The following is a 234406-nucleotide window of genomic DNA, read 5'->3' on the forward strand; positions in this document are numbered from 1 at the left end:
TAAACTATGTTGTGATAGTTTCAGGTGGACAGCAAAGCGACTCAGCCATACATATACATGTATCCATTCTCCCCTAAACCACCCCCTTCTCCCATCCAGGCTGTTATAACATTGGCATAACTGGACATAACACTGAGCAGAGTTCCATGTGTTATACAACAGGTCCTTGTTGGTTATCCATTTTAAATATAGCAGTATGTACATGTCCATCCCAAACTCCCTAACTATCCCTTCCTCCCATCCTTCCCATCACACCCTGAAATGCCATGTGAACAGCATGTTCCAGACAGTTTGCTTGCTCTTCACCTTGAATCCTGAAATGAAGACACAGCAGACTTGAACCGCCCAGTCAAACCCAGTCAAGGTTAAGCAAAAGTCACATGACCTGTAACCAGAAAAACAAAAAGGTTGGGAATATTTGTTATGCAGCAAAAACTAACTGATGCAAAGCATGTTATTCCCTATTCCTGCCTCATGCTATTCATACTCTAAGCCCTCCCTACCTCCAGGCACATGGACTTCACATCATAGCCCAGATCTGTGTTTCAGACTAACCCTTGTGGGTGGAGGGTGGGCTGAAGAGGCCAGGCTATGGGCAGAAAAATGAGGAGGAAGCTGGGACAATGATCTAAGTAAATGTTCAGGAGGCACAAACTAGGGAGGGTCTGGTTAGTATGCAATTCATCTTTGACTTGTTTCAGGATGTCACAGACCCACAGAGCGGAGGCAGGGGCCCCTGACGACTACTCCCCTGCAACTCCACCCCTGTCCAAAGACCTCCTTCCCTGGGTGCATTAAATGTGTACTTTTGGAATAGAGATGGAGTGTCTTAGTTTAAGAGAGCTCATTTGAGTCAGTTCTAATGAGGTGGATTAAACTGGAGCCTATTATACAGAGTGAAGTAAGTCAAAAAGAGAAACATCAATACAGTATATTAATGCATATACATGGAATTTAGAAAGATAGTAACAATGACCCTATATGCAAGACAGCAAAAGAGACACAGATGTAAAGAGTAGACTTTTGCACTATGTGGGAGAAGGCAAGGGTGGGATGATTTGAGAGAACAGCATTGAAACATGTATATTACCATAAGTAAAAGAGATGACCCGTGCAAGTTCGATACATGAAGCAGGGCACTCAAAGCTGCTGCTCTGGGACAATCCAGAGGGATGGGGTGGGGAGGGAGGTGGAGGGCGGTTCAGGATGGGGAACACATGTGCACCTGTGACTGATTCATTTCAGTGTATGGCAAAACCACCACAATATTGTAAACTAATTAGCCTCCAATTAAAATAAATAAATAAAAAATTTTTTAAAAGAGAGAGTTCTTGATAACCCATCATGTCCCTGCCACATGTCTGGCTTCTTCTATCACAAGAGCACCAGCCAGATTGGTTGGCACATTTAAGATGGGGTACAGTGGGTGGAAGGACCAAGTGACCCTGGAACCCTGAGGTATGCAATGCTGTCTGTCACATCAGCCTGCCCTGCTGACGTGTGGTTCAAAGGACCAGAGCTGAGGTTTGAGCAAAGGAGTCCAACAAGCAGAAGGTGCCTGGGGTCAGTCACACACGTGATCTATTGAAGAGACAGAGCCAAGCGCATATGCCTCGGCACTGCTGCAGCTTGACTGCCCACCTCTGAACAGCCCTGGGTTTTAGCTGCGTTTCTTGGACAAACCATGTGTGGGGGCAGAATGAGATCAGGATTGGTAACACCAGTGGATGGCCAATTTAGCCATGACCCAGCTGTCAGACCAGAAGTGGCAGAATCATGACTGGATCTTTCTACCCATTTCTATTTATGGTACTCTAGTTTATATGACCACGTAAGTCATTTAATTCATGACTAACATGTTGCTAACATTCTTACTACCTGTATTTAATACATCTTATAAATTTTTTCTTAGTCTCACAAGCTCATTCATGGTATATACTCATATCCTCTAAGTTTTATCCCTATTGCATAAGCTTCTAGTTTATGTGCTATCTATGGCAAATAATTCTGAGGACATTCATCCTGTTTTTCTTTTTGTGGCCACACAGCACAGCATGCAGGATCTTAAATCCTCAAGCAAGCTTTCAAACCCACGCCCCCTGCAGTGGAAGCACAGAGTCCTAACCACTGAATTGCCAGGATATTCCTGAGGAAGTTCACCCATCTTTTTTGTTTTTCCTGCACGTTACAGAAGAATTACATACTCTCAAGTAACACAGTAAATACATATTATACTTTTCAAACCACTCACTTCCCTGTAACTCCACCACCTACACACTAGTCCAACCACCACCATCTTTCACCCAGTCAGCCTCTTAATTGCATCACCCTGCTGCCACACTGACCACCTACATGGAAACCAGAGGGAGGCTTTTCTGAAAGAGAAATATCTTCCCACTCACCCTGGGCTGTAAAAACGAAACTCCTAAGCAGTGTTGCTCTACTGTGATGCAGCCATATCTATCCCTTTGCTCACTTCGTGACCCACCATTAGTTCAATTCAGTTCAGTTGCTCAGTCATGTCTGACTCTTTGTGATCCCATGAATCACAGCATGCCAGGCTTCCCTGTCCATCACCAACTCCTGGAGTTTACTCAAACTCACGTCCATCGAGTCGGTGATGCCATCCAGCCATCTCATCCTCTGTTGTCCCCTTCTCCTCCTGCCCTCAATCCCTCCCAGCATCAGGGTCTTTTCCAATGAGTCAACTCTTCGCATGAGGTAGCCAAAGTATTGGAGTTTCAGCTTTAGCATCAGTCCTTCCAAAGAAATCCCAGGGCTGATCTCCTTTAGGATGGACTGGTTAGATCTCCTTGCAGTCCAAGGGACTCTCAAGAGCCTTCTCCAACACCACAGTTCAAAAGCATCAATTCTTCGGTGCTCAGCTTTCTTCACAGTCCAACTCTTACATCCATATATGACCACTGGGAAACCCATAGCCTTGACTAGATGGACCTTTGTTGGAAAAGTAATGTCTCTGCTTTTCAATATGCTATCTAGGTTGGTCATAACTTTTCTTCCAAGGAGTTCAGTTCAGTTCAGTCGCTCAGTCGTGTCCAACTCTTTGCGACCCCATGAATCTCAGCACGCCAGGTAAGCATCTTTAAACTTCATGGCTGCAATTACCATCTTCAGTGATTTTGGAGCCCCCCAAAATAAAGTCTGACACTGTTTCCCCATCTATTTCCCATGAAGTGATGGGACCAGATGCCATGATCTTCATTTTCTGAATGTTGAACTTTAAGCCAACTTTTTCACTCTCCTCTTTCACTTTCATCAAGAGGCTTTTTAGTTCCTCTTCACTTTCTGCCATAAGGGTGGTGTCATCTGCATATCTGAGGTTATTGATATTTCTCCCAGCAATCTTGATTCCAGCTTGTGCTTCCTCCAGCCCAGCATTTCTCATGATGTACTCTGCATAGAAGTTAAATAAGCAGGGTGACAATATACAGCCTTGATGTACTCCTTTTCCTATTTGGAACCAGTCTATTGTTCCATGTCCAGTTCTAACTGTTTCCTGACCTGCATATAGGTTTCTCAAGAGGCAGGTCAGGTGGTCTGGTATTCCCATCTCTTTCAGAATTTTCCACAGTTTCTTGTGATCCACACAGTCAAAGGCTTTGGCATAGTCAATAAAGCAGAAGTAGATGTTTTTCTGGAACTCTCTTGCTTTTCCCATGATCCAGCGGATGTTGGCAATTTGATCTCTGGTTCCTCTGCCTTTTCTAAAACCAGCTTGAACATCTGGAAGTTCACAGTCCACATATTGCTGAAGCCTGGCTTGGAGAATTTTGAGCATTACTTTACTAGCGTGTGAGATGAGTGCAATTGTGTAGTAGTTTGAGCATTCTTTGGCATTGCCTTTCTTTGGGATTGGAATGAAAACTGACCTTTTCCAGTCCTGTGGCCACTGCTGAGTTTTCCAAATTTGCTGACATATTGAGCGCAGCACTTTCACAGCATCATCTTTGAAGATTTGAAATAGCTAAACTGGGGTTCCATCACCTCCACTAGCTTTGTTCATAGTGATGCTTTCTAAGGCCCACTTGACTTCACATTCCAGGATGTCTGGCTCTAGGTGAGTGATCACACCATCGTGATTATCTGGGTCGTGAAGATCTTTTTGTATAGTTATTCTGTGTATTCTTGGCACCTCTTCTTAATATCTTCTGCTTCTGTCAGGTCCATACCATTTCTGTCCTTTATTGAGCCCATCTTTGCATGAAATGTTCTCTTGGTATCTCTAATTTTCTTGAAGAGATCTCTAGTCTTTCCCATTCTGTTGTTTTCCTCTATTTCTTTGCATTGATCGCTGAGGAAGGCTTTCTTATCTCTCCTTGCTATTCTTTGGAACTCTGCATTCAGATGCTTATATCTTTCCTTTTCTCCTTTGTTTTTTGCTTCTCTTCTTTTCACAGCTATTTGTAAGGCCTCCTCAGACGGCCATTTTGCTTTTTTGCATTTCTTTTTCTTGAGGATGGTCTTGATCCCTGTCTCCTGTACAATGTCACAAACCTCTGTCCATAGTTCATCAGGCATTCTATCTATCAGATCTAGGCCCTTAAATCTATTTCTCACTTCCACTGTATAATCATAAGGGATTTGATTTAGGTCATACATGAATGGTCTGTTGGTTTTCCCTACTTTCTTCAATTTAAGTCTGAATTTGGCAATAAGGAGTTCATGACCTGAGCCACAGTCAGCTCCTGGTCTTGTTTTTGCTGACTGTATACAGCTTCTCCATCTTTGGCTGCAAAGAATATAATCAATCTGATTTTGTTGTTGACCATCTGGTGATGTCCATGCGTAGAGTCTTCTCTTGTGTTGTTGGAAGAGAGTGTTTGCTATGACCAGTGCATTCTCTTGTCAAATTAGTCTTTGCCCTGCTTCATTCCACATTCCAAGGCCAAATTTACCTGTTATCCCAGGTGTTTCTTGACTTCCTACTTTTGCATTCCAGTCCCCTATAATGAAAAGGACATCTTTTTTGGGTGTTAGTTCTAAAAGGTCTTGTAGGTCTTCATAAAACCGTTCAACTTCAGCTTCTTTAGCATTACTGGTTGGGGCATAGGCTTGGATTACCGTGATATTGAATGGTTTGCCTTGAAAACAAACAGAGATCATTCTGTTGTTTTTGAGACTGCATCCAAGTACTGCATTTTGGACTCTTTTGTTGACCATGAGGGCTACTCCATTTCTCCTAAGGGATTCCTGCCCACAGTAGTAGATATAATGGGCATCTGAGTTAAATTCACCCATTCCAGTCCATTTTAGTTCGCTGATTCCTAGAATGTCAACATTCACTCTTTCCATCTCCTGTTTGACCACTTCCAATTTGCCTTGATTCATGGACCTAACATTCCAGGTTCCTATGCAATATTGTTCTTTACAGCATCGGATAGCTCCTCTAGGCCCTCCTGTGCCTGTGCAGTCACCACTGCTCGGGTTGCTCCTCCCAGCCGCCGGCCCTGGCCTCGGGCCTGGGTGGCTCCTCCCAGCTGCCCCCACTGGCCTCGGGCTTGGGGTGGCTCCTCAAGGTCACCACCCCTGGCCTCAGGCGCTAGGTGGCTTCTCCTGGCCGCCCCTGATCTCGGACGTGGGGTGTCTCCTCCCAGCCGCCACTGGCCTCGGACATGGGGTAGCTCCTCCCGGTCGCCTCCCTGGACACTAAGCGCAGGCGGCTGCGAGCCGGCTCACTAAGATGGGCTCGATAAAGGAAAAAAATGGTATGGACCTAACAGAAGCAGAAGATATTAAGAAGAGGTGGCAAGAATACATGGAAGAACTGTACAAAAAAGATCTTCACGACCCAGATAATCATGATGATGTGATCACTAATCTAGAGCCAGACATCTTGGAATGTGAAGTCAAGTGGGCCTTAGGAAGCATCACTACGAACAAAGCTAGTGGAGGTGATGGAATTCCAGTTGAGCTATTTCAAGTCCTGAAAGATGATGCTGTGAAAGTGCTGCACTCAATATGCCAGCAAGTTTGGAAAACTCAGCAGTGGCCACAGGACTGGAAAAGGTCAGTTTTCATTCCAATTCCAAAGAAAGGCAATGCCAAAGAATGCTCAAACTATGGAACAATTGCACTCATCTCACATGCTAGTAAAATAATGCTCAAAATTTTCCAAGCAGACTTCAGCAATATGTGAACTGTGAACTCCCTGATGTTCAAGCTGGTTTTAGAAAAGGCAGAGGAACCAGAGATCAAATTGCCAACATGCGCTGGATCATGGAAAAAGCAAGAGAGTTCCAGAAAAACATCTACTTCTGCTTTACTGATTATGCCAAAGCCTTTGACTGTGTGGATCACAAGAAACTGTGGAAAATTCTGAAAGAGATGGGAATACCAGACCACCTAACTTGCCTCTTGAGACATCTGTATGCAGGTCAGGAAGCAACAATTAGAACTGGACATGGAACAATAGACTGGTTCCAAATAGGAAAAGGAATACATCAAGGCTGTATATTGTCACCCTGCTTATTTAACTTATATGCAGAGTACATCATGAGAAACGCTGGACTGGAAGAAACACAAGCTGGAATCAAGATTGCCGGGAGAAATATCAACAACCTCAGATATGCAGATGACACCCTTATGGCAGAAAGTGAAGAGGAACTCAAAAGCCTCTTGATGAAAGTGAAAGAGGAGAGTGAGAAAGTTGGCTTAAAGCTCAACATTCAGAAAATGAAGATCATGGCATCTGGTCCCATCACTTCATGGGAAATAGATGGGGAAACAGTGGAAACAGTGTCAGACTTTATTTTGGGGGGCTCCAAAATCACTGCAGATGGTGACTGCAGCCATGAAATTAAAAGACGCTTACTCCTTGGAAAGAAAGTTATGACCAACCTAGATAGCACATTCAAAAGCAGAGACATTACTTTGCCGACTAAGGTCCCTCTAGTCAAGGCTATGGTTTCTCTTGTGGTCATGTATAGATGTGAGAGTTGGACTGTGAAGAAGGCTGAGCACTGAAGAACTGATGTGTTTGAACTGTGGTGTTGGAGAAGACTCTTGAGAGTCCCTTGGACTGCAAGGAGATCCAACCAGTCCATTCTGAAGGAGATCAACCCTAGGATTTCTTTGGAAGGAATGATGCTAAAGCTGAAACTCCAGTGCTTTGGACACCTCACGCGAAGAGTTGACTCATTGGAAAACACTGATGCTAGGAGGGATTGGGGGCAGGAGGAGAAAGGGACAACAGAGGATGAGATGGCTGGATGGCATCACAGACTCGATGGACGTGAGTCTGAGTGAACTCCAGGAGATGGTGATGGACAGGGAGTCCTGGTGTGCTGCGATTCATGGGGTCTCAAAGTGTCGGACATGACTAAGTGACTGAACTGACTGACAGCATCGGACCTTGCTTCTACCACTAGTCACATCCACAACTGGGTATTGTTTTTGTTTTGGCTCTAACCCTTCATTCTTTCTGGAGTTATTTCTCCACTGATCTCCAGTAGCATACTGGGCACCTACTGACCTGGGGAGTTCCCCTTTCAGTATCCTATCATTTTGCCTATTCACACTGTTCATGGGGTTCTCAAGGCAAGAATACTGAAGTGGTGTGCCATTCCCTTCTCCAGTGGACCACATTCTGTCAGACCTCTCCACCATGACCCACCCGTCTTGGGTGGCCCCATATGGCATGGCTTAGTTTCATTGAGTTAGACAAGGCTATGGTCCGTGTGATCAGATTGCCTAGTTTTCTGTGATTATGGTTTCAGTGTGTCTGCCCTCTGATGCCCTCTCGCAGCACCTACCATCTTACTTGGGTTTCTCTTACCTTGGATGTGGGGTATTTCTTCACAGCTGCTCCAGCAAAGTGCAGCCACTGCTCCTTACCTTGGACGAGGGGCATCTCACGGCCGCCCCTCCTGACCTTGAACGTGGATCAGCTCCTCTCGGCCCTCCTGTGCCCACGCAGCAGCCACTCAACACCAGTCCTGCCTAGAAGGAGCTCCTTTCCACATACCTGCTCAACTCCTACACTCCAATCCAGAACCAGCGCATGATTAGTCCTATGTGTCAACTTGACTGGGTTAAGGGATACAGACAACTGATAAAACATCACTTCTGGGTGTGCCTGGAAGGGTGTATCTGGGAAACATTAGCATTGAGTCAGTAGATTAAGTAAACAGATCCGCCCTCATCCACTTGGGCAGACCCCAGCTAAATCACTAGGGGACCTGAATTAAACAAAAAGTTTCATTCAGAAGAGTGAATTCTCTCTCTCTTTTGGAACTGGGATGTTCATCTTCTGGACATCTCCTGGAAACCAGAGCTTCTGGGTCTCAAGTGTTTGGACTCCAGGATTTACACCAGCAACCCTTCAGTTCAGGCCTTAGACCTCAATCTGATTTACACCACTGGTTTTCCTGATTCTCCAGTTTGCAAATAGCAGACTGTGGGATTTCTCAGCCTCCATAGCCACATGAGCCAACTCCTATGATAAATCTCCTGTTATATATACCTATATAAATATATCCTGTTGGTTCTGTTTCTCTGGAGAACCCTGATTAATATACACCCTCTGGGGATCTTTTTTTTTTTAATTCTCTCCCCACTAAATATTTGGGAAGGAAAGAAAGGAAGGAGAGAGTCAGAGGGAGGGAAGGGAAGTTGAAGGGAGAAAAGGAAGAAGGGATGGGAGCTATAGTTACAATACAAGGGGCTAACTCCAGATATAGTAATTATCTTGCCCCTCTAGGCACTTAAACAAAAGACTGAATGATGTCCAGGGGAAAACAACTGAAAAAATGATTCAAATACAAAATGTACAGTTGGATCATCTACAATCAATGATCCTTGATCTTCCATATTGACCTCTTGGTATTCCAATTATCTCTTGATGCAAAACTACCTCAAGAGTTAGTGCCCTAAAATGACAATCATTTTACTATGTCTCATGATTTTATGGCAAGGTTCATCTGGGCTATTTTTCTGCTCTTCGTGGCATTGGCCATAGACACTTGGTGGTATTCACTCAGCTGGGTTGATCTGGAGGGCCCAAAATGGCATCTCTCACATGTCTGGACCTTGGCAAGGATTAGAGGGCTGGGCTCTGCTGGGTGCCTCTCTTTCTTCAAGTAGACTCAGGGCCTGGTCATAAAGTATGCCCTGAGTGTAGTTAGATTTCTTAGAAGGCAGCTCAGGCTCCTGGAGACCAAGGTGGAAGCTGCCAGTCCTTGTAAAAACTAGACCCAGAACTGGCATAGCATCAATTTTTCCATACTCTTCTGTTGACCAAAATGATCACAAGCCAGCCTAGATTCAAGAGAAGAAATAGAGTCCATTTCTTGATGAGTGCCATGTCAAAAAAACTCACAAGTATCCTGAAATCCTGGTGTAGAACTGATCATCACACCTCCAGAAAGACCAAGACTGGGAATCGTCCAGAAAAAAAAAAAAACAGCTCTTGTATCCCTGATCCACAGTGAGAGATAATACATGTTTATTATTGTTTATAGTCACTTAGTTTGGGCGTAATTTGTTACATAGCAATAATTAAGAACATATATACCTTCTCTAAACTGTCCTGTCCAAGACTCGGTTCTGGTGGGCGCAAACCTAGGACTGAAACTGTGATGTATTTCAGACTAGGAACTTAAAGAATTCAGAAAGTTATCAGACCAGATCTTCAGAAGCTGCTATCACAGGGACAATTCTCATTCATATATTCATTTAACCAATATTTCTGAGTACCCACCAGGTGTCACAAAATGCTAGAGACAAAAGGATGAGTGAAAACAGACCTAATTTTCCAAACTACAGGCCTCTCTAAGACTATCCCATTCTGGTCCAGTCCTGCTCTGTAACCTGGAACGTTACAGAGCACCTCCAAGCTGAAAAGTCACCCCCAAAGTAGCTACAGTGAGATGAAAGTGGGCTCCATGCGGCTTTGATTCTCCACAGCCTCTATCTAAACCTGTCTTGCACTCTGTTCTTCATTCTGCTCCCTGGCTTCTGGCCCCTGGTACCATTTCTTGTCATCTGGCCCACTGCTTGGACTTCTAACTCTCTGACTTCTGGCTTCCCTCGTAAATTCAAGCCCCAAACCAGGTCCAGGTGTTACAGCCATGACCTCGGCATCAGTACCACAAGCCCACCCCCGGAAGTCCACACCAGCAGTCCGGAAGTAGTTCCAGCCTCGCTCTCCCCTGCGCTTCTGCAGACCAGTTCGTGCCTTAGATGAACACTGAAGAGTTATTTTGAGATGGGCTGACTCTTTGCTTCCCTTCGGGCCCATGAGCCATTGTCCCCAGCCAGCGAGGCGCATCTCGGAAGCACTATCTCCTCGGGCTCTTTTTCCTGCTCTGTCTGGATTGGGCTCATTTACTAAAAATTAGTTGGGAATGAAAAAAGCTCCTAGTTTATTAGCGTGCTATTATTCCCCTCCTGCCATCCCCCTGCAGCATGATGGATTGCCTGGTGAGGGGACGCAGCCCCAGCCTGGGAGTCAGCAAGCTCGGCGCGGTCCCCGGCGCAGACAGATGGGGAGGCCGAGTCCTGACCATGATTGATTAGCTCCGCAAAGCCTGTTGAGCGGAGTTCCATCAAGATTGATGCTTTCTCCTCATAACAGCATTTCCAAAAAGTTTCTATTACATTTTGATTATGTTTATAGCATCTCGCTGGTCCGGGGGAAGATGCAATCTTGTTCCCAGTGTGTGTCTACGTGGGCCGTTCACAGGGCCTCAACCGGCCCTGTCTGCCTGGTATCTGCCGAGGAGCCTCTCCTTTGCTGGGCAACAGAAAGGACCTCCGTGGCCTCCCAAGATCAAGTTGGAGGAAGCCAGTGGCCACTCACCTGGGGCCCAAAGTCCGCTGGCATGGCAGCTCTGCTTCCCAGGGCAAACCTCAAGGGTGTTCTGAGGCCACGGCCTGAAGGTAAAGAGGAAACCCGAGAGCAGAGTGTTTCCTGAGACAGGCAGGGTATTGAGGAAGGAAAGGGCAGGCTCCATTTGTCTCCCCGGTCCTGTGTACAGTACAAGGCCTGTGTACAAGTGTCCGGTAAACTCCATATTTAAATATTTAGGGTGTGTGTGTGTGTGTGTGTGTGTGTGTGTGTGTGTGTCTGTATCACAGCTTATCCCACAAGAAATTTGAGTGATGTACAGGACCTGGTGGAAAACGAATAAGAATTAGGACCAGGGAAATGCAAATCAGCCAAAAATGTTAAGACTAACAGGAAAAAAATATGTATGCAGCAATGTACATATATTTTTTACTTTGGTACCTATATGTGATGATAAATGTATGCTGAACTTATTGTGATCATCACTTTATGATGTATGTAAGTCAAATCACTATTCTGTATACCTTAAACTTATACCGTGCTGTTTGTTGACTGTATTTCAATAAAAGTGGAAGGAAAAAATAATAAATATATTTGATACATATCAAATATATATACATATTTTTGATACATATATCGCGCGTGTGTGTGTGTGTGTGTGTGTGTGTGTGTGTGTAGGTATGTGGGTGTGTATGGGCTTCCCAGGTAAAGAACCCGCCTGCCAATGCAGGTAGAAGTAAGAGATGTGGGTTTGATCTCTGGGTTGGGAGGATCCCCGGAAGGAGGGCCCAGCAACCCACTCCAGTGTTCTTGCCTGCATAATCCCATGGACAGAGGAGCCTAGCGGGCTACGGTCCATAAGGTTTGTCCATAAAGATGAATGAAGTAACTTACATATATCAAGTAAGAGCTCACAATCTTGGGACTTCCCAGGTGGTCCAGTGCCTAAGACTCCATGCTCCCAAGGCAGGGAGCCCAGGTTCAATCCCTGGTCAGGGAACTAGGTCTTCCATGCCACAACTAAGACCCAGGGCAACCAAATAAATAAATGATCCCAGTCTTTATGCTTGGACATTTAATTTGGCCTAAATTTCTGTATAGTCAAAGAGAAAAAAGGAAACAAAACCAGTTACTTAGGTCTTACTGTCATTAATGAAAAGATGAAAACAAGTCAGTTCCTCAAGGGACTCTTCGGGTTTCTTCAGCTGTGATTCAAAAGGAAATTTCATATTAGAGCGCTCTTAATTAGAGATTGTGAGAACAGTGTTAAGCCAGTTAAAATGTTCCTCAGCCTGACACTGTTAATGTTTTGGCATGGATCATTTTTGTTATTGTGGGGGGAGGCGGGGTGGGTGTCTGTCCTGTACATTATAGGGTGGTGGCCTCCAACAACTAGATGCCTGTAGCACCTCCTCCCAGTTGAGACCACTGAAATGTCTCCAGACATTGTCAAATGTCCCCAGGGGTAGAGTACCCAGATTTAGTAAAATAGAAATTCAGGATGCCTACTAAAATCTGGACTTCTGATAAACAACAAATAATATTTAAGTGCAAGTATGTCCCATACAATATATGGAACATACTTATACTAAAGAATTATTCATTTTTATCTGAAATTCAAATATAACTGAGAATCCTGTGTTTCATCAAGTAATCCCCTGATGAGCAACAACATTCAATGGGAAGAAGATCCTCAGGGAACTTCCTGACATGGTACACTGCAAGATGCCTGTTCCCTACACTAGATTTTTTTTTAGTGTTGTAGTAGTGAAAATAGATGCTTTTGAACTGTGGTGTTGGAGAAGACTCTTGAGAGTCCCTTGGACTGCAAAGAGATCCACCCAGTCCATCCTAAAGGAAATCAGTCCTGAATATTCATTGGAAGGACTGATGCTAAAGCTGAAACTCCAAAACTTTGGCCACCTGATGTGAAGAACTGACTCATTAGAAAAGACCCTGATGCTGGGAAAGATTGAAGGCAAGAGGAGAAGGGGACCACAGAGGATGAGAAGGTTGGATGGCATCACCAACTCAATGGACATGAGTCTGAGTAAGCTCTGGGAGTTGGTGATTAACAGGGAAGCCTGGCGTGCTGCAGTCCATGGGATTGCAAAGAATCAGACACTGACTGAGCAACTGAACCAACTGAGTAGTGAAAATGTGGGGATTTTTTCCACTGCTTCTATTTATTTACATGTAACCATCAGGGTTGTTTGTTAATATTTACTTATTTATTTTTGACTGCACTGCATCTTCGTTGCTGTGCACAGGCTTTCTCTAGTTGCTGTGAGCAAGTGCTAACTCTTTGTTCGAGTGCAAGGGCTGCTCATTGTGGTGGCTTCTCTTGTTACAGAGCGTGGGCGCTAGAGCCCATGCTCTCGTAGTTGTGGAGCATGGGCTTAGTTGCTCTGTGGCAAGTGGGATCTTCTAGGATCAGGGATCAAACCTGTGTCCTCTGCACTGGCTCCTGACAGGCCCCCACTGGACCATCAGGGAAGGTCCTGTAACTAGCAGTTTATCTTGTTTCATATCTTTTTTACCTGTGAAAATCCATTGTGAAATATCTTGCAAGTAAGTTACAGACATTTATTCACCCCCCAAAAAAAAATAAAATAAAATAAGCCTCTGATTGATAACCACTGTGTTATCAATAGCCACAAAATAGCCCTTCAGGTAATAGTGTCACAGGGTTCCAGAAGGCTGTTTCTTGTAGCATCCATGCAAGGATTCAAGAAGATAACTCTATAATACAATTTTCAAAAAGTAATTCTTCAGAGATTTAAATAATATCATCCTTCCTCGCCATTTTCTGCTTGATGTAAAGTTAAAACCTAGAGATACTTCACAACAACCTGCTCCTTGCCTATCTGCCAAGAATCCCTTTGCAAAAAGGCAGGCAGGTGAGTTTACCTGCTGACCCTAAAAGACCCCATGTTGACTTCCTGTGACCACTGGGATTATCAAATAGATTCAAGCCATCTTTAGCTGTCTGGGGAAGCCTTACAAATAGCTGTGAAAAGAAGAGAAGTGAAAAGCAAAGGAGAAAAGGAATGATATAAGCATCTGAATGCAGAGTTCCAAAGAATAGCAAGAAGAGATAAGAAATCCTTCTTCAGTGAGCAATGCAAAGAAATAGAGGAAAACAACAAAATGGAAAAGACTAGAGATCTCTTCAAGAAAATTAGAGATACCAAGGAAACATTTCATGCAAAGATGAGCTCAATAAAGGACAGAAATGGTAGCAAAAGACAGCAAAAGATATTAAGAAGAGGTATAAAGAATACACAGAAGAACTGTACAAAAAAGATCTTCACGACCCAGATAATCACGATGGTGTGATCACTCACCTAGAGCCAGACATCTTAGAATGTGAAGTCAAGTGGGCCTTAAAAAGCATCACTATGAACAAAGCTAGTGGAGGTGATGGAATTCCAGTTGAGCTATTTCAAATCCTGGAAGATGATTCTCTGAAAGTGCTGCACTCAATATGTCAGCAAATTTGGAAAACTCAGCAGTGGCCACTGGACTGGAAAAGGTCAGTTTTCATTCCAATTCCAAAGAAAGGCAATGCCAAAGAATGCTCAAACTACCACACAACTGCACTCATCTCACATGCTAGTAAAGTAATGCTCAAGATTCTGCAAGCCAGGCTTCAGCAATATGTGAACTGTAAACTTCCTGATGCTCAAGCTGGCTTTAGAAAAAGCAGAGGAACCAGAGATCAAATTGCCAACATCCACTGGATCATGGAAAAAGCAAGAGAGTTCCAGAAAAACATCTATTTCTGCTTTATTGACTATGCCAAAGCCTTTGATTGTGTGGATCCCAAGAAACCGTGGAAAATTCTGAAAGAGATGGGAATACCAGACCACCTGACCTGCCTCTTGAGAAACCTATATGCAGGTCAGGACGCAACAGTTAGAACTGGACGTGAAACAACAGACTGGTTCCAAACAGGAAAAGGAGTACATCAAGGCTGTATATTGTCATCCTGCTTATTTAACTTATATGCATCACGAGAAACACTGGGCTGGAGGAAGCACAAGCTGGAATCAAGATTGCCAGGAGAAATATCAAGAACCTCAGATATGCAGATGACACCACCCTTATGGCAGAAAGTGAAGAGGAACTAAAAAGCCTCCTGATGAAAGTGAAAGTGGAGAGCGAAAAAGTTGGCTTAAAGCTCAACATTCAGAAAACGAAGATCATAGCATCAGGTCCCATCACTTCATGGGAAATAGATGGGGAAACAGTGGAAACAGTGTCAGACTTTATTTTGGGGGGCTCCAAAATCACTGCAGATGGTGACTGCAGCCATGAAATTAAAAGATGCTTACTCCTTGGAAAGAAAGTTATGACCAACCTAGATAGCATATTGAAAAGCAGAGACATTACAAAGGTCCATCTAGTTAAGGCTATGGTTTTTCCGGTGGTCATGTATGGATGTGAGAGTTGGACTGTGAAAAAAACTGAGTGCCAAAGAATTGATGCTTTTGAACTGTGGTGTTGGAGAAGACTCTTGAGAGTCCCTTGGACTGCAAGGAGATCCAACCAGTCCATTCTAAAGATCAGTCCTGGGTGTTCTTTGGAAGGACTGATGCTAAAGCTGAAACTCCAGTACTTTGGCCACCTCATGCGAAGAGTTGACTCATTGGAAAAGATTCTGATGCTGGGAGGGATTGGGGGCAGGAGGAGAAGGGGACGACTGAGGATGAGATGGCTGGATGGCATCACGGACTCGATGGACGTGAGTTTGAGTGAACTCCGGGAGTTGGTGATGGACAGGGAGGCCTGGTGTGCTGCAACTCATGGGGTCGCAAAGAGTCGGACACAACTGAGCAACTGAACTGAACTGAACTGATCTTGAGAAATAATCCATTCTTGGATTACTCAGTTGTAAAAACTGATCAGGCATTTAGAAAAATAGCAAGTTGAATGTCTTCCTCTCTCTTCATTCCAAAATAAATTCCAGAAGTATCAAAAATCTTAAACATGGAAATGAAATCAGAATAGTACTAGGAAAAAGTGTGGGATAATATTTGGAATTTCAGAGCAAGAGAAATCCTTTGTGTTGCCTTTTGTACACAAGATCTGGGAGCCAATGAATAAAAAAGAAGATTGAGAAATTTAACTACATTAAACAAATTTTAACTCACTGTATGGTAAACTGAAAAAAAAAAAAAAGAAGTTACAAACTCAAGGGGAAAATATAAGCAACATAAAATAGAGAACTAATTTTTCCATTACATAAAGAAGCTTTCCAGAAAAGGAAGAAGCTTTCAGAAATCAATAGAGGGAAAATAGAAAACTAGGCTTGAAAAAAATGAGAGCTCCGAGAAAAAGAAATATAAATGGCTTTTAAACATATGAAGGAGTGGTCAACCTCTCTCAGATATACATTAAAAGCATAATTTTAAACCTCTTTTTATCTATCAAATGGGCAAAGATAAAATGTTTCATTACATGCTGTCAGTAAAAGTATGAGGAAACAGACAAAGACAGTGTTCTTGGGAATATATGTATTGGTGCTCACCCTTGGAAGGCATTTTGGTAGTATATATTCAATTTTAAATGTATAAGTCCACTTTCGGTATTTACTCCACAAATATTCTCATATGTGAGTGCAAAGATGTATGTACAAGATAATATATTAAAGCATTCTTTTATAACAAAGGTTTGTGAATAAACTAAATGCCTACTAACTACAAACTTCTTAAATGAATTATGATATATACATCTACAAAAAGAAACACAATTTTAAAATATGAGATGGCTATAGAAACATGTAGTGATAAGGAATGATCTCCAAGATATATTGTTAAGTGATAAAAACAAGGTGCCAAAGATGTTTAGCGGATGACAAGAAAAAGGAGATATATGTACAAATATACCTTTCATATCCATGTCTGTATTCTTCTGAAGGTATGCACAAGAAACTGGTTGTATTGAATTTTTCTGGGGAGTAAATATAGGGACCTGGTATGAAAGATGAAAACAAGACTTCCTTTTTAAATGAACACTCTTTTGAACTGTTTTGATATTTCTCATCATGTGTATGCATTAAATTTTCAAAATGAAACACTTTTAAAAATTGTTAATAAAAAATGCCCCGTTGCCCTTAAAGAAATTTATCTTTGAAAATTAACCAGAAACAGGTGCTAATATTTATGTTCCAAAATATTTATTATAATATAGTTTATAATAATGAAAAAATCAGAAACAACTTCAATGTCCAATAATGAAAGATTGGTTTAATGGGGTGAGAGGTAGGAGGAAGGTTCAGGAGGCAGGGGACATATGTATACCTTTGGCTGATTCATGCTGATATACAGCAGAAACCAATAAAATATGGTAAAGCAATTATCCTTCAATTAAAAATAAATAATTTTTTAAAAGATTAGTTTTTACTGTTTTTATTTAAATGAATTTCAGTATATCCACACACTAGACTGTTTTATAGCCATTAAAAATCACATTAATAAATTATGACTTAGGACATGAGAAAACGGTCACATGATAGTAAGTGAAAAAAGATACAAAATAATATGTACACTGTGATCCTGATTTTTCCAAACACATACACACACAGAGAGAAATGCTTATGAAAGAGAAAGAATATTTCCCAAAGGTTTTCTGGATTGTGGATTTTCAGTTAATTTCTATATATTCCACATTTCCTATTAAGATGTACTAATTTTATAATAAAAAGCATTAAATTTTGTATAAAGAAACAAAATTCCTATTGGCCAACTAATGCTAAATGACAAAGAAATAAACTCCCACTAAGATGGATACTAAGTTCCCTAGACCAGGTTATCCCAGCCTACGGGATCTAATGTCTGTTGATCTGAAGTGGAACTGATGTAGTAATAATAGAAATAAAGTATACAATAAATGTAATGCACTTGAATCATCCCAAAACCACAACCCCCTGCCCAGTCTGTGGAAAAATAGTCTTCCACGAAACTGGTCCCTGGTGCCAAAAAGGTTGGGGGCCACTGCCCTAGACTCTCTGTGGAGCTTGGGGTCTGGCTTTATTAAATGCGAAGTCTGGGCTCTACTGACGGACTGCTGTTTCCCAGTTATCAGGAATCAAATACCAGTTGGATCAGGTCTGCCAAAAAATGGTCCCCTGCCATTTTTGTCCTCGCATCATGCATCGGAGGCTCAGCGTCCTAGGATGGTTGACTTAGCTGGGGTCACATGATATCTTGAATGACAGCCTGAGGGATGCTGCCACACAGTGAGGGCTGAGTGTCAAGGCAATGCTGAATTGCTGTGGTCAGAAGTAAACACTTGGCAGGGACAGCCCAGTGGAAAAAGTCTCTCATTCTGAGAAACACACCACGAAAGAGTTCAGCATTTCATAATGGTGGAGATGATGGTCTTTGAAATCACTGAAGTTTAAGTCCTGATGCCAGTATTATAGTCTGTAAGGTTCTGAATGAGTAATCGGGTCTTTCTGTGCATCAGTTTGCTGAACCATGCAGTTTATAGAGGCTTCATCATTGGGAAATTAAACAGGAAAAAGAAATGAAAGGCAAACAAAAATAGAAGGAAGGTTTTCCAGGTTGGAAAACAAGAAGTAAAATTATCTGTATTCACAAATATTATCTTCTGTATAGACAATCCTAAGGTGTCTACTAACTTATTATGGAAAAATAGAGTTCAGCAATCTTGCAGGATACAAGATCAATACACAAAAATAAACTGTATTTCTATACACTTGCAATGAACAATCCAAAAATAAAATTAAGAAAACAATTCCATTTGCAGTAACACCAAAAACAGTAAAAATACTTGGGAATAAATTTAACAAAAGAGATACAAGACTCATATGCTGAAAACTACAAGATATCATTGAAAAGAGTTAAAGACCTAAACAAATGGAAAGATATCTGTTGTTCATATATTTTAAGACTTTTCAGTTCAGTTCAGTCGCTCAGTCATGTCCAACTCTTTGTGACCCCATGAATCGCAGCACACCAGGCCTCCCTGTCCATCACCAACTCCCGGAGTTCACTCAAACTCACATCCATCGAGTCTGTGATGCCATCCAGCCATCTCATCCTCTGTCATCCCCTTCTCCTCCTGCCCCCAATCCCTCTCAGCATCAGAGTCTTTTCCAATGAGTCAACTCTTCGCATGAGGTGGCCAAAGTACTGGAGCTTCAGCTTTAGCGTCATTCCTTCCAAAGAAATCCCAGGGTTGATCTCCTTCAGAATGGACTGGTTGGATCTCATTGCAGTCCAAGACTCTCAAGAGTCTTCTCCAACACCACAGTTCAAAAGCATCAGTTCTTCGGTGCTCAGCTTTCCTCACAGTCCAACTCTCACATCCATACATGACTACTGGAAAAACCATAGCCTTGACTAGACGGACCTTTGTTGGCAAAGTAATGTCTCTGCTTTTGAATATACTATCTAGGTTGGTCATAACTTTTCTTCCAAGGAGTAAGCGTCTTTTAATTTCATGGCTGCAGTCACCATCTGCAGTGATTTTGGAGCTCCCCCCCCCCCGCCTCCAAAATAAAGTCTGACACTGTTTCCACTGTTTCCCCATCTATTTCCCATGAAGTGATGGGACCAGATGCCATGATCTTCATTTTCTGAATGTTGAGCTTTAAGCCAACTTTTTCACTCTCCTCTTTCACTTTCATCAAGAGGCTTTTTAGTTCCTCTTCACTTTCTGCCATAAGGGTGGTATCATCTGCATATCTGAGGTTCTTGATATTTCTCCTGGCAATCTTGATTCCAGCTTGTGTTTCTTCCAGTCCAGCGTTTCTCATGATGTACTCTGCATAGAAGTTAAATAAGCAGGGTGACAATATACAGCCTTGACATACTCCTTTTCCTATTTGGAACCAGTCTGTTGTTCCATGTCCAGTTCTAACTGTTGCTTCCTGACCTGCATATAGGTTTCTCAAGAGGCAGGTCAGGTGGTCTGGTAGTCCCATCTCTTGAAGAATTTTCCACAGTTTCTTGGGATCCACACAATCAAAGGCTTTGGCATAGTCAATAAAGCAGAAATAGATGTTTTTCTGGAACTCTCTTGTTTTTTCCATGATCCAGCAGATGTTGGCAATTTGATCTCTGGTTCCTCTGCCTTTTCTAAAACCAGCTTGAACATCTGGAAGTTCATAGTTCACGTATTGCTGAAGTCTGGCTTGGAGAATTTTGATCATTACTTTACTAGCATGTGAAATGAGTGCAATTGTGCAGTAGTTTGAGCATTCTTTGGCATTGCTTTTCTTTGGGATTGGAATAAAAACTGACCTTTTTCAGTCCAGTGGCCACTGCTGAGTTTTCCAAATTTGTTGGCATATTGAGTGCAGCACTTTCACAGCATCATCTGACTTTAAGACTTTTACTATCATTAATATGGCAGTATTCCTCAAATTGATCTATAGTATTCCTACTTCTTCCCAGGTGGCACTAGTGGTAAAGAACCTGCCTGCCAATGTAGGAGACATAAGAGACGTGGGTTTGATCCCTAGGTTGGGAAAATCCCTTGGAGAAGGAAATGGCAACCCACTCCAGTATTCTTGCCTGGAGAATCCCATAGACAGAGGAGCTTGGCAGGCTATCATACAGAGTCAGACACAACTGAAGCGACTTAGCACAAACCTACCAAAAATCTCAGTTGCCTTTCTTGCAGAAATGGACAAAATTATTCTACATTATCAGATAATTATATATATATATGGAAATGCAAAAATAGACAAAAAAATAGACAGAATAGACTAAATTATCTTGGAAAAGAAGAACAAAACTGAAGAATATACACTTCCCAGTTTCAAAACGTATACAGCTATAGTAATCAAGGCATTGTGGTACTGGCATAAAAATAAAAATATAGATCAAGCAGAATTCAAAAATCTGAAAATAAACCTTTCCATTTACAGTCAATTTATTTTCAAGAAGAGTGCTGAGACAATTCAATAAAGAAAAGAAAGTTTTCAAAAAGTTACACTTGGACAGCTAGATAGCCACACGCAAAAGGAAGAAATTGGGCCCCTACCTCACACTATATGGAAAATAACTCAAAATTGGTTAAAGACCAAAAGTTAGGGCTAAATCCATAAAAGTTTTACAAGAAAACATAGGAGTAAATCTTCATGTCTTTGGGTTAGGCAATCATTTCTTAGATACAACGCCAAAAGCACAAACAAGAAAATAAAAAATAAACTGAACTTCATTAAAATTAAAACCTTTTGTGCAATCAAGGGCATTGTCAAGAAAGTAAAAAGACAACCCTTAGAATGGGAGAAAAATATTTTCAAACCATATATCTGATGAGGGGCTTATATCTAAGCTATATAAAGAACTCTTACAAGGCAATTACAACAAAACAGACAAACAACCCAATTTTTAAATGGGCAAAGATTTTGGACAGACATTTCTCTAGGTAATATATACAAATGACCAAGAAGCACATGAAAAAATGCTCAACATCATTAGTTATTAGGGAAACAGAGATCAAAATTACAAAGAGATACCACTTCACGCCCACTAGGATGGCTATGACCAAAAAAACGGGGTTACACATGTTAGTGAGGATGTGGAGAAACTGGAGATCTCATACTGTTAGTGAAAATAAAAAATGATGCAGACATTCTGGAAAGCAGTTTAGCATATCCTCAAACCAGAGTGACCATAAGATCCAGAAATTCCATCCCTACATAAATACACAAGAGAGGTAAAAACATATTCACAGAAACATGTAGGGTATTGTCACAATGGGATATCCCCTCCAAGAAGAACTAAAATAAAAAGTAGTAATAACACCATGTGCTGGCAAGCGTGCAGAGACACTGAAATCACACACACGTTGCCCGTGGGAATGTAAAACAGTACATTCAGCAGTTGCTGGAAAACAATTCAGCAACTGGTTACAGAAACTAAACATACAGTTACTAAGTGGTGGTGGTGATCAGTTGCTCAGTCGTGTCCAACTCTTTGTGACTCTATGAGCCTGCCCGGCTCCTTTGTCCATGAAATTTTTCAGGCAAGAATACTGGAGTGAGTTGCCATTTTCTCCTCCAGGGGATCTTCCCAACCCAGGAATTGAACCCATGGATCCTGCATTGTCCAGAGAAGGCAATGGCACCCCACTCCAGTACTCTCGCCTGGAAAATCCCATGGATGGAGGAGCCTGCTAGGCTGCAGTCCATAGGGTCGCTAAGAGTAGGACATGACTGAGCGACTTCACTTTCACCTTTCCTTTCATGCATTGGAGAAGGAAATGGCAACCCACTCCAGTGTTCTTGCCTGGAGAATCCTAGGGACAGGGGAGCCTGGTGGGCTGCCGTCTATGGGGTCACACAGAGTCGCACACGACTGAAGCGACTTAGCAGCAGCAGCAGCAGCAGCAGCATCCTGCATTGTCAGGCAGATTCTTTACCACTGAGCCACCTGCTGCTGCTGCTCCTGCTGCTAAGTCACTTCAGTCATATCCAGGCCCATAATTACTATATGACTAACAATTGTACTCTTGGCTATTTGTGCCAGAGAAATGAAAAAATTTTTGTTCAAATATAAGTGAAACTGTATGAAAACTTGTACATGAATGTTCACAGCAGTTTTTATTAGCAATAGCCAAAAACTAGGAACAACCCAGACATCCTTCAGTGGATGAATTGTTAAACTCTGATACATTCATACCATGGAATACTACTTAGCAATAAAAAGGAGTGAATTATACACACAGAAGCTCTGTGAATCTCCAAGGAATTATGCTGAGTATTAAAAAAAAAGAAAATTATATGCTATGTGTTTCTATTTATATAATACTTTTGAAAAGACAAAGCTTAGAAATAAACAGATTGTTGGTTGCCAGAAGCTGGAGACTGGGGCTGAAGGATGGAAAGAAGTGGGTGTGGTTATTCAAGGGCAACAGGAAGGGTCTTTATGGTAATAAAAGTATTGCCTATCTTGATGTCGTGATGAATTCACAAACCTATACTTGTGATGAGACTTCCCTGGTGGCTCAGATGGCAAAGCATCTGCCTACAATGCAGGAGACCGGGGTTCAATCCCTGGGTCAAGAAGATCTCCTGGAGAAGGAAATGGCAACCCACTCCAGTATTCTTGCCTGGAATATCCTATGGACGGAAGAGCCTGGTAGGCTACAGTCTGTGGGGTCGCAAAGAGTCGGACACGACTGAGTGACTTTCACTTTCACTTTCACACACATGTGATATATTGCACAGAACTAATTACACACACACAAGTACAAATGGAGAAATAGTAGTAAGATCTGTGATTTGTATCAGTGTCAATATCCTGGTTGTGACACTGTACTATTGTTTTATAAGATGTCATCACTGTAGGATTATGGGTGAAGGGTGTGCAGAATCTACTATTTCTTACAACTGCATATGAATCAACAATTATTCCAAAATTTAAAGTCTCATTTTAAAGTGAAAGTGAAGTCGCTCAGTCGTGTCCGATTCTTTGCGACCCCGTGGACTGTAGCCCACCAGGCTCCTCCGTCCGTGGGATTCTCCAGGCAAGAATACTGGAGTGGGTTGCCATTTCCTTCTCCAGGGCATCTTCCCCACCCAGGGATCAAACCCAGGTCTCCCGCACTGCAGACAGATGCTTTAACCTCTGAGCCACCAGGGAAGCCTTCATTTTAAAGCCCCCTACTTACTATGATGGAAGGAAGAGAGGAAGGGAGGGAATAAAATTAATACTAACTATGGATTTACCATAGGGTTGCACAAAGTCAGACAAAGCTGAAGCAACTTAGCATGCATGCATGCGTTGGAGAAGGAAATGGCAGCCCACTCCAGTGTTCTTGCCTGGAGAATCCCAGGGATGGGGGCTGCAGTCTATGGGGTTGCACAGAGTCAGGCATGACTGAAGCGACTTAGCAGCAGCAGCAGCAGCATGGATTTACCATGTTCTGAAATCCAGGCTCTTTAACACCTGATTGGAGATCACTATTAACATTATGATTGTCCCCATTTTATAGATGAGGAGACTGAGGCTTAGAGAATAACTGTCCCGCTCTCAAAGACACACTTTGAGGCATCAGGAGTCAAGCCCTGCTCCCTGACTCTCACTCTGCCTGTCTCCATCTTTTAGGCAAACACAGCCATCAATCACATGTCAGCAGTGACTGCATTACTCAAGAGGAAATTGAAGCCAGACTGTAAGATGCAGTCCACAAAATTCATGATTTCTTCCCCCACCCCTGCTCCTTCTATTTGGTCCCTTTTTCATATGGATCGGGTTTTTATTTCTGCGTTTATTGCACACGCAAATTACAGATGAGAGCATCGACTACACAAGTCATTACTCAGAGTAGCATCTCCCCAACTGCCACCGGACAAGGACCGAACAGCTTGTGGTTAATTTGCTATATAATCACTGCCTGTGACAGGGGGGCCGGGCTGTGCCTGTGCTAATATTAGGAAAGGGGAAGCTGAGCAAGGAGAACTCCTGGGGTGTGGGGGGGTGGGGGAAGCGCAGTGTTGAATCAGGGAGCAAGGAAGAGAGAACTGCAGAGGAGCAGACAGAGGGTCTCTGCCGCAGTCAGAGGCATCTGCTCCTCTGCTATAGAGGAGTAGAGGGCCTCCCTGGTGGCTCAGAGGTTAAAGCGTCTGCCTCCAATGCAGGAGTCCCGGGTTCGATCCCTGGGTTGGGAAGATCCCCTGGAAAAGGAAATGGTAACCCACACCAGTATTCTTGCCTGGAGAATCCCATGGACGGGGAAGCCTGGTAGACTACAGTCCACGGGGTCGCAAAGAGGCGGACACGACTGAGCGACTTCACCTTCATAGAGGAGTAGGACTGCTCCATTCCATCAGTCATGTCTTCACAAAAGAAGAATCTTCGTTGTCCAAACCTCCACCACCTCCACTCAGCCAAGGAGTACATCCGTATGTACACACTGCAACCATTGTGATGGGTCAGAGGGTGGAGGAAATTGACCAACAGGCAAGAGTTACACCATTATACGAATATCCTAACAATTTAGTAAGAAAGAACGCCAACAATCCAATAAAAAAATGGGCAAAGGATATGAACAAGCAGTTCTCCAATCAGGAAACTCGGCCTCAAAACATACAAAAAGAGGGACTTCTCTAGCGGTCCAGTGAATAAGAGCCCAAGCTTCCACTGTAGGGGGCATGAGTTCGATCCCCATGATGAGCATACAAAAAGATGTTCGACATTAGTCTTAACAAAAAGGGGATGCACCCTGCATATGTTCCAGTGTCTCCTGGTTTATAGTCTATGGGAACTTAAATAGAATTTGTATCCTGCTGTTGTGTGAAAATTGTATAAATCTTAATTATGTTGAACTGGTTCACAGTGCTTTTCAGGTTCTATTTTTCTGTCTATTCATTCAATTAATGTTTGAGAGTTTGATATTGAAACTCCAACTAAGAATCTTAATTTGTCCACTTAAAAACTAAGTGCAACCTACAGGGGAACTATATGTAACTTTATTCAGCATTTTCCAAGCCCTCTGTAAATGTGTTATCATACTTTCATGATTTAAAATTTTTTTTAAGGAAATTCAAATGAAAATCGCAAAGAGATACCATATTTTTACCTAGCAGATGGATAAAGATCAAAATGTTTGATCACACACTGAACTGGCCAGAGTGTGGAGAAGTCATCACTCTCAAAGGCTGGTGAGAGTATAAACTGGCACAGCCTCCGTGGGTGGCAATTCAACATTGTATCAAGCTGTTTGAGGCACGTACCCATTGACCCATAAATCCTACTGCTCTAGAATATATTTCACAGACATACTTGCATATATGTATGCAAAGTTGGATGTACAAGGCTATTCACTGCAGCACGGTTTATAATAACAGAAGATTGGAGACAGCCTGAATGTCCATCAACAAGGGACTGCTTAAACAAATTGCCGTACATCCATACAATAGAAATCTTTATGGCTGTTAAAAAAGAATGAGGCAGCTCTTTATGGATGGATATGAAACAATCTCCAAGATATATTGTTAAGTGAAAACAAAAAAAAACAAAACGCTGAACAGTGTGATTAGAATGCTGCTCTCCATGAGGGTTTTTTAAGGATATAGACACATACACATCCTCGCTGATATACACAGAGGATCCTTCCAAAAGGATGACAATTTTTGCAATATTTAGTTCCATAGAGAAAAAAGGGGGCTCTGGAGCTGGGAACACATTGGAAAGGAGGCTTGCTATTCTCTTTTACCTTGTTTACAGTTTGGTTTGTGAGGATTTCCCTGGTGGTCCAGTGGTTAAGACTCTGCCCTTCCACTGCAGAGGGCTCAGGTTCAATCCTTTGTGGGGAAACAGCCAAAAGGAAAAAAAGTTTGTAGCACCCCCCCACAATTTCACTTCAGTACATTATTATGCTAGGGACTTCGCTGGTGGTGCAGTGGCTAAGACTCTGCCCTCCCAGCACAGGGGGACTGGCTTCGATTCCTGGTAGAAGATTTGTTCCATTACAGGCCCTGAGCATGGGACACATTGCTGGTGAAGCATCTTCGAAAAACAGTTTGGGAGTTCCTCAAAAAGTTAAACATAGAATTAATATGTGACCCAGCAATAAGTTCTCATAACAACTTGTATGCAAATGTTTATACTGGTACCATCCTTAATGGCTAAACCTTGGAGGCAACACTAATGTCTACCAACTGGTAAGTGGATAAAAAAATATATTTACATTGACTATTATACATCATGTATACAATCCATTTCAATATATGCAATGGAATACAACTCAGCAATAAAAAAGAATGATGTATTGATATGTGCTACAACATGAATATCCTTGCAAACATTACACTAAGTGAAAGAAGCTAGTCATGTACAATTCCATTGCTATGAAATATCTGGAAGGGGCAAATCCATGGAGACAGAAAGGAGATGATAGTAATGGTTTCCAGGCTTAGGGGATGAGAGGAATAGGAAGTGACTTAATGTATGTGAGGTACCTTTGGGGGATGATGAGAACGTTCTGGAATTAGAGAGTGGTGGTGATGGTACGACTCTAAAAACTAAATACTAAAAACCACCAAATCATATACTTGAAATGGGTGAATTGTAGGGTGCATGAATTTTATTTCCATCATGCTGTTAACCAAAGAAAAGTTCAGAGAACTAAATATAAAACCTAAAACTATAAAACTTCAGAAAACCATAGCAAAAGGAAATCTGTGTAACTTCAAGTAAGTCAAAGATTCCTTATACACGCCACAAAAAGCATGAAAGATGTTCTTTGAAAAATAGTGTTAAGAGGAAGAAAAGACAAGCCACAGACTCAGGAAATTATTTGCAAATAACATTTCTGCTTAAAGGATTTGTATTTCCAGTATATAAAACTACCAAAATTCAATAGTAAGAAAATCAGTGACCTTTTTTTTTTTAAGTTCTTTGTATTTATTTAAAATTTTTGAGGGGGCTGTGTTGGGTCTTGGTTGCTGCCTTCAGGCTTTCTCTAATTGCAGAAAGTGGGGGCGACTCTCTAGTTGCAGTGAGCAGGCTTCTCACTGCAGTGGCTTCTCTTGGTGCAGAGCACAGGATCTAGGGTGCTTGGGCTTCAGTAGTTACATCTCACAGGCTCTAGAGAACAGGCTCGATAGCCATGGCTCACGGGCTTAGTTGCTCCAAGGCACGTAGAATCTTCCTGGACCAGGGATCCAACCCGTGTCTCCCGCATTGGCAGGCAGATTCTTAACCTCTGGACCACCAGGGAAGTCCAACCTAACTTTTCTAATTGGTGAACACTGTGATCAAACACTTGACCAAAGAAGATTTCTGGATGGCAAATAAACATATGAAAAAAAAAAAAGCCCCAAAATCATTATTCACGAGGGGAATGCAAATTAAAGCCGAGATAAGATTTCACTGTACTTCTGTCAGCATAGCTAAAATTTAAAAGACTGACCACATCTGTTAAGGGCGAGAATTTGGAGCAACTGGAACTCTCACACGATGCTGGTGTGAAATGGCACTGCTACGCTAGAAAAATTTTAGCAGTTTCTTAAAAAGTTAAACTACACCAACATGTGATCCAGATACTTCACTCCTAGGTGTTGACCCAAGAGAAACAAAAGCATATGCCCATGCAAACACATGCATGGGAATGTACATAACAGCATTAGCACTAATAGCCAAAAACTGGAAATCAACCAAGTGTCCATCAACAGGGAGAAACGTAAAATTCGTGGCACATTCATGGTATGCAGTGGAATACTCGTCCACTGATAAATGATAAAAAGAAATGAACTGTTAACACAAGCAACAACAGGGAGTGAATTTCAAAAAAGATGTGTGGAGTGAAAGAAGTCAGAAAAAAAATGCATACTGTATGATTTCATTTATATAAAATTCTAGAAAAGCAAAGGAATCTGCAGGGACAGAAAGCAGATCAGTGATTGCCTGAGGATGGGAGGGAGGAGAGATTTAGGAAGACAGGAACGTGGATTGCCAAGGGACATGAGGAAACTTTGGGGAGTCACAGATATGTTCATTATCTTGAGTGTAATGTTAGTTCTCCAGACGTACACGTATGTGAAATCTTTTCAAATTATATACTTTAAACAAGAGCAGTTAACTGCATATCAAGTAAACCTCAACAAAACTGTTAAAAAAAAACACATTAACAGGACTTGTGAATGGATTAGGGGTGGGGGGCGGGCAGGGAAGGGGGAAAGAAACATCAGGTGTGACAGCCGCCCCAAGTTCCCAGCTTGAGGCCCTGAGTGATGGAGGTGCCATATCCTGATGTGGGAATACTCCAGAGAGAGAGAGAGAGAGTGACAGGGGGCTGGAGAGAGAAACAGAAGGTTTCCCTGGGGATGTGTACCTTAGCCCAGAGGGAGAGAGAAGCAGAAAACCTGAGAGGCAGCCCCCAGGGTGAATGAGGATGGAGACAGGGTCGAAAGGGGGAGAGTGGGCTGAGCACCAGACCCACAAAGTCCCCAGAGACCTTACAGGAGCATCTTAAGCTTAGGATCCAGAGCAGAACTATGCCCAGGGCTGGCCCCCAGGCCTGAAAAGAGGGGTGTCGTTGGAAGGACTCAGGAAGGAAGAGGGCGTTCCACTCTCCCCTGGACCTGGCACATACATTTCCACGTTGAGATCAGTGTAATTATCCCCATTAGACAGACAAGAGAACTGAGGGCCACAGGAGAGAGGAGACCCGTCTCCCAAGGTCACCCAGCTTGTATCCAATCCATATCTGGGGGCTCAAGTGCTCCTTTCAGACACTGAGGTGCCCAGGAGAAAGCCCACAGGGGCCAGGTTTAAACCTAGCACCCATTAATGCCCCCCAGGGCACAAGCACACGTCTAAGGCAGTTAGCATGAAAGAGGGAGCACAGCTAATTGCCTGTACAAATTAACTCTAATGTGGTCGGTATCGATGTACTTATCTTTCTTTAATTACATTAATCAATTAATGAAGAAGATGGCTTCCTCTGATGATAATTTCCAAGGCCCATATGTTCTTGGGCATCTGGGTGGAGCACAGGAATTTCCTCTGGGGCTCTGGCTTCCATGGACTACAGGGCAGGCATCAGTAGGAGAATCTGCCCCTGAGACTTCTCCACCCTGAAGCTGAGCACTGTGAGAGGAGAGGCAGGAACCAAGTACTGATTCCAGGAGAGGTGATCAGCAGATGAAGTGCAGACTCCTCTCCCAGCATTCAAGGCCCCTCTCCAGCAGCACTGCGCCCTCGACCCATGTTTATAGCCTGAGCTGACTGATTTTCTACCAGCTAACCATGCGTGCTCCTCCACCAGAGAGGCCAGCTCGCATCAGTCAGGGTCGAAGGCAGGCCAGGCTGTTGTTCCTCCCCAGTGCCTCGGAGAAGGCTTGCCTACAACAGCCTCCTTCATTCATCCATTTCCGATTCAACAAATATTTACAGTCCCTGCTGTGGGGAAGCCTCCAGCCCTTTGGGACAGACAGACATTAAGCAGATCTATGACTACACAGGGCAGTGGTTCTCAGCCCATTAGAATCAGCAGGGGAGCTTTTAGGTACAATGCCCAGGCCCCACTCCAGACACATTAAAACAGAAAGAATCTCTATGGGCAGGGCCCAAACATCAGTAATTTTTTTTAATTCCTTCAGGTGATACGGCTGTGTAGGCAGCATTGAGACCTTATCTCAAATGCTGCTACCCAGGGTTTCTTGCCCCAGAGGTTTTTCAGAGTATGACCAGCCAACCGTGCTGATACAATTCTTTGTTTCAACGAGATAAATTTATATTAGCTACTGTGTTTTCCACGTGTAAATGTGGCACATCGTGGGGAACAGGATTCCTCAGGTTCCTGCTCACTCTGATTTGCCTTTTTTTCATTCCCTAAAAATAAAAATATTTAGCTTCTACTCATCAGACCTCACTATGTGCCAAGAACTACAGTTTACATTAATGATCTTGTTTAAACTTCAGGACGACCCTTGCGTGTGTCCTCAGTCACTTCCGTCGTGTCCGACTCTGCGACCCCATGGACTGCAGCCTGCCAGGCTCCTCTGTCCAGAGGATTCTCCAGGCAAGAATACTGGAGTGGGTTGCCGCGCCCTCCTCCAGGGGATCTTCCCAACCCAGAGATGGAACCTGTGGCTCCTGTGGCTCCTGCACTGTAGGCGGATTCTTTACCACTCCGGAGCCATCCAGGAAGCCTTGTGCGTGCGTGGATGCTCAGTCACTTCAGTTGCATCCAACTCTTTTGCGACCCCATGGACCGCAGCCCGCCAGGCTCCTCTGCCCATGGAATTTCCCAGGCAAGAATACTGAAATGGGTTGTCATGCCCTCCTCCAGAGGATCTTCCCTACCCAGGGGTCAAACCCACATCCCTTATGTCTCTTAAATTGGCAGACAGGTTTTTTACCACTGGCGCAACCTGGGAAGCCCTTCGAAGAATCGTTGTGTATGTGTGTGTGTTAGTCATTCAGTTGTGTCCAACTCTTTGTACCCCGTGGACTAGAGCCCACCAGGCTCCTCAGTCCATGGAATTCTCCAGGCAAGAATACTGGAGGAGGTAGCCATTCTCTCCTCAAAGATTCCAGGGGATCTTAGGGAGCAGTAAATGAAACAGCCCATAAAATGCTTTGGACATAGAAAGTTCTCAGTAAGTATTCATCACTGCCATCACTTTCATCCTCCAGGGTTCCGAGGTGGTGGGGGTGGGGAGTGCGGCGAGCTGAAGGAATTAGAGGAGGGGAAGGGTCCCATAGTCTTCCTCAACCACAGAGCAGGAGACCCAAGTTCCCCATTCTCTCTGCTCTCCCTCAAAACCAGTACTGACCTCGCCATCAGGCTCAGAAGCACGTGCCTGAGGCCAGTGGTATTTTACACCCAACAATATTTTAACCTCTTTTCATCTTCTCTTGCTGTAGTAAGAAGACCCCACACCATCAGTTGATTTACCCTCTGCACATTTTTGAGTGTACAATACACTACTGTCCACTATCAGTATAATGTCATACAACAGATCTCTAGACCTTATTCATCTTACTTAACGAAAACATTTTTTATTGAATTACATTGGATATACAACATTGTGTAAATTTACAGTGTACTCACCTGGAACTTTATGCCTGTTGATGAGTAACTCTCATTTCCCCCTTGCCCCCAGCCCCTGGCAACCACTGATTCCACGAATTTGATCATTTTAGTTACCTCCTATAAGAGGTATCATTAACTACTTGTCTTCCTATCACTGGTTTATTTCACTGGACAAAATGACCCCAAAGTTTTTCCACCTTGTTGCATATTGCAGAATTTCCTTCTCTCTAGTATCCATTGTTTGTATATACAATAGTTTACATTTCTTTTAAAATCAGAAAAGAAAATTAACTTTAAGAGGCCAGGGACTTCCCTGAAGGTCCAGTGGTTGAGACTCTGCACTTCCAGTGTAGAGGGCATGGGTTTGATCCCTAGTTAGGGAACTACGATCCTGCAGGCCACACAGCACAACCAAAAAAAGAGAGTAGATCAAAATTCAGCCTGAATGGGAGCAAGGTTTGGAGGAGAATGGATACATGTATATGCATGTATGACTAAGTCCCTTTGTTGTTCACATTGTTAATCAGCTATGCCCCAATACAAGATAAAAAGTTTAAAACAAAAAAAGAGTAGACCAAAATGTTTTACTTTTTAACTCATCAGAAACAAATGAAATTTTTAGGGAAGTGAAAAGTGAAATTGAAGTCCCTCAGTCACGTCCAGCTCTTTTGCGACCCCATGGTCTGTAGCCTATCAGGCTCCTCCATCCATGGGATTTTCCAGGCAAGAGTGCTGGAGTGGATTGCCATTTCCTTCTCCAGGGGATCTTCCCGACCCAGGAATCGAACCCAGGTCTCCCGCATTGCAGGCATACGCTTTACCGTCTGAGCCACCTTTTTCTCTCATCAGAAACAAATGAAATTTTTAAGAATCCACCCAAAAATCTATTCTCTTAGGAGGAGACCAAAAAGGCAGAAGTGTCCAGGGTCCATGGAAGTTACGAGGCAGCCTTGCTCAAAGCCCCACCTGTGCCTGCCTTTTTGACCGTCTGCCCCTGCCTTTATTCAGGCCGTGTTTGCCTCTCCTCTGGACGGTGGAGTGAGGCTCCCAGAAGGTTTCCCAGCTTATTGTCTCGAATCCTCCACAGAGCAGCCCACACAACCTGTCAAAAATCACAAATCTGACTAGGTCTCTCCTCTCTGCTAAAAGCCTTCCATGGCCCCCCACTGCCCTCCAGACGAAGTCCACATGCTCAGGCATGGAACACGCCTCCTGCCACTCCCTGCACTCCCCCTCGCCTTCCTGCTCTCGCCCCTCCATGCCAGTGCCCTCTACCCAGAATGCCTTTCCTCTGCAAACTCCTAGCCATCCTTCAAAGCCCAGCTCCTCTAAAAGAAATTCCACACATTCATCATGCTGTGATTCAGGCTGGGCTGGGTCTTTATTGCTGTGTGCAGGCTTTCCCTAGCTGCAGCGAGCAGGGGCTACTCTTCACTGCAGCGCACGGGGTTCTCATCACTGTGGCTTCTCTTATTGTAGAGCACAGGCTCTAGGGGGCACGAGCGTGGTTGCCCCAAGGCATGCGGAATCTCCCCAGACCAGGGATCCAACCTGTGGCCCCTGCCTCGGCAGGAGGATTCTTTACCACTGGACCACCGGGTAAATCCCATGATGTGATTTTGAGTAAATATTTCCAAGGAGTCAGGGCTATGTTTCCTTGGTCACATCCCTCCAACGCCTGGTTTAGAGCAGCTGGCCCAACAGGGTTTGCAGAGGCGGCAATGACACTCCTGAGGTCACTGCCCCTCTCCTGGAGCCCTGCGGTTTCCAATGCCGAGGAACGTCCCCAGGTCCTGCCCACCCCTTCCCCATCCGGTGCCCCTGGAATCTAGCATCTCTGGTGCACGGTGGCAAAGCAGCCCTTGTTGAGTAGAACTATGAACTTCACCTACAAAACCCCTCGAGGAGAAGCCGTCAGCCAGCCGTATTGGAGGGGTGGCTTTCCAAGCCAAGAAAATCCCAGCGGTTCCTGTTCAGAGACCTGGGCAAGCTCAGGTGATCAGGTTCAGCCTCTGTCTGTGGCTGGGCAGCCTTCTGTGCCTCAGTTTCCCCATCTGCTAAGAGTGGATGGGACTGAAGCCTCTAAAGAAAGGCTACTTCGGAGTCTGGCTGCGGAAGCTCTTCCGGGGCCTCCCTTTAGTCCAGGCAGAAATGACCAACACAGAGGCAAGAGCGCCACCTACTGACGCCCAGTTTACCGAACCACCAAAGAAATTGCCAAAATCGGCAACCTTCAACTTGAGTCAATTGCCTGCATTCTCCCTTTGCAAAGCCGCAGCCCCCCATCTCTTGCCCAGAGCTTAAGGGCCTACCCTCCAGCCTGGCCAAGGTGTTTGGCTGCACCATTCCCAGCCCCGAAGCCCAGGACAGCCAGGAGTCCCTGTGCCAGCCTGCCTCCTGTGTCAGGCCCAGCACCAGGGCAGCCCCCAGCTGCCAACCGCCCCCCACCCCGCCAAAGCCTGGGCCTGCGGCTGGAAGTGGAGAACAATGATCCCTATTGTGACTAAATTTCCCCCTGAAGATCTCATTCAAGATGTTAGAGGGAGCGATCATAAAAGGAATTAATAGTTGATTCGCTGTATAATTTCCTAGTTCAATATACTTTAGTGCAGCAGCTAAATGAGCCATCCCGACCGTTCGGTGGGGCCAGATAGCGACTTTATCACTGGGATCTCAGGCTGAGGAATAAAAGCAATTCTTCTGAAGTAATTGCGTCTAATTAAAAGAAACATTTAAAAAGTGTAACCAAAAGGAATTCATTTCAAATGGAAAATTAATGCTGAAAAATAGCCCTGAGCTCTCTTGTCGCAGCTAATAGCCAGGCAGACGCAGAATAATTAAACTGTTTTGAAATGTCGATACCATCCTCCTCAGGAGAAGATGGGCACGGCTGAGCACATCGAGGGCATCGGTCAAGGGGGCAGCCTCCAGAGAGGTGGCCAGCACAGGAACTCGGGGTCAGCCACAGGCTTCAGGCGGGGTGAGGACCCGGTCACTGTGGGCAAGGCTGGAAGAGGTTGGTGACATTGTTGCTCCTTCTTAAGCATCATGAGTGTCTGAGTGTCCCATTAAATCCTCAGAATGGGGACTTCTGCATCCAGTCCCATCCCTTCATGGCAAACAGAAAGCGGCGGAGGGGGTAAAAACAGTGAACAGTGGCAGACTTTATTCTCTTGGTCTCCAAAATCACTGAGGATGGTAACTGCAGCCATGAAATTAAAAGATGCTTGCTCCTTGGAAGAAAAGCTACAACAAACCTAGATAGAGACATTATAAAGCAGAGATATCCACTTTGCTAACAAAAGCCCATATAGTCAAAGCTTTGGTTTTCCAGTAGTCGTGTGCGGATGTGAGAGTTGGACCATAAAGAAGGCTGAGTGCCAAAGAGATGTGGTGCTGAAGAAGACTCCTGAGAGTCCCTTGGACAGCAAGGAGATCAAACCAGTCAATCCTAAAGGAAATCAGTCATGAATATTCATTGGAAGGACTGATGCTGAAGCTGAAGCTCCAATACTTTGGCCACCTGATGCCAAACAAGTGCCAGACATTGGAAAAGACCCTGGTGCTGGGAAAGATTGAGGCTAATAGGGGAAGGGGGTGACCTGGGATGAGATGGTTGGATGGCATCACTGACTCAATGGACATGAGTCTGAGCAAACTCTAGGAGACAGTGAAGAACAGAGAAGCCTGGCATGCTGCAGTTCATGGGTCAAAAAGAGTCGGACACCATGAGCGACAGGACAACAGCTGTTAGCCCAGTGGCTTAGACCCCACTCCCAATGCAGGGGGCCCAGCTGAATCCCCGGTTGGGGAACTACATCCCACATGGCCCAACGAAAGATCCTGCATGCCGCAACCAAGACCCAACACAATCAAATAAAGAAACATTTTTTAAATCCTCAGAATAACCCTACAAGTCTTTTAAATTATTATGATGAATATTATCATCATCAGTTCAAAACAGGGACTCCCAGTAATAAGATATCTCGTCCAAAATCACAGTTCATATGGAGCAGAGTCAAGCTTCGAACTGAGGACCACATGCTCTGGTGTTCATGTCACTCCCAGTACACAGGCCATCAGGACTCAGCTTTGGGAGAGTGGCCTTGTGCTTGCTCATGCTGTGGCTGTCAGCTGAGTCTCCACCTGGGGAGCTTTGGAAAACCAGGATCCACTCCCAGACACGCTGACTCCATCGGTGTGGGTGCAGCCTGGACAGCAGTATTTCTCAAAACCTGCCCAGGTGACTCAGTGTTGAGAATCGCTGGTCTAACTCCCCGTTACCAGGCACACTTCACCCAGTGGCCATTCCCTGAAATCTTTTTTTAACATAAATAATGTATTTTAATTTTTATTGGAGTATGGTTGATTTACAATGTTGCGTCAGTTTCCGATGTACAGCAAGATCAATCAGTTATACATATATATACATCCACATTTGTTTGGATTCTTTTCTCATAGAGGCCGTTACAAAGCACGGAGTTGATCTCCCGGTGCTACACAGTAGGCTCTTCCTTCCTTGTTAGTCACTTAGTTGTGTCCAACTCTCTGCGACCCCACGGACTGTAGCCTGCCAGGCTCCTCTGTCTATGCAATCTCCAGGCAAGAATACTGGAGTGGGTAGCCATTCCCTTCTCCAGAGGATCTACCCGACCCAGGGATCAAAACCAAGTCTCCCGCATTGCAGGCAGATTCTTCACCATCTGAGCCACCGGAGAAGCCCACAGTAGCTTCTTATTAGTTCTCTATTTTATATATAGTAGTGTGTATATGTTGGAGGAGGCAATGGCACCCCACTCCAGCACTCTTGCCTGGAAAATCCCATGGACAGAGGAGCCTGGTGGGCTGCAGTCCATGGGGTCGCTAAGAGTCAGACACGACTGAGCGACTTCACTTTCACTTTCCACTTTCATGCCTTGGAGAAGGAAATGGCAACCCACTCCAGTGTTCTTGCCTGGAGAATCCCAGGGATGGGGGAGCCTGGTGGGCTGCCGTCTATGGGGTCGCACAGAGTTGGACACGACTGAAGCGACTTAGCAGCAGCAGCAGCAGTGTGTGTATGTCCACCCCAATCTCCCAATTCATCCCTCCTCCACCTCTTGTCCCCTGCTAACCATAAATTTGTTTTCTATACATGTAACTCTGTTTCTGTTTTGTAGCTAAGTTCATCAATACCCTTTTTTTTAGATTCCACATATAAGCAATATCACATGATACTTGTCATTCTGTGTCTCACTTACTTGCCATCCATTTCCCCAGAAAGGAAAGGAGTTTGACCTCAAGGCAAAATGGCAGTGTGAATACTCCCTTGCAGGGTTGCAGCAAGGATGAAATGGGCTAATCCAGAGTCAAGCACTTAAGAGAGGCTAAATAAATGTTAACTTCCAAATAGAGAACAGCAAGAAGTAAGAAATGAAACGTCTAGTGAGCCTTCACTATAGCTTCTGACTCCATTATAACCTAAGAAGAAAACTAGGTATCAGTGATTTAACAGTGAAGATGATGTGGCCAAAAGAAGTTAAGTTCCAACTTGAATTCAGAACGAGGAGGTCATGCTGGCTTTAGAGTCAAACTATATTACTGAATATACACAAAACCCACACTTTTTCCAAGGGCTTATAGTTATTTAAACTAGGCCAAGGGTTGCCTGTGATCAGTGGTTAGGAGGCATGCTTTAATGAAACAGAAGGATAATTTGTAATCCATGAGTTGTTTGTATGCTGATAAGCATTTCTAAAGGGCTTTCTGGGTAGCTCAAATGGTAAAGAATCTGACTGCAGTGCAGGAGACCTGGGTTCGATCCCTGGGTTGGGAAGATGCCCTGGAGAAGAGCATGGCAACCCACTCCAGTACTCTTGCCTGGATAATTTCATGGACAGAGGAGCCTGGTGGGCTGCTGTCCATAGAGTTGAAAAGAGTTGGACAACTGAGGAACTAACAACATAAGCATTTCTAAAGACCTTGGGAAAGCTTGCAAAGTAGGTTTAAACATGCTCCTAAACCTTATTTACACCATTAGGGTTCTTAGAAAACACCTTCTTTATACATATGCAAAGATTCCCAGCTTTCCTTTCTGAACTGCAAAAAGATTCCAATTTTCAAAGATCATCAGCAAAGTACTCATCTGCTCTGTTAATGGTTAAACCCCTTAAGAGGCAACCTCAGGATCTCAAAGGGTGGCACAGAACCTTGGAACCAAGAGAAGAAAAGCTCAGCCTCTGTCTTCTGATGAAACAGGGCTTACGATGAACCCAGGATCTTTGCAAGGGTGGGCAACCTTCTGGCTTTGCTGCCAACTGCCGCTTCTTTGCCTGATGACCTTCTCTGGGCATAGAGTCTACTATTTCCACCATCATGGCAGGTCAGAAATGCCACCCACACCCCCACAGCTCTCAACCAAAGACGCATGAGAGTTGCTGGATAAATATCCCATCTCCCTCCCCTCTGGGTGGAATAATCCCGTGGTGTTCCATGCATGGTCTCACAGTCCCCCAGCAGAATTAAGCCTCAGTCATGCTGTGGGAATTCGTTATGATCAGTAGAATCATGTACCCTTTATTGGCTGCCTGTACTGTTTCCAAGTCCCAAATAAACAAGTTGGCATTTGAATCCATGTCTACTGAGACAGAGGGTAAGAAAAACACCTTTGGAGTCATCAGGGCATCAGTTGTCATGGAGATCCATGCTAAACTGGCCTCAGCACACTGCAGAAGAGAGTATGGATGTTTGGAGTAGAGATACCTGGGCTCCATATCTGGCCCAAATGCATACCAGCTGAGTGACTTAACAGTTGGTCAGCCTTGTTGAGTCTCTATTTCCTTCATGATAAAGGGGGACTGTTAATGTGATCCACTAGATAGCGCTGTCGAGAAGACTCCTTTATATCCTGCGGGTGAAGCACTTGGCACCAGCAGGTACCTAGTCAGCAAGTGTTGGCAGAGGACTTTTTGAGTGACAGCTGGGTAAGCAAAGGAGCTTCCTTGTGTTCCTTATGCTTCCTTGTCTTCGAGGGAAGCAAGATGTTAAGACGTCAGCTCAGTCGTGATGTTGCCCCTCACAGAGCTGGGGAAATGATGGGCTGGGGGCAGCCAGGGTCCCGTCTAGATCTCCTCGGGTCTGGAGCTGTGCTGTCCATTACGGAAGCCACTAATGGTATGTGGCTTTTTTAATTTTAAATTAAATTAGATACAGTTAAAGTTCAGTTCCTCAGGTGCACTAGCCAAACTTCAAAAGCTCAGTAGCCTACATGGCTACTGGTTACCTGCTCTAGATTGTGTTGGTGTCCCCCACAATCTCCAAATTCACATGTTGAATCTAATCCCTAATGCAATAGTGTTAGAAAAGAGATCTTTGGGAGGTTATTAAGTCATAATAGGATTACAGCCCTTATAAAAGAGACCTCAGGGAACTCCTTTGGCCCTTCTGGCCTCTGAGGACACAGCAAAAAATACATCCATCCAGGACCCAAGAAGCAGATTCTCAGCAGACACCAAATCTGACAGCACCTTGATCTTGGACTTCCAGCCCAAGGACTGTGAGAATTACATTCCTGTGTTTACAAACCACGCAGCCTGAACAGACTAAGACACGACTGTACTGGACATCACAGATACAGACCACTCCCATCATCACATAAGTTCGGCTCTGGCCCAGAGTCAGACCCACCTGGGTTCAGACCTGGCTTTGCCCCTGCTCGCCGAGATTTGGGCAGGGCACCTAAACTTCCCAAGCCTCAGTTTCTTCTCCTGTAAAACGGGCTGTACTAACCATCTCACCTCAGGCAGCCGCATCAGTCCAAGGGCCAATTTAGAAGTTCTACGTGAGGCTGAGTCCCTTCGCTGTTCACCTGAAACTATTCATCACTGTTAATCAGCTATACCCCCATACAAAATTAAAAGTTTGAAATAAAAAAAAGTTCTATGTGAAACCACCTAGACCAGCACCTTGTCTGGCAGACACTAAAAGCACAAATAATGTCGACCAAATCTACCTCGGCCACTATTTCTGCTTTTCTTCCTCTTAGACCTTTGGGCCCTCCTTAGGTCCTTAGTTCATCCTCCGTGGCCTCTGTCTCTCTCACGCCTTCCTCTCTGCCCCTTCAAGCAATCCCTGGAAAGTGCACACTCAGAACCAAAGGCTCAGACGTGTGGCAGGGTGAGTGGTATTAGGGAGAATGGCTTTCCTGGGCTGCGAGGGGTGATTCTGAAAAAAAAATGCCCTTAAAAGATGGCTTCAGGGTGAACATGTTGATGTATGGCAGAAACCTACACAATAGTATAATTGTCCTTCAATTAAACATAAATTTTAAAAAAAAAAAAGATGCCTTCAGGGACTTCCCTGGTGGTCCAGTGCTCCCGGTGCAGGGGCCTGGGTTTGATTCCTGGTCAGAGAACTAGATTCCACATGCTGCAACTAAAGATCTGGCAGGGCCAAATAAATAAATAAAAATAAATTTAACAAGGGTCCAGCCACGACACAAAGGGACTAGCACTTAGATCCACGGGCCCAGCCTGCCCTGGGCTCCTGTCCTTAGCCTTCACCAGCCCTGGTTCAGCAAAGTCAAACCTCTTAGGAGGGAATGTCCTTAATCCTCTAGCCCGCCTCGTCTCGTCCTGACACTTTCATTTCCCTTTCTTTGCTCTTTCTTTTCCCTCCACCACAATATGCTCGTCATCCAAAACTTTCCCTTTATCACCGAGCGTCCCTAATTAAGCTAACATTATTAGGAAAAAAAAAAAAAAAACTCTCCCAAATTCTCTCTGCGTTTCAGTAGCTCTTTAATATGCGAAGCAACAAGAGATGAGCTTCTCCTAATTGCCAGTCCCTGGAGTCGCCGGTCAGAAAATGAATTGATGCATTTTTTCCTTATGAACAATGCATGTAGCACAAATTGCAGTGGCCGTCACCAGAGATTTAATTACAAAATATCATTACTTTCACACATCATTTCAGATTTGGCCTGATCAAATCAAAGGAGGGTGAGAGGGAGAGAAAACTGCACTCCTAGCAGGGTCACTCACTCAGGGGTGGCTGGAACACGGGCAGGAATGGGCATCGTCAAAATGTCCTCAGGGCCCTGCCAAGGAAGCAGCTGCCAGAGACACAAACGGTAAAGGAGATTCCTAGGGCTCAGGGCTTCAGTGAAGTGAAGGCTGTGGGCTGTGGGAGGGTCGCCAGGGCATGGAAAGGTCCCCTCAAGGGAGGAATCAGGATGCAGAGAACATCACAATTCTGCAACTCAATGGTGCTACAGACTTTCCTATCATCCCTGGCTTTAAGCAACTCCCACCTGCCAATGCAGGAGACTCAAGATACACAGGTTCAATTTTTGGGCCAGGAAAATCTCCTGGAGGAGGGCATGGCAACCCACTCCAGTATTCTTGCCCGGAGAATCCCATGGACAGAGGAGCCTGGTGGGCTACAGGCCATGGGGTCACAACTAAAGTGATCAGCATGAATGCAAGTCTCCAGATCATTCATTCCACAAATGTGTCTTGAGCCCTGAGCCAGAGACAGTGCTAGACCCCAAGGCTGCAAGCCAGTGAGTGAATGAATGTGGTCCCTGCCTTCCCAGGGTTCACATGCTGATTGGAGGAGCAGACATGTTTTGGGGGGAGTTTTTTTATTTGGTTGGTTTTGGTTCAGGTTTTTTTTTTTTTTTTTTTTTTTGGCTGCACGGGGTCTGAATCGCAGCTTGTGGGAACTTCCATCTTCATTGTGCCATGTGGGATCCTTAGTTGCAGGATCTTTTCTTTAAAAAAGAGTCTTTTAAAAAAACAGAAAGAAAGAAAGATCCTTGCACCACCTGGGCGCAACTCACTCTGGGGACAGTGCTGGGTGGGGAGTCTGACTCAGACAGTACACCTGTCACAGTAACACAGGTATTCTAAGGCGAGCTCGGGGGAGACAGAAACCTCCCGTGGAGCAGAAGGGCAAGAGCTCACTTGATCTTGATTTTCAGTACGGATACAGACCTTGAAAGCAGACCCTTTTTTAAATAAATAAAAAGCTGGGTTAAACAACGATCAAACAACAACAAAGGGGCCCTAAGATGGAGAAGTCTGGCACCCACTGCTCTATGGGATGCGCGGAACAACTCTATCCTAACCACACTGACTGTAAGCAACGCTGTCCACCTCTAGGTAGGGCAAAGGACTCTGAGGCTTGGAGACAGGACAGGATGACAGCTCCCCAGTCTCACACAGCAGGCTGATGGCACAGTCAGGGTTCGAATCCGGGCTGTCTGGCACCACAGCTCACACACTGTACCCTCGGCCCCCGCGCCCAAGCAGCAAGACGCCAGGGGTGCAGTGGACGATGGACCAGCACCTGCTCTGCCACCTCCTCCAAGGAGGGAAAATGACAGGATTTGATTGATCTCAGTGATCAGCTACAAACGGTCCCTCCATGTGACCATGTTAATCAGCTTCTACCAGCCAGGATCTGACCAGTTTGAAAGGTTTATAGCAACAATGTGGTGCTGATTTATTTCACCTTAATAAAAAAGTGATCAAGTGAAACCTGCATCTATCATTCTATTTATCACTCGGAGTGATTTATGGACTAATTACAGTTGCAGCGGACGTGGGCTCTGAGGATGGATCATGGAGGCGAGGTGGGGTCTGTGTGGCCATCAGTACTGCCCAGGACACGCCCACCTGACCACCTTTCTCTTCCAGCCCCTCACACCCAAGCAAGAATGAATTCTCCAAGATGGGTATTGAGGCTCTGAGAAGATTGGGGAGAGGGGAGAAACAGAGGGGCTGTCCTGTCCCAGCTGTTCCTTCCTTCCATGCATCCTTGTCCCTGGAGCCAGCAACTTGGCTCCCCCAGCTTCCTCCCAGGTCCCTGGAGGGAAAGGGGGTCTTCAGACAAGATCTGGAGGGTATAGATAGTTGGGGAAAGAAAAAGATGAAAAGCCAACAGCCCCGAAAGGAAATTCCAGGCTACTAGAGACCTGCCAGGGGGCCCCTTTCCCGCTTCCTTGCTGCCCCAGGCAGAGCTGCAGGTGAAACACAAGAAACCCAGTTACGTCTGAATTACAGATAAACAACGAACCGCTTTTTAGGGCAAGAATGTCCCAAATATTGCATGGATGTCCTGTAAAATCTAGCAAGGTCGTGAGGGACCTGGGAGGGTGCTCAGCAGAACTGGATCTGTCAGAACTCCCAGGGTCCAAAACCACGGCCAGCCTCACTCTGCCCACCTGCTATCCACCTTCTGGTGCCCTCTGGCTCCAACAGGTGGGTGTGACTTGTAGGAGCTGGTGGGCAAAGACCCTCAAACTCCCTGAGCTTCATCTGTAAAATAAGGGTCCCCACCCTGTCCCTGTCCTTCCCACCCAGGGTCACATAGGGAGGTGGGAGTGGATAAGTCTGTTCTTCACCAGCTGCAGGGATGGGGGCAGAGGGCTGTCTTGGGGTCATCATGAGTGGGTTCCCACCCCTCTGTGAAGGTCAGGTTCCCTTTAGTTCTCTTAGAGAAATAACAGTTATCACTCCAAACTTTTTTTTAAAATCATCATTCCTGAAAGCTGGGATTTGTAGGAGGAAAAGTCAGAAGGTAAGCTGGCACAACCTTTATGGGAGAGCATGGCGCAGTATCCAAATTCGCCTGCAACACGGGAGCCGCAAGTTCCATTCCTGGGTGCTGAAGATCCCCTGGAGGAGGGCACGGCAACCCACTCCAGTATTCTTGCCTGGAGAATCCCATGGACAGAGGAGCCTGGCGGGCTACAGTCCACGGGGGTCACAAAGAGCTGGACACGACTGAAGCAACTTAGCCCGCACACACAGCAAGGCATCTATGGAAACAAAGTAAGTGGATGAGCCATCAAGCTCCCAGGTGTCCAAAGAAGGGAAACACTAGACTCTAGCACATGCTGTAGGAACAAGGGCTTCCACCAAAGAGCCATTTCCGTTAACCCCCAAAAAGATTAGAAGATGCCTGCAATCTATAAAAAGATAAGTGGAGGGCGAGGCAGGCAAATTAGGCTGAAGTAAAAGGAAGGAGGAAAAGATCTTCACTAACCCATCAAGGGGCTTCCCTGGTGGTTCAGTGGTACAGAATCCTCCTGCCAATGCAGGAGATGTGGGTTCAATCCCTGGTCCAAGAAGAGTCCCTGGAGAAGGGAAGGGCAACCCACTCCAGTACTCTTGCCTGGAGAATTCCACGGATAGAGGATCCTGGAGGGCTACAGTCCATGGGGTCACAAAGAGTTGGACACAACTGAGCAATTACACAACAACAACCTGTCAAGACTTCCAAGAAATGCTGCTTTTAGAAAAGAGCGAGTCAAAGAACATTCTAGACCAGGGTTTCTCGATTTCAGCACTACGGACATCCTGGGCCCAGTAATTCTTCATTATGGGGGCAGCCTTGTGCACTGAAGGGTGTTTAGCAGCTTCCTGACCTCTACCCACCGGATGCCAGCAGCATTGACCCCGTGATGATCAAATACGTCTCCAGAGATTTCCAAATGTCACCAGGAGGTAAAGCCACACATCCCCGGGAGAACCAGTGGTCTATGCATCATCAGGAATGTTTATGGGGGCAAAAGCAAGCACCAGAATCAACCTTTCCTCTGGGACTTGGGTAGGTTTGTGAGCACACAGAAAAAGTCCGGAAGGCAAGTTTCTGAATGAGAGCTGGGGTCACCTCTGGGATGGGGGTGGGGGTGTGAATGGGAGAAAAGAGGAGGGTCACGGGAGGCTGGCACCTCACTGTGTCATCCACACGTCTGTCAATGAGAATGTCCACGTTCGAGAAAGAGGCTCACAGTCCTAGAGAACAAACTTACGGCTTCCAGGTGTGGGATGGGGGGCGGCAGGATTGGATGGCAGGAAGGGGTAGTTAGGGAGTTTGGGGTGGACAGGTACACACTACTGTATTTAAAATGGATAACCAACAAGGACCTACTGGATAACACTTGGAACTCCCCTCAGTGCTATGGTGCAGCCTGGATGGGAGGGGAGTTTAGGGGAGAATGGATACATGTATATGTCTGACTGAGTGCCCTCGCTGTTTACCTGAAACTCTCACAACACTGTTAATCGGCTATTGTTGATCAGTCGCCGAGTTGCACCTGACTCCTCTCGACCCCACGGATTGCAGCACGCCAGGCTTCCCTGTCCCTCACCACCTCCCAGAGTCTGCCCAAGTTCATGCTCATTGCTTCCCTGGTGGCTCAGAGGATAAACCGTCAGCCTGCAGTCCGGGAGACCTGGGTTTGTTCCCTGGGTCGGGAAGATCCCCTGGAAAAGGAAATGGCAACCCACTCCAGTACTCTTGCCTGGAAAATCCCATGGATGGAGGAGCCTGGTGGGCTACAGTCCATGGCGTCACAAAGAGTCGGACACGACTGAGCGACTTCACTCGCTATGTTCATTGCACCGGCGGCATCCAACTATCTCATCCTCCAATGAGATGGGGCTATACCCCAATACAAAATAAAAAGCTTTAAAAAAAAAAAAAGCATGTGTACGTTTGTCTATTACTTGTATAATAGAGAGGGAAAAGAGGGGAGAGGAGGAAAAGGAAGGAGGGAAAGAAGGGAAGAAGGAAAAGGGGAGGGAAGGTGGAGGGGAGAGGAAGGGGGAGGGAACCCCGGAAGCCAGATCTGGGCAGAGGTGCTGTGGGACCTCCGTGCTGCCCTGACCTCAAAGCAAAATAAGAGGGCGGCACCCACAGGTCCCTCCAGCCCTGCGCTCAGCCCAGGCGAGCCCCAAGGTGACCCAGTCCTGCCTCCGGCCAGCCCCACCCCCTCAAGCAGCGCAGCTGTGCCACACAGAGAGAAGAGGGGCCTGGGACCGCGCTCTCCCCCTCCCAGCAGCGCAAACTGATTAGCCTCCTGGGGGAGAGGGGAGGACAGGGTCTGGTCAGCCGCCCAGCTCCACGCTGAGGACTTGGTGGAGGGAGGCTTGATTAAATAATTACACAGAACCCACTGAATAATCATGCCGGCTCCAGAAATAAGGAGTCCCTTCCGAGGAGGCCCCATTACCGATTTGGGGGCGTGTGAGGGTGTCTGTCTCCTGCCAGTGAGAAAATTACCCACATAAGGCCTCATTTGCAAAATGCATCCCAACTCACTCCATCCCCTCCCAGCCCCCGGCTACACAGTGTAAGCTCTGTTCCACGGCTGAGGACCCCGAGGCTCAGAGCCGCTGCTGGGGCTAGTTCAAGATCCTGGGATGAGGGGAGATTCCAGCTCTGACTACCCAGGGGGCCGATGCCAGGGTTCAGGACTGAAAGATCCTCAGAGAGGTCTTGGGTTTTGTTTGCTGTTTTTGCTTCCCCATGAGGATTATTTGTCATCTTTCCATTTTGGAAAACAAATCTAAAACCGGCCCCATGAGCCTTCCCAAGATTAGCTGCTGCCAAGAGAACAGGCCAGTGTGTGAGGTGAGAGGTGGGACCCTCACCCCACACACAGGGGACCCTCAAATCCCCTCACTGCAGCTCTCCTCGTCCCATCCACCCAGGCTGAGCCGTGGCTGGGGAGCCCAGCTGTTCCACGGGCTCAGGATAAGGGCCAGGGTGGGCTGGATGGACAGGAAGATTCCAGCAGCCCTTCCAGACAAGCATCTGGTTTAACGGGACTCTCCATGGCCCAAAGCAAGATGTGCAAAGCTGGCTGTCTGCTGGTCCAGCTTCCCACCGGCCAGCCCCGTTGGCTCATTTATGCCGGAGCAGCCCAAATTCATTAATAATGATTAGTCTCTTCCTCAAGAAGAGGCTCGCAATCAAAGGGCCATTAAAATTAAGTGCTGGATGAACATGGTGGGGGGGAGGGAGAGAGGAGGGTGGGAGATCGGCAGCAGAGCTGGGCATCAGTACCCCCCGGGACTCTGACACCCCCTCTGCCACAAGACCTTGGGTCAGTCACTCCTCGGCCTCAGTTTCAAGGACACGAGGCTCAGTTTCACCATGTCTGAAATGGAGGGGCCGCTGTGACTACCAGGTCAATGATAACATGAGTGGAACTCCCAGCTTGGGGGAATACATCTTGGGGGACCCTAGGATGAGCCCCCTGGCACCGGGACCCTGAGGAAGTTAATGGAAGGGGAGAGGGATGCTCCCTGCCAGGCCAGACCTCTGAGAGTGCCTCTCGCTGCCCAGCTGGGCTCACTCTGGTTCCTGGGTCACACACGACCCGACCCCCTGACCCCCGCCACTGCGAAGTCCCAGCACCCCGGGCAGAGCATCAAGAGCATTGTGGGAGGGGAGAGCGGGCAGCCACAGCCCCGAGACCTCGGAGGAGACGGGACCTCAGCACCCCCACCTGCTCACTGGTTTCTCGGAGTCTCAGGTACAGAGAGGAGGCCCAAGGCCGCCACGCTCAACACCCCACTGACCCTCCACTGCGCAGGTGACAAGAGTCCAAGACGCGGCCACCCTCTGCTGGGGACAACCTGGAGTCCCACACACACCCGGGCTGGGGGAGGAGCGGCAGGGGGCGGCTGCAAAGCACACCCAGCTGCCTCTCAAGGAACAGAATTCAAACAGGAACAAAGGAAAGAAGCAAAAGAAGGGACTTCCCTGGAGGTCCACCGGCTAGGACTCCACGCTCCCCATGCGGGGGGCATGGGTTCCATCCCTGGTCAGGGATCCCCGCCCCACAGAAGAAGAAAACAGAATCCTGCAGTCTATCACGTCTGGCCCTTCCTTGGGAGAAGGGGAGATGCCAAAACTCCAGAAGTGCTGAGCGCGGGGTTGAGGTGGCCTCCTGATGCCTCTTGAGGACAGGAAATGCAGTGTTTCAAAGGCCCCTGTTATGCCAAGTGCTCAACCTTGTGACTTCATCCGACGACCACAAGGACACCACAAGGTCAGAATTAGTCATTCCTGTTTTACAGAGGGAAAACTCAGCCTGTACAAGATGCCATGTCTGAGACAGTCACGGTGCCAAAGCCAAGATGCAAACCCAAAGGGACGGGGTGGGGCGGGAGGTGGGAGGGGGGCTCAGGATGGGGGGGACACTGTGGCCGATTCATGCGGCTGTATGGCAAAAGCCATCACAATATGTAATTATCCTCCAATTTAAATAAACTAATTTTTGAAGTGGGGGAGCCAGGAGCACTGGATTCTGACTCTCCCCTCCCCTTTTCCACTTGGCGGCCAGGAGGTGGGTGATGACTGGAGTGGTAATTACAGCTGACACTTCCCAAGCCCCATCGGGACGAGGCCACAGCTCTTGCAGCTCTGAGTCACTCCCTCCTCCCCACAACTCTCCTCCCATTTCAGAATGAAGACGCGGAGGCAGAGTGGCGTTCAATGACTCGTCCAGGGTCACGGGATAGGGACACGGCAGGGTCAGGACTTCGCTGGACGGGCAGGGTCCAGCCTCGCCTCCTACTGGGCCGCTGGCACAGTCCTTGGAACAGACCGGCTGGTCCGTAATAAACATTGGCCAGAAGGAGGGATTAGTCGCAAGAGGGAAGCACAACAGATTAGCACAGGGTGATGGTCAGGAGGGGCCGTCCTGAGCCAAAACAGCCTGGGTTCAGATCCCAGTTCTGCCACTTTATAACTGCAAGCTTCTTAAGTTGTCTCCGTGTCCATTTTCTTATCTGAAAGACGACTATAATAATAGCTCTTGGGGCTTCCCTGGTGGTCTAATGGTTAAGAATCTGCCTTGCGGTACAGGGGACGCCGGTTCTATCACTGGTCCCGGAAAATCCCACATGCCTCGGAGCAACTAAGTCCATGCACTGCAACTACTAAGCCTGAGCTCTGGAGTCCGGGAGCCGCGACTACAGAAGCCTGAGTGTCCTCAAGCCCGTGCTCTGCAACAGGAGAAGGCCCTGCAATGAGAAGGCCACTCACCACAACCAGAGAAATCCCCACTTGCAGCCACGGAGACCCAGCACAGCCATAAATAAATAAATGCATGTTTAAAATAATAATAGTTCTTACCAAAGAGTGTTCTTTAGAGCAACAAGGGGGTTCCTCCACAGCCTGGCACCTGCTGAGAGCTCTGTCCTGCTGCGGATGAGCGGACGGCAGGCAGCCCTGAAGCTTTGGACCAGCTCTCAGCCCAGCCCCAGGGTATTCTTACAAGACCACCAAGGGCAGTCAGATTCCACGCATGCGCAAGACCGAGAAAGCCCGCACCCTTCATTTCGGCGCCCTGGGCGCCTGACCGCCTCACCCTGGTCCCAACTCTCGTCTGTCCGGCCACTAGTTTCTGTCTGGTCTCCCCTGTTCTCCGGGGATCCTCTGTTTCCTCCACCCAGAGGACAGGGCTCTCAGACCAGTCCTGCAAGGGTCTCCAGCCTGGTGACAGTAACCTCCCAGTCACAGAGAGATTAGAGCAAAGGCCAAATGGCTACTTGAAGCCTACGGGACAGGATAACTACAAGGAAGCTGGAAGCGATTTCGAAGCTTGGAGCGAGCTGATGGGGTGAGCATCGCCGGTGTGATCACAGCGCCATCTGGTGGTAATGTGGGAGATGGTGCCCCCATCCTTCACAATGAGGGTATTTAGACGTTTCAGTTCAGCTCAGTTCAGTTCAGTAGCTCAGTCATGTCCGGCTCTTTGCGACCCCATGGACTGCAGCACGCCAGGCCTTCCCATCCATCACCAACTCCCGCAGTTTACTCAAACTCATGTCCATCGAGTCGATGATGCCATCCAACCATCTCATCCTCTGTCGTCCCCTTCTGATACCAAGCCCTGTTGATGAATTGTTTTCGTACAATACATCATTATGTTACCCTGTTTACAGGTGAGGACACTGAGGCTCAGACTCTCAAACTGAATTGCCCAAGAAAACACAGCCAGCAAGTGGCAGAGCCTGGACTGTAGCTCAGACTTTCTGACACCAAAACCTTCCCTAAGCCTCAGGGGAATCCATGAAAAAGAAAATAGATACTTCCCCTGGCCTCACAGAGCTTACAGCCTAGTTGGGGCACAGAAATAACAAATTCATTTATTAAGCATCCACTCTTCATTAGGTGGGACTTCCCTAGTGTCTCCGATGGTAAAGAATCTGCCTACAGGGCAGGAGAGCCAGGTTCGATCCCTGAGTCAGGAAGATCCGCTGGAGAAGGAAATAGCTACCCACTCCAGTATTCTTGCTTGCAAAATCCCATGGGCAGAGGAGCCTCATGGGCTACAGTCTATACAGGGCATTAGGTGCTGGGGATGAAGAACGTGGCCAGGGTCTCTGCCCAAATCAAGCTTGTAGAGAAGATGGACATTAATCAAACAATCACACAAATAAATATTATTGTCGTTCAGTTACTCAGTTATGTCTGTCTCTGCTGCTGAACTGCAGCAAGCCAGGCTTCCCTGTCCTTCACTATCTCCCAGAGTTTGCTCAAACTCATGTCCATTGAGTCGGGGATGCCATCCAACCATCTCATCCTCTGTCATCCCCTTCTCCTCCTGCCCTCAGTCTTTCCCAGCATCAGGGTCTTTTCTAATGAGTCAGCTCTTTGCATCAGGTGCCCAAAGTATTGGAGCTTCAACTTCAGCATCAGTCCTTCCAATGAATAGTCAGCGTTGATTTCCTTTAGGATTGACTGGTTTGATCTCCTTGCTGTCCAAGGGTCTTCTCCAGCACCACAGTTCGAAGGCATCAATTCTTCAGCACTCAGCCTTTTTTATTATCCAGCTCTCACATCCATAAATGACTACTGGAAAAACCATAGCTTTGACTATACGAACCTTTGTAGGCTAAGTAAGGTCTCTGTTTTTTAATACACTGTCTAGGTTTGTCATAGTTTTTCATCCAAGGAGCAAGCATCTTTTAATTTCATGGCTGCAGTCACCATCTGCAGTGATCTTGGAGCCCAGGAAAATAAAGTCTGTCACTGTTTCCATTGTTTCCCCATCTATTTGCCATGAAGTGATGAGACTGGATGCCGTGATCTTCATTTTTTGAATGTTGAGTTTTAAGCCAACTTTTTCACTCTTCTCTTTCACCTTCATCAAGAGGCTCTTTAATTCCTCTTTGCTTTCTGCCATAAATATACAACAGTGAAAAAAGACCTGAAGGAAAGATATAGGTCGCGAGACTGGATTTCAGAGTGCCTACTTGCCCTGGGGTGGTGGCAGACCGGGGCAGGGCGGGATGGGGAGATGGGGGGGCAGGAAGCAGGGAAATCTTCACTGAAAAAGTGACGCCTTGAGCTGAGATCTGGAAGATGAGTGGGACTTAACTAGGCAAAGAGGCATTCATTTATTCACTAGCACATGAAGGCAATGTGGCAGTCAGCCTTGTTTTCATTTTTTGTTGCACGTATAAAAATCCAGAAATAGAGGGATTTCCTGGTGGTCAGTGGTTAGGACTCAGTGCTCTCACTGCCATGGGCCCACGTTCGATCCCTGGTCAGGAAACAAAGGTCTCACAAGCTGCATGGTGTGAATGACGAAAAAAAAAAGTCCAGAAATAATACACAGGATATTTGCTTTTGCAACTTGCTTTTTTACTCCACATTGTTCTTCAGATCTTTGCATGTCAACACACAGAACCATTCGCTTCAACCAAGGAGGCCTTCATGCCATTGACGCCTGCCACGTGCACTGAGATTTGTCCATCCGTGACCCTGCTGATTTCATTTGGCTTGTTTCCACATTGTCTTGCCTACAGACAGTGCTACAGCCAATAGCCTCCAAATGGGTGAATCTCAAAATGAGGCTTTCCAGGTGGCTCAGTGGTAAAGAATCTGACTGCCAATGCAAAAGATGCAAGAGGCTCAGATTCAATCCCTAGGTTGGGAAGATCCCTTGGAGAAGGAAGCGGCACCCCGTCCAGGATTCTTGCCTGGAAAATTCCATAGGCAGAGGAGCCTGGTGGGCTACAGTCCATGGGGTGGCACAGAGTCAGACATGACTGAGAAACTGAGCAGAAAGTGCACATATGTTAGAGTTCCCCTGAGGTAGGGACCTGTATGCTTTTAAATACTTTTCAACACCATTTTGGTGGAAATGGGGAGAAAATACATTTCTGTTGTATTAATAAAGAATGTATCTTTCTGCCATCCTTCTGTGCTGCCACAATAGTACAAGTGAATGACCTGGCTGATGCTTTGAAGAACATCAACAACGCAGAAAAGAGAGGCAAAGGCCACGTTCTTATCAGGCCGTGCTTCAGAGTCAGCAGGCTTCTAACTGTGATGATGAAGCACAGTTACATTGGAGGGTTTGAAATCATCGCTGACCACAGGGCTGGGCAATTGTTGTGAACCTCACAGGCAAGCTAAATAAGCGTAGAGTGATCAGCCTCAGATTCAAGATCTAGGAAAATGGCAGAAAAACCTGCTCCCATCTCGTTAGTTCCGTTTCATGGTATTGCCAACCTCAGCAGGCATCATGAACCCTGAAGAAACAAGACGAAATCACACAGGAGGGAAAACCCTTGGATTCTTCTTCTAGGGATGTGTTTTTGTTCATCCGCTCAGTTGTGTCCGACTCTTTGTGACCCCGTGGACTGCAGCATTCCAGGCTTCCCTGTCCTTCACCATCTCCCAGAGTTTGTTAAAACTCACATCCATCGAGTCAGTGATGCCATCCAACCATCTCATCCTCTGTTGTCCCCTTCTCCTCCCGCCTTCAATCTTTCCCAGCATCAGGGTCTTTTCCAATGAGTCAGTTCTTCACATCAGGTGGCCAAAGTACTGGAGTTTCAGCTTCAACATCAGTCCTTCCAATAAATATACAGGATTGATTTCCTTTTGATGGACTGGTTGGATCTCCTTGCAGTCCAAGGGACTCTCAAGAGTCTTCTCCAACACCACAGTTCAAAAGCATCAACTCTTCAGCGCTCAGCCTGTCTTACTGTCCAGCTCTCACATCTGTACATGACTACTGGAAAAACCATAGCTTTGACATACGTGCAAATAAAATGCCTCGGAGCACTCTGAAGAAAATAAATACAAAAATCTAAAAATGTATACAAAAACAAATGCATTTACTAGTTCCTGTACCTTAGCTGAAGCCACCTTAAGGTCATATTTCTGCAGACTTTGTTCTTTCTCCCCTTCTTTTGTATAGTTTTTCCAAGTTGGAGAACTTTTAGAAAACATACTCAAAGGGCTTTAAATGATGTGGGGATTTTTTGGGCGGCGGCTTAAGATTTATTTTGTTTAAGTTTGCTGCACTTGGTCTTCACTGCTGCGCATGGGCTCTCTCTAGCTGCAGTGAGAGGGGGCTGCACTCTAGTCGAGGTGCACGGTCTTCCCTCTGCCGCGGCTTCCCTTGTTGCGGAGCACAGCCTCTAGGGTGCGTGCTCAGAGGCTGTGGCTCCCGGCTTCCAGCACAGGAGCTCCGTAGTTGTGGCGCACGGGCTTAATTGTTCCACGGCATGTGGGGTCTTCCCGGAGCAGGGATCGAACCCATGTCCCCTGCATTGGCAGGCAGACCCTTCCTCACTGGACCACCAGGGAAGCCCCTGATGTGTTTGTTTGTTTGTTTGTTTTAACTCACTCATTTCCTAAACGGGACTACCTTTTGCAAGCCTGATTTCAAGGTTTCAGCCGAGTATTCTGTCGCCTTCAGGCTGGCAGGTCTCAGGCAGGTGGCATCCCTATAGTTACAGCGGGTCACCTGAAGATGTATATTACCTAGAGGTAGGTGGTCCCTTGGAGGAGGGGCTCACGTTTCTCTTCAAACTTCTGCACATTGGACCAGGGTGTACCTTGCCCAGTCTGTGAGGAGCTTCTTGGGAAAACCTGAGTTAACCAGCACCCCGCTTCCCGCTGATCCCCTTCACCTGGTTCCAGGTGTACGTGTAAACTCCACGGGAGAGGTTTTAGAGCATCAGGTGTGACACAGACCTTGAGGCCCATGGTAGGGATGGGGCACCAGGGGTGCCTGCCTAGTTCTCATCAACCCCTTTTCTAGAATTGCCTCTGATTCTTAGAACTATGGCTAGTGAAGGGTAAAAGGGACTCTAAGGCCAAGACACACCACCTTCTCTACCGGATTCACTCACCAGGCACTCCCTTCCGTCCATTTTGTCAGGAGATAAACAGATAAATCGAGCTGAACAGAAAGTCGCATCCCTGGAAACGGACATCGGATCCAGTGGCAATTCCAAACTTCGCCACGAGGTGGCACCACAGCCCCGGCTCTGGCCCTGGTCTCTCAATAGTTTGGGGGGGGTCCACTGGGAACCTCAGATCTGTGTCCAGACCATGTCTTGCGGTTCCTCTGCCTGTCTCAGCTGTGTGACTCACTCTGAGTCCCCCGTACCCATTAGGAAACCCCCTCAGCTGACTAAGATACTGCAATTCACTGAGGCACAAGGAATCCTGTGCCCCTGAGAGTCTGCTCATCCCATCACACTGGAGACAGAGTGGGATTACCAGACAGCCCCGGAAAACCTAGAGGGGGCAGGAGGAGGCTAGGGCCAGCGTGCAGCAGAGACAGGGCTTCCAGAACCGAATAAAGTAGCCCGAGTCCCTGTCCTAAAGGAAATCAGTCCTGAATATTCATTGGATGGACTGATGCTGAAGCTGACGCTCCAATACTCTGGCCACCTGATGAGAACTGACTCATTGGAAAAGACCCTGATGCTGGGAAAGATTGAAGGTGTGAGAAGGGGACGACAGAGGATGAGATGGTTGGATGGCATCACCAACTCTATGGACATGAGTTTTAGTAAATTCCAGGAGTTGGTGATGGACAGGGAGGCCTGGCGTGCTGCAGTCCATGGGGTTGCAAAAAGTCGGACACAACTGAGTGACTAAACCGAGTCTTTGTCCCAGCTTCTGCCTCTTCCTTCACCCAGTGCCCATAAGATCCTGAACTAAAGATCAGTGGTCTGTGGCCACGTACCAAGCCCTGCCTTCTCTGCCCACCATTCTGGCAGCTCTGAGCTCATGGGCCTGAGCCACCTACACACTGCCTCAGCAAATACGGGCCGCCATGCAGGGCTCCAGATCTCTGGACCAGGATGGATCCATCTGACGGCACCCAAGACGCTGTCTCTGGTCTGGATACTGGCCCTTGGTACCCTAATCCCTGGTCAGGACAGACCAGCCTATATGGGAAGGTGAGCAAGGACAAGCCATGTCCTGGAGACCTGGCCCGAAGCCTGAGGTCTGAAACCTGGGGTCTGGCAAGTTTCTAGCTCCATGCTCACAGCTTCCCAGATAGTTTACTCATTGCCCCCATGGTGATTGCAATTCCATGGCATGTGGGACCTTTTACTATTCTGCTACCTTCTAACCTATAAGCCCCATAAAAGGGGCCAAGTTCACCCTGTAACCACTGTACTGGGCACAGCCCCTGGCACACAATAGGTGCTCAGCAAAGAACTGTAGAGGAAGCAAAAGAATAAATGGGTAACTCTCCAGAAGAGAACGCAAAGCACCTGTAAATGGGTTTACAACTGTCGAGGCATGCCTAACTGTGGCCTCATCTCATTCTCAGTGCTTCCCAGGTGGCATAGTGGTCAAGAATCTGCCTGCCAATTCATGAGATGCAAGAGAAGCGGGTTCGGTCCCTGGGTGGGGAAGATCCCTGGAGAAGGAAATGGCAACCCATTCCAGTATTCTTCCCTGGAAAATCCCATGGACAGAGGAGCCTGGTGGGCTACAGCCCATGGGGCCATAGAGAGTCAAACATGACTGAGCAACTGATCGCGTGCACATATTTCATTCTCCCCACCAGCCAGAGTAGGTACTATTATTACCCCACATTGCAGTGTATTTCTTTCCTAACACTCCAGTAACAAATTACTACGAACTTTGTGGCTGAAACAACACAGCTTTACGCTCCCACTGTTCTGCAGATCTGAAGTCATATGCAGGTCCCAGGCACTAGAGTCAAGGTGTCTGCTGGGCTGCATCCCTTCTGGAGGCTCCAAGGAGAATCCCATTTCCTTGCCTTTCCCAGAGTTTAGAAGCTCCCCGAATTCTTTGGTTCATGGTCCACTGCCTTCATCTTCAAAGTGGACAATGTCCCATTACTCTGACTGAAGTGAGAAAAGGTTCTCATCCTTTAAGGACTCCTGTGATTACATTGAGACCACCAGGATAATCCAGAATAATCTCCCCATCTCAAGGTCTGTAATCTTAATCACACCTGCAAAGTCCTTTTTCCAATGCAAGATAACATACTCACAGATTCCAAGGATTAGAACCTGAATATCTCGGGGGTGGAAGGGAGAGGTTTTATCCAGCCTAGCACACACAGATTCAAAATCAGAGGTGAATTAACCTACCTACCACTCCCAGCTTTTGACAAATGAAGTGGATTCAAAACCAAGTTTTTGGGGCTGCAGAATCTGAGCTGTCTCGCCCTTTGTTGCCAATGCAAATACCCAGGGTCTCCAGGTGACTTTTCAGGAGCCAGAAATGTTGGACACACCACCCCAGCCCCCTTTAAGAGTAAATAAAGAATCTGCCTGCAATGCAGGAGACCCAGCTTCAATTCCCTCGGTTGGGAAGATCCCCTGGAGAAGGGAATGGCTATCCACTCCAGTATTCTTGCCTGGGAAAACCGCATGGACAGAGGAACCTGGCAGGCTACAGTCCATGGAGCCGAAAAGAGTTGGACACGACTGAGCAGCTAACACTTTAACACACACTTTATTTTAAAAAAAAAAAAAAAAAATAGTGCTTGTCTAGACAGTGGGAGCACGTGGGAAAACTTATTTCCCTTTATTGTCATTGTTTTAATATAAATACAGTTGCTCCTTGAACAAAGTAGGTCCAGTAGAGATGAAAATCTTCACCTAACTTTCACCCTCCAGTCGCAGTTCCACATCCCGGGATTCAACCAATTAAGACACATGTGGTGTGTATTCAGTGAAAAAAATCCGCGTGTGAGTGGACTTGCGCAGTTCAAACCCGTGTTTTTCAAGGGTCAACCGGGCATCGTTTTCAACCAGAGGCAGACAGTATTAACCCATGTTACTGGCGGAACTAGGGAAGTGGGCCTGACGCTTCCATTTTTTAATGGAGTTTATCTCTGCAATTAAACAAATGGCCAGCAGATGGCGTGCGGGGCTCACAGCTGGCTTCTCACCCCCGGATCGTCCCTTTCCTGGGGTTGCAAGGGTGGGAGATGTGAAAGAGGTCCTCCCTTCTCTTCTCCAAAACTCATTCTAGGAGAAGATGCCCAGAGGGGTCCCAGCAGGGCAAGGCAAGAGCACAAAGCTCAGGGACTCACTCAGCTTCAAGGCAGCCAGCTTGCGGGCCTGTGCGCCCCATCCTCTGAGGCAGTTGCAGGCTCGGATCTCAAACCTGCATGCCTTGAATGAGAGGGTCAGTCCTGGCTGCAAGATAGCAGAAAGAAGGAGCAGCTGGTTTACCCTTAAGATGGTCCCTTACATACTTTTAAAGTGTTAAAAAGTAAAGCGGTTAAAGTGTCTGCCTGCAATGGGGAAGACCTGGGTTAGGTCGGGAAGATTCCCTGGAGAAGGAAATGGCAACCCACTGCAGTATTCTTGCCTGGGGAATCCCATGGACGCAGGAGCCTGGTGGGCTACAGCCCACAGGGTCGCAGAGTCGACACGACTGAGCGACTTCACTTTCGCTCACTTTCACTTTACATACTTTTACACACATGTGTTATTTTATCTCATCTTTCCTGAGGCCCTTTAGGGGGATAAGCATTAAAATTAGTGACTTGTTGGGAATTCCCTGAGGGTCCAGTGATTAGGACTGGGTGCTTTCACTTCCTGGGGCAGGTTCAATACCTGGTCCTGGAGGAACTAAGATCTTGCAAGCTGCACAGCAGGTGTGGCCAAAACCAACAGCAACATAGTAACTTGCTGGGGGATAGTAGCCATGCCTGCATCATTTTTGAATCTCTTCAAATTCCAACAAAAATAAGCAAGGCAAATTAGCAAAAACAAAACTCACCGATATCAGTCACTTCAGAATTAGGTGCCAAAGGTATCCCCCCCTAGAAAACACTGAAAGAATTTAACTAGGGGAGCACAGCCCCCAGTAGCTACCTGCGTGTTATCAGATGTCCTGAGGTTCCCCCCCGACACACACACCCCAGGCTTTTCTAGCTCAGCCTCTGGCCTTTGGCATCCCACCTGTTGCCAGCAGAGGGGAGCAACGGGGTGTCTGAGGGGCCTGACAAGAGGACCAGCCCCAAAGAGCCAGCATGTATTCAGTGGAGGGCGTGGAGGGACAATTCGAGTCTGGGAGGGGCCTGGCCCACCCCCTAGTGAGAGTGAGAGCCCTCAGGAAGGACTGTGAACTCTCGAAACTGCTTGGTTCCCTTCCCAGACAAGGTTCCTCACTGCAGAGAAAATGCCTTGGAGCGGGATCAAATCAGGCAGATTGACTAAGATAATCAAGAGAAAGGAAGGATATTCAGATCTAAGAGATGGAGCTAGGAGACCTCAGAAAGCAGGCCACCACGTCTGTACATTACATGCAGACAAGAGGAGGGGGTGACCTTGAAGTTAGAGATGCATCCTGAACATCAGCTCCAAGCTCAGGAAAACTTGCTATGTCATTGTCTAGTCCCTAAGTCATGTCCAACTCTGCAATCCCATGGAGTGCAGCCCGCCAGGCTCCTCTGTCCATGGGATTTCCCAGGCAAGAGTCCAGGGGATCGTCCCCGCTCAAGGAGCGAACCTGAGCCTCCTGCATTGGCACATGGATTGTTTATCACTGAACCACCCGAGAAGCCCTCAGGAAAACTTAATTTCACATAAAAATGAGCAATAGAGAATCTGGAGGTCAGATCTCATACAAAATTAACTTAGGCAAAAGAATAATCAGGAGCCAATAGCATTCCTAAAAATAGGATAAAGCCTACCAGTGACACATTTCTTCAGGACCGATCAAAACCATAACCTTCTAGTTCAAAATGACCCTAAAAACATCTTTAAATATCCAAGATGTGAAAGAACAAGATAAACTAGCATTAGAGAGTTTTCATTAGAAAACAGAACTCCGGAACAAATTAGACATACAAAGGAAAGAACTTATTTTAGAAATGAAAGCTAAAATAGAAGAAACACAAGAGCAAATTAACCCAACCTTGAGATAATGCCAGAATAGAAAAAGGTGAAAAGGAAAGAATATTTTAAATCAACCAGAAATGAAGACAGAGGTTTTTTAAATATTCTAGAGAAAATGGCAAATATTAAAATTAGGTCAAGAAGTTCCACCATACAAGTAATAAAAGTTCCTGAAGAAGAAACCAAAGCAAGGAACAAATATTAAAAACAATTAATCAAGAACACCTACTGAAAATTTTTTAATTGAAATTACATGTTGAAGGAGCGTACCGAATACCTGAAAATATCAACCCAGAATAATCAGACATATTCAAGACATTCTAATAAAATGACTGGACTTCAAGGAAAGAGAAAAAAGCCCTTCAGGCTTCTCAGTTCAGTTCAGTCGCTCACTTGAGTGCGACTCTTTGCGACCCCATGGACTGCAGCACGCCAGGCTTCCCTGTCCATCACCAGCTTCCAAAGTTTGCTAAAACTCATGTCCATCAAGTCAGTGATGCCATCCAACCATCTCATTCTCTGTCGTCCCCTTCTCCTCCCGCCTTCAATCTTTCCCAACATCAGGGTCTTTTCCAGTGAGTCAGTACTTCACATCAGGTGGCCAAAGTATTGGAGTTTCAGCTTCAGCATCAGTCCTTCCAATGAATATTCAGGACTGATTTTCTTTAGGATTGACTGGTTTGATCTCCTTACAGTCTAACGGACTCTCAAGAGTCTTCTCCAACACCACAGTTCAAAGGCATCAATTCTTCAGCGCTCAGCTTAGGTAATAATAGCAGTTGACTTATAAAGAAAAAATATTCAATTATTGTCAGGTTTTTCAAGAATAATGCTGGGGACTTCCTTAATTGGTCCAGTGGTTAAGAATCACTCCTTAACCTCAGAAGTGATAACTCCTTAAGGATCCTTCCAATGCAGAAGGTACAAGTTCCATCTCTGATTGGGGAGCTAAGATCCCATATGCCTCACGGCCAAAACAAAACATAAAGCAAAACAGTAACAAATTCAATGAAGACATTTTTTAGAATTTTTTTAAAAATACTTGTAAATGATTGTAACCCATCAGATATGTTAAAATCTTAGAGTTCACAATGACATTGAAAAGGAGTTCATTGGTCCTCTCCTCTGGAGAATAATAAAGAAACAATTCATTTCCTTGTAAACTGGTGAACAAAGGGAAAGAAGTAAACCTGTGCCCTGCCTCTCCTAGATGACCTGTATCCCTGAGCATCAAAGAGTAAATAAGGGGACGCAGCCCTTTCTAAAAGTCTCTTTCCCTGTAGCCTGGTGCTCTGATGACCTAGAGGGGTGGGATGGGGTGGGAGCGAGGTTCAAGAGGAAGGGGATATGTGTATACCTATGGCTGATTCATGTTGATGTATGGCAGAAAGCAACACAATATTGTAAAGCCATTATCCTCCAATTAAAAATAAATAAAAGTATCTTGCCAGTTGATAAATGTAAAGAAAGACTAGGACTGGGATGTTGGCACATTCAGCCCCAATGAATTCAGGGACTGTGATAAGACCATGTGTGCTACGTCAGTTCAGTCGTGTCCGACTCTGCGACCCCCATGGATTTTAGCCCAACAGGCAAGAACACTGGAGTGGGTTGCCATGCCCTCCTCCAGGGGATCTTCTGGACCCAGGGATCAAACCCGCCTCTTACATCTCCTGCATTGGCCGGGGCGGGGGCAGGGGGGTCCTCTACCACTCACGCCACCTGGCAAGACCATCCACTGCTACGAAAACAGAAAAAGCAGCCAACACTGTGTCACCAGAGGAAAGCACGCAGGCTCCCTGAGGAGCTGGCCCGAGGGATTGAACCCAGATCTGGTCAAGCCTCTGGATCCAGCTGCCGACTTCCAGGAAGCACAGAGGACAGAGGGCCACTCTGAATGGTGTTTTGCAGATGAAGTCAGCCAAGTCCATCCTGTGGGAAGCTCTATGAGGCAAATGGTGTTCCTTCCCAAATAGCTTGTAAGGAAAAGAAAGGGTCCAGGGACACCTCTAGATTAAAGGAAACTTTAAAGATGCATCTTTTGTTTTTTAACAGACAAGTCTAAACAATCATATCTACGGATACACACTCACGTGATAAAGTATTGCAAGAAGATGATTACTGGGGCCTCCCTGGTGGCTCAGTGGTAAAGCATTTGCCTGCCAGTGCAGAAAACAGGGGTTCAATCCCCGATCCGGGAGGATCTCACGTGGTGAAGAACAACGAAGTCCGTGTCTCACAACTACCGAGCTTGTGCTCTAGAGCCCATGGTCTGAACCAAGAGAGGCCACCAAATAAAGCCCACACACTGCAACTAGAGATAGGAGCCCCCACTCGATGCATCTAGAGACAAGCCCAAGCAGCGACAAAGACCCAGCACAGCCAGAAATAAATAAAATTACCCCCCCCCCAAAAAAAAAGTTGGAGGAGAGAAGATCTCCCTTTCTCTAAAATAAAAGCAGGGAGGGTATCAATCACATCAAGAAAGAGCTCTTGGGACTTCCTGTGAGCCAGTGGCTACTACTGAGCCTGCGCTCTAGAGCCTGGGGACCCCAGCGGCTGAAGCCCGTGTGCCCTAGAGCCTATGTTCCACTAGAGAAGGAACCACAATGGAAAGTGTGCACACCACAACTCGAGGGTAGCCCCCGCTCGCTGCGACTAGAGAAAAGTGTGAGCCGCAGTGAAGATCCAGCACGGTCAAAAATAAATAAACTTTTGAAAAAAGAAAGAAAATGATGACTATAATAGTCAGGCTATGTGTTCATTTCAGGGGAATGAGAGAGCTTAGATTTGAGAGGAAAACCTGGAGAGTGTTGAGGGGAGAGGAGTGCTTGCGCAGTTCTCTTTATTAACTTGGGATGTAGTTATAAAGATATTTGCCATAAGATGACTCATCAAGCCATACGTTTATTGTGTGTGGTTTTCTGTACCTGTGTTCATTTCATAATAAAGGTTTTTTTTTAAGATTGAAATAAATGATTGAATGAACCACCCTAGGAGGTCTCACGGTTCTCTTTTGACAGATGACAGAGGGACAACTCAAGAGAGGGACGAAGTTTGCCTAAAGCCATGCAGCTGCTAAGCCGTCCAGCTGGGCTAGAAACCCATGTGAGACTCATCTGTTCTTTCAACAAACAGTTGCTGACACCTGCTGAGCTGGTTGTTGGGCAAAGAGCTGAGTCAAAACAGTCTGGCTTCAGATCCACCTGTCCTGCACGGGAGGGACGCGGGAGGTAGGTGTAAGGGACACACGTCAATCTCAATACCCAGCTGGGTGTGGTCACAGCTCCCACCCAGGGCCCCTCCCCTCTGCAGGACCCACGTGGTGCCTCAGAAACTGTGCCCACACAGCTTTTCTCAGCACAGACTCTGGACGTGGAAATGACCTCACCTGACCACCTGATGAAGTTTCGCTTCTGTTTCTCATCACCTTCCCAGGGTGTTCTGTCCCCTGGAGAGGAGAGAGGATGTGGGAAAGGGTCCTGGCCTCAAACTAAAAGGTCAGCTCGCAACCCTCCCTTCTTATCCCTCCTGGGGGAGGGACCAAAGGTTTGGGGAGGCTGGGGTGATGATGAACCGGTGCCATCAGCTCTGCAGGCTAGAGCCCCTCGCTTATCTGCCTTGGGACCTATCACTCCAGCATTTGACACTCATTCTCATAGAGAGCAGGGCTTCCCTGGTGACTCAGGCAGCAAAGAATCTGCCAGCAATGCAGGAGACCCAGGTTCAATCTCTGCGTCAGGAAGAACCCCTGGAGAAGGGAATGGCTACCCACTCCAGTATTCTCATCTGGGGAACTCCATGGACAGAGGAGCCAGATGGTCTACAGTCCATGGGGTTTCAAAGAGTCGTACGGGACTGAGCGACTAACACACACACACACACTTAGGGAAAGCAGGAGCACATTATGTTTGTTGAATGACTACATGAATGGAATTGCTGTGTCATTGTTTATCTATTTCACACAGAGTCCAAGGCTCAATCAACACTTTTGAAATATACCATCCACTTTGAAGAAATAAAGTACACTTGAAACCTTAAATATATATATATATATATATACACCATCCGTAGGACTTCCCTGTAGCTCAAACGGTAAAGCATCTGCCTACAGTTCGGGAGACCTGGGTTCGATCCCTGGGTCAGGAAGATCCTCTGGAGAAGGAAATGGCAACCCACTCCAGTACTCTTGCCTGGAAAATCCCATGGATGGAGGAGCGCAGTAGGCTACAGTCCATGGGGTGGCAAAGAGTCTGACACAGCTGAGCGACTTCACTTCACTTCACTTCACTTCATAGCATCCATAGACCCGCAAACATAGAAGACAAACTCTATGGTTCCTGGAGAAAGAGGGAGGGATAGATCAGGCATTCGGGACTGACATATAAACACACTACTATGTATAAAATAGATAGCCAATAAGGACCTACTGTATAGCAGAGGGAACTATACTCAATGTTTTGAAATAGCCTGTAAGGGAAAAAACATCTGAGTGTGTGCACGTGCGTGTGTGTGTGTGTGTGTGTATCATGTACATATGACTGAATCATTTTTCTATACACCTGAAATTATCACAACATTTCAAGTCAACTATACTTCAATTAAATATATATATATATATATGTTTATATGCTCTTTCACTCTCAAATGGGGGTTATGATAATGCTTACCCCTAGAGTCACTGAGAGACTGAACCAGTTAATAAATGTTGGATTGGCTGGTATCTATTTTTGGCTGCGCAGGGTCTTGATCACTGCCCGTGGGGTTTCTGTAGTTGCGGAGCAGGATCTTCTCTCCCGTTTTGATGCTTGGGCTTCTCTTGTTGCACGGGTTCTAGATGCATGGGCTCAGCAGGTGCAGCTTTCAGGCTCCAGGTCACGTGGGTTTCAGTAGCTGTAGCACAGGAGCTTAGTTGCCCAGAAGTATGTGGGATCGTTAGTTCCTGGACTAAGAATCGAACCCACGTCTCCTGCATTCCCAGGCAGATTCTTAATCACTGGACCAGGAAAGTTCCACCTCTTTTCTCTATGTTGTTGAGTACATTTGGCCAGATGAGGAAAAGTCTACAGGGCATATTTCAAATGCTGCGCGTGTGTGTGCACGCCCGTGTATTTGGGGGCTGTATTAGTTTTCTGTTGCTACTACGATAACTTAACTACTGGGACAATAACGTCATAGTCCTTCAGATCAGAGCTGGACTGAAACCAAGGTGTTGGCAGACCTCTGTCCCTCCTGGAGGCTCTTGGGTAGAAACTCTTCCAGTCTTGCTTCTTCCAGCCTCTGGTAGCTGCCTGCATTCCAGACGGCCTTGTCTGTCTTTAAGCCAGCAATTATATCACAGGGTTTTGCTTCCTGTTCTCACATCTCTTTGACGCTGCCCTCCTCTTATCAGAACCTTGTGATTTCACTGAGCTCACCTGGATAATCCCGGATAATCTCCCAATCTCAAGATCCTTAATCACACCAGGGAAATCTCTTTTGCATGTGAGATAACAGATTCACAGGTTGCAGAGATTAGGACAGCACCATCTTGCTGGGGCTCAGAGGGCATTATTCTGCCTCGCCCAGGGACCTAGTGTTGTAAACCTAGGACGCTGACTCCCCTGCTTTCAGCTCTACCCACTGGGGTGGGGGGAATTTGGAACCTAGGAAACAGCCCTCTTCTCAATCCAAAGAAATCTTGGGAAAATGTCCCATCAGAAGACAAAGAAAAGTGGACTTTCCTGGTGGTCCAGTGGTTAAGAATCCTTCCAAAGCAGTGGGTTCGAGCCCTGGTCAGGGAACTAAGTTCCCACCTGCCACAGGGCAATGAAGTTGCGTGCAAGACACAACCAGAGAGAAGCCCACCACCACCACCACAATAAAGATACCGTGTGCCACAACTAAGACCCGACACAGCCAAATAGATAAATAAATATTTAAAAGAAGAAGACCAAAAAGCGAAGCATCCTTCGGGATCCCTCTAGAGTTTGTGAAGTTGCTCAGTCGTGTCCAACTCTTTGCGACCCCATGGACTAGCCTACAGGGCTCCTCCCTCCATGGACTTCTCCAGGCAAGAGTACTGGAGTGGGTTGCCATTTCCTTCTCCAGGGGATTTTCCCAACTCAGGAATCGAACCCAGGTCTCCTGCATTCCAGGCAGACGCTTTAACCTCTGAGCCACTGTCAAGAAATTATGTTCATCTCCCTGGGGTTCCAACATACCCCTGTGATACCAGCCAAGGGGACAGCCAAGGGTAAGGGACAGTGGCCAGCATTAAGCTTCTCCTGCTGGGGAAATCCAGGCCAGGAAAGACTTCCCTTCTGTGCTCACTTACGATTAAAACAATTATTTCTTTTCCAAATGAAATGGCCCAAAGAAGCAATGGCCCAGGGATCATTTTGAAAGCTGTCTTCCAGCTCTGCAGGAAGTATGAACCAGATCGAAACAAACAAACAATAAAAGCCCTGAATGTCCAGGGTCCCAGATTCACGTCTCCCCTGTCCCCCACCCCGCACTTTCTTGGACTTGCTGGCTCTGGGTCTAGATTCTGAGTCGCAGAGACGGTGCAGGAAGGAGGAGGCAGACCTTCTAGCCCCCAGTCTGCGCAAACCGCCACAGCTGGGACCCATCAAGCATGCCTCCTGTAAAAATGGTTCTTTTAGCTGGAAGTCATAAATCTCCTCTTGTTTCAGTGACAGCTTGATTGTTGCCTTTGCTTTTGGGAGACTCACACATAGGAAGTGGTCAACCTTCACAGTCACAAGGGGGAAGTCAGTCAAATGCCAAGATCAGAATCTGGTCTGTTAATCCCCCGGCAGGATTGTGGAGAGGAGGTCATGCTGGGGACTGGAGACTCCACCGAGATCTCACAAACCCAGAGCATCACCAAGCCTCGTGCCCAGGAGGGGTCCTGTCCCCACCCGTAGCTTTAGCATGTTTCTGCTCCAAACCGACTCGGCTGGTCCCAGCATTTAATTCTCAAAGGCAACCTGTTACTCTCATGTCCGTGTTCCTGAAATGGCCATCTCGCTGTATCCCTCAAGAAATGATAGACAATTCAGGAGTAAAAAATTTTAAAAATATATATATAAGAAGGTAAAGAAACAGAGTCAGAAGAGAAGTGAGAGAAGGGAAGATGAGAGCAACCAGGGGTGAGGTTAGCGCAGACAGCCCAGCTCAGAGTCCAGGGCACTGGAAATCGTGGCCCGCAGATATGATTCAGCTTCTTAGCAGCCATGGTAAAGAGGGAAACAAGATCCAGCATGTGACTCATAAGCCCTGTGTCGGCTAAAAAGCAAAACCATTCCCTTCCCCCTCCAAGGAAAAGGCTTATTTCTAGTACAATGATGTGGAAGAAATTTATTCTGGGAACCCATGGAGAGGCCGCTGTGGACAGAATGAATGAACACTGTCCCCAGGAAGATCCTAACAGTAAATCCAGCAACTGGTTTCCTGAGGCTGTTTCTTATAACTCTTCTTTTTTTTAATATAAACTTATTTATTTTAATTAGAGGTTAATTACTTTACAATAACTCTTCTTTAAAAAAAAATATTTATTAATTTATTTGGCTGTACCAGGTCTTAATTGCAGCACACGGAATCTTGGATCTTCACTGCAGTATGCAGGATTTTTAGTTGCAGCTTGTGAACTCTTAGTTGCATCTTGTGGGATCTAGTTCCCTGAGGAGGGATGGAACCGTAGGCTGCTGCATTGGGAGAGCAGACTCTTAGTCCCTGGACCACCATGGAAGTCTCCAAGTAAACCTTCTTGATGAAGGCCCAGAGTATAAGGCTCAACGCCAGTTTAGTAAAAACAGTGAATTCCTGGGGAATCCTCCAAGGTTAAGTGCTACAAAATACCTGTTCAGATAGAGATTACGAAGAATTCGCAGTTAAGTGGTGGAAGTGGTCCATAATGAGTGTGTGCAATTGGGAGATATGCACATTTTTACCTCTGTGCTTCCTGCAAGTTGACAGCTGGATCCAAAGGTTTGATCAGATTTGAATTCAATCCCTTTGCCTCGATTCTCGATGGGTTTGTGAAACACAAAACACTGACGAGTATGCGTGTGTGTGCTCAGTCGCGTCCAACCCTTTGTGACCCCATGGACGGTAGCCCACCAGGCTCCTCTGTCCATGGGATTTTCCCAGGCAAGAATATGGAGCAGGTTGCCATTTCATTCTCCATGCTGATGAGTTTGAACCATCAACAAATACACACAGAAATATGGATGATTTCATCAACGTGACATTGAGCAAAAGAAACCAGACACCAAAATATACGTACTGTATGATTTCAAACACAGGAGACCCTTGAATAATGCAAGGGTTCAGTTCAGTTCAGTTCAGTCACTCAGCCGTGTCCAACCCCTCTTTGCGACCCCATGAATCGCAGCACACCAGGCCTCCCTGTCCATCACCAACCCCCGGAGTTCACTCAGACTCACGCCCATCGAGTCAGTGATGCCATCCAGCCATCTCATCCTCGGTCGTCCCCTTCTCCTCCTGTCCCCAATCCCTCCCAGCATCAGAGTCTTTTCCAATGAGTCAACTCTTCGCATGAGGTGGCCAAAGTACTGGAGTTTCAGCTTTAGCATCATTCCTTAGTGGGTGTTAACTCCCAGACAGTCAAAATTCCCTGTACAGCTCTGTCTGCTCCAAAGGACAAGGAAAGACAAAGGAATTGATAAAGAACTCACCCAAGGGCAGGAAGTTGAAAGAGTTTGGATAGAATCAGAACTCAAGTCTTAGTTTTTTGTTTGGTTTGGGGGCTTTCTTTGCTTTTGTTTCTTTATTTATTTGACTGTACTGGGACTTAGTTGCAGCACTCAAGATTCTTTTTTTTTTTTTTTTAGTTGGACCATGCAGGATCTATGTTGCAGCATGCAACATCTTTAGTTGTAATTGTGATTGCTAATCGTGTACAAATTCTTCCCCACTCTTTGTTAATTTAAAGATTTAGAAATACATGTGCTATATTTATTGAAAAAAATCCACATATGTGGATCCAAGCAGTTCAGACCTGTGTTGTTCAAGGGTCAACTGTATATAGAAGTATAAATACAGATAAAACTGATATAAGCTGCCAGGAGTCAGGATGGTGGTAAACCTTGGGAGGCTGTGGCTGGTAGGGTGTGAGAGACACTGGCAGAGTGTTGATTACCTGGATGTGTTTCATCTGTGAAAATCCTTATGCTATGGGCACTTTTTTCAATGTATGTTACACTTCAATAAAAAGTTTTTTTAAGTGGTATCAAGTCATTATAGTACGAAATTTAAATTAGGGGTACTGTTTGGGAGTTGCTGACGGACAGGGAGGCCTGGCGTGCTGCAGTCCATGGGGTCGCAAAGAGTCAAACACGACTGAGCAACTGAACTGAACTGAACTGTTTGGGAGGGCAGGGCTTTAGGTTGTGACCAGGGTTAGAGCTCATTCCAAGACTAGAAAGCAGGATAAGCATCAGCCTGGGCATAAGCTCAAGACCCAAGTCTTCAGATTGATCAAGAATCCATCTTCAGCATGACCCCTGCCATTCCAGGGTCTGACCACTTGGTGTCTCCACTCGACAAATTGCTAAGTGAGTAGCAGACAGAACAGAGACATCTAGACCCATAACATCCCTGAGCTGGAATTAGGTTGGGAATGACTAACAGGGAACGTCAGAGGATGAATCTGAGTGGAACAGAGCTGGCCCACTTGGGGCTGGGGTCCAAGCCCTGCAGAACAGTGGGCAGCAGAGGGGACCACGGAAGCGACATCAGCTCAGAACCCCCAGCTTTGTCCCCAATCTCAAGTCAGAATTATTTCATTCATTCATTCCTACAGTGTTTAATGAACTCCTGAACCAGACACTGAGAATCCAAAGGGGGCAGATGGCCCACAGTCCCTGTCTTCACAGAACTCACATCAACCTCACACCTCCCCTCTCCCTGCCTAGCGTCCATGGCTCCTTCTAAGCCCAGAAGAACCACCCATATTAGAATCCAGAAGGCAATGGCACCCCACTCCAGTACTCTTGCCTGGAAAATCCCGTGGGTGGAGGAGCCTGGTAGGCTGCAGTCCGTGGGGTCGCTAAGAGTCGGACACGACTGAGCGACTTCACTTTCACTTTTCACTTTCATGTACTGGAGAAGAAAATGGCAACCCACTCCAGTGTTCTTGCCTGGAGAATCCCAGGGACGGGGGAGCCTGGTGGGCTGCCGTCTATGGGGTCACACAGAGTCGGACATGACTGAAGCGACTTAGCTATGAAACAGCAGGGAGATCAAACCAATCAATCCTAAAGGAAATCAACCCTGAATATTCAGCCTGATGCTGAAGCTGAAGCTCCAATACTTTGGCTACCTGATGGGAAGAGCCACTCGCTGGAAAAGACCCTCGTGCTGGAAAAGATTGAAGGCAGGAGGAGAAAGAGATGACAGAGGATGAGATGGTTGGATGGCATCACCGACTCAATGGACATGAATTTGAACAAATTCTAGGAGATAATAAAGGAGGGAAGGCTGGCATGCTGCAGTTCGTGGGAGCACAAAGAGTCGGACACGACTGAGCGACTGAACAGCAACAATCCAACCTGGTCCTCAGATAGGACCCCTCGCCCTTCTTGTTTGTTGTCTGTCTTCCCCACCAGATGGACAGTCAAAGGGCACGGGCCTCATTTGTCGTCTCGACCCTGGTGTTCTCCAGGCCTGGCCCAGAGTAGATGACCAATCGCTGTCGAATGGAAGTGGGATAGCAATGAGGTGGTCACATCATCCCTGCAGGAACAAGCAGAGCAGGGGGCTTCCTCTGAGTCTGGGGCTCCGGGCTCCTAGACCTTGCAATTTTGCAAGAAGCCTCTGATGAGGCTTTTTGTGGAGTGGGCATGATCACGTGAGTAGGACTGAGAGCTGGAGGTTTTAGGGCCGGGAGGGTTGCAGGGGAACAGAGAACCAGAGCCGTGCTGTCAGCCCAGTTCACAGCCCCTGGGGCAGTTCCACTTCCCCTTTTTTCAAAAGCAAACACGGTGGAGGAAGGAAGGGGCCAGCTTCCACAGCACCCTTTGATAGGCCCGGGACCTGGTGACAGGAACAGGAAATATGAGCCAGCAGAGATTAAGTAGGAACCAGCTGGGGGTTGCCCTGCCTGCCTCCACCTGCAGGCAATCCCCCAGCCACCTCCATCCAGCCTTGGCACAGGATGAAGGGCAAATACGTCAGCTGAGTCTGGGCCTACTAGGACCCTGAGAAAGAGACTTGGGGGATGAGACAGGGCATAGCTTTGGGGAGACAGGCTGGAAGGAAAGGGATGAAGAGCAGGAGCTGCAAGCAGGAGCTCCCTGGAGGAGGGAGGAGGGTGGGGAGCTTAAGACATGGATTTGGATGGCCAAGTGGTTCTGGGCGGCTAGCCTGGACCTTCAGAGAGCCAGTTTTGCCCCGTTTCAGGGGGCATCAGAAATGGGGGTACTATGATGAGACTTTCAGCACCAGGGTCTACTGCCCCAGGGCCATCCAAATTAAGTCTCCACATATGCTGTTCCACTGGAGTGTAGAGTAGATCAGTACTATTCAATAGAACTTTCTGCAATGAATTAGTTGTTTTATAGCTAGGTTGTTCAATACGGCGGCCACTAATCACATAGGCCAGTAGCTACCGTATTGGACAGCACAGCTCCAGGCTCCTGTGTAAGGTGAACAAAGCCACTTCCCACTATTTCTTTTTACCCCTCCCCATCGTTCCCATTCTCTTGAATCCTACTTTTCTTATGCCTCAAGTTACTCAGTCAAAATTATGTTGTCACGGGTACAAATTTCACAGGCCGTAAACTCATACAAAACAAATACGCAAAATAATTGATTTTTCCGTCGACGAGTGGAACATCTGTCTCAAGTACCCACCCTCTGGTAGAGGTTTACTGTCGACGCTGCTGCTGCTGAGTCGCTTCAGTCATGTCTGACTCTGCGACCCCACAGACGGCAGCCCACCAGGCTCCTCCGCCATCCCTGGGATTCTTCAGGCAAGAACGCTGGAGTGGGCTGCCGTTTCCTTCTCCAATGCATGAAAGTGAAAAGTGAAAGTGAAGTCGCTTGGTCATGCCCGACTCTCAGCAATCCCATGGACTGCAGCCTACCAGCTCCTCCGTCCATGGGATTTTCCAGGCAAGAGTACTGGAGTGGAGTGCCATTGCCTAAATTCAGGTTAAATGCAGTCAAGTGGGGACTTCCCTGGTGGTCCTGTGATTAAGAGTTCACTTGCCAATGGAGGAGACACGGCTTCAATCTCTGGTCAGGGAAGATCCCACATGCCTGAGAGCGACTAAGCCAGACTAGTGAAATCCGTGTGCCTAGAGGCAGCACTCCGCAAGATAAGTTACGGCAATGAAGGGTAGCCTCCGCTCGCTGCAACTAGAGAAAGCCCACGTGCAGCAACAAAGACCCAGAGCAGCCAAAAATAAATAAGTAAATGCAGTCAAGTGACGGTTTCCTTCTTCTTTTTCCTCGGAATACATGCAAATCCATATCCTTTATTGAATCTCTTCTTTGAGCTCCAAACTTCATCTCTGGATTCTACTATTCCTACATCTCCCGCAGGGGCAAGTGAAGCAGGCATAGAATCTCTTCTCAAAGACTCATTCCAGCATCTAGTGTTACATACCATCCTCCCTGCCCACATACTCCTGCACTTCCCACCCCTTATAACATTTACTGAACACCTCCTTTGGGCCAGGCATATTCTAAGCACTTTAAACCTTTAGCCTGTTTAGTCTTCCCAAAAACTCTCTGAGGGAAATGCTGTTAATATTCTCATTCTGCAGATGAGAAACTGGAGCACAGAGAGGTCCTCTGAAAAAGCTCACACAGAAGGTATTCTTCGGCTAGAACTTCAAAAGCCAGTACTACATAGGATTGCATCCCCCAGCAATCCTACTTCTAGGAATCCATCCCAAAAATATGCTGCCGAAAGCCTGACAGTAATTATGCACAAGACTTTTTGTTATTATACTCTTTGTAATAGCAGATGGCTGGAAACTCCCCAAACGTCCCTCAACAGGGGGTTAAGTGAAAATATCGTGGTACATTTACCTGATGCAGTACTATGCAGCTGTGAAAAGGGAATGAGTTGTCTCTACACATTATAATAGGGTGAATTTCAGAATATATCATTAAAGGCTTAGAGACATATTGTTAAAGACAGGCTGAGAACTTCAGAACATATTTACAGAAAGAAGTGAATGCAGTATGCTATCAGTTATGTAAGAAAGAGGGGATATAAATATATATACACATATATGCTTATATTTCTTAAAATCAAAGAAGAGAGAATCTCCTGGCAGTCGAGTCATACAGGCTCCATGCTTACACTGCTGTGGGTCCAGTTTTAGTCCTTGGCCAGGGAACTAAGATCCCACAAGGCTCGTGGTGCAATCAAAAAATTAATTAGTTAAAAATTAAAGAAGAAAACAAACAAACAAAAAACACTTTAACAAACAATTACCTCTCAAAAGAAATACATATGGCATGCTACCAGCTATGTAAGAAAGAGGATATAGGTACACATATACACTTACAGTCTTTAAAATTAAAGGAGGAAGTACAAAAATAAAAATTTTTAAAAATGAATACCTATGACAGAGGGAAAGACCAGAGTGGAGGGAATAGATATAGACTCTAAACTTACCTGAGTATACTTTATTTTGAAGATTTGGCTGTAGAACTATATCACTCTTCTACATAATTATTAAAGCAAAACTGAATTTCAAACAAAGTAATCCCTAAAACTTAAAATCAAAATGAAACAGATGTATCAAACTAGGAATTAAATTGATAGTGGAATCACTCACAGAAGAATCATTTCAAATAATTTTGATATGTTAATTTGACTATACATTCTTGGATTATGCATAAATTTAGTGTTATTGCCATTAGAAACCCAGACTCTCAGTATAAGGGAAAAGAAATATAAATATAAAACTGAGCAAGTTAAGCAAAGACTCTGTAATCTAAATTAAATTTGAATTTATCAGTGTGAACTCAAGACCTCTTAAATTTTTTTTATCTCTATCCACTGAAAAGACCTGGAAACAATTACCAATGGAGTAGCTATGAGCATGCCTAGAGGAAAGATTGTGAAAGATCTAAATATCATTTCCCAAGAATCAAGGCTCTTTGGAGAAATGGCCAATTCCAGATCTGGTGCAAAAAAAAAAAGTGTACAGGATGATCCCAGAACATCTTGCTATTCCAGAAAGCAAATAAGCTAGAAGGTCATGTCAAAAGGACTCAGAATCAATTTGAAGAGATTCTGTCTGGCTAAAGATGAGACAATTTGAGTATGAATAAGGTTTAAAATCAACACATTTAAAGTCCTTAAGTTCATAATGATACACACAAAAAAAGAAGAAAATCTCGTTGGATTCTCTTTGAGCATGTTAGGGAAGCAAGTCAACATTTTGAAAGTTGGTAAATAAAAAGAAAGAATCAGTATTTTTTTTTCTACTTTTCCTATATGAACTGAATCTCATTGTAATCAACTAGTTCGTTAGAGGAAGTTTCTATCGATAGATGTATTTCTGCTAATAGGTGAAAAAAAAATTAAGAATTAGAGTTTTAGACTTCCCTGGTGGTCCAGTGATTGACTCTGTGTTTCCACTTCAGGGTGCTTGGGTTCAATCCGTGGTTGGGGAACTAAGATCCCGCATGCCACATGGTATAAACAAAAAAAAATTGTTTTTTAATTAGAATTTTGCATTTGGGGTTTTGCAGCCTTCAACAACCAAAACAATAGGTTGAGGCCATGATCATCAATGGCTCGGAATGTCACTGAAAGAGAGATAAATACATATTCATGGTGTGCTTCCTGGTGGAGGTGTGCAGCATCACCTGTGAGGTATTCCTGCTAAAAAAACATCTAACCTGACTCTGTTAAGATACTAGTCACATCATATAAAGGGATACATTAAATGACACCACGGGGACGCGATCAGCAAAACCCACACTGTAGAAAACTCTACGAGACAAATACTTCATTTCTTCAATAAATAGATTGAAGAAAAAGGGGTTATCTCTCCAAGTCCTCTCTATTTTACTTCCCACTCTTACACAAAAATAGAGAGACATTGGAAGAGCCCGTACATTGAAAGAGTCTTAAGAGACATATCATTCAATGCAATCTACAGACCTTGTTTGGATCTTGATCAAACAAATACATCATATGTTTTCAAATAACACGGCAATTGGACATATTTGAACCCTGAAGGGATACTTGACAGTGTTAAGAATGTGTTGTTGATTTTGTAGGTGCAATAATGGTATTACAGTTACATGCTGAAAGTTCTTATCTTTAAAGAGACACAAGGAAATGTTTACAGATGAAATGATATATACAGTAGGTGATATTTGCATAAACTCATACAATGGAGGAGGGGGAGAGGTGGGCATATAGGAAGTTCACCCATGAGTTAGTAACTGTTGAAGCTGGGTGATGGGTATGCGGAGGTTCATTACTTTATTCTATTTTTGTATACACTTAAAATTTTCTATAATAGGCACTTCCCTGGTGGTCCAGTGGCTAAGACTCTACTCTTCCAATGCCGGGGGTGCCTGGGTTTGATCCCTGGTCGGGGAACTAGATCCCACAAGCCACAACTAAAGGGCTTGCATGCCACAACGAAGATCCTCCAAATAAGACCCGGCACAGCCAAATTAATAAATAAATATATATTTTTAAATTTCTATAATAAAAAATCTTAAGGAAAAAAAGCTAACACTAATTGTTTTGTAGTGTTTCTGCATTTCTGCTACAAAAACCACCTCTGAGGCCAAAGGTACTCGTCTGAACCTGAGAAACATAATGGGTTATAAGGCTGTGAAGAAGGAGGAGGAGGAGGAAGAGAAGGAGGGGGAGGGCAGAGGAGGAGAAGAAGGAAAGAAATACATTGATTAATGCTTCAGTCTATTTTTTTTTAATTGGGGAGAAGTTTACATGACATTACATGAGCTCCTTTAAAGTGTAAATTCACTCAGTACTTTCATCATGCTGAACACCCGTCATCTCCGTCAAGTTCCAAAACATTTCCACGCCCCCAAAATGATCCCCGCCCCCGACCCCGGCCCAGCCCTCTCCTGGACACCACCTGTCTGCTTTCAGTCTCTATGGATTCGCCTGTTCTGGATATTTCATATACATGGAATCAGAGAACAGTTTCATTTCAAACTGTGTTCAACCACATGTGTACTGACCTCTATTGTGTACCAGGCACCAGCTCAGCTCTAGAGATAAGATGATGAAGATGGATACACGACCCCAACCTTCATGGGGCATGAGACCATTGTGCAAACAAATACAATTAACTCTCTAATTACAAATGTGCAAATGCTGCAGAATTGAAAAACTGAATCTCCAGGGAAGGTAAAACAAAGGAGTGGGCCGTGAGGATCTGATCTGGTGAATGAGGGAGGGCTTCTCTGAAGAGGTGACATTTTAACTGAGCCCTGGGGAATTCCCTGGCTGTCCAGTGGTTAGGACTCTGCCCTTTCACTACTGAGGGCCTGGGTTCCGCTCCTGGTCAGGGAACTAAGATCCCACAAGCTGTGCGCCGTGGCCAAGAAAATATTTAAAATGTAAATAAAGTGAGCCCTACAGAATGACCAGGAATGGATGAACCAGCGGAGGACGGACAGATCTTCCTAGCCACGTCAGAGGGTAGACACTGGAAGCCTTAAACAGAGGGGTCATGAAACTTGACTTGTTTGATTTTGTGAGTTTTTTTTTTATTAACTGAAGTCCATAGTTTACACCAGGGTTCACTCTTTGTGTTGTATATTAATAGTTCTGAGTTTTGACAAATGTCTGAGGACAAGAGTTCACCATTACAGTATCATACAGAAAGTTTCACTGCTCTAAAAATATCCTGTGCTTGATCTTTCTTTTCTCTCCAGTCCCTCCCTGACCTCAATTGATCTTTTTACTGTCCCTATAGTTTTGCCTTTTCCAGAAGTTGGGCTCATATAATATGTAGCCTATTCAGATTGGCTTATTTCGGTTAGCAATATGCATTTACAGTTCTTCCATGTTTTTTCATGGCTTGATAGCTCATTCTTTTGTATGCGAGGGGGAGTAAATATACATAACATAAAATTTACCATTTTAAACATTTCTAAGTATGCAGTTCAGCAGAATTAAGTATTTTCACATTGTCGTGCAACCATTCCACCCAAAGCTTAGCTCATTCTTTATTACTCAATAATATTCCATTGTACAGATGAACCAGGGTTTGTTTTTAAATAAGACCACTGGCTTCCATGTAGAGGACTGATTGGAGAAGCATTAAGAATGCAGGCAGGGAAGCTGGGGAGGAGGCTAATGCTGTGGTCCAAGCAAGAGAGGATAGTGGCTTCTACTGGGGTGGTCTCAGAGGAGGTGGAAAGAAGTGGACAAATACTAATATGAGATCACGAGAGGGTGGAATTGTCAGGATTTGAAGATAGATTGAATGTGGGGTTTCCGGGAGAGGGAAGAGTTAAGGATGAAATCCAGCCTCGTAGCTTGGGGGACTGGGCAAGTAAGTAGGTGGTGGTGCCATTGACTGAGATGAGGAAATGAAAAAGGAAGGATGGATTTAGGAGAAGATCACAGATTCAGCTTTGGATTTGATATTCTGAAGTGTCTGAGAGATGTCCAAGTGGAGATGTGAAGTCACCCATTGAATACATGCGCCTCAGACCCCTTTCCCCTTTCTTATCAAACAATCCATCCCACTGACCTTAATTCTATTCCTAAACAGGCCACATTTCCTCCAGCCTCAGGACCATGGCTTTGCTGTTCCCTTTGCCCAGAACATCTTCCCTGAGATGGCCTTATAGCTAGGTCCTTCTGAACACTCAGATCTCAGGTCAAATAGCATCTAATCAAACAATCCTTCCTTGAACCCAAGTTAAGTCAGCCAGAAGGAGTGAGTTAGAGATCCACATGGACCAGATTTTGCTACAACGATGCTGCATTAAAAAAAAAAAAAAAACACTTCCTTGCCATGGGGATGATTTCGAAATGTATAGAAATATCCAATCAGTATGTTCTGTAACAGGACCTGACATAGTGTTCTAGGTCAATTATACTTCAGAAACAAACTCTTAGAAAAAGATATCAGATTTGTCGTTATGAGAGGAAAGGGGTGAATGAATTGGATAGAGGTGGTCAAAAGGTACAAACTTCCAGTTATAAGATAAATAAGTACTAGGGATGTGATGTACAACATGATAAATATAATTAACACAGCTAGATGTTATGTATGAACGTTGTTAAGTGCTCTCATCATAAAGAAAAATTTTTTTCTATTTCTTTAATTTTGCATCTGTATAAGATGATGGATATTCACTAAACTTGCAGTGGTCATCATTTCATGGAAGTATGTAGGTCAAATCATTATGCTGTTTACCTTAAACCTATCCAGTGCGTGTGTGCGTGCTAAGTCTCTTCAGTTGTGTCTGACTCTGTGCAACGCTATGGACTGTAGCCCACCAAGCTCCACTGTCCATGAAATTCTCCAGGCAAGAATACTGGAGTGGGTTGCCAGTATTGCTCCAGGAGCCCTTCCCAACCCACAGATGGAACCCATCTCTGCTTCTCCTGCACTGCAGGCGAGTTCTTCACCACCAGCGCCACCTTCATAGCCCAAATGTATACAGAGCTGTCTGTCAATTATATCTCAATAAAGCTGGAAGCAGAAGAAAAATAGCAGCTTCTACAAACTAAGTGCTTACAAAAGTAAGCATTCATTTCTCACCCAGGGGTCTGCAAGTCAGTTTGGGGTTCATCGCAGCTCTCCTAGGCTGGGCTCCAGGCCGTGGGGTGTGTGCCCCATGTATTTTCTCATTCTGAATCCAGGCTGAAGCAGCCCCCACTGTCTGAGACTCATGGTTCTCACGACGAGTGCCAGCTGCTCAAGAAGGGGAAATGGAGACAGCATCACTTCCACACACATTCTTTTGGCCAATGCAAGTCACATGGCTAATTCCAATGTCAACACAGTGAGGAAGTATATTCCTCCCATAGTGAAGAGGGCTGGGGAAAGTAAATATTTGCTGAACAATAATACAATCTACCACTGGACTCAACTTTTTTTTTTTCCAGATAGCTATGTTTATTGAGTAATCCTCCCACATGCTTATGAAATACCATCTTCTATGGATGGATGGATGGATGGATGAATGGATGGGTGGATGGATGGGGGAATGTGCCTTTCAAGGCAGGAAGATTCTCCTCCTTCTTCAGATGAGAAACCTGGGGAAAGAGAAGCAACTTGCCTGAGGTCACAGAAACCACCCGTGTCCAGCCCAGCCTGGCTGGCTCCTTCAGCTCAGTTCTCTACACACAGTAAGTGAGTGATAGGGGTTGAGGGGGTGGGGAGGGGTTGGGTGCTATTCTCTGGGCAGCGGGGCCACAGCTCCCATTCTGCCCCCTCATGAAGGCTTGGTTGACTTGCACATAATCGAGATCAAGCACACTGGAGGATCTCCTTGCTGAAATTTAATCTCAGGACTCACTCCGAAGCCAGGTGGGAACTTGATTCGTCATTTCCGGGTCTCAGAGTCCTGAAGGCTAATTGTATGCCTCGGGTGTGAGTCATCGGTGGCTTTAACTGCTGATTAAGTGTTCCATGAAATTCTGCATCCTAGCCCAACAATGCCCACCCTAAGGTACAGTCAGTCATCTAGATTGATACCAGAGTGGGACACACAGCAGAGCTCAAATACCAGGCACAGAAAATCTGGAAGGACATTCCTCAGATAAACGGTGCTTGTCTTAGATAAACAGTGAACACTTCTTTCAAAGCAGGATTACTCAGGACTTTAGCCTGATATCTGTGTGTAACGTTTGAACAGTTCACAGTGAACATACAAGTGGCTTCTGCCATCAGGGAGGCAAAAGACGTCTGGAAATATTTTCAAGTTCATACTAGCGTGCAAAAAGCAATCCCTCGCAGGATGGTTGGGAAACTCCCGAAAATCTTCCTTCAGGATCCTCCTCCCACACATTATCAGAAACTCGTTTTCAGAAACACTGAGTCAATCCCCAACCACTCCTGCAGTCAGCACACCAGTGGGTACCTACCACACGCCAAGGGCTGAGTGAGCCACCAGGGTGACGGGTGACAGGCTGGGGAGCAGGTGGGGCGGAAGTCCACGAGGTCTGAATCCATATGCAGCTGACACGAAAGGAATCGGCCCCTGGGCCAGACACTGTGCGAAGTGTTCCACATGGATTATCACATTTAATCCGCACGACAAGTCTATGTGGTCAGAGCTATTATTATCGTGTTTTACAGCTGTGGAAACTGCGGTACGGAGAGGCGAAGGAACTTGCCCAAGGTCACAGAATGAGCAGATGGCGGAACTGACTTTCAATTCCAGGGTCTGTGCTCTTAACCGGCTACACCCCACGCTGCCTCCCCGTAGGAACCTGCCTGAATTCCACAGGCAGGAAATTGTAGAGTCAGAATTGAAACCAAACAAGTTTCAGCAGCAGCCTCCAGAAAAACTTGCCTCTCATTGATAAGGTATCCCTCTCCCTTCCAGCCCTCCCTGTTTCTGGAGCCATCGCCAGCACGCTGGGTGACATGGGTGGCTTCCCTGAACCTCATTTCCCATGGCTGAAAATGACAGGATTACGGCAGCTGGAGAAGCTTGTGGGAGAGGACAAGTCCTCCTCTGAACTGTGGGAGGCTCTCAGTTTAGATATATCTGTGTACTTGCTGCTTTCCAGGAGCTCGGCGCAGTTAGCCAAGTGGGCACGGGAGCGAGTCTATTCCGTGAGCTCTGTGATGGAGAGGTGCGTTAGGTGCCCTGGGGCCAGAGGCCAGACACCAGCTGAAATGTCAAGCATTACGATGGATCCGGAAAACTCGGCTGAGGGAAAACTGGAATAAACAACCCCCAGGAGGAGAGGGGGAGGGGAGTCTGGTTCGTCATCTTTCCTGTTTTCCCAGCTGGCCCAGTCCCAAAACCTCTTCTTAATCTTGTCAAGATTTTGGCCTTCCGCCCCAGCAAGGAGACGCCAGGAGGCCCACAGCGAGCCAAGTCTTCAAGGAAGTGATGTCTTCTGTGGGTCAAGAAAAGGGAAGAGGCTTTCTGGGAGCCAGGAGAAGGCAGGGACTGAACCAGGGAAGCTTCCTCCTTTAGCCAGTGGAGTAATTGAGGCTTAGAACAGGGCAAGGTCTCTTGACTTGCTGATGGCAGGTTTGGGGCAGGTGGCCCCAGCTCCAGTTGCCCAGGACAGCATCTCCTCCACTGCAGAGCACTGACTGCCCTCTCCCTTCTCGCTCGAGGATAACCCAGGCAGGGGGAAGCTACCTACACTCCCTCTCCCCACAGCTTTTTCCAGTAACATCTCCCCATCAGTGCACTGGGGACTTTGAGAACAAAGATGTGGGTCCCGTGGGTACTGGAGGAGGAAGTGGTATCTGCAAAGCACTTGGTACATTTGACCATGTAGGAAATGGAACTGACAGACTCTCTGAAACAAAGAACCAAATCTCCCTAAGCACCTACTGCGAGCCTGTGCAAGGCCTGGCACATTCAACTCGATACATCATCTAATTATCACATTAACACTGGGAGGTAGATCACGGCCTCATTGTGCAGATGAGGCAGGAGATGTTTCCTGTGGACTCTACCTCCACCCCGTAGCTCTCTTCTGAGAACCACACCCAGCTGTCCACTTCATCTTGGGTATCCCCACTCTATGCACCACATTTCATTCCATCCTCCACTTGAACGACCCTAAATTCATCATCTTCCCCTCCCAAGGACTTCTGTTTTCCCATCACAGCCTCACCATTTAAAACCGGGGGACTTCCCCAGTGGTCCAGTGGTTAAGATTCTGTACTTCCACTGCAGGACACACAAGTTCCAACCCGGGTAGGGAAACTAACATCCCGAATGCCTTGAGGCACAGCCAAAGAAATAAACAAATAAATAAAATTAAAACCAACATGGGATATCAACCCTGGCTCCACCCTCTCTGGGCTTTCCTGGTGGCTCAGTGGTAAAGAAGCCACCTGCCAATGCAGGAAACCTGAGTTCGATTCCTGGGTCAGGAAGATTCCCTGGAGGAGGAAACGGCAACCCACTCCACTATTCTTGCCTGGAGAACCCCAGAGACAGAAGGTGCCTGGTGGGCTATAGTCCAGGGGGTTGCAAAAGAGTCAAACATGATTTAGCAACTAACCAGCAGCAATAACAACCACTCTCTCATCTGGTCCCACCTTCAAGTAGGAGTCCCAGCCAGTGGTCCCATCTCTGACTCTTTTGCCAGATGCTGGATTTCCTTAATTCTGGGGTTTGTAGAATAGTTTCCAGACTTCTCACTCCTCGATGACTCCAACAGTTTCCGAGTAGACATCCTGCCTGTATTTTATCTCTACACTCATATCTACGCCCCATCCAAATACCTATTCTTTCTAAAAATTCAGTTCTTCCTAATCTCACCTAGCTGAAAACCCTTCAGTGGTGTCTCACTGTCCTCAGGAGAAACTCCTTACCAGGGCTTACACGCATGCATGCTAAGTTGCTTCAGTTGTGTCCAACTCCTTGCGACTTCATGGACTGCAGTCCGCCAGGCTCCTCTGCTCATGGGATTCTCCAGGCAAGAATATTGGAGTAGATTGCCATGTCTTTCTCCTTCTCCAGGGAATCTTCCTGACCCAGGGCTTACCAGGCCTCCAAAAATCTTGACCCTGGCTGCCCTCTCTGGTCTCATGTTGGGTCACTACCTACCCTCTCTTCCCCACCTCCCACATCAGACATTCTGGAATACTCAGTTTGTCTTTCTCTTCCAGGGCTGAGCTCATGCTATTTTCTCTGCCTTCCCCTGTCTAACTCCTGTTCATCTTTCACGTCTCAGTTTAGTCACCATTTCCTGACCAGCCTGTCTTGAAGCTTTGTGAGCTGCCCCTTCAGTGAATTCCCAGGGTCACCCTGTACTTCCTCCACTGGGCTGCAAACCCTCTCCCTGTCCCATGCCCCTCTTTCAGCCCACAGAGCCTGCACAGCATGGCAGGATGTTGAAGTAGCACCCTCCAATGGAAACATAATGCATGCCACATGCATAACTCGGTATTTTCTAATAGTCACATTTTAAAAAGCGAAATAGAAAAAGATGAAATTAACTTTTTAAAGAGTTTTTTTCTTGATGAGGACCATTTTTTAAATCTTTCTTGAATTTGTTACCATACTATTTCTGTTTTATGTTTTGTTTCTCTGGCCACGAGGCACGTGGGAATCTTAGCTCCCTGACCGGGGATCAAACTGGCATTGCCTGAATTGGAAGGTGAAGCTTTTACCACTGGACCACCAGGGAAGTCCCTGATGAAGTTAATTTTAACAGTACGTTTTAACCCAATATTTCAAAAATTGTCTTATTTCAACATATAAGCCAGATATAAATTTTTAACCTTTGATTTTCTTCTAGGATTTTGAAATCTGGTGTGTGTTTTTCACTCACAGTGCAGCATCTCTGTGCTCAGTCGTGTCTGACTCTTTGCCACCCCGTGCACTGTAGTCCACCAGTCTCCTCTGATCACGGCCCATGGGATTTCTCAGGCAAGAATACTGGAATGCATTGTCATTTCCTTCACTAGGGGATCTTCCCAACTCAGGGTTTGAACCCACGTCTCTTGCATCTCCTGCTTTGGCAGGCAGGTTCTTTACCAACTGCGACACCTCGGAAATGCCTTTACACACAGTACATCTCAGTTTTGAGCGGCCACATTTCAAGGGCTCAGTATCACCATGGGCTAGTGCGGTTTGGGAGGATGCTTAAAGTTACTTGGTCTGTATCCTGCCCTGAGGACACTAATTCTGAGAAGTACTCACAGGCCTTCTATAGGAAAAGGAATTCTAAGTCACGTAAGTCTTCAAAACACTGGCAAAGTGAATCAGTTTTTATGCTTCCGGATCTCCCAGAGTCTTATCTGTGCTGGTATAAGACATGATATGAGAAAGAGACCAGAGAGCAGGGAGCATTTGCTCAACTCTTTTGAGCTCCAAGCTCTATTTTCACAAAGCATTTCTGGGGATTAGTGTTCAGTGGAATGTTCTGTAGTAAGTGTTGGTTTAGCCACATCCCTGAATCAGTCAATCCCAGGATCTCCATAAGTAGAATTCAGAGTTCAGAAAGCCCCACCTCATGTGCCTCTGAGCCTGGCACTCAGGCAAACACCCAAAACCTGAATATTGAATTGACAATTAATTCAGGGAGATTGCAGAGGGCTGGGCTAGAATCAGCAAGCAAAAGCTGCAGCATATCTGAGCACAAACAGGACAGCTTTGGGGGGTTTGAGTTGTGTGTTTAACAGTTTAAAGCTAACTTGCCACATCTTCTTGGAAAATGCAGAAGGTAGCCTTATGAGATGATTTCTCCATCTAGGAGTGATCAAAGCTAGAATTGTGGGGAGGTGGGGGAGGCGGAATTCCCCCAAGCATCTCTAATTGCCCTCCTTCAGAACTAAACGAATAAAATAAAATCAAGAGGAAAGAAAGCAAAAAAAATTTAAAAACCCAGTGAGATAAGCACTTGAACTTTAGAGGAAGTGATCAGATGGGCTTGCATGTTCTGGGCCCTTTATGAAGGATATACTTTGGGATTCTGCAGGCTCAGTGAAGGGTCAGTTTACAGCCAAAGACCCTTTGAGGCCACAGGTTCTTGGTTTTTGCTTTTTGGAGGTTTCGGCCATGCCCCACAGCATATGGGATCTTAGTTTCCTGACCAGGGATGGAACCTGCAACCTTTGCCTTGGAAGTGTGGAGTCTTAACCATTGGACCGCCAAGGAAGTCCCAGAATATTTTGTTTTAATTCAGATTTTTGATCCACTTTATACACAGTCAACATCTGGTCAATGATGAATTGAATCAATCAATCAATTAAAATATGTGTCTAGGGGTGTGGATAAGAGAATGGTCTACTTCTCTTAAAATTGTTTTTGTGGGACAAAACCAAGCAGGACCAATCTGCGCTGTTAAAGGTCATCAGGATAGTGGTTACGCTGAGGGCAAGGAGAGGAAGAAAGCACACAGGCCAGTGGTGTTGCAGGGTGCTGACCAATTCTGTTTCTTGACTGGGTGCAGGTTATACAGATGGGTTAAGGTTCATCAAGTTGCCAATTTTTGATATGCGTGCTTTTCTATGTCTATGTTACACTTTGGTAAGCAGTTTTATAAACTGCTTTTGTAATGACCGACTATTTTATCACACTAGGAGCAAAAGTGTGATTGTGATTAACCTGACTGAAATGATCAGGCCGGTCTGAGATTTGAGCTGAAGAGGAAGAGGTTAACCAACAGCCAGGTGTTTCTCATGGAGGCGCTGAGCAGTAGTTTTGCTGGCTCAGGGGGCAGTTAAAGTTTAGCCAAGCTGCAGAGGGGCCCTTAGCCATTGGCAGACAGGCAGCAGATGGATTCAGACCAATCATCTTAGAGCCTCCAGGTGCCCATCAGTAGAATGGAAGAATCTGGAAGTTGGAGGCTTTAAAGGTTGGAGTCTGGGCCCCCAGGTCATGCATGAAGCCTGACCCAAAGTGCCCATCAGTAGTGGAAGAATCTGGAAGTTGGAGGCTTTAAAGGTTGGAGTCTGGGCCCCCAGGCCATGCATGAAGCCTGACCCAAAGTAGGTCCTCAACAGTGTGTCCCTTTCCTTCCTCTTACCTGGATTTCTGGTATGGCAACCCTAGAAGTGCCAAAGCCTTCTGCCAGAAGGGGTTGGAGTGCCAGCAAGGATCCCAGAGGTGGGCACAGCTGGGCTGAGTGGAAGGGGAAATGAAACCAACCCTTGCATGGCTCACATGTGCTCAAGCAACTGCAAAGAAGCCACCTGTGGTCAGTTGAAGGCATGGATGGGGGAGAAGGAGGGAGCTTCAGAGAAGTGGGGGAGGTGATGTGCCTTTCAGGTGACAGGGAGAGAGGAGGTTAAAAAAAAGAAAAGCAGCAGTTGAGAATAACAGGCAACACACCATAGGGTGTGGGTAGGGGGCCGAGGTAGGTTTCACGCGGTGGAGATAAAAGGGTCAAAGGAAACAGCAGTTTATAATGGGCAACACGATGCGGTGCAGAGGAAAGACAGCCTGGACTTAGAGTGGTGTTGGCAAAACACATAACCATGGAGTCCGCTCAGCTGTGAAAATGGGACAATAATAGTTCCTTCCTCTTGGGGTCGTTAAGAGCACAAAATCAGTTGATGCGTGAAAAGGGGTTGTGCAAATCTTGTGGCTGCTGTTCACAACAATAAGGGTATTGGTGATAATATGGTAGGGAGACACTTCTGATTCTAAAGACACTTCTGATTGGCTGGAGAGCCAACAACAATGGAAACCTAGAGGGGAGGGGAGAAGCAGAGAGACCCTCTTGCATAGCGGCTCTTAACTGGGATGAATTTGAACTTCTATGCAAAATGCTGTATTCAAGAGCATCTGTGAATCCTTCATATGTTATTTGATGCTTATAAATGGAGCATAGCCTTTAAAAATTGTGAATCACTATACGGTAAACTTGTAACTTAATATTGTATAGCAATTATACATTTTGAAGAAATTTTAGATAAAAAATAAAACACTGGAAAAAAAAAAGAGAGCATATGTGAACTATTATATTTAGAATGGATAAACAACCAGGTCCTAAGGGATAGCATGGGGAATTATAGCCAATCTCCTGGGATAAACCATAATAGAAAAGAATATATAAAAAGAATGTATGCGTGTGTATAACTGAGTTATTCTCTATACAGCAGAAATTAGGACATTATAAATCAACTATACTTCCATTTAAAAAATATAAAAAGTTTCTTTTAAAAAGAGTATATGTGGGTCTTTTTGGAGGGAGAGGGCCCATAGACCACATTCTCAAAGGGGTGTAGGACCCCTCCCTGTAGTTTAAGGATTACTGATCTAGAGAACTGAAGGCTCAGGAGAGAGAAACACATGATAAGTGGGCCACCATTATCCATGGATGGAGTGAGCCATCTCCATGACCTAAGACAGGGATTTAGGGGAAACCATACTCACAGAAAACTAGCCAATCTAATCACAGTAGGACCACAGCCTTGTCTAACTCAAAGAAACCAAGCCATGCCTGCGGGGCAACCCAAGACGTGCGGGTCGTGGTGGAGAGGTCTGATAGAATGTGGTCCACCGGAGAAGGGAATGGCAAGCCACTTCAGTATTCTTTCCTTGAGAACCTCATGAACAATATGAAAAGGCAAAATGATAGGATACCAAAAGAGGAACTCCCCAGGTCATTAGGTGCCCAATATGCTACTGGAGATCAGCGGAGAAATAACTCCAGAAAGAATGAAGGGATGGAGCCAAAGCAAAAACAATACCCAGTTGTGGAGGTGACTGGTGATAGAAGCACAGACTCGATGGACGTGAGTCTGAGTGAACTCCGGGAGTTGGTGATGGACAGGGAGGCCTGGCGTGCTGCGATTCACGGGGTCGCAAAGAGTCGGACACGACTGAGCGACTGAACTGAACTGAACTGAACTGGACTGGAGATCTAAAAAGAGAGAATTTCCCCGGTGGTTCTTCGATGGTTAAGACTCAAGCTTCCACTGCTGGAGGGCATGGGTTTGATCCCTGGTTGGGGAAGTTCTGCATGCCAGAAGACACAGCTAAAAAGAAGTAATGATTATACAAGCCACCTTTCCTGATCATGGCACATTAAAATTAAAGACTAACAATGATTTTAAAATAAATTAATGAAATAAAAAGAAGAGGTAAAGGAGAGTGAGTTTGTTGGAATGAAGACTCAGGAAAAAGCCAACTCACAGTGGGGATGGAAAGGCGGGGAGGGGAAACTCAGTTTTCAGTGTGGCCCAGGGAAGGCAGCAGAGACTGCTGGCTGAAGGCTGAGTGAGTGGGTGATGGGCAAGCCGTCCAACCCAGCAGCTGAAGATTGGGAAAATTAGTGGGGCAGAATGCAGATGAGGGCAAGATCCTGCTCACAGATATGAACTTAGATCTTCTCAGTATGTAATTGGTGTTTAAAGCTGCAAGAGTAGATGAGACAGTGAGTCGGGAGAACACAGAGGAGAGGTCTGAAGATTAACCTTGACTGTGTGTCTGGGAACTGTGAAAGGACTGAGTGGAGAAATTCTTTCCGTTTGCCTGGTGTGTGATGGGAAAAAACTGCCAGCCAGTGGACACTGTTCTCCATCCGAAATACTTCTGGCTCTCAAGAAGAGTACTCTGCCAAGGGGAGGGACTCTTAACTATTGGCTCCATGGCTGTTTTAGGGACCCCCCCACCCCCATGGTGGGGTATTCTTCTATTTTTCTGAAAATAGCCTAAAGCTATGGCTGTAACAGAGAAGGCAATGGCAACCCACTCCAGTACTCTTGCCTGGAAAATCCCATGGGCGGAGGAGCCTGGTAGGCTGCAGTCCAAGGGGTCGCTAAGAGTTGGACACTGAGCGACTTCACTTTTACTTTTCACTTTCATGCATTGGAGAAGGCAATGGCAACCCACTCCAGCTCTCTTGCCTGGAGAATCCCAGGGACAGCAGAGCCTGGTGGGCTGCCATCTATGGGTTCGCACAGAGTCGGACACTACTGAAGCGACTTAGCAGCAGCTTACAGCCACCCCTGTAGAGTGGGGTGAGTTGTGACTTTGCTATCTGACAGCTGGGGGTTTATATCCTGATTTGGCCATTTCATTCATTCATTCACACAAAAAATATCTCTTAGCATTCTCTACATGCCCAAATTTCTACCAGGTACTTTTAAGCAACAAAGAGTAAGAGATGACCCTTGGGCTCAAAATTCTTACGTCTAGCTGGGGAAATGGACAATGACAGAAGCAAATGACAGGTGCTGGGGACACGTTGCTATGAGAACAGACAGGAAAGGTGCTCATACTTCTCCAAGCTTTAGTCTCCTTATCTGCAAAATGGGAATTGTGTTACTACTCTAGGGAGTTTTCTGGCACATCCCAGGCCCCAACTTGATACACATAGGAGCTCATTGCAGCCCATGACTAATTAATTTATTCAACAAATATTAATTGAGCATCCATAGGTGCCAGGCACTGCTGTAGATGCTAAAAATTTGGCATTAAACTAAACAGATAAATAGAGTAGTCAAGAAATCTCACTGAAAAGGAGATATTTTAGTAAGGATCTGAAAGAAGTGAGTAGGTAGGCCATGGAGATATTTGGGGGAAGGATGTCCCAGGCAGAAAGATCTACAAGTGTAAGAGTGCTGAGGCTGGAGGGTGAGTGATAGGGAGACCAGTGAGGCTGGGGTGGGGTGATGAAGGTGGGGAGCACCAGCAGATGAAGTCAAAGGACCCGGCAGGGGAAGACCTTGGGGGCCAGGGTTAAGGACTTTGACTCTTATCCTGAGTGCGATGGGAGCCACTGGAGGCATTTGAGCAAAGAAGTGACAGAATTTCACATTTTTCAAAGGATCACAATTTTAAAAGACTCCTTGTTCTGAGGATGTCCTACAGGAAGACAAACACAGAAGCAGGGAGATGATGGAGGCTAAGCCAGATGGAGACGATGGAGTCTTGGGCTAAAATGGGAGCCAAGGGAATGGGGAGAGAAGTTTAGCCTCTGGATATTTAACGTCGTGTCCATGGGATTTGCTGACAGGTTGGATATGGGTGGTGTGGGGGCGGTAGGTGAACAAGAGAAAGAGCCAAGGACATGGACTTCCCTAGTGGAACAGTGATTAAGAATTTGTCTTTCAATACAAGATACTTGGGTTTGATCCCTGATCAGGGAAATAACATACTGCATGCTGCAGGGCAGCTAAACCCAAGGGGCCACGGCTACAAAAACCAGCAGGCTTTTTGGACCCAGAGCAGCCAAAAGGAAAAAAAAAAAAAAGGTAGAAAGCCAAGAGCTAAGATTGACTCAGAAGTTTGACCTGAGCCATTGACTGTGATGAGGAAGACCAAGGGATTGGCAGGTTCAAGGTTGAGGGAGAAAGAAATTTGGTTACAGGTGTGTTTAAGAAGCCCATTGGAAGGAATTCCCTAGTAGTCCAGTGGTTAGGACTCTGCGCTCTCACTGACAAGGGTATGGATTCAATCTCTGATCAGGGATAGTGGATAGGCAGCTGGATATATAAATGTGAGGCCAGGGCAGTGGTGTGGGTTGGCCAAGGCCCTGACTACCGATATGAACTCGATATGAACAGGACTTGTCAGTTTGTAACTAGTATTTAGCCACAAGCTGGATGAGATAGGAAGAAAGGAGGTCTGAGGACAGAGTCCAGGAATTCTCTAACATCCAGCAATGACAGCTTCACCTGCTTTTCATTTGGGGTTTCCAAGGCTCAACTTGGATATTCTGTAAGGTTTTGTGCAAATATTTTCTGTCTCCCAGTTCTCAATACTCACACACAATAGGAGGGGAGACATTCCCCCAGAGGAACAAAAAGTCAGTTTGAAATAGGTTGTGGTGCCATTTCCCCCAAAATAACAGAAGAGCCAAGCTCTGGGTCTGATGGGAAATTTGGAGTCTTTGTTGTTGCTCATTGCTAAGTTATGTCTGGCTCTTTGCCACCCCATGGACATCAGCATGCCAAACTTTCCTGTCCTTCACCATCTCCCCAAGTTTGTGCTCAAACTCATGTCCATTGAGTCAGTGATGCTATCCCTCATCATTGGAGTCTTTAGCTTTCTGCCATCAAACCCTCTGGGCTTCCAAAGAAGAGCCTGCCTGGGTTCCTAGCCCTGTGGCCTCTCTCACGAGGTTCCTAGACCATTGTCTCGTAACTGATGGTTTACTTGTCTAGCTCCCCTTCTGGACTGTGGGGTCCTCCAGGTGAAGGCCCTGTCTCATTCATCCCAAGACTACTACCAGAACCTGGCACTAAGCATGCATCAGGAAATGTTAGCAGACCCTAACCATATTGCAGAAAGCAAGGAGGATAATCCAGCTCCCAGGCTCTGGGTGTCTTTCACCCCAGTCGGAGTCTGTTCTGTCAAACCCCTGCTCTGACACCTGCAGCTGAGTCCTGGAAAGGTAGCGATAGATCCTGCAGGGCTGGACTTGACCTTTTGGGAAGAGACTATTCCCTGGGGGCCTGGATAAGCCATCCTGAAAAACAAGTTCTCTGAGTCAATCCTTCTGCGAGTTGTGGTGGGAAAGTCCCCAGAGCCCTGGAGGGGAGGTTGAAGCAGCCCCTGTTATTTGAGAAGCAAAGAGGGGTCTCTGCTCCAAAGGGACCTGCTTCTTTACCTGATCCAGAATTCCTGGTGAAAGTGTTCAGCCACTCAGTCATGTCTGGCTCTTTGTCACTGCACGGACTGTAACCCGTCAGGCTCTTCTGTCCTTGGAATTCTCTAGGCAAGGATGCTGGAGTGAGTTGCCATTCCCTTCTCCACAGGATCTTCCCAACCCAGGGATCGAACCCAGATCTCCTGCATTACAGGCAGATTCCTTACCATTTGAGCCACAACTCCTGGTATATCAACTCAATTATGCCATCACTTTGTCCAAGGAATGGAATGATCCAAAGGCCCTCTTCTCGACTAGATATAAGTGTGTCTTCTCCATCATAAAACAGACAAACACACACACACAAACCCTCTTAACCCCAGGTTACTCTGGTTCCTGCACTGCATTCCTCCTCTTGTATATAACTAAACCTCTTCAACAACTTGCCTAAACTTGTTATCCTTTACTTCCTCTCTCAGGCCCATCCCTAAAATAAGACGTTTCTTCCAGACCCTCCCAAATGACCTCATCTAGTCTAGTCACTTCAGGTACCACTTCCAGTCCCTATTCTGAGCTCCAAACCCATGTACGACCAGGCTACCCCACAGGCACTTCAAATTTGAATGTACAGGACGGGAATTCATCTTTCCCTCAAACTAGGTTATTCCCCAGTGTTCCCCAGCCTTTGTGAATGGCACGCATTCCTCCCCTCTCCCTTTCTCTGACACCTGATATATCAACCCTCTGTCATGAATATCCTTCAAATGCATATTCACTCCTTTCCACCCTCATGGCTCTCCTGCTGATTAGGGCCAGCATCGCTGTCATTTTTTTCCCCAGATGATGGCATCAGCCTTCTTAATTGTGGCCTAACAAGCCTCTCCTCTTGACACTTTCAAATCCATTTTCTATATTGTAGGTAGCCTTTACTAAAATAGATATGACTAGACCCCTGGCGGTCCACTAGTTAAGATTCCGTGCGTCCACTGTAGGGGGCTCGGGTTGAGTCCCTGGTCAGGGAACTACAATCCAAGAGGCCACATGGCACGGGCTCAAAAAAATTAAAAAAAAATTTTTTTAATGTATATGATTATGTTCTCCCATTGCTTACAACTCATCAGTGGCTCCCCATTGCTCTCAGGATAAATTGTAAACTTCTTAACCAACAAAAAACATCCTGCATGAGTTGGGCCTTGCTTACCCCTTCAGCCTCACCTCTCGCTACCCTTTCTCTCAGTCTACCCCTCAGCCACACTAGTGTAATTCAGGGGTCTTACCAACCCCACTCTGGAATTCCCAAGTCTTTATTTCATCTGTTCTCTGGGCCTCTAGTGGTCATCTCCCTCACTTGCGTTCCCTGTTTTCCCTAACTTTCCCTGGCTAGCTTCTGCTCCCACTTGTAAGGCAGGCCTCAGGTTTGAATGTCATTTATTTACAGAAGCCTTTGTCTGACTCCTCAATTCCAGCATGCCAGCGTCCCTAAAGGGGTCCTGTAGCAAACATGCTGTGTATTATCCCCAGAGCACTGAACAGAGTAAGTGGCAACGACTTGTTCTCTTGTCTGTCCCACCTAACAGGCCTGAGCTCCTTGAGGGAAGGGACCTTGTCTGTCTAATTTGTGGCTGAATCCTTGGCACCAGGCACCTGGTTCATAGGTGCTGTGACATTTATGTGTATGTGTGTGTTATGCAGAAAAGCCAGGGAAGGGGCAGATGCCACACGTACCTGGGGGGAAGAAGGACAGATAATCACAGAAGCAGGTCTTGGCAGACTCCACAGAGATGGCCACTAATGGGATGGAGAGGAAGGGATCAATTCAAGAGGCTCCAAGGATTTGAGCTGCTTGACTAGGAAGCAGGCGGATAGACCTATTCACCAAGCAGAGACCACATAAGGGAAGGGTAGATCCAGGGGAAAAGTTGAACCCAGGAGCAGAGGACTGAGGGGACCATCAAGGGGACACAAGCAGTAGTTTGTGTGTGTTAGTCACTTGGTTGTGTCTAACTCTTTGCAACCCCCATGGATTGTCACCTGCCAGGCTCCTCCGTCCATGGGATTCTCCACGCAAGAATACTTAAGTGGGTTGCCATTCCCTTCACCAGGGGATCTTCCCAACCTGGGTCTCCTGCTTTGTGGGCAGATTCTTTACTCTCTGAGCCACCAGGGAAGGGCAGATGGGTAAATGTTTCTGTATCTCCAAAAAGAAATCAAGCCTCGAGATATCCATTTGAGAGGCTCTCTGTAAGAGTCAGCATAGAGTCCGTAAAGCTTCCAGGAGGAGGGTGGGCACAGAGAAAAGAAGATTGAAGACAGAAGTTTTGGGAATGCTGACATTGTGCTGGGAGAAGAGGAGCAGGCAGAAATAATGGCATTTGCAGAGCTAGGAGGAAAACCAAGAGAATTCATGGTCACTGGAGCCAAATGGGAAGGACCCAAAGAATATGCCCAGCATCACTAAGTATTGCGGGAAGGTGGAGGAGAATAAGGCTAATCTATTTGCAAACTAGGAAGTCTCTGATTAGAATGGAAGTCAGATCAACACCATTTAAGGGGTTGGATTATAAGGCAGAAAAGGCAGCAAGCAAGGACTATCCTTTCCAAATATTTCAAGCATGCCAAGAGAAACAGTGACCTAAGGACCTTCAGAGGCAGCACAGGAATTAAGAGACTGTGGGCTCTACAGTAACATCGCTTGGGTTCAAATCAATGCCCCATGACTTAATAACTGTGTGACTAAGTTAACTTAATCTTCCTAAGCCTCAGTTTCCTGGTTTGCAAAATGATGAAACTAGTAGTACCCACTTGATAAAGGTTATTGTGAGGATTAAGTAAGATAATGTATGGGAAGCAGTTAGTCCAGGCGAGAGCAAGTGGGAAGTAATTGATTAATGTGAGAGATTATTTTTAACAAGGTCAAGAGAGAAAGCTGAAAGGGGGGAATAAGTGGAGAAGTTCCCAGGCAGGAGGAAGAGAAGATGCTGGAGGTGGAAGAGATGGGATGTAGGAGTTAAAAAGTTTGTTGGGGGCACGGGCAGGTATATCTCTTTTGAACTTGATCTTGGCAAAGCTGTTCCCTGCTGGTTATTTTACTATTATTATTTTAAATATTTTGTCCACACCGTGTAGCCTGTGGGATCTTACTTCTCCCACCAGGGATCGAACCCAAGTCCCCTGCACTGGGAGCTCAGAGTCTTAACCACTGGACCACCAAGGAAGTCCCGTTTCTGTTTTTTTGTGTCAATAAACCCCTGCTGGTTATCGAGCGGGGCTGTCATCTCTGTTCCATTTTCTTGGGAGAGTCATGCTGAGTCAGCTTGGGGTTGTACTCACTCCCAGAATTATCCAGGATTTCCTGGAGCCCCAGTTCCTGCCTCTTTGCTGCCCCCAGCCTGCTGGTGCTCCATGTGGAGGTGACTGGACCCGAGGGGCAGCAGGATGTCCCAGCAGCATATCTGGTGAGAAGAAGATTCAGGGAGAGCTGCTGTCCTAAGTTCTCCTGGGGCAGTACCCTGGTCCCAGGTCAGTATCCTGATGTCCCCTTCAAGGGCTGCCTCTTCACAGTTATTCCAAACGACCTCCCAACCCTGCGCTTATTGATGCTTCTGAGACACTTGCAGTGGTCTCCATGGGCCTCCTGGATAATTTGCCCATCTCCAGCATCAGCTCTGCCAAATTCTCCCCTCTGCGCTGCCCATGGTTTGTCTCACACCTCCTCAAAACTCCATTACGGCTTGTCCTGTGGGAGCTCCACTATCACCAAGGGAGGCGTCCCCACCTGCCCAGCCTTCTTCTCCGGTTTATCTTCACAGGTATTCTCTGCTCCATCCTGACCAAAGCTGTCCCTGACCAGGATGCTCTGTCTTGGCCCAGGTGGCTCTTCTTCCTGCAATACCTTCCTTTTTCTTCCACAGGCCGCCTCCACATCTTTAGAGAACGGCATCCGACCAGAAGTCTCTCATATTGCCCCCTCTGCCACCACTGGTGAGTTGAACACCTCCTTCCCAGTGTTCCCATAGCAACTGGTAGCTGGCCACCTCTGCCATATTATTCTTCATACCTTATGGTAGCAGTTGGGGAATATGTTTATCTTGTTATCAGACTAGGAACTTCTCCAACAAAAGGATTTGGTCTTATTAATATCTGTGTCCCCAGGGCATAGCATAGTACCTATCTATCATATAGCCCGTGTGTGTGTGTCCTTAGTCAGTCAGCTGTGTCTGACTCTGTGCAACCCCATGGACTATATAGACTGTTAGGCTCCTCTATTCACGGGATTCTCCAGGCAAGAGTATTGGAGTGGGTTGCCATTTCCTCCTCCAGGGGATCTTCCCAACCTAGAGACTGAATCTGCGTCTCCTGCGTCTCCCGTATTGGCAGGCGGATTCTTTACCACTGAGCCACCTGGGAAGCCCCCACATATAACCAATATACTCCCTCATTTCTTGGGAAATAGTGGTGGAATCAATACATGTCCTCATCACAGAAAAGATTTCTTCTGGCAGGAAGACAAGGTAAGAATATGAAAATAGACTCCCCACGTGACCAGGCTCCTAAATCTTTATCATCTGTCCTCTCGTGGCTCATCTGGTAAAGAATCCGTCTGCAGTGTTGGAGACCTGGGTTTGATCCCTGGGTTGGGAAGATCCCCTGGAGAAGGGAAAGGCTGCCCACTCCAGTATTCTGGCCTGGAGAAGTCCATGGGGTCACAAACAGCTGGACACAACGAAGTGACTTTCACTTCTCATTCCATGACTCCAGGGCTGCCAGCTTTTCTGTTGTTCCGCTCCTTTTTTATTCCACAAAATTGAACCTTTGCTGGGCCATTACCAACAGGCAAAGGGTGTGTCTAGTTGTTACTTCGATGGCCAGTCTGGATCTCCTTTCTGAGGTATCAAGCAGGTTCTATTCTGAGCAGCATCTAAGTCTCGAAAGGGCAGCAGGTTCTTAGGCAAGGCACACATAGGAAAGGAGAACTAGAAGATGCTGCTGCCCAAGAATTGCCAGTCGAGGCTGTGCCAACATCCAAGATCAAAACTCTAGGGGGCATTCAGGTGCCATAACAAGAGGGGCCCAGGTCCAGGACCAAAAGAAAACAGAGGCCTTGAGAGTGCGTAGGAGTCGAGTGTAGATTAGGACTTGGTATAACGTAGAGTTCTTGGTCTTTAGTGACCCATCAGACCTCCATGAAGCAAAAGGGAGAATTTATTTAAAGGCACAGGATCCAGGGAAATAAAGCCTCAAGAGATACTAGGAACTGAGGACCCTGAACTCCATCAGGGCCTTCTCTTCTCTTCCTTCTTTCCTTCTTGCTCCCAGCTCTCTCGGGCCCTTTTGGCAGAAAATACCAGCAGGGCAGCTTCCTGATTTATATACTACAGATCCATCTGCAGGAAGAGAGACCAAACCACCTTCTTTTTCCTGGTTCCAAAGTCTCAAGGAAGTTGATCTGAGTGGCTCAGCTTGGGTCACACAACTGTAGCCAGAGGGACAACATCATATTTGTACATTTGTGTACACTGTGCAGAAGCACAGGTTCCCTGAAAAGCAAAAGTTGTTCAGACAACCCTAGACATGTTCACTTCTGGGAGCCAAGACTTGGGTTAAGGCAACAGGAACACTCTCATGCAAGTCAGAAGCAAATGACTATGGGCTGTATCTTGGGTGACCATCTAGAACAAGAAGCCTGAGGGCTGGTCATTCCAAAGAGCCCAGTCTTAAGAAGCACTCTGGGGATTAAAAAAAAAAGATTTCTGGGCTTACAAACATTTTGGAGATGCTTCCTGCCATGTGTGTCAGCATATGGACAACTCTAGGAAGTCTCGTTGGAAAGGACCTGTTTAATTTTAAATCATAACGATGTATGTATTTGTATATGGAGCCCTTCTTTTAGTGGAATATTGATAAATCATCCACCTTTCACATTGGAAACAAGCCTACAACATCAGCTGTCATCTGCTAGTTATTTTTACAGGGGCTGGGATGGCCCATGAGTGAGCAGTCTTGATTTAAAAAGTAATGTTTCCCAAGCCTCATTTATTTCCCTCTAACCTTTTTGGAGTTTGTCTTATATGTTCCCTCTGTGCCATTCCTTCACATTTTTATTTAAATCAATCAACTTTTTAAAAAGCCCCATTCCAAACAGCTGCTGCTGCTGCTAAGTCACTTCAGTCGTGTCCGACTCTGTGCGACCCCAGAGACGGCAGCCCACCAGGCTCCCCCGTCCCTGGGATTCTCCAGGCAAGAACACTGGAGTGAGCTGCCATTTCCTTCTCCAATGCATGAAAGTGAAAAGTGAAAGTGAAGTCGCTCAGTCGTGTCTGACTCCTACAACAGAGATATCCTTAAAACCAGGATTTGATGTGGTTAAAATTTTTTTCTCATACACATGGAAATATATACATAATCATTAAAATTAAGATGTCTATACAGGCATTATCTATAGTCTTCTCAAGTACTAGGGGTGGGTGGACCATATTGTCGGGACATCAGATTGAAGTATCAGGAATCAGAGAGGGGCCAGGTGGCCTTGAGTAAGACAGCCAGCCTCAAAGCACTGTCATCATGCATTCTGGCAGGGAAGTTCAGTCTATAACAAGGTGCCCAGATACCTGCATGTTTGTGCATGGGAACTGTGCTTTGTGTGCCCTTTTGGAATGAGTGTTGTGTTTTCATGGCTACTCCAATCTTCCTTGGAGGTACCTGGGAAATAAATGCAGATTCTCCCTGGCTTTGGAGAGTGGTGGTGGAGAAGTGTTAGGAGGCACTGTCTGCCTTAAAGCACGCCTCAAATTTACTTTGGCCTTACTGCAGCAAACAAGTAGGAGTCACATACCTCACCTGGTTGCCTGCGATTGATCCCAAGATGGAAAGACTACGATGAAAGAATCCAAAAGCAAGGTGAAACTGGTTCTGGCAACTTGCTTGAAAGAAAGAACATAGCTTTGGAGGTAAGAGGACCTGAGTGTCAACACAAAACTCACCACTTACTAGTTATGTTCTCCAAAAGCTTAAAAAAAAATTCTCTTAAAATTCTACACTTACGGTTCTTCCCTAGTGGTACAGTGGATAAGAATCCACCTGCCAATGCAGGGAACATGGGTTCCATCCTTGCTCCAGGAAGATTCCACATGCCATGAAGCAACTAAGCCATGTGATCTAGGGCCTGAAAACCACAACCACTGAGCCCACGCACCACAACCACTGAAGCTCGTGAGCCCTAGTGCTTCTACTCCTCAAAAAGAGAAGCCACCACAATGAGAAGCCCTTGCACCACAATGAAGAGTAGCCCCTGCTTGCCACAACTAGAGAAAGCCCACGCGCAGCAACGAAGACCCAGCACAACCAAAAGTAAATAATTTTAAAAATTCCATCCTTATTATCATTGTCCAGATGAGGAAACTGGGACTCAAAGGAGTTAAGCAACTTGCCTGATGTCAAAGAGCTAATAAACAGGGAGTATATATATATGACTATATGTGTGTGTGTGTGTGTATCTATAATGAGATCTCTGCTAATTTCTCTCAAGAGATTCCTCCTTCTGAAGCTATATATAAACATATAATAATATATAACTATATGTTTATAAACGTCAATATTATAGAGCAGAACTCAAAACTAGATTGGTTTGACTTTCGTGTGTGGTCTTAACCACTGTACTACCCTGCTTTCATTCCCTCATTGATCACATGCCTCTTCTGTAGGATCTCTGGCTGGGTGCTGGGGATCAAGTGCTAAGCAAGACAGACAAGGTCCCAGCCCTCACAGACCTGGCATTCTGTAGAGCAGCGAGACATAAAATCGCCAGTTACCACCATTACTAACTTAACAAAAGTTATAAGTGTCACAAAGGGAAAGGACACTCAGTGAGGGGGACACTTGATCTTGATCAGGAAGGAGGAGTCAGGGAGTGTGGAAGGAAGAAAATAATATTAAGATTGAGCTTTGAAGCATTCACAAGCATTAATTTTTTTCAATAAATTAGAATTAAAGTGTTTGCCACTAGATATGATTTCAATGGTCCACGAATGAACACTGTTTGTAGTTTATCTGTAAATGATTTCATAAACATTATCATTTCATAGACATTATTACTTAGGATGAAACTGAAGAAAGAAGAGGAATGAATTAAAACATTAAGTACAGTTATTCCCCTACATTCGCATGACTTCCGTTCTGAGAGCACATTCGTGAGTCCAACAAAGTTAGCCTAGGTATCCAACTAACATCATTGGCTATATAGCACTGTCCTATTACAGGTTTATAATACTTTTCACACAGTAATACATAACAAACCAACACAAAAAATAAAACATCAAAACAAATTATTTATTTTGTTATTTTTGATTGCACTGGGTCTCTGTTGCTGCCTGCAGGCTTTCTCTAGATGCAGAGAGTGGGGGCTACTCTCCAGAAGTGGTACTCTCATTGTGATGGCTTCTCTTATTGCACAGCACAGGCTCCAGGCATTCGGGCTTCAGTAGTTGTGGCACAAAGGCCCAGTGGCTCCACAGTATGTGGGAATGAACCTGTGTCCCCTGCACTGGCAGGTGGATTCCCATCCACTGCACCACCAGGGTACAGAAACATCCAAGAAAATGTTTCTTTTTTTAATCTTACAGTATAGCACCTTGAAAGGTACAGTAATACAGTACAACCACTGGCATACAGGGGCACCTTTGCGTCTTTGAAAGTTCACAACTTGAAGGTTCATATGTAGCAATAATAATAAAGGAAGCGGTAATAGATTTAGGAAAATTCACAAGGGTCACGCTTGAATTAAGCCAGTTATTCAGGATCTTGGCAGCTACTTTAAGAAGTTTGAACTTTGTCCTAAGATGAGAGAAGTTGTGGGAACGGATAGTGGTTAGACCTGGTGTTGAAAGAGCACTTTGTCTACTGCTGCAGAGTAGCTGTGAGAGGGCCAGAAGGGAGGAAGTAGGGATTCCTGTTAGAAACGTAAGAATTCAAGCAGGAGATAATGCACACTTCACAGGTGTGTGGGTGAGGGAGAGAGGCTTGAAGCAATGCAATCAGCTGGACTTCTGAGAAATGGAGAGGAAGGTGTGCAGGGTGGAGCTTTTCTAGCTGGGGGGCTTACCAGGTGGCTCAGGAGTAAAGAATCCACCTGCCCAAAGCAGGAGACACAGGTTAGCTCCCTGGGTGGGGAAGATCCCTTGGGGGAGGAAATGGCAATTCACTCGAATATTCTTGCTTGAACACCTGGCAGGCTACAGTCCATGGGGTCACACAGTGGGACAGGACTTAGCGATTCAGCTCGCAGGCATGGTGGAGGAAGAAGGCAAGATAAGCCTTGGAGAAACCTGTGAGGTATCCAAACGTAGATGTCAGGAAGGTTAGTAGGTTAACTTATCTCTGACACTTGGACTTCCCTGGTGGCTCCGATGGTAAAGAATCTGCCTGCAATACAGGAGACCCAAGCTAGATCTCTGGGTCAGGAAGATACCCTGGAGAAGAGAAAGGCTATCCACTCCAGTATTCTTGCCTGGAGAATTTCATGGAAAGAGGAACCTGGTGGGCTACAGTCCATGCGGTTGTAGAGAGTCTGACAGGACGGACCGACTAACACATACTCTCTGACACAGTTTAACTTTAGCAAAATAGACGACCTCACGGAGCTATTGTGAGAAATGAGAGCGGAGAGCCCAGTAGATACGCCATAAGCCGCGGTTCTTTCTCCAATTTCTCCCCGCTATGCTTCGCAGCGCTAAGGACACAGCGGGGTACACAGTCAGGTCGTGTTTACCCCGTGATTCGGTTCCATTCGGCTCCTACCCCACTTCTTTTCTTAGCACAATTCCTGGCTCAGGGATATTTGAAGTACGCACAAACGAAATCAGGCCTCTTGTTACTCGGGACTACACGTACGGGCAGAAAACTGGGGCTAAACCAGACCTTTGGCGGGTTGAACAATTTAAGTACATTTTAAGAAGTGGGCGTGCTATCATCCAGAAGTTGGAAGGCCTGGACAAAGGCTCCCTCCAAGCAGCCTCGGGTTCTGGTTAGCGAGCGAAGAATAGCTGGTGAGAACTTGGGGACCCGGCTGCCAAGGTATTTGCAGCTCCCGGAAGATGCAGAAGCGTCTGGGATACCAGCTCGGCTGGGATCTGACGCTGTCCCGCGGCGGCCTTTAAAGGCCCACCACGTGGCCGAGCTGCCGGCCCAGACCGGGAGGCGGTGTCCCGGCTGCGCCTGCGCACTGCCCAGGGGAGGGATCTGGGTTCCGAGAAAAGGCGCTGAGAGAGGAAGAGAAGGTTGCTCTGGGGGGGCGGCCGTGGGAGGAGTCAGTTCCTTATGCAAATCGCAGAGGCGCGCGAGGGCTAAAGGGGCGGGGCTTGCGTTGCAAAGCCGGGTCCCCCCTGAGGAAGCGCGAGGGGGCGGGCCCCGCCACCGTCGGCCTCCTTCCGCGAGCCTCTGACGTCAGCGACGTCGCTTTTAAAAGCGGCCGCGCAGGCGCCGTGAGCCGAAATGCGAACTTAGGCTGTTACACAACTGCTGGGGTCTGCTCTCGCCGCCCGCCCGGCAGTCAGTCAGCCTCGCCGCCGCTGTCGCCGCCTCAGCGGTTCCGGTAGTCTTAAGCCCGCCCCATCACCTTTTCCCCGCGCCTCCCGGAGCCTCCGGGTGTCTCCTGTCCGCCCGCACAGGCCGGCCGCGACCGTCTGCGTCTTCTCGGCGCCCCTCGCCTCTCCGGCCGACATGAGTGGGGACCATCTCCACAACGATTCCCAGGTACGGCCTTGCCAGGCCCGCCCGGGCCCCCGGCCGTGCCTCGGCCCTCCACGACCCCCGACTCAGAGGCCCCGGCCTCGGCCCGGCTGCTTTGACAGGCCAGAGCCCCTGGCCAGGGGCGGCCAGCCGGCGGACGTCGGCTCCCCAGGACCTGGGCGGAAGCCGCCAACTTACAGTTTGGGGGTGCTGGCTGGCCCTTCAGGCTGTTCCCGGGGGCCTCCCTCTTCCCGGGGGGCGCAGGGTGGGCCCGGCTCCCGGCCGCGCGCGCTTGCCCGCCGCCCGCGGGGTGAATGTGCCTGTTGTTTCATGGTCCCTCCTTTTCTCTCCCCAGATCGAGGCGGATTTCCGACTGAATGGTGAGTGCGCCCCCCTTTCCGACCCCCGACTCCGCGGCCGCCGGCCCCGCGCCCGGCCCGAGCCGGGTAGAGGACAGACATGGCGTCCCAGAGACTAAGTCCCGGCTCCTCGCTCACCGGCCCCATTGTTCCCCTCGGGCCGCCTCTGGACCCCTTTTCCGGGGACCCCAGACCCCCCAGATCGCGGCCATCCCAAGAGGGGGCTACGGAGACCCCGCGTCGCCCGCCGCCGGGCCTCGGGCAGCCTTTCCGGGCCCGGATTCCTCCCGGGAAAGTCGCCTTGTCGACAGTCGGGACTTAGTCTCTGCGCCATTTTCTTTTTCTCTCTCCTCTCCTTTCTGTGCCTGTGTGTCTTTCTCTCCCTCCCTCGGCTCCTTCCTTGAGCTGCCCAGAAAGAGCTTTCTGCGGAGCAAAGCCGTATAAATCACAGACTTCACCAGAGGGAAGGGTGCGAGCCTGAATTGTTACTATTTTTGCCCAAAGAGAACTTTATTTGGGGGGTTGTCCTGCTTACTGCTTCTCTTGTTTGTTTCCTTTTCTGCTTCCAGAATGAAAGCTGCCCTTCGGCAACTGTTGTTTTTTTTTTTTTTTCTTTCCCCCTTCCAGAGTAAGATGTTTATGGTAGGAAATAGGGCTCTAAAACTAAAGCCCTCCTTGTGGAGTGCTTCGTATTTTGAGGTTGCTTTCCCCAAGTTGTGTTCTTTGCAAAGGTAGTGGTACCTCCCTTCAGAAAGTTTGCAAGTCCTCTATGGGCCATCCATTGTCAATGTTGGGCTCAGGCATATTGATTTCCTTTTTTTTTTTTTAATTAAAGTATTACTGACCAGAACTTTTCAGTGGGGCTGAGGTTCCTAAGGCAGTGTTGTTTTAGAAATGTAATTTAGTGTAGTTGTCAAGAGGAGAGGTTGTTGAACATCTCATCTGGCCTGATGTGTTAGCCATCTCTTGTGGGCTGTGGGGCAGGAAAAAAAAAGATTTTATTTATTGAAACGAAGAGTGGCCAGTACCCACCCCTGCTTCCTGTTCATTCTTTTTCAGAAGTGGCTGTTTTTCAGGAATTGAGAGCTAACTGACTTTTGCCAGATCTTTATGTTTTTGAACCCTTTTCAGCCAAATCGAGGCATTTATTCTTTGAGTATTTCCACTTCAGTTACCCTGTGAAGATTCCCCCACTAAAAAGCTCACCCTGTGAGCTTTTCAGCAGTCCTGCTGAAGGAAAAGGTAACTTCTGTGCTGGGAATTCCCACTGATTCTGATGGTACATAATCCTGCTCAGTTGAATTTGGGTTCCGGGAACCTCTCCAATGGGAGAAGCTGACTAGCTTTTCTGATGTTGTAATCAGCAGTCCATGGTGTTAGCCTACTCTACAGAGAGCAACCTTATGTTCAGATTTCCAAGTGGGGCATCCAGCAAGAGATGTAATCTGCAAGGAGAGAATCTGGGTAAAGTGTAGCATTTCTTGAGCACCTAGTATGTGCTAAAGCACTATGTTTAGTGCTGGAGCTGAACCCCTCCGCTCCCACAGTGCTGCTCCTGCCTTCAGTCTGTTTGGGGAGACAGAATTAGTTAATTATAAGGTAGGTGCTGGGGCAAACCTGTACCCCAAATGCTTCGGGAGTGACTAGGGAATTTAACTTTGTCTGGGGGTGGGGAGATTTCTCAGAGGAGGGAGCTTCTGAGCTTGGTGTTGTGCAAGACTAGGTGCTGAGTGTCAGGGCTTGGGGTATTTCTTAACTGTGTTTAGCCAACCTTATTTGAGTTTTAAAATAGGGAGGTGAGGCTCCTGCAATTCAGAAAGCCACAGTGTGAGACAGGTTTCTTTGGGATGTAGGAGCAGAGAAAGGATGTGGCAGGTGAGGACAGAAGTCCTTTTGACCTCTCTTGGAGGAAAGTAGGATCTTATGAGAAGTGTTCTTTTTGACTCAGACTGGGCTGAGTAATCTATCCAGTAGTAAAACAAAATGTAGTGTATAACCTCACCGAGGTTATACCAGGGAACTATTGAATTTGTGAATGATTGTAGGCTGGGTAGATTTTTGCCGTTTTTGTAGAGACCAAACTTTTAGAATGTGTTTTTTCACTTGTAACAGCAATAATTGCTAAATATTTATTGAATGTTTACTGTCTGCCAGGCAGGCATGAGTCTCATCAGTTCTTCCCATTGGATCATCTAGTTTAATTTCTTCCTTGGAATAACCCTGACGAATTAGGTACTATTATCTCTATTTCCAGAGAAGAGGAAACTGAGACTTAGATCTATTTATTGACTTTCCCAAGGGAAGTGAGTTGGGCACTACAGAGCTCACAAGCTTAGCTGTCTGTATATGATTCTAGCATGAAAAAATTAAAAGCTGCACATCTCTACTTTCGTACAGAGCTGAAAAATGCGAGAGGGAAAGAGTTGATAGTTTGCTTACTTTTTATCTCAGCCTGCTCCTTCATGAGAAGAAGCACTGTAACTGCTTCCCCACCACACTGAGAGTCTGACAGTGTATTATCTTTGTAAATATTGTCTAGAAGATGTGGTATTAGTAGCTGTGTGCTTGTTAAGTAATACACTGGTAACTAGTGATTGATTTATGTAAATATGGAAGACAGTTTTTAAAAATCAATGTTTAATTATGCTCAGAGAAGTTGTTACTGATTTTTGTATTAAGAGTTTGCTTAAGCATGATTTTAAGTGAACCTAACCCATCTTAAAGATTGACTGTGCCAATTTCATACGTTGAAACAAAAATCCCTCATTTGCCTGCCCTCATCCTCTAAGATTTAAAGGATTTTTTGCCTTTGGAGTTCATTCTTTACAATAGTTGAAACTGTTGCTATTGTGTAGAATTTAGAACATTCTGGCCTATACTGCTGGGAATAAATCTCTTATTGAAACATACTTACATTTATGTTTAAAGTATTGCTGTGAGTTTGGGGAGCAGAAACCATGAAAGAAAAGACTACTTTTTGTCTAAGAGAAAAGACTTCCTTTCTAAGTGTTGGTAGCACTAGTTGAAGTGGGGCTGAGTCATTACTACAGTACTAAGCAGACTGCTAAACTGTCTTTAGAGTTGATAATGGTAACATCAGGTTGGGGGTCAGTGGTCCTTTTGCCATTTCAAGGGCTTGAAGTTTTTGCCCATGTACTCTGGAGTTGTAGGGTTCTTCCCTCTTTGGCATGAGTAGAGTATAATGCTTGGTTTCATCAGACATCAGTGATTATTCTCAGAAATGTCATATGGGATCATTGTTTGACATTATCTTGTGTTGATTCTAGTTAGTTTAGTGGATTCAAACTGGATGGTGGAATTAAATATAAATTGTTTTTGATGCTAATAGTTACACTTCTGTGCTGTTGGGCACTGGTTGGGGTGGCAGGTGGAAAGGCTAATGATGGGGCTATCTGAAAATTCCCATCACATTTTAAAAAAGCAAACTGGTGGCACCATCAACTGAAATCTGGCACATCTTCTTACTCTATCCGGAAACACTTAAGCAAAACGTTGTCTTTCCTGCCACTGCAGCCAGATTCCTTGGGGGCACCTTTTCAGAATTAGTGAGCTGCTGTAGAATCTTTATAGATGAAACAGAATTGCTTGTCAACACTGTGCTTTTTAGATTACCAACATGTCAGAACTCAGAAACATTTTAAATTCCAAAGTTACCGGTAAAATGATAATATCTAGGAGTTACTAAATCGGAAATAGCTCATGGTTTGAAAAGTAAAAACTAGATGATATTGCTTACTGTAATCAACCAATACTTGTTTTTGGTTAAGTGTGTGTGTGTTAGTTGCTCATTCGTGTCCGACTCTTTGCAACCCCTTGGGCTGTAGCCCACCAGACTCCTCTGTCCATCTAATTCTCCAGGCAAGAATGCTGGAGTGGGTTGCCATTCCCTTTCCAGGGGCTCTTCCAGACCCAGAGATCGAATCCGGTTCTCCTGCGTTGCAGGCAGATTCTTTACCAACTGAGCCACCACTGGATAAGTAAAATGGAAGATAGGAATTCAGGATCTGTTCCAGAATTTCATTTTAACCAATAGTAGCAAAACAAGAATCGAATCTGGGTCTTTTAACATCAGTGTAAAAATGGGAAATTGTGAGAATTTGAAGAGAAATCCATTAGTTTATTCTGGATCTCAGTGAGTTAGTAATCATTTATACAAATGCCAGAGATCCTTAACATGTCTTAAAGCTTATTTAAAATTAGGCCTTTGGGGTTTTTTGTTTGTTTTCCACGTGTGTGAAGGAGTGATGCAAAAAAGGTCTGACTTTTAAGTCTAAATATGTTTGTGTTGTATGTTAATGATAGTAGCAGTTATCTGTTGTTGCTAATCGTATGGGAAATGATTCTGTTGTGCTTTCTGGATGTATTTCTTTCAGGCATACTGTAGTTGTGCCTGTTAGTAGTTGGCTGTGAGTGCATATGTTCTGTTACGGATCTTTAGCAACTTCTGCCATCCTCATTGCCGAATACTGATTTTCTTCAAATCCTAAGTTATTTCTTTGGAGGTGTTTTGTGAGAGATTGCATCTTTTCCATATGAAACTATGTTGAACTCCAATAAAGTTTTTGGTTCACTTGGAGAAGTAGATTCGACTGTAATTATTTACTTTCGAATGAGGCAGTGGAAATGCTTGAAATGAGTATTTGATGTGGGATCCTGAAGTAAAAAACTGTCTTTGAAAGAAAGGTAGAATATGGTCCATTCATTGTGTTTGGATAGGGAAGAGAGTCAGTTCACTTAACATTTTTGTATCTCATAGTTAAGATGATCTGACTGCCCCTTAATTATTTCTGAAATCATTACCTTTGCAAAATGAGGGCATTTGGGCAAGAAGTGGAGAATTTGGCTTCTTAAGGTAAAAAGTTTGGGATGAGAGAACTTCCTAATCTCGTCCTTTAGAAGTGAATGAGATATTGTGTTTAAAAGAAGCTTTTAGATTGTGTTTAAGCTTTGAGTAGTAATAGTTGAAAGAAGTCTTTAATATTTCCATGCCTTGTAAATTGAAGTTTGTGTAGCAGCTTTCCATCCCCATGGCTTCAGGCCAGTAGCTAAAGTAGGAAATCTAAAATAGAGGCCATCGGTATGGAAGAATAACATTTTGCCAACCTTTGCCCTCCCTTACAACCTGCCTATCTAGGTGGGGGCAGTGTGCAGTGTGCTCTGTGTTGATAGCGTAGGGCCTGGGTACCATGCAGGGGGATAAAGATGAGGGAGTGGTATGGTGACAGTGGGTGTAGCCTTGGTTTTATTAGGTGGGAAGAAGCTTATAGTGGAGTATCTGTTAGATATTAATGGTATTTTGGTAGTGTTGTGGGAAATGACTAGTAGTTTGCTGTAATGATTTAGTAACATGTAGATATTATTTAAAATGATACTTATTTTGTATGTTCAAAAAAATTCTAAATATTTTTTACACTGGGAGAGAAGTGACTCAAGTGTATGTCTAGGGTACATAGATTGTAGTATCATCAAGCAAGACCACCTTTTATCAACTTTTGGATTGTGTCTTTATCTGTCATTTATGTTCTAAGTTTTAGTTAAAGATATTGGTAATGTAAGTTTTAAATTTCTTTTTGGTAGATACTCGTTTTGAATTTGTTATCATATTTTTAGATCCACTCAGTTATCTCCCTGCCACCTTTACCTTTCTGGATGTTCTTGAGAATTTTTCTGAAACGTATGGTAAATATTTTTATTTACAACTCCCTTTTGCCCTCCCCAATAGATTTGGGTAGAGGTGCATCTCTACCAGTCTGTTAAAATTCCTCTCTGATCCTTTGAAATTAACGTTTCTGTGGATTTAAGGAACCAAAGAACTCAGTTCATTAGCATTCCTGAGACACTAGATAAGCTTCAACGAAAGGTGTTTAAGCAATCAGCATAATTGAGGATTTGTCTTTGCTGTTGAGAACAAGTTTAATAGATCCCTGGGCATGATGACATTTTCTTGTATTTTTCTCAGCACAGCCTAGGAAAGATAGAGGCCAGGAACCTTCCTTGGAGGAGATATTCTTGGCTATTTGGAGTTTACCAAAACAAACAAAAAAACAGTTTTTAAGGTTATTCCTACATTAGAATACACTGAAATATATACCCTTTTGCCAGTTAGTAAAAGTCAGATTTTAAGCTTGCTACCAGATGTGACTGCTCAGATTTATAAAGCTTTGTAGTCGAAATGCTGGTCGGGCAGAAAACTGATCTAGCAGATTTCAAGATCAGTGGATTAGGGAATCTCATTGACCAGCTTTACCCAGCTCCTGTAAGGTAGCCCCGTTATTTCTTTGCAGTCAGCTGAGGGCAGCAGAAGGTAAGTGGTAGGAAGGGAACTAATTTTGAGAGTTTGGTAGACACTTTTTTGTATTCATTAAGTCTGAATTTAGTGAAAATAGTACTTGTTTGTGGGAGACCCAGAGACCAAAAAAGGAAATTTTCTTTTCTTTTTACACCTTCTTATCTCCCCTTTTTGTTAGCATACTGCGTTGGCCCAGATTCCAGAAATCTCAGTCAGGTGGTAGTTGGTAAGCTTCTAATGAGGTATCATAGCCTGACCTTAATTATATGCTGGTAGAGATAGCTTAGACCTCTTACATCTTCAAGAGATGCTATGGTATTAAGACTGGAATCAGATTGCTACTGAAGTAGGGGTGTAGGTGATGAAGAGGGAGCCTGTGGGGAAATACTATGCCCTTGAACAGCTGTGGTAAAATAGAAAGTTGGAATAGAAATCAGAAAAGTCTAGATAAGTCCCTGTTCTTACTATGAAACTTGCCCCACTGTCCCATGTTTTCTCATCTATAAACAAGGATGGTATTTCTATGCTTCACAGACTTCTGAGGTTTAGATGAGAATAGATGGTGTCTCTGTGCCCACATTTTAAAGTTTAAACTCTGATCAAACATCATCTGCTCTGAGATGGAGCTTTATTTTGCATGTTAGGTTTGAAGTAGTGAGTTGGTGGCTCTTTCCTTCCTTCACTGATATTCTCTGTTAACATTTTAAATCTTCTGACATTTGCACAGTGAACAGTAAGTAGCATATGACTAGAGTTGGTAGAGTCTTTACCTAACCAAACTGCGTGGTGTATGCGACTCTCTTCTGACTATTAACCAATCCCTGTAAAATAAAAGTTGGTGTATCCATATCTAGGTTTAGACTAAGAGATCTTATACCATGGATCAGAAAGATTGTCAGGGAACTGTCACAACAGGAGCAGACTTCAAAGTTAATGTTCAGTTAAAGATAGGCCAGAGAAAATAAATTTGTAGGATCAAAATTATAGCATAGTGTCTAATTTTAAAGAGTCTCAGAGGTAAAGTCTTGTAAAAGTAAACGTCTCAGGAATGTGTGGTTCTTAAAGTACATAGGAAAAAAGAAAAAAACCAGTGGGAAAGTGAATATAATACTGCATGGCTCTGTTGCCCTCAATATGTCAGCACGTCAAAGATAGGATTGGGTTTAAAAGTCTTCAGAGCTTTCACCTCTTTCTTTTGTATAATTTTTCTCTGATTCAGAATTTGAATAGTCTTGGGTCAGGAGGGTCCCCCCCAACCCCTGGCCAAATCAGGTAGCTGTTAATATAGTGGAAAGGACATTTCAGTTTGAGCTCTTCCACTTCTGCTCAATAGTGTGGTCTTTGAACAAGTTAATCTCTGAGTCTTAGTCCTTTTCCTGTAAACTGGGTCTATTAAATAGCATGTGAGGTTCACTTTGAGTTCCTTGACAGTCCTTAAAAACAAAAAACACCGAAGCACCTTTTCAAAGATTGCTTGAGTAGTCTTCCGAACAAAGGGAACGTCTTCACTTTCTTTAAATTTGGGTATTGTGAGGTTTTACCCAAGAGAAGAGTCTCTTGGGCACCTTGAATATGATCGTGTTGCTGTGAATCTGAGATGGGTAGGACTCAGGAGAGTACTGACTTGCCTTGGCCGTATGACTGTGCAGACCACTTTGTTTCTCATAAGATAAATTACAGTTTAAGAATCTTCACCAGTGAATAACTTTCACCTCTTTCCCCTTGGGATGGGGCAGTATTTAGAGATCTGAAACTAAAAGTTTTGTATTTAATTACAAATAGAAATTTTAATTTTCCATATTCATTTGTTCAAACATTTAGAAAGTAAATACCTGTAGTGACTAAATACAGATGAACTAGACAAACCCATAGAGTTCTCAGAAGAAATACTTTGAAGTTAGTAAATTGTACGCCTGTATACTTCCTCTGTTGGGATTCCATAGTTTTCATTGGGCCTCAGTACAAAGGCTCCTGTTGTACCAGGGTAAGTGGGCATGGAAGGTGCTTTCTGGCAACTAATGCTTCATTGTCAGTGAAAAAGAGTGATGTCTCCATTTATTTCCAATCCTAGGAGATTTTTTTTTCCCTCTCCCTAACAAAAAAAAAGGGAAATTAGGACCTTAGATTTCCAAACGTGTCCAAACTTGTAACTGTTCCAGAAAAAAAAATTTTAGGATACCTATAAACTCATTATACCTTTCTCACCTGGAATAGAAAAATAAACTAGTTTTAAGTTTTGTGACTTTTCCGTTATATTTTTTTATCAGACACCTGTTTTGCATAAATTTTAGAAGATTAGTTTTCGGATTTCCCTGAACAGGTAGATTTGCCACAGTGACTGGAAACAGTCACATTCCGTGCTGGAGATTCATATGACAATGGCTAATCATATATTTGCCTGAAATAGTTTAAATCCTTGAGCTGCATTGCCTGAAATAAAGGCTGTGAAATCACCATCTTCTTAAATTTGGAGAACTGAAATCTTAGAGGTCAGACTCGGTACTTAAAGTCCTGGGAAACTGGGATGAGTTGCCATTTCTTCTTCCAGGGGCTCTTCCTGACCCAAGGATCAAATCCACTTCCCTTGTGTCTACCTGCATTGGCAGGCGGATTCTTTACCTCTGCGACATTCTTATTGTTACTCCTTGTTAGTCCATGAAGTGTCATGGGCCACACACGAAAGCTATTAAACTCCTTAGAGAAAGGTTCAAAGTACGTAGTAGTGTTATGTATGGTGATTTGAACACTAGAAAAATGATTGAGACTAAACGTTAGATTTACTTTGCCTGATTCTTACAATCAGTGTGCTTTTGCAGGAATAGATGCAGCAACAGTAGTTCTTGCTATTTAACATCAAAATTTTCAGTTTTAGTTAACCAGGAAAGAAAACAAAAAAAAGGGAGGAGAAGCCCAAGTTGGCTAGTCTTTATCTGCCGGCTTGTTACACTTCACTTTGAAACTGAAAGCTCTCTAAGGCCACACACCCCAGCTCTGAAAGGAAAGGTCTCCCAGTTAACTACCTGAGCGTAGAGAAGTCCAGGACAGATAGGGTGGCCTCATCAGAGATTCAGCTGGTGATGGTTTCAGTTCAGTCGCTCAGTTATGTATGACTCTTTGTGACCCCATGGACCGAAGCATGCCAGGCTTCCCTGTCCATCATCAACTCCCAGAACTTGCTCAAACACATGTCCATCGAGTCGCTGATGCCATCCCATCTCATCCTCTGTTGTCCCCTTCTCCTCCTGCCTTCAATCTTTCCCAGCATCAGGGAGTCAGTTCTTTGCATCAGGTGGCCAAAGTATTGGAGCTTCAGCATCAGTCCTTCCAATGAATATTTAGGAGTGATTTCCTTTAGGATTGACTGGTTTGATCTCCTTGCAGGTGATGGTTTGACCATAATTAATTAACTCTTTCCACCTAAAAATCAAATCACCTTCTTCCCTTAAGTACAGTGTGATATAAAAATCAGCACTTCCACAGAACTTTATAATCTTTTACAGATGTTAGCATCCTCCTAATCTCAGAATGTCAGGGAAGTTGTCTATTAGCAGAAATGTGCTTGTTTTCTCTATGGGGAAAGAGATTTTGGTTGGTGAACAAGAGGCTAAAAATTTTCCTTGGATAGTCTGGAAAATGTTAAAGAGCTTATTTAGGACTGGAGCTAACTCCTGGAATTGAGATGTCAGGTAGTTTGTGTTGAGCTCAAGTTCTTAGGGGAATAGTTTAAAGTACAGTATGATGAAATATGTTTATAAGTGATTGAAAACAGTGAGTTTGCATAAAAAAGACTAGAGGACTATCAAACAGAATCCATACTGATTGCACATGTGTAACTGTGCACGCCTTTAGGTGGTGGTGTACAAAAACAAAGATAATTTTGCTCATGGACTTCCCTGATGGTCCAGTGGGTTAAGACTCTGAACTTCTAATGCAGGGGCCTCTGGTTCGATCCCTGGTTGGGAATGCAGGCTGCACACTGCCTGACCTAAGACACGAAATAAATAGTAAAGTTTAAAAAAATTTTTGTTCAGTGTATTTATTAAAAACTTTCTTTTCTTAAAGGCCTTCTGCAGCAACCTTATTTCCCAGAAAAAAGTTCAGTGTGTGTGTGTTCTTCTCCCACAAGTCTGTAATCATGTTTTGTTCTGTTAAAATGTTCCTTTTTACCCAGGAATACCTCTTTAGTCTTCAGAATTTGGTGTCTGTGCACGCTCAGTCACTACCCCATGGACTGTGGCCCACCAGGCTCCTCTGTTCATGGAATTTCCAGGCAGGAATATTGGAGTGGGTTGTCATTTCTTTCTCCAGGGCATCCATTTCCTGCATTGGCAGGTGGATTCTTTACTACTGTGCCACCTGGGAAAGCTAGAATTTGGTATTCCATCTCCATTTTCCTACCTGTTTTTAGGAAAGCATTAAGTATTGTAAACTCCTTGGGGGTTAGAAACATCTCAGAGCCTGTTTCAGTGTTGAAGACATAGCCTTAATACTGAGTTTCCTTTCCAGTGAAATCTGCCTGCAGTCAACACTTAAACCCAAGCCACAAGTAACCACTTTTCTCTGGCTTTCACTGAGCCCTTTATTGTTCTCTTCCAGTTTTTCATTCTGGAGGAATAGACATAGGCTGGAGAAATTTACATGGTTTGCCCATTACTTACTAGGAAGTGGGCAAGAGCACTGTCTCATTTTATATGGTCAATACAGATTTTATATGGTCTGACAGATGTTTGGTTGTGAAATGGGATCCTCCCTCTCACCTGGTTCACCAACTAGTTGATGATCACCTGAGGAACACTGAGAGCTTTACACTTTTTTCATTGTTCTCAAGCTGATTTGCATAAGAATCACCTGGAGTGCTTAGTGAAACTACAGAATCCTGGTCCTTTGCCTTGAAATTGATTCTGTTGTGGTGCTACTGAGAAACCTGCACTTTTAATATACCTTTTAACAGTTCGAAATGATTTTAATACAGGTAACCCATAAATCACCTTTGGAGAAACTGATCTGTTTTATTTAGCTAAGGTCTCCTTTGTTTCATTTGATTAAGGTCCTACTCCATTGGTCCAGCTGTTAAATTTATAGAATATTTAAAAAGGGACCAGAACAGTGTGTTCAAATCTGTTTATAAAAGCTTGTTACTTATCCCCACTCTAAATATCTTCTACCTTTCAACAAGCATTTAAATAAATAGCAGAGATAGTTAACTGATTTTGCAGCTGTTTAATTATGTGTCTCATCAAACTTCTGATCCTCCTGCTTCCATAGTTAACTAGCCGCTATTTGATCCTGATGTCATCTTTTAAGATTGGGTGACTAAGGGGGCGCTCAAAGAGGGAGGGGTGGTTTTCAGACTAACATTCCTAGGATGGTTAAGGCAGGCTTTAGAAGGTTAAGTGGAGAATAGTTCAGTGGAATGCTGGAGATCTAACCTGTGGAGTTCACCATCTTCGGATTGAACTAGGGGTCTTTAGTTACTGATGGCGCTGATTGAAGTAGCAGGATTTGAATAGAGCACTCGTTCTTAAAGTGCAGTTTCTTGATCAGCAGCAGCAGCATTGTCTGAGAATTTGCTGGAAATGTAAATTCTTGGGCCTTATCCAGACTTACTGTCTCAAACCCCGGGAGCCAGGGCTCAACCATCTAGGTTTTACAAGTTAGCCAGGTGATTGATACACACTGAGGTTTTAGAATTGATGGAATAGAGTAAGATTTGAAGTTCACCTTCTCCCATTGTGCCTCACATTTTAAGAAGGAATGAAAGACAGTTGACAAAGTCCACATCCTTACCAGTGAAATACAGACTTTGGAGTTAGATAAACTTGGTTTCAACTGTCAGTAGTTGGGTGACCTTGAGAGCAGATGACGACTGTGATTCATATGAAGCCTATAATTAGTTTTGTAGTAATTCAGCCTCTTAAACAGTGTTCATTGTTTTTTCACAACGCCCATAGCTGAACCTTAATACTTACTCAATTTTTGTACTTTCATATACATAGGAATTTGGAGTAATTCATAATGGGACCAAAAAAGGAGCCAATTAGCACCAGGAAGGCTTCTAAAGAGCATATACATATTCAGGCTTACACTTTGACAATGCATTTCAAGCACAGTCAGTAGTGATATTCTAGACAAAAAGGCCCTCGTTTGAATTAGTAATAGGATGTGTGACTACTGGATACCTTTGTGGTCAGGCAAGGTGTGGACTTGGGGCTATTAGAGGCCCACACCCTTTGGAAACAAGGCAGCTTAGGCTGAGCTGGTGGGCCAGTGTAGCATAGGAGGTTTAGAGACACTTTCACTACTTCCCAGGTGTTCAGGGCCTACTTACTAGAAGCAAAGGAGGACAAGCTGCAGGAATGGGCCTGTCCTAATTGAGCTGGCCCAAGAAGGTACATTTTCAGGTTAGACAAGTCCTTTTTTCTTTTTAAGCTCTGCCCCCTGGGAAAGAAGCATTTTCACTACAGAGATGCCCTTGTGAAAATGTTACTCACTACTGAAGAGTATGTGAAATGGGAATCACCATCCTGAGGATCTTGTACTGGTTAATTACCTTTAGCTGCTGCTGCTGCTAAGTCACTTCAGTCGTGTCCGACTCTGTGCGACCCCATCCCTGGGTTTCTCCAGGCAAGAACACTGGAGTGGGTTGCCATTTCCTTCTCCAATGCGTGAAAGTGAAGTCGCTCAGTCGTGTCCGACTCTTAGTGACCCCATGGACTGCAGCCTACCAGGCTCCTCTGTCCATGGGATTTTCCAGGCAAGAGTACTGGAGTGGGGTGCCATTGCCTTCTCCGAATTACCTTTAGAGGCAAAGGTAAAAATTACCACTTTGTCTTGTATTTAGAGAACAAAGACAAGTTAGTAAAATGGGACTTCCTTGCCATTCTCCTGAAACTTAAAATCACTGATTTGACTGATGCCTTAGTGGACAAATACCTCAATTGAAATGCCCTCTGGGTGACCCTCACTGAGATTCTGATTCTCCAGGAGCTCTACAGAAGTGCCCTGCTTTTGAGGTGGCAGTTTAGCCAGGTAAACTTCTGCTGACCTTAAGGAACTACATAGCATAGTGTCTTGCTATGTAGGGCCAAGGCCCCCCACAGGGCTCCAGCAGAGGAGTCTCTGGTGGAGAGGAGAGTGCTAGGTAAGGAGTCAGGACAAAGGAAGTCTCAGTCCTGGTTTTGTCAGCTGTGATGAGCAAATCACACAGCTTGGTACCTCATGTTCTTTACTAGTGAAAGGAAGGTGTTGACCTGGATTCAGGATTTTCAGTTAGCACTGTTTAGTAGAATTTTCTCTCATGATGGAAATTGTTCTCAATCTGTGCTGTTCCACTTGGTAGCTGCTGGCCATATGAAGCTGTTGAGCCTTTGAAATGTGGCTCATGTGGCCAAAGAACTTAATTTTCAAATTTTATTTAAATGTAGCTACGTGTGACTAGTGGCTTCATGCAGGACAGCACAACTCTAGGTAAAATTTAGGTAAGAGTAAAGAGATTTGAATTTAGATTTTGCTTGGAATATGGGAGGTTGGGGCTCTTGGAACTTTAAAATCCAAAACAGGTATGAATTTGTGTTATGAGTTTGAATAATGAACTTCCTTCTGTATGTCTGCATTGCCTTATCCTGGGTGACGTGCTAAGGGTATTTAATGACTGGTAAGTAGAGTTTACCAGAGCAGTTGTAAAGGTCAGACAGCTTTCCATTTTACTTGACCCTTTTAGTGCTACACAGAGATGAACATTTAAGGTGCTTTGGACTGAATAAATTTTCATTTTATCTCAGCAACCCTATGAGATAAGTCACAGGGTTCATTTGCATGTGTGCGCAGTCATGTTTGACTCTTTGCAGCCGCATGGACTGTGGCCCGCCAGGCTCTGCTGTCCGTGGGATTTTTCCAGGCAAGAATACTGGAGTGGATTGCCATTTCCTTCTCTAAGAGATCTTCTCAATCCAGTTATTGAATGCAAGTCTCCTGCATGTCCTGAATTTCAGATGGGTCTTTACCTGCTGAGCCATGAGGGAAGCCCAACTTCAGTTCAGTTGCTCAGTCGTGTCCAATTCTGCGACCCCATGGACTGCAGCACACCAGGCTTCCCCGTCCATCAACTCGCGGAGCTTGGTCAAACTCATGTCCATCGAGTCAGTGATGCCATCCAACCATCTCATCCTCTGTTGTGCCCTTCTCCTCCTGCCTTCAGTATTTCCCAGCATCAGGGTCTTTTCCAAATGAGTCAGTTCTTCACATCAGGTGGCCAAAGTGTTGCCCAAAGTATAAGCCCAACTTATGTTTACATATATCTTTATGGATCACTGTACTTTAAAATGGTTAGTTTCAGCCTACAACGTCATTTGAAATTGCAAGCTTTTAGTGTGTTGCAATACCAAGATGTTGAAGCTGAAACTCCAGTACTTTGGCCACCTGATGCGAAGAGCTGACTCATTGGAAAAGACCCTGATGCTGGGAAAGATTGAGGGCAGAAGGAGAAGGGGACGACAGAGGATGAGATGGTTGGATGGAATCATCGACTCGATGGACATGGGTTTGGGTGGACTCTGGGAGTTGATGATGGACAGGGAGGCCTCGCATGCTGTGGTTCATGGGGTCACAAAGAGTCGGAAACGACTGAGCAACTGAACTGAATTGAATACCAAGAAGTTAATTCATATTTGTTCAGTTGTAGTCAGTAATAAGTAAATATCTGACTGTAAGTGGTAGAGAATCTAAGATTGTCCAGGCAAGCAAATAGCACCCAAGATGTTAACTCACCCCACGTGTTACTTATAGTAAAAGCAGATCAGAACAACTTCTACACCCCACTTAGGGTCTTCCTGTTATTTGCATGCTCACAGTGAACACGGCGAGTGAGTGTTGACTTACTTATAAGTAGGCCCATCGTTAGCCAGACAGCCTTAGCCTGATGGAACAAAGTGGGATTTTGTAGGCTTGACCACTGCTATATAGTAAACATGTGAGGTCTTACAAAATAACTTGAGTAAACTGCTTAAAGACCAGGGACAGATCCAATTTCCTTCACCTTTAGCTTCAATATGATGTTATTTTTGGTGTAGGATGATGAAATGGAATTGGTATAAAATAAATAGTTGAGTTTTGAACACTTTACTTTTGAAGAAACTGAGGCTCAAGGCTGTATAGTTAGTAAGCGACACAACTGGGAGGCTCATCAAAACCTGTCTGATGCTACTGCTTGAGTTCTTAAATGTAACACAAAACAAGGTAAGGGGGGCCTGGGTGACTCAGTTGCCTCCTAGGAATTCTGGGTTGTAATGGTACATGTGGTACCAGGCCAAGGAAATGCATTTTTCAGAGCACTTACCTTCATTTACAGTGGAGCCTTACCAGGCTAGTTTCATTGACTAGAAGGCTCTGTTGCACTTTAATGTATAATCCTTTTCCTATTAAAGAAAGCTTGCCTACTTGTGCAGCAAAGACCCCTGGATAATTTATTTTTTAGCAGTTCAGCTTGTGCTTGGAACCAGTTACTCCCAGAAATCAGTAAAACCTCTGTTTATCCGAGTACTCAAGGAAAAGGATCTTTTTTGTTAACCAGGGATTTACCACCCCCTTATTTTAAGAAGGCTCTCTGAAGTCTGCCTATTTACTAAGGAATCTTACTGGAGGTGGTTAGGAGTGTGTAAACAAGTGTGATGTTGTTCTCACTTCAAGGGGAATAAATAACAAATATAACTAGCTTGCTGCTTAAGAAGCAGAATTAGCAGTGGGCTAAGTCTTGGCCTCCTCTTCAAGAGTTTTCCTTTTTGTGACTAACTTTGTCTAGGTTTGCAAGAGCAAGTCGATTTTAACCACTTTTAAATCAAGTTGAATAATAGCCATTCATGAGCTGTTTGAAAGGAGGAAAGAAGTGGGAGCCAGGTTGAGCATGGATATCATTTAGGAAAAAGCCTTAGGTAAAGCTTGGAGGATTCTGTTCACTTACACACAGAACTTCAGAACAACAGCACTGTCTCTACCTGGGCATTGGGGATAGTTACTAGTCCCTGTTAAGTAGCTGCAGAGTTCTGCAAACTGTGCCTTCTGTTGTATGACCCATGAACTATGAATGGCTTTTATATTTGTCTTAACTAGTTGGGGAAAATTTATTACATACACCTAAAGCTAATATAATATTACATCAGTTATACTTCAATTTAGAAAAAGAATATTATTTAGTATTTCATGACACAGAAAAATTATATGAAATGCAAATTCCAGTGTCCATAAATAACGTTTTATTGGAATGTAGTCATGCTCACTCATTTACATATAATCTGTGGCTGCTTTAAGTCATTTTTTTGTAGTCATTCATCTTCACAACTGAGTCCCAGTGGCAGGACTTGAGTTACCTATCTGTAAGCATGACTCTGCCCTGATGTCCAAACAACAAAATTTCTAAAGAGTCTTGCTACCCTACTCCTTGTCTAAGTTACAGTAGCTGTGTCATCCCTTATGTAGCTCTTCCGTCTTCCTCTCAGGGTAGGGGCTAGGAAAGTAGCAGGTGAAAATCTCTCTCTTTCTCAGTTGTAGAGACTCAATAGTCTTAGCTGTAAATTAAAAAAAAAAATCCCCAGCAACTGACTCAGCACCTTGTGCCTGCCCTTTAAAGGAACAGAGAGATCTAATTAAAATAGAAACTGAAAATCAGTAGCCTGTCCATTATTGTAGGTGGCTGGTATTTGGTATGAATCATTGTTCAAAGGACCAAGAAACAATAGCGCAGGGTTTTTCAAAATATGTTTCTAGATTATAGTTACCTAGAGACCTTATGTTAAAATAGACGTATCTGAGGATGATCTTATTCCCAGGTCTCATAAACAGGAAAGTTTGAGAACTACTGCTCTCAAGCATTTATATATATATATTTTAATATCCTAATCTCTTTAAACCAAAACAAATTTTAAGGGTCATAAAATTATTAGGACTGGAAGTGTAAGAGATCAGTAGAAGTTATTTTACAGATTAGAAACTTTGAGACCAGAGCAGAGAAATAAGTGTTACCTAGGACCCCGTCATGACATTGCATGTTTTTTTTTTTTTTATTGGAAGATAATTCCTTTACAGTAGTGTGTTGGTTTCTGCCATATATCAACATGAATCGGCCTCAGGTATACACGTGTCCCCTCCCTCCTGAACCCGCCTTCCAGCTCCCTCCCTACTCCCACCCTTCTAGGTTGTCATAGAGCACTGGGTTGAGCTCCCCGCATAACACAGCAAATTCCCACTTCCTGTCTCTCATATGGTAGTGTTATGTTTCCACGCTGTTCTCTCTGTTCGTCCCACCCGCTCCTTCCCCCGCCGTGTCCGCAAGTCTGTTCTCTGTCTGCATCTCTGTTGCTGCCCTGCCACTATGGAGAGCAGTGTGGAGATTGCTTAAAAAGCTAGAATGACTGTGTGACCCAACAGTCCCAGTGCTGGGCATACACCATGAGAAAACCATAATCGAGAGACACATGTACCCCAGTGTTCACCTTGCAGCACTTTTTCACGGTAGCTGGGACATGGAGGAACCATGTTCATCGATAGATGATCAGCTACAGAAATTGTGGTACGTATATACAGTGGAGTATTACTCAGCTATTAAAAAAAAACACATTTGAGTCAGTCTTAATGAGGTGGATGAACCTGGAGCCTGATATACAGAGTGAAGTAAGTCAGAAAGAAAAAGATAGGTACTGTATATTAATGTGTGCATATGGAATCTAGAAAGATGGTACTCATGTTTTAACGTAATTATTGGTCCCTGGGAGTGGGAGCCAGAGGAAGAAAGGAAGATGAACTTGAAGGAGCATAATAGGAGTAGGATGGGAGAGGAGGTTGTAAAACAAGTTAAAATAGGGTACAGAGACAGGAAGGGGCTGAAAAGACAGATTAAGGTAATTGTAGTGTTGTAAAAGCATAAAAGGAGTCCACTTTAAATGCGGAAGTAGACTGGAAGGAAAAACATCCTGTGACCTTAACCCTTTTTTTTGTATGAGATTGAAGCCTAAAGCAAACCTGTTGGCTGCTTCATGTTGTGTCTTCCGTGGCAAGGACATGAAACAACAGCTGAACACTAATCTTAAGGGTTGCTGATGTTCCAGAACCAAGATAGGTTCACTTAAGTGTTTTTAAGTTAGTTTCTGGCATTTCTTCTAGATTATGTAGACATTTGAGAAAATGCTCCATTTTTAAAATTTGAAATTATGTTGCAGAACTGATAAAAACAAACGGGAAATGCTATAATTAAAAGACTCAGTCTTTTAATGCAGTGGACTACCAAGTTTCTGGTGATGGACTTTTGTGAAGTATTGAATATTGAGGACAAGAACTTAAGCACTTTGCAAAATACTTGGCAACTTCATCTGATTGTCTGACCCTTTCTTTGACTTGGCATCCATAACTTTTTTGTTTTTTATAATTTGTTGGATGGGTGGCATCACCAACTCAATGGACATAAGTTTGAGCTAACTCCGGGAGATAAGTGAAGGACAGGGAAGCCTGGTGTGGTGCAGTCCGTGGGTTCGCAGAGTTGGATGACAACAGCAGTTTGCCTCAGGTCTTAGTTGTGGCATGCAGAACCTTTTTAGTTGCAGCATGTGACATCTAGTTCCTAACCAGGAATCAAACTTAGGCCCCCTGAATTGGGAGCCTGGACCACTGGGGCAGGTCCCTCCGTAACTTCTTATGAAGGTCTTTTCCAGTTGCAGAATTAAAGTCTGATGGTGGAACATCATGGGGGTGTATCCAAGGAAAACTTGGGCAACTGTGGAGACCTCCCCCCTCCAACTTCCCGTTTTCAGAGTTACTTAACAGCTACTGCTGCTGTTGGGAAGGGTTGGGGTGGTTATGATGCTTTTTAATGGAGCTTCAGGGGAGACCAGAGGCTTGGCACTGTTCCCTGCTGTACTGCCACACCTAAAACAACGCCTGACACAGAGTTGGTGCTCAGTAAATATTTGAATGGATGAATATTGTAAACTCCAGTTTCGTAAAGGAGAGAAGAAGAAAAACTTTTTCCATCTGCTTTCTTCTCAGCTGGTGTTTTTTTATTTGTGTTATTAGCTTAAGAGTACGAGGTCCCTAATGAAACCCCATTAGTTTCAATAATGAACAAGTCTGTTCATGACAGAAGGTCTTGTTATATACAGCATACATCTGGGGAGAACAACTGATAATTTAGAAACTTTAAAAGTTGAAAATGTTACTAGTCCCTTCTCTCATTCTTGAGTTTTGAAGGATTTTCTTTAGAGCTGAATCCTCCTGACATTTTTCTCTTAAATCTGGAGCTCTTTGAATGTTTAGCCAGATCAGCCTCCGTCCTACATACTTTGAAAGGCTATTAACTCTGCACTGGAGTTTTGGAAATGTTCTCAGTGAGAGTCAGTATAAAATATTGATAAGGTACATGTATTTGTATGGCTGAGTCCCTTTGCTGTCCACTTGAAATTATCACAACATCGTTAATCAGCTACATCCAATATAAAATTAAAAGTTTTCAAAAAACAGTAATAAAGACTCCTCCATGGACTACAAATTGAAATCAGCCACCCATTAAGGTGGATCACAGACTAGGTTTCCTGGACTGAAGCTGCATCAACATTGGTCAAGTCTGAATTTAGACAGCTGTGTTGGGGAGAGGGAAGGGTAGAATTCTTTTACCCCTCAACCCATCCCCTCTTCAGTGACAGACTTTCAGCCTTCCTGACTCCTTTTAGTTTTGCATTAAGTTGCTGAGGAGATTCTCACACACCCCTGATACTGACCACACTCCGGATGTCAGTCTTTATCATTGAAACCAGCTTGTTATCTGTCCTAAGCAAAAACAGTCTTAAAATGTTAGAATGTACTAGATGTAGAGTGTGTGTAGAATAGAGATTTTGTTTGAACTCCAGCTTCTGAGAATGTGGTATCCATGGATTTGAAGGTCAAGGAGGAAGAGGGTGCAAAGACTTATCCCAATAGAAGTGGCTTAATAAATGAGCATATGATAAATATCTCCTTTAGAAAATTAATTTTTTCACCAAGTATTTTCACCCAAATCGTTCCACTGTCTATTTTCTTAATGCATTGACTATATTTTTGTGTTAGAGTTGAGCAAAGGTTGACTGTTGTTTCAGGGCTTCTTTGGGGAAGACATCTTTTGGTTGAATAAGCATTCCCCCCTTCCGTCCTCTCCACACACACGACTATATTTGAAGGAAGAACCCATCATATTATACAGTTACTGCTTTCAGTCTCAAAGCCTTTGTCAAAAGTCCATGTAAAGAGGTCTGCCTCAAAACATGGCAGTGAATCCTTCTCTGTACCAGAGAAACCTCTGCTTTTGTTATAAGGAAGCAAAGGAGTCTCTCTCCTGCCCTGATCTGATTACCCTAATCATTTAGAAGAATGGTGGAGAAGTGAAATCCTTAAAATCACTGTGTTAGTTAGTCTGACTCTTTGCAACCCCATGGACTGTAGCCCGCCAGGCTCCTCTGTCCGTGGAATTCCCCAGACAAGAATACTGGAGTGAGTAGCTATTCCCTTCTCCAAGGAATCTTCCCAGCCCAGGGATTGAACCCTGGTGTCCTGTATTGCAGGCAGATTGTTTACCATCTAAGCCACCAGGGAAGCCCATGATCATGGAATAGTTGCTAAAAGGGTCAGAAATGTTGCCAATTTCTTAGCATTTTTTCTCTCTTAACAAAGTGTAAATGTTAGTGCTTGGGTTGGATTGTAGTTGCATTAGAGAACCTGGGTGGAAAAACTTGGCAACACTGTTAGCTGCCTGCTGATTGCTGCTAAACTCATGCAGATATTTCTACCTGGGGGTGTTAACTGGTGTTTCTTAAGTCCTTCTCTTTCCTGGATGCAGATAGCCTTTTAGTCATCATTGGCTGGTCAGACAAAGTGAATGGGCCTGGATTGCTGCCTTAAATGCATGTATAAAACCTGAACCTTAAGTTGTTTGGACTGATTGGGTAGGCTTTTTTCAGTTTCATATAAATTAATCATGCAGAAGATTCAGTAATAATTGTACCTTGTTGACAGTTGTCAGTGTGCTTGGAATTTTGTAGAGATTAGCCAAGAATTCTGTTACAACCACACACAAAGAATTTTTTAAATTAATTAATTAATTTATATGCAGCATGTGAAATCTTAGTTCCCTGACCAGGGATTGAACCTGCACCCCTGCAGTGAAAGCACAGGTTCTTAACCATTGGACATCCAGGGAAGTCACAACCATATATAAAGAATTTGATTTAATTTGAAATAAAATTATTTAAGGTCACTTAAATTTTCTACATCTCAGTTTCTTCATCTATAAAAGAGGTAAATTTACCAAGATCACAGGTCTCAAGTCAATGAACATATTTGAAGCTCTTACTCATTGACTTATGCTGTATTCTTACAGACCCCGTAGTTAAGTGACTTTCCCCCAAGGTTATACAGTCACCAGTAGAACAAGGATTTGAATCAGATCTTCTCCACTCTGCTGAAACAGTCTGCTTCCTTCAGGGATTGCTTCCAACATGCTGTGCTTGTCTGTGATGTCTCTGATTGTCATTAGGGTTTAACCGTGAGCTTTTGTTTTAACAGCATCGTTCTTGAACTTTTTCTTTTGGCCGTGCTGAGTGACTTGTGAGGTCTTAGTTTCCTGACCAGGGATCAAACTCAGGTCCTTGGCAGGGGAAGTGTGAAGTCCTAACCACTGGACTGCTGGGGAATTCCCATTCTTGAACATATTTAACAAGGTGTTTTATTGGCTTGGCTTCCTTTTTCATGTAATTTGTATATGTGTCTGGTTTCCTTGTGAGGCGTGAACTCTTCATCTTACACCTCATTGGATGCTGTTCTAGCTACTTGGGGCTGGTTCTGTACCTGGTTTCCAAACCTGCAGTTTCACTGTTACCCTAGGATTAGGCCACCTTTCAGGTACTTTAAAACAGTTGTATCAAATTTTGCTGGATTTGTTTGATACTGAAGTTTCTTATTCTTAGGTATTTTGTAAGCAGAGGATTAGGACTGTAAAGCTACAAGCAGTAGGAGTGTTTCTGTATCTTTTTTAAGAAACTGCTTTTGGGACACATGGCTTTAGACAAATTAAATATACCTCTGGGATTTTAATTCTTATATATACGGATAAGAATCAACTCTAGCGTTTCCTAGCTGGCAGGAAGTATATCTCACTTAGTTTTGCTCAAACATGAGATCAGTTTTTCAACAACAACAATAATGACAATAATAGGTTGTCTGCTTTCATGGCTCATCTGCCAAGAATGCCCTTTGTCTGTCCTCAACCATGCTAACTCCCTCTTAGCCTTTAGTAAGACTTAGCTCAAACACTGCCTCCTCTGTGTGTGCTTAGTTGCTTAGTTGTGTTCAACTCATTGCCACCCCATGGACTGTACCCACCAGGCTCCTTTGTCTGTGGAATTTTCTAGGCAAGAATGCTAGAGTGGGTTGCCATTTCCTTCCCCAGGGGATCTTCCTGACCCAGGGGTTGAACCCGCACCTCCTGCTTCAGCAGGCAGGTCTTTAACACTGAGCAACCTGGGAAGTCCTTCCTCCTCCAGAAAGTCTATGTTAAATACTTCTCTGCCCTCTTGGATCCTAAGCTTTTTATTTCTGTTCTTTAGTGGAATTGTTTCTCCTCAGTATATAACTTTTCACTTGGAAACAAAGGAGGCAGGTAACCCAGATTCATTATTTTTACTCTTAATACTATTTTTCAAAATACCCATAATCGTACTGCCACTACTCTTTCTGAGAAATAACAGCAGGGCAGAAAACTTGAAAATTCTGCCATCGTGTAAGAGCCAGAGGTAATGGCACATGTCTCATGTACAGACATTTAGGAAAATGTCTATTACCTTTTTAAATGTAGGAACATCATGATGCAGTATAAACACTGTTGCTTCAAGGTCGTTTGACATTTGAGATTTGGGGAGGAAGGAAAGGAATTTTAATCCATTCCAGCAAGTCTAAAATTAAAAATTTCTTCTCTACTGACCTAATTTGCTCTGCCTTCATGTATACATAGACCAGCATAAATTTTCTACCTTCAAATTGTATCTTCAGGCTACATTCCTAGATATGGTTTGCTGGGTCAAAAGATGTATGTGTGCATGCTAAGTCACTTCAGGCATGTCTGACTCTTTGTGATCCTATACAGGACTGTAGCCCTCCAGGCTCCTCTGTCCATGGCATTCTCCAGGCAAGAATACTGGATGGAGTGGGTTGCCATCCTCCTCCAGAGGATCTTTCTCACCCAGGGATTGAACCCACATCTTTTATGTCTCCTGCACTGGGAGGCAGGTTCTTTACCACTTTACCACCTGGGAAGCCCAGGGTCAAAAGTTAGTATGTATTAATAATTTAGTTCTGCTGAATATTACCAGATTCCCCCTCTGGGGGGGTTATATGAACTATATGCACTTTTTCAGAGATGTTAAGCAAAAATGTGTATTAGATTTGGTAAAATCAGTACTGCTCAGAGTTGTGAAAACTGGAGATAATACATAAACATACTACCTTGTGCAGAATGTACCCTTAGAAAGAGATACTATTGGTCTTGTGTGAAATGGGAATATTTTCTTATTATAAGAGTAGTAAGAAAATCGAATGAGACAGTTTGAGTACTCTAGCAGGTAGTAGTGCCCCTTTTCTCTTGTTTACTGTTGGCTGTGTTGGGTTCCTATCTGGATTATCTTCTTGGATTGTAAACCCCTTGAGGGCAGAGTGTCTTGATGAGTCTAGAGGAGGATGCTTTGGATTTAAGAACACATTTAAAATGGTTGTAAACTGAATTAATGCTGAGTCTAATTCTAAATCTAGTAGTACAAGGTTGTTGGTTTTTTGCTGTTTGATTTTGCACATTATCCATCAAGTCATTTTGTAGTGATCAGTTCAGTTCAATTCAGTCACTCAGTCGTGTCTGACTCTTTGCAACCCCATGGACTGCAGCACGCCAGGCTTCCCTGTCCATCACCAACTCCTGGAGACTACTAAAACTCATGTCCATTGAGTTGGTGATGCCATCCAACCGTCTCATCCTCTGTCATCCCCTTCTCCTGCCTTCAGTCTTTCCCAACATCAGGGTCTTTTCCAGTGAGTCAGTTCTTCACATCAGGTAGCCAAAGTATTGGAGTTTCAGCTTCAGCATAAGTCCTTCCAGTGAATATTCAGGGCTGATTTCCTTTAGGATGAATTGGTTGGCTCTCCTTGATGTCCAGGGGACTCTCAACAGTCTCCTCCAACACCATAGTTCAAAAGCATCAATTCTTTGGTGCTCAGCTTTCTTTATAGTCCAACTCTCACATCATACATGACTACTGGGAGAACCATAGCTTTGACTAGACGGACCTTTGTTGGCAAACTCTGCTTTCTAATATGCTCTCTAGGTTGGTCATGACTTTTCTTCCAAGGAATAAGTGTCTTTTAATTTCACGGCTGCAGTCACCATCTGCAAGTGATTTTGGAGCCCCCCCAAAAAACAGTCTATCACTGTTTCCATTGTTTCCCCATCTATTTCCCATGAAGTGATGGGACCAGATGCCATGATCTTAGTTTTCTGAATATTGAGTTTTAAACCAACTGTTTCACTCTCCTCTTTCACTTTCATCAAGAGGCTCTTTAGTTCTTCTTCACTGTCTGCCATAAGGGTGGTGTCATCTGCATATCTGAGGTTATTGATATTTCTCCCAGCAATCTTGATTCCATTTGTGCTTCATCCAGCCCAGTATTTTGCATGATGTACTCTGCATGTAAGTTAAATAAGCAGGGTGACAATATACTGCCTTGACATACTCCTTTCCTGATTTGGAAGCAGTCTGTTGTTCCATGTCCAGTTCTATCTGTTGCTTCCTGACCTGCATACAGATTTCTCAGGAGGCAGGTCAGGGGGTCTGGTATTCCCATCTCTTTAAGAATTTTCCACAGTTCATTGTGATCCACACAGTCAGAGGCTTTGGCATAGTCAATAAAGCGGAAGTAGATGTTTTTCTGGAACATTCTTGCTTTTTCAATGATCCAGCGGATGTTGGGAATTTGATCTCTGGTTCCTCTGCCTTTTCTGAATCCATCTTACACATCTGGAAGTTTGTAGTGATATCTAACAACTATTCTTGCAACTGGGGAAGACACAGATACTTAACCTCTTTTGTCATTTGGAAGTCTCTTTAGATCCCCTGGAGAAGGAAATGGCAACCCACTCCAGTCCTCTTCCTGGAGAATCCCATGGAGGGAGGAGCCTGGTAGGCTACCGTCCATGGGGTCGCAAAGAGTCGGACACAACTGAGCCACTTCACTTCACTTACCACAGAACATTGTTGACCTTAGGAACACCTTAGATAACTGTAACAAAAGATGTTAATTCCTGTTCTCTAGCTTTATTCATTTACATATCTATCCTTAAGTTAGAGTGAAAGGAATTAGTTGTTAATGTCTTCTGTCTTTTCAAGGATTTCAGTGGTCTTCCTCCTGTGTCTTCATCTTATTTATATATTTGAATTCTAGGATTTGAAACATTTGTTATCAGGAAGGTGAATGAGGTTTTCTAATGGTTTAATATGCAATGATGAGATGGCTGGATGGCATCACGGACTCGATGGACGTGAGCCTGAGTGAACTCCGGGAGATGGTGATGAACAGGGATGCCTGGCATGCTGCGATTCATGGGGTTGCAAAGAGTCAGACACGACTGAGTGACTGAACTGAACTGAACTGAATATGCAATGGCTTGTGCCTTTCATTTCTAATCTGTTAGTCAAAATCAACACAATTCTTGTTGCATTTAACAGGTGCATTAAGTGGCAAGATCCTTTCTACAAAACATTTTTAATAATATCTATTCTTAGATGAACTCCAGTTAAGGGAAAGAGTATGTACTAAAAGTAATCTTCAAATCCATTAGTATGCTGTCTGCAAACATTTTCGCCATGGGGCACATACATCATTGTGCTCTTATTGGCTTCAGTTTCTACTTACTGACTTCTCTTCTGTCCACCATTTTTAAATGTCCCACTGTTACCTTAAATACAACAGGACTTGAGTTAGTTTCATCATTTCTTCAGTCTTTTTGTTTTCCTCATTTTTGTCCTGCACAGATTTCCTGTGTCTTCTTCTAAGGCACCTTGTTCTAGCCGCCTTGACCTAGAGTCTTTGAATCTTCTTTGACTCTTCTGCATTTATTGATCACACATCCCATGAGTTCCTAGAACTGGATTCTACTTCCATTTTTTTCAACATGTTTTTACGTTTTTTTCTTAGTCTCTTTGCTATCACTTTTTTCTAGATTGCTTCAAAAACACTAGCTAGTTATTTTGCTCTTACTTTTACCTTCTACCCACACTGCCCTTCAATTAATCTTCCTTAAGTATGGCTTTCATTTTGTTCCTTTTCTGCTTGAAGTGGCTCCTTGTCATCCTGAGAATAGGACACCCTGACTCTTAGGTTAATTTTATCAAGCTTTATCTCTTACTGCTCCTTAACACAAATCCTCTGTTGGACTAGGCTAGTCTTCTCCTTGCTGTACCCTTATATAATAAGAAAAAAATAGGGGATTGGAAGGGACAAAGCTTAAAAATAGGTGTTTAACTTTTTATTCTGAAGTTTCAAGCCTATGTAAATAGAGTAATAACAGCGAACTCCCATGTGTCTTATCTGCCTCTTCAATAACTATTAATATCAACCTCATGCCAGTCTTGTTTTATCTATCCCCATATCCCCCCATTTTGCGGGGAGGGGGTGCTGACAATATTTTAAAGCTAATTGCAGACATCATTCACCTGGAAGTATGTCCGTATGCATCTATAAAAGCTATCCATCTGTTTACCTAGTGCAGATCTACTCCGATGGTTTCCCTTTCTGTTGGTTATTTTGCTTGTTTACACATTTTTGTTGTTCAGGAGATCAACTAATTCCATTCTGCCCCCCTGTCATTTCTCCTCAGAAGGTCCAGCCTTCCCTGTAGAACTATACTACAGCTATTAGGATATTTAAAGTCATTGACATATGTTGGTTTTGTACCCGTCTCAGCACACATAGCACAATTTGAACATGTAGTAGACATGTGATAACTTTTAATAGGGACACTTGGGGTTCAGATCTTTGACCTAGGTCTTATTTGCACTGGTGGAATTTTCAGCTACAGCTTTTAAGTTCCTTACCAGACATTTTGGTTTTATGTTTTTAGATTAGCAATAGCTTTGAAAGAATTGGGGATTTGGCTTTAAAAATCAACTTTGAAGTTTTGCACACTTAAAACAATAATGTTTTTGGCAGACTGGTTATCTAAAACCTACCTGGAATTATTTTCAATATATCTTTTACTTAGTTTTCTTTTTCTTTAAAGCTTTTTAGTGAGTTAATAATACTACTTTTTCCTAGTGTATACCAGTATTTGTCAACATAAAGTTTTATAGCCTGGTAATTTTTTTAACTTCTATTTTTTATTATGAAAGTGACTCATCTTGGGGAAAAAATTGGGGGAAAAAAAGGCAAAGTATACACGCAACAACTCAAGTTACTCATAAATTTACCACCCAGACTACTTTTAACATTTGGTGTCTGTCTTCTAGTCTTTTTCAGACATGTTTATGTGTTTGTATACACAGAATATTTTTTTTAATTACGTTACTGCCGTAGCCTTGGGCCATAATAGCAGATGCTCCTGCTCTGTTGTTTGTTTGTTAAATCTGGCCTGTAAACAAAGTCAAACAACACAGGCTTCATTCTGGTTGTAGTGCTAGTGGCATGGTTTGCCAGTTATTATGATTTTAACTGTAAGTACTTGTTGGGGGCAGAAGAAATCAGGGTATTAATTATTATCAGGTAAACAGGGGCTAACAGCTTTGTATTAGATTGACAGCATTTTAAAATTTTGGACTTGAGATTTTCAGAAGTTGATGGGTTCTCTATGCTATGTGAAAGATTGGGTTCTGATACCACATGCTTTTATTTTCCCATCTCGGTGAGATGAGAGTTTCTTATAGCTAGGGGAATGGTCATGCAAATTCTGTTTCTCTAGGGCTTGGCACAGAATAGATACTTAATGGATTATGCCAAATGTGATTTATTTTTGCAGTGAGCAAGAAGTAGTGTGGAACACACACGTTGTCTGTATATTATTGTTAGTTGTCTGGTGTTATTAAACATGTTATCTCAAAATTTGGCACCGTAAATAACAAACATTTGTTTTCTCATACAGTTCATGTGAACCAGGAATCCAGGAAGAGCTTAGCTGGGTGGTTGTGGCTCAGAGTCTGAGTTGGCAGTCATCTGAAGGCTTAACTAAGACTAGAGGATCCACTTCCAAGGTGGTTCATTCACACACATAACTATTAGCAGGAAGTTTCACTTCCTCACCAGATAGGCCTCTCCATGGGGCTGCTTGAGTGTCCTAACAGTGTGGCAACTGTCTTTGCCCAGGGCAAGGAGAAAGATCTAATGCCTTTGATGGCCTGCCCACTGACATTTCCACTTTGTCCTGTTTTTAGGGGTGAGTCACTACGTCTAGCCCATACTTAAGGAGAAGGAAATTAGGCCATAACTTGAAAGGAAGAGTATCAAAGAATCTGTTGGACATATTTTAAAACCACCACATGCATTGAATACATAAACTTCCAGTTGATTCACAGTCAACGTTAAGGTGGCCTGACTCCAGTGAGCTGCATTTTTAATATGCCTTTGGGTTAATTCTGATACACTAAAATTTGAGAGTAACCTAAAAAAGTAGAAAGAGATACCATGTTCATGGATCAAAGGACACAATATTTTGATGACACATCTCTGCAAATTGTCCTGTGAACACAAACTCCTAGCTGGCTTTTTTTTTTTCTTTAGGAAATCAACCAACTAAATCTAAAATTTGTATGGAAATACAGAAGATAGAATGGCCAAAACAATTTTGTAAAGGTACAAAGTTAAAGTACTTATATTACCTGATCTCAAAATTACTATTGAAAAAAAGCTCTCCTCTGAAGCTTTAGGAGTTAATACGCTCTGTGTTGGGGTCTAGTAACAGATCTACAATTTTGTGGTCACTTCATTTCCAGTTAAGAGGCCCAAGGCAGTTCAATGGGGAAAAGGCAGTCTTTTAAAACAACAACAACAAAAAATGGTGCTGTACATCATTATAGATTTTAAAAATGTTCCCTGCCTCTTACCTCTGTATAAAACTCCTAGAAGAAAGAATATTCACAATACTCATGTCTAACCAAAAAATTGCAATGCATGATTTATAAAGAACTTGTGGTGATGGTGTAGTTGATAAGTTGTGTCCAACTCTTTCGCAACCCCACGGACTGTAGCCCACCAGGCTCTTCTGTCCATGGTACTTCCCAGGCAAGAATATTGGAGTGGATTGCCATTTGCTTCTCCAGGGGATTTTCCTGACCCAGGGATTGAACCCTCATCTCCTGCATTGCAGGGGGATTCTTTACCGCTAAGCCACCAGAGATTCAAATAAAGAATGCAGTAATAAGGTAAACAAGTTTTTTTAAGTGGAGGAAAGACTTAAAGAGATACTTTACCACAGAAGATATGAGTGGCCAATCTGCATATGAGAAGATGCCCATCATTTTAATCAGTAAACTGGATTAAAACCAGTGAGATACCACTACATACCTGCTAGAATAGCTAAAATTAGACTGATTTTATTAGATATTGGTGAGAATTTGTAGCAGTTGGAACTCTAATCTATTGTTGATGGGACTGTATAATGGTATAATCACTTTGCAGTACAGTTTGGCAGTTTCCTGTAAAGTAAAACATACATTTACAGGTGACCCTGTAACTTCATCATTAAGTATATACCCAAGAGAAATTAAAACATGTCTACACAAAGACTTGTATATGAAAGCTCATAGCAGATTTATTCATAAAAAAGCCAGTGCCTGAAAATAGCTCAAATGTCCATCAGCAGATGAATGGATAAATAAATTGCAGTGTATCCCAACAATGGATTACCGTTCCAGTAAAATCTAATCAACTACTGATATATCCAACAACATGGTTGAATGACAAAAATATGTGGAGTGAAAGAAATCAGACTCAAAAGAGAATATCCTGTAGTTCCATTTATGTGAAACTAGAAATTTAGACAAGTCTAATCCATTGCGCTAGCGGATCAGTGGTTGCTTCAGGCTGGAGGTAAAAATGGGGATTGACTAGGAAATAGGCACAAGGGAGACTTCCAGGGATGATGGAAAAATTCTAAATTTTGATTGTGGTAGGGGTTATGTCTGTGCATATGTCTGCTGGACTTACTACTCTGTATCTTTGAAATGTATCTTACTGTGTAGAAATTATACTTCATTAAAGTTGATTTAAAAACTCGTGTCTCTTAAGGTTTGGATTTCCACAAGTTACATAGATAACCATCTGATCTTGAGATGTGGTGTTCAAGATTTATCCTTTGAATCGTTTATGGCCTAGTCTTCCTGGTACCAGGTCTAGGGAGAAGAACGCCAAACTGTTACCTTCTTTTACAGTAGAATTGGCTTCCCCTTCGCTTCTTGCTTATTTGTAACATACCTTGGTTTTAGACGTAGGGTGATGGGATACCTTGTCTGGGCTGGTTTGTGAAGTCTTTTTCTCCAGTGGAATAAGCTATTATAGATAGCTACCATGCCGTTTAAGTCCTGTCATTGTGCTTCTTGACCAGCTCATCAAGGTAGATGGGCTGGAGATAGCTCACGACTCCTCTTAACTGACCCGTCTCTTATGGTTGCAGATTCTCATAAACACAAAGATAAGCATAAAGATCGAGAACACCGGCACAGAGAGCACAAGAAGGACAAGGAGAAGGACCGAGAGAAGTCCAAGCACAGCAACAGGTAAGGGCTGGACCATCAGGCCCCTCCTTGTTCGGGTCCCTCATCATGCAAGTGGGCTTGGCTTACTTGGAGTGGGCCTTAATTTGATTGATATTTTTCTTCTTTCTGTACTTTAAAGGGTTTAAGTTTAAAAATTATTAGCCTACCATGGTCTATTAGTCCCTGAAATCATATACAAAAGGTTGGGTATGTGAGATATTCCTGAAGTGAGCATTCCTAGCTTTCATCAGTTTACCAGAGGGGTTCAGTTCTCACAAAAGCCAGTGACCACCAGTGTAAATGAAACTCAGAGATGTTGCCCTCAGGGATCCAAGAGGGATCAGAAAGATGTTTTCTTGTTCATTTTGCCTCCTTTTTTTGGTGTAGGTGGCAGGTGGTTAAGCCCAAAGACATGGTATCTTTGGGTATAGGACTACTTATTGAAAATGACGACTTAAACTTCCATTTTGAGTTAAAAGCAGTTGTTGGGGGAAAGCCGTATGATATTCCCATAATGACCTAAATTTTGTGGGAGGGAACTTAAAGCGCAAGTGCCTTCAACCTAGAGTCTCTTAGAACTACTTCATTAGGGTGGCTTATTGTCTATAGACAAGATATTTTTAACATAAATATATGGTCAAAAGTTTTTATCCAGTGTATACAAAAATCTACAAGTAAATAAAAATGAGACAGATAATCCAGCAGAAAAATTCATGAGAGGATGGAGCAAGCTCTTCACAAAAGAAGATATCCAAATGACCAGTGAAAACACTAGGTGCTCAACAGTGTTCATCAGGGAGTGCTCGCTTTGGCAGCACATACACTAAAACTGGAACGATGCAGAGGAAATTAGCATGGCCCCTGTACAAGGGTGACACACACATTTGTGAAGCATTCCATATTTTTATGCTGTATCAACCCAAATATTAACTGATAGCATTTCTAGTAAAATTTCAAAATATAAATAGGTTCACAAGAGTATGTGCTGTTGTACAAACACAAGACCAGTTTAAGAATTTAAGATAGAATAAAATATACCGACATATCAAAATTTAAAAAAAATTAGGAAAATGCAATTTAATATTCTACACATTGTAATAATAACTAATTATTAAAATAATGCTAAAACCAAGACCTTCAAATGATGTGGAGTAATCCTGTTTCTAGTGGGACTATAAATGGTTGAATCATTTCGGGGAAACTACTTAGCTGTGTCTTCTAAAATTACCATATGTATACCCTGTAACCTAAGAATTCCATTCCCGAGTATATTTGCAACAGAAATGTGTGTATATGGGTACCAAAGGGCAGATAAAAAGTTATTTAGAGCTGCATTATTTTTAATAACCCCAAAGTGAAAATCTCCCAAATGCCTGTTAGTAGTGAAATGGATAAAGTGTGGTATATTAGGATACTATATATAAATAAATATGAAAGTAATAAACATAGGTGACTTCCACAAACCTGTGTTGATTGAAGGAAACTAGTCAAAAAAATACATAATATATGCTTCAATTTGTTTGAAATTCAGAAACAAAAATTAACCAAGACCTTTAGAATCCAGGGTCATGGTCATCTTTGGTGAGGAAGGAAAGGCAGCAGTTGTAGAATGGTGTGAGGGAACTTCTGGTGTGGCGTCAGTGGTATTTTTCTTGACTTTCATAGTAATCACATTGTAGCTTTATTTTGTGATAACTCTTTGAACTCTGCATTTTGTATATATGCTACTTTTATTTTTAAAAATTATTAAAAATGAGGCTTATGGAAAAGGCACAATAAAGTGAATTCTTTGTCTTTATAATCATTAAAATTTTTTAAATGAAAATTTTAAGGGAAGAAGTCTTTATGAATCATTAAAATAACCAGATTCATTTTCTGCAGTGAGGCTGTTTCTTCAGGAATCATCTACCACTCCTGTGGTCTTTCCCCACAATTTGCTCATTCCTTGTCACTTGATCATCTAGTTTCCGTTAGCCAGTAAATTGAGTCTTAGGTACTAATAGTTGAATCCAGTTCACATGCATCTTTTCTCCAGTTTGTAGTCATCTTCCTGATATTAATATCTATGTCGATTTGACAGCAGCAATTATTGCCGAGAATAAAGAAGTTCATTTCATAATGATAAAAAAGGGGACTAATTAATCAAGAGGACATACCAGTTATAAAGCTTCCCTGGTGGCTCAGTGGTAAAGAATCAGCCTGCCAATGCAAGAGAGGCAGGTTCAATCCTTCAGTCAGGAAGATCTTTTGGAGTAGGAAATGGCAATCCACTCCAGTATTATTGTCTGGAAAATTCCATTAACAGAGGAGCCTGGCGGACTAAAGTCCATGGGTTAGCAAAGAGTATGAACAGTTTTAAATGTTAATATAATCAGTTATAACAGAGTCTCAAAATAGATGAAGTGAAAACTGTTAGAATTGCAAAGAGAAATAATATTTATAGTTAGATTTTACTACCTCTTTCTCAATTGATGGGAAAATCATTATGGATATGGAAGACTTTAAATATTATCAACGAACCTGATCTAGTTGATATTTATAGAATATTACACTCAGCAGTAAAATACACGTGGAACATTCACCAAGATACACCATATTCTGGGCTGAGGCCTTCTTGAAACCAGCTTCCCCTGGCTTCCCACTTGCTGGCTACCTTTTTCATCTTCTCATTCCAGTTCGCAGAATGATTCTCTAAGTCTGGTTGCCTTTCTCTGCTGCATCTCTTGTGATTCACCCTTCTCTCACCTTCCATTTCCAGTCTCCCTTAACTGCTTTTCTGGTCCTCAAACAGTGTCTTCTGAGTATGTCTAGGTTTTCAAATATGCTGTTACTGGTTCTGAAAGACTGTTGCTCTCCTAATAACATTCTTTTAGTTGCAGCTTAGAGTTCTTCTTTCAGGTATCTTTTTCTGCCTGTCCCCCCGCCTCCAACCCCCATATTAAAGTACCATTTTTATGTCTTATCTGGCACCTTAAGTATATCCCTCTCACAGCCATTACCAAGTTGTGGTGGTAGTGTAATTGTTTCTCTACTTTTCTGTGTGACCTATTTATTGGACTCTTGATGGTCCCTGGGAAGAACATTGGCTTCTGTTGCATTCATGTATGTCCTCAGGCTTAGTATAGTACCTGACAGACAGGTGATTCTTAGTAATACATATGTATTGAATCAGTGAGTGGTTGACCTATGGTTACACCAGTTACCATCGTCTCTCTCCTTTTCATATTCTCATTATTCTGTAGCAGAGTTCCCTTTGGCCATCCCACATTTCAAACACCGTTTTTTGTGTGTTTCTGTCTGAAATATGTATAACATAAAGTTTGTCATTTGGGGGAAGTGACATTCACTATATTGTGCAACCATCCCTAGTATCCATCTTTAGAACTTCATCATTCCAGATAATCTCTGACTTCTTAAATAATTGCTCCTTATTGCCCCTTCCTCCTACCCTTTAGCAGCATCTATTTTCGGTCTCTGAATTTTCCCATTCTAGTTACCTCAGGTAAGTGGAGTCATAAAGTACTTGTCCTTTTTATGTCTGGCTTATTTTTCTTGGCATAATGTTTTCAAGGTTCATCCATTTTATTGAATATCAGAATTCCATTCTTATTTATAGTTGAATAATATTTCATTGCATGCCTACCACATTTAAAAAAATTCTTTGATCTGTTGATGGATACTTGGATTGTTTCCACCTTTTGGCTATTGTGTATAATGCTACTATGCACCTGGGTGTACAAGTGTCTGCTTGAGTCCGTGCTTTCAATTCTTTTGGGTATATACTTAGGAGTAGAATTGCTGATCACGTCAAACAAGAATTTTTATCTTTCTTCCCATATTTTTGATGTGCTAGTTAATGTGAGGGGCCAAAAATATATGAGATAGTCTTGACTATGAAGAACTTCATCATCTGAGGAAAATGCTTACACATGGATCAGATGAAGAAAAATTAATTTTCATGTTACCTGAAATCTGTCCAAAAAAAGACTTTAAAAAGATAGAAGTTAATATTTAAACCATAAGCTTTTAAAAATGGAAGTCTTGTTCTCTGACACATCTTACTTCACCAACCATAATTTGCCATTTGTGATGGAAGAAAATAATTAGGTAGAAGTGGCCCTGTTTTACCAAAATCTTTTTTAAAATTTTAGGATGTAATTTTTTTTTAAAGCTTTATTCATCTTATTTTTAAAAGTTTTTAATTATGGTGGTGCTGGGACTTGCGTGGGCTTTTCTCTGTTTGTGGTACGCAGGCTCCTCATTGCAGTGGCTTCTCTTGTTGTTGAGCGCAGGCTTTAGGGTGAGCGGGCTTCTGTAGTTGAGGGACGCACAGGCTTAGTTGCTCTGTGGCATGTGGGATCTTCCCGGATCAGGGATTGAACCCATGTCTCCTGCTTTGGCAGGCAGATTCTGTACCACTGAGACACCAGGGAAACCCAAGGATGTAATTCTGACATCATTTTTTCTTGAAGTCCACAGTGGCTTTCTTATGTCTATCTAGAAGAAAGTCTCCTGGTTCTGGTCTCTCCACCTAAGTGCCTCGTGATGTTGACTAGTTTACTTAACCTTCCTCAGCTGACTTTCTTTTCTTCCTTAAAAGCATACTTTTCCAAGATTATAGGATAGGCAAATTCACGAGTTTATTCTGTGCAGTTTTGTGCTTTTTAATATTTTCTTTATTTTCTAGTCAGAATACTTGAAAAATAATAGCTTGTTTGCCAAAGGGCATTGAAAGGACCTGCCCCTAGGTTTTGTTTACACATGACTAAATCTAGCCCTGGATCTCTAATTCACATGTGAGTAAATTTAAGACAGTTTAACCAGATGATGTGTTGTAAGCAGACTTTTAAGTACTTCCTGTTTTGACCTCTGTTGACACACTGCCACTTTGCAACAAAGCAAGTGTATTGGTTATGGTCCAGTAAAATCCTGTACACCGTGTTCCTTTTTAAATGATTTCTGATCTTTCTGGTAGTTTTGGGTTTCTTTTTCTTCTTCAGCACATTAAGGGATCCTTGAGGATTGTTTAATCACCTCTGAAGCCCAGAATAATTAAGATTTAGCATGTTCTGTTGCAAAATGCTCTATTTTAAAACTTTGCTCATCAACCCTGCCTACTTTTGTGGCCATCTATTATGAAGAAACAAGTTCTACAGTAACGTGTTTCTGTATTCCTTCCTTCTCTGCTAGATCCTAGCATCAGTGATTTTTCATTAGGTTACACTTAGGACCCAAGTCCAGGAGGCCTCTTTCTCCTGCATAGTAATATTGTACTGCATTCTTGGAGTGTCAGAGAATTGGAAACAAGCCTTTCTGAGACAGATGGGATTTAGACCTATCTCTCAGGAGATCCCATCTTATTCATGTACTTTCTTCTTTTATTATTCTCATCCAAGGTGCTCCATAGGGGAAGTGGGGTGTTAAAGGTCATTCTGTCTCATGTCTTCTGTGTGTGGATATGAGTGTGAGGTGATGGACCTCAGGTCACACAGCAGTGTGGTCACAGTGAGGCTGAGAGACCAGGGCTTCTGAGTCGTAGTGTGACTTTAAAGGACCTGATGTAAGTAAAGCAAATCTCTCTCCTTAAGGAACATTAGTTGTGTAGCTAAACTGTCTGTGTTTAAATACCAGCACCTCTTTCTCATGCATATGGTAGGCAACTTAGGTTTTACAACGCCAGATCATTTCAGATGCTGCTTTTTTCTTTTTGGTCCCAGATCCCTAAACGTTTTGGCACTAGAAGTATTAACATTATTAAATTCTGATCCTGTGAAAACCCCATCTCTGACTATCTGGCCTATAGGAAATTTATACCAACATCAAATAAAAATAATTTCTCCTATTATTTGTCTCTGATACTGCTTTTTTCTGTTAGCATTGATATTTAGCACTTCCAGTCCTTTAAAGTGAAGTGAAGTCGCTCAGTCGTGTCCAACTCTTCACGACCCCATGGACTGCAGCCTACCAGGCTCCTCTGTCCATGGGATTTTCCAGGCAAAAGTACTGAAGAGGAGTGCCATTGCCTTAAAGCAATATATAAATCCTCTCTAAAGAAACAAAAGGAATGCTCTGACTAGATCCTAAAGAATCACTGAGCTTGTAGGATTTCACCCAGATACTTCTCTTGAAAGGTTGCATTCTTAGCATAAATTATCTTTAATACTAGACCTGTCATATATACAACATCATTAAAAGCAGTTGTGGGGGGGCTTATTTTAGAAAATAAAGGACTATCACATGTGAAACATAAAATTTCTCCTGCCAACTTTTGACTGTATGCATCTCTTGTCATTTTTAAACCTGACCCTCAGAGTGGAGTGAAAAATTTGTGGAAATCCAGGGAAGATAGAAAAGCAATGCTGTGAAATATAGTAAGGGAAGTGCTTTTTCAGCCCTGTTGGTAGTACTAATGTATACAGTCAGTGTGAGAATAAGGATGCTTTTGGTTTCTGCCTTCCCTTCAGTTCCAAATCCTACCTGAATTAAAGTTGAAAGAACATAGATTTTTAGGAAAATGCACTGGAATTAAGCAGCTGGTTCTCAGATTAGGGAAATTTTTCTGAAAGTAATCGCATTTAAAAAGATGTGTTTACTGCTTTTCTTGGTGGGGGTTGCGGGGAGCTATTGCTGAAGCCCTCTGTTTATCTACATGTTCTCATAGCAGCCTGTCTCGGGGAAATGGACAAGTTAACATAGGGAAGTGGAAGAGGTTGGATAGTTAAGAAATGAGACTTGAGTATCACCGCCATTCACATGGGAGTCCATGTGATGTAGTGAAAAGCACACTGAAGTAGAAGTGCAGGGGCCCGGTCCTATCGCTTACTAGCTGTGTGTCCTTATCCAAGGCGCTTAACTTCTGAGTCTTTTTCCACTTTAGTTGAATGTTAATAGCAACACTAGCCTGGTCAAGCTTTCAAGTGTGTAGGGGAGAATTCAATGTAAGTATACATATAAAAGCTGTTTGGAAACTAACATACTCAGTAATTGAGATTATGATGAGTACCACAAAGCCTGATAGAATTGCCATTCTAATAAATTGAAGCTGTTGATTCTGGTAGTTGAATCTAATTTAATAGTTACTTATTGATAATAGCAAATTCAGTGCCCTAGTTTTCAATGATGCCTAGCCCTATTATAATGACCTGTAGTCTTTTTTTTTTTTTTTTTTTTTTTAGCCATTTCATGGTGGAAAGGGTATTTGAACTAGTCATGGAAAGATGGTTAAGATCTTGACAAGGGAAGGTGATGGCTAGAAAGAGTGACTTTCCAGTCAGTGAGAAAAGATAAACAAAATATGGAAGGGCTATCATGTACTTTGCTCTGGGGAAAATCCAGTTAGGTGGTTGCCTGGGTTAATAGAATGGATTTGAAAATGGGGCCTCCAAAAAGTTGCTTGATGCAGAACTATTAGATACTATTTCAAGAAGCTGAGATTTGATTCTGAAGGGAGCAATAAAAAAGCCACTGAAAATAGTTGAGAATGAGAAATAGGACTTAGCCACAAGAGACATGAGGGAGGGTGTCTAAGAAAAAAGGATTCCTAGCTTGAGTAACTGGGTGACTATTTACCTTGTTAATAGAGAGAAAAAACTGAGAGGAGAAATGGGAGTTCTGTAAGATTCCACTCAACTCCCAAGTTTTAATAATTATTGGGATTTTGTTTAGTAACCTATAATGGTGGATGAGCATTAAGAAATCTGAGAATTTCCTTGGTGGTCCAGTGATTACAAGTCTGTGCTTCCAATGCAGGGGACCTGGGTTTGATCCCTGGTAGGGTACTAAGATCCCATATGCCCCCAAAAAAGTAAATAAAGAAATCTTCACTTCTTAAAGCCTTTCAGAAACTAGTTTCTGTGTTTTTTTTTCAGAGGCAACTTTAGAATTCACCTAAAGTAAAATTTTTGATTTAACAAATATTACTTAAGCTTTAATTACCTGCTTTCCTTTGAAGGGCCATGGATCTCTTCCTTTCACAGCTTAGAATCTTTCTAGGCTCTCCCAGAGGAATCCCCTATGACCCTATTGACTGCAGCTTGTGGGGGGCTGTTGCCTTGAGGAAGTGGGCAGGTTGCTGGAATGAGTTTGTTCTCTTAGCCTTTAGTGGCTAGGTCCTATTCTTAGAAGATAAAGAGGCTCCCCCTACTCTTCCCAGCAGTGTTTCCTTTTTGCCTTATTTGGGGAGTAAGGCACCAGAGTGGTCAAAAACATAACTTCCTGAGTTTAAATCCTAGTTACTGCTCATTAGATGTATTTTCTTGGGTGAGTTACTTAACCTTCCCATGTCTGAGTTTCCATATGTGTAAGATGAAGATACTTATCTCAGAGTTTTGTTATGGGGATTAAATTGCTTAGAAGAGTGCCTGGGACTTTGTACTGTTTTAAGTGTCTGCTAAATATTTTTATTAGTGATCGAGGACAGATCACTGTTTTAGTTTTCTTTCGCAGATTTAAATGGTTTCCCATAGCCAACATCCTAGCTTCCCAGAGGATCAGACCAGGGTTTTTTCCTAAAGAGGCAGCAAATGCCTTCTCGAGGCAGAAGAAGAATATTTTTCTGTCTTGGGCTTCCTGCTGCCACCCCTCTGCTTCTACCGTCTCTCTCATCCTTCTTCGTAAATGCCTAGGGAAGCCTGGGTCAACTCTGTTTTGTCTGCACAGGTCCACCAAGAGTCACACAAGAGGTGTGATGGATACAGTGAAATACAGCTGAATCTCTTTTGGAAGCAGCCAGAAGGGCAGTATAGTGGAGTGGTTAGATTCATGGGCTTCAGATGGCCTGGGTTCAAACTCTGGCCCCACTAGTTGCCAGTTGGACAAATAATTTAACTTCTGTCTCTCTTCCTGAATTTTTTGCTTTTGCTGTGCTGAATCTTCCCATTTATTCTCTTTGGCATTAACTTTTGCTTGTCCAGACTCTGATGTTTGGTAGATTTTATCTCCAAAAAGATATGAGCCCTGAGCCAAGGAGTCAGCTTCAGTGTATACCCAATAATTGGATGAGTTCCTGATGATGAAATTTATATTTTATCTGAAAGTGACCATTTCAGATATTCTAGGAATGGCAGCTACTGTCTTTATTTTAGTGTTCACCGTACCCCAGACCAAACTCATTCTTAAAGTGTATTTGTTCTTCACATCTCTGGGTTTCCTTATTATGATCATTATTAAGCTTTTCTAGTTTATTTTTCTTATTTAGCCACACTGAAATTTCTTCAGTATTGGAGTCACCTGTACTGCTGCCCCAAACTGGCCAGTATTCTAGTCCTCAGTTATATCTACAACCCATTTTGTGACTTTTACATACTGTGTGTATTGTGTATGGAAAAGTAGCGGGATCAGTACATAGACATGGGTAATATCTCTTAAAACAGATAGTCAATGTATGAACTTCTCTTCTGCAGTGGTCAGAATTTCCATCATCTCACTATCATCAGTGGAAAGGTAATGCCCTTTAAGCTGCTGTGAAAGTCAAGCCAGTTTTAAGTCTTTTGGAAAAAGAGGTACATGTTAGGAAATCCTGAATGATGATGAGTCAGCCTTACTGATCCCAGATTGGCTGCATTTCTACCACTGGCCAAATCCTGCTTCTGACTTGCATGGCATGGCCTTCAACATGCTTCTGTGTCACAAGACTTTGATCTCCAAAAGCATCTGCTACTCACTTCCGGTAGATGCCTAGGAAAGACTGACACTGGGGTTTGGTCTTTGGCAGCCCTCTGGTCTGTGTCAGGTTATGGACGAGAGGGTAGGACTCCCAGTACTCTGTTCTGTTTCTGGAGGCAGGGACAGGAACAGCACATGACAAGTAGACAAGATGTTAGCATTGTGTTCAGAGACTTAATACAGCTTCATAAACCACATTTCTAACAGTCCCCAATGGAATGCCTTGTTACCACAAGATGTTCCTTAACTCTGAATCTTCTGAACTCAGTATAAAAATACAAACTTTTCTTCTATCTAAACAATTGGGAATAGAGGAGAGTGAGATGCCTTTGAAAAGTCAAGTTGGTAGTTTCATCTCTTTGGGGCTTTGTGATTAATTGTACCTACAAAGGGATTACTACACTAGCAGAAACTTTGAATTTCCTGGATAGATTTCCCTCTGGTTACCAGGCAGAGGAAGTACTGACTTCTTTCACTTTCCTGGGGTTGGCCTGAGTGTCCGTGCCACTGCCATGTCATCTTTCGGCTTCTTTTCCCTGATCTCTGTGTGGCGTGATAATGAATAGCAAAGCTGAAAACTGGAGGCCTGTGCGTATACTCATGGTGCCCATGCTGTGATTGCCAGGAGACCAGAAAGCCAGTTTTCTAGTATAATAGAATCATGTTCTAAGAATTGCTTTCATTGAGAAAGAGAGCAAAGCAAGTAGGGGCAGTGGAGGCAAGGAGGTGGAACATAAAGGAATAAGGACTATAGAGCATTTCTAAACTCAGATTCCTGAATCAGCCCTTTAGTTTCATGGGAAGACAATCAGAGGTAGCTATCCCAGAGTTTTATCATTTCCGGTGTCCTAGGTCTTATCTAGAAAGTTTTCACTTGATAGTAGAGAAAAATCTTTTAACTTTATACATTGTCTTAGAATGCCCATGCCTTTGTCTCTTAACACTAGGCTTCCCTTAAGTGGTGGCTGTCAGCTTCATGGAAATGTAATGATACTGATCTAGTGGAAAGTGCTCTGAACTTAGAGATGGAAATGCTGAGTTTAAATCCCAGCTGCCCTTCTTTCTAACACTGTAACTTGGAATAAGACTTTGAACCACTGGCTCCTCTGTTTCTGAATCAGTAAGGGAATAATAAAGACTCCTTCACAGGGGTGTTGTGAGAACTGAGTGAAATAATGTACGTGAAAGCACTGAACATATTGCTTGCTTAAATTTGTCCTTTTTTCTTATTCTGGGGGGAAAGTATATCTAACCATTAATACTATGGATGTCATTGTTTCAGATTTTTTACTTTTAGGCAGGAACTTCTTTAGATGACCATTAATTCCTCTTAATGTTCAAAACAAACAAAAGCTGAAACTTCAGTACTTATATGTAAAATAGTAAGCTCATATATTTTGCTGGTAGTATCAAAACCATGGGCCTGTGATTTCAGATATGTAAACTCCTGAAGAATCAGTTGCAATCTTGACAGCTACTTTTTCACCATTCTAAAGCTGAAAGAATTCAGGAGAACTAAAAGTAAGAGCATTATTGTACTTGGGAGCATTTTGTACAAAATAAAGAATAAGTTATTTCTAAAACACTGTGCTGTGGTGAAAACAGATTATGAGAGTACATTGAGTAGAGAGTGACTTCGTAATAATGCTAAGAATAACAAGCATGGTGGGAAAAATTGATCATCATGTGCTAGCACACTAGGATTTTTTTTTTTTTAACTGTACTTACATAGAAATCTGTTATTTTCCAGTGTGTGGCACATCTAAATAACAACCTAATGAGAACAACACAGAGGGAGGAATATATAAACCAAGGAAAGTGGACATTGCTGTATTTTTCCTCTATTGATAGTTCTGGGTCTTCCCTAAACCTGTAGTCCTGTTTATACTCATCCCCCTGCCCTTCTGGCTGGATTTTATAGTTTTTGCTGATTAATTATCCAAACCCCCATCATTAGTTGGGGCTCCTTTTGTCTCCAGATATGTGGTTGATACCACTTGCTGTCCTGCTCCAGGTTCTAGGGCTCTCACCTGACTGGTACCGTCATCTGTTTCTCCCTTTCTGGCCTTGGCTGTAGCTGAAAATGCTAGCCAGATCTCTTTAGGACAAACTTCATGGAAAGGTTGTAACCTAATGACCTCATTGCTGGTAAAATCTGTTTGTTTGTTTTTTACCTGGGCTGAATGTGGTAAATGTGACAGATGGGAAATACAGTCTATGGTAGGAAAGGCAAGAGCCTATGCTGCCTGTGGGATTGGCTGTCTGTCAGCTGGGGTGGTTGTCAGCTGTCCTGTTTCTAGGGATGACCCCCGATTCATAGCCCTTGGATTCACATTCTCTTTTGGTATCTTGTGGAATATGTTGGCTGCTGCAGTGAGCAGGGACCTACGCTGCCTGCCCAGTGCACGGAAGAAAATAGTCATCACTGTCCTGCCACTTTAAAATACAGCTCCTGAATTTTGCTCTTTAGTTATTGTTCACTTGCATGTTTCTATGTAACTGCAGTTATTTTATATATTTCTTTTTTTTTTTTTGCTTGTCTTAAATTTATCATGTATATTTATAGGACTCACAAATTATAGCACAACGGCTAAATAATGATAACTGTGATGTATAGCTTTGGTATATCACAGTTTCCCCCTCTGATTATTTACCAAGGCTCTATCTGGTTTCTTGGTGGTTTTTTATTTGTTTGTTTTTTCATTGTGGGAAGCATCAAAGTGAACATCTTTCTGTAATGCTTTTCCCAGAGAGACACCTCCAGGAGCTAGACCCCAGGGTGTGAATATATTAATGGTTCTTGTTTTATAATGTCATATTCTGTTTTCCTGAGGAGTGGCACTTTTTAAATTTTTTTAAATAGTATTACCAGTGTGATAAACGCCTTTAAAAGCAAGGCTTTGAAAAACAGGCCCTCAAAGCACCCCCTTGCTTTGAGATAGGGCTTTTCTCATTGTGAGGAAAGGACCAAGCAGGATTTGTAAGCCCCTTGTAGAAGTGACTAGCTTTTCCTCGGCTGGCAGGAAGTGTTGACTGTGTTGGGCTGCTCACTGCACGAAGCCCAGGCATGGCTACATCTGTGGTATGTCTCCAGTCTGGCACTGAGCCACTGAATGATTTTTGGCGAGTTGCTCTTAACCTCCTCATATCAGATGTGAGTGCTCAAGTTGGAGCTGTCATTATAGTTTTTTGCTGGTAGAATATTGTAGAAATACTATGGATTTGCTGTATCATAGACACTTAAAAAAAAATGTTCTGGTATGTTTAGAATAACTGTGTTTCTCCCTTTTGATTCCTTTGCTCTTTGAAAAACTTAAGACATTAGGCAAGATAAAGTCTGATGTAGTGAAGAGCTTCTACTTGAACTTTTCTGTCGGGACTGGTTATTTGAAGCATTGTAAGTTTCCATGGTTTATGTTATCTCAGGGTATCTTGTGAGTTAATCTTGTGAAATGAATCCTGTGGTCCCTACTCTGGGCTTACTGTTTGTGTCTTATTTTCACAGTGAACATAAAGATTCTGAAAAGAAACACAAAGAGAAGGAGAAAACCAAACACAAAGATGGAAGTTCAGAGAAGCATAAAGACAAGCACAAAGACAGAGACAAGGAAAAACGAAAGGAAGAAAAGGTACGGAACATCCTAGTGGAGAAGGAAGAGGCGTGGGGTGTATTTTTCATTTTGTTTACCTTTGAAAGCAAGTGATGAAAGTACCTTCATTGAGTAGTAAGATCCTCTGGCCTTTTTTTATTTTTTTATTGAAGGATAATTGCTTTACAGAATGTTGTCATCCCCTGACCTTTGAGTGAAAAAGTCTGTGTCAAGAGATCTCAGAACCTACCAGAGTCTTAAATGATGAAAACCAAACTTTACCACTGTTTTCATGTACCAGATCTACCCATGTCATTACCTTACTTTGTATGGTAAATTAAGGGATATAGGATTTCTGGAAAAGTCAGTTTTCTTTCATGGGGAAAATTAGTTTTGTTTTTGAGAGAAGGGCTAATACCACACTGGTCCTCTGTTGAATGAAACTCCTTCCTGAGTGAAAATTTAGTGACACTGGTGCTCTTTGTGGCTTTTGGTTCCAGTATAACCAGCACAAGCCTTCTCAAAATAGGCTCATCTGGCTGTGAATGAGTAGTACTGTGCCTAGGCTTTTAAAAAAAGTTTTTTCATTTCTCAGAAAGTAATGCTGGATGGACTTGGTAAATTCAGACAATATAGAATAGGGGACAGTAGTGAAAAATAATCTCCCTTTAACCCTCAACTCACTGTCCTCCATCTTTCCCTTTGTGGAGGCAGCCATTGTACTTTTTTTTTTTTTGGTATTCTTCCGTTGGTACCCTGTGCGTGTGTCTTCGGTGTATATTTTTGTCTGAAAAATTGAAAGAGGGCAAACATTCGCCTAAGTCAGTGAAGATGGGAAATAAAGTATTCCTTTTCATTTGGGTTTGTTTTTTTATTTCCTGTCTGCACTGCCACGGGCAAATCTTTGAGAAGTGGAGTGTATTTATTGAGGGAGGGGACCTACCCTCATTTAAAGGTAAAAAGCCACCATTTTGAAGGGAAACACTTCCCAGTAAAGAACTGTAAAAAAGGAGTCTTAGAAAAGTGTCAAGACCTTTGGTTCACCTGTTCGGTTTTGCTAATAAGAGTCAGTCTGGGATCAAGATTTCCCAGGAGTAGAGGCCCGATCACCTCAAGTACGGTAGAGACTTCTTCAGCTTTAGTCCTTTTAAGGCACTGATCAGTTACTGCTGTTTTACCTTTCAGATTAAAGCTTCTGGGGATGCAAAAATAAAAAAAGAGAAGGAAAATGGCTTTTCGAGGTAAGGCTGTGCTGCCTTGGCTTCTCTTTCTCTCTGTGTGTCCAGCAGGCCAGCTGCCCATGTTGCAGTGTTGTTGGAGCTCACCTAAAATGCACTGACCTGGCCATCTCCAGGTTTTCAAGGAAGTTGGCAGTGAAAGGACTTGGTCTTAGCCAGTGAGAGCATTTGTAGAGTGCCATTTAGCAAGACCGACCAGCACATTTTATAGAAGGCTATTTTGAGTGGAGAAGGTTGGCAGGAAGAAGTTTTTTTTTTTTTTAATTGAGATATAATTTACACTTCCATAAAATACACCCCTTTAAAGTGTGCAGATTATTGGTTTTTAGTTTTTCACAAGGTTATATAATCTCCCCCACTACCCTCTACCTAATTTCAAAATATGTTCATCACCCCTAAAAGAAAGTCTGTTCTTAGTCAATAGTAATTTTGGAGTTTCCTAAAAAAACCCTACTCTGAATTCCTTGGTAATATTCCTTGGTAGCTCATATATAGAAACTGATTTGACCTGCATTTTAGGAACAGATGTAGATTTTACAGGGGCAGAAGTATTTCATCTCTTTTCCAGAGGAAAGGTCACTTTTCCTTTCCTTTGTGGGGCTGTTTAGATTCTGTTTTCCTCATCAACTGCAGCGCCCTAAAATAAATCCAAATGTTTCAAAAAATAAATAAATAACATATTCTAATCTCCACTGAATGGCAGAATGGATTTACCAGGAGTTGTTGGGAGTGTTTGCCTTTTATTCAGGGGAAAATGTTTTGAGAGTTTTGCTTTCTTGAAATTTTGAACTTTCAGTTTCATTTGACAACAGTTTTGAAATTTGTGCCATGTACTCTGGGTTTCTTACCCCAGGAGAAGCAAGTGCCCTCTTCAGGCATGTTCTGTAACCGTTCCAGGAATGCAGAATAATAAAATTCAAGAAGCGTTGGAACTGTAAGCTAGGCATTCTGATTCCTTCGATAACAGTGACTGAACACAGGGCAACTATTTTCTGCCAGGAGATGGCCTTGGACTTTTATTAAACTAAGATATGATTATAGACTCCCTGGACTTGGTGTGGAGTCCTGGATTTGATTTCAGACTTTCTGGGTTAGATGATCAGAAGCACACCCTTTGAGGCCATGGTTGCTGTGTTTGCTTTGCTAGTCTGCTTGCCACCTTGCATCTTTGTCTTGGTAGAAAATCCACATGCCTCACTGAATTGGAACAGTTTTCTAGGGTTTTAAAATTTTTTTCTTCAGGCCTAGTAAGCCTTCCCATGTGCCTTTAAAACCTCACTTATGATAGTACTAGGATCTAGCATTTACTTAACTAGTTGGGTAAATGACAGCGTTGCTTTCTTTCTGGTGCAAAGCTTTTGGAGATTTTGAACCCTTGGGTCAGTATCAGTGGTTTCTGTGGAGGGGAGAAGCAGCTACAGAGGTTGGCCTTTGGGGAGTGTGCATAAATAAGGAGAGAAAGTTAATCTCTTTAAATGCTCAAGTTCATTTGCAAGCAAGGGCATCCAGTATGCTTGTGGGGAAGGGAGGGGCAGGGGCAGCATTGAAACCCTGTGAATATGCTGACTTTATTTGACAACTAAATCTGGATGCTTATCCTTTGGCCCCCTTAGAGATGAGGTGACTTTCTTTGTGTCTGGAGGCCATTTCCTGTGCTGAGTGAGTTAGCCTTGTGGATGCTTCTGGCTGTGAGCAGTGAGGTTCTGACAATATGTGCCAGGCCTGGAAACACCTCAGGCTGTGGTGGTGGCTGGCCCCTTTGGTGTTTTAACTTGTTCTCTCCTCTTTTTTAGTTCAACATAGTCATCTAACAGAATCATCTTTTTATATTGAGAAGGCAAAATGCTAGCAAAAATAGGACAAGGTACTCTTCTGTGTATAAAGTAAACCGAAGGAGGAAGTTGAACAGTGAATAGATTTGGCTTAGAATAACTTCAGTTTTTTTGTTCTGAGCCTCAAGTTTGGGGAATATATTTTTATTCCTTTTTTGGTGAAAGCTATATTTTAGCTTTGGAGCACTAGAATAATCCACTCAGATCACTTGTAGGGTCAGATACACAGTAGATCCCTCAGATAAGGGGAAGAAACAGCTTAGGTTTGTTCCTACTGTGATGTGGATTGTGTTGGCAAAGACAACCAAGAGGCCATGGATACTGACTGAGAATGAGGGGCTCTGATCCCTGATCTTGATCTCACCTCTTCATCTGTTGCGGTGAGAATTAAATGAGAAAAAAAGTGCTCACGGAGAACTTTTTAATATGTACACATGTATGTCATTTATCCTTCTGTTAAGCTGCTTCTCCCAATTTTGCATTACTTTTGTAATGTAGATTTTCCAACACTCACTGGCTAACAAATTTTTTTTTCTCTTCAGTCCACCACGGATTAAAGATGAACCTGAAGATGATGGCTATTTTGCTTCTCCTAAAGAGGATATAAAGCCATTAAAGAGACCTCGGGATGAGGATGAGTGAGTATTTCTTACTACTTTTGAGTTTTGAAAACAAAAAGGAGTTGTTAGGAAAATAGTACACAGAACCTTCTGCATTAGTTGAGTTTTACTCTTTAGGAATTTGTGATTAATAGACTGGGTGACTGATTTCTCTTTGAATGTTGTATTTATACTTTTCTTACATTTTTTCTTATTAATAAGGTAATGTATGTTTATTGTTGGAATTTCAAATAATCCAGAATTCATGAAAAATATTTAAATTATTAAGTTACTTTAAGTGTGTCATCACCTCCCACAGAAAAGTTTTTATTGTTAAAGCAGTTTTTCCTAGAATCTGTGCCCGTTAATACCTTCTTAGTGAAGTTTCCATGCATAGAAGTAATAAAATTGCTCTTACTTAAAACACGTATTTTGAGGCTTATATGTGCCTCTTAGGTTCAGTCAGTGAGGTTAAATCCTTTTCATTATTTTCAGCCTTGTGAAATTTATTATGTTTTGGGAATCTACAAAGGATTTATGGTAGAAAGTAGTTGGAAGGGGAGGAGGGAAATACTTAGCTCATTTGTGTGCATTTAGAATTCATAAAGAATTTCTCTCTTCCCCTTCCCCGTCCAGTTATTACTTTGTGGTAGCCATTGTTGCACTGTGTGTTGGTCACCCAGATTTCCACCTTCTAGTACTCTCTGTTTCTGTACTTATACCTCTGCTCCACCTCCCTTCCGGGCCTGCATGCAGTATGAAGCTGTTTGTTTTGTTCTGCATAGGGTTATAACTATTGGTCCTTGGTCTGGCGTTCTTTACTTTCTCCATTCCTGTTCTTGACTGTAGAATGCCCAGCCAAGAATAATAGCAACCACGCCTGCCTTGGAGGCCGCCAAGAAGAGTTTGGAAGTCCTAATCCTACTGGTGAGAAGTACTGAGTCACAGTTGTGTTAACTGCATATTCATGTTCCCCTTTCTAGTGCTGATTTTAAACCTAAGAAAATTAAAACAGAAGATATCAAGAAAGAGAAGAAACGAAAACTAGAGGAAGAAGAGGTTAGTAAAGAGACTTAGGCCCTTTGGGACTTGAATTTGGAATAGGAAATTTTTTGATAAAATAACTTTCAAAGGCAAATGGCTTTTAGGAGTTTATTGCTCTGTTGTAGAGGAAACACTGGGAAAACTTACGTGTGCTACAGTGGCTATGGCACTGTTAGTTTTAAGGTATTAGCTTCCTGGGTGTCCACTCGTAGCTGTGCTGCCACCTGACATGTTCTTAGAGAAACTACACCATCTTCATACATACAGAAAGAAATACTAGCAAGAAATCTTTTTTTGGCTTAAAACCAGGAAGAGTTTTCCCTAGGAATGTTTTTCAGCATTTTTTTTTTTTTTTAATCTAGCAGAGCTTGCCCGTCACTCATTTTGGGTAACTCTCCCTATTTAAAGTCCTTTAATGGGTGTTGCTCGGACATAGGTTGAAATCCCAGTTCCTGACCGCAGCTGCTCCCTGGGTCTTGTGCCTCTTCAATTTACCTAGTTCCAGCCTCACAGACCGCCTTTGTTTCTTTTTCACACTAGATTCTTCCATGTTTCAGGGGATTTTGTAACACGTACTGTGTTCCTCTTTTCTTCATCTTCTACCTTATAGCTTTCCTTAAAATCTCAGTTTCAATTCAAGTACTTTTCTAAGCATTTTATTTGATGCTTGTGGTAGATTTAAATATAGTAATATGGTTACTTCTTTTGACACTTTCGATAACTTGTACTAAAGAGTGTGGGCAATTAATTCAGAAAAAGATGTCAGAAATTCATAGGGGACTTCATCTTGCACTCCTAAGGGAAGAAGTGGTTGAGTGAGTTCTTAGCTTTCATCCTTTATTTGAGGTTAGCCATTGTCTTGGGCAAAATGGATTCACAAATGTAAAGTCCACATGGAAGTATCATCAGTAAAGATAGTGATCGTAAGGGGCAGTGAGTCTTTAAGAGTGTAAGCTATATTATAGTAGTAGCAGGATTGATAATTCAGATTTGGGGAGTTCCCTGGTAGCCTAGTGATTAAGATTCTTAACTTTCACTGCCATGACCTGGGTTCAATCCCTGGTCAGGGAACTGAGATTCCATGAGCAGTGCACACACCCTACCCCTTGCCAATCAAATTAAATGTGCCTACTGTGTGCCAGGCACTCTTCTTCATGCTTTATAGCTGTCATTTCATTTAATCCTTACAACAGCCCTTAGAGGAAGTATTGTTGTTGTTATCTCCATTTTACACATGCAGAAACTGAGGTATGGCGAGGCGAAATCTTTTGCCTGAGGCCACACAGGTACTAAGTGGTAAAACTGGAATTTGATCCCACGTGGGTTGATTCTAAAGCCCACACACTAGATGCCATGTCCTCTTTCCTGTGGGACTTTGCTGATCCTTTAATTTCACAAGGAGGGAGGAGGAGTGTCGAATGAAATCATATGAAACATGAATGAGTAGGTGAGAGATCAGGGCCTGGATTTAGGGAATTGTAGTTTTTCTGACAACTAACCTGCTCTAGACACAAGTTCAGGTTTATGAGAGACACCTCAAGGAACCGAGCATGAAATGTTGAGTAGTGATTATGATAGTCACTCCACTCTCATGTAGACTGTTAGTACAGACTAGTCAATAAGAAATTCACTAAAACTTCAGCTTTCTATGTGTTCTCTATTGCCTTTATGCTTAGGTTGCATTTATATAATAATACCTTTCTCTGCATTTCGAAGAGATTAGTAATAACTGTTAAAGCCATTTGGGAAAAGAATGCTTAACTTCGTTTATTTAATTATCTTAGCAAAACATCTCCCTATAGGGGCAGGAAAAAAAGCAGGCTGAAAGACTGAATCAAGACTCAGTCTTACTGTGGTAGGGACCACAGATGGCAAGAGAAATCATTAAACTTCTCTGCTGGCCATGGAATTTTTCATTTCTGGGAATTGTTCTGTAGTCCCTTAGTGACTGATAATCTCATTTTGAGGCTTGAGAACATATGATGGAGCCAGTAGTTTCCTGATGGAACCATCTGAATGCCTGTCAGAAGCTGTTCAGAGAATGTCTTAACTGAAAAGCATTACCCTTTCCTGTGGGGTGTTTCAGCCTAAACAGCAAACATTATCTGAATTCATGCGATCCTCTAGTATTTTCTCCTCCCAGACATACTTACACATTTATATTCTCTAATTCTGTTTCAAAATATGTGTAGTACTGTAGTCTTTCCCCTTCTTTCTACATCAAAGGTCATTTTCTTTCCCTGAGTTTATCTTGATTGCCATCCTACCACATATTCCTAGAATGTTTATATATTTCAGTCATTCCCATGAGTCACATTGTTATTTTTCTGGTAAACTTGGGCTCTCATCATGGTCAGTAGCAGCTTTTTGACCTTGACCAAGTGACAAAACATCTGTCTCAGAGTTTCCTTGTCTGTAACTGGAAGAGGTCAAACCAAACTGTCTACAAAGTTCTTTCAAGTTCTGTCATTCTGTAACTGATTTTAAGATGACTCAAGCCACCTTTCAAAACTATACAAATCTTGCTGAATAAAAGCTTAAATTATATTGAATAGTTAGGACAAAGGAAAATATTCTTCGGCAGAGTTCAGATTCTATAAGCAGGACTCCCTCACCTGGTAAATACCTCATTTTTATCTGTGTATGTGTGTGTGTTGACATTTTTATATTGGTACGTGTTTGTTCTTTTTCTGTGCCACGGTGACAGCTCATCTCAGGTTACAGTTCAAAGAAGTACTATGGTAGGAATCGGTCATTGTTGTAGTACTTCCCAAGTACTTGCTTACTACTTCCTGATTTTGTGTATGCAAGTGGCACTAATAAAGTATTCCCCTCAAGACTTGGTCAGAAATTTCCTACCAAATTGTGTATTTAATACATAAAAAAATCTCTGTGCCCATTATTTGATGGTATTACAAGAGGTTTAAAGATGCGTAGATTTTAAAATAAGTGAGGATAGTACACTGGGCTTATTCTCCCTCTAGCAGTGCTGTTCCAAACTCCAGTGAGGCTAAAACAAAAAAACAATTCCCTAGGCTCTTCCCTTGCAGAATGAGTGTTTTTAACTGCTTCCTCAGATAATCACATGTCTGGGAGTTTTAGGAAATACTGCCTTAGAAAAAAGTACCAGTAAATTTTTATTCATTTACCTCATTGAATATTAGACTTAAGAACCTCTCCAGTTTTAATATCCCATGATTCCAGTTTTTCTCCCTAATGGGCCCCCAGAACTACTTTGAGAAGTGTGATTGGTCCTTAGTTAAGTGCTCTCTCACCATGTTTCTTTGTAGGATGGTAAATTGAAAAAAACCAAGAATAAAGATAAAGATAAAAAAGTTCCTGAGCCAGATAGCAAGAAAAAGAAGCCGAAGAAGGAAGAAGAGCAGAAATGGAAATGGTAATATCTCAGCCCTGGGTTAAAATGGTAGCTCTTTGATTCTACAACCTAATGAAACAAGAATGTTGAGTTAGTAAAGTTAATAGCCTGATATTTTGGGGAGGAGGGAAGTACTTGAACGAATCTCTGGGCTAACATTCTGAAATAAGTCTTGCAGGTCCTGGTAAGACCATTAACTAGCTCTTTCCCTACTGGATCTGAAAACTGGGTCCCACTCTATTGAACAGAGTGAGCTGTAGAGGAGCTATTTTTTCGTGTTAGGAACCCTAGCCCATTGTATTGCAAACATTTTCCCTTAGGGTTGTTTTCTTTTCTTTCTTCTTCTTTTTTTTTTAATGACATGAGTGTATTTGCCATGTAGAAGATTTGAATTTTGATTTATCAGATTTACAGATATTTTCCTTATGTTTTGTTATAAAGGTCTTTATTATCCTATAGTTATAAAATTATCCACCCAGGTTTTCTTGTGGAGGTTTTTTTTTTTTTTTAAACAAATTAGGTAATTTCCCCAATGTGATTTATAGACTAATACATCTTTTTCCTCTCATTTTAAATGCAGCTTTATTCATATGCATGTTTCCATACACACATAGGATTTCTGTAGTTTACTGTCTTTTAAAACAAGTAGTGAAAGGAACAGTCTGATAGAAAAATGAGGAAAAGACAATTCATTAAAGAAAATACATAGCAAGCATCTTAAAATATGATCAACCTCACAAGTAGCAAAGAAAGATGCAAAGAAAAATAATAAATAATACATCCTTTTGTTTAACATCTCTCAGATTAGGAACAATTAATAAGTATCAAAATATGTGAAAACAGGCATTCTTCAGTATGGGAAATGAAGATTCAGACAGTGAAGACTATCTTCAATCGAGGACAGTTTAGCAGTAACAGATTACTTCTAGGTGTTTAGAGTTTTGAAATAAATCTGTATCTTTAATATTGGCTTTTCTTAAAATTTTAGCTACTACATCTATATTATACATGATTTGTATTTATGGTGAAAAAATTCCAATGATTCAGAGGTATATGAGTTAAGAAAAAATGACAGTTCCCTTTCCTTCTTTTTCCCATTCCCATTTTTCTTTTCTAGCTTTGAGGGAACCACTGTTTGTAGTTTGGTATGTAGAGTTCCAGACCCACTGGTATGCATTTACTCTGTGGCTTTTGTAATAGAGAGCAGTGATCTTGCCAGTCCCTCTGAGGAATGAGGAAACATCCATGACCAGGGAGGTGGCTGAGAGGAGCAGAGCTGCAGTGACAGGAAAGCTCAGCACAGCTGTATGATCAGCATTGTTGGTGTGACCTACATGGTGAAATGAAGTGCAGAAAAGGAAAAATACAGAGCAAAGGCAATCTGGGCTTCCCTGGGGTCGGAAAACTAAAGAACGTGTGTTTTCATTTTTCTCATTTTTATTTCTTTTTCCTTTGAAACTAATCAAAGTTTTTAGTGATAGGATATTGAAAGGTTTTTATGACCTCTAATAAAAAAATTCTTTTTAAGATGAGATGAAATTATTATATAAGTCAGGGGCTGTTATTGGGAGTGGTGAGTTAGTGATTCATCATCTGTTATATCTCTCTGGGTTCTGTGGTTGGGTGCTCAGTAAGTTTGTTGAGTGAACAAGTTCATTTCTTTGTCATCACGTGCTGTCTCCCCCTTCCTTTGGAGCCCTGGCTCTTTTTGGGCCTGGAGGCAGATATACTTTTGTTCTGGTCCAGCCTTGTGTGTGTGAAAATAAGTATCCTTGAGGGGTCTAATAGCCTAATTTTGGCTCTGTGGTTGAAATTCTTATCACTGTTAACACATGTTAATTCTGAGAGACTGTGACCTATGGTTTTCATTCTTGTTTTGGTTTAAGTGGAATCACTGAAGATGGTAGGTTTGGGGCTGAGCAGTCTTTGCTGCAATCTCCAGTGCATGTGTTTCTCAAGTGTAGTTGTTAAATTGTGCATATTCTTAAGCACAATGCTTGAACGTACCACTGTAAGTTTTTAAAGGTGGATAACAGGAATGATTGGCCTCTTACTGATTGCTTGTGTTTTCTTGCTGCCACTGTAGGCTTGCTTCCTAGACTCTGAAGTCGGTGGTCCAGTCCTCAGTGACTGTCCCTGACAGCCTAGTCAGGGAACTTAAGTGGCAGAGGCTCTCATTTTTAGTACTCCTTTTGCTGTCTCACTACAAGAGTTACACCGTTTACCAGTTTGGCAAACGTACAGGTCTTTTGCTTCAGGGCAAAAGACGACTTGTTCATCCCACCACACATACAGCCAGCTGTGAGCCTTTACCCCCTCTCCTTGGTGATTGTGGGGATGGGAAAATGGTCAGGATCCCTGCGGGTTTCTTCACTGTGCCGTGTTTCTTCTCTAGAAACAGTGGTACAGGTGGTGGCAGTATGCTGAGGCTCAGTCATAAAAACTTCTTAAACCCAGCCCCCCATTCTTTTTCAGAATTTATTTTTCATTGGAGGATAATTGCTTTACAATATTGTGTTGTCTTCTGCCATATATCAACATGAATCAGCCATTGGTACAAACACATACCCTCCTTCCTGGGACCTCCCTCCCCATCCCACCCCTCTAGCACCAGATTTGAGCTCCCTGTGTCATACAGCAAATTTCCACTGGCTATCTGATTTTATATATGGCAGTGTATATGTTTCAATGCTACTCTCTAAATTCGTTCCACCCTCTCCTTACCCTGCTGTGTCCAGAAGTCTATTCTCTATGTCTGTGTATCAATTGTTGCCTTGCAGACAACACCACCGTCTTTCTAGATTCCATACATACGTGTTAGTAAACGATATTTGTCTTTCTCTTTCTGACTTCCTTCACTCTGCATAATAGGCTGTAGGTTCATCCACCTTATTCGAACAGAGTCAAATGAGTACCTTTTTAAAAAATTTTTTTAATTTATTTTTTAAAAATTCATTTTTTAATTGAAGGATAATTGCTTTATAGAATTTTGTTGTTTTCTGTCAAACATGAATCAGCCATCAGTTCAGTTCAGCTCAGTTCAGTCGCTCGGTCATGTCTGACTCTTTGCGACCCCATGAGTTGCAGCATGCCAGGCCTCCCTATCCATCACCAACTTCCAGAGTTCACCCAAACTCATGTACGTCGAGTCGGTGATGCCATCTAGCCATCTCATCCTCTGTCGTCCCCTTCTCCTCCTGCCCCCAATCCCTCCCAGCATCAGAGTCTTTTCCAATGAGTCAACTCTTTGCATGACGTGGCCAAAGTATTGGAGTTTCAGCTTCAGCATCAGTCCTTCCAATGAACACCCAGGACTGGTCTCCTTTAGGATGGACTGGTTGGATCTCCTGGCAGTCCAAGGGACCCACAAGAGTCTTCTCCAGCACCACAGTTCAAAAGCATCAATTCTTTGGCTCTCAGCTTTCTTCACAGTCCAACTCACATCCATACATGACTACTGGAAAAACCATAGCCTTGACTAGACAGACCTTGTTGGCAAAATAATATCTCTGCTTTTGAATATGCTATCTAGTTTGGTCATAACTTTTCCTTCCAAGGAGTAAGCGTCTTTTAATTTCATGGCTGCAGTCACCATCTGCAGTGATTTTGGAGCCCAAAACAGTGAAGTCTGACACTGCTTCCACTGTTTCCCCATCTATTTCCCATGAAGTGATGGGACCAGATGCCATGATCTTTGTTTTCTGAATGTTGAGCTTTAAGCCAACTTTTTCACTATCCTCTTTCACTTTTATCAAGAGGCCTTTTAGTTCCTCTTCACTTTCTGCCATAAGGGTGGTGTCATCTGCATATCTGAGGTTATTGATATTTCTCCTGGCAATCTTGATTCCAGCTTGTGCGTCATCCAGCCCAGCGTTTCTCATGATGTACTCTGCATATAAGTTAAATAAGCAGGGTGACAATATACAGCCTTGACGTACTCCTTTACCTACTTGGAAACAGTCTGTTGTTCCATGTCCAGTTCTAACTGTTGCTTGCTGACCTGCATATAGGTTTCTCAAGAGGCAGGTCAGATGGTCTGGTATTCCCATCTCTTTCAGAATTTTCCACAGTTTCTTGTGATCCACACAGTCAAAGGCTTTGGCATAGTCAATAAAGCAGAAATAGATGTTTTTCTGGAACTCTCTTGCTTTTTCCATGATCCAGCGCATGTTGGCAATTTGATCTCTGGTTCCTCTGCCTTTTCTAAAACCAGCTTGAACATCAGGAAGTTCACAGTTCACGTATTGCTGAAGCCTGGCTTGGAGAATTTTCAGCTTTACTTTACTAGCGTGTGAGATGAGTGCAATTGTGTGGTAGTTTGAGCATTCTTTGGCATTGCCTTTCTTTGAGATTGGAATGAAAACTGACCTTTTCCAGTCCTGTGGCCACTGCTGAGTTTTCCAAACTTGCTGGCATATTGAGTGCAGCACTTTCACAGCATCGTCTTTCAGGATTTGAAACAGCTCAACTGGAATTCATCACCTCCACTAGCTTTGTTTGTAGTGATGCTTTCTAAGGCCCACTTGACATCACATTCCAGGATGTCTTGTTCTAGGTGAGTGATCACACCATCGTGATTATCCGGGTCGTGAAGATCTTTTTTGTACAGTTCTTCTGTGTATTCTTGCCACTTCTTCTTAATATCTTGTGCTTCTGTTAGGTCCATACCGTTTCTGTCCTTTATCGAGCCCATCTTTGCATGAAATGTTCCCTTGGTATCTCTAATTTTCTTGAAGAGATCTCTAGTCTTTCCCATTCTGTTGTTTTCCTCTGTTTCTTTTCATTGACCACAGAGGAAGGCTTTCTTATCTCTCCTGGCTATTCTTTGGAACTCTGCATTCAAATGGGTATATCTTTCCTTTTCTCCTTTGCTTTTCACTTCCCTTCTTTTCACAGCTACTTGTAAGGCCTCCTCAGACAGCCATTTTGCTTTTTTGCATTTCTTTTCCATGGGGATGGTCTTGATCCCTGTCTCCTGTACAACGTCGCGAACCTCCGTCCATAGTTCATCAGGCGCTCTGTCTATCAGATCTAGTCCCTTAAATCTATTTCTCACTTCCACTGTATAATCATAAGGGATTTGATTTAGGTCATATATGAATGATCTAGTGGTTCCCCCACTTTCTTCTATTTATGTCTGAGTTTGGCAATAAGGAGTTCATGATCTGAGCCACAGTCAGCTCCTGGTCTTGTTTTTGCTGACTCTATAGAGCTTCTCCATCTTTCGCTGCAAAGAATATAATCAATCTGATGTCGGTGTTGACCATCTGGTGATGTCCATGTGTAGAGTCTTGTGTTGTTGGAAGAGGTGTTTGCTATGACCAGTGCGTTCTCTTGGCAAAACTCTTATCAGCCATTGCCCTGCTTCATTCCATATTCCAAGGCCAAATTTGCCTGTTACTCCAGGTGTTTCTTGACTTCCTACTTTTGCATTCCAGTCCCCTATAATGAAAAGGACATCTTTTTTGGGTGTTAGTTCTAAAAGGTCTTGTAGGTCTTCATAGAACCATTCAACTTCAGCTTTTTCAGCATTACTGGTTGGGGCATAGACTTGGATAACTGTGATATTGAATGGTTTGCCTTGGAGAGGAACAGATCATTCTGTCGTTTTTGAGACTGCATCCAAGTACTGCATTTCGGACTCTTTTGTTGACCATGATGGCTACTCCATTTCTTCTAAGGGATTCCTGCCCACAGTAGTAGGTATAATGGTCATCTGAGTTAAATTCACCCATTCCGGTCCATTTTAGTTTGCTGATTCCTAGAATGTCGACGTGCACTCTTGCCATCTCCCGTTTGACCACTTCCAATTTGCCTTGATTCATGGACCTGACGTTCCAGGTTCCTATGCAATATTGCTCTTTACAGCATTGGACCTTGTATACGTATATTCCCTCCCTCTTAAACCTCTCTCCCATCTCCCTCCCGACCCCACCCCTCTAGGTTGATACAGAGCCCCTCTTTGAGTTCCCTGAGACATACAGCGAATTCCTGTTGTCTGTTTTACATATGGTAATATAAGTTTCCATGTTATTATCTCCATGCATCATCTCACCCTCTGCTCCCCTCTCCCCATGGCCATAAGTCTGTTCTCTATGTCTGTTTCTCCATTGCTGCCCTGCAAATAAATTCTTCAGAACCATCTTTCTAGATTCCTGTATGTGTTAGTATATATTTATCTTTCTCTTTCTGACTTACTTCATTCTGTATAATAATCTCTAGGTTCATCCACCTCATTAGAACTGACTGAAATGTTGTTCCTTTTTATGGCTGAGTAATATTTCATTGTGTGTATGTACCACAACTACTTTTTCCATTCATCTGTCAGTGGACATCTAAGTTGATTCCCCGTTCCAGTGAGTTCCTTTCTATGGCTGAGTAATACTTAAAAGCTTTTGCACAGCAAAGGAAACAGTCAACAAGATGAAACGACATCCCTCAGAGTGGGAGAAAATAATTACAATTGAAACAACTGACAAAGGATTAACCTCCAGAATATACAAGCAGCTCATGCAGCTCAATACCAGAAAAATATACAACCCAATCAGAAAATGGGCAGAAGACCTAAACAGACATTTTTCTAAAGAAGACTTGTAAATGGCCAACAAACATGAAACGATGCTCAGTGTCGCTCATTATTAGAAAAATGAAAATCAAAACTACAGTGAGGTATCACCTCATACTGGTCAGAATGGCCATCAAAAAATCTACAAACAATAAACGTGGGAGAGGGTGTGGAGAAAAGGGAACCCTGTTGCACTTTTGGTGGGAATGCAAGTAGATATGCATTCCATATTCCTATATCCACTATGGAGGGCCGTATGGAGATTCCTTAAAAAATGAGAAATCTGACCCTAGTTTTAACTGTTACTCATCATAGCTTTAGAGGTTTTCAACTCTGCTTTGAGTTGAGTGTACTTTCGTGTTAAGGCTGAGCCGTTGGAACATTTATCCCAAATTTATTCTAAACAGATGATTCGTCATGAAAAGATCTAGAAACTGGGGAATTTGTTGATGGGGTTAAGTGTGATTAAGTACATGTTTTTCCTAACTTTTTTGATGAACTGTTGATGGGAGCCAAAAGGCCAACGACTGTTATTTTTATTTCTGTACTAGTAGTTGTTGATCCAGTGATATCAGTGTGTGTCATAGGATACGTTCTTTCTCTTTAAACTGAGGTTTAGTGTTGAGTGAATCTCTTAATTTGCTTAAATGCTTAAGTTATCATGAGCCCTTCGGATGAACATGATGGAATTAGGAGGAATTATAAAAAGCTGGAATCTTAATTTTAAAACACTGGAGTTGGGAATTCCCTGGCAGTCCAGTAGTTAGGACTCCAAACTTTCACTGCCTGGGAAATCTCACGGACAGAGGAACCTGGTGGATTACAGTTCATGGGGTCACATCGGGTCCGACATGACTTGGTGACTAAAGCACCACCACTGCCACTTTCTCAAAGGGTGGTTTTCCCTGTACCTTCACCCAATATCTCCATTCCCAGGAGGCCTTTTCCTTTGTATCAGTGTATAAAATAGTGTCTCCATCATGTACACGATTGTGGCTTACTTTTACACCATTGTGATAAAACAGCTGTGATCATTGCTAAATAATGAGCTCATATACTCAATTTCTTTGAACTAAACTGTTGAAATGTGTTTTCCTCCATTCACCTGAGTAATCCATCATCTTTGTTGTAAGCGTTAGCTTTTTCAAAGTGAAGGATGCTAGTGTTTTTTGATGCAGATCTTGAATGTGGTAACCAGAGTCATTCCAGAGCACCAATCAGTTGAGCAGATAATTATTTTGGTATTTAATCGGTGATAATCTCAATATCAGGTAAAGTGATCACTAAATGAGGTTGTACTTTGTCTTTTAAAGGTGGGAAGAAGAACGCTATCCTGAAGGCATCAAATGGAAATTCCTAGAACATAAAGGTCCTGTATTCGCTCCACCATATGAACCTCTTCCAGAGAATGTCAAGTTTTACTATGATGGTGAGTTGTTCCAAGGTTGTCCAGTTCTTGGCCAAGCAAAGAGTATGTTCTATTTAGGAATAGAAAGTGGGGAAGCATCTTGTTCTGTATTATCCTTTTTGTTTATTTCACTTTGTTCTCATGTCATTGTATGGTTTCGGGAAAGGGCCATCAGGCATTAATCCTTAAAACCTCATTTGGTACAGGAAAAATTCCGTGAGAAAGGAGCTGTCTTATCTCCCTTGTTTCCCTTTGAGTCGTGGTCTCAAAAAGGTCCAGCTACATAGGTCGCAGCCAGCCCTTGGTCCACAAGCTAAATGTTTTTATCTGAGTGACATTTCTAAGGAGCTACTCGAGTTCTTAGAAAAGACTTACTTCAATGGTAGTATTTTATTTTAGTGATATAATGCAAGCTCACAAGCTACTCACTGCTAGAAATAGAATTAGTGCTTGGTTGAGGACTAATTAATTAGCCTGCCATCAACCTCTAGGTAGGGCTGGTAGGTGTCTATCACTCTATGGCATAACACTGTGCAGTTGTCCTTTGTGCAGTCAAGTGTGATGAGCTTCTCTGAGGAAATATCCTGCCTAGTTCTTTGAGAACACCCTTAGACCTCTGTCCTTGGGTTGAAAATTTTGAGAGTAGTCCTTGATGCTCCCTTATTGGCGTAAAGCAGTATGCAGATGGTAATTCTCAACTTATTTCCCTTATTCCAAGGGTTTTCTCCAGAAATACTCAACTGATTTCCCTCATTCCAAGGATTTTCTCCAGAAATAACCAGAGTATTATTCCTCAAACTCTCATGTGCTTTAGATTTACCAGGTGGATCTGGGCTCATTTAATTGATATTGAGTGATCATGGGTGCTTCTGAACCAAGTGGTCTGCTGACCAAACTTTGAGAAACTAAGCCAGGAAAACTGCTGAAAAGCACGCCTCTGTCCACCAGCAGTGGTTTCGGGCCATGGATGCTTAAAGGTCAAGGGGTAGTAGTTTATACTGAAAGGCTGGGTCTTGCAAATGAAGAACATGTCAAACTGGAATTTGTCGTTTTAAACTGTATTTATTCAACGTGCTATATTCAGACACCAAGACCCAGCAGTGGACAATACTGATGAATCTCTGGTCTCATGGAATGTGTGATCTCGCAGGATTTTATAGCCTCATTCTGACCTGTAGTTGACTGGAGAGCATGGGACAGAATTCTACTGTTAGCCCTCATAGTGGTCATTCTGGAGACTCTGCAATGTAACTCAAAGCCAAATCTCCAATGATGAGAAAGAGCCTTAGCTAATCATAAAAGCGCAGATATTCTATAGCCCTAGTATAGGTTTACCTTTAGAGTTGAACTTTAGGAGACTCAGTTGGTGAAGCCTAACTTTGAGGTCCAAAGTGATGTGAAGGAAAGCTGGGTTCCTTTCTTTAGCCTTTGGGTTTCCCTTACTTTCAGAAATGGGAAGCCAAGGCTTGAACTAATCATTACGGGTCACCCTGGTCCCTTCTACATTCTTGCCCTACCGGAGCTCCAGCTCCAGGGCTCTCACATTTTCTCATTTGGTCTTTCTCGAATTTCTTCCCTTTGATTAGGTAAACTCCCACACTGCAGTAAGTCAAAAAGTTGTATTTGACTTACTACCAAGTTGATAACTGTCAGTCCTGCCTACTCTCTAGGGAAGAGACTTCTCAGACTCCTTAAGTGCCTGCCAAGGAGGAGGGGCACGGGCTGGCCGAAGCAATGAATGACCTCTGAGAACCTCCAGTTTTCAGCTCTGACTCAGCAGTTTCTTATTCCTGGAACTCAGCCATTCCTACAAAGCACTACTCTTGCCAGGAACCTCTAAGTCATCCTCCTACCGTTCTACTGCTGGGAGCTGTCATTTCATCTTTTGGCAGCTCATCTAAACAGGAGGTGTCACAATTGCTTTCTCTATTGGGACAGAATTCAGCAGAATTTCCCAGAGTATACCAAATGTATGGGAGAATAGCTTACATTCTTTCTTGCCTTTTATTTCATTTGTATTATTCTTAGTGACTTACTGGTTTCCTTTATATCGGAAGCGTGTTACATCTTAACTGGCAACACTGGTTCAGACTTGAGTGAATTCTGAAGTGCAGGAACCTCTTGAAAAGCCAGCCTGTCCTTCTCAAGCTCTGTTGTCTTTGGAAGGAGCTAGAAGGTTTAGAGGGGAAGTGGTGCCACCTGTTGGCCTTTTAAAGTTATAGATTTCAAGCAGGTTCTTTCTGTCTACCCTGAAAATTTCAGTTTAGAGCTGCAGTTCCCTGTACCGTCCCTGCAATCGGGGATGAAACTGTCTAACCATCATGAGATGAGATATCTTCTGAGTTTTGAAATACATGGAATTTGGGTTAAGTTTTAGTTTTCTGTAATAAATGTGAAAATCCTTGGTGAATTACTAGTATCTATGTAACAGGTAAGGCAGTGGAAAAATGTGTATAATGCCACGAACCCCTGTCATCCCTGTGTTCTGGATGAGTCCTATTTCCCTGAAAGAGGCAACTTTATAATAATGCCTGTGTTCCAGGGCATTTCAAACTCTGGTGTGTACACTAGCCACCTGGGGGTCTCATTAGAATGTACGTTCTTGGTTCAGTCGGTCTGGGGTGGGGCCTGAGATTCTGCATTTCTGCCAGACTCATGTGATGTCAGTACTGCTGGTCCATGAACCATACATTGAGAAGCAAAGTTCTAGAGGAAGGTCTTACTTAAATTTTTTCATATGGGATATCTGGGCTTGCCTGCTATGAATATATATTTTTTTAATTCATATTCCACCCACCTAACTTTGAAGAAGAAAGATGCCTATTTCTTTTCCCCACAATTCCTTTCTTCCACTCCCTGTCCTATCCCTTCCTCCCCTTCTTGAACAGAAGCTGTTTAGCTTAGCAGTGGCAGGAGTCCCTCTGAGGATTTGATTTTTAAAAACCATTGAAGAGGTGTAAAGGACCCTGCTTGCTGAAAGGAAAAGGAAGAGTGACTGGGCCTCCCCCAGGTCATCCCTGTCCTGAGCAGGCTCCTGGGAACAATTTACTGGCATAGTCTCCAGAGAATGACCCAGGTAAATATCTACTAAAGAGAAGGAAAATTCATACAAGTAGATGTTAATCGATAATACTGTTTTTGTTGTTGTTGTTACCACACGTCACCAGACCTTTATATATATACCTTCAGAAGGTAAATAAACCATTATGAAAGAAGATGTCTCCAGAACCTCAGTGTTTAACCTCAGAACATGAATACAGCACCTCATTTTTTGGAACCACTTTTGTCTCTAGGTAAAGTCATGAAGCTGAGCCCCAAAGCGGAAGAAGTAGCTACGTTCTTTGCAAAAATGCTCGACCATGAATATACTACTAAGGAAATATTTAGGAAAAATTTCTTTAAAGACTGGAGAAAGGTATTGTAGCCCATGTATTAATATCCTAGCCCCTTAACAAAAACACTGATCTCTACTACTAAGTAATAAATGATAATTTAACCAAAAGAATTCCCTGATATACAATTTGAGTTTTATGAATTTTATTATATTGAAAGTTGGGGTTCCCCCCCTGTTCATTTACTGTATTATATAGGTTTTCTATCCAATAAGAATAACTGTGTTTCTTTTCCTCTTGGCTCTCCTGCAGCTGTAGCCGGGAGAGTTTATCAGATAGGTCAAACAGAAACCTCAGCTCCAGTTGAGCAAAGGAAAGTTTGTCTCTCGGGACTGCCCACTGTCTGCTATTACAAAGAAACATGCATTAGCATTGTCCTGTTCCCTTTTGATTCATGCTCTTTAGCTTTAGGTACTTTCTGCTCTTAACACCACATATCCTTTGTCTGCTGAGGTGATTTTAAACAATTTCCTTATTCTTAATTTGGAGAATGTGAACAGAGGCTGAGCTGAAGTTCACTTTCTGAATAGCTGTAAAAATAAGATTTAATAAGTGAATAGAGCAAGGATGTTTCTAAGAGAGAAGGAGCGTGGAAATGTTTCATCACTAAATTATATATATATATTTGTGTTTCTCTAGCCGTGGTATTTATGCTTAGAAGATTGTGGCAATGTGCTAAGGAGTCTAAGAAATGACATGAGTGTTACCCTTTTCACTGTTGTTATCCTAAATATTTTTCTACCACATGCATATTTTATAATAGAACAAGGAAATAAAAGCTTCTTTTTTCCCCCAAATTCTCAAGTTTAGATTGCCTCAGATACTCTTGGACTGAGAACATGATACTTTGCTGTAATTGTGGAGAAACTTGGGAGGCTTATTAGTTTATTTACTGTCTTTTTCTGTTTCCCCCTTTTCTTTTAACTAGGAAATGACCAATGAAGAGAAGAATATTATCACCAACCTCAGCAAATGTGATTTTACCCAGATGAGCCAGTATTTCAAAGCCCAGACAGAAGCTCGGAAGCAGATGAGCAAGGAAGAGAAACTGGTACTGCAGAATTTCTTAAACCTCTGGAGAATTTTGAAATAGTGATTAGTTTAATTTTCTGATTCCTACACTAAAGATTTAAGATTCTTGGCCTAGTAAAGTCTCGATTTTTTTAAGGGTTTCACGTAGACTAAAAAATGTGAATAGGCATTATGTTTAAATGGCTCAATATGAGCTGGTGTTCCGTTAACCTAAAAACCAGCCAGTAACCTCCAGTAATACAGTGTTTAAGGAAGAGCATGTCTGACCTACAGTGGCTCCTAGATGTTAGGGACTTAAGACAGATAAAATCATATTGGCCATATCTGTGTACACACACAGACACAGACACACACACAGACACACACACGCACACGCACACACATTCTCTTTCTTTGACCTGTTTTTAGCCACACTCATCCAACTACATCTTCTACCTGTGGCCAGCCTCATTTCTGAAGGATCTTTCTAGTATCTGAAAATGGATGTCACTTTCTAGGATGTCACTTTCCTCTAGAATATTGGTAGGCAAACTATAGATAGGCTGCTCGTTTTTGTACAAAAGTTTTGTTGAAACATGCCACATCTAACTTGTTTACCTATTATCTATGGTCGCTTTCAGCAGTGGCAAAGTTGAGTAATTACAACAGAAACCGTATGGCTCTCAAGCCTAAAACATTTTCTATCTAGAAAAAGCTTGCCATTGCCCGATCTAGAGACTCAAGGCTGGAGTTTGACTTTTTTGGCTCAAAGCTGGGATCAAAAAAAAACAGGTTAGCAAAAAAAAAAAAACCAAAACAGGTTAGCAGAGGTCTGGAAGTTAAGTATTTTATATACCTGGCAGTTAAGTATTTTAAGGAATTCTTGGCACTTCGAAGCCTTAAATGTCAGTATCTTAGATTTACATGTTTATATAATTTAGGCCACTGTCTCTATGTAACTCACTGTTTGAGAGTACCTATTTGACCTTTGGTTTAAAAAACTAGTTACTACAGAGATGGTAAGAATGACACCTGCACCGTGCTTTTCAGTCTCAGTTTAGTCGTCTCAGTATTCCAAACTAGTGAGATTTATTTTATTTTTCACTTCAGGGGTGTTTTTCAAACTAAAATCCATGTCAGGAGGTTTTATAAGTATCACCATGTCAGAGCCTTGCCAAGGATACCTGTCACCAGCAGGTGAATCTTTATCTATGCCCAAGGCAGCAGGACTTAGTTTAAATCTAATTGCTGAGTATAATATCAATATGAGGGAAGGGTTAGCACAGGCTAAGGACGCTCCAAATCTTTCTGTCTTTTGGAGAAAGGATCGCAGTGTGAAATACATGTACCAATATACTAGTAAAGAATCAATAGCAAGTGTCTTTGTGCTGGAAACCCCGTGTGAAATAATGTTCATATGAGAATTTAAACTCGTAAAAAACTCTGGTTTTCCAGAAATTCCTTGGTGGTCCAGTGGTTAGCTTCTACTGCAGGGTGCCTGGGTTCGATCCCTAGTCAGGGAACAAGGTCCCACAAGCCATGCAGTGAAAAAGAAAATAATTTTCATAGGTTTTCCTTTATCTGAATTTGTTTCTTAGTGATTTTTAAACTTTTCTTTACCTGGGCCTGTTCTCACACAAGAGCTAAGAAATGTGTAAGTAGAGAACAGTAGATTGAATCCCCTTTGAGTACTTTTTGGCTGTCTTCCAGAAAATCAAAGAGGAGAATGAAAAATTACTGAAAGAATATGGCTTTTGTGTTATGGACAACCACAGAGAGAGGATCGCCAACTTCAAGATAGAACCTCCTGGGCTTTTCCGTGGCCGCGGCAACCACCCCAAGATGGGCATGCTGAAGAGACGAATCATGCCTGAGGATATAATCATCAACTGTAGCAAGTGAGCACAGTTCGTCCTTTGGCCAGAAATGAAGTGGGTGGCTTCCTTTGTTCTCGGTAGTGTGGATTTTTCCCCCACATTACAGAAGACTGGGAGCAGCATGGTATTTCTGTGTATAGATCTTCAGGTGCTTATCATATATTGTCTGGTGAGGAGGAAGCTTGGAAATACATGCTCACAGATTCATCCACTTCCAGTGATGAAAAGTGAAATTGGTCACTACTTCCCACCTCACTGCTCTACTGCTTTATTTCCACAGAGATGCCAAGGTTCCTTCTCCTCCTCCAGGTCATAAGTGGAAAGAAGTCCGACACGATAACAAGGTTACTTGGCTAGTCTCCTGGACAGAGAATATCCAAGGTTCTATTAAATACATCATGCTGAACCCCAGCTCACGAATCAAGGTAAGTGGTAGCCAAGAGCTGCACCAGTTAGTGGAGCTGAAAATCTCTTGTCATTTTATTTGAAATCTAATGTCCTCAGCCTCTAGAATCACTTTGAGAAATTGAAAACCATCCCCACCCACAAAAAAGGGTACTTATCATAATTAGCATTATCTGGTGACCTCCCTAAGATGTTCCCATTTTCTACATCACATTGTAATCTTATTTATTAATTTGCAGATCCTAATTGAAATCCCTGTATGAACCTGGCACAGTGTAGGCATGGTGCTAGGAATTACATTGGTAAATAAGACAGACACACAGTCCTTGCTTTTACATTGCTTACTGTCAAGTGGTCAGACTAATGAAAAATGTGGTAAATGTATATTGGTTTCTACAGCTAGTTATCTTCCTCTTCCTCACCTTTCTGGGCTCTGAAGAAAGGAATATAATTTCTCTGAATCCAGAAAGAGTTGTAAAATCTGGAGTCTTACATACTTTGTCTTCCTAAGTCTTCATTTGAGTAGATTCCACCAGGACTTAATGGGATAATGTTTGGGAAAGCATATCTTCAACTGTTGTGTACACGTGTGTTACTGTTTATTGATACTGTTATTGAAAAGAGAAAACTGTCTTGGAAGGACTATCAGTTCTTATTAGCCTGCTGGGCATACCCTGCTTGAATGAATCCCTCAGGTATACTGTGGAAATACGAATGTCAACTTAAGAGATGAGTTCCGCAAAAAAAAAAAAAACAAAAAACAGAATTAGTTCTGTATAGACTGACTGTTTATATTCAGGGCACTGAGAGTAAAGCCCCTCTTAATCTTGGTTTATAGTTTATTAAACACTTGTTAATATTTGAAAGCCACAGCTCAAAAGGCCATGTGTCTTTTCAAGACCAGACTGCACATTTTCTAGCTTGTAGTCCTGTGTCCTAATGAAAAATGCCACTGTGCATATGTTCTTCAGTGTAATTGGAAAATGACACTGTTCTTAGTTTAAAGTGAGCATGGAATCAGAAAGAGAACCCCCATGGCAAGTAAAAGTCAAAATCACTTTAAGAAACATGTTATATTCCTGTTCTGAAATACCGCAGAGCTATAGGGTGACCAAGGCAGATGAAAAGTGGTTTTAGCCCTGAAAGAACTTACGGCCTGCTGGGCAAATTGGGTGAGAAAACAGTTGTATTAGAAAGGTAAATGCTAAATGCTAGATAAAGGGAGCAGTTACTCCAGCAGTTAGAGAATAGGAACAACTTTTTAAAGGAAATTTGGTTGCAGTTAGGTCTCAAAAGAGAAGTATTTCAAAGAGCAGTGTGTCGTATGGACGGAGAGGAGGGGTATGAAAAAGGAGTAACAAAAGGAATTATCAAGTGATGGTTGGGTAACATTGTAAATATGCTAAATGTTGCTACTGTTGGGGTGAATTTTATATTATTCACACAGTAAAAAAAAATTATCAAAATGAAGGATGCTGGATTACTGTTAAAAAGTATTTTCATGTAAGTTGACATTTGATTCTTTTAATAACCATACCAGACATGTACTAATGCCACCATTTTACAGATGAATTTAGTCTCTGAGAGGCCAGATTGTGGCCAACCTTAAATGCCACACTAAAGTGACTGGACTGTGTTCTGCATTTGATGGAGAACCATTGACTTGGAACAGAGGAGTGTCTTGATCCGATATGCAGGCATAATGCTAATCACATTAGTGAATGTAAAGTGTTGTCAGTGCTGCAGAGGATACAGGGCACCATTTGAGAGTATACCAGAGCACCTGATCTGGCTTCCAGGGCCTAGGAAATGCCTTTTTAAGGAAGTAATGTTTAAAATGAGACTTGGGTGAGTAGGATTTATCCATGGACTTCCCTGGTGGCTCAGACAGTAAATTGTCTGTCTACAATGCAAGAGACCTGGATTCGATCCCTGGGTTGGGAAAATTCTCTGGAGAAGGAAATGGCAACCCACTCCAGTACTCTGGCCTTGAAAATCCCATGGATGGAGGAGCTTGGTGCAGGCTACTGTCCATGGGGTAGCAAAGAGTTGGGCACTTTTTCTCCAGGATTTATCCATGGAAAGGATAGGGGAATGGGCATTTCAGACAAGTAAAGTAGCCTTTTGAAATCCCTGAAGAAAGAAAGAACTGGTGGTCTCAAGGACTGTAGTTTGAGTAAAATGATCAAGAGAGAGAACGATGAGGAGGGGACTGGAGACAGGGATGCAGGCCAGATCTTAAAACACTTCCTTCAGTTTTTTTTTATATTATCTAAATCCAGTAGGAAGCCACTGCGTTTTAAAGGGGAATGATGCCAGATTTGTGTTTTAGAAACCTGTGATATAATTGATCATTCCAGCTACTGCTCTGTGGAGACTGGATTGGACCCAGGAAGTAGGGAGACCAAGAGGAGGCTGTTGCAGTACGCCAGCCAAGAAGTGGCAGTGACTTAGGATGATGGCAGCAGGGGTCAAGAGAGACGAAAGAAATACACAAGGACTGTCCGCTCTCATAGGCGGGATTCACACTGATTGTAGGAGTCTCTGGGGTTGAGAGCCTTGTTAGATAAGCTGAGTGGAGTTCCCTAAGGGCAGTTCAGTTCAGTCAGTCGCTCAGTCGTGTTCGACTCTTTGCGACCCCATGAATCACAGCATGCCAGGCCTCCCTGTCCATCACTAACTCCCAGAGTTCACCCAAACTCATGTGCATTGAGTAGGTGATGCCATCCAGCCATCTCATCCTCTGTCATCCCCTTCTCCTCCTACCCCCAATCCCTCCCAGCATCAGAATCTTTGCCAATGAATCAACTCTTCACATGAGGTGGCCAAAGTACTGGAGTTTCACCTTCAGCATCAGTCCTTCCAAAGAACACCCAGGGCTGATCTTCAGAATGAACTGGTTGGATCTCCTTGCAGTCCAAGGAACTCTCAAGAGTCTTCTCCAACACCACAGTTCGAAAGCATCAATTCTTCGGCGCTCAGCTTTCTTCACAGTCCAACTCTCACAGCCATACATGACCACTGGAAAAACCATAGCCTTGACTAGACGGACCTTTGTTGGCAAAGTAATGTCTCTGCTTTTGAATATGCTGTCTAGGTTGGTCATGACTTTTCTTCCAAGGAGTAAGCGTCTTTTAATTTCATGGCTGCAGTCACCATCTGCAGTGATTTTGGAGCCCAGAAAAATAGTCTGACACTGTTTCCCCATCTATTTCCCATGAAATGATGGGATCGGATGCCACGATCTTCGTTTTCTGAATGTTGAGCTTTAAGCCAACTTTTTCACTCTACTCTTTCGCTTTCATCAAGAGGCTTTTTAGTTCCTCTTCACTTTCTGCTGTAAAGGTGATGTCATCTGCATATCTGAGGAGAGCCAGCCAATTCATTCAGACAATATCCGGACACCTCTTATCCACTGTAAGGACTTAAGCAGGTTTCTGAGTAATGGTTATGGTAGTAAACCTAGAAAGTCACATAGATGTAGGCCCTGCCTAGAACTTTATACCCAGTGCAGAGTGGCTCACTCCAGCAGCTGGGTTGCGAACCTGAGTCATGAAAAATTGTTAAAGGCTTGGAGAGTGGTACTGTTGAGGGGGAAATAAATGTGATTTCTTAAGCTTTCTGCCTGTCCTCAGTTATCTCCAACTCAGAATAGATCTTCAGAGGTTGAGGTTTTGACAGTGTGTTAAATAGTTTTTTTAAAGTGCATTGCCAGCAGGAGATAAAAGAGTCTCTTTTTAGATAAAAGTGGAAAGATACAAGCAATAAGGATTTTATTTTCAATGATATATTTCCAATATACAAAAACAGATAGAACAATCATTCATATAGCACCCTCCATCTGCCCGTGTCAGACCTTAACATCGTGTCCTATTTTTTCAACTGCTTCATTTCATAAAAAGTATTGTGATAAACATAGCTGAAGCTCACTAGGTAACATTTACTCTTTCCCTGGAGAATACTAAAATGAATTTAATGTTTTCATTCTGGTGTGTATTTTTAGTACATTATGTGTCCATGAACACCATGTAGTATTGTTTTACAAGGTTTGATTTAAAGTTGGATATTTATTGAGATCATTTTGCAACTTATTTCACCACCCTTTGGTTTTGAGAGTTTATTATCTTGATACATATTTCTAATTTACCCATTTTTATTTGTTACATAATATTCTATTATATAAAAAGTCATCTGTTCTCTTGTCAACAAACATTTAATTAGTTTACAGTCATTTCCTAATATAAATAGCTCTGGAATAAACACATTTTCCTTAGGTATATAGATGAAAATTTTCTTTAAAGAGTCTTTATTAGAGATTTCCAAATTGTTCTCTGAAGTACTGGAACCAGTTTACCTTACCACCATCCTCCCGACATTGTGCTCAAGTTTCTCTTTTTTCCATATCTCTGCCATCATTTCTAAAATTTTGCTCTTTAAAAGATGTTTGGGTCTGTGATCCATTAGAATGTATTTTTGTAGATGGTTTGAGGTTGAGATACACTGTATTTTTTCCAAATGCATAACCAGTTGTCCCAGAACAAGTTAATTGTGTTTACCCCTCTCTCATACATCACGTTTCTACATGTATGTCATATTGTTTCTGGGCTCTCTGTCCTGTTGTCTGTTTCTTCATCAGTAGCACACTGTCTGACCTACTGTAGCTTTATGAAGTCTTACTATTGAGTAGGACAAGTTTTCTTTGTCTCATTCTTCAAAATTGTCTTGGCTCTCTGCTTTTTCACATTAATTTTGAGATACGTTTGTCAAGTTCTAATGAAGGCTATTGAGATTTTTTTATAGGATTGCATTGAAATTACAGGTTTTTTTAAAAAATATGTACTTTGTTTATTTGGCTGCACCGGGTCTTAATTGCAGCACGCTGAATCTTTTGTTGAGGCATGTGAACTCTTAGGTGCAACATGCGGGATCTAGTTCCCTCACCAAGGATTGAATCCAGGACCCCCTACATTCTGAGCACAGAGTCTTAGCCAGTGGACCACCAGGGAAGTCCTGAAATTATAGATTAACAGGGGGTAAATATTGAGATTATTCTATTGAATCTTCTCATCCATGAACCTGTTACATGCTTCACCATTAATTTATGTCTTTGAATGTATCCTTCAATATTATGTCCTAATTTTTTCCATAGAGGTTTTACACGTTTAAAATCTTTTCTAAGAGGCCTTATGGTTTCTTATGCTATTGAATTTCAAGTATTTGCTGTTGTTACTACATTTTTGTTCGTTATTACTGGAGTAGTAATGCTGTTGATTTTTTAATATTGATCTTCTATCTAGCAACTTTGCTGAACTCTTATTCTAAAAGTGTCTGTGTCTTTCGGAGTTTCTATATAGACAGTTAAGTGACCTACAAATAGAGACAGAAATTTTTACTCTTCATTTCATATATATATATATATTTTTTTTTTAAGTACAGATATAGTTTTAAATATACTCAGTCTAGACTGTCAATCCTAGGGCTTTATTTATTTTAGAAAACTCTCAGCCATCATTTCTTCCACAGTTTCTAAACCATTCCTTTGCATTTTATTTCTTTATCTTTTTAGGTCTGATCTTCATTTGGGGAGAGTTCCCAAGGACTTACTTCTACTCACTAATTCTCTATTTGATTATATCTAATCTAAAATTTACCCCTCCTGTAATTTGCTTCAATTATATTTTTTCAGGATTTCTAATTATTTTTATTTCAAATTTACTTGATTTCATTTCATTTAAGGCATGTGCTTATTTTATCACTTTTGGAGTCCTTTTTAGTAGATTTTTTTTTCTCTCCTGAAAATCTTTGTTTTTTAAAAATGTTACCTGAAGTGAGTTCATGTACTAATTATTTTTGTTGACAGTTCTTCTAACCCATTTCCTCATATATTTTGGAGTTAGTTTGTAAACCCTATTGACTGGGAAGTAGTTCTTGTTTCTGTACCATTCCCTTTTCTTTCTCTTTGCTCTGTACTTCTCTGCTCACTCCTCTTGTCTCAGAGGGAGTCTAGCCCAGCTCAGCCCAAGTTGACACAGCCCCTGGCTTCAGGTTGCGTAAAAAACAATAAGGCCCCTTTTTGCATGAAGCACTTCCATTGCTGTGTGTTTGGAGGAAAGTGATGATTAAAGCATGAATTCACTGACCTGATCTGACCCAGAGGTCTATAAAGAGTACATTTTTGTCAAAGAGGGTGAAGGGTGGTAATTGGTAGTTTTACTTCACGGAAGACTTTGGGTCCAGTTTTATAGGAGGCTACCATCATGGGGCACACCTTTCTGCTCAGCCTCCTGAGATTTCTCCTAAGATTGTTTGCTTGTTTTTGTATCTATATTTTGTTCATTCATTTCTCCCATGTAATATTGCTAGACCTTTCTACTCCATCTCTGCTCCATCAAGGAATTTAACTCAAGTATGATGTGACTTACGGATTTTTGATAATTGAAAACTTTTGGTTTGTGAAAGGTAAAAAGCACAGCTGAAATGTGTCCTTCTGATGTCTCCTGTCTTTGCCCGTTTTTAGAAACTTGGATTGGTCTACTTGCGGTCATAACCAGGGTTACAGTACTTGCAGTCTCACAGGTCATTGAAAGGATCAAGACTTTTGAGAGTCACAGTAACACATGGTCCAGCTACTGATAAGATTGTCCTGAGCTCATTCACATCTGTGTGTGCTCATCTTGGTTTGTTCTGCTTTTTCTCCCAGGATTTCCATTAAACAGACATCTTCTTGCAAGTGTTTCCATTCCTTTCTTCTTCCACTCTGTACTTGGTACCCATAGAATCTGAAATGGCAGGGGAAATGATAGCTCTCTGGAACCTGTGTTTTCAACAAAACTCTATAATCCCAGATAAACCATGGATATAGAGGTTACAAAAGGATTGCTTATAGTAGGTATTCAACCACTAAGTCCAACCTCTGCCAAGCATTATCTGGTCTTATAACCTGAGGTTCAGCCTTAGTAAAATTAAGGCTCCTCAAACCAGTTTTAACTTTACAAATAAAATACATAATTTTACTTGTAAATGAAGTATAGCAACCTTCAGAATCACTGTTGCTATCACATTGCATTCAGTCATACTAAAATATTCTCAGTGCCAAATACACATCTCTGCTTTTTCTCTTTAGAACCTATAATTCTGGGCTTTCAAAGATGTATGTATCTACAATCTTTTAAATATAACCATCTGGGGATTACAGGCTGGAAGAAAAATGCCTTTATAAAACTTTATAGTCTTGGGAAGCTCTGATTTTGGTGAGTTTTATTAGAAGGAGAAAATAAGACATGCTTATTTTAAAAAATTATGTTCTGAACCTGACTTTTTAGTATACAGTTCTAAATTTTAAAGCATAAAAGAGCTAGAAGCTAGACCATTAAAGCTTCTAGATGATGTCATGGCAGAACATCTTCATGACTTTGGAGTAGATTTCTTGAACACAGAGTAAACAATAAACAGTTGAAACAGTGAACTTCATTTAAAAATTTTTGTTCAACAAAGGACACTACTAAGAAAACAAATACACAGGTAACAGGGAGAAAACATTTGCAACATGTATAGCTGACAAAGGCTTGTATCCTGTATATACAGAGAATTCGTATCATTCAATAATAGAAAAGATAAACATCCTCATAATAAAAGAGCAAAAGTTGGATGCTTTAGAAGACAGAGGAACGGCCAATAACAAAGCACGTGAAAGAGAGCTACTCATCGTCACTATCTGTCAGTGGAATGCAAATTTAAGCCGCAGTAAACTACTGTTTCCAGTTCCAGGTATTTCTGCTGCAAATAAAATGAAAACATATGTCTGCAAAGACTGCACAGCAATGTTCATAATGCTATATTAATGTGAGTCTAAAACTGGAAACATCCCAGGAGTCCATTGTCAGAATAAACACAGTACAGTGTAGTCAGACACATTAGGGGTCACCATGGAATATACCATATATATACATATGAGGGGACTTTCTGGATTGACAGAAATACTCTCTTAACTTCATAGGATGTGGGTTACATGTATTACGGATTGTCAAAACTGATCTAACTGTATACTTAAAAATGTGTAACAAACTTTTTAGAAGATTCAGAGTGAAAGATTGAAAGGAAGTATTAGAAGAAAAAATACTACCTATATCTCAAAAGGATTTGAATCTATAAAGAACTCTGTAAATCAATAAGACCATGATATTTAAGAATGGACATGTATGGAAAGCTGGATAGATTTTATTTTTAAACATGCTATAAATACCTAGGGCCAGTTTATTGTCTTTTGTTTAAATTACTTGTGTTTGGGGTTCAGATTGCCATTCAGTCTCTCAATTCTGTTCAGGGAAGCTGAACACTGCAGGGATAAGCATACTTCCTAGAAGCCAGCCCTCTGCTGTTAGACCTAGTTCAGTTCAGTTCAGCTCAGTCGGGTAGCTTCTCCCATCACTCCCTTCTCTGTGTCCTTATTTGAGAGAATCCTGGATCCGTGTTCTAGGAGCCTAGCCAACCTGTGAAGAAAAGTTGGTCTGGTGGTTATGGCCTGTGAATGACTGACTTGTTAGGTTTGTAAACTTTGCTTCAGTGGTGTGGCTAAGGAATGGGCAAATGAAGACACAGACTCAGGGTTTGGTAGGCCTGTGTGCATCAGAATGATGGGAAAGAGCCTGCTTCTGAACTGGTGACTGTGCTGTTGCAGATGAGCCTTTTGTGTGTGTAAGACGGGTTGTGAGGGAGATTCATTACTGTCTTGAGATTTATTACTTACAAGAGGAAAGCTTCTGTCACACCTTTTTCTTATTTGCCCTCTTCAGTGTCAAAGTAAACTTAGAAGAACCAGAGAGAAATTTCCAGCTTCCCATTGTCAGCATATAGAACTTGGATATTTCTTCTGTATCACTCAACCACTAAATCACCCACCCACAACAACAGGTAGTTAAGGAATCGCTTGTTTTGTAGCCAAACAAGCACACAGCACTATACCACACACAGTTGGGGGGAGAGTGCTGATGACTCATCAGAGTAGCTGGGTAAGCTTTCATTTGTGAATGTTTGGAACTAGAAGTAGCAGACATTTCTTGCTTTGTGTGTCCCACACTCTTGCATGCTCAGAAGGCCAGATGCCTTGACCACAGGTCTTAGGCCTCAGAGACCACCTGTCTGTGTCATAGGTAGAAATCACTGTAGCTCTCCTCGGTTGTGGGCTGGGGGAATTAAGAGCAGGGATTCTTGAGTTCTTAAATTCTATCCCTGTGTCTATGTCATACAGTCTGTTTCTGGCCTTGTAATAATCCCTGGCCATTTTGGATTTCTCCGATTTTCTTTTCTTTTTTTCCCCTTTCCTTTCTCACTTGACATCATCAGTCCTTGCTTGTGACTTTCTCCATTTAACAAGGTCACAGAAATCTTCCCTTGCTGTTGATTAGATTGTCTTTTCACACCCTTTTAAAAACCTTACATTGGCTTTAGAATCAATTTTTAAACCTGCCACCAAAAGCTCTAATGTTAAAAAAAACCCATCTTCACAATAACAGTTTCCCTCAGTCTCATCAAGAATACTTTTAAATGCAGAAGTTAGAAAATGGTGAATAATTGTAGCTGTTCCTGGAAGTCATTGTGTTCCTTAGTAATTATAAGCTGTAATCTTTGGTTCTGCTTCCTTGACAGTTCCATCAAACTGTGAAGGATTGTCTTGAATTTAATGAAGTTCAGTCCTAGCAAAAAACTGCTCTTGGGTCACAGATTCAGCAACAAGACTGTGATGCTGATGTGGGATTAGGGATGTTTATACCCTTTGTATTGACAGAAGTTAATTTGGGAGACATATCGTGGGCTTTCTTAAGAACATAAAACATTTCACAAAATGAAAGCCAGAGGCTTTTTTAGCAATCAGACAGGAACCAGTTTTGCCTGTCAGGGAATGGGACAGTGCACATCGTCACCCAGTAAATGCCTTGCTTCACTGAAGCTCGAGTTCCTTCTCTTTGGTTCAGAGCTCTGAAGTTGCATATTCAGTGTCTGTCTTTATTCCACTATCCCTAAGCAATCCCCCCTTGGGTCTGGGTCTTTGCAGGGTGAGAAAGACTGGCAGAAATATGAGACTGCTCGGAGGCTGAAGAAGTGTGTGGATAAGATCCGGAACCAATATCGGGAAGACTGGAAGTCCAAAGAGATGAAAGTCCGGCAGAGAGCTGTAGCCCTGTACTTCATTGATAAGGTGAGGGCATCTTCCTGTCACACTGCCTACCATGTTCATCTTCATGAAGATGGAGGAGGCATGTGTTTCTCCAGGCCCTGTGCTTTAAGTACTGCTGGAGAGGCAGTGACAGCCCAGTAATCTGTCATCCTGCTCACCCAGTCTCTAGCCTAGTAAGGAAGGTAGAAGTGGCGAGACAGGTGTTCAGTGTCAGACTGACTGCTGCTGTCTCCAGTCTGTCTAATAGAAGGACTTCCATGAGTCTGAATGTGCCAGAAAGACTGACATTTGCAAACTCTTTGACCATGTGCCACCCCCCAAAATATTTTATATCACAACCCAGTATATAAGTATATTTGTGTTTGTGTATAAGTGAAACATATGTCGCACAAAACAGTGCTCAGCCTTTCTATGAGCAGCAGATTCTTACAGGTTTTCCTCTGTTCCTTATTTTTAAAAAGAATGGTTATAATCCTTAAAACTGGTTAAATAGTGCTTGCTTTGGCAGCACACAGAGTAAAATTGGAATGATACAGAGAAGATTAGCATGGCCCCTATGTAAGGATAGCACACAAATTCATGAAAATTAGTGAAATGATCGCCAGTGTATCACAACTACAGTTTGGAAGACAGTGCTTTCGAGATCAGTTTCTCACACTGTTTCAGGAAAATAAGGTTTCATGTTTTCCCTTGGTTTTAGCACGGTTTATGTTTAACACAAGTTCTGAATTAAACATTAAGAAAAATTCAGAGACTAGCTTTTTGAGTCTGATTGCCCACAGTTTAAATATCTTCTTTCCTCCATTCCCATTTGAGAGGACAGAGTAGAGACATGCTTTTTGGGGAAGGTTAATAGCCCTTGATTCTCTCTCCACACTGTATTTGATCAGGGAAGAAGCAACAGTGCAGATTCAGAATTCCTGAGCCTTGCAGACTGATGCCCTGGTCCCAAAGAGACTTGGGATGCTTCTGATTTGGGTCTCCTAGACACTGTATGATACTGAAGTTCTTCATTCGTGCTTATCTTCTCTCCGCACCCCCACCCCCACCCCATCCCCGCAATCTCCTCCCGGGACAGCTTGCTCTGCGAGCAGGCAACGAGAAGGAGGAAGGAGAAACAGCGGACACTGTAGGTTGCTGCTCGCTTCGTGTGGAGCACATCAATCTGCACCCGGAGCTGGATGGTCAGGAGTACGTGGTGGAGTTTGACTTCCTGGGAAAGGACTCAATCAGATACTATAACAAAGTCCCCGTGGAGAAGCGAGTAAGTTCTTGTGGCCTGAGCTCCCTGGCCTGCTTTTGCTTTCATTCCTTGTTTAGTGCTTTTCCTGTGCTCTGTGTTTTGCTGAACACTAGGAAAAATGGTTTGAAAGAGTGAAGAGGTACTGTTTGGTGTCCTGTGTACCTCCTCACCTGTGCTACAGAGCATGCTGCAAAGAGTTGGTCCTCACCACAGCTTGCACATTATGTTTATCCCATTGTGTTGTTTTAATGATATAACCACTCTTTAGTATCCCTTGGTTGTATTGCAAATTTGTCACTTTTGTAGCTTTGCTCAACTTTCCCCCAGCTCCTGATTCAGCAAAAAGGTAGCCCTTGAGTCTCTGGATCCCTCAGCCCAGAGCTGAAGCGGGTGCTGCAGTGCCATGGCCCCCCGATGGGTTGTGCCTGACCCACAGAGTGCAGTACCCCCGCAATCCAGCCCTTCAGCAGTCTGATATTTCATCAGTAACTGGGTTTTGCTGGCTGCAGAAATGTTCCAGATTAAATGAAGCTAAAGAGATCTGACAATTAATGTAATACCTGAGTTTAGGTTGGATTCTATACTGGGGAGGTGAGGAACATCAATGGGTCAACTGACAAAATAGGAATATGAACAAGATTGGATTAAAATGTGTCCGTCTAATTGACAAAGCTGAGAAGTTCTGTGTGTATATAAGAAAATATCTTTGTTCTTAGGAAGTACACTGAAATACTCAAGGGTAAAGGGCATAATTATGTAAGTACCCGGAAATAGCTCTGAACAAATAATTGTACATATACACATATAGATGTAGAAAGGAAATGAGTATACATGTACACTGTACAAATACGAAATGAGGTAAAATACTAATGGTAGGTGAATTTCGGTAAAGGATATGGATTTGGTTTTGTTTTTTGCTTTGTGGGGTTTTTCTTTTTTTGCAAGCTTTGGTGTAATTATTTTCAAAGTAAAGATAATAATTAGGCTCTGCTTATTTCTTTTAGGTTTTTAAGAACTTACAACTATTTATGGAAAACAAACAGCCTGAGGATGACCTTTTCGATAGACTCAATGTAAGTGGACAGAGCCCACTGCGCTGAAGAGGGGCCCAGCCAGAGGCTCCCAAGCCCCTGAAGGAGAGAGTTGCCTGGGAGTGACTGGGGCTTTGCCCTTAGCCTGTCCCAGGGCACCCTGCATGCCCTCCCTTCCTCAGGCACACACAGATCCATGGCCAGAGCCCTGGGATGGGGTGGATGAACCCTGCCTTCTGTCCTCCTCTGGCTTCTGCATAGCCTTGGCTGGAAGCTCAGTCACCACTGCTAGAGACCCAACACCTGTCCCTGAAATCTGACTGAGGAAGATCCTAATAGGGAAGGATACATATGCTTTATTGGTCTGCTTAAGATCAAAGTGTTTCTTAGGGAGGTGGGTACATGCAACTCTGTATTCTGGAATTCTTCTCCCTTTTCCTATCCCACTGGCAGGACAGTTAACTTGTAATTGTATAAATGTCCTAGAGCTTGCCAGGAAGGCCTGGATGGTATGGCTTTTACCTAAATCCCATCCTTTTTGTTGCTTTGTCTCTTCCAGACTGGTATCCTAAATAAACATCTCCAGGATCTCATGGAAGGCTTGACAGCCAAGGTGTTCCGTACATATAATGCCTCCATCACGCTACAGCAGCAGTTAAAGGAACTCACAGCTCGTAAGTACTGCCTGGCCAGACAGGGACCACAGCCTTACTGCTGATGTCCACTATCCTTAGTCGGCTGAGTCCTAGATCTGTTCCACTTTTCCTTAACATTGTGACTGGAGACTTTTCCCCTCCACACCTCGAATAGAGGGCTAAAGCTTATTTAGATGGCTAAACAGATCAGTTCTGTCTCCCCCATTCCTGTTCTTCTAGATTAGCTTCAAGGAATGCTGACAGGGGCTTTCTATCTGCTCTGAAAGTGCCTGTATTTTGTGTATTGTATCTATGTTATATAAGAGCTCACCAAATGAAGATAAAGTGTTGTGATGTTCTATTAAATTGGAGAGAGTAAGGTTGTCATGGTTACTAAAACAGCATAGGAGCAGATCCTTTCCCTGAGGTTTCTTTTTGTCCCCCTTTAAGAGTAGATAGTATTCTCCAAAAAACAGGCTGCTGAAAGCATCACCAAGATCCACAAGCTTTTTTCCTCTGGAGTCTAATTCTAATGAATTTCCATTGTCCTCTAGAAACATGTCAAATGGTATTAGAAAACGGTGTGCAAAAAGTCAGAGGTGGGTATGTTGAGGGTCAGTAGTTTAGGGTGTGGTGAAGAAGGCTACGTGACACAAGTGAAAACATTTCTCAGGTGACACTTTATATTTTCCTTTCTGGAAGATACAGTACCTTGTGGTTTTAAAATGTAAAACTTATGGACCCTTCATTTTACCCACCTCTCTAGGCTATTTGTCCCAGTTCCATGCTGTTTTGGGTGGTTAGATGGGGGAGGTGAGCACTGGGGAAAGCAGGTGATGCTGTCGACTCTCAGATTTTGACCTTGTGCCTTGGGGGAACCTGAATTGATCATCTGAATGAGATGAGGCCCAGTAAACCCTGAGGATGGAGCGCATGTGTGTTCTCTCTTGTTACACAAATTGACTCTTCATCCCCATTTTTCTCTTTTCAGCTGACGAGAATATCCCAGCAAAGATACTGTCTTATAACCGTGCCAACCGAGCTGTTGCAATTCTTTGTAACCATCAGAGGGCTCCACCAAAAACCTTTGAGAAGTCCATGATGAACTTGCAGTCTAAGGTATTTTGGATCTGGATGGTGGGAGGTAGCCAAATCGAAAGAACCATGTCTGCTATGACGATTTACACTCCACCCTCTGGGCTGGGCTGGCAGGTGGACAGTCTTGGGTCTGTTCTGGAAGAAAGGTTCATACTAAAGATATGTGGAAATATGATTGTAGTTAGTCCTGATCGAGATACTGAATATCAGGTATTCATTGTCCAGTGAGTATTCTGAGTTGAAAAGCTAAATTTAATGTAGCCTCTTTGAAATACTGCTAATTATTGTCCTTCTACTTAAGGATAATGGATACAAAGATAGTCTTCACAATTCCTTTCCACTGCCCAGAAATACAACTGTTTCCAAATTAGATTGTTTTAAATTGAAAGGATGATGAAACGATATTTAATTTCCCCTAATCCTAGCACAACTATTTTTATTTTTACACATTCCACATGAATCATATTTTTATATAGCTCATCGTCAAACATCTGTTGAATACTGGCCATGTGCCAGAGCTGCTGCCCTAGAGGGATAGACTGACATGCAAACAACGAGATGCTGTTCCTCTCTCCTTCCTCCAGCTCTGCCTGGTACTGAGCTTTTAAGCTGCAAGGCACTCAGCATGTGATGATGATCATTTTATGTTACCTGTGGGCACATAACTAATCCATTCTAATGTATTAACCCACCATGAGAATTTGTAGCTATTTCACTACAAAGTAGATACATGGGTTACAAAGTAAACCAATCATCTTAAAATATATTTACCCCAAAGTCTGATACAGTAATAGTTTTACTAATAGGTGGGTCTAATAATTGTAAATGTCAAGGTAGTAATGAATATAAATACTTTGATTTCTGCAACAATTAAAATATGAAAATGTACATACTGTCTCGGTAATAAAGTCATAAGTATTACTGATAATACTATGTTTAGTTGCCCACATCCATAACTGAAGAAGAAATGATGAGTTTCAGCTGCTGCTGCTAAGTCGCTTCAGTCATGTCTGACTCTGTGCAACCCCATAGACGGCAGCCCACCAGGCTCCCCCATCCCTGAGATTCTCCAGGCTAAGAACACTGGAGTGGGTTACCATTTCTTTCTGCAATGCATGAAAGTGGAAAGTGAAAGTGAAGTCGCTCAGTCGTGTCTGACTCCTAGTGACCCCATGGACTGCAGCCTACCAGGCTCCTCCATCCATGGGATTTTCCAGGCAAGAGTACTGGAGTGGGTTGCCATTGCCTTCTCCGAGTTTCAGCTAGGGGTTAATTAAACTACAGATTGCTTCTTTTCCGTCTGTGTTCATGAATACTATACCTGGACAGCTGGAGTTCAAAAACTACTGCTGTGGTGAGGCTGCATACATGTTTCCAGGCCCAGGGTGTTTTCCTTCTGTTGAAATTTCTTCCAGATACGTACCCAGGTGTGGGTCAAAAGACACATACAACCTGCAGTTCATGCTTCATATGCCACCTGGCTTTGCTGAAGGGGTGCACACATCCACAGTACGTAAGAATGTGTCCACAGACGTCTCAGATCCTTGGACCATGTGACTGGCAGGCAGAGAGCCCATCCAGACCTCCCATCCTTGCACCTCTGTTAACAGTGGTCATGTGGTGCCATTTACTCTCCTCATGCTATCATTTCAAGCCAGAAATAAAAGCATGAATATTCAGGTGGTGTTTACCTAATTCAGGAGACCCATCCCTGGAGCATGAGGAGGCCTTTTGTTGGTCTCACTCTGGAACCACTGTTTGGGCAGTCCAGGCTGCCTGCCAGACGAGCCCTCTAAGCCCAGGAACCCTCTCCTGTGTGCCCAAGAAGCAAACACACACCTCTGTTTGCCAAGTGAATCAATGGGGTCTTTAATGCTTTGAGAGAATTTGACATAGCCTGCCAATTTAGTATTCACAGAAATGGTTAAAAGATTGTGGTTTGTTGTATTTCTAGCCTAAGAATCTGGCTAGTGGTGTCTGTGACACTTTTGTGTAGAGTCAGTTCCTTCATTTTGACTTTGGATAACATAGATGTTGGAAGTAAGCCATTCGTAGTAAAATGCATTTAATGATTGTCTCACAATGCTGGCCTCTGTTTCCAGTCTTGGGCTGTGTGTGTAAATCTAACAGACAATGCCAGGCTGAGAGCAACAGCCCAGTATATGTGAGTCGGGCGTGCATTTATTCTGCAGAAGTTCCCTTGATCTTAGGGTTAGCATGGTGATAGCAGGTCGGGTTCGCCTGCCCCAGCTGTGAGCTCACCACTCTGGGGCCCCAGCCCCACGGTGTTGCCTGCTGCTGTCCTCAAGTGGGAACTGAGAATGCAGAACCGGTACTCTCAAGCAAGAGAGGCTGCGACTGTCCTTTTCTCCTCCTTTAACGACTGGGGCCCCAGGAGATTTCATTTGGAGAAAGAGCTCCATAGCTAAAAAGTTTTCATATCTGCTTTGAATGATAACTATTTGAATTTCCTTCCTGTCTCAGCTTTCTCACCTTTTAAAAACAGAATGCCAAAGCCAGGCCATGCCACGTATTGGCTTGGAACAGATGAGGCTAAGTGGTTTGGCTTCCTGGGTACCTTTTAATTGCCATTTTTTAGTCCCTTGGGTATTCTCCTCAGTGCATCTTTTTTTTTTTTTTCTGGAGGAGTTAGCAGCTCTTCTCAGAGTGCTGGTAGAATCTGAGAAATGATCTGAAGTCAGTAGATGTAGGGACTCTTGTCTCAGCTTCATAAACAGTATCTCCTGCAGGATTCTTGGGATGGAGGTGACAACCTGGCACAGGATCCATTTGATAAACAGCTTTCACGTGTCATCCTCTTCCCAGTATCTAAAACCAAAGTGTTCTCTGATTAGCACCCACACTCCGAGTCCCAGTGGGTTCTTTCCCTGAGTTTCTGGATTAATGGGTCCCAGAGTCATTGCCATAAAACCTTCATTTCTTCAAGGGTGACTGAAGAATATAAACGGTCAAGTAGCACTGGAATTCAGCACCCGCTGCATATCCACTCTGTGCCGTCATAAAGCCACCCCTGGGCGTTTTAACAAGAACAGCCTACTTGGTGAAGACATCTTCTCTTAAGGAATCCCATTTTCTCTCTCAACTTATTTTATTCCTGAATCTTACTGTTGTTCTTCTCTACACAGATTGATGCGAAGAAGGAACAGCTAGCAGATGCCCGGAGAGACCTGAAAAGTGCTAAGGCTGATGCTAAAGTCCTGAAGGATGCAAAGACCAAGAAGTACGTGCCTGATGTGATGCAAAGCTGGGGGTTGGGTGAGAGAGGAAAAGGGTCCCAGCATCAACCAGAAGTCCTAGCTTTCCTAGGATTTCTGAGTGACATTCTAGAAATTTCTGGGCCTGTGGCTTTTCTGCTTTTACCGCCCTTGGGTGGCAATGTGGGGATACGGTGCTCCTGTCCAGAGGCCAGGCCCAGTTCCTGATGACTTCCTTTCTTCCAGGGTTGTAGAGTCAAAGAAGAAGGCTGTTCAGAGGCTGGAGGAACAGCTGATGAAGCTTGAAGTTCAGGCCACAGACCGAGAAGAGAATAAACAGATTGCTTTGGGAACCTCTAAACTCAATTATTTGGACCCAAGGATCACCGTGGCTTGGTAAGCACCACGCCCTTCTTGAAGGCCACCTACTGGCTTGGGAAGGGTGATGGGGTTCCAAGAGCATTGTCAGCTCTCACACACAGTTCCTACATTGCACACTTAAGAGTGTCCTCTGTCTTCTGCTGTGCACACTGCAAATGCATGAGGACATCCTGGGTGGTCTGAAATGGTCAATACTGTTACACCACTTTGGGATGTTATTATGTCTGCTAAGGCAGGTATGGTCCCCACCCCTAGTGGAACTTTAGGACAAAAATGGAGACTCTTAGTCCTTATTGAAGGAAAAATAAAAATGAGCCCATCTACCTAAACTTTAACTTCTCAATAAAAAAAAAAATTTTTTTAAGTGAAGGAAAGGTACCAATAAGGAGAAAAGAAAAACAAAAAATGAGAATACAGATCTGAGCAACCTATGCAGACTTTGCACCATTGTTTGCTTGTTTCCCTGTAAACTACCCCCCCCCCAATAAAATAATATCCAAAATAAATGACTTTTTGGGGAAGATGCTTATCAGTTAATTTGAATTATTAGTTTCTGGGCTTAAGAGGAGCAACCATTCCCTGTGGGCCAAGGGTTCCAGCCAGCTCTTGTCCCCTTTCTTTTCTCTATGTCCTGTCTGGTGCTGGAGGTTTGGTTGGCTTTGAGAGGCAATAGAATATAATGGTGAAGAGCGTGGACTCTGGAGCCAATGTGCTTGGATTCACTTTTCAGCTCCATGCTCACTAGCTATATGAGAATGAAACCAAATCACCTAACTTCTCTTAGTTTTTCATCTGTACCTTTTTCATTTGTACACCTGCAATCGTACCTACTTAGTCAAGCACATGAAGCCCTAAGAACACGTCTGGTACCTTATTAATTCTCCTTCTCACCAGATGCAACAGGAGAAGGCAGCACATCCAGGCCCCAGCCCGGGGCTGGCCCACATCTCCTGAGACACACTGACCCCCCTTCTCTCTCCCTTATCTGCAGGTGCAAGAAGTGGGGGGTCCCCATTGAGAAAATTTACAACAAAACCCAGCGGGAGAAGTTTGCCTGGGCCATCGACATGGCTGACGAGGACTACGAGTTCTAGCCAGTCTTGAGGAGCAAGAGTTCTGTGAAAAGGAACAGTGTGGTTTGGGAAAGATGGATAAACTGTGAGCCTCGCTTGCCCTCACACCTGAGGGAAAGAGGCAGCAAGTCTTAACTAACATCTTTGAGAAAAGATATTATAAGGGAGAGCTGAGCCAGTTGTCCTATGGACAACTTATTTAAAAATATTTCAGATATCAAAATTCTAGCTGTATGATTTGTTTTGAATTTTGTTTTTATTTTCAAGGGGTCAAGTGGATGGGAATTTGTCAAGAGTTCTGCCAGGCAAATTCACTGTTTCACTGAAACATTTGGATTCTCTTAGCTACTGTATACGAAGTCCGATTATATTGGTGCGTTTTTACAGTTAGGGTTTTGCAATAACTTCTATATTTTAATAGAAATGAATTCCTAAACTCCCCTCTCCCCCATTTCAGGAATTTAAAATTAAGTAGAACAAAAACCCAACGCACCTGTTAGAGTTGTCACTATCTATTGTCATGGGAATCAATTTTCATTAAACTTGAAGCAGTCGTGACATCGGCAGTGTTTTGGTTCAGACACCTGTTCACAGAAAAGCATGATGGGAAAATATTTCCTGACTTGAGTGTTCCTTTTTAAATGTGAATTTTTATTTCTTTTTAATTATTTTAAAATATTTAAACCTTTTTCTTGATCTTAAAGATCGTGTAGATTGGGGCTGGGGAGGGATGAGGGGTGAGCGAGTCTAAGGATAATAAATAATCAGTGACTGAAACCATTTTCCCATCATCCTTTGTTCTGAGCATTCTCTATGCCCTTTCAGATACCCATCTTTTTCATTTAAAACCCCAATCTTTCACTTGAAAGATATTATTGTATAAAAGTTCCACAGGTAAAAAATTTAGAGGAAAATGAGTATTTGGTCAAAAAAAAAAAAGGAAAAATAATCAAGATTTTAGGGCTTTTATTTTTTCTTTTGTAATTGTGTAAAAAATGGAAAAAAAACACATAAAAAGCAGAATTTTAATGTGAAGACATTTTTTGCTATAATCATTAGTTTTAGAGGCATTGTTAGTTTAGCGTGTGTGCAGAGTCCATTTCCCACATCTTTCCTCAAGTATCTTCTATTTTTATCATGAATTCCCTTTTAATCAACTGTAGGTTATTTAAAATAAATTCCTACAACTTAACGGAAACTTGGTGTCTGCCTCTGTGTTAGCCCAGGGCCCCGGGCCAGAGTAGGGCTCCAGGGCTGGGCCTTGGTGTGGGATGTGGTCTGCCTGCTCCCGGCTGCAAGGGTGCCTCCCTCCCTAGGAGCTGGGGCTGCATTTGTCTTGCCACCATGGGTGTGGGCTGAAGGGGAGGGAGCCAAAGTCCACATCCTTAGAAGGAGGCAGGGCCAGGAAGTGAGGGTGGGTACAGAAAAGCTAGAACAGGTGCGGTGTAAGAACTATATTTGGAGCCTAGGGTAGGTTTATTGAGCAAAGTGGAACAAGTGTATTCGGGAAGCAGATTTTAGAACACTTCTATGTGTGCTGGTGAGAAGCAGTTAGCAGCTTCTTTTAGTTAGCTACTTACGTGGCTAAGTTACCGTCAGGATGGCAGGAATTACGGATACTAAGCCAGTTAAAACACTGAATCCCAGAAGCTCTCTCCAGACAGACAGAGATCCTGCTGACTGAGAGAGGGAGCAGTCTGGAACCACTTCTCAGTGCTCTAGTACCCGAGTCAGTCAGGATCCCTACAAAAATTGTTCCTCCTTTCATCCTAGGTTATAGCTAAGTCTCCGATGATACTGAAAGATTTAAGTCTCCTGGTCAAACGGAACAGGCGACAGGAAGGCCAGAGTGGTCAGAACCGGTCATTTAGCTAGCCCTAAGTCCTCTAGCCTGCCAGCTAGGGGTGTATTCTGGGAGGACAGCCATCTCCCTGCTGGTCTCTGAACCTCTGGGCTGGGGCTGGGCCAACTGCAGAGAATCCTGAAGGGTCCTTGGCAGCCTTTATTTCATCACCCAGTGAGGGAGGCAGCATTCACCCCAGGGAATAAAGGAGGGTTTGGAGCCACTATTCCTTTGGAGCAAGAGACCAAAGCCAAGTATTTTGAGTTCAGTGGTTCTGAGGAAGCTATACCACAGAACGCCACAGAACGTAAGGAACAGCAATAGAGAGACTTGTCCATGAGCCTTATCGATGCCCTTGAGCAGGACCTGTCACAACCAGGGGACAACCTTGGGTCACCACTGGAAACAGGACAGGAGGCCCTGCAGGCACATTTTACTGGTGAGAGAAACCTGTGCCTACCTTTCCTGGCAAGGACCATTCTTCTGAGGGCAGGTGCAGAGCAACTAGATGCTGGTCAAGAACAGCTGTAAAGGACATCCTGGGTGGTTGCAGCAGGCCTGGGAGAGCAAGCCAGAGATTGGGAGAAGCTGACCCGACAACCACTGCGACAAGGGAAGAGGCTAGACAGAGGTGAGGGCCAGGCATGCAGGGCCTCAAAGGATGCTTGAGCATGAACTCAGGAGGACCACCCCCCGCTTCCTAGGCATCTGGCAGGCAGGTTCCCTTCTCTCACTTCCAGCCCTTAGGTCGGAGTGCAGGGTCTGCCCCACCCTCTCCTGTCCGGCCCTTCCCTGATGCTGGGGTCCAGCTGTGGGCAGAGGGAGACCGCTTCCATATGCCACCCCAGCCAGAAGCTGGTGCTGGCTTGGCCCCTTCCTCTCTCACCGCCACCCCCCACATCCTGTCAGCAGGTCCTGTCTGTCCTCCCTGTCAAGTCTACCTCAGGCCTCTGCCAGTTGTTTTTTTTTTTTAAAGAAACCACAGCTCCCAGCCCTTTTCAGCCACCACCCCGTCCCTCTCTCTCACACACAAGCACCTGGAATGAGTCACCTCTACCACCCAGTCACTCTCCCACCCCCTGCATCTAGCTCCTGCCCCATCTTGCTTCCAGTGCCCCCTTCCACTCTGACCAGTCACCTAGGAATGAGCGACCAAACCACTAACCAGGCTCTGCTGCTTCTGCATCTCAAACTCGCTGTGGCACCAGACACTTTGCAAACATTGCTAGTGATACTTCATGTGTCATAAAATCCACCCATTTCCAGTGAACAGTGACTTCTAGTAGCTACTGAGTGGTACAGCCATCAGCGTACGTCAGTTTTAGAACTTCGTCCCCTCAGTAAGATCCCTCATGCCAGGGACAGTTCATCCCCATTCCTACCTCCAGCCTCCACGAATCTACCCTCTCTATATAGGTCTGTCTGTCCTGGACATTTCACATAAACAGCATCATTCCCTTAAAGAATTCCTCTGGCTTCCGTGGTGCCACCCTCCTGATTTTATCCCTTCGTCTCAGGCTGTGGCTTCTGTTACCTCCTCTATCAGGTCCTTAGCTGCTGCGGTTCTCTTCTCAGCCTAGCTGATTTCATTCACGCTTGAACGTGATGAGCCCCACATCTCTGCCTCCAGCCTAGACCCCTCTCCTGAGATCCAGACACACACTGCCAACTACACCTTGGCAGGGATGTCCATGGACTCTAGAACTGTGTTCGGGACCTACCACGACCAGCCCACTGGGCTTGGTTTAGCATCTCAGGGAAAGGCACCACCATCCACTCTGTCTCCCAACTGGAACCGAGGGCAGCCATCATCCTTCACACCTTTCTTGTATCCGGTAAATCACCAATTCTGGTATCACCTTCTAAATACCACATACATCGAATACAGGTATTTCCTCCTTAGAAAACTTAAAAAAAATTTTTTTTTTCCTTTTCTGAAAAAAGAGTTTTACTTACATTTCAGTCTTTACAAAATCCCTCATATAATGGGTCATTCTCTCAACTTGTTTTGAACCAAAAAGCACTTTTTGGAGAAAACACATTATCCTGAAATGACCCCAGTCAAACTAGTTTTGGATGATTGTAAGTAGTCCCTTGACAAAACCAGTAAACAAGGAAGCAAAGAAATTTACCACAGACTGGGCAATTATTTCTCACAATCCCAAGCACTGCATTTCAACAGGTTTCTTCAAGGTCACTTTAAATAGCAATGCACTGAGGTTATGTATATATGTTTTTAAAGTGTCTTTTAGAAAAACACTGAAATATTTATAGATAACATTATAGAGCTAAGATTAGTGTCAAAATTATACGGAATGGGTTAGTGGGTCGAGTTTGACACGAAACAAGTGGCCAAGAGTTCATAATTAAACTGGCTGATGAGTCCATTTCACCATGCTATATATATATTTAAAATTTATATATATTTAAAATTTCTGTAATATTTTTAAAGCAATACAGTCTAAGTGGGGATTATGTCAATCATTGATACGTATCTACAGAAGAAATAAAAAGCTATTTAATGTTATACAGAAAAGTAATTATGCTTAGGTTAAAATTTCCAGTTGACAGCATCACATACTGATTCAAAAAGTATTTTTTCTGCAGCAACAGGGATGAATCTCAAAAACACTATACTGAACACAGATCCCACGGTACACTGTGATTCTACTTACATGAAATTTTAGACCAGGTAAAACTAACTTTTAGTGACAGAAAGTAGACTTCGTGGTTGCCCACTGGGGGCAGGGGAGATCAACTTTTTTCTTTTTTAATGTGGAATGCTTCATGAATTTGCGTGTCATCCTTGTGCGGGGGTCATGCTAATCTTTGTATTGCTCCAATTTTACTGTAGCAATTTTACTGTATGTGTTGCTGAGTTGAGCAGGAGACGGACTCTTAAAGGGCACCCAGAACACTGGGGTGATGGAAATGTCCTGTGTCTTAACTGGGTGGGGGTTACAGGGGGGTATACATTTGCCAAAGCTTTCCACACTTTACACTTAAAATGGGTGCATTTTCTGTAGGGTATTCCTCAATAAAGTTGATTTGTAATGGTGAATTCCCTGGTGATCCAGTGGGCCACATCTACTTGAGCCCACGTGCCCTGGAGTCTGTGCTCCACAACAAGAGAAGCCACTGAAATGAGCAGCTCTCACACTGCAACCAGAGTGTAGCTCCTGTTCACCGCCAAGCAGAGAAAGCCCGCAGGCAGAAGTGAAGACCCGGTGTAGCCGTAATTAATTAACTAACTTTAAAAAAGTTTGAACATCATTATTGAAAAGGCCAGTGTGGGAAAATAAATACTCATAAATTAATATATCATTTTAAATAATGTGTGACTTTAAATGTGTAAAATATGTAACTAAATGAACTGCTATCCTTGGACATCTGAATCATGTATCCCTTAAAATATGTATGCTGTCATGAGAGGCCCGCATACCACAGCAAAGAGTAGCCCCCACTCTCCTCAAGAGAAAGCCTGATGCAGCAAAGAAGACCCAGTGCAACTCAAAACAATAAATAAACAGATAATTTTAAGTTTTCCGCTATAGTTGCAAAACTGGCCACAAAACACAAGTGGTGACCTTATTTTGAAAACAAGTGATTGACAGTCTTGTATCTGGAGCAGAATACCTCTCACTGGACTGTGCCCAGAGCCACCGGCAGGTCTAATAAGGTCAGCTGTCCCTCCCCAGTGCTCCAGGGGCCCTTATCACACTGAAATGTCTTCTGCTGACAAACGACTGTTGGCATTTCTCTCTCCCCTCCTGGAGTGGGAACCTGGTCTGATTCCTTCTGCGGTCTAACTGCTACAGGGGTGGCATCGGGAATGTGTGCTGGAAGAAGGGCAAAAAAGGTGGAAAAATAGTGGGTCCGACCTGGCCAGGGCCACAGTGGCTAGCTAGGGCCCCCTTCTCTGCCTGCAGAGAGGCAATTACAGTGTCCCTGGAGTCCAGCTCTCCTGTCTCGACATCTGGGTCCCGGGAGAGGGGCCATCAGCAGAGGGGAAGCAGGGTCTGCAGGGAGCACAGAGTCCTGGCCTGGTTTCCTCTCGAGCGACAGAGAACACGAGGCTCTCGAGGGGCTGAGAGTATATCGCGGGTGTGCAGGAGGATGAGACCTAAAAAGTATGAGGCCTGGTGACCAAGGGGGAGCCATGGATGGATACTGGGGACCAAAGCTTTACAGCCAAGATGACAGGTTGAGGGATGGAGTTCAAGGTGCACCAAGGTGAGTACTGACTAAGCACCAGGTGCAGGCCTAGGTGCAGGCTGACTGACTCAAACCCACGAGAAGGGCTGGTCAGCCACCTAACCTAAGATACTACTAAGTAAAAATTAAAGAAAAGTTTAAAGAAGAGGGATAGTTTCATATGTGGATTAAATTAGACGCTCCAAGTATATAAATCTGCCTACCTTCAACTGTGGTAGGAGCTGCGCTTTCCTTTTATACCTTGTATAGTCACTCAAGGTCATTACAAGGAAGAATGAAAACTGGGTGGGGATTTGCTGTTAATCTGCAGACAACATTCTCTACTATTTCAATCAAGTAAGTGTCCCCTTGAGAAACTTTCCTTATCATTTAACCCCAGGAAAATCTTTCCTCCCCAAGGAATCAGTTATCAGAATACAAAGTTTCTGCTTTGAATACCAGGAAGCTCAATTTGATTTTCAATCACTGCAGCTGTGCTAACCCATATTCACGGAATTACATTCTTCCTTCAGATAATAGCATATCCCATTTTTATGGTACCATATTTTTGAAAGAGGAGTACATCAAGGCTGTATATTGTCACCCTGCTTATTTAACTTCTATGCAGAGTACATCATGAGAAACGCTGGACTGGAAGAAACACAAGCTGGAATCAAGATTGCCGGGAGAAATATCAATAACCTCAGATATGCAGATGACACCACCCTTATGGCAGAAAGTGAAGAGGAACTCAAAAGCCTCTTGATGAAAGTGAAAGAGGAGAGTGAAAAAGTTGGCTTAAAGCTCAACATTCAGAAAACGAAGATCATGGCATCTGGTCCCCTCACTTCATGGGAAACAGATGGGGAAACAGTGGAAATAGTGTCAGACTTTTTTGGGCTCCAAAATCACTGCAGATGGTGATTGCAGCCATGAAATTAAAAGACGCTTACTCCTTGGAAGGAAAGTTATGACCAACCTAGACCGCATATTCAAAAGCAGAGACATTACTTTGCCAACAAAGGTCCGTCTAGTCAAGGCTATGGTTTTTCCTGTGGTCATGTATGGATGTGAGAGTTGGACTGTGAAGAAAGCTGAGTACTGAAGAATTGATGCTTTTGAACTGTGGTGTTGGAGAAGACTCTTGAGAGTCCCCTGGACTGCAAGGAGATCCAACCAGCCCATTCTAAAGGAGATCAGCCCTGGGTGTTCTTTGGAAGGAATGATGCTAAAGCTGAAACTCCAGTACTTTGGCTGCCTCATGCGAAGAGTTGACTCATTGAAAAAGACTCTGATGCTGGGAGGGTTTGTGGGTAGGAGGAAAAGGGGATGACAGAGGATGAGATGGCTGGATGGCATCACCGACTCAATGGACGTGAGTTTGGGTGAACTCCGGGAGTTGGTGATGGACAGGGAGGCCTGGCGTGCTGCAATTCATGGGGTCGCAAAGAGTTGGACACGACTGAGCGACTGAACTGAACTGAGGAAACGCTCGGAGTACTTAAGACTGAGAAAGAAGACATCTGTGATAGGCACAGGGATGTGCCACTCAGATTCCCCTTTGGGGAGTGCTTGTTGCCAGGAGACCATCAGCCCCCTAAGACCACCATGGTTGCAGACATCTGAGGCTGCGCTTGGCCCAGGACAGGCCACGTTCAGTGGCTGGTGGAGGGACTGCAACAAAGCTCCCTGGGGGCAGGCTGAAGCTGCCACCAGACGGGCATCACAGCTCAACTTCTCCCACTGCCCCCTCGCATTTCCTTCCCTCCCTTCCCCAGTGCTGATCCCAAGGACGTGTCCTGAAAAAACACCCTGCACACTAACCTCCGTCATAGAGGCTTCCCAAAGAACCCAACCTGGAACAAGATGTAACCAAACAACTAAAAATAGAAAACATATCAGGTATGGGTACTACAGAAAGGGTAAGAAAATAGTGAAATGTTCATACCCAGGGGGAAGGCAACATCATGTGGACTCTGGATGGGCCTGAATCCCATCTCTGCTGCCTCTTAGCTTAATCTCTCCGGGCCTCAGTTTTTCCTTCTGTAAAATGAGGGTAATAGAGTACTTATTTCAGACTTCCCCGCTGGTCTAGTGGTTAAGAACCTGCCTGCCAATGCAGGGAATGCGGGTTCCGTTCCTGGTCCAGGAAGATTCCACATGCCATGGGGCAACTAGGCCCATGAGTAGCACCCACTGAGTGTAAGTGCTAGAGCTCTGTGCAGGACAATGAGAGAAGCCAGCGCAACGAGAAGTCCGCGCACCGCAGCCAGAGAGTAGCCCCTGCTCTCCGTAGGTAGAGAAAGTTCACATGCAACAATCAAGACCCAGCCTGGCCATAAATAAATAAATAAGTTGTTTTAAAAAAAAAAAGTACTTATCTCAGGGCTGTCATGAAAAGTAAATGAGTCACCAGGGGTAAAGCAGTTCTATGGGGCTTACTATATGTCAAGTGATGCTCTAAATGTTTGGTAAGTAAACACCCATGGGGTCAGGCTCACAGAGCCAGAGGGGCAGCTGGGCTGGGACTCCACCTCCCCCCCACTTCAGGCACAGGTACTGGTGTCACCAGAGCATGCTGAAGCATGAATGTTGACAGAAATAGGCTCGAGTGAGGCGAGCCTGGGTGATGTCATGGGCGTGTGCCTGGTGTGGGTGCTGGGCTGTGCCTCCCAGCCAGCGCAGCTGCAGGCACTGCCAGTAACACCCACGTCCCCATATATATATGCCGAGCTGGGGGAAGCCCATACCAGTCACACCCTCGGCTCGCCCTGCTTTTCCTGAGTCTCCTTGGGTGGAGGCAGGCACCTGAGGCCTGGGATGCAGGCTCAGAAGTCCCAGGAGGAAATGGGGCCCTGTTTCCTGATTGAGGGACTGACAGCAGGCTGAAAACATGAGCTCCTGTTGGCAGGGATTGCTGGAGCCCCTGGAGGCCCAGCCCCAGAGGCAAAAGCAGAAGCCAGGAAGCCTGGGCTACATGTCGGGAAGCTCTCAGAAAATGGAGATTTCTAAAAAGCATCACCGCCCACCAAGCTGTGAGGGCTACAGCACTTAGGAGGGCTCCTGGGAAAACGGATAAGATCAGATGAGCAAGGAGGGGCCCAGCCAGGCCCCCACTTGTCTTCCTGGCCTCACCAACCCCGCCCCCCACTCCACCTCCCCTCTCCATGCTCCCTCTTGGTAAATTCTAGCCTTCTTTCCATTCCTAAACTTAACTGTTCTTTCTGGCCTCAGGGCCTTTGTACATGCTGTTAACCTTGTCTAGAAAGGACTTTCCTCCAACCCACCCCTAATAATACAGCCAGCCATCTCCTCACATCCTTCCAGCCACTGCTGAGTCCCACAGAGGTCTTCCTTGTCTACTAGATCTGAAGCAGGTCTCCCTAATGTTTTAGCTCATAGCCCTCTGTTTTTTCCCTCCATCACAATTGTCCCTACAAAACAGAGTGCTTGCCTGTCTTAAATCTGTGAATTCCTGGGGGCCCAGCGCTGAATTTTTCTTGTTCGCCCGATTCATGGCACTGACACTGAGCATAGGGAAGCTCAAGGCTGCAGACAGGGACAAGCGCCCCAGCAAGCCACAGCAAGCCCAAGCCACACACTATGAGCACTCAAGTTCTGCACTCAGGCTTCCTGTGCCCAGGGCCAGCCATGCCAAGGGCCTCCCCTCACCCGTGCTGAGTAGCCAGCTGTCCACCGGCACCTACTGAAGCCAGGGGCTCTCCTGTGAGGAAGAAAATGCACAGTGTCAGACAGACTGGGGTTCAAATCCTCACTGGTTATTATGTGGCCTTAGGGCAAGCCGCAGAACTTCTCTGAATCTGTTTCTCATCAGTAAACTGGGAACAATAATCCCTGATTAGAGTAATTATAAGGATCAGGTGTGACCACACGTTGCAAAGCTTGTAACGATGGGTCAGGCACTGGGTCAACTTTCATTCCCTCCCTCCTACTTTGAAGGTCTGTCACTAGGTGGCAGTCCATCTCAGCCACTCCACCTCCCCTTGGGTGACCACAGCCGACTAGCATAAACGGCTGCCTCAACTTCAGGCTGAATTCTCAGGTCCTTGTGGGCTGCACTTGAGGGGATCAACACACATACACACGCTACCACTACAGCAAGACAAGTCAAAGGCAGTCCCCAGACATTAGTCATCACCCAGCTGGGTGGCCTGCCTGAGCACATACTCTTATATACGTACTCACACATTCCTGGATGCCTGGATCTTTCCCTAATTTTTTTTTTTCTTTATCATTTTTTGGAGGTCGCAAAGAATCGGATACGACTTAGTGATTAAACAACAACAGCAGGTGGCATGTGGGATCTTAGTTCCCCGAACCAGGGATCAAATCTGTGCCCCCAGCATTGGAAGCATGGTGTCTTAACCACTGAAGTCACTTAACCAGGGAACTCCTTGGATCTTTCTCTAGCATCAGCTGGGTGCCCTGCTGGGCCTCTTACCTGTAAAATGCAGTATGCTGTCCTGCTTTGTCTGGCTCAACATCCGTCAGACAGGCTCTACTGTGACTGAAGGTGTCTTTAGCTTGGGCGGTGTTCTGTGACAGGGCAATTAGACGGCCCGGGGTGCGTCTAGGGAGTGGCTGTAGCAACACAAAGAGTACAGATTAATCGAATAATCACCAAAAGAACTTGTGCCTGGAGAATGGAATGAAAGGGAGGTGGTGAGAGATGAAGTGGGATAGAAAGGGGCCAGACCATGCTGGACCTGCTGGGCCAGGTAGGGGATTTTGTGTGCCATGGCAAGTTCTGGATGATTTGAGCCTGGAGGTAGGGAGTCAGGATTTAATTTCATTTTGAAGGCCAGAGCATAGGGCCTTCCCTAGTGGTCCAATGGCTAAGACTGCACTCCCAACAAAGGGGGCCTGGGTTCGATCCCTGGTCAGGGAACTAGATCCCATAGCCCCCAACTAAAAGATCCTGCATGCTGCAACTAGGACCCCGTACAGCCAAATTTAAAAAAAACAAACAAACTAGAGCATAGGGAATACATGCTGGCAAAACCAAGGAGGGTAAATAGTCTGGATGAGAGAAGATGGGCCTTGAGGTTGTGGGCAGAGCGGAGACATGGGACGGCAGACGGAATGGGACTTGACGGAGTGCTGTGGGGTTGAGGGAGAGAGAGGAACCAAGGCTGTCTCCATCGGTTTTAGCCCGAGCACCTTACCAGAGGCATGTTCTGAGAAACTGAAGACCATGGGAGAAGCAATTTGAAGAGAGATGTGAGATGTCTATGCTACGTGGGGTTGTGGAACAGGTAACGGGATGCAGGGAGGGATAGAGCTTCGGCGCTCGGGTGCCTGAATTTGGCAGGGGGCGGGGGGCAGTGACGCCGAGAGGTCAGGCCGCCTTGGGAACTGACTCAGGACCCACCCCTGAGCAAGAGAAGTTGCTGAGGTGTCGAAAGGCAGCGGCCAGAGACCGAGGAGGAAAACAAGGATAGAGTCGGCCCGGGAAAACCAAAGCTCGGGAGAGCATTTGCAGGAATGGTGCGGAGCCGTAGGGCCTGAGTCCCCATCCTAGTCTCGTGGATACTCGCGGCGTGGGGGTGCGAAGTGTATGGCCAGGCCAAGACCACTGGAGGGCTCGCAGGGGATGCTCAGGCCTGTGGGCTACTCCGAATAACGGGACTCCCCACACCCACCCGCGAGGCCACTTCGGCCGCAGGGCCAGGAAGATCGTGGGTCCGACGGTCGGAGGCGCTGCCAGCGGGGCCGCCCCCGGCTGCCCCGGGGAGGGAGGGGGGAGAGGCGGGACACTCAGACTGTCCGTCAGAGCCTGCCGACCAATCACCGGGTGGCCCCGCCCCCGCCCCGCCCTGGAGAGGACGCGCGGAGGACTCGCCTCCTCCTCCGCCGCCGCCGCCGCCGCCGCCGCCGGTCTAAGGCGGCCCGGCCTGGCCTGGTTCCCTCAGCCGGGCAGCCCTCCCAGGTACCGGGTTTGACCGGCGAGCCCCGGGAGGCGCCCCGGGCCTGCACTTCTTTTCCCGGTGGCCGCGCGGGCGTCGCCCCGCTAGCGGGCTTCGGAAGGAGCCGCCGCGGCCGGGCCTGTGCGGGACGGTGGGCTGGGCAGCCGCCTGTGCGCGCGCGACAGACGGCCAGGCCGGCGCGAGGCTGCCGCGCGTGACGGGACCGGCCGTGGCAGCCGGGCTGTGTCCGGGGCGGCGCGAAGAGACCCCGCGGGGCCGTGGGCCCGGCTGGCGGACTGCGGGAGGCGCGCGCGCGCGTGCCCTGACGCGGGGCCTGCCCGGGGGGGTCTCGGGGCGCAGGCGCGGCGGGCGGGGGTCCTCCCCACGGGCGCGCGGGCGCCTTTGTTCCCGGCGCGCGGGCCGGGGCGGGGCCTGCAGGGCCGCCCCGCCCCCGCTCAGGCCCCGCCCCGTCTCCGCCCGCAGGAGCCGCCGCCGCCGGGGTCCGCTCGCCCGCCGCCTGCGCCGCCGCCGCCGCCGCCAGCTCGCTCCCGCCGGGCCTGCGCCGCCGCCGCCGCCCCCGGCACCCGAGCCATGGCGGGCGCCGCGTCCCCCTGCGCCAACGGCTGCGGGCCCGGCGCGCCCTCGGACGCCGAGGTGGTGCACCTCTGCCGCAGCCTCGAGGTGGGCACCGTCATGACTTTGTTCTACTCCAAGAAGTCGCAGCGGCCCGAGCGGAAGACCTTCCAGGTCAAGCTGGAGACGCGGCAGATCACGTGGAGCCGAGGCGCCGACAAGATCGAGGGGGCCAGTAAGTGCGCTCCCCCTCGCTGCACACCCCCGGCTCCCCGGGCCTGCTGCGCGGGCGCGCGCGCTCGGGCGGCGCGGGGTCTGCGCCCCGGCTTGCGCGCGCCCGGGGGCCGCCGCTGGAGAGACTCCGGCGAACTTTCGGGCCCCGCCCCCGCCTCGGCCAGGGTGGTCACCGGGGGCGGGGGGCATCCGGGTCCTCAGTCACCTGACAGGACACCCCCTCCCCCAGCAAGGGGGGGAGTGTTCCAGGCGCTTTGCCCAGAGGCCTAAAAATCCTAGCGAGTTGGAGACCAGCGGGGCCGGCGTCGGGTCCCCCGACACCCCGGGAGCGGTGTCGGCCGAGGCAGTGTCTTCTCCCCGGCAGCCGCGGAACCGGAGGCCAGACCAGATGCACCGTTTTTCCAAAAAGAGCAATCTGGTGCACCTCTGGGCCTCACGGCCGGGCTCCTACTTACAAAGGAACCTTTGGGTTCCCCAAGTAGAACTTAGGCAGCTGTTGGCGTAGGGCTGGTTTTGGAGCAGAGCCGGGCCTACTCATCTCTCTCTTGGGGCCAGGGAGGAAGGTGGTCTTGTTTGGTTTGGAAAAGCCCGAGAGGAGGCAGTGGATGTTTTTCCCGCCGCTTCTTTTGTCCTGAAGCTGAATTTTGGAGGTCTGTGTGCGTGGGCAGACTCCCAAAGCCAGGGCAGGGAAAGAGGCCAGCCTTCCCCTTGTCCTTTGGAAGCACATTCTCCAGAGCTTGGCCCCAGAAAGCCCAGCCTCGCTGCTTCGTGTCAGGTACTCTTCAAGAGGACGCAGCCAAATTGGGGTCCAGCTCTTTGTGTCCTGCGTCCTGTGGCTGGAGGGAGCCAGGAGCGGCTACTATTTCCTGCCTCTTTGCTGTCCCAGACCTGACCTTGGCTGCTTCTGGGAAAGAGTGTGTTGGGGGATTTTGAAAAACCCCAGATCCTTCAGAGAGTGATTCCACTGAGTGCGTGCCTGTGCTGTGGCCGGATGGGCCCCCCAGCTCTGCCCTCCATTCGCCCGCCTCCAAGTGTGAGATGATGTGTCTGCAACCCCAGGCTGTGGGTTGCTTCCTGCAAGAACCCCCTCTACCCCCACCCCCACCCCGAGACTGGAGTTAGAGCCAGGCTCAGAATTAGGACTGTGTAGAGGAAGAGGGTTCAGGAAGTGACACCCCCCAAGAGAAGGTCTTCCAGACCTTGGGTATGGCGTGTAGATGACTGAGGAGACGGGGAGGAAGGAAGGTCTTGTGGTGAGACAGCCATCCTCAGCCACACACTCCAGATCTCACACAGCTGCTGAACTTCCACACGACAGCCACCTTCCTCCATGACCCCTCCTCGGGCCCTGGCAGCCTGCAGGAGAAAATGTTAGATGATTTGAGAGGCTGGATTCCAGAGTGGAGGAAGGACATATCCTGCAGAGGACTGGAGGGACATCACCCTGGCGTCAGACTCCAGGCATGGCCCTTCCATGTGTCTGTGGATTCCCCGGGCTCTCCTGAATTGGTAGCAGCTGGCTGAGGTTCCCAGGTAGACTTCTCCTGGCTGAGAGGCTGTGTTTCACACCGTGCATGGGACCAGCAGGCAGTTGAAGTGCAGCCCAGCGGTTGAAGGCAAGGTTGGGTTTGAAGCCCGTATGTATTAGCTGTGTATCGCCCCCAGCCAGCTAGTTCTCTGAGCCTTAGTGTCACCATCTGTGAAGTGGGAGTAATAATATCTCCACCAAATGGGGTTATTCTAGGGGGATAAAGGAGAGGATTAATGTAAGACAATATACGTGGGCTTCAAATCCAACCTTGCCTTCAACTCCTGTGCTGCTGGATACGTTCTAAACGTTTAATAAATGTAAGCTGTTATTCATGACAACGGTGATAGACTATGACTGTCACTCTTAGACTGGGACTGTGTGGCTGCACAAAAGGGTGAGGGAGCAGGAAGGGAGGAGCACAGGGACCTAGCTCACATTTCACTGAGATCACTACCCGGAAAAGGGAGGAAATGGTTTTGTTTTGCCCCGACCCAACTACTAGTCACCCCCCTACCATGTAGAGCAGGGTATGGAGTTGTCTTGAGGAGACTTGCACATCTATCTCCTGGGCGGGTGACTCTCTTGTTTGTAAGTTGGGGCCTGTACAGAAGGAAGGGGTGTGGAGAGGCAAGGGGCTAGTCCACCAGGTCTCAGGTCTTGGGGGCTGGAGGCAGGAATGCCAAGTACCTGATAACCGCAGACCCTGTGGGTGGGTCCGTCAGAGGGGTGCAAATTCAGTGACAGCTGGGATTTGAGAGGCCTGCCTGGAGCCTGGGCAGAGGAGGTAGAAGGGGCCCTGGCCCATTGATAAATTGGAGCCCAGGATTGAAGGAGTCTGGGTGAGAAGCCTCGTGGACACTGGTGTGCAGTTCAGGCCTTGCTGACGGAGCCTTCCACTGAAGCTGCCCCAGAGCCGCCTGTTTGTGGGTGCATCTCATTGCTGGGTTCTGATCCCTGCAGCCGCCTCTGTAGGTTCTGAGGAAGTTTGGAGTGCCAGCAGGGCCCCTTGCCACCTGGCCTCTTGCCCAGGTGCCTCAGATGCCTGGCCTTTTCCTGCTGACCCTGCCAGGGTACCACACAGTGTCTGTAACCTGGCCAAAGAGCGAGACACTTGTGGGACTCTCAGGGTATCCGTGGCCCTGCAACGAGATGGGGTTCAGTGAACGTGCACGGTGCTCACGGCGAGGACCTCATTCTGACCTGACTCGGCGCCCTCTCTCTTTATCCTCCTCTTGTGAAATGGGGCCGGCAGGTGCTCACGTCGCGGGTGGGAGTTTGGTTTAAAAGGGGTGGGGTTGGTACTGGTTGTCACGGTGGTGTGACAGGAACCAGGTCTGTATTTGGCTTTTTGTGTTACAGATACTGACATAAATGAGTACAAAGCAATTACAGACTTCCTGCTGAGTGCTACAGAGACTTGTCATGTTTTCTTGGCAGATCTGCTAAAGGGCCCCAGGGGGTGGTCTGGAGTGCCACCCCACTTCACAGACAAGGAAATGGAAACGCAGGGAGCGCACTGTGCTGCCACGTGACAGCCTCAGTGGGACCCAGCCCCCCGGCAGGTGCTGGCCGGCCAATCCCAAGGGCACTCTATGCCCTGGGGTTGTGCTCTGAGTGGCCTCAGGCCCCAGTCCTGGGGTCTTCATTGATCTTCTGAAGAGAGACCTTCCTGTTCAGACTGTATCTGACGGACAGCCCTGGCCTTCCTCAGCTGTGGCTCCACACTTCTGGTGCCTTCCGGGTTGACATGTTCAGTCAGGGGTCGCTGTGGGCACAGTGGCTCGGGTGGTGAATCCACAGGGGGCCAGCACTTCGGGAATTGCAGCCCCGGGTTTCCATCTTTGTTTCTGCAATCGATACCCTTTTAGACACCAGGCCTCTTTAGGTGGTGAATCAGAATAGGCCCTTGCCTTCAGGGAAACTGAAGTGTACAATGGTGGCGACAGTTCTGCTCCTTTTGATGCCGGGGGTGGCAGGGTGGCAGAAGAAAGCAAACTCCCCGGACAAGGCAGGCAGGCTCGTGGGGGAGGCATCATAGGGCCCCGCAGTCTGAGGCCTGGCCCCTGTGGCTGTCAGACCGTGCAGGAGACAGACCTCAGGGTCAGCTCTGAAGGCTGAGCCCAGGAAGGGCGGGCCTGTGTCGTCGGGGATTTTCCTTTGCTGCCTGCCGGGTTGGTCCCCGTGGGAGAGGGGTAAGAGCACGTGTCCGGATCTCCACAGCTCACCATCCTCGCCTGTGTGTTTCCTGTCTGACTATAGTTTTTCCAGGGGAAGTCAGAGCTCTCAGTGTTTCCTCAGCCCCCTAGGCTTGCCCTGATGTGTGGGTTTCCAGGCCAGCCTGGCCAGGCCCCCTGTGCAGCTGGGGCTTTGTCTTCCCTCTGAACTTAGGGATGGGGTTTGCTGTGCCTGGGAGAGCTGAACACACCACGCCGGGGCCCCACAGCACCTCCAGCTTCTCCCCTGTGTGTGCGCCGGGGCCCGCACATATGTACACATATGCACAGGCTGGAGTCATCAGTTAGAGAGCTTGGCCGCTGGCTTGTTTTGGGTCGCCCCTTGGAATGAGGGGCATTTGCTTGCTCAATAGATACTGTGTTGAACACCTCCTTTTTGCCCAGTACTAGGCACTGAGAGTTCAAAAGATGAACAAGACCTGGACTGGGCTGTTGAGGAACAACGTTTGGAAGAGGCAGGTGTGGGGACGTGTAATTATAACCCCACGTGTTCCGTACCATAATAAAGGTCCATGCCCAGAGCTTCCTGTGTGCAGAGGAATGAGCTCTGCCCAGCAAGCGGGGGGTCTAGAGGAGAGAACCAGGAGGGCTTCGTAGGGTAGGTGGCTGGTGAATGGGCCTGAGTGGTTGGGGACCTTGCCTGTGCCCTGGGTGAAGCCCCGAGGACCACTGCACAGGGTGGGTTAGGGGGCAGCGTAGGGAGGGCCGTGGCGTGCCAAGCCTCGTGGGTCATGCTCTGTCCTGTAGCAGAGCTGTCACCAGAGGCTGAAGTGGGATGTTGAGGTTGAGAGGTTGAGGAGGGGGACCCGGGAACCGCTGCGGGAGAGAGCCGATGAGCACGGCACGCCTTGTCTCCTAGCGGGCAGGCGGATGAGCGGTAATGGAGGCGTGGGGTGGTGTCTGGAGGCAGAGGAGCCGTAGTGGCTGAGCACCGGGGCTCTGAGCGCTACACTGCCTGGGTTAAAATCCTGCTGTGCAGCTCACTTGCTCTGTGACCTTGGGCACGTGACTTTCTCTCATCTCTAAAAGAGGGATCGTAACAAATACATTTTTCTCGTAAGGGTTTTGTGAGGATTTGTTGAGAATGTGTAAGGTGCTTGGCATCGAGTGTAGCGTGTAAGTGCTTCACACGTGGGAACCCTGACGAGGAGGAAAGTGAAGATTAAGTGGCCCAAAAGGACCCGTTAGTGGAAGGGAACAAATGTCCATGTGGTGTCGAGGGGGCTGGCTGCCACGTACTTTGATGTGGGGACCAGGAGGCCACTTAGCCCCTCTTTCTTGTCATCGGGGCTGTTTGCCACCCCTGGCTTTTGCAGGGTGTCAGGGCAGCTGACTAGGAGCAGCTGCTTCGGTATCACACGAACACATCAGATTAGTCTGTTTCTGAGAACTTCGCCCCGATAAATGGTATCTGAGTCCATTTTTGGGAGACCCCTGACTGCCAGGAAAGGCTTTAACGCCGGCACCTCATTGTGCTAGGGCCTGTTTTTGCCTCTCCTGTCACTGTCCGTGTTGGTCTCTATTAACTCATGTTGTCTCTTCCTACTCTGCCCTTTCCTCTGATGTGGCTTCAAAGAGGTCAGTGAGAGCTAGCGCTGGAGGGAAGAGGTGAGGCCTGCTGTAGCAAAGGCCTGATTCTAGGGGACAGGAGACTTCCCCCACTGCCTGTCCTGCTCTTGGAACTGGAGAAGTCAGTGGGGACTTTTGAGGGGAGTCCCAGGAGAAGTGGGGCGGGGAGTGCTCGAGCTTCCCCAGGGGGAAATCTCTGAAAGCAGCCTGGTAACAGGTAAGAAGACTCCTGGCCTAGCCCAGGGTGAGGAGTGGTCCCCAGCAGCTGGGGCCAGAATCGGTGAGATTTGGGTGAGAGTCTCAGCCCTTCTGTGCCTTTGGATACCAGGCACCTGAAACTGATCTTCAGCTGTCAAAGTCATTTCCCCCCTCACAGAGTCGCCTGCTGACAGTGGTCAGGTGAGGTCCATCTGAGAGTGAGAGGTGGCACCTGCCAGTGAGTACAGCACGGGGCCCTCGTGGGTGCTTAACGGCTCTTGGTTTCCTTTGCCTTCACCGTAGCTAACCACAGAGCTCCGGTTCTTCCCACCACCACGCTGGCCTCGAGGCCACTCCGACAGCCAGGGGCTGGAAGTCTGTTACTTCTTTGTTCCCTCCCTGAGTCTGTTCACAGAGGTCACAGGCAGGAGAAAAATTGGGTATTTGAGTAGTGCATTGGTTCATGGAGCATTTTCTCATCCATGGGGTGTTAAAACTCCACCACACCTCCCGCAGAGAGGCAGGGATGCCAGGCTCCCCCTTCCAGAGGAGGAAACCGAGGCCCCAAGGCGAAGGTCACCCAGCGAGTTCATGGTGGTGCTGAGACCAGGGCTGGAATTCCCGATTCCCTTTGCAGTGTTCAGTTGATCCCTCCACTCTGGGGCAGGTGACAGTGGGTGTTGTAGAAGAACAAGGTTTTTATTTACCTGGATGGGGCTGTCTGATTTCTCTTCCGCCCCTTGGCCACATGCGCTGTTTGGCCAGCCTGGGCTTCGGTCTGGAGTGCTGGACTCAGTGGTTCCCTTGAGAGACTCAGGCTCCCTCTGCAGTTCCCCCTATCGAACCGCGGTCCCCTCTGCTGTGTGTGTGGGGTGACCGGAGACCTGTGCTCTGACTTGCTCTCCCTGGGTTATGATGACAGCTGCCCTGAGCCCCTGCCTGAGAAGTGGGAGCCTGGGGCTTCGCGCTCGAGGTGCTCTGAGAAGGGCCTCTGCGGGACCCAACGACAAGCTGAAGCGTGTGCCCTCGTCCGCGGGTTCCTGTGCTCATCCCACGTTGAGCGTGGTGTTCGTTCCCATGTTCGGAGCACACCGAGCTGGACGTGGTCGCTCCCACCTCTGACCTGTTCACTGAGGCTGCATCTCCAGCGTTGTGTGCTTTCCATGTCACCATAGCTACCCTTTCCTTTTTTTAAAAAAAAGGCCCGAAAACAGCTTTCTTGGGCCCCTGTGGCACATGAGCAGGTGAGACGCTGCTTGTGCCCCCGACGGGACGCTGGCATTCACTGGTGTGCCACGTGCCGTGGAGGCTGACGGTAAACGTAGGGGACGAGGCTCCCACTGCCAGAAAGGAAAAATGACGAGAGGTCTGGGCGCTGAGAGGGACGCAAGCCAGGGCAGCTCCGTGAGTCTGCAGGGGCGGGTGTGCCATGTCCATCCCCATGGCTGACAGCGGCCGTGGCTCTCCCCCGTGTAGGTCGTGTGCGCCTGTGTTTGTGCAGAGGGTTCTCAGTGGCGCCGAGTCGGCCCCGGATGCAAAGCCAGAACACCTCGGGCACATGAGGCCTGAGGGGGTTGGAGAAGGAGGCCGGGGGGAGTTAACTCCTGACACATGGGCACGGGGCACAGGAAGGGTGGCCCCACGGTTGTGGCAGGTAGATTGCAGCCTGTGGGGGTCAAGAGGCGGCCTGCACTGGGGTCTCGGAAACAGGGAACTTGGTGTTCCGGCTCCGAGATGTTGCAGCTGTGCCCTCGCCTGATTGTATCTCCTCCTTCACCCCAACACACGTGTCCCTGCTCACGCTGCCACAGCTTCCTGCCATCAGCCCAGGGTTTTAGGGCCGCCCTTCACGGCTGAGTATGCTGAGTCTCCAGAGGGAGTGGGCCCGAGGCCGCCTAGAGACGGTGCCCTTGGCCCCAGAGGAAAGGAAAGACGTGGGAGGGGACCGGGCCGCGCGGATGCTGCAGGTGGTCGCTTTGGGGGAGGCCGAGGCCTCGGGGGTGTGGCTCAGAGTCCCCGCTTGCCTTCCTGCCTCTGCTCTAGATGGCCTCCCTCTTCTCGTGCACCCAGTGCCTTTCGAGGCGGTGCTCGGCTCGCCTTTGAGAGGCTGCAGTGGCTGAGTGCCCAGCAAAAGTCCTAGCTCTCCCCGCCACCCCTCGGCACCCCCTGGAAGGGCCGTCCTGGGGGAAGCAGGGAGGGCTCCTTTTTATAGCCCACATGTAGGCTTTGTATAGGCTCTGCGCTTCCTTCCGGGCCCTTCCCGGTGTTGGCCGGTGGCCCTGGCTTCAGCAAGACTCAGGATGCAGAGTGAATGGGGCAAAGCTTTCTTTTGCAGGACTGGCATCTCCCTTGCCGAGCCAGGCCTGGCACCAGGCAGCCTGGGGTTAGGAGGGAAGGTGACCCATTCCTTGATCCTGGGAAGCTTGCAGTTTGGAGCGTGCGGAAAACCATGAGAGCCCTGGGCCAGCAGGAGACGGTTGCGCCCAGTGCTGTTGGCTGAGCCTGGGGCTCCAGACAGCATCAGCCTGCCCTTGTGGGTCGCTCCCCCTGCTGGCTGGCAGGCTGGCGTTGGCTGGAGGGTCAAGGCGTGGGCTCACTGAGGAGTGGCGGTCTGACCGAAGCTCCAGGCCCTGGCAGACACCCGACCAGACTGGTGAGGGCTTGCGCCTGGGCGCATTTGACCACTTGTTTGTGTGAGATCTAATTCTAACTCAGCAGGGGCGGGCCATGCGTGTTGGGGCTGGCTTCCTGTTTTCCTGGACACCTGGGGATACGGCTGAACTGAAATGTCCTGAGGGAAGTGGTGCTTTAAGAGGCGTGCCCCCTCCCCCCACCGCCTGGCTCACAGTGGCCTTGGCGTGGCCTTGCCCGTGGCGGGGAGTAGGGCACTGGCCATCCTGGGCCTCTGGCTGTGGGCGTGTGGTGGGCGAATCCTAACGCCGCGGGATGAGTGACTTCAGCCTCAGGCCTAGAGAGTGTGGGCCCGGGTTCCTGAGTGACTAACCCTAGGAAGGAGGAGAGGGGCTGGGCACAGGTCCCAGAGGCTTCTTCCCCGCCTACTCCAGGGCAAGAGGTCAGTTGGGAGGTTGGGGAGCGGCAGGGGCAGGGGCTGACGAGACCCTCTGTGGGGCTCTGCAGACCACGTGCCCCCATTTGTCATCCAACTGTTAGGTGGTAGCTCTGCTGTGCCAACCCTAACACAGTAAGAGGGTAACACGCCTGTGTTCGCTCGTCAGCTCCTAGCTGGGACTGTGGCCCTTCTTGGGAGCTCTGAGCATGTCCACGATGGAGGTTAGAACAGGTTGCATAGGTAGCTCTCTCTGGGGTCACTTGGGCCTGTTGAGGCCAGCAGTGAAATAGAGAGTTCCCTCCAGTGGGAACCCCTGACCCAGGCTTGTCCCTGATGGCGTCTGGGTCCTCGGCCTGAGGACTGGCCCCCCCTGTAAGGGTGCGGCTCTACAGGCCAGGGCAGGAGGCTGGGAGGCAGCTGTCTGTGCTGAGAAGATGAGGCGGGAGCTGTCTTAAGAGGGTGGAAGTAGGGAATTAAAACCAGGAACGGGAGGTCCCAGGGTAGCCACCCCTCTCAGCAAGGGGGTTGATTTTGAAGAATCTGAGCGGGTCTTCCCAGGGAGACGGGGAGCGGGTGTTCCCTCTCACCTTGGAGGGGGCAGTGTCCTGTGTGGTGTGACCTCGCAGGGCCTCAGCTCCCCCGGAAGCAAAGGGAGGACAGGCGAGTGGCCGGGCTTGGGCTACTGTGGCCCAGAGGGAGTGGCCCGATCCTGAGGCGAGGCCGAGCCAGCGGGTCTGAACTAGGAGAGCGGGTCAGTGGGCAGAGGAGAGCGTCGGAGTGAGCAGGCCTGTGACGTAATGACCCTTTCCATTGTTCAGAGTGTCTCCAACCGGGACATTCAAGGTTGACCTTGTTGGGGATTTAAGGGCTGGCCCCACATTTCCCCCCGTGGAGAGAAGGGCCCGTGCTGGCAGTAATACAGAAACCAGAAAGGCGGGGAAGCAACACGGGTCAGTGAGCTCCACAGGGGAAGGCCTCCGCCATTCCCCACCCTCACCGTAGCCCCTTTTCAGCCCCCAGCCAGAGGACCCTCTCACTTCCTTTTGGGGGTGGGGGAAAGGCCCCAGATTTTTTCTTTCTTCTTCTAACGCAGTCCATTCCCTGCTAGACACTGGGACATTTGGTTCACGGCGTCAAGGACCTTATGCTCCAATGGAGAAGGTAGTCAGAGCCTTAAAATACACATGGTTCTCACTCACCTAGGTCCTTGGTAAACGTGGTCATTAATATAAATAAAGCCAGTAGGGCTTGTTCAAGGATTAGATTGGAGAGTGGTGAGAGTATACGGAGTCTAGTTTAGGCACCTCTTTGGAGGTGAAGCTGTTAACTGGCAAGAGGTGTGGCAGGAGGCCTGGTTTTGGTGAGGGGTTGACTGAGGTATGTGCCTCCCAGGTGGCGCTAGTGGTAAAGAGTCCCCCTGCAGTGCAGGAGACACAGGAGATGTGAGTTCAATCGCTGGGTCAGGAAGATCTAGAGAAGGAAATGGCAGTCCATTTCAGTATTCTTGCCTGGAGAATCTCATGGACAGATAGCCCATGGGCTCACAGAGTCGGACACGGCAGAGCGACTGAACACATACACATGTGACTTTGAGGTAAACAGGCAGAGAAGGCAAGTAGGCAGTTGGCTTGAAGGGTCTGAAAGCTTACAGTCAGGGACCAGAGTAGGGCTGTGTCTGTGAGTTGTCTGTGATTGGCAGTGAAAGCTATGGGCCTGCGTGACGGTGACTGGGGAGCCTGGCAGACACAGGCCATCTAGAAAGAACTTGGGCAGCATCAGCCTGTAGAGGGGACAGAGGTCAGCATGCAAGGGGCTGCCTGGGGAGTCCTGTGGGCCTGGGCAGAGAAGTTGAGGCAAGCCCCTGCTGCACTTGGCCCCCTGTGATGTTGCTGGCCAACCTTCCCTCCCCTCTCATCCACCAAACTCTGAATGTCCTTTTCCCCAAACATTTGATGCCTTGGCTTTCGTGCTGGAGAACCTGGGCGGGCTGGTCCTCCCAACCTGCCTTCTGTGGACAGAGTGGTCCGAGACTCCCGAGTCCAGCTGCTCACTTTCTCTGGCTCCCGGCGCCACCGACACCTCCCTGTTCCACCCTTTGTAGGCCCTCCTAGTTATCTGCTTCCCCATCTGTTTCCTCCACTGGGCAGGGGCTTTCTGACTTTCTCAGGGGCAGGAACTCCAGTGCCTTATTGATCTCTGTTTACCCAGGACCCACCCTGGGGCCTGACCTGTAGTTGGTGGAGGTTTGGTGCATGTTTGATCTGGGTGATGGAATGAGAGAATAAGCCCGGTAGATAGCTACTCACCTCTCTCCTGGCTTTGAGTTCCCTGGGTGGGGGCCCCTTGCCCTTCCTTCCTTTGGGGCCCAGGCGTGCTGTTCCCACCTCTGAGATGAGTGGGATTCATCTCTCATCCTAGGGAAGAGGGCTGCCTGCCTGGATAGTGTGAGGGCTTCCTGGGATGGCCCTGCTTCTCCTCTGCAATCCCAATGTCGGGGTGGCTGCTGCTGGGTAGAGGGTCCCCATTCTGCTGTGAACTACCACGTGACTGGGACAAGACTCCTGGGAGCCTCCCGTTTCCTCATTGCTCCAAAGAGGAGATTCACCTAGAATCTAGACTCCAGGCATTTCCCAATCTGGCAAGGATCCTTTACAGCTGTGACTGAAGCAGTTGCATGGAAGGGGCAGGGTCCCATGTAGGAGGGTCCACAGACCCCCATTCAGCTCTCTGAATGGTCTTTACCTGCTCTTATCTGTCAAGTGTCTGGGGAAGGATAATGGGCAAGACTCTGCCAGGAGCAGATGCCGAGCCCTGCCTAGGGTGGACCTTGCAGTCAAGGGTTCTGCTGGGGCTTCCCTGGCGTGCTTTTCCCACCTCTGAGATGAGTGGGGGTCATCTCCTGAGAGGGGTCTAGTCCTCTCTCCCCTGCTGTCTGGTCTGCAGGTGCTGCTGTACCAGGAAGGAAAGCGAATAAAGCCCAGCCACACCTTCTGTTTGTTGCCTGACCTGTGACCCTGGGTCTCCGAGTTTGGATCCTGGTCCTCTGTGAAATAGAGGCCGAGAGCTACCCACCCCTCGGCTCTCACCTTTCTCCCTGGGAGCTGCTCCTGACTTCTGCTGGAAGAGCAGGGGTGGGGTCGGGGGCAGGGTGAGGATCCTCACTCCTGGTCCTTGGGCAGCAGGCAGCTGATGCGGAAATTGCTGGCCGTTCCAGGCCCAGCAGATTCCTGTCCCATCTGTGTCCTGGTTGTCTTGTCTTGTCTTTGGCCACCTCGGTCCTTCTGAGCTGTGAAGCTCCAGGTGCCCTGGGGTGCAGAGCCCCTCTGTCGCTGGCTCCTTGGGGTGGGCAGCAGAGGTGCCGGCCAAAACTCAGCTGGCTGGCAGGGTGCTTCCCTTTCGTCCTCTGGGGAGCAGAGCTCAACTCCATTTGTGCCCCCGGGCCCCCGGTGTGGTGTTCTTTGGAGGGGGGTGCAGGAGGCCACTGACTTGGGGGGTGGGGGCTGGGAACAACCCGGCCATGTATGTGGAGAAGGCGTGAACGATGACAGGTCATTTCTGGGAAGATCTGTGCAACTCTCCTGGCGCCTGGGACCCGCTCTTTTCAATCTCCTGGTGGCCTTGGCATAGAGCCAAGCAGGGCATGGTGCTCAGGGAGCCCTGCCTGTTCTCTTTTGTTTTCCCCAAAGCACCATTAGCTTCCCAGGGTTCCCACCGCAGGAACCTTTGTACAGGAACCATCCAGTGTTTGCAGATTGCTCTGGCCCCCAGGGGCAGGGTCCTACCCCCACTGGGGCTGTTCTTTCTCCTGTCTGCATGGTCACCTCACTGACCACTGCGCTTGCATATTTGTTGTAGCGCCTCAGCCTTTGTTACCCCAGTGCAACACCTCTTCCAGGAAGTCATCCCTGATACCATCTTTGAGCATCTGTGGCCTCTTAGATAATTAGCTCTGGTGTCTAACTCTTGTGTTCATTCCCGCTTCTAAGCACTCACTCAGCATGTTGAGGCCTCCTCAGGGACCTGGGAATAGGCAAGTGTGGTTTTTTCCCTTGTGGAACTCAACAGATCAATGACCTTGACACCAAGGAGGCACCAGACAGTGTGACCAGAATAGGGAGAACCAAATATGCTGCTGGACCAGGCATGATGGAAACTTAGGTGAAAAGGTGGGCCTGGCGCGTGCAGGGGCTCGGAGGTCAGAGGCGTGCTCGGAGCTGAGGTGGGATGGGGGTCTCTGGGTCTCGTGACCTTGACCCGACTTGGGCCCTGTTGAGGGGTGCTGCTGGGCCTCGCACACCTTCCTCAGGTGCCTGTGGGGCTGAGCATCCACATCCCACGGGCAGGGGCAGTGCCAACCCCAGGGGGAGGGACCTGTCCTGGTAATGCTCACCGCTGTCAAGTTTTCTAGATTAAAAAAAACTTCTCATGTTTATCATGACTTTGTTATTTTAAGTTGTAAAATATATTCACATGCATTTTTAAAAATTGGTATTATTTACTCGTTGGCTGTGGTGGGTCTTCGTTGCCGCTCGGGCTTTCTCTAGTTGCGATGAGCAGCGGTTTCTCCAGGTGCAGAGCGCGCGGGCTTGTTGCTCCATGCCGTATCTTCCCAGACCAGCAATTGAACCGGTATCCCCTGCGTTGGCAGGTGGCTTCTTAACCACTTGACCACCAGGGAAGTCCTACATGCATTTTTTCTACACTTAGTGTCTTTTGCAGTTTCTACCAATTGACTTATGTACCTTTCAAAGGGAAAATGCTCTTAAGAGAAATGTTTCAGCGAATGCATCTTTCATATCCAGAAATTTCCGTTTTCGTTCTGTGGTGGTGGCTTTCTTGACCAGATCATCGTCATTTGGGGGTTTAGTTTTCAGCGTGTCCTCATGTCCCTTCCTAGCGAACTTGCCTTCCTGTTTGTGTAGTCCTCTGTCTGCATGTGAAGGGTTTGCGGCGGGCCCACCCCTCACTGAGGCCTTCAGTTTATCCCCACGCCACCCGAGAAGAGGCAGACTCGCTCTAGGCCCAAGCTGTATGCTTGGAAACAGGATCTGAAGCTTGGCCTTTGTGATTTCAGACCTGTCAGTGTCCTGTTCTGGTCCCTCACCATAGGCACGGTGGGGGTGGTGTGGGGCTGTGGCTGCAGCCGGCCGGGCACACGTTTTCTGGCTTAGAATATGTGCCCAGATGTGAACTCGGAGGCTCCACGAGTCCCTGTCTTCCCTCACAGTGCCCCATCCCTGTGAGACCGCATTCGGAGCTGGGGAAATGGCTGTTGGATTCTGTTCCTTGGGCCCAGGCAGTGGTGGGCCAGCTTCACCCTGCCCAGGCTCAGGTTCACTGCCAGCGCTTTGTCTTCCCTGCCGCTGACTCACGTGGGCCCCGTGTCGGTGACCCTAGGCACATAGGAGGGGCTGTCAGACTTCCCGGGACTGGTGGCTCCTGGCAGGGCCCTTGTGCAGCCCTGTGAGGTGGGAGGAGCCCCCAGTTTACCGGTGAGGAAGCTGAGGGCAGGAGAGTGTCTGCTGCCTGGGGCCACACAGCTCGAGGGCAGCCCTGTGTGGGTCCCCTCTGCCAGGCCCGGGCCACCTTCAGAGAGGGTGGTCGGAGCAGGCTGGCTGAAGGAGTCGGGGGAGGTGGCCTGGCATGTGAGGCCAGTCCTTGGTCCGGGCGCGGGTGATCCCCCGTTAGCCCAGAGCCTCTCAAGGAGGGCTGCTCTTATTTCTTCATGAGAGTTTGTGGGCGGTTAAATGCCAGGGACCAAGCCCCCTCCCTGCCCAGGCAGCTAATCTTGTCACTGTCTACCATGGCCTTGCTTGGAATGGTGAGGCCCACGCTGTTCCTGAAGCCTGGGAGCCTCTGCGTGGGCCTCGGACACCTGGTCCCCAGAGGAGCGCTCGCTGTGGCTTCTGACGGGCTGAGGTGGTTGGGTTGTGCCGGTACAGCTCCAGGCCCCTCTCGGGGGTGGGTGAGCTTGGGGGTGGGTCTTCGTCATAAATGAAAGCCGCGCTCCCTCCTGTGGGATGCCAGCCCAGCCTGGCTTCAGGCCCTGGGTGTGGGAGCCTGCCCTTATCCTCAGAGTCGCCATCTCCAGCCTGACCAGGACCTCCCGGCGCGGCCAGCTTTTCTTCTCCCCGCGTTCCTTGAATGCTGTTCACTGAGGTTGTGTGAGGGGATGAGTGCTGGGTCCTGGGTCTCCTGCCTCCCCACCTGCCCTCCCTGCCCCCAGCTCCCAAGTCCTGGGGGAGTCTCTCTTCCTGCTGTCCTGCCCCGCTTCAGGTCTTACCCAGACTGTGTCGGGGGGGGGGGGGGGCTCCTATCCCCTCCCTGAGACCAGGACAGAGGCCGCGAATGTCCCAGGGAGTCACACGCCCCACCCCGGGCTTGGTGGCCGTCCCTGGCTCCCAGGGAGAGGACCCTGCTGTATTTATTCTGGGAGGCAGAGGGCAGGGGTGAGGCGGAGGGTGGGGGTTGGGGGTGAGGCCAGAGGTCACACAGGATGCAGCTTTTAAGAACCTGGTAGAGCCTCTCCCCCATGTCTCGTCCTTCCAGCCTGCTGTTGGCTCGATGGCTTTGAAGGGCATCAGGCCCAGGCCGACAGCTCCAGTGAGGGCAAGTGCAGGGTGTGGGCAGTGGGAGCCTGGGAGACGCGGGCACCTGGCCTGGGGCTGCGCTCTGCCTGCCTGGTCCCGTCCCGGGTGGGAACGTTCTCTGCTGCCAGTCTGTCACAGTGGATGTATCCCGGAGCACGGGGCAGGCCGCAGGGTCACCCAGGACCCGCTGGCAGTGTGTCGTGTGGGGGCACCGCGGCGGCTGCCCAGCTGCAGGCCCTGTGGTTGCCCGCTGGGCGGTAGCCACGTCGTAGACTAACTGCCTCTAGTGACTGGTGGGCAGCTGCGCAGAAGGGCCCAGACTGTGGGCCGCGAGGCCTTGTTGGCCTGTGTGCGCTGCGTGTGAGGTTGTGTGCCTGTGTGAGGGGTGGGGAGCACGGCAGCAGCCCTGCACCGGAAAGGCACGCTGGCTTCTGTCTCAGGGCAGGGTTTGTGGTTATTCTGTAGTTTCTGATCTGGGCATTTCCCGTGTTCAGCTCTTCCTCCCGTCCTGGGAGCCCTGTCTCCTCGGACTGGGTCTCTGACTCAGTCTCCCTCCCTGCCCCCTGTTTTCACCTGAGCATAACTCTTTATTTTAAGAACTCCACTCCCGTTTTTGCTGCCCCTCCCCTTGTTGGGGTGCCTGCTTTTCCCTTGTTTGTTCAGTCATTCAGCAAGCTCTGGATGGCCTTGCCGGCCCTGGGAAAGATGAAGAACCCACACAAGCACCCGTAACGGTTACTGCAGGGGCTGTTTCCAGAGTGGATCTCTGGTGGCAGAGAATGGCGTCTGGGAGGTGGACCGTCCCTGGCTGGGGACCGAGGTGAAGGATGGACAGGAAACGTGACTGCCCTTGGCCTCAGTCCAGCTGGGTTGGGATGGAGCAGAGAAGGTGGGCGGGCGGTAGGGCACTGAACCCCATCACAAAGTCCCTGAAGGCCGAAGGAGCGGTGGGTTCTCCCTCATGAGCCACCTTGGGAGGATCAGAATAACGTCTACACAGATTCAGGGGCTCGGGAAGGATGGCTGGGTGGTGAGAACTGGAGGGCCGACAGGAAAGCAGGGGCTTCCAGCTGGAGGACCAGGCCCCGGGGTTGCTGAGGGCATGCAGTAGGGGTTGGACCAGCAGTGCTATAGCGGGGGCTGGGCACAGGCCAGAGTGAGGCCACTGTCTGAGGTGAGGGGATAGATGGGGCACGGCTGTGGCTGGAGGGACTGGGCCTCTCAGAACTTTCCAGCCAGGGTGGTGTGTGCTTGGGCCAGGAGGGCTCGTGGGAGAGGTGGGCCCGGCAGCGTGCTGGCAACGCTTCTGGCTCCAGGTCTTCCGGGCCAGTCTGGGTCTAGAGCATCTGAAGAGGCTCCGGAGCCAAGGGAGCACGCAGTCATTTCTGGCGGCTACACCAGGCTTCCCTCTTTTGACCTCCTTGAATCTATGTCTTCATCTGGCCTTCATCCGCTTAGGGTCCCAGCCTGGGGACTGTGCAGTTGTGCCCTCTCCAGGCCTGGGGTCACCGCCTTTGCACCTGCTCCAACCTCAGACCCCCAAGACCCATCAGGGAGCTGGAGGGAGGCTTGAGTGAGCGCCCACCACATGCCACCTACAGGGCTGGGCGCTCCGGGCTGTTGGACTTGGGAACTCAGCAACCTCTCCTGGTGCCGCCGTCCACCACCTGCCTTCACGGGGACACAGCGGGGTCAGAGTGGTTGTCCCTGTGCCGAGGTCACGCAGCTAAGGTGAGCTGGAGCTGGGAGTCTAGTCCTGGCAGGCCCACCCCCCGAGTCCACACAAGTTTCTTCTACCACCCTGCCTTCTGGAGGAATTCAGTCAAGCTCTTTGCTCTAGAGATGGTAAAACCCAGATGGAAGTTAAAGGAGGCACTCGGCATGGTCTGAGTTAGTGGCTGAGGCGGTTTGTCTGCTGCTCGGATTTGGTGCTTCCCTGGTCTGAGCTGGGTGGCCAGGGTGGGAGCCATCTGTGGGCAGCCCTGCTCTTGCTGGGACTTGCTCGGGGATGTTTGGGAGGGGGGTCGTTGGGGTTGCACCAGGTCTGTTGGCCCAGTGCCTGCTCCCCGCCTTGGACTCTGAGACCCATTTGGGCCTGCCCCTCCCCAGCGGGAACCTTGGGACTTCACGATTCAGTTGGTGCACTTTTGTGTCAGGAAATGGTCCTCACAGACTTGCGGCCGCAGGTCCCCGTTTCTTGTTCTCGAGTCCGGCTTTCTCCAGGTCAGAGTGACCCGTCTGTGTTGTCAGGGAGGCAGCGTGCACAGCACAGAGCTCCTTGTTCCCCCAGACCCCCAGCTTTTAGCAGAGCTCTGCCTGTAGACTCAGCGTAGCTCTCTTCCCTCCCCGAGTGGGCCTGAGTGGTCTTGAGTGCCCCCGAGGGGCCGTCTCTTTCGGTGGTCTTCTCTGAAGAGAGTGTGGGAACGAGCAGGGAGCCCAGGCACCCCTGCTCACCGTGGGAGGCCTGAGCCTGACCTTGACCTCTCCCCTGCCCTTCCAGTTGACATTCGTGAAATCAAGGAGATCCGCCCAGGGAAGACCTCACGGGACTTCGATCGCTACCAAGAGGATCCTGCTTTTCGACCAGACCAGTCCCACTGCTTCGTCATCCTGTACGGAATGGAATTCCGCCTGAAGACCCTGAGCCTCCAAGGTGGGGCTGAGGAGCTAGAGGAGGTGGGAGGTTGGGGGGCGCAGCCCAGCCCCAGGCTCAGCTCTTTACCCCTTGCTCGCAGCCACGTCTGAGGACGAAGTGAACATGTGGATCAAGGGCCTGACTTGGCTGATGGAGGACACGTTGCAGGCGGCCACACCCCTGCAGATTGAGAGGTGAGAACCTGCTCCTGACCGGTGAGGTCAGGGCGCCGGGCCCTCGGGAGCAGGGCAGGGACTCCCGGGCCTCTGCCCCCGAGCTGCCTGCTAGTCTCCTCCCCAGGCCTGGCCTCACTTCAGGCTCCTTCTCTCCCACCAGGTGGCTGCGGAAGCAGTTCTACTCCGTGGACCGGAACCGTGAGGACCGGTAGGTGCTGAGCTGGGGCCCTATCCCGGTAGGGTGGGTTGGGGCGACCAGAACAGTGGCCCCACTTCAAGAACCGGAGGACCTGTCTCAGCACGGCCAGGGGTGGGCAGGCCTCTGGTACAGGCACTTCCTGCAGTCAGCTGTCCGAGGGCCTGTGCCAGCTGGCGGGGAGGCCAGCGACGATAAGCCAAGTGCACCGCCGCTGTGGGCAGAGGCAGGTGGGCAGAACCAGCTCTGGGTGTGCTATAGTGTTTTGGGGGGGTGCCTTGGAGCTCACTCAGGACTTCTCTGGTGGCTCAGACAGTAAAGCATCTGCCTACAATGCAGGAGACCTGGGTTCAATCCCTGGGTCGGGAAGATCTCCTGGAGAAGGAAATGGCTACCCACTCCAGTATCTTGCCTGGAAAATCCCATGGACAGAGGAGTCTGGGAGGCTACAGTCCATGGGGTCACAAAGAGTCAGATACGACTGAGCGACTTCACTTTCCTTTTCCTTTTGGAGCTCGTGGCTTTGAGGCCATGGTGTAACAGCCAGAGGGGCTACAGAATTGTGGGACAAAGGCCAGGTGATGGATGAGGAGGACCGCTGACCGGGGGAGAGGCGGGCACCACAGAAGGTTTTGAAGAGAAGAGTGACGTGACCTGAGGTCAAGTGCACAGGGCGGCGGGTGGGTGGAGAGCTCACTTATTAGGAAGTGGCTCCAATGCTCCCAGTGAAGACGATGGTTAGTGGGGGTGTTAGGAAGGGGTTGGATTTCGGCAGGGCTATATTTTGAAGATAGAGCTCAATGGAATTTGCTAACATATCAGTTTTGGAGCATGAAGTAGAGTTGAGGATTATATTAAGCTTTTTGGTCTGCGCATCTAGAAAGGTGGGGTTGCCATTGACTGAGATAGGGAAGGCTATGAGAGGGATGCATTTGAGGGGGTGAGTCCCGTGATGCCCATAGATGGTCAGGTAGAGGTGTTGAGCAGGCAGGTGGGTAGAACAAGCTCGGGAACAAAGTGGGCCCGAGATGCGACCTGAGGAGCACAGCACGCAGGGGGTTTGGGAGGCTGGAGGCACCTGCAGGCAAACACAGCAAAGAAAGAGAAGAGGGCTGGTGGCCAATCCCAGCCTGGGCTGCTTGTCCCCTGGGGCCTGGGGCAGTGAGGAGCCCAGGAAACCCGGAGGAGGCGGAGCCCTGGAAGCCCAGAGAGGAGGGACTGGTCAGCTGCGCCACGCCTTGTCACGTGGGGACGACTGAGAGCTGTCAGTGACCTCAAGGCTGACAGTGGAGGAGTGCACGTGGGGTCCGGGGAGTGAGAGGAGCCTGGATGGCTCCTTCAAAGCACTGCTGTGAGAAGGGGCAGCTACTGGAGAGGAGGCAGGGCAGATCGGCGTTTTAGGGGGAGTGGTTTCAACCTGCGTGTGGTGCTGGTGGCAAGGAGCCCACAGAAGGAAGGCTGGGTGAAGCAGATTTCCTAACCCACCCCAGGAGGGCCCTGCCGGCCCCCTCCTGGGTGACGGAGGCCAGGCCTGCGCTGGCTGGAAGAGAGCAGGACCGCCAGGGAGGGAGGGGGACATGCCCGCCTTCCCTTCCATGCCACCCCCTCCCAGGAGAGAAGGCCTCCCTGTCGCCATCTTTTTCTTCCTGTTGCCTGGCCGACCAAGCACGGTCCTCTGCCCCATCCTTAGGCAGGATGCCTTGGAAGGCAGGGCACTTCTGTGAGACCCTGGGACCGTGCCTTCTCACCGCTGCTGGTGCTTGGCTGAGACGGGTTTTCCTCTCCTCCCTGAGGAGGCCCCAAGTTCCTGGGCAGTGGGCGGGGAGTCCTGCGAGCTACCTGCCTGTGATGGCACCCGGGTTTGAGAGTGAGGCTGAAGGGGCCCCGGGGAGCCACGCAGGGGCTGCTTCCCTCTGTGCCTGGAGGCCCGGGAGAGGAAGGGCCTTCCCTCAGTCACCTCTGGCTCTGAGCCAGGCTCACCGTCAGAGCTGCAGGGCCCAGAGTGGTGGTGTTTACCTGCCCAGCCGCAGGTGGACTCGGCCTACAGGTCAGAGGTCATGAGAGGTGGGGCTGAGGCCGCTGGCGGTGTCCCTGTCTCCTCAGGATATCGGCCAAGGACCTGAAGAACATGCTGTCCCAGGTCAACTACCGGGTCCCCAACATGCGCTTCCTCCGGGAGCGGCTGACGGTGAGGGCCTGCGGGCCGGCTGCAGGCGGGCGGGGAGTCCAGCCGCCCCAAGCCCCGGCGGGCCCTGACCAGCAGTCCCACTCTGTCTCTAGGACCTGGACCCGCGCGCCAGTGACATCACCTATGGGCAGTTTGCTCAGCTCTACCGCAGCCTCATGTACAGCGCCCAGAAGATGGTGCAGGAGCCCCCCCACCCCATTCCCGCCCTGCCCCGCCCCCGCCCTGCTCTGCCACACTCCATGCTCATGCCCTGCTCCCACGCCCCTGCCCGTGCCCGCGCCCCCACCCGTGCCCGCGCCCTCCGCTTGCCTCAGCCTTGCTTGGGGGCGGTGGGGTGCCATGCCTCCGGTGCTTCTCCCTGTGAGGCCTGCCCCTTTGTGTTGCCCCAGCCTTTCTTCCCGAGAGCCCCTTGCCCACAGGGCTTCCCTGGGTTCTCGTGCTGACCCAGTTTTGTCTCCTGCAGATGGACCTTCCCTTCCTGGAAGACAGCACCCTGAGGTTTGGTCTGAAGTGGGGAGGTGGGCTTCTCCCCAGGCCCCCACATCCCTCCCCTGGTTGATTCCCCATGGATGGTTGGGGGTGGGGGACCCTCCTGGACCGTTCTGGGCGCCGCCTTCTGAGGGCCTCCCCCCGCTGTCTGTGGTCCGCGCTAGCCAGCCAGCCACCGGGCGCTTCCTTTCTGTCCTGCAGGGCAGGCGAGCGGCCGGAGCTGTGCCGGGTGTCCCTTGCTGAGTTCCAGCAGTTCCTCCTCGAGCACCAGGGGGTAGGACCCAGCTGGGCTGGGGTGCCGGTGGGGGTCCGGCTCCCCAGCGGCTGGAGGCCTCTCACGCATCCCCCTCTCCCACCCCATCAGGAGCTGTGGGCGGTGGACCGGCTCCAGGTGCAGGAGTTCATGCTCAGCTTCCTCCGAGACCCCTTGCGAGAGATTGAGGAGCCTTACTTCTTCCTGGATGAGGTCCGCCGTGCCCTCCTTCTGGACTGACCCCCTTCCTGTACCAGCCGGTGCCGTGGTGCAGGGCAGGGGCTCATCTTCTGTTCTCTCCACATTTGTTCCCGGGTAGTTCGTCACCTTCCTGTTCTCCAAGGAGAACAGCATATGGAACTCACAGCTGGACGCGGTGTGCCCCGACACCATGAACAACCCCCTGTCCCACTACTGGATCTCTTCCTCGCATAACACGTGAGTGGCGCCCTCAGCCCCTGGCCCGACCCAGGGAGGTGGGGCTTGCCTGACTCCCCGCCCCCTGCCTCCCTGTCTAGGTACCTGACTGGGGACCAGTTCTCCAGCGAGTCCTCCCTGGAAGCCTACGCTCGCTGCCTGCGGATGGGCTGCCGCTGCATCGAGTGTGCGTGGGGGCCTGGGGCGGGGGGCCCGGGGTCCGGGGCGGGGTGGACAGGGAGATGGGGGGTGGAGCCTGCCCGCTTGCCTGTTGTCCCCTTGCTCCCCAGTGGACTGCTGGGACGGCCCAGACGGGATGCCAGTCATTTACCACGGACACACTCTGACCACCAAGATCAAGTTCTCAGACGTCCTGCACACCATCAAGGAGCATGCCTTTGTGGCCTCAGAGTGAGCGGCCGGGGCTCGGCCCCACCTCTCCTGGGTCCCTGTGAAAGCCCCTCAGGCCCCGGCCCTTCCTTCCACCTCCTGCCAGCTGCTGGAGCCCTTGCTGCCGGAGCTACTCACTTCCTGCACCCTTGGCCCACCTGCCTGCTCCGTGGGCCCTGCTCCTCAGCCTGTGGAACACACTCAAGCTCTTCATCTTCAGAGATCAGTCCTGTAGCCCTGGGCCTGGGAGGTGGTTGTCCTGCCAGCTCCTTTCCTGTCAGAACCCAGAGAATCACCTGTGCTCCGCGTGTTTCACTCCGCAGTTCCTACTGTTTCCCCACACCGTGGTCACTAGCCTCTCCCACCTCATTGAGGGGATCACCAGGGGCCCCCAGTAGCTAAACTTGGAGGCTGATCATCACCGCTCCTGACCTGAGTGTAGGATGTCCCTCCTTGCTGCCGGGGCAGCTCCATGAAGGGACCAAGTCTGGGGATGCCTGTCTGTGGCAGTCCGAGTTGGCCTGGGTTTTTGCAGCACCCATAAGTTCTGCCTCTTCTCTGGGATAGCTCCCCTCTAGGGAGAACCTTGGGCCCTAGGCCCCTGACGCCTCACTCTGCGAGGGTCTGAGCCATGACCCCTGGGAATCACGGGGTCTCCTGTGTTACACGCTGTTCCCCTGCCCTGCAGGTACCCGGTCATCCTGTCTATCGAGGACCACTGCAGCATTGCCCAGCAGAGGAACATGGCCCAGTATTTCAAGAAGGTGCTCGGGGACACACTCCTCACCAAGCCTGTGGACATTGCGGCCGATGGGCTCCCCTCCCCCAACCAGCTCAAGAGGAAGATCCTTATCAAAGTAAGTCTTGCGGGGCGGGGGGGAGGGGGGCATGCCTTTGCTTCAGTGGTGGGTCCTCCAGGACTGGAGGAGGAGGTGGGGGCCTGGGATGCCAGTCCTGGCCTGTCGCCCACAGCACAAGAAGTTGGCTGAGGGCAGTGCCTACGAGGAGGTGCCTACATCGGTGATGTACTCTGAGAACGACATCAGCAACTCCATCAAGAACGGCATCCTCTACCTGGAAGACCCAGTGAACCATGTGAGTGCGGGGCCAGGCTGGGCCAGCAGGGCAGCCACACAGAGGACTCTGTCACAGGCCCCCCGCCTGTCTCTTCCAGGAGTGGTACCCCCACTACTTCGTCTTGACTAGCAGCAAGATCTACTACTCGGAGGAGACCAGCAGTGACCAGGGCAACGAGGATGAGGAGGAGCCCAAGGAGGTGAGGGCTGGCCCAGGGCCAGGGTCCGGGTTGGGGTCTGGGTCACCGAGCATCTCTGCTGTCACCCTCCGCCTTGCAGGCCAGTGGCAGCACAGAGCTGCATTCCAACGAGAAGTGGTTCCACGGGAAGCTCGGGGCGGGCCGGGACGGGCGGCACATCGCCGAGCGCCTGCTCACAGAGTACTGCATTGAGACCGGGGCCCCGGATGGCTCCTTCCTTGTGCGTGAGAGCGAGACCTTCGTGGGCGACTACACTCTGTCCTTCTGGTAAACCTCCTGGCTCATGCACACGTGGATCTGACACCACCAGGGGCACCGAGACCTGGTGCCCTCTGGTGGGTGGCGTGTGGGCTGCCGCCCCGCCTGCTGCTCACGGCCTCCTGTCCCCTCAGGCGGAATGGCAAAGTCCAGCACTGCCGGATCCACTCCCGGCAGGACGCGGGCACCCCCAAGTTCTTCCTGACGGACAACCTCGTCTTCGACTCCCTCTATGACCTCATCACGCACTACCAGCAGGTTCCCCTGCGCTGCAATGAATTTGAGATGCGCCTGTCAGAGCCGGTCCCACAGACCAACGCGCACGAGAGCAAAGAGTGAGGGAGGGGCCTGGGGCTGCGGGGCGGGGGCGTGGACCTGGGGCGGGATGGGGGCATGGGCCTGGGGCAGGCTTGGGGCGCAGACCTGGGGCGGGATGGGGGCATGGGCCTGGGGCAGGCTTGGGGCGCGGGCCTGGGGCAGGATGAGGGTGTAGACCTGGGGCGGGGCGGGGGTGGGGGCGCGGACCTGGGGCGGGGTGGGTCGACAGGGCCTCCGACCTGGGGTGGGACGGGGGCATGAAACAGGGTTGGGGCAGGAGTGTGGGCCTGGGGCGGGGAGGAGTCACGGACCTGGGGCTTTGGCGCTGGGCGGGGCTGACACAGCTTGTCCATCCACAGGTGGTACCACGCCAGCCTGACCAGAGCGCAGGCCGAGCACATGCTGATGCGTGTCCCCCGGGACGGGGCCTTCCTGGTGCGGAAACGGAACGAGCCCAACTCCTACGCCATTTCCTTCCGGTGAGGGGGTAGCCCTGGGGGGCTGGAGGCCGTGCAGGGCACTCCTGGTCCCGGCCCGCTAACCCCGTGTGGCTCCTCTGTCTCTGTCAAGGGCTGAGGGAAAGATCAAGCACTGCCGTGTCCAGCAGGAGGGCCAGACCGTGATGCTGGGCAACTCAGAGTTTGACAGCCTTGTTGACCTCGTCAGCTACTACGAGAAGCATCCGCTGTACCGCAAGATGAAGTTGCGCTACCCCATCAACGAGGAGGCTCTAGAGAAGATTGGCACTGCTGTGAGCGCCTGGGGGCAGGGGGCAGGGCGCAGGAGACCTACCGGCCCTCCGGGAACTGCCAGGCTCACCGCAGGGCAGGCCAGCACCCAGCAGTCCCAGGGTGGATGCGAGGGACAGAGCAGCCTGCGTGCTGCCGGGGGGCCAGCCAGCCCATCGGAGACCCAGGGAGGCATCCTGGAGGGAGGGCCTCTATGTGTGTTTGTGAGGCCAGGGCGGTTGTGTGGGTGAGGAGGTGGGGAACAGGGGTTTCAGCAGAACTGTCCCTATGGGCCAGGGGGTGGGGTGGGGAGGGGAGGTCCCAGAGTTCACGCAGGTAGGGGGTCCACCTGGTGGGGGGGTGGGAGCACGGCAGGGGTTCATAGGCTACAGAGATGTGTTTGAGAAGGGCAGAGCCACGGAGAAGCCAGCGTGAAGGCAGGCTGTGGTGCAGGAGCCAGGATCACGGCCGCAGTGAGGACAGTGGGGCCCTGGCAGAACGTCCACTCCAGACTCTTGTCCTCAGTGGGCCCAGGTGGCCAGGGCGAGGGCCGCCCGCTGGGGCTGGGGTCTGAGAGGAGGTAGGGGTGGAGGCAGCTTCTGGAGCTGCCTCGTCTCAGAGTCGTGGACAAGGTGGCCAAGATGAGAGTGAGGAAAGAGGAGGGGTGTTCTAGGCCCCTGAGGTTGGGAACCCTGGCTGACCAGGTGTGTGAACGGGGCAGACGGGCAGCTTGGTGAGGAGGGGACACGGAAGCCAGCAGCTGCTTTCACTTCTGGGCACTAACATGGCCTGTCCTGTCCCATTTCCAGGAGCCTGACTATGGTGCGCTGTACGAGGGCCGCAACCCTGGCTTCTATGTGGAGGCGAACCCTATGCCCACGTTTAAGGTACAGCCTTGGGCTCTGGGCGCAGGAAGTTGGGGAGGGTCCCCAGCTGTGGGGTGCAGGGCAGCCTGCGGTCTTTGTGCAGAAGTGGTATTTGTGGTTTTCCGAGGCCCAAGAGGTGTTGTGAAGTGTGTGGTTGGTGTATGACCACAGCTCTCCCGGGGCTGGCCCCAGCCACTGTCCCAGGGGTCAGCACTGACCCGTCCAGACTCCTCCCTGGGGTGACCCCCGTTTCCTTCCTGCTGGCAGCAGGTGGGGGTGGGGCACACTGGCTGCTGCTGAGCTTCCTCAGATAGGCGGATCTTCCTCTTTGGGGCTTTGTTTCTAAGGGGTGAGGATCTGGGCTCTTTTCCTCATTTTCCCTCATCAGTAGGGAGCTTGGGACCAGATTCCTTCTCTTACTTTGAAGCTGCTGAATGGTGGAGTGCCAGCCACACCCCAAGCCATCCTGGTCTTAGAGGAGGCGCTCAGCACCTCCCATCCCAGCTTCCCGGTCTAACTCCTGGGGCCCAGCGTGGGGGCTTGCGAGGTCCCCCCGAACCCAGAGGAGCTTCCCTCCAGAAGCCCTGGCTCATCTGTCCCCTTTGCCCTGGTGCCTCCTGCAGGCCCGGGGGAGAGTGGTCACAAGGGCTGGTGCATGTGCAGCCGTGGGTGGGAGAGGAGGAGCGGGAGGCCTGTCTGCTGGACCAGGGCTTCTCTCCCTCAGTGTGCCGTCAAAGCTCTCTTCGACTACAAGGCTCAGCGGGAGGACGAGCTGACATTCACCAAGAGCGCCATCATCCAGAATGTGGAGAAGCAGGAGGGAGGCTGGTGAGCCCTCGAGAGCCCCTGGTGCAGGCCAGGCGTCTTGGGCGCTGGCCGTGTACACGCGAGAGGGGCTTGGGAGGCAAGGACCCGTGTGGGCCCCGATGCACCCGCAGAGCTGCTTCCTCTCGGGAGTTTGGGGTGGTCCCTGGGGTCAGCACCCTGCGGCTTCCACAGGTGGCGGGGTGACTACGGTGGGAAGAAGCAGCTGTGGTTCCCTTCAAACTACGTGGAGGAAATGGTCAGCCCGGCGGCCCTGGAGCCCGAGAGGGAGGTGAGAGCAGGGCCACGCCGGTGGGAGGGGATTCCCGTGCCCAGCCTCCCGCACGGCGTCCACCCCCCCGCACGCGCACAGCACTCCTGTGGTCCCGTCACCACACGCAGGCCGCAGTCTGATGAACACGGGCCGCACGCATGTGGTTTCATGTTCGTCTGTCGGGTGTATTTCTCACGTGCATGCAGGCATCCCCTCGTGCACACAGCAGTCTTGCTGACTCTGGGCTTTGCCTCCCTCAGCACTTGGACGAGAACAGCCCGCTCGGGGACTTGCTGCGGGGGGTCCTGGATGTGCCAGCTTGTCAGATAGGTGAGCCCCAGCCCTTTCTCTGCCCCTCAGGTTCAGGCTGTCCCTGGTGGCTCTCTCCATGCCCAGAGAGAGGAAGCTGAGGGTTGGGCCCCACAGGCTGCCCTCGTTCTGAGCTCTCCCCACTCCCGGACACCTCGGCACCCTCTGGCTCCCCATCCCCTGCCCCCCGGCTCTGAGGCCTGCGTGCTCGCCCTGTGCAGACACTGGGGATGATGCTGCTGGCGAGCTGAAGTCCGTGGTCTTGGAGGGCTGGTCCTTGGCTGAGACAGGCTTAGAGGTGGGGGCAGGGGCTTGTCTCTGGGCTGCCCGTCCTCCACCCTGAAGAGGAAGGGAGTGAGCTCTGCCCATGCCTGGGGTGGGGTGGGGGCTCAGCCCCGTGTCCCCAGCTCTCCTCTCCTCCCTCCCTCCAGCCATCCGTCCCGAGGGCAAGAACAACCGGCTGTTCGTCTTCTCCATCAGCATGGCCTCAGTGGCACACTGGTCCCTGGACGTGGCTGCCGACTCGCAGGAGGAGCTTCAGGACTGGGTGAAGAAGATCCGGGAGGTGGCGCAGACGGCGGACGCCAGGGTGAGAGCCTGTGCTGGTCCTCCAGCCGTGGGGCAGCCCCCGCTGCTTGGCAGAGGCTGGAGGGACACACGTGCTCCGCAGTGTGGCATGTTGGGGGTGTGTTGAGTTTGAGGTATACCCAAGACGTTCCTGAGTGGCTCTGCGTAGTGACCAGTTGGTGTCAAGGGCAGAGGCGAGAGGCTAGGTCCTGGGCTGGAAGCAGGAGTAGGTGCCCAAGGTTTAGGGTGACGTGGTGCAGGTTGGGAGCAGAGTGTGACCTCTGAGGACGCAGGTGTTGAGAAACGAGAGGCCAGGATGAGCAGGCCAGTGAGGCCGGGTGTCTGACGTGAGGCGGGCCACAGAGCAGACAGCAGGGCCAGAAGCTCAAAGTGCTGGTTGTAGACGGCCGTGGCCGTGGGCGGTCACGGCTGGGTGGTATGGCAGTGGGCCTCGGCTGGTGGAGGGCAAGGGCACCGCCTGTGCAGAGCAGGGCGGTGGAAGGACCAGCTTTTAGAGGTGAGAGGAGGGCATGCTGGCCGGGGTGTGGGAATCCTGCAGTGGGGTGGAGGGGCTGCGGGACACACCGTGGCTGCCTTGGAGAAAGGACTCCCGTAGGCCAAGCCGAGAGGGCTGGGTGCGGAGGACTTAGAGTCGAGCAGGGCCTGGAAGGACCAGGCTGGAAGGATCTGGTGGTTGAAGGGATGGAACCTGGGGTCTGGGCTATGGAGGGAAGGAAGAGCTCGAGAACAGGAGCTGCTTCTGGAAGGAAGCTGGCCTCCACGAGTCCGAGGGCCGCACGGGGTGCTAGTGAGGGATGTGCTGGGGCTGAAGTCTGGCCGTGGCGGGTAGGTGGTGGTTTTGAGAAAGGAGAACTGCGAGGTGAGGGGTGAGGCTTCTGGGCCAGGGCTGGAAGGATGGTCCCAAGGACCCAGAGGACTGCGCCCACGTTCCCAGTGCAGTCAGTGCCCGTGGCAGGCCCAGAGCTGAGGACCAAGTAGCCCTGAGGTGCAGCCGGCCCAGCGCCCTGAAGTGTCTCTGGGGCGCAGGTGGTGTGAGGATCCCGGCCTCTGAAGCTGGGAGGGTGTGTTGTCCTCAGGACGGTTTCTGGGGTGTGACTGAGGACAGCTGGGTCTGGAAGGTGCGAGTGGGCATGCCCAAGGTGGCCGGGGGCTCCTCTCTCTGGGGGCTCCAGCCCGGGCTCAGGGCCCATGTGTCCCCAGCTCACCGAGGGCAAGATGATGGAGCGGAGGAAGAAGATCGCTCTGGAGCTCTCAGAGCTCGTCGTCTACTGCCGGCCTGTCCCCTTCGATGAAGAGAGTAAGGGTCCAGCCCGGGGTTGGGAGGGGGCTGGCCCCAGCAGCACCTGGATGGGCGGACTCTGAGCGCGCTCCCTGTTGGGCCCAGAGATTGGCACCGAACGCGCCTGCTACCGTGACATGTCATCCTTCCCGGAGACCAAGGCCGAGAAGTACGTAAACAAGGCCAAAGGCAAGAAGTTCCTCCAGTACAACCGCCTGCAGCTCTCCCGCATCTACCCTAAGGGTCAGCGGCTGGACTCCTCCAATTACGACCCCCTGCCCATGTGGATCTGCGGCAGCCAGCTTGTGGCCCTCAACTTCCAGACCCCAGGTGAGGCAGCGGCCGGGGGCAGGGTCCTGCCGGGCACTGGGGCTGGAGTCCACTGTAACCCGCTCTTGCAGACAAGCCCATGCAGATGAACCAGGCCCTGTTCCTGGCTGGCGGGCACTGCGGCTATGTGCTGCAGCCCAATGTCATGCGCGATGAGGCCTTCGATCCCTTTGACAAGAGCAGCCTCCGCGGGCTGGAGCCGTGCGCCATCTGCATTGAGGTGGGAAGGGGGCGCTCTGCTGGGCTGGTTCTAGGCGCCAGGGCCGGGGGGCTGGCTAACGTGACATGGGAGGGGTGCTGGACAATCCTGGAGCTTGAGGGAGACGAAGCCATTCTCTGAGGTGGGCGTGGGGCTTCAGGCCTGCACCAGAGGACTGGGCTCAGTGTGGCCAGTTCTTGGCACTCAGGAGTCATGCGGTCCAATAATACCAAACTGTGGATAGCCACTGCCTGGCAGGAGTGGGCAGAGACAGGCAGGGAACTGGTGCCCCTGCCGCAGGAATCGGCTTGATGGTACTTGCTAGAACGGGGGCTTGAACAGCACTGAGCTCCCATGCCACCCTCTCGAGGCCCCAGGGGAGCAGCTGTGATGCGGGCTTGGTGCTGTGGGGTGCAGGGGGTGTGGGCCCGAGTGGGTCTCAAAGGAGAAACGAGGACAGAGTGGGGGTGACCATGTCTTTTTTCCAGAGATTTCTACTTTTTTGTCCCGGGGGGAAGTAATTTAAACATTTTCGTATTAAAATGCACATGGATTTAAGGTAGGTTAGAGTGCAAAGACTCACATGGGACTTCTGGGCAGTGTCCTGAGGGCCCAGCAGAGGGCGCACTGCCTCCGCCGCTCATTGGGGACCGGGTGTGAGTCGGAAGGACCAGCCCAGGCCCATCCTTGCCTGCCTTACAGGTACTGGGGGCCCGGCACCTGCCGAAGAACGGCCGAGGCATCGTGTGTCCTTTTGTGGAGATCGAGGTGGCTGGAGCCGAGTATGACAGCATCAAGCAGAAGACGGAGTTTGTGGGTACGTCTCCCCTCCCCACACCCCCGGTCATGTCAGACCCCCTGCGCCTGTGACTCCATCCTCCCGGCAGTGGCCTGAGGCCTCTTGCCCTTGCTTTTGCAGTGGACAATGGACTGAACCCTGTGTGGCCAGCCAAGCCCTTCCACTTCCAGATCAGTAACCCCGAGTTCGCCTTCCTGCGCTTTGTGGTCTATGAGGAGGACATGTTCAGTGACCAGAACTTCCTGGCTCAGGCTACCTTCCCGGTGAAGGGTCTGAAGACAGGTGAGGGCCCTTCCTCCACGCCGTGCCCACCGTGATCCGGCTCAGGGGTGGGGCAGCTTGCTGGCGTCCCCCTGGGCTAAGGGCCAAGCCTCCTCCCCCCAGGCTACAGAGCGGTGCCTCTGAAGAACAACTACAGTGAGGGCCTGGAGCTGGCCTCCCTGCTCGTCAAGATTGACGTCTTCCCCGCCAAGGTACCGGCGGGCGGGCGGGCAGAGGGGCGGTGCGGGGCCCGGCAGCCACTGAGCCCTGTGTCCCTGCCGAAGCAGGAGAACGGCGACCTCTGCCCCTTCGGGGGTGCGTCCCTGCGGGAGCGGAGCTGCGACTCGGGCCCACTGTCCCACGGCCGAGCCCGGGAGGGCTCCTTCGAAGCTCGCTACCAGCAGCCCTTTGAGGACTTCCGTATCTCCCAGGAGCATCTCGCAGACCATTTTGACGGTCGGGATCGCAGGTGAGGGGTGGGGGCAAGGTGGCCTGGAGGAGGGGTCCTGAGAGGCTGAGGGGGTGGCTGGCTGCCCTCAGTTCCCCTCGCCCATCCCCCTGGGCCTCAACCTGCTGCCCGTCAGGATGCTCTTCCTCCTGCCCAGGGCCCCGCGCAGGACTCGGGTCAACGGAGACAACCGCCTCTAGCTGTGCCCCAGCCTCGCGGAGAGCAGCAGGTGCCGTGCTGCGCACGGAGAGGGGGCCGTGGACTGGTTCCAGGGAAGTGGCCTATGGGGCCGCCCTTCCTGGCCTCGCCACCTAGAGCCCGGATTCCAGCCGTGGACGCTAGACGAAAAGCACGCCATTAATGAGATGTATTCCTATTCTGGGCCTCCACGTCCCAGCCTTGGGTGAAGGCAAAAAACTGTACTGTCTGGCCTTGAAGCACACACACCTGGCCCTGCCTTCTGGGGATGGAGCCTTCCGTCTTGGGACCACCACGGCCACTGCCTCTCGGAGAGAGAGGCTGCCTCAGCTGGCCGCACAGGAGGCTCAGGAGCCGCTGACATTCCTGAGAGGAGCGGAGCAACAGCAGCCTCGCTGGGCTCCGGAGTCAACGTTTACACAGTCCTGCAGCTTTAAACCCCAGCCAGGCAGGGAGGGAGGGGAGGTGTCCTGGAGCCCGGGCGGAGGAGCCCAGGGCCTGCCTGGAGAGCAGGGTACAGCACAAGGGCACGCTGCCCATGACCAGGAGCGCCACCCACCTGACTGACACAGAGCCTTGTGTGCAGGGCGGCAGTATCGGGCAGCCAGGCCGTGAGGGGCCTGTGGAGGAGCCCGAGGTGGCCCAGGGTGCCACCGGGGACAGGGAGAGCGATAGCGGGTTGCAGGGCCACAGCTGCAGCGCCTCGGGGCCATGGGAGGACAGCGGCCCTGGGGCACCCACTGGGCCGCAGTGCCCCCTGCCTGCAGCCTGGGCGCAAGCCTGAAGGACCCGCTCACCAGGGGGCACGTGTCTGTGGGCACTGGGCAGCAGGCGGCTCCTCCCACATCATCAGTGAGGACGTGCCTGTGTTTGCGTCACAGCCCCCCAAGAGCCAGAGCAAGACGCCAGCTGGGTCAGGACTGCTGGGCACCTATGGGCCCAGAGTGGAAAGGCCAGTCCCCACAGCAGAGGTCCAGCTGGGCACTGGCCGCCACGCGTTCAGGAAACACCCTCTCAAAAGGAACATGTCCTCCCACAGCAGCTCAGCAGGCCAGCCGTGAGTCCCAAATCAGAGTGAAGACCATTTTCCCTGTCACAGCAAGACACCTTGGATCAGAGTCTGCCAGACGACCCTGCAAGAGGACGCTGTCTGGGTGATCTCGAGTGTTTGTGAAGTCAATCAGGTCCCGACAATAGATGGACGTGATGTTGGAGTATGGACTTGTAAAGTTTATTTTTGCACACTCTGTCTCTCACGACCTTCATTCCTTCACGTAGGATGTATGATTTTCTATGTCTTCCACTTCTGACCTGAAAGCTGCTTGGTGGGGGGATGGGACTGGGGAAGCAAAATGAACGAACTTATCTGCACACTGTGGCAGACCTGTTATTTTTACGGATTTACAGCTCAGTTACCAGTGTTACCTTTTTAAGATTTCTATATACTCTTCAGAAGAACCACTGAGCCATTCAAGCCTTGTTATTATCTGATCCCAATAGTGATTCCATTTTCTATAGCTTTTAGGATAGACAATAAATTATTTAACATTATATTAAAACTTTCCATATCATGAACTGTAAACCGAAGGAAATCACACAGTTTCTCAGAAAACGTATTGATTTATTTAAACTAATTCTGAAATGGTATTTCACAGTACCACCTCCCAATCAGCTGTCCATAGCAAACATGTCTATATATGGTTGCCAACGTTTCGTTTATAATTTAAATGTTAATAAAAATTTTAAATTTTATTGAAAAAGCTTTCCTTCTGAAAAGGACTGTAAAAAGTGGAATTACTTCTCAATGGCACCATGATGACGTTCTGCTCTTCCTGCTGCTCAGCCTCGGTGGGCGAGGGGCGGGAGGCGAGGACGCAGGTTTCTTTAAAGGCAAAGATGACACGGGATGCTATCCCTCAGGAAGGAAGGAGGAATGAAGGAGCCGCCGGCTTTGCAGGGCACAGGCCATTGGTTATTGATGGACCCTGCTGCACCCATGGCAGGTTCTGCCCGGCTGGTGGAAAGATCCAAGGCAGGTGTGGAAGGCTGGAGGGGCGCAGCCCCACTTCAAAGGACAGGGGCCAGAGACCCAGCCTGTGGGCACGAAGGTGCCTTAGAACAGCCAGCCCTGAGCTCGCGCCAGCCTGCCGCCGAACCCAGGCTTGAGGCTGGTCGTTCGCTACACTGCCCGCTTAAGATCTAACTGCCACACAAAGTTATTCTCATGTCTTTTATCCTGTAACTTTTGAGTTCTTTCTGAGGCGCGGGAACACCTGCTCCTCTCCAGAGACGTGTTAACCAGGGCTGCTTGCCTGGTGGTTATTCTGCAATAGAAGCAGGTGAGGAGGTTTTTTACTTCCCAGGTCCAGCAGACCTTCCCTCTGAGCTGTGACGCGGTGTGAGGCCACCCTCTCCCCCAGCTCACGTGCCGAGCGTGAGGCAGCGTAGAGTGCTGCCCGCCTGCAAGCAGCCGGAGTCCCTTCCCAGTTCTGCAGAAACTGCTCCTTTAAAAACAAGGCCCACACAGCATTCAAGTGTAGGTTTCTGGGTTATACTCGGGTTGCATCTAGAGCTTGGGGCCGAAGTCTTTGTGCCTAGAATATGGTTTAAAGGGCCCTGCCCTTCCCTTCCTGTGGCTGTTTTTGTAGTGGTCTGTGCTGGTGGATCAAAAATGATGCTGTACAGAGAAGAAAGCTGCCTCCCTGTTGGATGCATGGGTGGGGATGGGCGTAATATGCCAGCCCAGGAAGCCTGAGGGTGATCGTTGAAGAGACACAGGTAAGTGTAATCAGTTGGTTCTTAAAATGGTCCTCATGTGACATATGGCCCTGGTGTGTGCAAGTATGTAGGGATGCAAGTATGGTCCCTGGCTTTGGAGAGGCCGAAGGTTTTGAAGACGAGCTCAAGGCAGGTTTTTTTATAGAGTTAACAGTTCAGAGTATCCCTTTCCTATATGACAAGTCAGACCAAGACATGCATTTCCCAAGTTCTCAGATTTGGGGCCAGTCCTGGTCCATTGCAGGCCCCTCTGAGCACCATCCACTTGGAGAACTGGGATCACAGTTTGAGATCCTTCCTGTTGTCCCTGAACTAGATGTAGCCAAAAGCCCTGCTCAGGTTCTCACTGTCGCCTCAGCTTTCTTGGCGCTTCGTGGTCTGACTTGGAGGAGGATGTCTTCCCCCTCGGACAAGAAGGTGGTAGGCAGGGATTAACGCAGTCTTCCTGACCCGTGTGTTCCCAGATTTTCACGGGCAGGAGCGAGCTTTGCTGACCAGCGGTGGAAGAGGTGGTGGGTGGGTGGGGCCTGGGCTGGGGCCCGGGTGCGCTGTCATGGGCCTGCCCACTTTGATTTTACCAGTGGGCCTGCTCCTTCACTGGCTCTGCTGTTGGGCGGCCCCACTGACTGGAGGAGACACCTGCCTTCGCCCTTCCCTGTAAGTTTCTTGATCCTTCTTCCTAGCAGAAAATGTGGCAGCAGATTCACAGATTGAGCTTAACCCGAATTCCTCCAGACCTGACAATGATTGAGTGACCAGGAGGCCCAGCATGGGGGTGGGGGCTGTGGGGGAGGCCCTCACTTCAGGCAGAAGTGTCCTGGCCCGCAGTGGGGAGTAGCCTGCTTCTCCACCTGCTCACACACAGCACCGACTGCAAGAGCAGGGGCTTTCTGCATCCAGAGCAACCCCCAACCCCTGCCCCCCCACCCCCACCTTTCCTGCCAGGAGGAGGCCTGAGTGGTTTCTGACCTCAGCCAGGGACACCACCCTTGACAAGGATCTGTGGTCTTGGTGCTGGGGGCAGGGCCTCCCTCCTGACCAGGCACATCCTGAACATCATTGCCCAAGGCTGGGCCTGGGGCTGGACACTCACTAGCCTTTCAGCTTGAGTTCATCCCCTCCCACCATTTCAGTTCTTGGGGGAAAAACAACTCTTAAGTGGCATTAGGTCACTGCACCAAAGGAGCTCGTGGAACAAAACAAGGTCACATCAGTTAAACTGACCAAGTCTGGTCTCAGCCCGAGGGCCCTCAGTGGCCCTTCCGGGGCCTGACTGGGGTTCTGTCCCCTGCTGGAGGCCTCTGCAGCTGCCTCAGGACACCCGCAGTGACCCCTGGCCACCCCTGCTGTCCACTCCGTCCACGCGAGCGGCCGAGCCTGCAGCTACCGTGGGTCGGCTGTTCAGGTTCTACACTCAGCTGGTCTTTCTCCCGTAGACTTCTTTTAGATTCCACACAAAGTTCCTTCCCTAAGACTTAGGTCGCCTCCAGAAGGGCCAGGTC

General features: G+C 46.4%; 2 protein-coding genes, 2 long non-coding RNA genes, 3 other non-coding genes and 1 pseudogene across 13 annotated transcripts; 6 read left to right on the plus strand and 2 right to left on the minus strand.

Moving 5' to 3' along the window:
* Positions 1–24389: 24389 nt before the first annotated feature.
* Positions 24390–24461, plus strand: TRNAW-CCA (transfer RNA tryptophan (anticodon CCA)). Its single transcript has one exon. It is a non-coding gene; the product is annotated as a tRNA-Trp (tRNA).
* A 68371-nt stretch (positions 24462–92832) lies between these two features.
* Positions 92833–96918, plus strand: LOC138417920 (uncharacterized). The gene is made up of 4 exons (XR_011248338.1): positions 92833–92971; positions 93364–93433; positions 96263–96399; positions 96507–96918. It is a non-coding gene; the product is annotated as an uncharacterized lncRNA (long non-coding RNA).
* A 2715-nt stretch (positions 96919–99633) lies between these two features.
* TOP1 (DNA topoisomerase I) lies at positions 99634–187682 on the plus strand. 3 transcript variants are annotated; one of them, XM_069548571.1, is made up of 21 exons: positions 99634–100198; positions 100530–100554; positions 131553–131655; positions 144803–144926; positions 146073–146128; positions 148500–148595; positions 149540–149615; positions 152891–152997; positions 160855–160970; positions 164243–164364; positions 165270–165392; positions 167063–167250; positions 167510–167654; positions 177686–177829; positions 178887–179072; positions 180056–180124; positions 180642–180756; positions 181709–181836; positions 184962–185056; positions 185277–185426; positions 186403–187682. In XM_069548571.1, the coding sequence occupies exons 1-21, from the start codon at positions 100166–100168 to the stop codon at positions 186503–186505; spliced, it is 2304 nt and encodes a 767-aa protein (XP_069404672.1). In that variant the 5' UTR covers positions 99634–100165; the 3' UTR covers positions 186506–187682. The 3 variants fall into 3 exon arrangements, with proteins under 3 accessions (XP_069404672.1, XP_069404673.1, XP_070145358.1); XM_069548572.1 differs by lacking the exon at positions 146073–146128 and having other exon boundaries at positions 99727–100198; XM_070289257.1 differs by lacking the exons at positions 99634–100198; positions 100530–100554; positions 131553–131655; ... (4 more) ...; positions 152891–152997; positions 160855–160970 and adding an exon at positions 161988–164025.
* Positions 132434–132540, plus strand: LOC138417962 (U6 spliceosomal RNA). The gene has a single exon (XR_011248373.1). It is a non-coding gene; the product is annotated as a U6 spliceosomal RNA (small nuclear RNA).
* On the plus strand, positions 178301–178407 carry LOC138417965 (U6 spliceosomal RNA). The gene has a single exon (XR_011248376.1). It is a non-coding gene; the product is annotated as a U6 spliceosomal RNA (small nuclear RNA).
* Positions 183660–198870, minus strand: LOC138417741 (uncharacterized). Of its 2 annotated transcripts, none has more exons than XR_011248265.1 (3): positions 198185–198870; positions 196984–197123; positions 183660–184644 (listed from the first exon to the last, which is right to left on the minus strand). It is a non-coding gene; the product is annotated as an uncharacterized lncRNA (long non-coding RNA). The 2 variants fall into 2 exon arrangements; XR_011248266.1 differs by having other exon boundaries at positions 183867–184644; positions 198385–198870.
* On the minus strand, positions 191097–191192 carry LOC138417974 (U6 spliceosomal RNA; annotated as a pseudogene).
* PLCG1 (phospholipase C gamma 1) lies at positions 198394–231886 on the plus strand. 4 transcript variants are annotated; one of them, XM_069548552.1, is made up of 33 exons: positions 198394–198471; positions 198932–199256; positions 216948–217100; positions 217183–217276; positions 217419–217466; positions 219558–219642; positions 219735–219818; positions 220106–220140; positions 220333–220405; positions 220496–220597; positions 220704–220822; positions 220903–220988; positions 221092–221212; positions 221880–222048; positions 222164–222286; positions 222366–222467; positions 222547–222734; positions 222860–223060; positions 223403–223522; positions 223614–223794; positions 224581–224658; positions 225362–225465; positions 225637–225733; positions 225976–226045; positions 226456–226613; positions 227813–227909; positions 227997–228221; positions 228293–228441; positions 229123–229237; positions 229340–229501; positions 229604–229692; positions 229765–229949; positions 230086–231886. In XM_069548552.1, exons 2-33 carry the CDS (start codon positions 199040–199042, stop codon positions 230126–230128), a joined length of 3873 nt encoding a protein of 1290 aa, XP_069404653.1. In that variant the 5' UTR covers positions 198394–198471; positions 198932–199039; the 3' UTR covers positions 230129–231886. The 4 variants fall into 4 exon arrangements, with proteins under 4 accessions (XP_069404653.1, XP_069404652.1, XP_069404654.1 ...); XM_069548551.1 differs by lacking the exon at positions 198394–198471 and having other exon boundaries at positions 198959–199256; positions 229768–229949; XM_069548553.1 differs by lacking the exons at positions 198394–198471; positions 198932–199256; positions 216948–217100; positions 217183–217276; positions 217419–217466 and having other exon boundaries at positions 219735–219799; positions 220106–220160.
* The last annotated feature ends 2520 nt before the right edge of the window (positions 231887–234406 follow it).

The sequence above is a fragment of the Ovis canadensis genome, chromosome 13, assembly GCF_042477335.2.
Source record: "Ovis canadensis isolate MfBH-ARS-UI-01 breed Bighorn chromosome 13, ARS-UI_OviCan_v2, whole genome shotgun sequence".
NCBI lineage: Eukaryota > Metazoa > Chordata > Mammalia > Artiodactyla > Bovidae > Ovis > Ovis canadensis.

What these genes read in the sequence shown, in the direction of transcription:
- PLCG1 (XM_069548552.1), top strand. Translation starts at nt 199,040, where the DNA reads ATGGCGGGCGCCGCGTCCCCCTGCGCCAACGGCTGCGGGCCCGGCGCG. An exon ending in ATGAGGAGGAGCCCAAGGAG is followed by an intron (nt 222,468 to 222,546) that starts GTGAGGGCTGGC and finishes TCCGCCTTGCAG; the next exon opens with GCCAGTGGCAGCACAGAGCT. An exon ending in CGCAGACGGCGGACGCCAGG is followed by an intron (nt 226,614 to 227,812) that starts GTGAGAGCCTGT and finishes ATGTGTCCCCAG; the next exon opens with CTCACCGAGGGCAAGATGAT.
- TOP1 (XM_069548571.1), top strand. Translation starts at nt 100,166, where the DNA reads ATGAGTGGGGACCATCTCCACAACGATTCCCAG. An exon ending in AAGTCCAAGCACAGCAACAG is followed by an intron (nt 131,656 to 144,802) that starts GTAAGGGCTGGA and finishes TTATTTTCACAG; the next exon opens with TGAACATAAAGATTCTGAAA. An exon ending in TGTCAAGTTTTACTATGATG is followed by an intron (nt 160,971 to 164,242) that starts GTGAGTTGTTCC and finishes TTTTGTCTCTAG; the next exon opens with GTAAAGTCATGAAGCTGAGC.